Source organism: Bos grunniens, chromosome 13, assembly GCF_055505025.1.
Source record: "Bos grunniens cultivar Pamir isolate PY7600 chromosome 13, Bosgru_T2T1.0, whole genome shotgun sequence".
NCBI lineage: Eukaryota > Metazoa > Chordata > Mammalia > Artiodactyla > Bovidae > Bos > Bos grunniens.
In genome coordinates, this window is record NC_141177.1 from 20,607,669 (window position 1) to 20,870,611 (window position 262,943).

General features: G+C 46.0%; 8 protein-coding genes and 3 long non-coding RNA genes across 36 annotated transcripts; 5 read left to right on the forward strand and 6 right to left on the reverse strand.

Annotated features, from left to right (window-relative positions):
* The first annotated feature begins 42,713 nt into the window (after positions 1-42,713).
* On the forward strand, positions 42,714-69,056 carry SNTA1 (syntrophin alpha 1). 3 transcript variants are annotated; one of them, XM_086332362.1, is made up of 9 exons: positions 42,714-43,151; positions 46,133-46,318; positions 61,069-61,273; positions 64,675-64,882; positions 65,038-65,168; positions 67,294-67,490; positions 67,567-67,646; positions 68,202-68,389; positions 68,474-69,056. In XM_086332362.1, exons 1-9 carry the CDS (start codon positions 42,842-42,844, stop codon positions 68,559-68,561), a joined length of 1,593 nt encoding a protein of 530 aa, XP_086188488.1. In that variant the 5' UTR covers positions 42,714-42,841; the 3' UTR covers positions 68,562-69,056. The 3 variants fall into 3 exon arrangements, with proteins under 3 accessions (XP_086188488.1, XP_086188489.1, XP_086188490.1); XM_086332363.1 differs by lacking the exon at positions 67,567-67,646; XM_086332364.1 differs by lacking the exon at positions 61,069-61,273.
* On the reverse strand, positions 59,739-74,025 carry LOC147360382 (uncharacterized). Of its 5 annotated transcripts, none has more exons than XR_015139131.1 (5): positions 73,678-74,006; positions 73,445-73,558; positions 67,907-68,048; positions 67,391-67,721; positions 59,739-60,160 (listed from the first exon to the last, which is right to left on the reverse strand). It is a non-coding gene; the product is annotated as an uncharacterized LOC147360382 (long non-coding RNA). The 5 variants fall into 5 exon arrangements; XR_015139133.1 differs by having other exon boundaries at positions 59,739-60,298; XR_015139132.1 differs by lacking the exon at positions 59,739-60,160 and adding an exon at positions 66,779-66,978.
* A 24-nt stretch (positions 74,026-74,049) lies between these two features.
* Positions 74,050-135,685, forward strand: CDK5RAP1 (CDK5RAP1 mitochondrial tRNA methylthiotransferase). 13 transcript variants are annotated; one of them, XR_015139129.1, is made up of 17 exons: positions 74,050-74,119; positions 76,491-76,624; positions 77,197-77,527; positions 79,093-79,196; positions 79,696-79,730; positions 80,756-80,856; positions 82,962-83,172; positions 84,698-84,818; positions 86,187-86,417; positions 87,477-87,574; positions 88,237-88,292; positions 94,711-94,841; positions 97,664-97,813; positions 101,913-102,053; positions 134,962-135,144; positions 135,308-135,404; positions 135,490-135,685. XR_015139129.1 is itself a non-coding variant. In XM_086332351.1 (15 exons), the coding sequence occupies exons 3-15, from the start codon at positions 77,218-77,220 to the stop codon at positions 135,022-135,024; spliced, it is 1,752 nt and encodes a 583-aa protein (XP_086188477.1). In that variant the 5' UTR covers positions 74,050-74,119; positions 76,491-76,624; positions 77,197-77,217; the 3' UTR covers positions 135,025-135,685. The 13 variants fall into 13 exon arrangements, 10 of the variants coding, with proteins under 10 accessions (XP_086188477.1, XP_086188487.1, XP_086188480.1 ...); XR_015139127.1 differs by having other exon boundaries at positions 135,308-135,685; XR_015139128.1 differs by lacking the exon at positions 135,308-135,404.
* On the reverse strand, positions 115,504-129,559 carry LOC147360384 (vomeromodulin-like). Its single transcript, XM_086331242.1, has 11 exons — positions 129,289-129,559; positions 125,832-126,285; positions 125,305-125,406; positions 123,480-123,635; positions 122,491-122,569; positions 122,096-122,153; positions 121,406-121,476; positions 120,033-120,173; positions 119,127-119,249; positions 118,765-118,832; positions 115,504-115,749 (listed from the first exon to the last, which is right to left on the reverse strand). The coding sequence occupies exons 1-11, from the start codon at positions 129,557-129,559 to the stop codon at positions 115,611-115,613; spliced, it is 1,662 nt and encodes a 553-aa protein (XP_086187368.1). The 3' UTR covers positions 115,504-115,610.
* Positions 135,686-141,289: 5,604 nt separating the features above from the next.
* LOC147360385 (uncharacterized) lies at positions 141,290-204,678 on the forward strand. Its single transcript, XR_015139135.1, has 7 exons — positions 141,290-141,417; positions 192,841-192,954; positions 197,514-197,817; positions 198,134-198,399; positions 201,605-201,843; positions 202,627-203,191; positions 203,978-204,678. It is a non-coding gene; the product is annotated as an uncharacterized LOC147360385 (long non-coding RNA).
* Positions 146,729-165,100, reverse strand: LOC147360386 (uncharacterized). The gene is given in 15 exon segments (XM_086331243.1): positions 146,729-146,764; positions 149,100-149,149; positions 151,286-151,349; positions 151,837-151,882; positions 152,128-152,195; positions 153,476-153,628; positions 154,876-154,929; positions 157,406-157,588; positions 158,037-158,122; positions 158,572-158,635; positions 158,743-158,827; positions 159,843-159,974; positions 161,233-161,337; positions 163,642-163,858; positions 164,912-165,100. Coding segments are annotated over 15 exon segments (1,452 nt in total). The 5' UTR covers positions 165,021-165,100.
* Positions 169,802-177,763, forward strand: LOC147360387 (uncharacterized). The gene is made up of 2 exons (XR_015139136.1): positions 169,802-170,287; positions 175,807-177,763. It is a non-coding gene; the product is annotated as an uncharacterized LOC147360387 (long non-coding RNA).
* Positions 170,851-194,396, reverse strand: BPIFB1 (BPI fold containing family B member 1). Of its 7 annotated transcripts, none has more exons than XM_086332367.1 (16): positions 194,350-194,396; positions 191,828-191,977; positions 189,304-189,439; positions 188,522-188,629; positions 187,372-187,521; positions 186,539-186,620; positions 182,684-182,747; positions 180,712-180,797; positions 179,540-179,719; positions 178,549-178,602; positions 177,932-178,090; positions 175,143-175,210; positions 174,630-174,675; positions 173,591-173,654; positions 172,553-172,629; positions 170,851-171,021 (listed from the first exon to the last, which is right to left on the reverse strand). In XM_086332367.1, the coding sequence occupies exons 2-16, from the start codon at positions 191,940-191,942 to the stop codon at positions 170,989-170,991; spliced, it is 1,422 nt and encodes a 473-aa protein (XP_086188493.1). In that variant the 5' UTR covers positions 191,943-191,977; positions 194,350-194,396; the 3' UTR covers positions 170,851-170,988. The 7 variants fall into 7 exon arrangements, with proteins under 7 accessions (XP_086188493.1, XP_086188492.1, XP_086188496.1 ...); XM_086332366.1 differs by having other exon boundaries at positions 194,312-194,351; XM_086332370.1 differs by having other exon boundaries at positions 189,032-189,439; positions 194,312-194,351.
* Positions 194,534-195,927, forward strand: LOC147360389 (uncharacterized). Its single transcript, XM_086332373.1, has one exon. It carries the CDS (start codon positions 194,675-194,677, stop codon positions 195,782-195,784), a length of 1,110 nt encoding a protein of 369 aa, XP_086188499.1. The 5' UTR covers positions 194,534-194,674; the 3' UTR covers positions 195,785-195,927.
* A 15,864-nt stretch (positions 204,679-220,542) lies between the features above and the next one.
* On the reverse strand, positions 220,543-228,074 carry BPIFA1 (BPI fold containing family A member 1). Of its 2 annotated transcripts, none has more exons than XM_086330890.1 (9): positions 227,578-228,074; positions 225,839-226,028; positions 225,529-225,688; positions 223,965-224,072; positions 223,498-223,647; positions 222,568-222,652; positions 221,930-221,993; positions 221,320-221,395; positions 220,543-220,736 (listed from the first exon to the last, which is right to left on the reverse strand). In XM_086330890.1, exons 2-8 carry the CDS (start codon positions 225,996-225,998, stop codon positions 221,355-221,357), a joined length of 768 nt encoding a protein of 255 aa, XP_086187016.1. In that variant the 5' UTR covers positions 225,999-226,028; positions 227,578-228,074; the 3' UTR covers positions 220,543-220,736; positions 221,320-221,354. The 2 variants fall into 2 exon arrangements, with proteins under 2 accessions (XP_086187016.1, XP_086187015.1); XM_086330889.1 differs by having other exon boundaries at positions 225,839-226,013; positions 227,578-228,073.
* A 5,045-nt stretch (positions 228,075-233,119) lies between these two features.
* Positions 233,120-247,658, reverse strand: BPIFA3 (BPI fold containing family A member 3). Its single transcript, XM_086331258.1, is given in 9 exon segments — positions 233,120-233,185; positions 235,355-235,415; positions 236,755-236,799; positions 236,895-236,983; positions 237,405-237,489; positions 238,652-238,801; positions 239,679-239,786; positions 240,798-240,948; positions 247,321-247,658. Coding segments are annotated over 9 exon segments (879 nt in total). The 5' UTR covers positions 247,445-247,658.
* Positions 247,659-262,943: the final 15,285 nt, after the last annotated feature.

The window sequence follows — 262,943 nt, forward strand, 5'->3', positions numbered from 1 at the left end:
CTTCTATATACAAAGATACCAAAAGCAAAGTTCTTTTAGTTAGACTTGTCTTTTGCAAGCAAAAGACTGAGATAAAATAGTTGCAACATACTCAACAAAAAATCAATATTCAAAATAAATAAAGAGCTTCTTAAAACCAATAAGAAAAGTAAGACAATTTAATAGAAAAATGGACAAACAATAAATAGACAATGCACAGAAAATAAAATCTGAATAGCTAATAAACATTTTTAAAAGCTGCTCAGTCTTTCTAATAATCAGGACAACACCAAACAATGAGTTGCCATATTTCATGCAATAGATTGTAAATTCCACTGTGGGTCTCCATCCCAAAGAAATACTAGCTCATGTGCACAAAAAATTGTGTAGGAAAGAAGGTTATGCCAGAATTATTTACAACAACAAAAAGTGGAATTGACTAGAATGTCCAATGTGGAAAACTAGTAAAACAAACTATGGAGACTAATATGCAACATTTAAAAAGTAGGTAAATCTACTTGTAATAAAAGGTTGCCAAGACATACTTGTTAACTGAAAAAGCAAATTCAAGTTCCATATAGTTATTCTTTTGCTTTACTTCCAAGTTTTGGATAAATGGATAATTTTTCTTAACACCTACATACTATGTACACTCTAAAATTGTGCTAAATCTAAGCCCACATGCCAGAGCCAGACAAAGTGGATATAAATTATAGCTCCATACTTACCAGCTATACAGCCCTGGACAAGTCATCCTACATTTCTAAGCCTAGGCAAGTAGTTCACAATAGTACCTAGCTTGAAAGATGTTGCATGAAAAGTACAATGCCTGGTACATTTTTTAAATGTTATACTTATTACTATAGGCACTTTCTTTTTTTTGTTGTTAATCTCTTTTCCCTCCCAGTACTGAGCCTCTACCCTTCATGCCTGGAAGTTGTTAACACAAAGTAGGTGCTCAAAAAAAGTCTTGCTAATGCATTCTATTACCGTTTGAATCCTGCTGTATACTGCCTTGCCTTGTCTTGGCACTTAGCTATTTGGATATAATAATTGAGCAACATTTGAAGTATTTTTATGATGTAGATATTTAAGAAATTTTTGCTGAATTAAAGGAAAATTCAGCAGAAGGAAGGAAGGAAGTAGGGACAATAATTAACTTGCCTAAGACCACATACTATGAAGCGGTTGCCTGGTCAAAGAGGCTAAACAGAATTTTCTGCCACAATATCACATTCAAGCTGATAAGTATGAATTTATTTACTAAACATGTAGTGAGAAACTAGCCCGTAACTCAGTGGTTCTCAAAGTGGGCTACTGTCAATGTCATTTGGAAATGAGAAACTGATTTAGAAACACACATTCACAGGCCCTGCTGATCAGGAAAGCCCCCAGGTCTGGAACCACAAGAGCTCCCCTCCAGAGGTAGAAGGAAAGGAAAGGGGCTTCCACTTCTTTCCAAGGCTACCCACTGCAGTATTCTTGGGCTTCCCTTGTGGCTCAGCTGGTAAAGAAGCCACCTGCAATGCAGGAGACCTGGGTTTGATCCCTGGGTTGGGAAGATCCCCTGGAGAAGAGAAAGGCTACCCACTCCAGTATTCTGGCCTGGAGAATTCCATGAACTGTACAGTCCATGGGGTCACAAAGAGTCAGACGCAACTGAGAAACTTTCAACTCTTCCCAAAGTCTTGTCTGTCGTTGCCAAGTCAAATCTGGCTTACTTCTATGGCAGCCTCTCCATTGCTCTGAGGCTGGTCAGACAGGATGTGATTCCCATTGTGTACCAGGTCTCTAGCCTCATGTCGCCTCTGGGAGCCCCTTCTTCCCTCCACACTACCAGCCCCCACTTTACACCTATACACCCGTTAGGCATCATCTCATCTAGTACTTCCTCAGAGAAACCCTCCAGACCCGTCAGACCTCCTAGTGTCCACTCCTGTAGTACTATGCAGCTCTTCTTCATAGCACAGAATCCATTTGTCATTTTGCATGTATTTTTCCCGTTCTTGGATTACTATCCATCTTCCTCTATAGACCTCAAGCTCCATAAAAATTTCCTTTTTGTTGTTTTCCACTATGTCTCCAGTGTCTGGGACAGAGATGGCCCACCGTAAACACCTGTTAAATAAATAAGGGAAATATTAAAGTGGAAGTAGGCACAGGCATCTGTGAGAGTACAAAGAGCCTTTCTAGTCAGCCCCCTTAACACCCTTCCCCAACACATGCCCTTGGGAGTCATACAAGCATCGTTAGGAAAGGAGAGAATCAATGCATTCACTAAATAAATATTTATAAAAGAGAAGACATCTGGAAAATTCCCAACCACTTGAAAATTAAAATATATAGTATTTCTAAATAACCAGTGGGTCAAAGAAGAAGTCACAGGAAAATTAATAAGTATTTACAATGCAAAAATCCTCAACCAGATATTAACAAATTTTATTCTACAACATACAAAAAGGATAATATACCATGGTCAAATTGGGATTATCCTGGAAATTCGAAGCTGATTTAAAAACTTATGTTCACACAAAAACTTGTGCATGGTTGTAAATAGCAGTTTTATTCAAAATTACTAAAAACTGGAAATCTAAGTGTTCCTCACCTAGTGAATGGATAAACTATGGTACAATCATCATTCAAGCAAACATTATTCAGCATTAAAAAGGGACACATTTCTGGTAGGCACAGCAGCGTGAATGACGGTAGTGGAGGGATGGACTGAGTGTTCAGGGTTAGTAGATGCAAACTGTTACGTATAGAATGGATAAACAAAGTCCTACTGTATAGTACAGGGAACTATTCAATATTCTTTGATAAACCATAATGGAGAAGAATATTAAAAAATTGTATAGGGACTTTCCTTGTGGTCTGGTGATCCACGCTTCCACTGAAGGGGTCACGAATTCCATTCCTGGTTAGGGAACTAAGATCCTGTATGCTGCAAAAAAAGATTGAAGATCTAAGATTCCATGTGCTGAAACAAAGGCCTAGCATAGCCAAATAAAAAATGTTAAAAAATAAAAGTGAAACCATTGAAGTGCAAGGTACATACACACCAATATGCACAAATCTCAAGCATACACGTTGATGAATTGTTTCAGGCTTAACACCCTGTAACCACTACTTATACCAAGATAAAGTTCATTTCTACCACACTAGAAGGCTCTGTACTGTCCCTTTTCAGTTAATACTCCACCCGGAGATCATCACTGTTCTATCACTTTAGCTATATGATTGTTTCTTAACAGCTTTATTGAGATATAATTCATATACCCTACATTCACCCATTTAAATGGCATAATTCAATGGTTTCAGTATACTCACAGAGTTGTACAACCATCACCAGTACCTAGCTTTGAACATTTTCATTACCTCAAAGAGACATGCCCCCATACTTAATAGCAGTCACTTCCCATCCTGCACTCTCCAGATCTTATGATTGCGCTTTTAAAAAATCAACTTTCTGGGGGACTTCCCTGGTGGTCCAATGTCTAGAATCTGCCTTGCAATGCAGGGGACACAGGATCAATCACTGATCAGGAACTAGGATTCCACATGCTGCTGAGCAACTGAGCCCACAAGCTGCAACTAAAGAGCCCATGAGCAGCAAGGAGAGATCCCACAAAAGACAATGAAGATTCCATATACTGTAATAAGACCTGCCACAGCCAAATGAATTTTTTAAAAAAATCAACTTTCTGGGACTTCTCTGGCGGTTCAGTCGTTAAGACTGCTTCCATTTCAGGGTGCAGGAGTCCAATCCCTGGCCAGGGAACTAAGATCATGAGAACCAAATCTCCTTGCAATCCAAGGGACTCTCAAGAGTCTTCTCCAACACCACAGTTTAAAAGCATCAATTCTTCAGCACTCAGCTTTCTTCACAGAACAACTCTCACATCCATGCATGACTACTGAAAAAAACTATAGCTTTGACTAGACGGACCTTTGTCAGAAAAGTAATGTCTCTGCTTTTCAATATGCTATTTAGGTTGGTCATAACTTTCCTTCCAAGGAGTAAGTGTCTTTTAATTTCATGGCTGCAATCACCATCTGTAGTGATTTTGGAGCCCAAAAAGATAAAGTCTGACACCGTTTCCACTGTTTCCCCATCTATTTCCCATGAAGTGATGGGACCAGATGCCATGATCTTCATTTTCTGAATGTTGAACTTTAAGCCAACTTTTTCACTCTCCTCCTTCACTTTCATCAAGAGGCTTTTTAGTTCCTCTTCACTTTCTGCCATAAGGGCGGTGTCATCTGCATATCTGAGGTTATTGATATTTCTCCCGGCAATCTTGATTCCAGCTTGTGCTTCTTCCAGTCCAGCGTTTCTCATGATGTACTCTGCATGGAAGTTGAATAAGCAGGGTGACAATATACAGTCTTGACGTACTCCTTTTCCTATTTGGAACCAGTCTGTTGTTCCATGTCCAGTTCTAACTGTTGCTTCCTGACCTGCATACAGGTTTCTCAAGAGACAAGTCAAGTGGTCTGGTATTCCCATCTCTTTCAGAATTTTCCACCGTTTATTGTGATCCACACAGTCAAAGGCTTTGGCATAGTCAATAAAGTAGAAATAGATGTTTTTCTGGAACTCTCTTGCTTTTTCCAAGATCCAGCGGATGTTGGCAATTCAATCTCTAGTTTCTCTGCCTTTTCTAAATCCAGCTTGAACATCTGGAAGTTCACGGTTCACCTATTGCTGAGGCCTGGCTTGGAGAATTTTGAGCATTACTTTACTAGCGTGTGAGATGAGTGCAATTGTGTGTTTGAGCATTCTTTGACATTGCCTTTCTTTGGGATTGGAATGAAAACTGACCTTTCCTGGTCCTGTGGCCACTGCTGAGTTTTCCATATTTGCTGGCATATTGAGTGCAGCACTTTCACAGCATCATCTTTCAGGATTTGAAATAGCTCAACTGGAATTCCATCACCTCCACTAGCTTTGTTTGTAGTGATGCTTCCTAAGGCCCACTTGACTTCACATTCCAAGATATCTGGCTCTAGGTGAGTGATCACACCATCTTGATTATCTGGGTCTTGAAGATCTTTTTTGTACAGTTCTTCTGTGTATTCTTGCTACCTCTTCTTAATATCTTCTGCTTCTGTTAGGTCCATACCATTTCTGTCCTTTATCAAGCCCATCTTTGTATGAAATGTTCCCTTAGTATCTCTGATTTTCTTGAAGAGATCTCTAGTCTTTCCCATTCTGTTGTTTTCCTCTATTTCTTTGCATTGATCACTGAAGAAGGCTTTCTTATCTCTTCTTGCTATTCTTTGGAACTCTGCATTCAGATGCTTATATCTTTCCTTTTCTCCTTTGCTTTTCGCTTCTCTTTTCACAGCTATTTGTAAGACCTCCCCAGACAGCCATTTTGCTTTTCTGCATTTCTTTTCCACGGGGATGGTCTTGATCCCTGTCTCCTGTACAATGTCACGAACCTCCATCCATAGTTCATCAGGCACTCTGTCTATCAGATCTAGTCCCTTAAATCTATTTCTCACTTCCACTGTATAATCATAAGGGATTTGATTTAGGTCATACCTGAATGGTCTAGTAGTTTTCCCTACTTTCTTCAATTTAAGTCTGAATTTGGCAATAAGGAGTTCATGATCTGAGCCACAGTCAGCTCCTGATCTTGTTTTTGCTGACTGTATGAGCTTCTCCATCTTTGGCTGCAAAGAATATAATCAATCTGATTTCGGTGTTGACCATCTGATGATGTCTACGTGTAGAGTCTTCTCTTGTGTTCTTGGAAGAGGGTGTTTACTATGACCAGTGCGTTCTCTTGGCAAAACTCTATTAGCCTTTGCCATCCTTCATTCTGTACTCCAGGGCCAAATTTACTCTACGTGTTTCCTGACTTCCTACTTTTGCATTCCAGTCCCCTATAATGAAAAGGACATCTTTTTTGGGTGTTAGTTCTAAAAGGTCTTGTAGGTCTTCATAGAACCATTCAATTTCCGCTTCTTCAGCGTTACTGGTTGGGGCATAGACTTGGATTACTGTGATATTGAATGGTTTGACTTGGAAACGAACAGAGATCATTCTGTCATTTTTGAGATTACATCCAAGTACTGCATTTCAGACTCTTTTGTTGACCATGATGGCTACTCCATTTCTTCTAAGGGATACCTGCTCACAGTAGTAGATATAATGGTAGACTCAGTAAACCTAAAGAATTGCTGGGGACCCTATTTCTTGTCCAAACCAAATGAATTATTCTTCTTTAATTGGTGACAAGGAAGATGAAGATGGGTGGCAGAGAGAAATATTCGCTGCCTGCCATCTGCCCTGACCATGCCCTTCCACTAACATAGGATAAACACAAGGCCTGGCCAGATGACAGTCAACGAGGGGAAGCAATTTAAAGGTATATGATCCTTGTTGGGTAAACAGGAGTCTGAAATGCTCATGGTGCTTTAGAAAGCCTATCTATACACCAGAGAAATACCTGGTATGGCTGGGAGTTTTCTAATAAGCAAAGTTTTTTCTCCATTGGAGGCTGAAGAGCCCAAGAGTTCCCTGAGGGAGAGATGAACAAGGCAAGTTATATCATTAAAATTCACTATTGTTTATGATTGAGGAGGAAGTGAGCAAACTCAAGGTGAGGAATTTGAATACTACATAACACGGTCTGGAAGAAAAGGAAAACCATTCAATTCTCAACACTGAGAATTAAATTTTTCTCACCATTTCACTGTACAGTCTTCTCAGACCATGCTGTTAATGTGTTCTGCATCCAGCTTTTTTTCACTATTATCTTTTTTTTTCTATCTGTATTTTTTCATGTCACTATCAGCATTTTTTCATGTCACTAGAAACTACTCATTAACATTCTTTGATGGTCTCATAGTATTCTTCTTGTGGTAGAATCCAATTTTTTCAATGACAAATTATGCCTTATTGAACACCACTGTGCATTAGCTTTTCCTCTTTTTTGATTCTTAAAGTAGGTTTTTCAGAGTGGAAGTATTGGATCAAATAATAGCAGGATTTTCAATTTTAACAAATCATTTTTTCCACCTGTAGGGTTTGAGCATGCTCATCCAACAATGGGTATTACAATTATTTTACAGCATTTCCGAATTTATAGATGAAACTGCGGACAATTGCTAATGGCCAATATCCATTCCCGAGAGTGAGTAAATCCCCAAGACTCAGAAGTGCCCAATAGAAGTAGATGCTACCCCAAACCAGTGCACCTCCTGCCCGACAGGCAATGAGAGAAAGGCTTGCTCCTGTCAACGTCCACAACCAATCACCATTCCATTGACATCACCAGTAAATGCCCCTGAGTCCATGCCTTCCTCTTTATACTTGCTTCCACTGTCCAGGGTGGACAGTGGAAAACTTCTTTTTTTTTTTTTAAGTTTTTATTATTTACTTTTGGTTGTGCTAGGTCGAGCTTCCCTGGTGGCTCAGATGGTAAAGCGTCTGCCTGCAATGTGGGAGACCCGGGTTTGATCCCTGTGTTGGGAAGACCTCCTGGAGAAGGAAATGGCAACCCACTCCAGTATTCTTGCCTGGAGAATCCCACGGATGGAGGAGCATGGTAGGCTACAGTCCATGGGGTCGCAAAGAGTTGGACACGACTGAGCGACTTCAATTTCACTTTGTGCTAGGTCTTCATTGCTGTCCATGGACTTCTCATTGCTGTGCTTCTCTTATGGCTTAGGGGCTCCAGACCTCAGTCGGGCTCAATAGTTGTGTTGCCTGGGCTTAATTGCCCTGTTGCATGTGGCATCTTCCTGGACCAGGGCTTGAACCCACATTCCCTGCACTGGTGGGTGGATTCTTAATCGTTGGACTACCAGAAAGTCCTCTCATCACTTCTTTATTTATTTTGGTCTCTTTTTAGACATTTTATTATGAACTGCATCATACCTATAGAAATGCACACTGCATTAGCATGGTTTCTAGCCCAGAGCCTGTGTTTCCTTCTTTCATACACTGAACATTGACTTTGTGCCAAGCATTGTCCTGAGCACTGGGGTTACTGCATCGAAGAAGACAGAGAAGGTGAGAAGGAGTCAGATTCAAGGTATATTTTGAAAGCAGAGCCAACAGTATTGGCTGATGGCTTCTTTGTGTGTGTGATTAGTCAGTCATTGTGTTCAGCTCTTTTGCGATCCCATGGACTGTAGCCCACCAGGTTCCTCTGTCCATGGGATTTCTCAAGCATGAACTGGAGTGGGTTGCCATTTCCTTCTCAGGGGTTTTTCCCAACCCAGGGATCAGCTTGGTATCTCCTGGGAAGCCAGGGCTCCTTTGTAGGGTGGCGGAAAGAGAAGGATCAAGGTTGATCTGAAGGTTTGGGCTGGGACAGCTGAAAGGATGGGGCAGCCATTGCCTAAGCTGGAGACAACTATAAAATGAACAGATGCCTCCTGGAGACAAGGGTGAGTTCAGTTTTAGGGATGTTGATTTGGAGATGACAATTGACAGTCACATCAAGATTTATCTGGCTGGCCCAGAAGTTCGTTTGGGTTTTTCAGTAAGCCAGGATGGAAACCCAAACGAGCTTTTGGGCCAACCCAATACATTTCCAAATAGGAAAAGGAGTATGTGAAGGCTGTATATTGTCACCCTGCTTATTTAACTTATATGCAGAGTACATCATGAGAAACGCTGGGCTGGAAGAAGCAAAAGCTGGAATCAAGGTTGCTGGGAGAAATATCAATAACCTCAGATATACAGACGACACCACCCTTATGGCAGAAGGTGAAGAGGAACTAAAAAGCCTCTTGATGAAAGTGAAAGAGAAAAGTGAAAAAGTTGGCTTAAAGTTCAACATTCAGAAAATGAAGATCATGGCATCTGGTCCCATCACTTCATGGGAAATAGATGGGGAAACAGTGGAAACAGTGTCAGACTTTATCTTTTTGGGCTCCAAAATCACTGCAGATGGTGATTGCAGCCATGAAATTAAAAGACACTTACTCCTTGGAAGGAAAGTTATGACCAACCTAGATAGCATATTGAAAAGCAGAGAAATTACTTTGTCAACAAAGGTCCGTCTAGTCAAGGCTATGATTTTTCCAGTGGTCATGTATGGATGTGAGAGTTGGACTGTGAAGAAAGCTGAGTGCTGAAGAATTGATGCTTTTGAACTGTGGTGTTGGAGAAGACTCTTGAGAGTCCCTTGGACTACAAAGAGATCCAACCAGTCCATCCTAAAGGAGATCAGTCCTGGGTGTTCATTGGAAGGACTGATGTTGAAGCTGAAACTCCAATACTTTGGGCACCTCATGTGAAGAGTTGACTCATTGGAAAAGACCCTGATGCTGGGAGGGATTGGGGGCAGGAGGAGAAGGGGACGACAGAGGATGAGATGGCTGGATGGCATCACCGACTCAATGGACATGGGTTTGGATAGACTCTGGGAGTTGGTGATGGACAGGGAGGCCTGGTGTGCTGCGGTTCATGGGGTCGCAAAGAGTTGGACATGACTGAGTGACTGAACTGAACTGAACTGAGTACATTTCTTGCTATGGTTGTTAAATCCCAGGACCACCTGGTTTGAAATAGTCTGAATGTGACCTATTTCCGCCTTTCAATCTCTGGTGCAGCTGAGCCGTGGCTTGGAGAGGTTGCTAATCTTCCCCTCCCCCTGCACTCCAGGCCTCCCATCTGGCACACCTTCCTCAGGTGTCAGCTGCGCTGGAAGCTGCTCATCTGAGGCGCTGATCTGTTGTGTGACCTTAAACCACCTCTGGGTGATGGTGAGGATGGAAACCCGGAACCTCCCCTCCCTCACCGACATCCGGGCTCGTGGAGGCTCCTGCTGGTGGCCAGCACAGAGCTGGGTGCAGCTGTTTGCTTTAGCACAAGGACAGTTTGCGCCCACCCCCTCGGTGCTCCAGGGCACAGCTCCACACCTGTTCTCCACCCTCTATCCCAGGTGCTAAGAACAATAGAACACCCACTCACCAAGGTCATTACCTTGATGGGGGCAGGGAGAAAGACTGCAGAAGAGAGAGCCCCCTTGGGGAAAGCGAGAAAAGCTCAGGGGAGTTAGAGGGCCTGAATCAACACAGTCTAACCTTTCTTTGCTAATGGGGATGTTTAATATCTGTGCTGCTCAAGACGACAGCCACCAGAACACAAGGCTAGTGAGACTGAGGAACTCAAGTTCCAATTTAATTTAATTGTTGTTCAGTCACTCAGTCGTGTACAACTCTTTGCAACCTCATGAACTGCAGCACGTCAGTCTTCCCTGTCCTTTACAATCTCCCGAAGTTTGTTCAAAGTCATGGCCATTGAATCAGAGATGCCATCCAACCATCTCATCCTCTGTTGTCCCCTTCTCTGGTCTTCAGTTTACCTGTAATTATAATTTAATTGTGTTAAGTTGCTCAGTCCTGTCTGACTCTTTGGGACCCCATGGACTGTAGCCCGTCAGGCTCCTCTATCCATGGCATTCTCCAGGCAAGAATACTGGAGTGGGTTGCCTTTCTCTTCTCCAGGGGATCTTCCCGACCCAGGGATTGAACAAGCATCTCTTATGTCTCCTGCATTGCAGGTAGATTCTTTACTGCTTGTTTAACTTTAAATAGCCACACATGCCTAGTGGCTGTCTTATGGAACGGCATCAGTTTTAACAGTTGGCTCTTAAGACATGAGGGTGCTACTCTGTTTAAGTAGTAACAGTTGGGCCTTCCCTAGTGGTCTACTGGTTAAGAATCCACCCTATAATGTAGGAGATGTAGGTTCGATCCCTGGTTGGATAACTAAGACCCTATGCACCACAGAGCCTGTGCACTCAGGAGCCCATGTGCCACAACTAGAGTGTCCATGCATCCTAACCCAGGCAGCAACTAAAACTCGATGCAGCCAAATAAATAAATATTTAAAAAACTGTCATATGTTGAGCACATACTTTATGCCAGGCACACTGCATGCATTCCCTTACTTACTCCTCTGCTGTTTAGTTGCTCGGTTGTGTCTGACTCTTTTGCAACCCCATAGACTATACCTACCAGGTTCCTCTGTCATGGGATACTGGAGTGCGCTGCCATTTCCTTCTCTTCCTGACCCAGGGATTGAACCTGCCTCTTCTGCGTGGCAGGCAGATTCTTTACCATGGAGCCACCTGGGAAGCCCCTATTTACTCCCCACAACCACTCAATAAGAAAGGCGTTATTGTACCCATTTTACAGATGAGGAAACTAAGGATCTGAGTGGCCAAGGTCCCAGAACGAGAAAGTGCTAAATGCTGAAAGGGAACACCCAAAGTCAGCTCTCAAAACCCCTCGCAAATAAAATAAACCCAAGGACCCTGCTGGCTTTGCAGTTGTCTAGCCTCTACAAAAGAATAGGGTGTGCAAATTGCTACAGGAATGCAAATCAGCCTATGGTCTGGGGGACAAAAGCTCAGACCCTCTGGTCACACCCTGACTCTAGGCTGCGGGTGGGTGGGGATGGAGGCTGAGTGACAAGGAGGGACCTGGGAGGAAGGAGTACTGGATGGGGGTGGGGCGGGCCAGCTGGTGTCGGGACTCAGGACATCAGCTGGCTGGCGGGCGGCGGGCTCAGACAATACGCGGGGGGCCTAGTCAGAACCCTCCTCCCCGCACCCTGCCAGCTGCCGTGGGTACCTTCTCTGTCTCCAAAGTGGCCTGTGGGGAGCAGGAGAGCCTGGGAGGCTGGTGGAGGATGCTAGGGAGGTCTATCTCCAGTGACCTAGGCTGGGTGGAGGCGGGGTAGAGGCCAGGGGAGGTTAGGATCTTCTATGGAGGTCTTCTGGGTGCCAGACTTTGTGCTGTGGGATTTGCATATGTCCTTCCGTTGGCTCCTCCCAAAGTCCCCCTGGTAATAATAATAATGATTATTATTAACAATAGCAGCCCAGTGGCTCATGCTGAGCCCGCCTGGCTGGGTTGAAGGCGTTATCTCAGTTAATCCTCAGAACTGCTTTGGGAACTAAGGACTTCATTATCACCCTTTTCCAAAGGAGGAACAGGAGGCTGCGAGTGGTTAAGTGACTTGCTCAACCTTGCAAATTTAAACAAAAATGCCCCTTCTTCACTTCCATCTCCCACCTTTTCCACTTAAAACTTTAATGTTATAGCTGCTTGCTGTATTGTACTGTTTATACCTTTTAACTGTTGAACAGACCAAAGTCAGATGTTACTTTAACATTTGAGACTTATATGAAGTTTATAAATTCTGACTTCTCCGGTGGCTCAGATGGTAAAGTGTCTGCTTTATAAATTCTATTGTATATTATATAATAGCATCCTTAAGTAAAGTTTTTGGAAACACATCCATGCTTACTGTTTACATATTGTTTATGGATGATTGCTACAACAGCAGGCAGGCTATGTTTTACTATCTGTCCATTGACATATGAAAAGTTTGCTTACCCTATCCTCCCCTTAACCCTATAGATAACTCCAGAGGGAGCTTTGGTCTCCTGAGGGTCTTTCTTCCTCTGACATCCCCTGACCCTTGACAGCTATTGATCCTAGCATGTCACTTTCCATTCTGCCAGCAGGAGTGTGATACGGTGTTCATACGTTCATTTCACAAGTATGTTGAAGCACCTTCTGTGTGCTATGCACTGGTCCTCGCATGAGGTAAAAAACAGATGTGGTCCTTATCTGCAGATATCAATCACACAGCACATCTCGAAATACAAATTAAGTACAGAGTGCTGTGGACAAGGTGCATGAAAGTTGAAGAGCATTTGACAGGTGAGCCAAGTTAATTTGGCCATCAGGGAGAACTTCCTGGAGGAGGTGATGGTAACATTCGAGGCCTAAAAAATTAGTGGTTCCTGATGTAGTGGAGGTGATAGAATTCCAGTTGAGCTATTCCAAATCCTGAAAGATGATGCTGTGAAAGTGTTGCACTCAATATGCCAGCAAATTTGGAAAACTCAGCAGTGGCCACAGGACTGGAAAAGGTCAGTTTTCATTCCAATCCCAAAGAAAGGCAATGCCAAAGAATGCTCAAACTACCGCACAATTGCACTCATCTCACACGCTAGTAAATTAATGCTCAAAATTCTCCAAGCCAGGCTTCAGCAATATGTGAACCGTGAACTTCCTGTTGTTCAAGCTGGTTTTAGAAAAGGCAGAGGAACTAGAGATTGAATTGCCAACATCCGCTGGATCATGGAAAAAGCAAGAGAGTTCCAGAAAAACATCTATTTCTGCTTTATTGACTATGCCAAAGCCTTGGACTGTGTGGATCACAATCAACTGTGGAAAATTCTGAAAGAGATGGGAATACCAAAACACCTGATCTGCCTCTTGAGAAATCTGTATGCAGGTCAGGAAGCAACAGTTAGAACTGGACATGGAACAACAGACTGGTTTCAAATAGGAAAAGGAGTACATCAAGGCTGTATATTGTCACCCTGCTTATTTAACTTCTATGCAGAGTACATCATGAGAAATGCTGGACTGGAAGAAACACAAGCTGGAATCAAGATCGCCGGGAGAAATATCAATGACCTCAGATATGCAGATGACACCACCCTTATGGCAGAAAGTGAAGAGGAACTCAAAAGCCTCTTGATGAAAGTGAAAGTGGAGAGTGAAAAAGCTGGCTTAAAGCTCAACATTCAGAAAAAGAAGATCATGGCATCCAGTCCCATCACTTCATGGGAAATAGATGGGGAAACAGTGGAAACAGTGTCAGACTTTATTTTTCTGGGCTCCAAAATCACTACAGATGGTGACTGCAGCCATGAAATGAAAAGACGCTTACTCCTTGGAAGGAAAGTTATGACCAACCTAGATAGCATATTCAAAAGCAGAGACATTACTTTGCCAACAAAGGTTCGTCTAGTCAAGGCTATGGTTTTTCCTGTGGTCACGTATGGATGTGAGAGTTGGACTGTGAAGAAAGCTGAGTGCTGAAGAATTGATGCTTTTGAACTGTGGTGTTGGAGAAGACTCTTGAGAGTCCCTTGGACTACAAGGAGATCCAACCAGTCCATTCTAAAGGAGATCAGCCCTGGGATTTCTTTGGGAGGAATGATGCTAAAGCTGAAACTCCAGTACTTTGGCCACCTCATGCGAAGAGTTGACTCATTGGAAAAGACTCTGATGCTGGGAGGGATTGGGGGCAAGAGGAGAAGGGGACAACAGAGGATGAGATGGCTGGATGGCATCACTGACTCAATGGACGTGAGTCTGAGTGAACTCCGGGAATTGGTGATGGACAGGGAGGCCTGGCGTGCTGCGATTCATGGGGTTGCAAAGAGTCGGACATGACTGAGCGACTGATCTGATCTGATCTGATCTGATATTGGAGAAGGCAATAGCACCCCACTCCAGTACTCTTGCCTGGAGAATCCCATGGAATGAGGAGCCTGGTAGCCTGCAGTCCATGGGGCTGCTAAGAGTCGGACATGACTGAGCGACTTCACTTTCACTTTTCACTTTCATGCGTTGGAGAAGGAAATGGCAACCCACTCCAGTATTCTTGCCTGGAGATTCCCAGGGACAGAGTAGCCTGGTGGGCTGCCGTTTATGGGGTCGCACAGAGTCGGACACGACTGAAGCGACTTAGCAGCAGCAGCAGATGTTAGGACATCTCCTTTTTGACTCATCTCTGTCTGTCCTTCATTTCAATTCCTTCCCCTCTCCTTGAAGCCTATAGATCTTGATTCAAATGAGAACCCTGTCTTAGGCAGTGAAGATAAAGGAGAGGCATTCTCCTCTCCATTGTAAGTTGAGGCAATGAGTGAGAGGCAGCATGCTGAAGGAGGAAGGTGGATAAATGGGCAGTCACGCTTTTAAAAATTATTATATGATAACTGTGTAATAATTAAAACAGTTTATTAATTCTGCAGTTGATTCATTTATAAACATTCAACAAATATTAATTGAGCATTTAATGGGCATCAGGCACTGGTCTAGGCCCTGGGAATACTGCAGTGAACCATATCAAAAATCCCTGTCCAGTGGATCTTCTCACATTCTATTACAGGGGGCAGAAAGTAACGAGTTTGGTCTGTTGAGCGGTGATCACCACCATGCAGAAAAATAAAACAGAGCAAGTGGCAGACAGACAATCTGAAATAAGGAGGTGAAGGAAGGCCCCTCCTGAGAAGGTGACAGGTGACAGTTTGAGCAGAGGGCTGAGCAGTCTGTGTTGGTATCTGGGGGAAGTATTCATTACCAGAACACTAACCATGAAATTCGAATCAATGGTATTCTTAAGTCATGAAATTCTAAGTAATAGAATTCTGGGACCATGGAATGCTAATCAATACTTTTCTGGTGCCATAAAATTCCAGTCAATAAAATTCTCTGGTTGTGAAATTCTAACTCATAGAACTCTGAATCTGAAATTCTTATCAATTGGGAAGTAAAAGTAAACGTCGCTCAGTCGTGTCTGACTCTTTGCGACCCCATGGACTGTAGCCTACCAGATCCCTCCGTCCATGGGATTTTCCAGGCAAGAATATTGGAGTGGGTTGCCATTTCCTAACCTCCCTGTAAAACCAGCTATGGAGGGGGCGTGGCAAAACCTTAGTGATCAGTGGGAGTAACCAGGGGAAAGGAGGAAAAATGCTCAGGGGGAGGGGACGCACAGCATGTACCAAGGTCCTGTGCCAGGAAGGTGGAAAAGCTGGGATCTGGAACCTGCCCCTCACCCAGGCATTCAGTTGAAAAGACTATCGCAAAAGGATCCATTTCTCCACCTTTGAGTCGTAACACCTGAGTTTCATCTGCAGCAAGGCTGGTAAAAATAACAAGCCCAGAGGTATACCTCTCGATGAGCCAGGCCCCAATTCCACATCTACCTTTATTTTCTTGGGCTCCAAAATCACTGCAGACAGTAGCTGAAGTCATGAAGTTAAAAGATGCTTGCTCCTTGGAAGAAAAGCTCTGACAAACCTAGACAATGTATTAAAAAACAGAGACATCACTTTACAAAAGTCCTATAATCAAAGCTATGGTTTTTCCAGTAGTCATGTATGGATGTGAGAGTTGGATCGTAAAGAAGGCTGAGTGCCAAAGCATCAATTGCTTTTGAACTGTGGTGCTGGAGAAGACTCTTAAAGAGTTCCTTGGACAGCAAGGAGATCCAACCAGACAATCTTAAAGGAAATCAACCCTGAATATTCCTTGTAAGGATTGCTGCTGAAATTGAAGCTCCAATACTCTGGCCACTTGATATGAAGAGCCAACCCATTGGAGAAGATCCTGACACTGGGAAAGATTGAGGGCAGGAGGAGGGGGCAACAGAGGATGAGATGGTTGGATGGCATCACTGAATCAATGGACATGAGTTTGAGCAAACTCGGGGAGATAGTGAAGGACAGGGAAGCCTGGCATGCTGCAGTTCATGGGGTCACAATGAGTCACACATGACTTAGCGACTGAATGACAAGACAACATCACCTGCAGTCAGTCCTGTGGCCTCTGTAGTCTTCTCCCTACTGCATTGAATGAGAGAACTCTGGAGTGACTTGTATCTGGGCTTCGGTCCTGCCCTTCCCCCTTGTGAGTATTAGCCACAATAGGGTATCATCCAAGACCCCTTCTTCTCCCCATCCCCACAATTATTCATTGCTCCATCAGTATTATTATTAATGATAGCAATGGCTGCCATTAACCGTGCCAGTCTTGAAACCAAGTGATCTATAATCACTGCTACTGTAAGTCCCTAAACTGTTTGTTACTGCACAATGAGTAAGAAAAGAATGTCTAGAAGTTTTATGGCAATTTGACATTGCTCTGACATTCGAGCATGTGATTATTTTTCAAATAATTCATTTTCATTGTATTTTATAAAATGTCAGTCCACAGGTGGATTGGAAACAGTAAGCTGGTCCCTTATTATAGATAGGAAAAGCTCTGCTTTATTCACATCAGCCATTCAAAATTCACAACAACCCTTGTGCAGCTGGTACATTTTTTTTTTTTTTTTTGCTGTGCCATGTGGCTCATAGGGATCTTAGTTTCCTGAACAGGGATCGAACCCGTGCCCCCTGCAGTAGATGTGTGGCGTCCTAACTATTGGTGTGAGAATGCTCAGTCACTCAGTCACGTCTGACTCTTTTGCAACCCCATGGACTGTAGCCCGTCAGACTCCTCTGTCCATGGGATTCTCCAGGCAAGAATACTGGAGTGGGCTGTCATTTCCTCCTTCAGGGGATCTTCCCAACCCAGGGATTGAACCCGTGTCTTCTATGTCTCTTGCATTGGCAGGCAGATTCTTTACTACTGAGCTACCTGGGAAGCCCCTAACCACTGGATTGCCAGGGAATTCCCAGCTTGTACTTTAATTATTTTCATTTTATAGTTGAAGAAACTGAGGCTCAGAGAAGTGGCATGCACACAGTGCCCAAAGCCACACAGCAAGTAACAGGGAGGGTATTCCAGGAAAGCTGAACTCTTGGGAATATCTCCCTTCTCCCTCCTGGCGTCCACTTCTCTATCCCCGCTGCCATCTGGGTTCAGGCTCTTCACCATAACCTGGTCACTGTCACCTCCTGGGTACCTGCCTGTTTCCCTTCCTGACTCCTTAGTGATGGTTGCAGCACAAAGACCTACCCTGGTGACATTCCTGCTGCGGCTACTGGTTGATGCCTTCCCTCCGCAACATCTAGATCACCACTTGCCAACAGAGGTTTCTTGGATGCTGCTGCTGCTGCTGCTAAGTCGTTTTAGTCGTGTCCGACTCTGTGCGACCCCATAGATGGCAACCCACCAGGCTCCACGGTCCCTGGGATTCTCCAAGCAAGAATACTGGAGTGGGTTGCCAGGAATGGTCTATATAGTCAGTAGCCACATATGGAGACGGGGCACCTGAAACATGGCAAATGCAACACTGGAACTGAATTGTTAGTTTTATTTAATTATAAATAAGTACCTGTGGCTTATATAGGCTTCCCTCGTGGCTCAGATGGTAAGGAGCCTACCCACAATGCAGGAGACCTGGATTTGATCCCTGGGTCAGGAAAATCCCCTGGAGAAAGAAATAGCAACCCACTCCAATATTCTTGCCTGGAAAATCCCATAGGCAGAGGAGGCTGGTGGGCTACAGTCCATGGGGTTGCACAGCGTTGGGCACGACTGAGTGACAAGCACCTTCACCTTCATAGGTGGCTAATGGTTACTGTACTGGATAGTGCAGATCTTGAGAGAAAAAGTCCAAACCTCACACAGCATTTAAGGTCTTTGGTTTTGGATAAGGAAAGTGCTGACGGACTTCTGGTCTAGCAGTCACAAAGTGAGGCCTTTTGAGTCTGACAAATCTGTGTCCAATAGCTATGTGGCACTGGGCATTTATGTAACCTCTCTGTGCCTCTAAGTCCTCATCTGTGAAATGCGACTAAGAAAAGTTCCTACCTCTAGGCTTAATTAGATTCCGCTCACAGTCTTTAGCATACTGCTTCCCTCTGCCCCAGTCCACCGAACTGCATGGCGCCATGCTTCTATGGTCCTGTCCTCTCTGTCTTTTCTCCCTGTCTCCATCTGGGCAAACTGAGGCTCTGAGTGCGTTTAACTTTCCCAACGTCCCCCAGGAAGCATCAGGGAGGGTAAGGTTTAGGTCACCAGGCCTCTTTAGACTTCACCACCTGACATCTGTGTGATGTCAGGCAAGGTACCTACCCGCTCTGAGCTTGGTTTTTACTTCTTCAAAATGCAAACAGAGCAACCTTACCTCATAGCATTCTTTTTTTTTTTCTTTTCTCAATAGCATTCTTGACAGAATTAAATGATTAAGTGAGACAATGTGTGCTTAGTACATAGATAACTTCTCAAGGTCAGCTATTATTATTTTCTTATTTTAATATTTACTTATTTAGCCTGTATTAATAATTATTCATAATCTTTCTAGCCTAGCACTCTTTCCCCTGCTTTCAAAGAATGGTTTCTTGGGACTTCCCTGGCGATCCGGTGGTTAAGACTCTGCACTCCCACTGCAGAGGAGGTGAGTTCGATCTCTGTAAGAGCTCACATGCCACATGGGGTGGCCAAAAAAAGAAAAAATGGTTTGTGGCCTAAAAAGCACCTATGGCAGGTCCAGCCTCCAAGTTGAAGGAGAAGCCTCTCCCTGCATTCTGCCCAGGACTGGGAGCAAGGTGAGGCCACTTCATTCCCTGGGAGACAGAGGGTACCAAGAATGTGCACTGGCTTAGAGTCCTGATGTGTTCTGAGTTCGAATACTGAGTCTTCCACTTAGTGGGGCAGTTGTGGCTTTACAGCCATATAGACCAGACACTATTATTAGCTGTGTGACTTTGGGCAAATCTTCTGACTTATCTGAGACTCCATTTCCAAATAAGTGAGCAGGAAGTACACTTACTCAAGGTGATTGTGAGGATTCAGAGCTTGGAGTGGTGCTTGGCACAGGACTGCTGTGCTGTGTTTAGTGGCTCAGTTGTGTCCGACTCTTTGTGACCCCATGGACTGTAGCCCTCCAGGCTCCGCTGTCCATGAGGATTCTCCAGGGAAGAATACTAGAGTGGGTTGCCATGCCCCTCTCAGGGGATTGAACCCAGGTCTCCCGCTTTGCAGGCAGATTATTTACCATCTGAGCCACGAGAGAAGACCAAGAACACTGGAATGGGTTGTCTAGCCCTTCTTTAGGGGATCTTCCTGACCCAGGAATCGAACTGGGCTCTCCTGAATTGTGGCTGGATTCTTTACCAGCTGAGCTACCCGGGAAGCCCTAGCATAGGACTGCTGCTGCCTCTAAGTCACTTCAGTCGTGTCTGACTGTGGGTGACCCCATAGACGGCAGCCCACCAGGCTCCCCTGTCCCTGGGATTCTCCAGGCAAGAACATTGGAGTGGGTTGCCATTTCCTTCTCCAGTGCATGAAAGTGAAAAACGAGAGTGAAGTCGCTCAGTCGTGTCCGACTCTTAGCGATCCCATGGACTGCAGCCCACCAGGCTCCTCCGTCCATGGGATTTGCCAGGCAAGAGTACTGGAGTGGGGTGCCATTGCCTTCTCCGCCAGCATAGGACTAGTGCTCTTTAAATATTAGTTACAGTTATGGAGGTACTCAAACTTTCTGATCTACAGGGCCCTATTCCAGTGAACACTTGGGATTAGGATCAGGTCACATACAAAGCAGGGGCTGAGAGTTTCAGTCTGGGGTCAGGTCCCCACTCTGCCATATGTGACTATGGGCAGGTCCCTGGACCCTCTGCACCTTCACTTTCTTTTCTGAACAATGGGGAGAACTTTAAAGTTTGGAAATGCCTGGCCCTCAGTAAGGGGCTAGTGAGGTTCCATTTCCTTCACGCAGATCCTGGTTCCCGACTTTTGCAGGGAGATGTACTGGTTTTCTGGCCAGATTCCGTTCTTTGCATGAATATCCGCACAACTGTTACTTCCTTAATTCTAGAAGTGGGATTACTAGTCCTCCATTTTCCTAGGTAACAGAATTGGGGCTCAGAGAGGTGAAGTGGTGTTTGTTCATTGCTGTTCATCTAACTACTGATTATGGATTTGAGCCAACCTGTCCTCCTTTCTTTAACTTTGGAAATGTTTTCTTTCTTTTTTACTTTTTCTTTCTTTCCTTTTTACTTTCTCCCCCCCCCCTTTTTTTCAATATAGAAAAGCATATAAGATTATTTGCACTTAAAAAAAAGCCCACTTCAGACACCCAATGTGCTGTGCTCAGTCGCTTCAGTCGTGTTCAACTCTTTGCAACCCTATAGACTTAGCCCACCAGGCTCCTCGGTCCATGGGATTCTCCAGGCAAAAATATTGGCGTGAGTTGCCATACTCTTCTCCAGGAGATCTTCTCGACCCAGGGATGGAATCTGTGTCTGTTGTGTCTCCTGCACTGCAGGCATATTCTTTACCCACTGAGCTACCTGGGAAGCCCCAGACACCCGCTAAGATGGCTGTTGTTAAGTAACAGAGAACAACAAGGGCTGGTGAGGATGTGGAATTCAAACCTTTGTGCACTTGCTGCTGGTGGGAATGGAAAATGGTGCAGCTGCTACAGAAAATGGCATGGTAATTTCTTGAAAAATCAAACATAGAATTACCAATGATACAGCAATTTCACTTCTGGGTATATACTTAAAAGTACTGAAAACAAGATCTCAAACAGTATTTGTACGCCCATGTTCATAGCAGCATCATTCAGTAGAGTGAAAAAGTGGAAGCAAGCCGAGTGTCCATTGATGGATGAATGTATAAACACAATGTGGTCTATAAATACAATGGAGGGCATCACCGACTCAATGGACGTGAGTTTGAACAAGCTCCGGGAGTATGTGATGGACAGTATGTGCTGCAGTCCATGGGGTCAGAAATAGTCAGACATGACTGAGCAACTGAACTGAACTGATTATTCAGCCTTGGAAAGGAAGGAAATTCTAGCCCATGCCACAACAAGGATGAATCTTGAAGACATTATGCAAAGTGAAATAAGCCAGTCACAGAAGGATGAATATGGTATGATATCACTTATATGAGGTCCCTAGAGTAGTCAAATTCATAGAGATGGAAAGTAGAATAGTGGTTGCCAGGGATGGGGGAGGGAAGAATGGGAAGTTATTATTTAATAGGTATGGAGTTTCAATTTGGAAAGATGCAAAAGTTCTGGAGATGGATAGCGGTGCTGTTTGCATAACAATGTGAATGAACTGCAATAGAGAAGCAGACCTACAGAACAGACATGTGGACACAGCAGGGGAAGGGGAGGTCGGGACGCATTGAGAGGTTAGGATTGACATATATACACCACCATGCGTAAAATTGATAACTGGTGGGAACCCCCTGTATAGCACAGGAAGCTCAGCTTGGTGCTCTATGATGACGTAGATGGGTGGGATGGGAGGTGGGGGGAGTGGGAGAAAGGTCCAAGAGGGAGGGGATATGTGTGTACATATAACTGATTCACTTCATTGTACAGCAGAAAATAACACAACATTGTAAAGCAATTATTCTCAAAAAAGGAAAAAAGAGCCACACACCTCTACAACTGAAAATTATTAAATTGGTAAATTTCATGTTTTATATGTTTTACTAGAATTTTTTTAAAGAGTAAGCTTTTGACCAGTAGACAGTTTAAAAAAAAAAAGAACAATTTTTGGAAATGAAATGATCACATGAGTACCTATTTCCCCAAATAATCAAGTACTACCATTTTAAACAAGTTTTTTCAAATTTTTTTATTTTCGTTTTTTACAGAAGTGATAAAACAGTAGAGCTTCCATTCCATTGCATTCCTCTACTCCTCTATCCCACTGCCCTTCCTGCCCTCCACGGGGGAGTTTGGTTTTCATAAATGCCTTGAGTCTGGGTTTCCACAAGCACCATGCATTGTTTATAATTGTACTCCTTTTTATGAGTTGTCCTCAAATCATACACAATATTATTTGTGTGTTTTAAAAGTGTTATGTAATTTGTCACATTGTTTGCCACATCTTGCTGCAACTTGAATTTTTCACCTTATCTTTTTCAAGATCCATCCATTTCTAGTTCAATTTCTTTACCTGTAGTAATTGTGTCATATAAAGAGACCACATTTTATTTGTCTATTGTCAACTTCTCTAGAAAGACCACCAGGAAAATCTGTTGCTCTTAGGTAAAACTGAGTTAATGAAATCTGTTGCAGCAAGGGCAAACAGTGAGTTTCCCTTGGGCTCAGCAGTCAAGAATATGCCTGCCAATGCAGGAGACTCAGGTTCCATCCCTGGGTTGGAAGATCTCCTGAAGAAGGAAATGGTAACCCACCACAGTATTCTTGCCTGGAAAATCCCATGGTCAGAGGAGCCTGGTGGGCTACAGTCCACGGGGTTGCAAAGGAGCTGAACACGACTTAGTGACTAAATAACAGTAAGGGGGAGCAGTATCTCCAGGGAGTCTTAGTGCCTCAAAAAAAGGGTGATCAGGGAAGAACACTTATAGGGTTATTTATAGCTTATGTGATTTTAGTTTCCTGACTAGGGATTGAATCTCAGCCCTCAGCAGTGAGAGCAAGGAGTCCTAACCATTGGACCACCAGGGAATTCCCAAGTAGAAGTCTTTTAAAGCAGAAAACTGGCTGCGATTGTGCAAAGTTTGTGACAAAACAGTTTGGAGTTGGTGGACACCTGAGAAGAGGTTCTTGAAACTTCGACAAATGAACTGACGTCTGATAAGAGAGGTATTTGCCAAGGTGAGCAAACTTTGCCCAAACAAACTGGTTAGCAAGAATTTCCTGAGGCAAATAGCAAAGTTATTTACTGGTTTACAGTCTTATCTTTCTGGGCAAGAATTTCCTGGAACAAATGGTCAAGTCCTGTTGACATAGGGGGACCTCAGTTCTCAGACCCAATAACTGAGTAACAGTGAGGAAATAGTCTAGGTTCTTATACAGTAAGTCTCCTACCTAAGAACAAGTTCCTTTCAGGAAGCACATTCATGAGTCCAATTTGTCAGTCCAACAGAGTTAGCCTAGGTACCCAACTAATGCCATTGGTTATATAGTACTACTCTGTAATAGGTTTATAATACTTTTTACACAAATAATATCTAACAAACCAACACACACACACAAATAAACATTTTAAATCTTATAGTACAGTATCTTGAAAAGTACAGTAGTACCGAACAACAGCTAGCATATCAGGGCTGGCATCGAGTGAGCAGGCAAGAAGAGTGACTGACTGGAGGATGGAGAGGAGGTGGGAGATGTTAGAATGGAAGGGTCATCAACAATAGGAGACAGAGGGCAACCTGCAGTTTCACTCACGCCTGACGTTGATGCAATGAACATTTGTTATCTTTGAAAGTTCGAAACTTGAAGGTTCATATGTGGGGGACTTACCAGAACCTATTGATGGGTGTTTGGGTTATTGCCAGTGTTCAGCTATTACACATGGTGTTGCAATGACATCTTGAGCATACGGGTGAGAGTTTCTCTGGAGTCCTTACCTAGAAGAGGAATTGCTAGGTAGCTAGATATGAGCGTTTGCAACTTTCCTAGAGTCTGTGTTCTTTCTAACCCACCTCCCTGACTTCAGAAGAGGAAAATCTCCCTCCGAGACCACCAGAGCAGAAGGCAGGAACTGCCAGGGCTTTGCCCACACTGGCTGCCTGCCCACCTGCCTGCCTGCCCTCCCTTGTTCTAGCAGATTAACAGTGACCTGTGACCCTGACAGGCTGGCCACACTCCCGGCCAATTCCAGCCTGTCGAAAGGAGTCCCCAGGGGTAGTCAGGGCTCGGGGATATGTTGGCCAGATGGGCCTGGGAGGTCTTGGGTTGGGTTTATCCCAGGAGGCAGAGCAGGTGGGCAGCCCCCAGCACCCCACCCCCATTTCCCCCATCATGCATCACTGGGTTGGAGCTGGAGCCAGATGGTGGGGATGGGGCAGCCTTGTAGCTTCTGGTCTGACAAAGGATCCTCTATACTGCCTCCCTGCCCCCCCTCTCCCTGACCAGCTTGGCTAGTCTAGTCTCTGGCTGCCCAGTCATTCTCAGCCTTGGCCTGCCTTGCCCTGCATAGCTTTTCTGCTGAAACTGTCCCTCCCCCCTGTGCTATTTGTGGAGGAAGTTTCCCAAGCAGTGTTCCTGGAGAGCCTTGAACTTGGAAACCCACTTACCATCCATCTGAGGGTGGGGAGATGTGACTGAGTATGGCTCTGTTTTTATAACAGGTCACCAATTCAAATATACTAAGAAGATCAAGTGCAACTGGCCATGGAGGGATTGTGGCAAACCAGTGCCTGGCCCTCAGGAGGCCCTCACTGATGGCCCCTCTGATTACTGCAGGTGGGGAAGCTGAAGCCTACAGAGGAGGGTGCTTGCAGGAGAGTCTCATGGATAGAAGAATAAGCTTGGGAGTCAGGCCTACCTGAATTAATCCAGATCTATTACTGAGAGTGAGTCCTTGGGCAGATCACCTAAACTCTCATTCCTCATCCGAAATGGGGCTAATTAAATCTTTATCATAGAGAACAGTCCTGAGGGAGAGGGAAGACAAGGCAAGGAAAGCATCTGGTACAGAGTTGGCCCTCAATACATATGAACTAAATCTCACTGTTGTCCCCGGAAACGAGGAAGAGGTTGAAGGTGCTGCTAGAGACGAGAAAGCCTCAGGGTGGGGAGAGGAGGATCCCAGAGCATCTGTAGGTGATTGATTCAGTCCTGGAGTCCTCCCCAAGGACGCCCCCAATTACACTTGCGCAACCTTTTTTTTGGCTGTGACTCTGTTTCTTTATCTGTAAAATGGGTTAAATGAGAACTGTTACCTCCTAGGAGGCTATGAGGATGAAATAAGCTATCACCTGGAAGGTTTATGAACCATATTCAGTAAGTATTCATTACTACTATTAGGAGGTTAGGAGTCACCCCTGCCTCCTCACCCAGGCTGGGTTTCAGAGGGTCTCCAAGTCAGATCTTCGGCGTAGCTGAGGGAAGGAAGGGAACAGGCTGCTCTGGATGATCAAGAGCCCTGGGTTTCCTCTGGATGCACCACTATTTTGCTGGGAGACTCTAGGCCTCTGGAGAGTGGATGGTTTGGCCTCTGCTGTTTCTCATAAGTCTGTGGTTCCAGAATAGTCTCTGATGTGGGCAAGAGCATGAAGGGAGAAGGCAGTGGGGAGGGAGGTGAGCGGAGCTGAGCCATGGGACTGCAGTCAGGCCGGCCCTCCTGAGGTCCTGCCTCCAGGAATCCATCTCCCCACACAGGGTCTGGGCATGTTTCAACTGGCTCCTTGATGCCAAGTGAAGTCTATTAATATCAAAGTAATGAGGTAATTACTATGATTCGGAAAAATTACTAGTGAGTGCTTTTGAGGGAATTTCAGACCAGAGAGGAGGGAGAATGAAACATCTGTGCGGAGAGGAAGGAAGGGTTATTCTGGACACAGCACAAGGACGGGTGAGCTCTGAGCCCAGGGGGGCTCCCTCCACAGCTTGGAACTCTTCTTGGAGTGGGTGAAGAAGAGCTGTATGTATACATATTCCTCAGGAGGGGCAGAGAAGAGCTGTGTGTGTGTGTGTGTGTGTGTTGGGGAGGGGGCTGGGTGAAGAACAAATGGGGGAACCAGAGGCCAATCCCCTTTTCATAGCCTAGTCTGTAACCTCTGACCCTCATTGAATGATCTCCACCCCCAAGTCACCCCAGTTCTGGGACCACTGGCCGGAGAAGGGTTGGGTGGGAGACTCCTGAATCAGAGAAGCTGAGAAGAGCTCAGAAGTCAAGGTTGTCCACGGATAATTCTTGGACCACAGCATCATTGTCATCTGGGAACTTGCTAAAAATGCAAATGAGTCTATGGCAGACCCACTGAATCAAAACTCTGGGTTTATTAATGGCTGAATGGGGCTCAGCAATTGGTGTTTTAATAAGCCCCTAATAGAAGCCTGAAATGATAGACAGGGCTAGGCTCAGGAATTGAGGATGGAGACTGCTTTGAGAGGCTTTGAGGAAGCTGAACCATAGGAGTTGATGCCAGAGTGGATGTGGAAGATAGCATGGTAGGATAGTAGTAGTAACAATAACAATATTGATAATAATAATACTAGCAACTGAACATGTATTGTGCACTTACTCTGTCTGACACTGTGTTAAGAATTTCTAAGTATTATCTTCATTTAACCCTCACAAAACCCTAACAGGTATCTACTGTTATGACCCCAATTTTTGGATAGGAAACTGAAGAACAGAGAGGCCAAATGAATGTGCAAGGTCACACAGTGGGTCGGTGATAGAATGAGTCTTCAGATGCTGGGTTTTTTCCCCTCTCTTATGCCATCTTGCTTTGGTAAATCTGAGGAGGTGTTTGGTGGCCAAAGTGAGCAGTAAAAGGAGAGGTAACTTTAAGGGAGGCTAACTCTGTTTTTTAATTTTTGTTTTTGCTTCTTTCCCCACCACGTGAGGAATCTTAGTTCCCCAACCAAAGATCAAACCCAGGCCACCAGAAGTGAAAGCACTGAGTCCTGACCACTGGATCACCAGGGAATTCCTGACACTGTTTTGTTTTTAAATTTACTGAGCACTTACTTTGTGCATTTGCTGTACATTGTACACTTAATTGTCACCTTGATCCTCTAGGTACTGCAACTATCCTCATTTTATAGATGATACAACTGAGGCTCAGAGAGATAGGATCACCTGCCCAAGGTCATAAACTGAGGGGTGCAACATTAATTTAATGCAAGGCAACAGGTATTTGGAACCCTGACTTTTAATCCAGATAGTCTTCGTGGGTGCTTTCCTGGCTTCTGCCAATCCAGGAGATCCACCCATGTGTCCCCAAGTACCCAGGATAGATCTAGGCATAGAGTATGCACCAAGAGAATGTCCATTGAGTAACATCAATAACGTTCATCTAAATAAAATAATCTATAGAAGCCAGAGAAGGGATTGAAATTTATGGAGTTCCTCCCATGTGCTAGGCACCTACACAGAGCCCATTTAATTCTCTCAGAGCCCTCCAACGTTTTGTTTTATTATCTTCATTTTATAGACAAGGAAAGTAGACTCAAAGAGAAAGCTGCTGCTGCTGCTGGTGTTAAGTCGCTTCAGTCGTGTCCGACTCTGGGCGACCCCATAGACAGCAGCCCTCCACGCTCCCCCGTCCCTGGGATTCTCCAGGCAAGAATACTGGAGTGGGTTGCCACTTCCTTCTCCAATGCGTAAAAGTGAAAAGTGAAAGTGAAGTCGCTCAGTCGTTTCTGACTCCTAGCGACCCCATGGACTGCAGCCTACCAGGCTCCTCCATCCATGGGATTTTCCAGGCAAGAGTACTGGAGTGGGGTGCCATCACCTTCTCCGAAGAGAAAGCTATTAGAGGTCGTATGATGTTAGTGGGGCACCAGTGGTAAAGAACTCGACTGCCAATGCAGGAGATGTTAAGAGATGTGAGTTCAATCCCTGGGTCAGTTAGATCCCCTGGAGGAGGGCATGGCAACCCACTCGAGTATTCTTGCCTGGAGAATCCCATGGGCAGAGGAGCCTATAGTCCATAGGGTCGCAAAGAGTGGAACATGACTGCAGCGACTTAACACGCACATTCGATGTTAATGGAAGAGCCAGGGTTGAGGCCAAGTCAGTCTGACACCCAAATGGGTTCTCTTTCCACTGAGGGGGGTTGAGAGTGTGCCGTTGGGTTGGGTTCAACAAATCGTGACAGGTATAATATGGTTACAATAATAATTACCACCATCTGTGGAGTGAATTTGTAATTCTGATCTGCAGAAGAGAAGAAAATGTTTCAGAAGTGGCAACCTCAAGGATGCCTGCCTCCCACCCTCTCCTAGATTTCCCTCTGTTGTGCCAGAGCTGGATGGCCAGCCTGCCGACTCTGCAGCCCTGGCTCTCTGCTGCCCTCTGCTGGCACCTGCCAGATGTGCCACTAGGCTGTGGAATCCGTATGACCCCCAGCATCAGCCTGACTCCTGCTTGTTGACAGTGTCCTTTGTGAGTGACCCATACTGGGCTCCGGAAACAGGGCTAGTGAGGCTCTCTAGGGCCTCCCTCCCGAAATACTCTCCTTGTTTCTAATCCACCCCCCCTCCCCCCATATTGTCCATATTCTATTTGGTGGCCAGAGAGTTATTTTAAAAGCATAAATCAGCCAGCAGTTTAGTGGATTAGATAACTCTGAACAACTCTATTTCTTTTTTTTTTTTCTGAACAACTCTTTTGCTCAAAAAAATCTAAAAGTGCTGGGTAAAACCTAAAAATACACTATGAGCAGCTAAGAATGAAAGGGGTAGAGCAAAAACTATTTTCATGCACAAGTATTTCTGCAACATCTGAGTCATACAACTTATGAAAATAAATCAACTCATGAAAATCAACTCATGAAAATCAACTCATGAAGGATGGTTACATGTAAATCTCAAACATTTTTGGAAAGAGTTATTGTATTATCCATTTTAGACCTTTTCTATCATATTGGAGAATATGAGTCAAGTATGACAGTAGAATCTTTGGTTCTGAAAATTGTAAATTTTTAATTGTAGTTAAACTGAAACTCTATGGATAGACAGTTTGACTGAGACCCAATTTGCATGCATGCTAAGTCACTTCAGTTGTGTCCAACTCTTTGGGACCCCATGGACTGTAGCCCGCCAGGCTCCTCTGTCCATGAGATTCTCTAGGCAAGAATACAGGAACGGATTGCCATGCCCTCCTCCAGGGGATCTTCCCGACCCAGGGATCGAATCTGTGTCTCATACATCTCCTGCATTGACAGGTGGGTTCTTTACCACTAGCACCACCTGGGAAGCCCAAGATACAATTCATCTACCATAAAGTTCACTCATGTATAACTCAATCATTTTTATTATATTTACAGAGTTGTGTGACGATCACCATACGCTAAATGGATTTTCATTACATTTTTATCACATAGTGTTACTTAGCTATAAAAAGGAATGAAGCTAGATCATTTGTAGACATGGATGGACCTAGAGTCTGTCATACTAAGTGAGGTAAGTCAGAAAGAGAAAGACAGATACCGTATATTAACACATTATACGTGGAATCTGCTAATATAGTACAGATGACCCAATATGCACAGACTAGAGGATGGACATGGACACGAGGAGGGGAGCGGGTGGGATGAACTGGGAGATTTGAATTGATGTGTGTGCACTGCCATGTGCAAAATAGCTAGTGGGAAGCTGCTGTATAGCACAGGGAGCTCAGTTCAGTGCTCTGCGGTGACCTAGATGGGTGGGGAGGGGGAGAGGCCCAAGAGGGAGGGGATATATGTATACATACAGCTGACTCACTTCATTGCACAGCAGAAACTAACACAACATTGTAAAGCAACTACACCCCAGTTAAAGAAAGAAAGAACCCTTTCACCCCTTGATAGACTCTCTTCTCCCAATCCGAGCCTAGGCAGCTGCCCATCTATTTTCAGTCTCTAAAAATTTGCCTAGTGATATAGATTTGCCTATTCCTTCCACATAAATGGAATCATTCAGTATGCGGTCTTTTGTGACCGGCTTCTTTCACTTGGGTTTCCCTGATAGCTAGTTGGTAAAGAATCTGCCTGCATTGCAGGAGACCTTGCAATGCAGGGTCTTTTGATTTGATTCCTGGGTCATGAAGATCCCCTGAAGAAGGGATAGCCTACTCACTCCAGTATTCTTGGGCTTCCCTTATGACTCAGCTTGTAAAGAAACCACCTGCAATATGGGAAACCTGAGTTCGATCCCTGGGTTGGAAAGATCCCCTGGAGAAGGGAAAGGCTACCCACTGTTGGGGGCCAGAGTGAGGTACTCCGCCCGTGACAAAGGTCATGAGGAAGGAGGCTCGACATACGCAAAGGCGGGATCGAGCCTCAGGAGTCCCCCTGGAAATCCTCGAGCGTCTACCCCCATAACCAGAGCCTGCCTACTTTACTACTTTGTGCTCTTACCTACACCTCTGACTTTACGGGGGGCTGTCCCCCACCACCTCTTTCGGAGAAGGAGTTAACCTAGAGCTCCAGTCAATAAAAACTCTTGGGTGTGACAAGAGTGTTTTAACCTACAAACTCCTCTGAAGGTTCTCTAGCCTGCCTGACAGGCTCGTCGGGCCACATGTGATTGCTCACAGCCTCCCAACCGTGAGAGGCACGAGATGCTTTAAACCCTCTAAAAACAGGTTCTTTAGAGAAGTTAGAAAACTATAAGTATAGTGGGCTAATTAGAAATTGTGTTGGTGAAGGGTTTTTCATTTGTTGAGCCAATGTTTGTTGCTAAGTCTCCATATCCCCTGCCCTTACACACATTAATGAATATATAGAATTAACCTTTGATATTAATCACGTTAGACCTTAGGCTAAGTAAATTCTTTCCTTAACTAAAACCCACTACACCCTCACCCTGTAGGAATGTAACTTTATTTGGGTGGCGTCTGTTTTGAGACTAATCAGCCCTGGAGAAATAAGTGTCCTGATTGACTGACCGCTGTCACAAGGAGAGGGTCGTAAATTGTCAGCAGGCCCCCCTGGCCAGAAGATGATGTAACACCCCTAAGACCTCTGTATACATTTGTGTGAAGCACCTGACTTTAATAAAAGTCAGGACTGCTGTCCCCACGTGACTTTTGTATAACATCTTAGTGTATAAAAACAGACTCTGGAAAATAAAGAATTGGGATCAGTTTCTCGAAATACTGGTCTCCCCATGTCGCTCTCTCTCCCACTCTGGCTGAGTCTCCATCTGGAGCGCGGAACCCACCATGCTTACTAATTATGCCTGGGCTTCTAAGATCCGACCGGGGAGGCCTCAGTGTCTCCTCTCCTTCGGGAGAACGGAAGGACGCCTGCGGCCTACGTAAGTGGTGCAAACTTCTTGTCTTGAAGTTTTATTGGTCTCCCGCGTAAACCAAGCTACTCAGCCTCTTTTCTCCACTGAATTTTCCTACTGAGCTATCCTTATTCTATTACTCTTTATATCTCTAATTAATATCTAATTGAAACTATCGTATCCTGATCCTCGCCTATGCCGTCTCTCCTTCGAATACCCTGGATCAGCCGGGGCTGGTCCCCGGCAACCCACCCCAGTATTCCGGCCCTGGAGAATTCCATGGGGTCGCAAAGAGTCGGACACGATTGAGAGACTTTCACTTAGTACAATGTTTTTGAGGTTCTTTCTTGTTGTATCCTGTATCAGTACCTTGTTCTTTTTTTATTGCTTGATAGCAATCTACTGTATGAATATATCACATTGTTTATCCACTCATCAGTTGGTTTCATGTCTCTCAGGCATATACCTAAGAATAGAATTGCTGGATCATATGATAACTATGCTTTATAACATTTAAGGAACTGCCTAACCCTAAAACTGAAATTGTTTTTATTTTTTTACATTTATTTACTTAGTTTACTTTTGGCTGCACTTGGTCTTCGTTGTTGCCAGTGAGCTCTCTCTCTTTGCAGCAAGCGAGGGCTACTCTCCAGCTGTGGTGTGTGGGCGTCTCACCGCGGTGGCTTTTCTTGTTGCAGAGCACGGACTCTAGGGTGCATGGGCTTCGGCAGCATGTGGGCTCAGCAGTTGTGGAGCACGGGCTTAGCTGCCCCTCGGCATGTGGGATCTTCCTGGAGGAATCGAACCCATATTCCCTGCGTTGGCAGGCATGCTCTTAACCACTGGACCACCAGGGAAGTCCCTGGAATTATTTTGTTAAACAACCTCTTAACTTTTAAAAAAATATAGGTTTTACCTTTTTCTGTCTTGTGATCTGAGGGTGCAGTTCCTTGACCAATTAAGAGTAGACCTTCACACACATTTGTTGGATACTTTGACTGTTTTGTTTGATGTTGACATAGGCTAGAGGTTTTCTTGATTTTTATTTTTTAATAATTGTATTTGCTTGTTTTTGGCTGTGCTGAGTCATCTTGGCTGTGCCTGGACTTTCTCTAGTCGAGGCAGCAGGGGCTATTCTAGCTGCAGTGTGCGGGCTTTTCATCACAGCGGCTTCTCTTGTTTCAGAGTACCGTCTCTAGGGCCCACGGGCTTCAGGAGTTTCAGTGTGGTGACTCAGTGCTTGTGGCTCCTGGGCTCTACAGCATAAGCTCCATATGTGGCCCATGGGCTTGGTTGCTCTGAGGTGTGTGGGATCTGGATCAGGGATCAAGCCCATGTCGCCTGCGTTGGGAGGTAGATTCTTTCCCACTGAGCCACCAGGGAAGCCCCCTTGTTTTTGGTTTTTGTTTTCTTTTTCGACCCTGCCTCATGGCATGATCTTAGTTCCCTGAACAGGGATTAAACCTGTGCCCCCTACATTGGGAGCATAGTGTTAACGACTGGACCACTAGGGACGTTCATTTTTTTTTTTTAATTAAAAAAATTTTGTTTTTATTGCCTAATGTCTTTTTTCTGTTCCAGGATCCCATCCAGGATGCCACATTTCCTTTAGATGTCCTGTCTCCTTAGGCTCCTCTTAGCTCTGACAGTTTCTCAGTTCAGATCAGTCGCTCAGTTGTGTCTGACTCTTTGCGACCCCATGAATCGCAGCACACCAGGCCTCCCTGTCCATCTCCAACTCCCGGAGTTTACCCAAACTCATGTCCATTGAGTTAGTGATGCCATCCAGCCACCTCATCCTCTGTTATCCCCTTCTCCTCCTGCCTTTAATCTTTCCCATTATCAGGGTCTTTTCAAATAAGCCAGTTCTTCCCATCAGATAGCCAAAGTATTAGAGTTTCAGCTTTAGCATCAGTCCTTCCAATGAATATTCAGGACTGATTTCCTTTAGGATGGACTGCTTGGATCTCCTTGCAGTCCAAGGGACTCTCAAGAGTCTTCTCCAACACCATAGTTCAAAAGCATCAATTCTTTGGCACTCAGGTTTCTTTATAGTCCAACTCTCATATCCATACATGACTACTGGAAAAACTGTAGCTTTGACTAGATGGACCTTTGTTGGCAAAGCAATGTCTCTGCTTTTTAATATGCTGTCTAGGTTGGTCATAACTTTTCTTCCAAGGAGCAATCGTCTTTTAATTTCATGGCTGCTGTCACCATCTGCAGTGATTTTTGAGCCCCCCAAAATAAAGTCTGTTACTGTTTCCAGTGTTTCCCCATCTATCTGCCATGAAGTTATGGGACCAGATGCCATGATCTTAGGTTTCTGAATGTTGAGTTTTAAGCCAACTTTTTTACTCTCCTCTTTCACTTTCATCAAGAGGCTCTTTAGTTCCTCTTGGCTTTCTGTTATAAGGGTAGTATCATCTGCATATCTGAGGTTACTGATATTTCTACCAGCCACCTCATGCAAAGAATTGACTCATTGGAAAAGACCCTGATGTTGGGAGGGATTGGGGGCAGGAGGAGAAGGGGACAACAGAGGATGAGATGCCTGGATGGCATCACTGACTCAATGGACATGAGTTTGGGTAAACTCTGGGAGTTGGTGATGGACAGGGAGGCCTGGTGTGCTGCGATTCATGGGGTGTTCAAGGAGTCAGACATGACTGAGCGACTGAACTGAACTGACTGCCTGAAAATCTTGGGTCCAGCTTGTGCTTCATCCAGCCCAGAGTTTCTCATGATGTACTCTGCATATAAGTTAAATAAGAAGGGTGACAATATACAGCCTTGATGTACTCCTTTTCCTATTTGGAACCAGTCTGTTGTTTCATGTCCAGTTCTAACTGTTGCTTCCTGACCTGCATACAGATTTCTCAAGAGGCAGATCAGGTGGTCTGGTATTCCCATCTCTTTCAGAATTTTCCACAGTTGATTGTGATCCACACAGTCAAAGGCTTTGGCATAGTCAATAAAGCAGAAATAGATGTTTTTCTGGAACTCTCTTGCTTTTTCCATGATCCAGCGGATGTTGGCAATTCAATCTCTAGTTCCTCTGCCTTTTCTAAAACCAGCTTGAACAACAGGAAGTTCACGGATCACATATTGCTGAAGCCTGGCTTGGAGAATTTTGAGCATTACTTTACTAGCGTGTGAGATGAGTGCAATTGTGCAGTAGTTTGAGCATTCTTTGGCATTGCCTTTCTTTGGGATTGGAATGAAAACTGACCTTTTCCAGTCCTGTGGCCACTGCTGAGTTTTCCAAATTTGCTGGCATATTGAGTGCAACACTTTCACAGCATCATCTTTCAGGATTTGGAATAGCTCAACTGGAATTCCATCACCCTCACTAGCTTTGTTCGTAGTGATGCTTCCTAATGCCCACTTGACTTCACATTCCAGGATGTCTGGCTCTAGGCTGGTGATCAAACCATCATGATTATCTGAGTCATGAAGATCTTTTTTGTATAGTTCTTTTTTGTGTTCTTGCCATCTCTTCTTAATATCTTCTGCTTCTGTTAAGTCCATACCATTTCTGTCCTTTATTGTGCTCATCTTTGCATGAAATATTCCCTTGGTATCTCTAATTTTCTTGAAAAGATCTCTAGTCTTTCCCATTCTATCATTTCCCTCTATTTCTTTGCATTGATTGCTGAGGAAGGCTTTCTTATCTCTCCTTGCTATTCTTTGGAACTCTGCATTCAAATGGGTATATCTTTCCTTTTTTCCTTTGCCTTCCGCTTCTCTTCTATTCACAGCTATTTGTAAGGCTTCCTCAGACAACCATTTTGCCTTTTTGCATTTCTTTTCCTTGGGGATCATCTTGATCCCTGCCTCTTGACAGTTTCTCAGACTTTCCTTATTTTTGATGACCTTGACAGTTTTGAGAACTGGTCAGCTATTTTGTAGAATGTCTCTCCATAGGGATTTGTCTGATGTTTTTCTCATGATTAAATTTGGGTTGCTGGTTTTTGAAAGGAAGCCCCAAAGACAGATTATGTACAGAAAGAAGTATTTGATTGACAGCTGACTTCTCAATAGCTTCAGTGGAAGCCAGAAGACCAGGGACAGAGTATCCTTAATGCTAGGGGGAAAACCTGCCAACCTAGAATTTCTACTCAATGAAGCTCTCTTTCAATAAAAGCATAAAATAAAAATATTTTCAGGTAAAGGAAAACAGAGAGTTTACCATTAGCATACTCTCTCTCTCACTAAGGGAAATTCTCAAAGATTTTCTTTGGAATCGGAAAAAAAGAAAACAGTCCCAAAAGAAAATTTTGACGCAAGAAAGAGTGAAGAGTAAAGAAAATGGTGAACATGTATGTACTGCTGAATAGACACTGACTGTATAAAGTGACCATGGTATGTAATTTGCGGGATTAAGAAAGAACGAGCATTAAAACACTAAACAAACTCAGCAAATACTTTGAAAGAGAGTAACTGAAGATCAGAGATTGGAGTGAATACAATTAGATGATATAACTTCTAAATAATAGAAGGAGAAATGTTCATTTGTAAGATGTTTAAAAAATAGGGAATTCCCTGGTGATTCAGTGGTTAGGACTTGGTGCTTTCATTTCCAGGGCCTGGGTTCAATCCCTGGTCAGGTAACCAAGATCCGACAAGCTAGGAGCACAGGCAAAAAAAGAAAAAAAGTAAAACAATAGATTTTTTAGGATTCATACATATACATTAACACTGTAACAAAATATAAGGGCATGATTAGAGCAAATCGTCTCTGGATGTGGGAATGTGATAAAGGAGGGGGGTGCTTGTCACAGGTGGTTTGATTATGTTCTATTCTTTAAACTGGGTGCTATTTACATGATTATTTTCTTATTAAAAAAATTTTTTTTTAATTTTCAAAATTTTCACTGCTGTGCTTTTTTCTCTAGTTGTAATGAGCCCAGGCCACTCTCTCTAACTGTTGCAGTGGCTTCTCTTTGCAGAGCATGGGCTCTAGGGTGTGGGGACTTCAGCAGTTGCGGCTCCTGGGCCCGAGAGCACAGGCTCAATAGTTGTGGGGAAGGGGCTTAGTTGCTCTGCAGCATGTGGGATCTTCCTGGACCAGGGATCGAACCTGAGTCTCCCACATCTTCCTGCATTGGCAGGTGGATTCTTTACCACTGAGCCACCTGGGAAGTCCTTGTTTTCTTATTCTTTACACATTAGCTAGATGTCTCCATTATTTTAAATGTTTAATTAATTATTAGTTTATTTATTTTTAGTTTTTGGCCACGCTGTCTGACTTGGGGGATTTTAATTCCCTGACCAGGGATTGAACCCAGGCCTTTGGCAGCGAGAGAGCAGAGTCCTAACCACTGGATCATCAAGGAATTCTCCTAAATATTTAAATTTTTTATAAATGTGTATGTATATATTTTAGTTTGGCTGATGGGCTCTTTGTTGCTGCGCTTGGGGACTTCTCCTGTTGCAGAGTCCAGGCTCTAGAGTGCAGGGGCTCAGTAGTTGTAGCACACGGGCTTAGTTGCCCTGCAGCATGTGAAACTTAGTTCCCCCTCCAGGGATCAAACCTGGGGTCCCCTGCATTGGAAGGCAGATTTTTAACCACTGGACCACTAAGGAAGTCCCCCCCCTAAATATTTTAAATACTTAATAAAAATAAAGGGTAACTCCATAAAACAAACCATGTTAGTTCTCTACGAAAACCCTCCAGTGCCTGACAGCTTGGAATACTCTAGATGCCTTCCTTGCCTCATGGGGTCTGCATTATCTGGCTCCCATGACCTCTCTGCACTTTCTCCCTTGGCCATTAGACTACAACCACCCAAAGAAGCCAAGGTCTTTCATACCTCAGAGCCTTGACACAGGCTGTTTCCTCTCAGCATTATTTGATCCTTGTTAACTTTTACATCTTAGTTTGAATATACCCCTTCCCTTGACCACTCTCCAATAGGTCCTCCTTGCTGTTTTCCATCATTGTGCCCTGTTAGTTTTTTTTCAGGCACGCATCAGTTTTGGGAGTTATTTGACTTGTTTTCTTGCTTAATAAGGGCTTCCCAGGTGGCGCTAGTGGTAAAGAACCTGCCTGTCAATGCAGGAGACCTAAGAAACCCAGGTTTGATCGCTGGGTCTGGAAGATCCCCTGGAGGAGGGCATGGAAATCTACTCCAGTATTCTTGCCTGGAGAATCCCCATGGACAGAGAAGCTTGGTGGGCTACAGTCTATGGGGTCGCAAACAGTCAGACACGACTGAAGTGACTTAGCAGGCACGCATGTTTGCTTAATAAAGATTCCCCCACTAGACTGTAGATTCCATTATGGCAGGGACTATATACATCTTGTTCATGGTCTATGACCAGCACCTCACTGGCTCAGAGTAGAGATTTAATAAATATTTTTTGAGTGAATAAATTCAAAAGCCAGTGTCTGGCTCAGAGTAGAGACTTAATAATATTTTTGAATGAGTGAATAGATGAACTGATAAGGAGCCCAAATCTTAGCTATTGGACTACCAGGGAAGCCCCACATCAAGATTTTTGGATGCTGCTGCTGCTAAGTCGCTTCAGTCATGTCTGACTCTGTGCGACCCCATAGACAGCAGCCCACCAGGCTCCCCCATCCCTGGGATTCTCCAGGCAAGAACACTGGAGTGGGTTGCCACTTCCTTCTCCAATGCATGAAAGTGAAAAGTGAAAGTGAAGTCCCTCAGTCGTGTCCGACTCTTATCGACCCCATGGACTGCAGCCCACCAGGCTCCTCCGTCCATAGGATTTTCCAGGTAAGAGTACTGGAGTGGGGTGCCATTGCCTTCTCCTTTTTGGATGCTAACATTCCTTTATTCTAAATTCCACAAGCCTACAATTTGAATTCCCTAAACATTCTGAGAGTCTGATTTTAACTTGGATCTTAGGGTAGCTCAGAAATGGCCAAAACTTTGGAATCAGAAATAACTTGGTTCATACCCAGGCTCTGTTGTTTATTAGCTATATGATCTTGGACAAATTGCTTTCTGTCTCTGAGCCTTGGCCTGTAGAATGGAGATGACAGTGCCTGCCTCACAAGGTACAAGAAGATTAAGACGTGGTGTGTAAGGGCAGCACTTGGTTTGATTTCTATCCCACAAGATACCACAGTTTTAGATTTTGGAAATCTTCCACCCTCTTTGGATCCCAGAGATCCAAATGTCTCCCTGGGTGCAGTATGGTGTCACAGCGAGCTCTGGTGCCAGACTTGCTGGGCTTAGTACTTCCTGTCGCTGAACCTCAGTTTCCTCATCTGCCTAATGGGGATAATAACAGGACCTATGATTTTCTTGAAGGTTAAATGAGATGATCCACAAAAGCATGCTGGTTATGTAAACTCTCATTATTACAGCCTTCACTGGGTCTGGGAGGCCAGGAGTGTAGGAATCTCTGCTATTTGCCTAGGAGCCGAAGCACAGAGGCCTCCTTGTCTGGATGAGGGCCTGAGGTTCTTGGTCCAAAAGCCTGAGCCTACAGAACCTTCTATGGGAATTTGAGACTGGTGAACTGACCTGCTCCTCTCTCCTTCCTTTCCCTGTCCCTCTCTCTTATCTCTTGAGAGTGAACTGGTTTCTCTTGGGAGCTCTGCCCTGGGGTTTGGTGAGGAGCCAGTCCTGCCTGTGTGTGTCTGGAAGGTCAATTTCTGAACCACAGCAGAGTGGCACCAGCTGACATAGTGGAGGGGTAGTGTATTCCTCCAGCTATAGCACTGCTGTGAGTGGACTGACGGGGGCACAGCTGATTGGCATTGCCCATACTGCATGATCATGGAGACACATACATACATTCTTTCTCTCTGACAGATACACAGAAAAAATACATGTACACATCTATACACACACGCATATACACGCGCACACACACCACTGTTTTCTCTGTCTTTACATCCTTCTTCCTTCTCTGCTAGCCTCCTTTTATTCTATACACATCACCACTCTCCTTCCTCCTTTCTCTTTATAACCATAGAAAACAGTCCCCCAGGGGAGGAACTCTTTCTCACCAAGTTTGTCTGGGGCTCATTAAGTCTTTTTTAAGCAGGGCAGTACGTGGGGTGACTTTTAAGGATCTGGCTTTCGGATTTGGTCCTGGGAAAGGAATCTCATCTTCCCTCTGGTTTCTTGCCTCCTGCCTGATTCCACCTCCCTCCCCCCCAACCCCCCCTCCTTCAGAATGAAGCTTTCAAAAGCCAAATAAAATGCTGTTCTCTTTTATCATTGTTTAGCCTCAATTTTCTCAGGTTCCTCTACAATCTTGAAGCAAAAGCATATTTTAAAAATATCAATGCATACACACACACACATATATATATATATGATCCCACAGGAATGTGGAATCTTAGTTCCATGATTATAAATATGTGTGTATATATAGTGTTAAATTTGTTTCTATCTTCCTCCCATTCTTCCTTCCTTTCTTTCTCACTTTGTCTCTTTCTTCTATATATTGGGTTGGCCAAAAAGTTCATTTGGGTTTTATCCAATATTTATTGAGTATCGGGTATATGTCAGACCCTAGGTTTTCTTTGTTTTACTTGTGTTTATGGTGTTTTGGTAGTTATCACTCTAACTTAAAGCTATTTGATTGATGCCTGTTTTCCGAGATTATTATGACTCATTTTTTTGTTTGTTTTTTTGTTTTGTTTTTTGGCTGCCCCTAGAGGAATGTGGGATCTTAGTTCCATGATCAAGGATTGAACCTGTGTTCCCTGCTGTGGGAGCATGGAGCCTTCACTACAGGACCACCAGGGAAGTCCGATAACTCATATTTTTGAATGCTAATTATGTAGTACAGGAACTGTGTTAAGTGGTTTATGAATATTATTTTATGTATTTCTCATAATAATCCAAGGTAGAGAAATTTTAATATTCCTATATCATAGATTATGAAATGGAAGCTTATATGTTAAAAAAGTCACCCAGGACCACAGAGCTGGAAAGTGGTATAGTGTTACATGTCAATTATATCTCAGTAAAGATAGGAAGAAAAGGCACAGTAGGGATTTGAACTCGGAAAATCAGAATCCAAAGCTCCTGCTCTTAAGCACATGAGATCCTTCCCTCCACACAGCGGACTGTATGTCCTACGAGGTGAGACACTGGCTATCTTGTTTACAACTACTTATTTATACACCGACCACTGTGTCTGGCATAGAGTGGATAGTCAATAGGCATTACTGATTGAACGAATGAACTGTGAAATCATCCTTTGCTGCTATGTGTGTTGCAGAAAGGAGTAGGGGGGATATGAGCTTGGAAGCCAGACAGACCCAAGGTTTGCACAGAGAACTGTTCTTACTAGCGCTGTGCCTCAGTTTTCTCACCTATAAAATGGGGATAATATACAGACTGAGCAGAATTCATGTGAAGTTTAAATGACAGTGTATATTAATCAGCCACCTCATGTACCTATGTATATAGCAAACTGCACAAATGACATCTATTTTTATATGTACATGCACATATAATGCATCTGCATTATGCATGTAGCCTTAGGAGGTTTTCAGTGGTGTAGAGCCACTCCCAAATTGTTGGATACTTGGGTTCATCCCTAGTTATTTGCAAACAGATGTTTGATGAGGACAACTTGTATATGTACCTGTTTTCTTTCTTTATTGGAGTAATCATATAATTGCTTTACAATGCTGTGTTAGTTTCTGCTGTACAATAAAGTGAACCAGTGATATGTGTATGTATGTGTATATATATCTCCTCTTCCTCTTGAACCTCCCTCCTCTCCCCCATCCCACCCCTGTAGGCCATCACAGAGCCCCGAGCTGAGCTCCCTGTGCTATTCAGCTGCTTTCTACGAGCTCTGTTTTATACATGGTAGTGTATGCATGTCAGCGCTGCGCTCCCAGTTCAGCTCACCCCCTCCTTCCCCTCATACCTTGTGTCCTTACGTCTCTTCTCTCTGTCTGGGTCTCTATTCCTGCCCTGAAAACAGGCTCCTCTGTACCACTCCACCTGTTTTCTTGTGAGCTTTTTTGTTCTTCCCCTTGATAGTATCTTATGTGGAAGATTCTACTTGCAGGGAATCTATACACGGATGTGGCCCTATTTATTGTCCAACAGCATCCCAGGTAGGAGTGGAAGATGGAAACAAGGAGCAGATATGAGGGCTGGTTGAGGTCTGTGAGGTAGTGTGTTTTTTCTGGTAAAGATCACACCTCATCTGTCTAGTGCCCAGGATCAGTGCCCAGGCACTGGTGTGAGACAAGACTAGGTTTGAATCCCAGCTCTGCCCTACTCACAAATGTGTGAACTGGGCCAATTAGATCTTCTGAATCAAAATTTTCCTTTCTGTATAATGGGAGTATTCTTAACTGTAGCTACTTCACGAGGCTACTGTAAAGCTGAGAAAACACATGAAAATGCTCAGATCTAGGCCTGGCCAATTCAACAGATAAAAAAAGTGGATTCAGTAAAAGTAAGGATTCAACAAATAAAAGTGATTATATTGATTGCATAAGATTCACAGAGTAAAATATATTTCCCCACTGATATAACCCTGACACAGTCCCTGTGAGGGTTATAGGGGTTATTAGGACCCCCATTTCACAGATGAGGTAATTGAGGCCTAGAGTTCCCGCCCCACAGTCGGAAACCCGCAAATCTCCTGCACTAGCCGCCCGCCTGAGAACTCCCTTGCAGCTCGAGGTCTACCTCTTAAACTCAAGCCGTGTCCCTGCAGTCCGGCGCTCCGCCATATGCAGCCCCACTCTAAAGCCCAAAGCCTCGCACCACGATCCATGGTTCTGTCTCTTTTTCTCGTGATCCCATGGCTGCGAGCTACGGCCTCGGCCCTCGACGGCTTCGCCGGGCTGTCTCCTGCCCAGGATCTTAGGGTCCAGCCCGGGCACGAAGCCGGGCCCCCAGGGCCCCGACCACCCCACTTCACGCTCTCATTGCCTTAACTTTGGGTCCCGTCCGGACACCCTTATGTCCCCATGCCCATGTTGTTGTCGTTCAGTCGCTCAGTCGTGTCCGACTCTTTGTGACCCCATGGACTGCAGCACGCCAGGCTTCACCGTCCATCACCATCTCCCAGATTTTGCTCAGACTCATGTCCATCGAATCGGTGATGCCATCCAAGCATGTCATCATCTGTCGTCCCCTCTCATCCTGCCCTCAATCTTTCCCAGCATCAGTGTCTTTTCTAATGAGCCGGGTCTTCGCATTGGGTGGCCAAAGTATTGGAGCTCCAGCTTCAGTATCAGTCCTTCCAATGAATATTCAGGGTTGATTTCCTTTAGGACTGACTGGTTTGATCTCCTTGCTATCCAAGGGACTGTCAAGAGTCTTCTCCAGAATCACAGTTCGAAAGCATCAATTCTTCGGCGCTCAGCCTTCTTTATGGTCCAACGCTCACATCTGTACGTGATTACTGGAAAAACCATAGCTTTGACTATATGGACCTTTGTGGGCAAAGTCATGCAGTCTCACAGAATATCCTCTGGCTCTTGGAACCCGCCACAGCCCCTTCTAGCTTGCCGGTGACCACGCCCTTCGCTGTTAACCGCACCCACATACAGCCCCGCCCACCGAGGCTCCACCCCCGCGGCCTGGGGTAGGGTGGCGGCTGGCCCAGCTGGGCCCCCGGTGCCCTCAGCTCTGGGCGCTGGGCCGGAGCGGGCCGGGCACTGCGCGGGCAGGGCGAGCGCGGCGGCCCGGGGGCTCGGAGGCGAAGATGGCGTCAGGCAGACGCGCCCCGCGCACCGGGCTGCTGGAACTGCGCGCCGGGGCAGGCTCGGGGGCTGGCGGCGAGCGGTGGCAGCGGGTGCTGCTCAGCCTAGAAGAGGACGCGCTAACCGTGAGCCCCGCCGACGGCGAGCCCGGACCGGAGCCCGGTGACCAGCGGGAGCCGGAGCCCGCGCAGCTCAACGGCGCCGCCGAACCTGGCGCCGCGTCCCCGCCGCTGCCGGAGGCGCTGCTGCTCCAGCCGCGCCGCGTGACGGTGCGCAAGGCCGACGCCGGCGGGCTGGGTATCAGCATCAAAGGTGGGCGCGGGGGCACCGAGGGCACGGATCTTGGTGTCTGTGGGACCGCTAAGGCGCAAGGATCGCGGGGGCTGGCAGCGTATTGAGGACGTGGAGTTGGTGGACTTCTGTCCGGGGTAACGGCGTCTGGGAGGACAGAACCGAGGGCACCAGAGCACCAAGGTCGGAGAGGGCTTTGAGGTCTCAGTCAGAAGGCACAGGTGTGGACGGCTTTGGGGGCACGCCAAGGACAAGTGGGTGGGGAGTTGTGTGCCGAGGCAAAGAGGTCTGAGACTGCCTCTCAGGAGTTGCATGGGTATCAAGGACAAGAGGGACCCCAGGAGAGCAAAGGATAGAGAAGGGAGACTGAGGCCTGGGGTGCTACTAGGGAAAGGAAGAGGAAGTCTTCAAGATACGGTCAAAGTAGAAGGGAAGGAGGGGTAAGGTCTGGAGTGGGAAGCATGGCTGGGATGGCGACTAGGTGGAGGTGCCAACTGGGCTGGGCTCACAGACAGGGGGCCGGAAAGGACCTGGGAATCTGAGCACCTAGGAAACCTGTACGTGTGGGTGAACAGTCCTAAGTGTCCACCATCACAGCACTGAGATGGGCTTTCAGCCCCAGCACTGACAGCTTTCTTTAAGGTGCAACCCAGACTGAAGTCCAGAATCACCTGTGTGAACTTGTGTGGTAAGATCCCATGGACTGTAGCTTGGTAGGCTCCTCTGTCCATGGGATTCTCCAGGCTAGGATACTGGGTTGCCATTTCCTCCTGCAGGGGATCTTCCAAACCAGGGATAAAACCCACGTCTCTCATGTCTGCTGCATTGGCAAGCTGGTCCTTTACTGCTAGTGCCACCTGGGAAGCCCTTTCCCATCTCTGACCCTGAGTTTCCTCAACTATATAATGAGAGTAGTGATAGAATTGGGATGTTTCTATGAAAATAGGTGTCCAAAATACTCACTCTGCCAACACATAATAGGTGCCTAGATAGTTATTGCTGTTAGATGAGAGGAAAAATGAAGGTCAGGAAAGACTCCCAGAGTAACTAACCTGGTGCTGAAAAGTCTGCACACCCCAGCCGCTGCGTTCACCATTCCTTCCTGAGGGGGTGGGGATGGTGGTGACTTGGTTACCACCGTGTGCTGAGTGCTATGCCCAGTACTCTAGGCTCAGGATCCACTTCATCCTGGCAACAAGTACTAAAAGATAGGAAGTATAATCTTCATTTAGCAGGTGAGGAAACTGAAAAGTAAAAGTAAAATGAAAAGGAAACAAACAAACAAAAAACTGAAAAGGAAAAGTAAAAAACTGGAAAAAAAATGAAAAGGAAAAGGAAAATGATTTTCCTAGGATCACACAGTCAGTGAGTGACAGAGCTGGGATTTGAACCTCAATTATCAAGTCACTAAAGAGTGTTCAGAGAAGTTGATTTTTCCCCAGGAAAGGGCAAACTTCCATGCAACCAACCAAAGGGATCTAAAAGCGGGGTAATGAGAAAGCCAGGGAGTGGACACCTGTTTTGCCCTCAAACACCAGCGTGGGATAGGACAACAGATCAATGCAGAAATTGTACACTCTGTGTTAAAGCAGGAAGGAACTTAATGTTCATATAGCGTTCCATTTTGTAGATAGACTGAGTCTTGGAGAGGAAGAGGACTCTTCAAGGTCACATAAAGTTACTCCCTAGCTTCATACTCCCAGGTGGGGGTAAAGGGACTTTTAGGAGGTGTCGGGGAATGCCAGCTCCATTCAATTCTTTATGGATGGAGACTGGACTCCTGTTGGTGTGTTGACCTCTCCTTTAGGGTCCAGCCCAGCCCGAGGCATCGAGGAATGGCCATGGATTCAAACCGACTTGGAGTCCTTAGTTTCAGGTGGAAGAGGGCAGATAGATACTGGGTTGGCCAAAAAGTTCATTCGGGCTTTTCCATATCATCTTATAGAATAACTCGAATGAACATTTTGGCCAACTCAATTTAAATAGAAACTCCTTCCTTTCCTAGGCTTCAAGCTCTGCGCACTGCAGTGAGCAAACTGCTGGGCCTATGTGGGGGTCCAGAGAGGCATTCCAGTCCTACTTCTGCCACCAGTCTGTTGAGTGACCTTGAAATTATGACCGCCTCTCCCTGGGCCACTTGTTCCTCATCTTTGAGCATGGAGCAATAGTGTGGTATCTGAAGGCCTGACTTGCAGCCTACCAGAGGGTTAAGAGTGTTGATTCTGGAGCCTGGAGATCTAGGTTCAGATATGGTCTTTGCCACTAATTAGCTGGGTGACCTTGGACAAGGGGTTTCTCTCCACACTTCAACCTTCCCAATAGGAATCTGAGCATGCCTGTGTGATTGGGTGTTGTGAAGATGCAATGAGACAAGATTGAAAGCATTTAACATGGTGCTTGGCACTTGGTATGTGGAACTAATGTGAACTGTTATCACTGTTTATTATTTTAAAAGGACATTCAAGAGCTTATAAATAAAGCAACATGGTAAAATGTATTACTATTTGATTTTTTTGTCTTTTTGCATCAGAGATGCAATTCAGATAGGCTTTTGAAATCTCTAGACTTTAAAGCCCTGGTTTCCATGCTGAGACCTAGGTTGTGAAGCTTTCAGCTTTGTGGCCATAGCAGTAACTGACTTCTATTTTTATTCTCGATTAGAGGTTATCAGTGAGTTTCCCCATTATGGGAAACTCACTTAAAATAAAAAATAAGAAGAAGTTATTGAAGCATCTTGTAAGTTCTTCAAACACTGGTGACCACCCAAAGCACTTACCCAAAAGATCCATTATAACACTGTAAATTTAGAAAATGTCTTTTAGGTATCATTAGTGCCCCAAACTTCTAAGGCTCTTTTCTGAGATTCTCTTTGCCCCACACTGCCGCTTTCCCAGTACTGGGCTGGACACAGTGGGAGACCTTCAGAAATAATTTTGCCTTGTCGTGACTCACAAGTGTTGGAGTGTCTGCCTCAATTTCTTCCTCTTTCTGTGCTTGTCCAGGGGGCCGAGAGAACAAGATGCCTATTCTCATCTCCAAGATCTTCAAGGGCCTGGCAGCTGACCAGACGGAGGCCCTCTTCGTGGGGGATGCCATCCTGTCCGTAAATGGGGAGGACCTTTCCTCTGCCACCCATGACGAGGCGGTGCAAGTCCTGAAGAAGACAGGCAAAGAGGTGGTGCTGGAGGGTAAGCACTGGGGACCCAGGGGTGTTCAGTTCTTCCCTACATCCCCCAAGGCCTCAACCAGTGGGGTCTGGGAGGTGGGCAGGGTTGAAAACAGAAACAGAACTTGGAGACCTGCCTTGAGATATTGGTGTGGTGGGGATAGAGCTGCTTCAGAGCCAGGCAGATCTGGACTTCATTTCCTCTCTCCCACTCCCTAGCTGTTTGACCTTGGATGAGTCACTTCATTTCCCTGAGCCATAGTTTTCTCATCTGTAGGGCAGGGATATAACTTCAGCCTTGCTGGGTTGTGGGACTAGGATGAAAGGTCCATGGTAGGAACTGCCACTCGGTGAGTGACACAGGGGAAGAATCGGGTGGGGACTAGGGAAGGAGAGACTTAGAATCTTGCCTGAGAAACCAGGGGAGCTCTCAACTCTGAATCCTCCTATCACCCAGGGGCCCTAGAACCCTGCGACCCATCCTGCCTTGGGAGGGTACTTGGCCTTTATGTAGCAGGACATTGGCTACTTCTAGCTAGGATCCAAGAGGAATGTGTTTTGGAGGGGAGGGAAACTTGGTGGCTCCCTGCCACTCTCCCCTCACTGTGTCGTCTTAGATGAGACCTTTGCTTTCTCCCGGCCTCGGTTTCCCATCACTTGTTATAGTCTCTTGCTGGGGTGGTCCCGCTTCTGCCTTTTGCCATCTCTGTCAGGAGGTTTCTGCTTTGCTCAGCCCATTCATCAAATTCTACTCTGTCAGTTCCGGAAACCATGGGGGCCCGAGGAATGTGTCTTTGGCTCCTGGCCCAGAACAGGCACAGGGAGGTGGCGGGGGCTGATGGAGAATGCCATGGCCAACGAAGCTGCTGCGCTGAGGCCCAGGCCCAGGTCCTGATAGGTTGCCAAAGATGTCTCCAAGAGGCCACAGAAACCAACAGGCTCTGGATGCCTGGGTGATCTTTGGCATTCTTATGGCCCTGACCTCGATTCTCTCTCATTTCGTTTTATTTTATTTTTAGATTTTATTATTTATTTAAATGTACTGTGTGTCTATTCAAATGCTGCTGTTGCATTTTTAAATATACACTTAAAGCTGCCTCTGCGGGATTGATCCCTGAAAGCTTAAGGATATCAATCATATTTTAACAGCAAAGTTAAATAACGAGATCACACATAAAGGAGATGGATATAGGAGACTTTCTTTCCACATGCCTCATCACTTTGATATTTATAGCCAGTAATGCAGTTTGAAATAGTTGAAATTCATCAAAATGTCATATTTCGGTTGACTTGAAAAGCTCTTTTAGTCTCTGCTGTTTGAAAATTTAGTTCATAGATGGTAAAATTTCTACTGTAGATACGTCTCTAATCTACACTGAGGTCCCCCTCCCCTCCTCATCTTTAGGTAGAGAATGTCTCTTTCTGGGTTCTTAGTGTGGATCATTCTGAGAAGGTAGTGTCTCTGAGTGTTAGACATTTGAAGCATTTCCTGGTATTGGGGCTAATACCCAAGCCTCTGACACCTCATTCATTCCATTCCTTCCTCATTAAAGCCAAGATGCCTTTCCAGAGACCTACTATGTACCCGATGTGCAGAGCATTGGGGTAGAAGGTAAACTGGACCCAGGGCCTGCCTAAAAGAGCCCTCTATTGAATGGGGGTACAAAACATGAACACTGTCTAAAAATGGAAAGACAGTGGATGAGATGGTTGGATGGCACCACCGACTTGATGGACATGAATTTGAGCAAGCTCCAGGAGTTGGTGATGGACAGGGAAGCCTGGTGTGCTGCAGTCCATGGGGTCGCAAAGGGTTGGACACGACTGAACGACGGAACTGATTCCACACAAGCCATTTAAAAATCAGCATCTACAATCCTGTCTGCTCTGTAATTAATCTGGCCTTGGGCAAGACCCTCATCTTCTCTGGGCCTCAGATCTCATATCTGCTGGGGTTGAGCTAGATCAGAGATACCCAACAGCTTTCATTCTGAGTGTCAGTTTCCTTGGTGGCTCCTGGGAGTTCCATATTTGGAAACACTGAGAGGTCTTATCTGAACTCAGCAGAAAGGAGCTAGAATTGATTTGCAATGTTTAGTGTAGATAGAGAAGGGAAGAGATATAGTATACATACTGTCCCAGGACTGAGGGTCTCTGGAACTTGTGTTCTCTAAAACTTTTCTCTGGGCAAGATCTTTCCTTGGCAAGCCCTGCTGCAGGCTGTTGGGTGGAGCCTGGCCTGTCTCTTGCCAGCATAGGATTTGGCACATAGTAGGCTGGAGAAGGGGATGGCTACCCACTCCTGTTTTCTTGCCTGGAGAATTCCACAGACAGAGGAGCCTGGCAGGCTACAGTCCATGGGGTTGCAAAGAGTCAGACTAATATTTTCACTTTTTTCTGTTAGTAACTCCTCTCCTGTCCCATTACATTTACATAGAATTGGTATTATTTCCTGCTTAAATGTTTGGTAGCAGTCTCCAGCGGAGAAGGCGATGGCATCCCACTCCAGTACTCTTGCCTGGAAAATCCCATGGATGGAGGAGCCTGGTAGGCTGCAGTCCATGGGCCTGCGAAGAGTCAGACATGACTGAAGGGACTTAGCAGCAGCAGCAGTCTCCAGGGAAGTTACCCTTATAGAGAAGTTTTTTTTTCCCCGCCACACTTTGCAACATATAAGATCTTAGTTCCCTGCTGCTGCTGCTAAGTCGCCTCAGTCGGGTCTGACTCTGTGCGACCCCATAGACGGCAGCCCACCAGGTTCCCCTGTCCCTGGGATTCTCCAGGCAAGAACACTGGAGTGGGTCGCCATTTCCTTCTCCAATGCATGAGAGTGAAAAGTGAAAGTGAAGTCACTCAGTCGTATCCGACTCTGTGCGACCCCATAGACAGCAGCCCACCAGGCTCCTCCGCCAAGGATCAAACCCAGACCCCCTGCAGTGGAAGTGCAGAGTCCTAACCACTGGATCGCCAGGGAAGTCATGATGTCTTTAATAAGACAATTTAGATGATCTATGTTTTCCTTGAATGTGTTTTGGTAGTTTATGTCTTACAAGGAATTTGTCCATTTCATTTAAGCTGCCAAATTTCTTGGCATAAAGTTGTTTATAATCTTCGCGTATTTTTTCCTCCCTTTTGGATGAAAGCGCTCTCCTGATTTCTCTTTCTCTCCTCCTCCCTTTATACTGCTTTACTCAGTGGTTTCAAGGGGATTCTGTCTCATGGAGCAGATAGCTAAGCAAACCTACCAGATCACCATCTTGTCATGGGTGCTGAGATGGAGTCTGCCTAGAGGTGGGAGGAAGCAGTGGTCTCCTCTCTCTAAATGGTCAGGAACGACTTCCTGGAGGAGGGATGCTGGCACCTTATGAACAATAAGCAGAGATGTGAATGGGATAGAGAAAGGGCATTCCAGGAATGGAAGTTGTCTGAGCAAAAGGGAAGGGTGAAATGACTTGACTTACCTGGGGAACTGCCTGGGAAGTAATTCAGCTTTATCTGAGCTTAGGTGTGAGGAAGTGGGTGGAGAAAGAGGAGGCTATTCAGATTGACAGATCCTGCAGGGCCTTGAGTGCTAGAATAAAGGAATTTGGAGGGAAACAGAGAGCTATTTCAAGGGTTTTTCAGCAGGGGCTCACATGGTCAGCTTTGGGCTTTACAGCATCAACCCGGTTTGGAAGGAGGCAACAATAGGTGCAGAATGGCAGAAAGGAGGGACTTCCCTGGCAGTCCAGTGGTTAAAAATCCACCTTCTAGTGCAGGGGATGTGGGTTCAATCCCTGGTCGGGGAATTCAGATCCCACATACCCGGAGCAACTAAACCTGTGCGCGGCACCTACTGAGCCTGTGTGCTGCAACAAGAGTCCGTGCACCGAATGAAAGATCCCTCATGATGCGGTGAAGATTCAGTGGGCCCCAACTAAGATCCGAGGCAGCCACATAAATAAATAAATATTAAAAGAGAAAAGAATGGCAGCAAGGAGGCTGGGGCCGTGAGCAGAAGGGAGATCATGATGGTTTGACCTAAGCAGGCTTGGATAAAAGAAGAGTCTCGAGGTTGTGGGGCTTCCCAACTGGCTCAGCATTAAAGAAACCTCCTGTGAATGCAGAAGCCTTAGGAGGCTGAGGCTTTGATCCTTGGGTCGGGAAGATCCCCTGGATGAGGGCATGGCAACCCACTCCAGTATTCTTGCCTGGAGAATCCCATGGACAGAGGAGCCTGGCAGGCTGCAGTCCACAGGGTCGCAAGGAGATGGACATGACTGAGCACGCACATATGCACTTGATGTTGTGGCCTTCTTGTTAGTTTTTTTTTTCCCAGCTTTTTCTTAGTTGAAGTCTGTCTCAGCTGCTCTCCAGTAGGCTTATAGAAGGAGATAATTCCACCCAAGGCAGCAAAGGGCTGGGGCTGAGAACTGGGGTCAAGAATCTTTGAATTGCATGGGTGATCTGAAGAGCCTGGAAGATGTGAGGAAGCTAAGATGCTGGGTTGTGGCTGGTCCTTGAGACTTGGGGGAGTTTGTGGAGAACAGGCAGCTGCCCCAGTCTGGAACCAGAGCTCCTAGAAGCCTCTCTGGGCCTAGGTTCCTCCCCAGCACCCAATCAGTGATCACATTGTTCAGAATTTCCCCGCCCTCATCCCACTCCTTAAGGCCACCTCCAAGGAGCCAAGGGCTTCCCTGATAGCTCAGTTGGTAAAGAATCCGCCTGCAATGCAGGGGACCCAGGTTCAATTCCTGGGTTGGGAAGATCCCCTGGAGAAGGGATAGGCTACCCACTCCAGTATTCTGGCCTGGAGAATTCCATGGACTGTATAGTCCATGGGGTCGCAAAGAGTTGGACACGTCTGAGCAACTTTCACTTTCACTTTCCAAGGAGCCATGGCCTATCCTTTGGATGTGAACTTGGCAGGGTAGTAGGGCATCTTTCCTGAGGTCTGGGGCTTGGTGAGTACAGAGCTGTCTGACAACATCCTAGAAAGAAAACTGTTACTGGCAAATTGTTGTTGCCAGCCAGAACCCTATACCCCCAGCCTAAGGGACTCAGCAACCCCAGCCTGCCTTCTGGACCTTTTCTTCTGTGAGGTCAGGATTTTGCACAAGTGTCTTGAGCCTATTCTCAGTTACAGGGATGTGTTTGTGACCACAGTCTGGGCCCAAGCTGGCAGCCAGTTACTCATCTGTCTGCTTCTTAGAGAGGCCCATTGTGTGCACGGATGTGGAACCAGGCCCTTGGAGACTGTGCCTGGGGGAAAAGGGAGGGATGGTCAAATGCCTCCATTCCCTCCACAGCCCCCCAGCAAGGCTGGCAACAGGGAGCCTTTGATGCATTAAAAAATAATGCTAAAGGACAAAAATGGATAAAGTCAATTTTAGTACTTTGTACAAAGAAGAGAAGGTTCACCTCACATAAAGATCAGGCTTTTAAAAAGATACAGGCAGAGAATAGTATGCACATAAAAATACAAAGAATAGTAGGAATTGCTATAATCCCCATTTTACAGACAAAGTCACCAAATTTGTTAAAAATAAGTAACTTCCTTTAAGTCATACAACTAATAAATTGGCAGACTCAGAATTCAGACCTAAGGACTTCCCTGGCATTCTGATAGTTAAGACTCTGTGCTTTCATTGCAAGGGGCAGGGGTTCAATCCCTGATCAGGGAACTAAGATCCTGCATGCTCTGCGGTACAACAACAAAAAAGAATTCAAACCTAGGTTTCTCTGACTGCAGAGGCCGCTGTTGACCCTGCCTTGGATAATACCCACTTCTCATGGTAGTTTGCAAGATTAAGAAATAAGGCATGTTATGTGCTGAGGCCAGTGTGCATAAGTAGGCACTCATTTATGTTTATTTTGTTTGCTATTTATAAGGATGAGACAGTGCATTTGAAGTTTATGGCACGGTATCTTCCACATGGTAAGCATTTGATCAATGTCAACCTTTGTCATCATCGTATCAGCAGCAGCAATTTTTGTTTTCTCCAGTAAACTTGGAGGTCTCTGAGGGCAGGAATCATGTGTAGTTTGTCTCAGATCCCCAGGCCTGGCGCCAAGCCTAGATGCTGGTGAGTTTGGGGGAAGTGATCCCTAGGAGGGGACATCTCTGACTCTTTCTACTTTGCCTTTAACCTGCTCAGTTGCAGTTGACTTTCGTAAATGTTTAAAAGGGGGTTCCAGGCTCATGCTGGATTTGACTGACTCCTGAGAGTTTCCGTTATGAGTCCTCAGAACTCCAAGACCAGGTCCCTGCCAGCCTGTCCTCTGGCAGATGGGTACTGCCTGATATCCTGCCTGAAATTTGGCTCCATATATCACCACTGTCAAAAGTGGGATGTTGTTAACCGATGCAGCTAATCCGAGGTCACCCTGTTCAGTTTAGGTGAGTGTAGCTGTGCCTGAGAGGTGCCTGAGGGACTCTTGTCCTGGGAACAGAGGTGTGAATGGAGCCCTTGTCCAGTCCCCTCCATGACTGCAAAAACCTGTTGTTCTAATCATTGTTCTCAAGAAAACGTTAATTTGGCTGCGCACATACATGGCTTAGGGCCATATGATTCCCCACAGACAAAACTTGGCTTAATCAGCTCTGGCCTGTTCCTTGGATCTTTGATTAAAATGCTTGTGGGACTCTGGGGGCAGGTTTTGGCCTCCATTTACAATATGAGCTGGTTGCTGATGGTAGCGGAGGGAATTCTAACAGTAATGATAAGAATGTTAATAATAGTGTTGGTATGTCTGCTCTTTATTGAGCACCTACAATGTCCTGGATACTGTGCTAAATGCCTTCTGTATGTTTTCTCATTGGATCCTCAAAACCACCCCTATGATTCAAGGTACATTATTCATCTCATTGTACAAATAAGAATATTAAAACTTGTAGAGGTGAAGCTACTTGCCCAAAGTTACACAGAGGCAGAGATGGAATTTGAAGTAAGATCTGTCAGATGTCAAAGCCCATGTTCTTCAGTGTTTATCCTGCACTGCAAGCCATGTCATCCATGTGAGACTCAGTTTACTCAATTTATTCAACTGTTAAATAGAACAGTTTAACAATGGATCAGTCTCATTGACTTGGTGTGGTTAAGTGATGATGTGTTAGTGAGATTTGAGCTTTCATGCTTGGTATATAGTAGATGCTTAATAAGTGCTTCTTTCTCCCACTACTAAGATCCTAGTAGGCTTCTTGAGTTGATGAGGGCCTTGTCTTTGAATCCTAGCTAAGATGGTTTGGAATGTGGTATATTTTTGAAAAATAGAATTTTAAAAATGTCAAAAATAATATACACCTAAATTAAAAAATGGAGAAGGAAATGGCAACCCACTCCAGTATTCTTGCCTGGTGAATTCCATGGACTGAGGAGCCCGGCAGGTTACAGTTCATGGGGTCGCAAAGAGTCGGACACGACTGAGTGAGTAAGCACAAATAAAAAAACCTCAGGAAAGTGCAAAGCAATTGTCTTCTCATAGATTAATGTTGCTGCTGCTGCTGCTGCTAAGTCGCTTCAGTCGTGTCCGACTCTGTGCGACCCCATAGACGGCAGCCCACTAGGCTCCTCTGTCCCTGGGATTCTCCAGGCAAGAATACTGGAGTGGGTTGCCATTTCCTTCTCCAATGCATGAAAGTGAAAAGTGAAAGTGAAGTCGCTCAGTCGTGTCCGACTCTCAGCGACCCCATGGACTGCAGCCCATCAGGCTCTCCCGTCCATGGGGTTTCCCAGGCAAGAGCACTGGAGTGGTACCCATGGCTAATATTTTCAAACACTTCCAGAGAGAAGTTTCCATATTTGTTTTTATCATTGAGCAAGTTGAGGACCTCTTTCCAACTCAGCTCATGTAGCTCTGTTTCATTCTCTTTAATGGTTGCACAATATCCCATTATTGGGATTCAGATGTCCATTTAACCAATATAGCCTGAGGCCCTGTTCTATGCCAAGACTCGATGTAGGCACTGGGGACAGAGCTGTGAACAGGACTGAGTGATCTGCCAAAGAACTCACTTCTTGTATTTAGGAAGACCATATTCAAGGAATTCATGTTGTTTCTAGCTTCTTGCACCATAGACAATGGTGTCATGTCCCCTTCATGCACCTGTGAACGTTTATCTGAAGAGGATTCCTGGAAAGGGTATTGCAAGTTCAAAGTGTTCTTGTGCCTTTAGGATCTTGATAGATAGTGCCTCTTAAACTGCACATATAGGGCTTCCCAGGTGGCGCTAGTGGTAAAGAATCTGCCTGCCAATGCAGGAGACGTAAGAGATGGGGGTTTGATCCCTGGGGTGGGAAGATCCCCTGGAGGAGGGCATGGCAACCCAGTCCAGTATTCTTGCCTGGAGAATCCCATGGATAGAGGAGCCTGCTAGGCTACAGCCTATAGGGTCGCAAAGAGTTGGACACGACTGCACAAGGGTGTGGAAGTTGAGATTTTATTCCCCAGAGTGTTGCCCCAGACAACCCAGGCGGCTCTGCTGCAGGCCTGCCAATGACTGGGGACTATTTATAGTCCAGCCTTGCTGGGCTAACAGGACCTCAAAGGCCATCCCTTCCCAAGGGATGTCACGATATCCTGAGTGGACAGGTGGGCAGCCTGGACTTGAATCCTCACAATGCCCTACTTAGAGAGCTGGCATATCAGTGCCAATTATATAGGCAGGCAAACTGAGGCTCAGAGAGACATCAGAACTTGCCAAGGCCAGGATGCAAGTGACAGGATCTGGACTGAAATCTTTGTCTGTCATCTGTGTTCATCTCCTTATACTGTCGTACTAAGAACAGCAGCAGAAATAATAACCAGCCACGTTACGATTTGCTGAAGACCTGTTCTGTGCCAGGCAGGGCAAAGTGCTTTACAAGTGTTGGATCTCAGTATGCTAGGAGGTAGATATATTTTACTCTCATTTTAAAGATGCAGAAATAGAGGCTTACGGAAGTCAAGTCACTTGTTCAAAGTCACAGAACAGGGAAGTTAAACACAAGCCTGCATTACTTGAGAGCCCAATTCAATGTCTCTAGCCTGGGAAGCCTCAGGATCGTCAATATTCGTTTATTTAATGTATTTCTTATTTACTGATTACCTGGATATGTCAGGTACTATTCTAGATGCTGGGGATATCCTAATAAATGAAGAAAACAGGCCCCTGCCCTCGTGGAACCTACATTTTGTATTGAGGAGAGAGGCTGTTGACAGTAAGCAAGTGGATGGATCATGTATTTTCAGGCAGGGGCAAGTAAGTGACCACCCACTGAACAGACAAGGAACAGTTTGAGCTTAGAGGACAGGCTTGAGCCAAGATTCAAAACCAAGACATTCAGTCATACACCTTTATTGAGCACCAGGATATGCACTGGGTGTGCTGTGTTGAGCCAGAACGGATTTATCCCATTCTCTCTGCAGCACATAGGTTCCCTCCCAACTGTCCTGGGCCAGGCAAAGGGTCCTGCCCTGTCTCTCTTCCTTGTGTTTCTTTATTTTTTTTTTTTGGCCATGTTATGTATCTTGCGGGATCTCAGTTCCCCGACCAGGGATTGAACCCGAGCCACAGAAGTGAAAGCCCAGAATCCTATCCACTAGGCTACCAGGGAACTCCCAGTTCCTTGTGTTTCTTGTGGAATCTGTTCCTGGCTCCTTGGGGTCAGTGCTGGCTTCTCTCCTTGGCAGAGTTGGGAGTCGGGGCCTCTGGAAAGGGCAGGGTGTCCTGTGTGTGTCTGCTTCTGCTTCCCTGAGGAGGAAGGGCCCAAGTGTCACTGTTTACCAGGTTCCTGGGCCAGAGTTTGGCTGGAGAGGGTGTGGATACCAACTGGGTCTATACTTGGAGGCTCAAAGAATCCTGGCCACATGGCCACGTTCCTGCCCTCAGCTCTCCAGGCCACTGCCTTTGGGCAGCCCCGCCCTGCTTGGTCGGGTGACTCAGGCAGAAATCAGAGGCAGGGAGGAGACCTCAGAGCTGGGCTATTTACGGCCACACTCCGGGGCCCTCAGGACCCCACCCCCACCCTGGGATGGGCCAGTTGGTTTGTGAAATGCCAGCCCTGTTTCAGACATCAGCTGGTGTGCTGTCCATTTATAGTGTGTTCCTGTGGGCAAGGAGAAGGAGGACCCACTTCCAGGATGGCCTGAGCGAGCAAGGCCTCTAGCAGTTTCTTTGGTTGCAAAACTGACAAATGTCCATTTGCTGAGTACATAGTGTCAGAGATCCCTGCTGAATTCTAGGGATACAGAGACCAGTCAGTCAAGGTCCCTGCCCTCCCATGCTCTCAACCTGGAGAAGGACACAGATTCCCACATGGACATATAGGGAAGTGGGATCTAGGGACCTGCAGAGGTGGTGGGTGTGCAGGATCTAGTGGGCATCCGGGAAGGTTTTCTTGAGGGGCAATGTCTGGGCTGAGCTGGGACCTCCTGGGCTGTGACAACTTCTCCTCGTTGAATGAATCTTTTCTGTCCTGGCATTCATTTCTCCATTCCCAGAACACTGACTCTGAGTTCGAATCAAACCCCATTTATGTCGTCTTTGTGTGTGTGTGTGTGTGTGTGTGTGTGTGTTGCTCAGTTCTGTCTGACTTTTTGTGACCCCATGGACTGTAGGCTGCCAGACTCCTCAGTCCATGGAATTCTCCAGACAAGAATCCTGGAGTGGGTTGCCATTCCCTCCTCCAGGGAATTTTCCTGACCCAGGGATCGGACCTGGGTCTCCTGCAGGCAGATTGTTTAGCATCTGAGCCAGCAGGGAAGCCCCTTCTGTTCTCTAGGAGCTCCCAGTTTGGTGAGAAAGAAAGCCCCAACACACAGAAGCACTGCAGAGTTCTAAGGAGTGTGGGCAGAACCTGTGTCGTGTTTCACATCATCTCATTTAATTCACTGTCTCTCTAAGGTATACATTGTTATTCAGGTTGAGGGACAGGGAGGTGAATTACCTTGTTCAGGGGCTTCCGTGGTGGCTCAGTGGTAAAGAATCCACCTGCCAATGCAGGAGACGTGGGTTCAGTTCCTGGGTTGGGAAGATCCCCTGGAGGAGGAAATGGCAATCCACTCCAGTATTCTTGCCTGGGAAATCCCATGGACAGAGGAGCCTGGTGGGCTACAGTCCATGGGGTCGCAGAAGAATCGGACTCTACTTAGTGACTTAACAACAACAACAATGGCCACACAGCTAGACAGAGCTGGAATTCAAGTCTGAGAATACCTGTCCCCTAACCATGTACTAAGGTCATTCTGTACAGGGGAACTGCATTTTCAAAGGTATTTGGAAGCTCCTACACCTTCTGAGAGCTCTGAGCAGGTCAGTATGATTGGATTAGAGGGCTAGATGTGGCTGGAGGTGAAGCCAGCAAGGTAGGCAGGGCCCAGGTCCTGGAAAACCTTGAAGTTGGATGAAGAGTGCGGGGAGCCAGAGCATGGCTTTGAGCAGGGGAGGGGAGTAGCTAAATATAGTAGGGAGATATATCAGTTGCACCCTGAGTGGGGGTGGGGGATGGGTGGGTGCTGCATTAGTGAGGATGCTTTTGTCTGCAAGGAACAGGAACCCCATTCAAAGAGGTTTAAACATTGAAGAAAATAGGTTTTCTTCCAGAATACCTAAAGTCAGCATGGTTCCAGATTAACTTACGGCTTTGCAATGTGTGGACCCCAATCCTGTGGTCCAAGTGACTATCGTTGCTTTAGAACAAACTCCCTGCTTTCCAGCAACTTCTAAAGGCTAGAGGAGAGGAAGGGAAGGGAGTATATTTTCCCTCACAGCTCATTGGACAGAATTGTATTATCTGCCCCTTTCTAGGCCAATCACAATTAAAAAGGATGGAATGATCATGATTAGCTTCAACCAATTAAGATTTTCCCTTTGAGCTGGGGAGAAGCCCAGCCTTTAGGGCTTAGAGTTCTGTTAGCAAGGAGGAAAAAAAAGTAGGATTTAAAAAAAAAATGGTTTAACTGACAGAGAGACTGTGATGTGTCCCACCTCTATCACCCCTTGAGACATAGTCTTAGGGAAAGTCATTGCTGTAATGGTGAGGATGAGTCATTTTTAGCCTAAGTTCCCAGTCTTTAGACCTAGGCTTAGTTCTTTCAAAAAAAACTCTGCTCTTATTTTCAGCATAACTTCTTTTCCAACACCGTCCCTCTCACTTTCACCCTTGTTTGCCTTGGATCTTATCTGAGCAGTCTCTTGTGACAGAAATAACTTCTTATCTGGTTCTTCCAGGGAGCTGAGCCAAGAACTCATTCCCCCTACTTCCTGGTCTGTCCACTCACAGCCAGAGCATACCGACTGGGCCTTGACTGCAGGCATCAGATGGCCAACAAACCAGATGGCCGTGGAGGTAGAGGTGGCTGAGAAGAGAGGAAGAGAGGCTGTCCCAGGGCTAGCAGGCATAGGCATTCTTCAGTAGGGCAGCCGAGGGGACAGCCTGACAGGGAGAAGAGAGACCAGTGCTTGGGCAAGACATTAAAAAAAATTATTTATTTATTTGGCTGCACCAGGTCTTACTTGCAGCATGTGGGATCTAGTACCCTGACCAGGATCAAACCCAGGCCCCCTGCATTAGGAGCGCAGAGTCTTAGCCACTGGACCACTAGGGAAGTCCCTTGGGCAAGACTTTCAACCATCTTGACATATACATTGTCCTCCTAGTAGCTCATTTCAGAGACAAGGAGACTGCTGCTCATCAGAATTGGGGACAGTCCAGATGCTGGGTCAGATGTGGTAGACACCTTGGTTGCCTGCCTTTCAACCATTTCCCCTTCTTCCATGCTACCAGAGCCTGCTTTAATTTGCTCAGCCCCAGGGCTTCCCTGGTGACTCAGACAGTAAAGAATCTGTCTGCAGTGTGGGAGATATGGGTTCGATCCCTGGCTTGTGAAGATCCCCTGGAGAAGGGAATGGCTACCCACTCCAGTATTCTGGTCTGGAGAAGCCTGTGGACAGAGGAGCCTGGCAGGCTACAGTCCATGGGGTTGCAAAGTGTTAAACACGACTGAGTGACTTTCACTTTAATGTTCAGTCAGCCCCAGAGGCTGACTTGTGATTGGTCTAAATCAATCATGACTACTCCCTCTTACTAATGATTGTGCTAGAAGTTGGCATGCCAGTCCAATTGTGCCAATGAAATACAAGGTTTCATGGAAGTATTTACCTCTCTGATAAGAGGGAGGTATGAGTTGACAGAGCTTTTGCTGCCTATCTCCTTCCTTCTTGGATTGGTCATGTAAGGGATCGTCAGCTGGACTGTGTTGCAGCCATCCTGTGGTCATGAGGGGAAGGCCGGGAGAATGGTAGGGATGCCCATCCGGGATCCAGTGTCATTGAGTCATTGAACCAACCCTGACATTGCTTTCCTCTAGACTTCTTGTCACATGAAATCATAAATATCTTTCTTGCTTAAGGCACTAGTATCATATATTCTATTATTTGTAGCCAAACCCAGCTAATTGATAGAGAAAGAGGGACCAAAATATTTTATTATCAATCAGCTTTAATTGATTGGTAATGGCTACCATGGACTTACCAGGTAGCTCAGGGGTAAGGAATCCACCTGCCGGTGCAGGAGATGCAGCTTGGGTCCCTGAGTTGGAAGGATTCCCTGAAGAAGGAAATAGCAACCTGCTCGAGGATTCTTGCCTGGGAAATACCATGGACAGAGGAGCCTGGCGGGCTACAGTCCATGGGTTTGCAAAGAGTCAGGCTGAAGGACTAAGTACAGGCACAAATATAACAGAAGCTCCTTGCTTTCTCAGGTAGCAGTTCAAGTCTGATGTGGTATCTCCAAAGTCTCAGCATCCATTTACTTCTGTTTTATCGGTCAGCCTTTTGGAGTGTGGCTCATGTTCTCCTGGTCAAGACGATGCTCTACCAGTCTGTGTTTCAGCCAGCTCAACCCTGTGAGGGGAAAAGGCAGGGAAAGGAAGGGCGTGCCCCCTTTTTTAATGGGCAGGACTTGGTAGCCTAACACATCTCTTTTGTTCTCATCCTGTTGGCCAGTCTTGGTCACATGGGCACTTACAGCTGCAAGGGAACCTGCAAATTGAAGTCTTAAGTTGGAAGGTTATCACTGTTTTGGAGGAAAATTGGCAGCTTCCACCGCAGGACTATCTCATGCAGCCCCTCCTTCAGCAGATGAGAAGACTGAAGAGAGAGAGGCAAACAGGGGACAGTGGGGGCACTTCTGTCTCCTGCCTCCTGTCTTGGCGCTCCTCACTGCCTTGTTATAGTTGCTGCCCATTCTCTTTAAGCGGTCATTCTGAAACTCTAAACACTTAAACTTACGGGGTTAGAACTTAGTCCTGTGGCCATACCTAGCTGCAAAGGAGGCTGTGAAATGTAGTCCACCAGGTGGCCATGGGTCTATGAATAACAAAGGCAAAAGGATGAATGTTGGCCTGCATCCAGAATTTTCTACCGTGCAGCCCTGTCAGAGACTTTAGCCTAGAGGAGGATAGTGATGTCAAAGTGTGTGTGTTGGTTACTTAGTTGTATCCGACTCTTTGTGACCCCATGGACTGTAGCCCATCAGATTCCTCTGTCCACAGAATTCTCCAGGCAAGAATATTGGAGTTGAAAAAAAAGAATACTGGAGTTGATAGCCATTCCCTTCTCCAGAGGATCTTCCTGACCCAAGGATCCAACCTAGGTCTCCTGCATTGCAGGCAGATTCCTGGTGGATCATCTGAGCCACCAGGGAAGGGAAGTGGACATAAATTAAAATTTAATGAATCAGTGACGGCTGTTACATGTGCTACATGGGAGCCCACGCCATGGTGGTAACTGCTGACCTCTCCCCTAACCAGTCAAGTACATGAAAGAGGTCTCACCATATTTCAAGAACTCTGCCAGCGGGACCTCGGTTGGCTGGGACTCGCCTCCTGCCTCACCCCTTCAGCGGCAGCCTTCCTCCCCTGGCCCCCCACCCCGGGACCTCCGTGATGCCAAACACATGTCCTTGAAGATGGCATATGTGTCAAGGAGGTGCACCCCTACAGACCCAGAAACCAGGTAAGCCTAGCATAGGGGGCGACTCAGACAGACGTGCCCTCGTGTTAGGTGGTGGGGCCAAAGGAAAGATCCCTTGTGTTGCAAGTGACAAGCACAATGCCCGAACGTAGTAGGTGCTTAAGAAATGCTTGTTGAATGGAGACAGGAGTGAAGTTATGGGGATGATGGTGTGCTTTTCTTCTCTCTTCTTCCTCTGGGTAGTTCACATCTGAGGAGGAACTTGGTCTGCAGAGGAGTCCTGGATTCCAGTCTTGGTTCTCCTTGAACTAGACCCTTTTTCTCACTAACCTTTAGATTCTCCCGTACGAAAGAAGGATATCAGACTTAGTGATCCCCTCAAGTCTCTTCTAACTCTGCCGAGGTTCCAAGATAACCTGGTAACTTTCACTCAGGGCCATGGAAGGTTACCATCCCTCACAGCTGAGCAGCCCTAACATTGATGATAAGATTAATACTAGCCAGCATCATTGAGTACTTATCATGCACAATTGAATGTAACTCTCACAGCAGCCCTATGAGCAAAGTCCTATTGTTTCACCCCACTATTATAGATGAGGACAGAGGGAGGAAGTAACCTGCCCAAGATCACACAGCCAGGAAGAGAATGGAGCTTGCCTCATTCCAGGTAGCCCTCTCAGCTTCAGAAGCTACCTGAGTGATGGCAGTGGTGAATGCAGTCCATGTTGATCAAATGAGGTGTGCAGTATTGGGGTGGGGGTAAGAGGCCTGTGCTCTGGGTGCTAATTACAGCTGAGGTTTAATGCCCAGTCAATGCCCAAATTGGCCAGGGGGGTCTGATTAATGTTCAGCATTCAGACCTCCTATCCCTACTTGATGCCCTAGCCCCAGCCTCCTCTATGAGGCAAGAACTAGAGATTCACAGGTTACTTACAGGTGCTCCACTTAGGGACCTTTTGTGTTGGGTGAAGGTGAGGTGGTGTCAGTCCTTCCTGCGACTCACAGAACTTTAGGTTAGTTGTGGTTCCCAGCCTGATCCCAGACATCACCTGAAGCATGTGTGAACCTGTATTTCTATATGTGTGTACATGTGGATGGCATGTAAATCCAAGTGTTTGTGTGTATATGTGAGCATTTGCACAGGCAGGGATGTGCATATGTGTTTGTATGTTTTGTGCTAATATCCATATGTGTATATGCATGTATGTACGTGTGCTTGACCTGTGCACACATGTGTAACTTGAATATAACTGGGGTCCCATATCAGCACAATATCCCAGTCAAAGGAGCACCATTCGCTAACTAAAGCATAATGAAAGATGTTTTGAACTTTTACTTAGTGTTAAGATTACATTGGTGTGCAGGCATCAGAAACCCCAACAAGCAATGGCTTAATAAATGAGGAGTTAATTTTCCACATGTTTAAAAAGAAGTCCAAGACTTCCCTGGCAGCACCGTGGATAAGAAGATGTCTGCCAAAGCAGGAGACCTGGGGACCTGGGTTCCATCCCTGGTCTGGGAGAATTCCACATGCTGTGGAGCAACTAAGCCTGTGTACTGCAACTTGCGAGTCCAGGTGCTGCAGCTACTGAAGCCCATGTGCCTAGAGCCTGTGCTCCGCAACAAGAAGCCACCGCCATGAGAAACCTGAGCACCACAATGGAAAGTAGCGCCTGCTTGCCGCAATTAGAAAGAAAACCAGTGCAAAGTAATGAAGACCCAGTACAGCCAAAAATAAATACACACATACGTAAAAAAGAAATCCAGCAGTCAGCTATTTAGGCTGCAATTGATGGTCAAGAATACCCTCAAGGCATCAGGCTTCCAGCTTCTTCTTCTGCCATCTTTTATAATTTTTATTAAAAAATTTTTTCTTGGTTGCACCATGAAGCTTATGGTATCCTAGTTCCCAGACCAGGCATTGAACCCAGGCTCTTGGCAGTGAAAGCATGGAGTCCTAATGGCAGGGAATTCCCCTCCTGCCGTTTTTAGTATGGATTTTCTTCTTGGAAATAGCTTGGTGCCTGCACCTCTACGCATGTGTCCATATTCTAGACAGGAAGAAGGCAAAAGACAAAGGAATTGTTCCCCTGGTATTTTGTTCTATTGCTGCATGAACAGCCATCCTAAAGTTTAGTGGCTTAGAAGATAGCAGTTTAATATTTTTCACAATTCTGTAATCTGGGCTGGCTTAGCCAGGCAGTTCTTCTGTTCCTTGTGCCATCTGCAGGGGCTACAAATCCAGGATAGCTGCTTCACCTATGTGCCTGCTTCCTCAGCAGGGGTGTTGGAACAGCTGGCAGCTGGCTAAGCATTCCTCTTTTTGTAGGGCTTTTCCAGTGGGTAGCTTGTTTTCCCTCTTAGCATAGGTGACCTTGGGGTAGTTGGATTTTGTGATCACTTAGGAATGCCAAAATGGCACTTCTGCCACATTTTGTCTGTCAAACCAAGTCAGATGGTCAAGGAGAGGAGAAATAAGCTTCACCTCTTTGTGAGGGAGGTACACTGTGCATATAGGGAGAGATGAGTTTGGTGGAGGCCATCTTTGGAAACTAACGGCCACAGCTAGGAACGCTTCAGTTGGGAAGGGACACCTTCCTCAAAGACTTCGCTTTCTATTTCATCAGTCAGAATTGGGTTGATGGCCAGTGCTAGCAGCAGGGGAGATCTGTGGTGGAGGAAGGCAGAGGTGAAGGCATTGGAATGGATATGTGTGAGCCATTCTCCAGTTTCTGCCCCACTTCACTGGTTACGGAAATACCAAAGGGGAGTGATTCTTTAAAGCCCCACAGAACATTTGAAGGTCCTTTCCCTGACACTGACTCTTCTTGGAACTCCTTGAGACCGTCCCCTTACACTTGCCTGTGTGGCTTTTTGTCTCCCCACCCTTTCCCTTCGCCATACCCTGGCTTTTTCTTTTTTAATCATACAGTGTGCCTTGTAGCGGGGCTTCCCTGGTGGCTCAGTGGTAAAGAATTGACCTGCCGATGCAGGAGACACAGGTTCAATCTCTGGGTTGGGAAGATCCCCTCGAGTAGGAAATGGCAACCCACTCCAGTATTCTTGCCTGGAAAATTACATGGACAGAGGAGCCTGGCTGGCTACAGTCTATGGGGTCTCAAAGAGTCAGACATGACCCAGCGACTAACACTACTACTACTACACTTGGAGTGTGTGTATTTGTGTATATATGCCTGTATGTGTATGTGTGTTGGAGAGAGAGATATAGTCTCTTATCCCAAGATAAGATAAGATAGATAAACCCCATGAGGCCCAACAACTGTGGCCGGAGCCCTGCAGTGGGAGTCGCTCCTGATTCTCTCGTGGACATCCCCTGTGGTTTCCTCTGGTTTTGGGGTAGATGGGGGTCCCTTGGCTCAGGTTTCAGGGTTGGGCACCTGTCCAGTGGATGGGACTCCCCTCTACCTCACTTGTGCCTGCAGGTATCTGGAGATCTGCTCGGCCGATGGCCGGGATACCCTCTTCCTGAGGGCCAAGGATGAGGCTAGCGCCAAGTCCTGGGCGGCTGCCATCCAAGCCCAGGTCAACACGCTGATGCCCCGGGTCAAGGATGAGCTGCAGGCGCTGCTGTCGGCCACCAGCACAGCCGGGAGTCAGGACATCAAGCGGATCGGCTGGCTGACTGAGCAGGTGCCTGCCGGGCCCGGGGACCCCTCCTCCACTCCCTTCCCCTCTCCCAGAGGCGACCCCACTCCCATTTCCCCTCACTGCCTCACCCCGCCCTGGCCCTCTCACCTCTCTTCTCCCCTCCCCATCCCCCATCACTGCTGCCTTGCCTCCTGCAGCTGCCCAGCGGGGGCACCGCACCCACCTTGGCCCTGCTGACCGAAAAGGAGCTGCTCCTCTACAGCTGTCTGCCCCAGACCCGTGAGGCCTTGAGCCGGCCGGCGCGTACTGCCCCTCTTATCACCACCAGGTATCTGTGGGTAGGGCAGGACTGTGTGTCCCACCCAGAGCTTGGGGGGCGATGCTGTAGATGGACCTCAGAGGCTGGGGACTCCAGCCCCATTCTATGCTGAGTTATTCCCCAGGTGGCCTGAAGCGAGTCTCTGCCCAGTCTGGGCCTTGGTTTCCTCATCTGTAAAATGGGGACTTGGAACAGAAGGATATGAGGTCCTATCAGTCACTCACCCATTGACACCTGCTCTGTCCAGGTGCAATGTCCAGGTGCTGCCTGGTTCAGATGAAAGACAGTCCCCAGAGGTCTCTGTCCTCAGGGAGGACCCAGCCTGGTGAGGAGACTGGCCTGGGAACAGCCTTTACAATGCAGAGTGTAGGAACCACTTAACTCTACCTGGCCTGCAGGTGGGGGTGGGGCAAGGCTTCAGGTAGAAGATGACATCTGAGCTGGACTTTGGCAGGTGGGTAGAAATTTGCCATTTAAGGAAGGGTGGAGAGGCATCTTACACAGAGGGAACAATATAGTCAGAGGGACAGAAGCATGCAGAGCTGTCGCAGCTTCACGGAGCTCTCTGAGTGTGCCGTAACCAGGGTGTAGACTCTGTCTGGGAAGTGGAGAGAAACAAGGCAGGGAGTTGGCAGCCCCGATCTTGCAGAGCTTCTGTTGCCTGGATAAGGGCTGTTAGCTTTATCTTAAGAGCTGTGGCAGACAGAGTGAGAAGAGCTTTAACCTGGGAGTGAGGTGTCTCATTGGGTCCTGTTTTAAAAAAGATCTGTGTGGCTGCCATGCGGAAAATATACTGGAGGAGGGGGATGGGAGAAGTTATGCTGGAGAGACAGTGGAGGTGGGTAGAGGCAGCAGATGGGGAAGAAAGGCCGCATTTGCATTGGAAACACATGGTGGGAAAATTAACCAGGCTTCATACTTGCCAGATGGGGAGGGTGAGGGAGGCGTCCTGATGAATGGATGAACGGGAGTTTTGGAGCTGGTGTCTGGGTGGGCAGTAGGAGTGGGGGTGGGAGTGCAAAGGGAGGAGGTTGGATCAAGATGTCGAGTTCACAGTGTTGGTGGGGGGCGGGTAGGTAGGGAGCTTGGGTAGGAAACTGGGGAACTTGTGAGTTTGTTGCTTAGGGCTGCCAAGTAGGAGACTGGGCATCAGAAACAGCTCCAAGGGGGAACTGAAGCTACAAGAGAAAGCTTGTGGAGGACCAAAGAGGGCGAAGGTATAGAACTCTGGGGTCTGCTGCCCAGAGAGGGGCGGTGAACTGCCCAAGGTTAGACAGCAAGTGGGAGTCAAGCTGAGAGGTGTGGGCCCTTGCTGCTCACATCTCCTCACTCCAGAATGCGTTCCGGCACACGTGTCAGGAGCCTGCTGCCTACTAGGGATGAGCAGGTCATGAACGTTCTACCTAATCAAGTGATTCATTAATTCAGGCCACAAATCTTTACTAAGCACCTACTTTGTGCCAGGCATTGTTTTAGTTTCTGGGACTATAGCGGTGAACAAGCTAGACAAACATTTGTACCCTTGATGATATTCTAGAGAAAAAGGCAATCAAAAGCCAACTGAAACAGTAAAAAGTAAGTATAATTTCTGGTACCATAAGGAAAAGTGCGGCTAGTGATAGGGGAGAGCGCTGTTTTATTTTTATTTTTTGGCTGTGTGGCATGTGGGATCTTAGTTTCCTAACCAGGGATCAAACCTGGGCCCCCTGAGGTGGAAGTGCAGTCTTAACCACTGGACCGCCAGGGAAGTCCTGAGGTGTCATTTTAGGCAGAGAAGTCAGGGAAGGCTTCTCAGAGGAGCTGGCGTTTGAGCAAAGGTCTGAAGGAGGTAAGGGAGGAAGCAATGCAGATAATCAGGGAAAAGTTTGCTGGGCAGAGGGAACAGCAGAGGGGCTGAGGCAGGAGTGTGCTTGGAGTGTTTGAAGACGCTAGAGTGGCTGGAGCTGAGGGGGGCCAGGAGGAGGGTGGCAGGAGATGGTCTCCTGTGACTCCATCAGTGACCATCTGGACGTCCTGTCCCCCCATTGGGTGGAAAAGGAGTCGCAGGGTCCCTTCCCAGGTCACTGCCCCCTTGGCCCAGAACTACTTCCCTGCTGCGAGGCCTCATGCTTAGCCCTCTGCCCCCTGCCCCCAGGCTGGTGCACTCAGGCCCCTCCAAGGGCTCGGTGCCCTACGATGCAGAGCTCTCTTTTGCCCTGCGCACGGGCACGCGCCACGGTGTGGACACTCACCTGTTCAGCGTGGAGTCACCGCAGGAGCTGGCTGCCTGGACCCGCCAGCTGGTGGATGGCTGTCACCGGGCCGCTGAGGGTGTGCAGGAGGTGTCGACAGGTGGGCTGGGTGGATATGGGAGTGCCTTTCTGGTAATGAGCTGCTTGTCCCCAGGGGCATTCGTTTCCTTCTTTAGGATGCTTCAGGAGGGGGATCAAGAGTGGGATTTGGGGTCTCCGAGGGCCCTCTGTTTCGGATGTGCAGGTGTCCTGGAAGGTAGTGAGACTCGCTTCCCAGGGGTTTTCTTGTCCTGGCTTTGTGACTCCACTGGTGAGGATATGAGAGGTGGCACTTGGGGTAGGGTTGGCAGAAAAAGTACAGGACACTCACTTGGATTTGAATTTCAGGTGAACAGCAAATAATTGTTTAATTGAGGGAGATCCAAATTACCCATTGCTTATCTGAAATTCACATTTAACTGGGCAAGAAGTCTGTAGGCGTTTAAAGTCTCCAAAGGCCAGGCTTGGTGGGCCTACCTTCACAGGGAGTGGGCCTCCTGTCCAAGGCAGAGTTGCAGATTCCCCTTTCCTCCTCTGGTGCTGCTGGCTGTGGGTCTGGAAGTGGGGTATAGGTTTTCTGTCCACTCATCCTTCTGTGTTTTAGAGTGTGGGTGACTCTCTGTAGGGTGGGTGTACAAATGGCATGACAGACAGTGAGCTTCCCACCCCCGGTGGCATTCAAGCCCCACTTTTGGAGCTGCCAGTGGGGACTGGAGGGAGGGCTTGCAATCTCTGAGGTGTCGCTGTGCCCGTGCCCACGCCCTCCCCACAGCCTGTACATGGAACGGCCGTGCCTGCAGCCTCTCCGTGCACATTGACAACGGCTTCACGCTGTGGGCGGCGGAGCCGGGTGCGGCCCGAGCCGTGCTGCTGCGTCAGCCCTTTGAGAAGCTGCAGATGTCCTCGGACGATGGTGCCAGTCTCCTATTCCTGGACTTCGGGGGCGCTGAAGGCGAGATTGTGAGTGGAAGGGGTTGAGGGGTGATGCTCTCCTGGAGGTCAGGCTGGGTGGGCTCCTGACCCTTCTCTCTGTTCACCCCGTAGCAGCTGGACCTGCATTCGTGCCCCAAAACCATGGTGTTCATCATCCACTCCTTCCTCTCGGCCAAGGTCACCCGTCTGGGGCTCTTAGCCTAGAGGTGGTCAGATGCATTAGCCCTGAAGAGGGAGTGTCCACCACATGGCCTGACCTGGCCCTCCGCTGATTGCCTGCTTGCCGCTGGGCTGAGGGAAGGGAGAGGAGAAGAGCAAGAAGGCGGAGACCCAGCTCAGGACACAGCGGATCTCACCAGTGATGGGGGAGTGTCCCTGCAGCTCCCCCCACCCCCACCAGTGCCTTTCGTGGAGAGATATTTTGTGTACACAGAAACCATTCCGAGCCTAGTATGTGCCCCTTTGGGGATCCTGACCCCAGCTAACAACTGCTGGCCTTCCTAGAGGCCCCTAAACTGTCCCCAGAGGCCCCACCTGAAGCTGGAGCTCCCTGGGGCCCATGGCAAGAGACAGAGAAGCCTTTCATTCATTTCTCCCCTCAGCTCCACCACCTTGGGGCATCAGGTTCTCTTCATCCTCTCTCCTCCTTACTCTTGGATAAATAAACAGCCTGTGAGCACACAGGCAGCCTGGCCCAGTGTCTGTGGTTTGTGCCTTGGCCTGTGGGTCCTGTGGTGGCCCTTGTAGTCCCAAGATGGACCAGACTGAAGACTGGAGTCCCTTTCCTTAGAGAAGAGCAGACCTTTAACCGTAGGGTGGAAAAAGAGTCTATTGGTTATCTACTATTGCAGAACAAATGACCCCCAAATTTAGCAGCTTGAAACAATGAACATTTATTATCTTTCAAGTTTGAGGAGTTAGAAATTTGAGAGGGGCTAAGCTGGATTGTTTCTGTCTCAGGATCTTTCATGAGGTTATCATCAAGGTGTCAGTTGTACTCATCTGAAGGCTTGACTGGGGTCAGAGGATTTGTTTTCAATATTTCTAACTCATGGTTGTTGGCAGGAAGCCCTCGTTCCTCACCATAGTCACCTCATTATGACAGTGTGGCTGGCTTCCCCCAGAGTGAGTGACACAGACGAGAGAACCAGGAGGAATCCACTGTGCCTCTTATCACCTAGTCTTGGATGTCACATACTGTCATTTTTGCTCTATTCATTAGAAGTGAGTCACTAATCCCAGCCCACTCTCAAGGGGAGAGGAATTAGGCTCTACCTCTTGAAAAAAGGAATGTCAAAGAATTTGTGGACGTATTTAAAAACCATCATTGAGAGCCTCTGGCCTGTTTCCTGCAGAAGAGAGGATGCTTGGCGTGTTCTTCTTGGAATGTTTCTTTGGAAGCTGTACCAGGCAGCTGGCTACATATGAGCCTTAATTGCTTGCACTGTCCACAGAAAACCACCATGACATCAGTAATTGTAGCGTACATTCGGAGAGTGCGTGCTATCTGCTCAGCACTGTGCATGCATTTCCTTACGGGGTCCTCACCACATACCTATGTGGTAAGCACAACAATCTCCATTTCACAGGTAAGAAAACAGGCTCAGAGGGGGAGAGACACTTGCCCAAAGTCACACAGTTATGAAATTCTGAGCTTGGATTCAAACGATGTCTTTCCGACTTCTGACCTCTTGTTCACCTTAGAGACTTTCTGGTCCTGCACTATCCACTAGAAATATAATGCAAGCCACGTAAGTAATTACTAATTTTCCAGTAGCCAACTTTTAAAAAGTAAGAAAAAATAGGTGAAAACAATTTTAATAATGTTTTATTTAACCTAATAGAGCCAAACTGTTAGAACTTCAGTACATAATGTACAAATTCATTAATGAAATGTTTTACATTCTTTCTGTCTTAGTAAGCCTTTGAAATCTGTGTATTTTATACCTACATCTCTATTCAGAGGTCAAATTTTCATTAGAAACCTTCGATTGGTATTTTCATAAAATTTACAGTTGAAAAAATTAGATTCACATAATCAAGTTATTTCCAAATATACTAAAGTTTTCCCATAACTGAAATTATTTCCCTGGGGAAATGCACGTAAGCAGAGATATTCCAGCTTTGCCCACCTCAATCTGCCCACTGTCAATGCACTGTTTATTCAAGAAATATATAGTGCACACCTAGTCTGTGCTAATCCTTGGGGCCAGGAGCTGCTTTTCTGGGAGCAAGCCTGACAGGTCCCCATGTGCAGGGGAAAGAAATTCAGCAGAAGCTCTCACAATCAAATGTGTGACTCTGATTGGGTAGACACATGGAAATATCAGAGAGGCCAGAGGGGACCTGATCTCTGAGGGTGAGGGCAGGTTTCTCTAAGGAGGAGACCTGAAGCTGATGTGCATCTGAAGGAGCATGCTAAAAATCAGACAACCCCAATCTCTGTTGCCCCAGAAACAAGCATTTATTTTCACACTTCTGGGGCTGCATGTTGACTGCAGTTTGACTATTCAAAGCTGGGCTTGGCTGGATGGCTTTGGTCCGGACTGTGGGTTGGGCTCAGGTCTACTCTATGTTTTTCCTTTTGGACCCCAGGATGAATGAGCATCAACTCCCAGGGCAGTATGAGACAGTATGAAATTTGTTATGCACGCGTGCGTGCGTAGTCACTTCAGTTGTTTCAAACTCTTTGTGATCCTATGGACTGTAGCCTGCCAGGCTTCTCTGTCCATGGGATTCTCCAGGCCAGAATACTGGAGTGGGTTGCCATACCCTTCTCCTGGGGATCTTCCCAACCAAGGGATCAAACCTGCATCTCTTACATCTCCTGCATTGGCAGGAGGGTTCTTTATTACTAATGCCACCTGGGAAGCCCCTGAAATTTATTATGGTATGTTTCAAACTTCTAAAATCCGGGTTTGTTTTTTCCTCACTGCCCCGAGACACCACACTGGCCCAGGACTCCACAATCCCTGGACAGCTGCCACAGCTCCTAAATGATCTACTTATTTGTTTCCTCACCCTTCTTCCCGCAGTGCAGCATATTTCCCACACAGCAGCCATTTTATATGCAAAGAAAGTGAAAGTCAGCAGGGATGACTCACTTGGCCATGGCTATCATAAGCATTGGAGCCTTAATATGAACTCAGCCAGTCTGACTTGGAACTAGTCAGCTGATGACAGGACTTTTGGATCAGACTGGCCTGTGGGTGGATTCCAGTCCACCATATACTAGTTGTGTGAGCTTCAGCACATGACTGTTTGTCTTTTCAGTTTTCTCACCTTAAAAATGGACCAACAAGTCTCATAGACTTCTAATCAGGTATCAAAGAGATTAGTTGTAACAGGGGTTGTCAGGGCCCTCAGAGTCTTAGTAATTCAGAGTGGCTGGAGCCATTGTCTGCATCTTATAGTCAGAGGGCTTTCTCCCAAACCACAGCCTCCCCATTAACATATGTAGGAGTATACTTCCACCATGGCTGCTAGTATATAACTACCCCTTTGGGTGAAATAATTCTGAGATCTGTGTTTTACTGTTTCCTAGATCTCTGCAACAGAATTAAGACCCAGATGCCCACTTCAGTAACTGGCTTGGTAACACATTCTTTATTGGATGTCTCCCCTTCTCTGTCTCATTTTCTGACTACCTTATCAGTGTCTTCTGAGATCACCTGCATGCACTCAAATACACAAGGTCTGCTTCTGGGGAACTCAAACTAATACATAAAGCAGTCATTTATTCATTCAACGCATACTTATTAAGCCATACAATGAGTCAGGATCTGTGCTAGATCCTGGGGATATTGCAATGAACAAGACAGATTGTGTTTCTGCTCTCAGGGAGCTGAACGTCTAGGAACTAGGCAATGCTAAGTAAGCAAATAATGCTATCATTATGGATAGTGACAAGTATTGTGAAGAAAATGATGTGATTAAAAAAAAAAGAAAATGATGTGATAATAATGGGAGCATTTTAAATGGGATGGTCAGAAAGGGTCTCTCTGGAGAGCTGGCATTTAAGCTGAGACATGAAGGACGAGAAGGCACCAGCCTTGAAACATTCTGGGGGAACATTCCAGAAAGAAGCTAGTTAAATACAAAGGCTCTGAGATAAATAGGTGCTTGGGGTATTGAAGAAGCAAAATAAAATTATGTAGTTGAAGTATATTCAACTAGAGAGATCATGCTAGGAAAAGAAAGAAATAAATGGGTTGGAGAAGTAAAAGAAAGCAGTAGCTGGATCTTGCAGGTCCTAGGACACAGTAGGAAATTTGGATTTTATTGCAAAGGCAATGACAAGCCACTGGGAATTTTCAGCAGAGGAGTGATGTGATCTGACTTTTCTTTTTTTTTTTTTTTTTCCTGTGGGGCTGGGCAGCTTTCGGGATCTTAGTTCCCTACCAGGGATCCAGATCAAACTCTAGCCCATTGCAGTGAAAGGGCAGAGCCCTAATCACTGGACTGCCAGCGAATTCCTGTGACCTCAGGATAAAAACAAATACATTCCCTTAGGCCCTGTGTGGGAGATAAGTCAGTAGGAAAGAAAGAAAGTGAAGTTGCTCAGTCGTGTCCGACTCTTTGTGACCCCATGGGCAGTAGCCTGCACCAGGCTCCTCCGTCCATGGGGTTTTCTAGGCAAGAGTACTGGAGTGGGTTGCCATTTCCTTCTCCAGGAAATCTTCCCGACCCAGGGACCAAACCCAGGTCTCCCTCATTGTAGACAGACGCTTTACCATCTGAGCCACCAGGGAAGTCAGTAGGAGACTAGGTTAAAGGCAGAAGCAAGGAGACCAGTTAGGCTATTACAGCCGGTTCTGATGAGATAATGGTTGCCTGAGACAAGTTGCAACAGGGGTAGAACGGGAGAATAGAAAGTGACAGATTTGAGACATTTTGGAGTTAGAGCTGACAGAACTTTCTGTAGAGACTGAGGGGGAAGAAACAAAAATGAGTTTCTCTTAGTGCAACTGGGAGGATGCTTGGGTCTGAGATGGGCAAGACTGGGAAGACACAGGTTTTGGGTGAGGATGTGTGTGTAGAAATGACGAATTCTGTATTAAGTTAGAGGCGGTCGATACGTACCCAAAGGGGAGGTGCCCCATAGACAGTGGAACTCTGGGTCTGTGACTCCAGCAGGGGCGGCAAGAGGGGGTGGTCTATGCTGGAAACGTGAATTGCGAAGTCTTTAGCGCAGCACTGTCCAACAGAAAAAGAAAGTGAGCCACGTAAATAATTAAAAATTTCTCAGTAGCCACAGTTAAAAAAAAAAAAAAGGAAAAATAAACAGTTGAAACTAACTTAAATAATATACTTACTTAGCCCAATAGGTCCTAAATATTATCTCAGCACGCAATTCATGGGGTCGCAAAGAGTCGGACATGACTGAGCGACTGAACTGAATTGAATCAAAATAAAAATTATCGATGAGACAGTTGGCCTTCTTTCTTCGACATTCAGTGTGTTTTACACTTAGAGCATAGCTAACTCGCACTCGCTACGTTTCAAGCGCTCCGTTGCCATATGCCGGTTAGGGGTTACCACTTGGTTCAGGGAAGCAGCGGAGGATTTTCAAAACTAGAAAAGGCCCACCCCGGACGCTATAGACGACGCACTTCTGCCGGACGGAACACCCTGGACCGAAATTGCGGCGGAACGGAAGTTGCGTGTATGCGCGCGCAGCCGCAGACGGACTAGCCGGGAGCTTGCTGATCCAGAGGACAATCCGCGGCTGGAAGCTGGGTTGTCGGGCTGCGGAAGGTGAGCGGCGTGCGTTTAAGGTGGCCTGCGCCCTCGCCTGTGGCCCATGACTGGGTCTAGAGGGACCACGGTGCCCCGGGAATGCGCAGTGTCCAAGGGGAGAATGGGGCGGTGGTTATGGCGCGGATCCTAGAGTCAGACTCTTGAGTATTCTCACCCTAGCTTCGCTGCCTATTCGTTTGTGACCTTGGACAAGTCACCTCTCTTCCCCTTGAACCTTAGCTTTGTCACCTGTGAAAAAGTGGGGGTGATAGAACCTGCCTCACATTTGCTGTGAAGATCGAATACGGTAATCCGTGGAAAGCGCCTAGCACCGCCTATCACGTTGTAATCACCCAGTAAAAGGTTTGGGATGCTTGATTGTTAGCTTATGTTGACAAGAGGCTATCGAAATCGTCGACATCGTTTTTGTCAACTACAAATTAATGTAGCGCCGCACAGAGGCGCCTACATTGTGCTATGTAAGCATTTTATTTGTATTACCACATTTCATCCTCACAAAAGACATGGAGATAGATGCTGTAATAGGTACTGTTATTCCCATTTACATATGAGGAAATGGAAGGTCCCAAAACTTTGATTCCAGGTGCCCGAAGTTACCTGGTGAAGCAGTTGGGTCAGACGCTTACTCTTAAGACCTTAATCACAATGTTCTATATCCACCATCAGGGAAGTGGCCTTGCTGCAGTCCGTGGTATTTCAAAGAGTCAGACACTGAACAACAACAACAATATCCACCAACAAAGGAGGTGTGGGCTGCAGAAGGTGCGGTTACTGAAGACTTACTGTATGCAAAGTTAGGTTTTGATATCATTAATTCTCAACAGAGGTGGAATTGGTGACTCAGATAGGTATTTGACTTGCCCAGGGTCACACAAGTAAGGGGCAGAAACAGGTAACTTTAAAGCTCACACTGAAAGTCTGCTGTTCTCTGTCACTTGAAAGTAGGTTGGCATTGCTCCTAAGTGCTGGTAGCATGTACATTAGGTGATCAGATTGGAGAATTAACAAGCCCCGTCTGTCTCATTTTACATGTACAGCACCTGCCATGTTACTAGAATGGGAGATACCAAGGATGTAGAAATGAATGAGATTTGTTTCCTGCTTTCAGGGACCTCTGGCTTATAAGGGATAAGCAGCAATTAACAGCAAGGTGTGATGAGTCTTGTGATAGTGAGAAGTGTTTGGGAACCCAGAGGAGGACCTCTAGACTTTGGCTGTGATGGCCTGGAAAGGCGTCCAAGAGGAAGTAAACTAAAAGTAGTGTAGGAGATGGTTAAGTCAGTCGAGATAAGATGTAACATCCAGAGAAGACAGCACGTGTAAAAGCTTAGAAGCTAGTGAAGATCAGGCACCCACTGTTTCTCACTCTTTCTCGAGATACTGTGTGCATTACAAATATGTACCTGAATTTTCATGCTTTCTTTCCTACACGGATCTGTGGATGGCCTACTGTATCTAGTATAGCACTTTACTTCCCTGCTTTTGTCATTCAACCTCGCTTTCTAACAGTTGCATCTTATTCCATTGTATGGATGTGCTATGACTTATATAAAAGTCCCCTGTTGATGACGTTTAGATCTTTTCCACTTCTTTGCTGTTAGAAACACCGCTGCATCAAGTATCCTTAGGCATAGGTTATTTTGTATACGCAAGAGTCTATCTGTAGGATAAATACCTAGGAATGGAACTGCTTGGTCAAAGGTTTGTGTGTGTGTTTTCTTAATTTTTACTGGAATATAGTTGATTTACAATGTTGTGTTAGTTTCAGGTATAGAGCAAAGTGAATCAGTTATACATGTACATATATGCTCTCTTTTTAAATTTCTTTTCCCATGTAGATCATTACAGAATATTGAGTGGAGTTCCCTGTGCTATACAGTAGGTCCTTATTAATTATCTAGGAATTGTTATGTTTGTGATTTTGATGGAAGGTGGCAAAATGGTCACTGTAAAGGTTGTGCCATCTTCTATGCCTCCCAGCCATGTGTGAGAGGGTCTGGGTGGGAAGTTTGAAGGCAGTAATGTGAAACTCTTGGAGGGTAGAAGGAGTCACTGATCAGGCCTATGGTGCCCCCATGTCAGATACTTTCCTTTTGAAGGAAGACAGAGGAAGATGCTAAGTAGTTTTCACAATGTGGGGAGGCAGTGTATCAGGGTGGTTAGGGGCACAGTCTTTGTAGTAATTGTCGTTGTTCAGTGGCATTTATGTCAGACTCTTTGCGACCACACGGACTACAGCATGCCAGGCCTCCCTGTCCCTCACCAGCTCCTGGAGTTTGCCCAAGTTCATGTTCATTGGATTGGTGGTGCCATCCAGCCATCTCATCCTCTGACACCCTTTTCTCCTTCTTCCCTTGGTCCTTCCCAGCATCAGAGACTTTTTGCAATGAGTTGTCTGTTCTCATCAGATGACCAAAATACTGGAGCTTCAGCTTCAGCTTTATGTTAATTCAGACCTTTATTTGGATCCCCACCTGCTGCTTATTGGCTGTGGGAGCTTAGGTAAGTCCTTCACCCTCTCTGTGTCTATTTCCTCCTCTCTGAATGGGGATAATAATAGTGTCTGTTGCCTGTGTTACTCAAGATTGCTGTAAAGATTTAAAGAATTAATCACTTAAAGTCCTTGGAACTGTTCCTGGCTCAAGGTGCTACTTTGTTATTTTGTCAAGGCTTCTCATTTCATCTCTGTCACTCCTCTTAATTTTTATTGGAATATAGTTGATTTACAATGTTGTGTTAGTTTCAGGTATAGAGCAAAGTGAATCAGTTATACATGTACATATATGCTCTCTTTTTAAAATTCTTTTCCCATATAGATCATTACAGAGTATTGAGTGAGTCTATTTTTGAAAATAGACCGCCTGAATTTGCATCTCATCTCTAGCACTTTTTATGATATTTGTCAAGTTGCTTCAGTTTTTCCACGTTTAAAATATTATTAAGAGGACAGTATTATTAAGAGTACGTTCTTGGGTTTTTATGAGATTAAATGTATTAATATATGTCAGATGCTTAGAGCAGTGCCCTGTGAATAGTGCTCAATAATTTTAGCGATGTCTGTCATCCGCTTGCAGACTGTGGGCTCCTTCAGTGCCATGCATCCTTTTCAGTGTGTTCTCCGAGCCCGGAGGTGTCTGAGGCGGGGGCCCTTGGCCTCTGTGTCCTGGCTGCTGCTCAGGACCTGCAGGGCACACAGCAGTGTCCCCAGCTTTGCATGTCCCAGTCCACAGAGGCAGCAGGAGGATGGAGTTTGGAAGGATTTCAGCTCCAGGCTGGCCACTGGACCGACGTTTCAGGATTTTTTAAGAAGCGCTTCAGTTCCTCCAGAGCAACCGTCCTCTTCAGAAGTGGAGGACCCACCCCCGTATCTCACGGTGGATGAACTTTTAGGAAGGCAGAGAAGAGGTTGGTTTAACTTTACTTCTCTTTGGACTTCCTGCTTTACTCCCTTTCAGTGCTCATGGCCTGAGTCTTAACCGATCTTTTATAGACCTGGCTTTGGAGTTAACGGGGTTAACTCAGTAGAAGGTTGGGTTAACAGAGTAGAAAGGCTGCTAAGTTATGGAATCATCAGCCTCTACCAAGCAGCAATAATATAAAGAAACTTAACAGTTCTGATACACGCAAATTGCGGGTGGAAGTCCTGGGGAGTCCTCTCTTTGGTTACCTTTGGAAACCCTGCAATCTCTGTTCTGAGTTTTAGATCATCCTAAGTTACAAGGCAGGTTTTGCAATTGGTACTATAGAAAATCATTATGCTTATGCAGAGGTTTTCTTAGAAAACATAATGCACTCAGTTAAAATGTGTTAACATTTCAAAAGACATCAAGAGACAACCAGACCTCTCCCCTTTTGCACTGTTTCAAAAAAAAGCTTCCGTTTATAACTCTTAATGATTTGGTTGCATTCATATGGTGCAAATTATTTGTAATATGCTATTTTCATTTAATATTCCTCCAAATACCAGTCTTCATAATTAAATTAAAAAGTTGTTGCAAAATACCACATGCTGTACCATGATGTTTTCCAATTGTTGGAACATTGGGTTGTTTCACAAATTTTTATATTATAAATAACACTATTAAAAGTGCTTTTGTATGTATACACACACAGATACACATATTCACACGTATAGAGATAGTTTTGCTTCTTCAAAATTTTTTTTCTAGAGTAAATGTCTAGGCATTGAATTGGTAAATCGAGGAGCCTGTATACCTCACGACTTCTCAGATTTTTGTAGTCCTTTAAAATTTGTTATTCCCTTCTGTCTCTCGCTGACATAAGTTTGGTGTTTTCTCTTTTTAGACAAAGAAAGGGAGCCAAGGAACGTTTAGAAAATTTCCTGATTGTTTATTTTTTAAAAAATTACTGCTATTTTCTATTGGTTTTCATGTGATTGTCCTTTAGCTCTTAGCTCCATTTAGAATTTATTTGGGTTTGTGGATTAAGTGTGTTGGTGGGATAGGGATTGATAGAGGGATTTAGTTTGAAAGGGTTTGCTTGGGTGTGAAATTGATGTTCTTAAAACTTTGTGCAGATGTGTTTTATGTCATGTTAGCCATACTTACTTTCCTTTGATATGTTTGGAGTTACTTTAGGAAGTTGCCTCATTTTTATTTTGTGGCTTTATTGACCCTCTAGCCACCACTGTTATCTCTAGAGGCTGGAGAACCTCATTCTGTATAACTCTATTTCCTGAGTCTTAAGAGCATGTTTTCCCCACTTTTAAATGATCTGACTTATAGTTGGTGTGTGTATATAATGAAGTATTTCTTTTGTTCTGAAAGGCTTCATTATTAATAGTTTGGGGGTACATCTGGCAATTAATGGTGTCTCTGAATTGAGGCATCAGGGGACTTAAGCGACTAACCAGGTGCCTCAGGTGTTTCTGGGGCGTTTGGGGAGGCAGCCTTTTGAGACATGTGGTCCCTTTTTGTCTTCTTACCTGTGGAATTGCCCTCTCGTTGCAGTCTACCTTGAGACCTATGGCTGCCAGATGAATGTGAATGACACAGAGATAGCCTGGTCCATCTTACAGAAGAGTGGCTACCTGCGGACCAGTAACCTTCAGGAGGTATACACATTTCCCTTTTTCCCTGTTTCCTGGGCCTGGGCGAGATTCTGCATTTGTGCTGGTTCTTAGGTGGAGTTTCAGGAACAGGCTGTGGCCTTGTGAGAATGAGTTCCTTTGAGGGAAGTGAGGAGTATGGGACTGAGGTGTACTTCTGTTGCAGTTATTTTTGAAACTTTTATGGTGGTGCTCACCTCAGGCAAGGAACTAGGTTGAAAATGGGCTGCGAGGAGAAGGCAAATGGGGAGTTAGTGTTTAATGCCTATTGGTTTTAGTTGGGGAAGGTGAAATAGTTCTGGAGGTTGATGGTAGTGATGGTTGAACAACAGTGTGAGTGTACATAATGCTACTGCACTGTATACTTAAAAATGGTTAAAATGGTGAATTTTATGTTATGTGTGTTTCACCATAATCTGGGGGAAAATAATGGACTGTGGGCAGTGATTCTACAAGGCTGATTTTAAAGATCATAATTTTCCTTTTTTCCTTGCTCTCTACCCAGGCTGATGTGATTCTCCTCGTCACATGTTCTATCAGGTGGGAATTTATTCTTTACCTAGAGAGTGAATAAATCTTGTGTAAAATGCCAGAGCCAGCAGTGCCAGGGTGACCCAACCCGTGGAGATGAGGCAGCAGGTTTGCAGTTTTCCAAGTGAATATATTACTGATAGAATGTCAGCATTTGCTGAGCGTATACCTTGCGTCAGGTCCTGTGCTGAGCACTGTATGTGCACTGACTGATTCTCATGACAACCCTCTGAAGTAGGTGCTGTTATTGAACTCATTTTATCGATGAGGAAACCGAGAGTGTGCTGAGTCGCCCAACATTTCCTGGGGTTTTTCTTGCACATGTTTATGCTGTACCTCACATCATAAGGGCTAGGTCCAGTCAGTGGCTAGGGACAGAGTTCTTCTGACAGAGATGGGTGGCATCCATCACAAGTGAACATACCCTGCTTATTACTTTGTTCCTGTGTACATGGCATGTTAGTGTTGTTTCCTCAGCTGGCTGTATAATCAGTCAATCCAGCATTTTGTTCTGAGAGTCTTGCAGGACATTGAACTAGGCGCTTTGGGAGATTCAGAAATGAACCTTTCCTCCATGGAGCCCGACTTTACAGAACTTAGTCTGATATGGGAACTAAGACAGATACGCAAACAGCTCTAACATCTGGCAGAAAGCACTAGCTAAAAAAAAAACAGTAAAAAGGAGAAATTGCTGAGTACAGGGAAAAGAATAGTTAAAGTGATAGGAGAACAAACTCTCCAATCAAGGAGAGTTTGGGAAGTCTTTGTGAAATAGGTTGTTTTTAAGTTTGGCTTAAAGGCTCGTCAGGATTCGCAGATGTGTAGGGAGGACTCATCTTAGGAATGGATTTGGCTGCACTGTTTGTGAAATGTTAGCTCCTGACCAGGGATCAAACCTGTGCCCTCGGCAGTGAAAGCTTGGAGTCCTGGCCCCTGGACCACCAGGGAATTCCCATTCCTCCCGTTGTCATGCTCTTTTAGGTTGCTCTGTAGTTGATTTTCAGGTTCAGGTCTACCTTTTTTGATCTTTGTAGGGAGAAGGCTGAACAGACCATCTGGAATCGTTTACATCAACTCAAATCCCTGAAGTCCAAACGTCTCCGCTCCCGAGTGCCTCTGAGGATTGGGATTCTAGGTATCTGGTAATTTGCAGGTTTTGTGAGCTTTTTGAGACTTGGGCACTGTGTAGCTTCATACGCTAGAGTTTCCCTTAGATGCTAGATTCTCAGTCTTACACATCCCATTCAGCCCTTGTACTTAATGTCAGAAGCTATAGAATTAAATGAGATGAAGCTCATAAAAGGGCTTTTCTTAGTGCCTGGAAAATAACAGGTACTCAGCAAGTGATCTGTCCTTCCTAGTCTAATGTGGCTTGTGGTAGCACAGAGTAATGGATAGGAGAGAGTTTGGAGTCTGAAGGGACAGTTTGAATTTATCAGGTAGATCTCTTTCATCTTGACTCCTAAAACATGCCCAAGTGAAGATCCAGCTATGCACTGACCAATATGATAGCCACTAGTCACATGTGGTCATTTAAATTTAATTACACTTAAATAATATTAAAAATGCATTTCTTCAGTCTCACTAGCCACATATTGACTGCTTATTAGTCACACTTGACTAGTAGCTGCCAGTTTGAACAGCATAGATAAAGCACATTTCCTTCATCTTTAGACAGTTCTATTGGGCAGCTCTGATCTAGAGAGCTGGGAGGCATATTTCAAAAATAAATATTCGGTACCTTTGTGGTCCCAGAATTTAGTCAATGTATTTAACCTTAAAAATAGATTGTGTCCATTGTGGAATAGTTAAGTCCTCTTGATGATGGATCAAAACAAAGGTTGGAGCTTATTCTTTTACACAGATTAATGTACTAAGTGAAGCAGAAAGATGGACGGATTAGCTAGGATGTTTTGTTCCATTTCAGTTCCTTCATCATAGGACTTACATATATCTGTTTGGAGTGTTAGAAATCTCCAAAATAGTTTGTTTTTTAAATTGTAGTAAAGTATATGTAACATAAAAAGGTTTACCTTTTGAACCTCTTCCAGAGGCACAGTTAGTTCAGTGGTATACAGTATAGTCACATGGTTGTGCACACATTACCACCATCCCTTTCCAGAACTTTTTCTTCTTCCCAAGCTGAAACTCCATACCAATTAGGTAATGACTCTCCCGTTCCTCCCTCAGTTCACTTGCTGGCAACTGCCATTCTGCTCTCTGCCTTGATGAATTTTAGTGCTCTGGGTACTTCATAGAAATGGAATCATACGGTATTTTTGTAACTGGCTTAGCACAATGTCCTCAAAGTTCATCCAGGTGGTAGTATGTATCAGAATTTCCTTCCTTTTTAAGGCTGAGTAATATTCCATTGTATGTATGACATCTGTTTATGGACATAGGTTGCTTTCACTCTTTGGCTATTGTGAATGATGCTGCTATAAACATGATTATACAATCAAGAATTGTTCTTAAATGTTTTTAAAGGGTATTATTAAGAAAATGGACTTTCAAATTCTATTTTTTTACTAATGGCAATGGTTTTCTTGGTTATGGAAGATGCCAGCATAGATGATAACTCATTTTTTACAGGTTTTGATAAGTATTACAGGTGATAGGAGGAGTTCCCAGGTGGGTAAAGCACTCACCTACCAGTGTAGGAGATACAAGAGGTGTGGGTTCGATCCCTGGGTTGGGAGGATTCCCTGGAGGAGGGCATCACAACCCACTCTAGTATTCTTGCCTGGAGAATCCCATGGACAGAGGAGCTTGGTGGGCTACAGTCTATGGAGTCACTGAGTTGAACACGACTGAGCGACTGAGCACACACGTACACATGGGCAACAAGAAAGAAAAAGAGTGTAAGGGCAGTTGTATATAGGTGAATTTTATTTAAAAAAATAAGTTTTTGACACAAAATAGTTTTTATTTATAGTACCAAGTAATTTTCAATTGAAAAAAGAGGTGGTTCATGTCTAGAAATGTTTTTGGATGGTGGTTTAATTTTTGTCAGGCACGTAATTGAATTGCTGTAGAGCCCTTTTCCTGGTTTTCTTATATAGAAATACGTAGGTTCCAGAGGTATAGAGTGTTGGGCAAATTTAAGGAGTGATGCTAAATTCCTGGAGAAGTTTCTATGCTTTCGCCTTTGATCCACCTGGAGAGAATGTGTACTGGAAAGAAGTTGTGAGACCAGATGAATTTGGGAACGGGTCTCAGCGTATTTGTTTTCCCTCCCAGGCTGCATGGCTGAGAGACTGAAGGAGGAGATCCTCAACAGGGAGAAAATGGTAGATATTTTGGCTGGCCCAGATGCCTACAGGGACCTTCCTCGATTGCTGGCTGTTGCTGAGTCAGGCCAGCAAGCTGCCAATGTGCTGCTGTCTCTGGATGAGACCTATGCTGACGTCATGCCAGTCCAGACGAGCCCCAGTGCTACCTCTGCCTTCGTGTGAGTCACTGACCAGGAGATGGGGAGTCAGCTTCTCTTTCCTTACTTTTAAAGTAACATCTTACCTTTATTACATTAAAAAATAATGCACATAGTAAAACTAAAGACAAAAAATGGTATAGTAAGACTCCTCAGAACTCTCATCCTCACTCTCCTAGACTAACTCTGAGGCAGCCGTGTTTGTAGTTCCTTATATAATCCTTTCAGAAGTATTCTTTGCACATGCATTCATATATATTATATGGACTCTTTTCTACCCTCCCGTCTCTTACTTTTTCTACTTAAGAAAATGTTTTGGGCTTAACTGCTCCTTTTGTCCATCCCTTAATCTTTTAACTTAAAAGATCTGATGACAAAATAGTTCATATTTGTTGAAGAATATGTGGAAAGATAGAAAAACATAGAGAAGTGAGTAAGAATTACTTACACGTTTTACCACCTAATGATAAACACTATTATCATTTTGGTGTATATCATTCTGTTCTTTCCTCTGTGTTTGCGTGTGTATGCTTTGTATGTATTTATTCATAAAAATTGGCTCTTGATATACTTGGTTTTATACGTTTTCTTATTTAAAATGATGAACATTTGTTAGGAAATTTTCTGTAACAGATTGGCGAATAGGCTTATAGCCTGTTCTTGTAAATAAAGTTTTATTGTAATCCAGTCATGCTCATTTGTTTACATATTGCCTGTGACTGCTTTTGCCACTACAGTATTAGTATGGTTTATAAAACCTAAAATATTTACTATCTGGATTTTTTACAGAAAAAGTTTGCAACCTCTCATTTTAATGGCTATCCAATACTCTGTTGTTGGAATGCTTAATAAAAAAATTAATAGCTAATATTTATTCGAGTTCTTCAGTGAACATCTTCAATACATAGCTATCCATAATTGTTTCCCTAAGATAAGTTGAGGCTTTCATATATAGGACACAAATGAAAGAGAGTGATGTAGCTTAGATACTTGGCATTTGGATCAGGAATGAGTGAGAGATGCAGAACCTTACATTTTAAATCCAGGTCTCTACTCGTTATGTACTCTTTGGTAATATTTATTTTTTCTGGTCTGGATTTAAGGAATTCAAAAATATGTAAATATGAACAGTAGAAAGTCCAAATGTGCAAGCTCTGTACCCCTTCCTCCACTGCTGTGCTTCCCTGGGGTAACCACAGTACAGTTACAGTTTGGTTTACATCCTGTGATTATCAGATAATAATTTTTTTTTGCCGTGTCATGTTTCTTGTGGGATCTCAGTTCCCTGAGCAGGGATTGAACCCAGGCCATGGCAGTGAAAGCCTGTAATCCTAACCACTAGGCCACCAGGGAACTCCCAACTAATAGTTTTTAAAGATAAAAATGTCTGCTTTGTTGCTTCTTAGATCTCAGATTGGTCCTGTGTGAGCATGTTGCCAAGAGAATTCAGAGCTAAAGGATAAATGCCAAGGGAGCTGTGACCTTCTCCTTGGGTTGGACCAGATCGTCCTGCTCCTTTACTGAGTTCTGGCGCTTTCCTCCCCAGGTCGATCATGCGAGGCTGTGACAACATGTGCAGCTACTGCATCGTTCCTTTCACACGTGGCCGGGAGAGGAGTCGGCCTGTTGCCTCCATTCTGGAGGAAGTGAGGAAGCTTTCTGAGCAGGTGAGAAATCTTCCAGCCCTTTTGGCTGTGAGTGTGTTTGTTGGAGGATGAGGACAACTTTTCTATAGTTTTACAGCCTGTGCTGTCTCTCAGCTGTACATGTTTAGAACCATACCTGACCAGAAAGAAATTCCTGGGTATACATCTTGGGTTGCTGCCCACAAAGTTTAGGCAGATCCACAGAGAGGTTTCCTTAGGAGGGAGTACGGTAGAATGGAGAGAGCATGAATGAAGTGATTTTGAATTTGGGCTCCACCATTCTCTGGCTTGATGTGTGTGTAGAGAGAACAGATGTGTGAATGTGAATGATAAAGAAATGAGGCACAATGTTAACAATTACTGAGTCTGGGCAAATAGTTTATGGGCGTTTTTTATACCATCTCAGTTTTTCTGTAAGTTTGAAATTATGTCAAAATAAAATAATAAAAAATAGTCTTTATAGCAACCATTTTTCTTTTACTTTCTGAAATTTTACAGTGTAGATTTTCAAACACAGACAAGTTGAAAGATTAATAAACATGATTATTGACATTTTGTCGTATGTTTTTTATCTGCCTATCTCTGCAGATATATAAATATACTTTTTTCTGAACCATTTGAGAGTAAGTAGTAGTCATCAGGCCCTTTTGCCCTGCATCTGTCAGTATGCATCTTCTCAGAAGGAAGAATTTTTCCCTTCATAACCATAATACCATTATCATAAGTAGGAAACAGTTAACTAGTATATTCTAACATGTAGCCCATATTCAAAATATCTTAATTATCCAAAAATGTCTTATTACTGTTCTATTTTTAAGCCAAGATCCCATTAAGATTTATATAGTTTCATTTGATTGTATATAATATACCTTCAATCTCTCTTAACCTAAAACAGTCCTTTCACTTTTTTGTTTTTTGTCTTAAACGATGCATTAGACATATCTCCATTTGTTTGTTTCCTCATGTTGTTATTTAAAATATTCCCCTGAATTGTGGTAAACTGAAAGTTAGGTGTAAAAGCTTGATTGGATTTAGACTAAATATTTTTGGCAACAGTACTGCATAGATAATGATTATATAACATTCAAAGGACAGAATGGTATCATAATTTGATTTTTGGTGTTATAAATTAGCTGTTATTTTTGAATATTGGGTTTGTATCCAGCTTTTTTGCTATTTTTAAAAATGCTTTGAAGATTTTTACATATGGTTTTATCCTGAAGTTCAGTTCTTTGGACACGATGCCCAAGATGAAATTATTGAGTTAAAGAGGGAGTATATTTATGGATGACTCTTGGCAGGTTTAGCTAATTTTAGTTGGAGATTTGGCATAACGCTGCCATACAAGTTTTAAAATTGCTTCCAATATATTTATATTTCCTTTTTCAGGGGCTGAAAGAAGTGACACTCCTTGGTCAGAATGTTAATAGTTTTCGGGACAATTCAGAGGTCCAGTTCAACAATGCAGTGTCCACCAACCTCAGCCGTGGCTTTTCCACCAACTATAAAGCCAAGCAGGGAGGCCTTCGTTTTGCTCATCTTCTGGATCAGGTGTCCAGAATAGATCCCGAAATGAGGATTCGTTTCACCTCTCCCCACCCTAAGGACTTCCCTGATGAGGTGAGTATTGATAGTTTACTGTGCCAGATTGACATCAGTGTCCCTAAGAATGCCAGAGGTTGGAGCCAGTAGGGTGTGGCAGAGGCATCTGTCCTCAGAGGTCGGGGGATCCTGAGGTGTGTTACTGTGTTGCCCTCTGAATCTACCCCCTTATGGAAAGATTTGAAGTCCACCAAGGTGGAGGAAGGTGTAGGATCGATAGTGAGGCCATCAGTGGACCGTGAGGGCTGTGCAGAGAGGTTTTATTACAAGATGGTAAGGGGAGGGCAGGTAGGGAGGCAATGTGATGCAGCAGCAAACAGTTTAGACTTTGGCCTCAGACAGAGCTGAGTTCAGTCCTGGCTCTTCCACTGCCTTACCAGTTCAGTTCAGTTCAGTTCAGTTGCTGTCTTGTCCGAGTCTTTGCAGCCCCATGAACGGCAGCACGCCAGGCTTCCCTGTCTGTCACTAACTCTTTACCAGTAGAGATGACCTTTTCAACTTGTCATCTTCATTTGTAAAATGGTTAATAATCACTGCCTGCTTTGCGTTGTTGGGAAAGTTTTTTGTTTTGGTGAAATGTCTGTCTTTTGGCCCCACCCCTACTTTTTCCCCTCTGAAATATTTGTCTTATTGAGTTGTGAACGTTCTTTATGTACTCTTGGTAAGAATCATTTGTCAATACATTTTTTCAAGTATTTTCTCCTGGTTTTAGTTTCTTGATTGTATCTTTTAAAGGGGCTAATTAGTTTATAAGCTAGGTGAGACAAATGCTGTTTTTCCTTTCTGATCTGTGTTGGCACTGTCCTTGTATAGCCTCGTGACCTGAATCTGACCTCTGCTTGCTTTCTTCACTCTTTAAAAGTAGTAAAAGTAGAGAGATACCATCAGGTGAAATGTCTGGGACAGACGGAACAAGGCTTGAGCAAAAGTAAAGAATTTGGGTGGTTTATATATTTGGTTTTGTCAGCCTCTTAATTCTTAAAAATTAACCTTGGTGGAGAAACAGTGGGAGTGGTATTCCTTTCTGTGATTCTTTGGTGAGATTTTGATGACCTTTAGTGTGTTATATTTGACCAGGTTCTGCAACTGATTCGTGAGAGGGACAACATCTGTAAACAGATCCACCTACCAGCCCAGAGTGGAAGCAGCCGTGTATTGGAGGCCATGCGGAGGGGGTCAGATTTGCTTGGGGAGGGGTGTTCCATACCAATCCATGTTTAAGGACCAAGCAGTGTCTAAGAACCTAGGATAGTGTGTGGCACATGGTAGCTGCTCAGTAAAGATTTATCACATGAGTAAACTGATGGACTTTATAACTTGCTTTGTTCATTCTATAAGTATAGACTGAGGATTGGATCACTCATTTGTTTAACATGTGTCTCATTAAGCACCTACTGTGTGGCACACTGAGACTTTTAATCTTTATAGCTTCTGTGTGTTTACTTACTCTGGAAATAGTATAGCAAAGATAAGACTGAAAGGAGAAAGTGACAGATGACACTGTATAGAACTAGTGATTTACCTTATATTCCACTTATATTCCACATTGGCAAAGAATCTTAGAAATATTAAGTATTAATTTGTCTTCATTTCTTAGTTACATAAAAATGGCTATTTAAAATTGCATTCTTGAATTAAAATTTTATAGGCTCTGGATTAGGTTACAGTACAGGATTTGGATCTGAAGGGCTCTTTAGAATATTTTAACTTACTCTTGTACTGTCCTGTGTGAATGTAAAGTGATTATGTGAAGTAATTCATAGTATTATCTTCTTATAGCATTCATTTAAAGAAGATTGGTTCATTTGAGCTTTTTCTTTTTGTTTTTTTATTGCAGGTATTCAAGAGAAGCTTATGTGGAATTAATTCATCATATCAGAGAATCTATCCCAGGTACATTTAAGAAACATATTTTGCTGGGCATGTTACTTCACCAGTGACCCCCAGTCTTTTTGGTTGGATACAGGCAACACTTGTGGAAGTACATGGTGTCGCCTTCAACACTTCTTTTACTGTTCTTCATTTCTCTCTTTCTCTTACTTCTTTCTGACCAAATATCTTGGTCTTGCTAGAAATACTCAGAGATATGAATTAGCTTGTGGCCTCAATCTAAAGAGATTCCTTTTCTAGAGTTTTTATGTTTCTGAACATGAGAGAGACCTTGTTTCTGCTCGTTAGCAGCAAAGTTATGGTCTAAATTAGTTCTGATTTTGGAGCAATTGATATCTTTTTTTTTAAACTTCTGTTTTGTACTGGGGCCAGTTAACAGTGTTGTGGTAGTTTCTGGTGAACAGTGAAGGATTCAGCCGTATGTGTATATATATATGTGTTCTCCCTCGAACCCATCCCATCTAGGCTGCCAAGGACATTGAGCAGAGTTCTGTGTGCTATACAGTAGGTCCTTGTTGGATACCCCTTTACTCTGTAGTTTTTTAGATCTGTTGACAGTGTCTACATTGTTTTACAAATTTCTAATTAATGTGTTCTTCACTAAAACTTCCATTTGGATGGGACAGGATAGTGTGGACGTTCTCTGGGCTGTAGTTTCCTCTTCTATAATGTGGAACTAATAGTACTCACCTTATTGGATTATTAAGATAATTAAAGTGTGTTGGAATGTTGTGTTTCATTTCAAAAGTATATGTTTGTATGAGGTACTCAAAACATTCTGCATGATAGATCACATGCTGGGCCACAAAGCAAACCTCAGTAAATTTAAGAAAATTGAAATCATATCAAGCATCTTTTTCAGCCACAACTCTATGAAATTAGAAATCAGCTACAAGAAAAAAATTGTAAAAAACCCAAACATGTGGAGGCTAAACAATGTTACTAAACAACCAGTGGATCACCAAAGAAATCAAAGAGGAAATCAGAAAATTCCTAGAGACAAAAGAAAATGAAAACATGATGATCCAAAATCTGTGGGACGTCGTGAAAGCAATTCTAAGAGGGGAGTTTGTAGCAATACAATCTTATCTCAAGAAATAAGAAAAATCTCAATGAAATAACCTAACCTTATATCAAAAGCAGCTAGAGAAAGAAGAACAAACAAAACCCAAAGTTAGAAAGAAAGAAATCATAAAGATCAGAGCAGAAATAAATGAAATAGAGACAAAGAAAGCAATAGAAAGGACCAATGAAACTAAAAGCTGATTCTTTGAAAAGATAAACAAAATTGATAAACCTTTAACCAGACTTATCAAGGAAAAAAGGGAAAGAGCTCATTAAAAAAAATTAGAAATGAAAAGGAGAAGTTACAGCTGACACCACAGAGATAGAAAGGATCATAAGAGATTTCTTTAAGCAACTGTATACCAGTAAAATGGACAGCCTAGAAGAAATGGACACATTCTTAGAAAGGTAAAATCTTCCAAGACTGAACCAGAAAGAAAGAAAATATAAACAGACCAGTCATAAGTAGTGAAATTGAACTGAGATTAAAAAACTTCCAACTAAAGTCCAGGACCAGATGGCTCCACAGATGAATTTTATCACACATTTAAGAGAAGAATTAACACCTACCCTTCTGAAACTAGTGCAAAAATTGCAGAGGAAGGAATGTGCCCAAACTCATTCTATGAGGCCACCATCACCCTGATATCAAAACCAGAGAAGAAAAGACACCACCAGAAAAGAAAATTATAGGCCAATATCACTGACAAACATAGATGCAGAAATCATCAATAAAATAAGAGCAAACAGAATCCAGTAATACATTGAAAGGATCATATACCATGATCAAATCGGATTTATCCCAGGGATGCAAGGATTTTTCAATATCTGCAAATCAGTGTGAAACACCACACAAATTGAAGAGTAAAAACCATATTATGTCAATAGATGTGGAAAAAAAGCTTTTGACAAAACTGAAACAACTATTACGATAAAAACTCTCCAGAAAGTGGGCATAGAGAGAACCTTCCTCAACATAACAAAGGCCATATATGACAAACCCAGAACTAATATCATACTCAAGAGTGAAAAGCTGAAAGCATTTCCTCTAAGATCAGGAACAAAACACTTTTATTTGACATAGTTTTGAAAGTCCTAGCTGTGGCAATCAGAGATGGAAAAAGAAGAAATCCAGATTGGAAAAGAAGAAGTAAAACTGTCACTGTTTGCAGATGACATGATACTATATATTAAAAATCCTAAAGATGCTACCAGAAAACTACTAGAGCTTATCAGTGAATTCAGTGAAGTTTCAGGATACAGAATTAATATACAGAAATCTCTTGCATTTGTATACACTAAGAACAAAAAGATCAGAAAGAGAAATGAAACAATTTCATTTACCACTGTATTGAAAAGAGGAAAATACCCAGGAATAAACCTACATAAGGAGGCAAAAGACCTGTACTCTGAAAAGCATAAAACATTGATGAAAGAAGTTGAAGTGATACTAACAGTTGGAAAGATACACCATGTTCTTAGATTGGAAGAATAGTATTGTCAAAACAACTGTACTACCCAAGGCGATCTACAGATTCAGTGCAGTCCTTATCAAAAGTGCAATCTATCAAATTACCAATGACATTTTTCACAGAACTAGAACAAATAGTTTTAAATTTATTTGGAAACAGAAAGACCCCGAATAGCCAAAGCAATCCTGAGAAAGAAAAACAGAGCTGGAGGAATCAGGCTCCCTGGCTTTAGACCATACTACAAAGTTATAGTCATCAAAACAGTATGGTACTGGCACAAAAACAGAAATAATAGATCAATGGAACAGAACAGAAAACTCCAAAATAGACCCACACACCTTTTGTCAGTTAATGTATGACAAAGGAGGCAAGAATATACAGTGGAGAAAAGACAATTTCTTCAATAAATGGTTCTGGGAGTATTGGACAACTATATGTTAGTATAATGAACTGAATTTTAAATCATAGCTGCACTCAGATACATATTTATTAGGAACCATTACAGTCAACACATTCTTGCCAACAAGGTGTTTCTTTGTTCCTATAGCATAAAAATCCATGCTTTAGGATTCGATGAACTCTTGGAAAGCATTTTCTGCCTCCTGTTGGTTTTGGAAATGTTTTCTCTGCAAAGTTGTCAGGATGCTTGAAGAAGTGGTAGTTGGTTGGCGAGAGGTCACATGAATATGGCAGATTAGGCAAAACTTTGTAGCACAACTTTTGAAGTGTTAGTTGTCTCGTATGCAGTTAGGTTTTCTTGTGGAGAAGAAGCAGGCCCATTCTGTTGACCAATACCGGCTGTAGGCATTGCAGTTTTTGGTGCATCTCATCAGTGTGCTGAGCATACTTCTCAGATGTAATGATTTTGCTGGGCTTCAGAAAGTTGTAGTGAATCAGACTGGCAGCAGACCACCAAACAGTGACCATGACTTTTTTGGGTGCAAGTTTGGCTTGGGGAAGTGCTTTGGAGCTTCCTTTTGATCCAGCCACTGAGCTGGTCATCTCTTGTATACGATCCACTTTTTGTCACATATCACAGTCTGATCAAGAAATGGTTCGGCATTGTTGTGTAGAATAAGAGAAGACAACACTTCAGAACAATGGTTTTTTAATTTCAGGTCAGCTCATGAAGCACCCACCTGTCGAACTTTTTCACCTTTCCGATTTCAAATGCTGAATAACCATAGACTGGTCAGTGCTGAGTTCCTCAGCAACTTCTCATGAAGTTGTAAGAGGATCAGCTTCGATGATTTCTCTAAGTTGTCGTTGTCAACTTCTGATAGCCATCCACTATGCTTCTCATCTTCAAGGCTCTCATCGCCTCTGCAGAACTTCATAACCACCACTCCTTTGTACATTTGTTAGCAGTTCCTGTGCCAAATGCGTTGTTGATGTTGTGAGTTGTCTCTGCTGCTTTATGAGCCATTTTGAACTCAAATAAGAGAATTGCTTGAATTGGTTTTTTGGTCTAACATCATTTCCATAGTCTAAAATAAATATAAACTTTTATATAAATAAAATTTTTATATAATATAAAAATTTAAAATAAAAATATATTAAAAAATTAAATTTATTTAAAATTTATTTAAATTTTTAAATTTAAAAATTTATTTAAAAATATATTTTTATATTTTTAAAATATAAAATTTTTATATATAAACTTATATAAATATAAACTTTTTTAAGTCTAAAAAAATAAAAAATAAAAATAAAAAATATAATAAATCATTAGCCCAAAAAACATAAAGCAAGAAATGCACATTAGAATTATTTGTAACATCTACATTTATACAGAATGTATTCATGTCAGACAGCAAATTCAAAAACTGCAGTTACTTTTGCACCAACTAATATAAAAAAATGAAATTAGAACATTCTCTAACACCATACATAAAAATAAACTAAAAATGGATTAAAGATCTAAATGTAAGACCAGATACTATAAAACTTACAGAGGGAAACATAGGCAGAACACTCTGTGATATAAATTACAGCAATATATATATATTTTTTTGCATACTGCTTGGCCTGCAGGATCTTAGTTTCTCAGTCAGGGGTTGAACCTGGGCTGTTGCAGTGAAGCACCAAGTTCTAACCACTGGACTGCCAGGGAATTCCCACAGCACTACTTTTTGGATCTACCTCCTAGAGTAATGAAAATAAAAAATAAACAGATGAGACCTAGTTAAACTTAAAAGCCTTTGCACAGCAAAGGAAACCATAAACAAAACAAAAAGGCAACCCACAGGATGGAAGAAAATATTTGCAAATGAAGCGGCCAAGAGGGGATTAATCTCCAAAATGGACAAACAGCTTGTGCAGCTCAGTATCAAAAAACAAACAGCCTAGTCAGAAAATGGGCAGAATACATAAATAGACATTTCTCCAAAGAGGACATACAAATGGCCAGAAAGCATATAAAAAGATGCTCAAACATCGCTAATTATTAGAGAAATGCAGAGGGAAACTACAATGAGGTATCGCCTTACACTAGTCAGAATGGCCATCATCAAAAAGTCTTCAAACAGTGAATCTTGAAGAGAGTGTGGAGAAGAGAGAACCCTCCTAAACTGTTGATGGGAATGGAAATTGGTGTAACTACTATGGAGAACAGTATGGAGGTTCCTTAAAAAACTAGGTATTAAGTCGCTTCAGTTGTGTCCGACTCTGTGTGATCCCATGACGGCAGCCTACCAGGCTCCCCCGTCCCTGGGAGTCTCCAGGCAAGAACACTGGAGTGGGTTGCCATTTCCTTCTCCAATGCATGAAAATGAAAAGTGAAAGTGAAGTCGCTCAGTCGTGTCCGACTCTTTGTGACCCCATGGACTGCAGCCTACCAGGCTCCTCCGCCCATGGGGTTTTCCAGGCAAGAGTACTGGAGTGGGGTGCCATTGCCTTCTCCAATAGAACTATCATATGATCCAGCAATCCTACTTGTGGGCATGTATCTGGAAAAAAAACATAATCCAAAAAGATAAGTGCATCCCAGTGTTCATTGCAGCACTATTTACAATAGTCAAGACATGGAAGCACCCTAAATGTCTCATTCCTTGATGGAGGAATGGCTGAAGATGTGGTGTGTACACACACACACACACACAGGAATATTACTCTGCCATAAAAATAATGAAATAATGCCATTTGCAGCAACATGGATAGTCTGAGAGATTACCATACTAAAGTAAGTCAGAGAGACAAAGACAAATATATGATATCACTTATATACGGAATCTAAAAAGGTGACACAGATGAACTCATGAAACAGAAACAGATTCACAGGCTTTGAAAACAAACTTATGTTTACCAAAGAGGAAAAGTGGTGGGGAGAGTTATTCTGAGTTTGGGATTAACATATACACACTACTATATATAAAACAGATAGCAACAAGGACCCGCTCTATAGCACAGTGATCTCAATATTGTGTAATAACCCATATTGGAAAACAGTCTGAACAAGAGTAGAAATATGTATATGCATAACTGAATCACTTTGCTGTACACCTAAAGCTGACATTGTAAATCAGCTATACCCCAATATAAGAGATTAAAAAAAAAAAAGTAAAAGCAGGACAGATTTGAAAATATGGACTCCTACTGTGTCCCTGTCCCTCAATCCAATGTTTGAAGTGAAAAATACCTTTTCTGATATGAAGCTGAGGGGAATGTAGACTGAGAAGCCAGGCTTTGGCTTGGGAATCTTGTCGATGAGCAGTCATGTCCCTCCTGGCTCTGTATTGATTGTTCTGTTTCACTTGCCACTTGGGTTAAATAGCTCCGGGAAGGCTGTATAGTCACTAGCCCTCCCTCTGAAATCTCCGAGTGCCACGGCCTCTCTCGAAGGTAAGCTGTGACAGTGACATGCTGTCATTTGTCGTGTGTCACAGGTGTGAGCCTCAGCAGTGATTTCATTGCTGGCTTTTGTGGTGAGACGGAGGAAGATCACCTTCAGACAGTGTCCTTGCTTCGGGAAGTTCAGTACAACATAGGCTTCCTCTTTGCCTATAGCATGAGACAGGTGAGTCCTGGACTTGGGGGAAGAGCTCATTCTAATTATGAGACATCATTCCTGACCAGTTTCTGATTGATTGTGAACTGCTGGAAGAAAAGAAAGTGACAGCAAGGCTTTGCTTGAGAAACCACAGGGATCTTACATTCATTATTTTTTTTCTAATAAACCTATTTACTCTTTTACATAGTTCAGCAATTTGAGTTGAAAAACAACTGCTTCTGCTAGTATTCCTCTTTATTAGAATATTAAAAAAAATTAATTGGTTAATTAACTTTTGGCTGTGCTGCACGGGCTTTTCTGTAGTTGTGGCGAGCAGACACAACCAGAAGCCTGGTTGACTTGCACAGGCTTCTCACTGTATAGCATGGACTCTTAGAGTGTCTGGAGTTGTAGCCCCCGGGTTCCAGAGCACAGGCTCAGTAGTTGTGACACATGGGCTTAGTTGTCTCGTGTCATGTGGGATCTTTTGGATCAGGGATTGAACCTGTGTCTGTTTTATTGGCAGGCAATTTTTTATCACTGAGTCCACCCTTTATTAGAATATTTAGAAGTATTGTTTAGAATTTGAAAGTGCAAGGAGGAGGGACACCGTTCTCTTTAAAAGAAACTGCAAATCCTTTACTAACATGCAGAACTTTTTTGGCCTACAGATGTGATTTGTTTTATGGAAGCTCCGTGTTGCCCTCCCAGCCATACTCAACCATTAAAAAAGATATTTATTAGTGTTTATATACTTGGTTGCATTAGGTCTTGGTTGTGGCACATGGGATCTTTGTTGCGGAACATGAACTCTCTCGTTGTGGCTCACATGCTCAGTAGTTGTGACACTCAGGCTTAGTTGCTCTGCGGCGTGTGGGATCTTAGTTCTCTGACCAGGAATTGAACCCATGTCCCTTGCATTGCAGGGAGGATTCTTAACCACTGGACCACCAGGGAAGTCTCATCCTCAGCCATTTTTAATTTCCATTTTTCTAGGCCAAGTGAACCCACTGATACCTGCTTTAGAGTTTCTCTTATAAAACAATTCCCAGGAAAACAAAGCAGAAGGAGATGAGAAAGAAAAGGGCGAGTAATGTGTATTTCTTGCAGAGAGGAGTAGTCTTGGTTGCCTGCTATTTTCTTGATAGCAGGAATGAATTGCTTGGGTCTCTTGTCATCTTCCCAGTCACCTCAGGGGTCACTTGGTTTGTGTTTGGGCTGGAGACTGAGGGACTTCCATGGCCAGGGAAAAGCTGTCTGATGAATGATTGAGCTGTGAATGTCACTCAGCTGTCTCTCATCACCCAAGCGAATTCATGTCTTTTAAAGCCCACTGCCAAGGTTTCTATAGACAGTGTACGTGGGCCAGTGTGTGTATTGATGCCTCTTACAGATTGTTTCAGGGATAAAGCATCAGAGGAGCTGTTGGCTTCCAATTTGCTTCATATCAGGAGTCACAAATGTGCAAGAGAAATTTCTCTTTAACTCTAGAGTTGGAGATGAGTTTTCAGTGTGTGGTGGAAGCATGTCCTACAGGCATTGCTTATGAATGTTGATTTAGGAATCTGTTTAATAATTCCTAGATTAGAGTGAAAGTCATAGAGACTTCATCAAGTAGCATAGTGGGTAAGAACAAACAGTCAAATTGTGCCTCTGCCATTTAATGGCTATGTGACCTTGGAAAAAGTCTTTGCTTTCTTCATCTGTGAAAGGGAATAATGTTAATACCAACCTGATCAGATTATTTTGAAGCAATATATTAGCTCAATTATATATAAAGCACTTAAAATAGTGCTATTTAGTAGTTGAGTGCACAACAGAGGTAAATTATTATTGTTAATAATAAGACAGAATTGAGTAAGCTCTGTAAAATAATTCTGTTGTAGAATTGTCTACCAGTTCTTCATTTCCCTCTGGATTTGGTAGTTCTCTTAGAGCATTAGAGTTAGGCAGATTGGTTTGAATGTCCAGACTCTGGTGTATAGACTTCCCTCTTGTTTAGTTCTGTGGTTCTCCAGCTCTATTATGAGCTTGTGTTAATAAAGATACGTGTAAACGTGTGTATGTATATATTTATATATAAAGATGTATGTACACTATGATTTTGGATGATTTAAAAGTTTTTCAAGGATAACTTTTCTTTTATCTTTTGACTAGGTAATACATGTGCATGGTATAGAATTCAAAACATCAAAGTAGTGTGCAGTGCAAAGTAGTTGTTTTTTCTTCCGAGATTGCCTGGTTTTTCAGTTCCTTCTCTGAAGGCAACTGCTCTTAGCAACTTACTGTGTAACCTTCTGGAGATATTTCGTGTATTTATAAGTATATTTATATGTATTGTTTCTACAGCAAACTCACTATACATGATGATCTGTACCTTGCTTATTTCTGTTCAGAGTATATTTTGGAGAGCAATCATAACTATATATACAGAGCTATCTCATTCTTTTTCACAGCTGTGTAATATTCCATTGTGTAGATAAACCATAATTTATTTCACAGGTTACTTATTGATAAACATTTACTTGCTTTGCATCTTGTGTCTTTATAAAACTGCTGCTCAGAAACCTGGTACATGAATTATTTAATATATGTGTGCTATAGAAGTATCAAGAACAATTTTTGAGTCTATGGTTTTCATATGCTAAATTTAGAGTTTAACCCTTGTAAAAATATGACTATTGCACTGTTACCTTTTTCTCTTAGAAGGCCTCTGAACTAGAGAACCGTCATGGTGTGGCTTGAGTTCCTGTAGATGTGTCTGTAAATTGCAGATTGGATGAGCATGTCTGCCTTAAAAATGGACTCTACAAGTCCTTGGTGACCTCCATCTCTCTTTTTTCAAATAGAAAACACGGGCGTATCACAGGTTGAAGGATGATATTCCAGAAGAGGTAAAATTAAGGCGTTTGGAGGAACTTATCACTGTCTTCAGAGAAGAAGCAACAAAAGCCAACAAATCCTTTGTGGGTTGTACGCAGCTGGTGCTGGTGGAGGGGGTGAGGCTATGTGTATATGTATATTTTTTGTTTGTTTGTCTTTTTGTTTTTTAGAGCACAGTATATCTGCCTTTATTTAGATCTTTGATTTATCTTATCAGTTTTTGAAGTTTTCAGCATATAGGTCCTGTACATGTTTTGTTAGATTTATACATTTTTCTTTTAGCTATTGTAATTGCTATTGTATTTTTCATTTTGGGTGACCATGTATTCACTGTTAGTATGTAGAAATAATTGATTTTTTAAAAATAATTTTTATATTGTAGCCCATGATCTTGCTGAACTCAATAGTCCTAGGAGTTTTTTGGGTAGGTTCCTTGGGATTTTCTTAGCAAGTTATCATATTATTATTTGTTTTTTGTTTCTTCCTGTTGTTCCAGGTTCCTTCTTTTATTGTTTCCTTTTGCTTAGAGAACTTCCTTTAGACATTCTGGTAGTAGATTCTCTGTGTTTTCCTTCATCTTAGAATGTTGATTTCTTCTTCATTCCTGAAGGATATTTTTGTATTTAGTGGAAGGATTGGGGAAAAGTTTTTCTGCTGCATCTTTCTGGAAGCAGTATTGTGTGTATTTTGAGAACCAATTTTATTGTCTGTTTTCAGTCCTTTAAAAAAATCACACTGTCTTAGAAATATACTGCGTTTCAGAAAGTTTGGGCTTCTGTAGTCTTCCATGGTCAAGCTTGGGAATCTAGCCATCATTTGGTGCACTAAACAGTTAGGATAAGAAGGGGTGTTAGAGAACCTGACCTTCTGTGAGGCTGCATGTTTCAGCTCTTGAAGAGAAGGGGAAGGAGAGAGGCAGCGCCCTTTCTGTGACTCCTCACAAGTCCTGAGTTGAGCGAGTCCTGCTCCATGCCTTAGGATATGGCAGCTTCAGAATCACCAATTGCTTATTTGTGTTTGTTAAGGCTCTCCAGTAATGAGTAACTGTGGAAAATTTGTTCAAGCCAAAAGTAATTCTGCTTTGTGTAAGACTTCAGGAGGATATTGTGGAGCCCAATGGCAAGAATACTGCCAGGTGTCTGGAGGGTACCGTCCGTACCCAATCTGGGAAGCCCCGAGGCTCAGACTTCCTTCTCTCCTCAGGTCAGCTTTTCCTGATTCTTCATCTGTGTGGCAGAGTACAGCAGCCCTATAGTTCTGTGTTTCATGGTATATAGTTCCAGCTATTCACAGACCAACGTTGTGTTTTTCAGCTCCAATTCAAATTTCCAGGAGAGGGAGTCTCATCCGCTCAGCTTGGGCTAGGAATCTTCCTATGGTCTGGTCCAGCAGTTGCTGTTGGTTGATGATACTGAGCTGGTGAAATATCCCCAAAGTGTTTGCCTTAATAAGTGCTTTGCTATTTAGGGTATCAGCTATGATTCTGAAGATCTCCGTACATGAACGTGTCTATTAGCAGTCCTCATTTTGTCCAGTAGGAATTAGGTCTTACTGTAACCCCAGTTCTCCTCGTACAAGATCTGGTACAGAATAGTGTACTTGCCATTTGATTGAATGAATAAGTACTCAGGTTACTAATCTTTGTCCATGACATCATTGGCCCCATGGAGAGCACATGGTAATTATTTCAACCAAAACAAGGTTTTTTTTTTTTTTTTTGGGTCTTTATTTTATTTATAATTAAATTAAATTAAATTTTATTTAATTAATTAATTTGGCTGTGTGGAGACTCAGTTGGGATCTTCAGTCTTTGTTCTGGCATGCAGGGTCTTTTTTTAGTGGCATGTGGGATTTTTAGTTGCAGCACAGGACTCTTCGATCTTTGTTGTGACATGTGAACTCTTAGTTGCAGCGTATGGGATCTAGTTCCCTGGCCAGGGATCGAAGCTGGACCCCCTGCATTGTAAGTGCAGAGTCGTAGCTCCTGGACCACCAGGGAAGTCCCAACAGTAGTTTCTTATTATTTTCAAATATCTAGTCAATGTTCTAGTTTCCCTCTTTGTCTTATAAATGCTCTTGGTTGGTTTGTTCAAATCATGGAACATGAATGCTGTCTCTTTAAAAAAATTTATTGTAAAGCCGTCACAAACATTGCAGAAAAGTAGCAGTATAGTACAAAGAACTTTTTTCTTTGAAGCATTTGAGAATAAGTTGCTCTGATGGTCCCAACTCCCCAAACATTAAAGTGTTTGTTTTGTGCGAACAGGAGCATTCTTCTAAATAACTATAGTACAACCATCAGAGTCAGAAAATTAAGCTTGTTAGATGATTACCATCCAGTCCTTAGACCTCACTTAAGTTTCTCCACGTATCTAAGAACCCGTCATTTATAAGAAAAAGATTCAGTTCAGTATCACATGTGTTGTCATTGTATCACTTTGTTGAAATTTAATGTGTTTTGGCATGGCTTTGTTTGTGTTTTGTTTGGAATATATCAAGGCTACATAATTTGTGGGTTTATACTTTTCATCAGATTTGGAAAACTTTCGTTTATTACTCTTCAGATATTTTTCTGTACCCCTCCTGCTTTCTCCCACCGCCTCCCCTTTCTTCTCTCCTCCAATCGCCCATGTGTCCAGCCACTTGATATTGTGTCGTAGGTCACTGAGGCTGTTCAGGTTTTTTTTTTCCCTATCTTTTTTTTTTTTTATATCTGTGCTTCACTTTGAATAATTCAGTTTCTATTACTCTGTCTTCAGTTTTGTTATTCTTTGACAGTGTCTCATTTGCTATTATGTATTGAATTAATACATTCAGATGTATATTTCATCTGTATAAGTTACATTTGGTTTTTCTAAAAACATCTAGTATTTCTCTCCTGCGTTCTTGTTTTCTTTTGAAACTTAGTATTTGAACTTAATTATAATAGCTGGTTTAATATCTTTGTGATAACCCCATCATTGCCATCATTTCTTGGTCTGCTTCATTGACTTTTTTCTTGATTATGAGTCACATTTTTCTGCTTCTGGGCGTATCTAGTGACTTTTGATTGGATGTTAGACAGTGTATTGTTGGACATTATTTTTGAATGCCTGGGATTTGTGTTGGGCTTTGTTTTAAAAAGCAGTTTCATTACTCGTGGTTTTGTCTGATCCTTTTAAGGTTTGTTTTTAATCTTTGCTAGAAAAGTTTTTTTATTCTAGGAAAAGTTTGGCCTTAGTACTAGATGTGGCTGTAGATTCTAGAGTTGCTGCTGCATGTCCCAAAGAGTCAATGAGGACTATTTGTTGCTAGATCAAATGATTCCCAGCCCAGTGTGAGATCTGGGAGCTAAACAGTTCTCAGCTAACCAGTTCTTTGTCTGACTTCATGGCTTTTCACCCCCTCTTCTCTAGAACTTGCTCTGCAGTTTCTAGCTATTGCAGGTTCCCTGGACTTTGATCCATTTTTCCTCAGTTCAGAGAGAACCACCATGTTCTGCCTGAGGTCTCCCTCCCAGCTTTGTGTTCTCTGGTCTGGCACATGTCTTCTGGTAGAACGCAGGGGTGATTCTCTCCATTTGTTTTCCTTCTCTTGGGGATCATAGTTTTACACAGTCTGTTGTCCAATATCAGAAAATAGGTTTTTCATGTATTTTGTCCAATTTCCTGGTTATTTAAGGCCTGAGGATGAATTTCATTCTTGTCACTTCCTCATGACTGGAAGAGAAAGGCTTGTGTATGTTCTGGGGATTAATACCCAGAACTGCATACTGTATACTGATTTTATTATTTTCCTGGGCCAGTCGTTTACGTGTTATAATGGAGGCTCTGGCTTCCAGTCTTCTATTCACTGAGACCTGTAACCCAGGCCAGACAACCCGAGAACATTCCCAAGTGATTGCTATGAAACTCTGTGAAGTGAGAGTCATTTTACTGAATATATCACCCAAAAGCCATTGGCATCAAGCCTGTTGGAGGTTCATTCCTGTGAAAGGTAATTCTGTAATCAAAGACTCATTGATCGAGTCATTTATTAAATGGACATATTGTCAGCAAAACTTTATTTTCTGTCATGTGCCATTTACTGACCTCGTTGGTAAAGCAGCGGTGAAGCACTTAGTCTTAGGTGGTTCCTTGGTTAAAAAGCGCTCTATGGCTCAGACCCTTGGGGATCTGAGACAGACCAACAACTGATGACTGACAAATTCGTAACCTCTCCTCTGTCCTTTTGCAGCCCAGTAAACGCTCTGCTGCTGACCTGTGTGGCCGGAATGATGGAAACCTTAAGGTGATCTTTGCTGATGTAGAGATGGAGGATGCCACTGACTCTGGGCTCAGGGTCCGAGCTCAGCCTGGGGACTATGTGCTAGTGAAGGTAAGGGGTTCTTTTTGTGCTTTTGACTTGCACTTTGAAATGGGAGTTGGATTGGATAATTTGAGGGAATGAAGTTTTTTTTTCCTGGAGAAATTCTTTAGTAAGATAAAAATCTCTTCTCAACCCCACCAATGCAAGGGCACTTGAATTAAATTTTAGACTACTCCTGACTAGGCCTTCTGTTTTATTCTCTTCTCTCCTGCCCTGAAAGGATTATTTCTGGGAATTTAGTGAGGTTGGAATAACAGTAGCCAGTAGTTTTCTGCTGGAGAGAGGCCAGGAAGAGTAAGTTCTTATGTGAGTTGATAGTTCTCTCTGGCAGAGAAGAGCATTCCCTTCGAGGTCTCTGATGCCCCAGACGTTCCTAACTTACAAGTTTCCTGCCTCCCTTCCCTGGACTATAGGTCTAGTTGAATGGCTGTGGGATTTTTTCCTCTCATTTCACTGAAGACATTCCCCCTTCCTGAGTTTCTTCTCTCTTCTCTTCCTTCTCTTACTACCGCAGGTCTGCCACTGCCATCTTCCTTTGTTTTCCTCATGTCCACTTTGCCCCAGTGCCAGGACGTGTGGCTAATGTGTCCAGGCTGGCAGGACATGTGCTGATGAAGTGGGCAGGAGCACAAGTACTTTTCCAACACTGATCTCTGAGGCATCTGCAAAAGAGAGGTGGCAAGAGGGTGATTCTTCTACTGATGTCATTCAGAGTTATATTCTCTGCCCTGTTCCTTGGTGCCTCACCCTCTACTCTTCTGTCCTTGTTACTTCACCTCCCGCTTGAATCATCATAGGAGCCATGGCTCATGGTATGCAGCAGACGGAGTCTCATTTCCTTGGTGTGTAACTTCTGTAGATTGGCCTGGAAATTTTACCAGCGCTCAGAACTTTTCTGTTCTGTCCATCTGATAAAATCAGTGATTTTGTAGGTGGGGGACTTCTGTGATCTCATTCCTTTCTGGCCTTGTTCGAACAGGGGATTGTCTTACTTTCAGCATTGCCTAGAGGTTTCCTCAGGAGAGGAATTCCTACTAGGTAGCCACCTGATTGATGTGGAAAGTCTCTCATAGGCTTTTCCACTTGTTCTTTCTTTCTTTTTGACAGTGTCTTATTTTCTTCTTCATCTTCTGAATTTTGCTTCTTTGATTTTCAAGTTGATTTTTCATGCCTCTTCCTATTCTCTTTCTACTATAGATAAAGGTTACTTGATAAAAGGGATGACATTAGTGGGTTGGGTTATAATGTTAGAATGATGATATTCTTCTGTAAAATGGAAAAATTGCATTTGTCAAGAAAGACAGAAAGGTGATACTTGGGACTCTTGTTGTTGTTCCAAAGTGACATAATAAACCCGACAAGTAAGATTTAGTGGAGGGAGCAAGATAAAGGAGGAACTGGAACCAGGGCTCTGTTGGCTGTTTCTGTCACTCGTGTCTGCTCTTCTCATCTCTCTCCACTGAGAAAGTCTCTGGGCTGTACTAGAACCATTTCCTCATAAATTCCGTTTTCTTGTTGCCCTTTCTTCTGTGGTGCTTATTTGGCTAGTCTCCAACCTTGGTGAAAATGATTATCTGCTTACTTTGTATCTGCGTGAAAACAGCTGAATATTGTTGGGGAAGAGCACCCAGTTAATCTGTATGACATAGGTTAAGTCAGATGATGGTGACTGAAAAACTCAGAATACACTGGTTTAAATAAGCAGAAGTTCTCTTTCTCATAAAAATCTAGATATATGAAGGTCCAGGACTGGTGATTGTGATGGCTCCATGATCACCAAGGGTCTCAACTGCTTCTATCCTTTGCTCTTCTCTGTGTGGCCTCCATTCTCATGGTCATCTTATGATTCAAGATGGCTGTTGCAGCAACCATGTCCATATCCTAGCTTGTAGGAAGCAGGAAGAAGAGAGGTGAAGGGCTTGCCCTCTTCCTTTCAAGACACTTTGCAGAAGTTGCACAAAAAGGCTGCAAAGAAGTTGGGAAGTATGGTCTTCATTCTGAAAGACCTCATGCCCAGTTAAAAATGGGTAATTCTGTTACTGAGGAGGAAGAGGAGAACTGTTGGGGGACAAGAAACGGTCTCTTCACAGAAACCAACTGCACTCAGTTCACATTTATTCCATGAAGTTCTAGTTGAACGCTCAGCATGGCCCTGAAATCCTAATTTTACAGTATTTTCCCAGTAAATCACTGCAGATGGTGATTGTAGCCATGAAATTAAAAGACGCTTACTCCTTGGAAGGAAAGTTGTGACCAACTTAGACAGCATATTAAAAAGCAGAGACAATACTTTGCCAACAAAGGTCCGTCTAGTCAAGGCTATGGTTTTTCCAGGGGTCACGTATGGATGTGAGAGTTGGACTGTGAAGAAAGCTGAGCGCCAAAGAATTGATGCTTTTCAACTGTGGTGTTGGAGAAGACTCTTGAGAGTCCCTTGGACTGCAAGGAGATCCAACCAGTCCATTCTAAAGGAGATCATTGGGTGTTCATTGGTAGGACTGATTTTGAAGCTGAAACTCTAATACTTTGGCCACCTGATGCGAAGAGCTGACTTATTTGAAAAGACCCTGATGCTGGGAAAGATTGAGGGTAGGAGGAGAAGGGGACGACAGAGGATGAGATGGTTGGATGGCATCACCGACTCAATGGACATGGTTTGGGTGGACTCCAGGAGTTGGTGATGGACAGGGAGGCCTGTGTGCTACGGTTCATGGGGTCACAAAGAGTCGGACACGACTGAGCAACTGAACTGATCTGAACTCTTCATTCTCCCTAAGTCTTCACTCATGTCTTTAAATCCTAGTCGCAGCTATGTCTTTGTCTCATCTTGTGTAGAGAAAATAGATGCAGTCGCATGACGTCTCACCGTCTCGTTGCTGTTTGCACCCACTCCGGCGCGTCTCCGCCTGTCCCTGCGGTCTGCTCGTGTGGGCTGTGTAGGAAGTGTCTGCGTCTTCTGTCACACTGCTGCTTGTGCTTTTTGCTTCCATGCTTTCACATCCTCTCCAGATTTGCATTTTTCTTCTCTCTCTCTTGTGTCCTAAACTTAATGTGGCCAAAATAGAATGAATTCTTCCCACTTTCCTGCAATTTTCTTCTTTTGAAGCCTCTTCCATCTCAGCAAATAGCACCACTCAGTTGCTAAAACCAAATATATAGGAATCATTCTAGATATTTATTTTCTTGTACTCCCCTTCAGTAGTTCATCTGTTTCAGCTCTACCTATGGAATGTATCTTGGGTCTCTTTCTTTCTCTAAGCTGTCTTCTTGGTTAGCTTAGATTAGAGCAGCCTTTTCATAAGTTTTCTTGTTTCTGTATTTTGAAAGTGAATTATTTTATTGAAGCATATCATAAATGTAGAAAATTGCTCCAAAGTGTACTTAATACTTGATGAATCATCACAAAGTGACCCTATCCATGTGACTGGCTCCTGAATCAAAAAACAATATTTTCAGAACCTCCAAAACCCCCTTCATGTTCCTACCATACTCTTCTTCCCTCCATCCTAATTTTTAATACCATAGTTCAGTTTTGCTTATTTTTGATATAAAATTGAATCATACAGTGTAGATTTTTGATAACACGGATATTGTGCAGTTCATCTATGATAGTATTTATCCATATTATATGAATATACCACAATTTATATATTGTACTTTTGATGGCCATTTTGGTTGTTTTCCAGTTTGGAGCTATTATGAATAGAGCTGCTATGTATGCGTTATAGTGCATTTCTATAGGGTATATGGTTTGAAGTTGCTGGGAAACTGGGTATATATAATAGAAAGAGCCAAAATGATTATACCGTTTTGCACTCCCACCAACAGTACCTGAGTATTTCAGAGGCTTCGTATTCCTGCTTTCATTCTTGCCCTCCTCCAGTCTTCCTGCCCCATAGCAGTCAGTTTGATCTTTCTAAATCAGATCACTCACTCATTTGCGTAAGCCCTCCAGTGGTTTCTCATTGGAGCCACAGGGTATCCAGGGCCTTTTATGGTCTTTCCCAGCTACCTTTCCAACCTCATGTCCTCTGTCCTCTTTTTATTCTCTTTCCTCTAGTCTTGGTGGCCTCTTTTTTTGCCTCTCAGACTTAGTTCTAGTGTTAGGGACTTTGAAAATGCTGTGTCACTTAGGAGGGTCTTGATTTTTGCCTGGCTGCCTTCTTTTAAACCTTCCAAATTCTCTTAAAGGTCACCTCCTTGAAAAGCTCACTAGTGCTGAAAGCAACTTCCCTCGGCCTTGCTCTTGTCACTGTTTGGGCCTTAACCCATTTTATCTTCATCAGTTCAGTTCAGTCACTCAGTTGTGTCCGACTCTTTGTGACCCCATGGACTGCAGCACACGAGGCCTCCTTGTCCATCACCAACTCCAGGAGTTTACTCAAACTCATGTCCATTGAGTTAGTGACGGCATCCAACCATCTCGCCCTCTGTTTTCCCCTTCTCCTCCCACCTTCAATCTTTCCCAGCATCAGGGTCATTTCAAATGAGTCAGTTCTTTGCATCAGGTGCCCAAAGTATTGGAGTTTCCACTTCAACATCAGTCCTTCTAATGAATATTCAGGACTGATTTCCTTTAGGATGGACTGGTTGGATCTCCTTGAAGTCCATGACTCTCAAGAGTCTTCTCCCAACACCACAGTTCAAAAGCATCAGTTCTTTGGCATTCAGCTTTCTTCATAGTCCAACTCTCACATCCATACATGACTACTGGAAAAACCGTAGCCTTGACTAGACAGACCTTTGTTGGCAAAGTAACATCTCTGCTTTTTAATATGCTGTCTAGGTTGGTCATAACTTTTCTCCCAAGGAATAAGCATCTTTTAATTTCATGGCTGCAGTCACCATCTGCAGTGATTTTGGAGACCAAAAAAAAGAAGTCTGTCACTGTTTCCATGGTTTCCCCTTCTGTTTGCCATGAAGTGATGGGACTGGAAGCCATGATCTTTGTTTTCTGAATGTTGAGCGTTAAGCCAACTTTTTCACTTTCCTCTTTCACTTTCATCAAGAGGCTCTTTAGTTCTTCTTCACTTTCTGCCATATAGGTGGTGTCATCTGCATATCTGAAGTTATTCCCGGCAATCTTGATTCCAGCTGTGCTTCATCCAGCCCAGCATTTCTCATGATGTACTCTGCATATAAGTTAAATAAGCAGGGTGACAATATATAGTCTTGACGTACTCCTTTCTCTATTTGGAACCAGTCTATTGTTTCATGTCCAGTTCTAACTGTTGCTTCCTGACCTTTATACAGATTTCTCAAGAGGTAGGTCAGGTGGTCTGGTATTCCCATCTCTTTCAGAATTTTCCACAGTTTATTGTGATCCACACAAAGGCTTTGGCATAGTCAATAAAGCAGAAATAGATGTTTTTCTGGAACTCCCTTGCTTTTTCAGTGATCCAGCAGATGTTGGCAATTTGATCTCTGGATCCCTCTTCCTCTGGTTCCTTTTCTAAATCTAGCTTGAACTTCTGGAAGTTCACAGTTCATATACTACTGAAGCCTAGCTTGAGGAATTTTGAGCATTACCTTGCTAGCATGTGAAATGAGTGCAATTGTACAGTAGTTTGAACATTCTTTGGCATTGCACGTCTTTGGGATTGGAATGAAAACTGACCTTTTCCAGTTCTGTGGCCGTTACTGAGTTTTCCAAATTTGCTGGCATATTGAGTGCAGCACTTTTTAACAGCATCATCTTTTAGGATTTGAAATAGCTCAACTGGAATTCCATCATGTACACTAACTTTGTTCGTAGTAATGCATCTTGACACAATAAATGTCTTAGGAAGGTGTTTGACTGATACAGCCTGGATCACAGCTGCCTTGGGTTGGGAGGGCAGCGTCTGTGGTAGGCTTCCTAGGTGGCACTAGTGGTAAAGAACCTGCCTGCCAATGCAGGAAGTGCAAGAGACTCGGGTTTGATCCCTGGGTCTGGAAGATTCCCGGGAGGAGTACATGAGAACCCACTCCAGTATTCTTGCCTGGAGGATCCCATGAACAGAGGACTTTGGCAGTCCATAGGGTCGCAGAGTCAGACACGACTGAAGTGACTTACCATGCATGCATGTCTTTGTTAGGCAGCTCGTACATGAACCTTATGGTTGCCTCCGGGGAAGACCATCTCCCAAGAGAAAAGGGAGTAGTGGCTGTTTGGGACTGACCTATTTTGGACTTCTTAAATTATATACATTAGTATTGTATCAGTCGTCTCTGGGGGCAGAGAGGAACCATGCTGTGTCTTAAATTATATACATTAGTATTGTATCAGACGTCTCTGGGGGCAGAGAGGAACTGTGCAGTCTCGAGATGCTGGCCTGTCATCTCCCATTAGATTCCATTTGGTGGCCTCTCCTTTAGACCATTCACATAAGTCCCTGTAGTTCAGTCCCAGTTACCTTGCCTTCTTCTGATTGGTTTTCTTTCAGATCACCTCAGCCAGTTCTCAGACACTTAAAGGACATGTTCTCTGCAAGACCACTCTGAAGGACTCTACAGCATATTGCTGACCTGAGTGGTTGATGTCAATCCTTTCTGGCAGGAAGAGAAATACGAGTGGTCACTAATGAAAGACGAAGCTTTGGAGCCAGGCCTCAAGTGGTGAAGCAACTTTCTATGAAATGGAAAATGCATTTCTTTGCTGCTTTGTGAACAGCTTTTACAGTCATTAAATTTACCTAAAGTAGTTCATTTTTATCTACTTTTACTTCATTTTTGCCTTGGTGAGTGTCTCTGAGATTTTCCCTAGTTTTCCAACCCAGTTTCTATTGTGGACTGTAACACTTCTCTGGTTTTCTCTCATGTACCCTAGGAATTGGAGACAAAAGGGGCAGGGAAGGTGGAGAGAACCATTTGCTTAGGAAAACCTGCTCTAGATCTTTCTAACATTTTGGTCTGATAACATTGACTCAGCTACCTATCTCCTCACTATTTTACCTGAGAAATTCCCTCATGGACCCTTTTTTTTTTTTTAAAGCTTGTCAGAGTATTCTTTGCCTTCAGTTCTGACAGCATTTGAAGTTTAGAAAACATCATTACCTTCTAGTAGGCTCTGAGGAGTCATTCTTGGCTCCTTAATCTGCCAAGATTATGTCATTCTGTGGGGATCATGTAAAAAAATCCAAAAGATGGTGGTATAGAATATTTGGAGTCAGAAGGACTTTGGTCTAAGTTCCTGCTCCATTGCTTCAGAGTTGTGTGAACTTGAGTAGTTATTTTATTATTTATCTGTGCCTTGATTTTCTCATGTGACATGAGGATAATAATACAATGCTTATCTCATCTGGAGTTCAGTGAGATTGTACTTGGGAGGAACTTAGCACTGTCTGTGGAACACAGTAAAATCTTAACAGATGAAGAGTGATCATTGAAAGATTTTGCTTCTAAAACACACTGTGTATATTAGGATATGCCGAGGCCTTTATTGTGTGTCTGGCTATGATCTCCTTTTTACACCTTCCCACTGACCTGCATGGCAACCTTTGGGAATCCCAGGCTGGGAACCTGTTCCGTATCTGTTGGCATGGTTGAGGGAGTTGATTTCTGTCCTCAAGATCCATCTTCTGGGACTTCCCTGGTGGTCCAGTGGCTAAGACTCTGAGCTCCCAATGCAGGGGGCCCAGGTTCGATCCCTGGTCAGGGAACTAGATCCCACATGCCACAATGAAGGTTGAAGATCCTGCATGCTGCAACTAAGATTTGTCGCAGCCAAATAAAAATAAATAAATATTTTAAAAAAATCCATCTTCTACTCAAGAAATATTTGTTATGGCTCTTCACCTCAGTCTTTATTCAGAAGACATGAAAAACTTTTGGAAATTTTATTTTACTTTTTATGAAAAAGTAAGTCATACATGTGGTAAATAATTCAAACAATACAACAGGTATCTGTAATTGGTCAGTTTCCTGCCTTTTACTTTTTTCCTGAATCGGAAAAGGCCAGCATTTGGGACTTCTCTGGTCCAGTGGGTAAGACTCTGCAGTCACAATGCAGAGGGCCTGGATTGGATCCCTGGTTGGGAAACTAGATCCTGCATGCCTGCTGTAACTAAGAAGTCTCCCATGTCACAACTAGGACCCAGTACAGCCAAAATAAATAATAAATAAACAGACAATCATTGAAAAAAGAATGGTGCCTAATGTATAGTAGGTGAAAGTGAGAAGTGAAAGTGCTAATTACTCAGTCGTGTCCAACTCTCTGGGACCCCATGGACTGTAGCCCACCAGGCTCCTCTGTCCCTGCAGTTTTGCAGGCAAGAATACTGGAGTGGGTTGCCCTTTCCTGCTCCAGGGTATCTTCTTACCCAAGGATTGAACCTGCATCTCTTGCATCTCCTGTGGCGAATTCTTTACCACTGTGTCACCTGGGAAGCCCTTAATGGTTGCTTTGAGGATTATAATATCTTAATTTATTAATAGCCCAATTAATATTAATTTAGTTTCAATAGGATTCAAAAACATTGAAGGGTACCATTCCATCCCTTTTTGTTGTTATTGTTCTAAAATACATCTTAATGCACTGTGTACCCCTTAACATAGATTTATAATTCTTGTTTTACTTAATTCACTTCTGAATCTTACAGGGTAAAGAAAGAGGAGTTACTATTGATTTTCAGAAACTCACATTTGCACTCAGATTTAAATAAAGGAAAATTAGGTTCCTCCTCTTAATAGGAAGTGGCTGGGTTCCTGAAGAGTATGTGGGATGGCAGGTCTTGGTGTCATCTTTAAGAGTTTGGTGGTGAGTTGGGAGAGTTGAAAAAAACTGGGAGCTTAGTGTTGATGAGATATTGTCAGGGAGGGACAGACTGGTCTAATATGAGATGAGATGGGAATGGTTGGCTTGAGGTGCATTGTCCAGAACCTTTGAGGCCTGATGGGTTTTATTTAAATACAGTGGGGAGGCATTGGATGGTTTTTAATTTTTTTAATTTTTAAATATTTTTGACTTTCAGAGAAGTTGCAAAGTGAGTTCATAGAGCATTCTCCTAAGTCATCACACAGCACAGTGTTCATTTGTCAGAGCTAGGAAATTAATATTGGCACATTGCTATTCACTAAGAGCAAAACTTCATTGAGATTTCACCAGCTTTTCCTCTGATGAATGTACCTTTTTTTTCCAATATCTAATTCAAGATACCACATTGCATTTAGTTGTCATGTCTCCTTAGTCTCTTGTGATTTGGGAAAGTTACTCAGTCTTCCCTTGTTTTTCGTCACTGACGCTTCTGAAGAGTACTAGTCACAAGTTCTGTTTGGATTTTTCTGCTATTTTCTTATGATTAGTGCCTTTATTATCAAATCATACCAGAGTGTACATGATATAACATCATTGTTGAAGTTAATCTTTTGTCACCTACTAGATGGTGGGGATTAAGCCCAAACTCCAAAGTGGGGGGTTATTTATATGTATTATTTGGAATTCTACAGGAAAAATGCCTCTTTCCCCCTATTTATGTATTTATTCCATCGTTTATGTCAGAATGGACTCATGGGTGTTTATATTTTGGTTTATACTCTGATATTTAATTTTGCTCAAATTGATCCCAGTTTGGGCATTGGGAGCTCTTTCAGGTTGCTCCTGTGCCCTTTGATTTTTCTTAGTTTTTGTTAATGTTTTGTTTCATGTTTTTAAATAAATTTTTAAATAGTTTTATAGAATTATTGCACAAATGGTGCAGAGAGTTTCTCTATACACTGTACCCAGTTTTCCCTATTCTAATACTTTATTATGGTTCATTTGTTAACAATAAATCAGTAGTGATGCATTATTTACTGAAGGCCATACCATATTCAGACAGCTTCAGTTTTCCCCTAATCTCTTTTTATTTTTCCGGAATCCCATTTGGGAGGCCACATTACAATCATGTCTCTTTAGGTTCCTCTTGACTCAGACTTGTAATTTTGATGACATTGATAGTTTTGAGGAGAACTGGTCAGATATTTTGCAGTGTCCCTTTGTTGGGATTTGTTATGTTTTTCTCATGTTTAGATTGGAATTACGTGTTTTGGGAAGGAAGACCACAAAGGTAAAATACCATTCTCATTCCATCATAAGGGTACATACTAGTAATATGATTTATCACTGTTTATACTAACCTTGATCACCTGGCTTCAGGTAGTTTGTCAGATTTTTTCATTGTACAGTTGCTCTTTTTTCCCCTTTCTATACTTTGGAGAAAAGTCGCCATGTGCAGCTGAAGCTTAGTGAATGGAAGCTATGCCCTCCCTCCTCAAGGGTGCAGTAGCTGTGTAAATCATTTTGGCTTCTTCTGCACAGGAGATTTGCCTGTTCTCACCTGTATATTTACTGAATCATTTATTTATATTAGTATAGGCTGCTAGATATTTTTTTTATTCTATGGGTTATAATCCAGTTGTTCAGTCACTAAGTCATGTCTGATTCTCTGTGACCCCATGGACTGCAGCATGTCAGGCTCCTCTGTCCTCCACTATCTCCCAGAGTTTGCTCAGCTTCATGTCCATTGAGTTGGTAATGCTCTCTAACCATCTTATCCTCTGCCTCCCCCTTCTCCTTTTGCCTTCAGTCTTTCCTAACATCAGGGTCTTTTCCAGTGAGTTGGCTCTTCACATCAGGTGGCCAAAGTATCAGAGCTTCAGCTTCAGCATCCTTTCTAATGAATATCCAGGATCAATAATCCAATACTCCTTTATATATTTCATTGGCCAAATTGTTTCAGCTCTGGAAGCTCTTTCTTTTGGCCCTCTATCCCTTTGACACACTTCCGCCTTTGTATGAGTGCCTTCTTCCTTGCATCTGAGCTGTTCTGGGTCATTTTTCATATTTTGTCTCTAGTCTTAGAATTAGCCATTTCTCCAAGGGGACTGATTAGGTTCCTTTGATAAAGAATGGTATAGAAATCAACATCTGGGTACTTGATATACTCGTTGCTAATGTGATTTGGAAGGCTTCTTGTTTTTTATTTATTAAAATTTTTTTTATGTGTACCTTTTTTTTTAAGTCTTTGTTGAATTCGTTACAGTATTGCTTCTGTTTTATGTTTTGGTTTTTTGGTGTGGCATGTGGGAGCTTAGCTCTTTGACCAGGGATCAAACCCTCACCTTCTAAGGGAAGTCCCATTTTTGTTTTTAAATGGAAGTGGAATTCACATAACATAAAATTAACTAAGGTAAAGGAGATAGTTTAGTGGCACAGTGTTCAACTACAACCTCTATCTGGTTCCAAACCATCACTCCAGAATAGAACCCCATACCCATTAAGAGTGTGATTGGGTCTTTGTCTTGTGCGGTGCTGTCCTTGCTGTAAGGCACGCCCAGTCTCTGGCCTTGCTTCCCTTTCTGATCTTTTGTGTCTACAACCTGAGCTGTTTTGGTTCTGGAGCACACAGTTGTGCAAGACACTGGCATAGGGCAGAGAGTCTCTGCCTGGTATAGAGTTCAGAGTTGTGTTTCTCATTATCCCTGTTGTGTATTTTTCTGGGTTTCTCTGCATTTACTGACCTAACATTGATTGGCTTTCCTCTCAGCCACTTGGCCTGGCCTGTAGTCCCTGAGCTGGGATCTAGATCCTTTGCTGCCCTGTTTATGGTATTATCGGACTCTTATCTGCTCTGTTCCACCCAGCTTTTAGCATTTGGACTGTGCCCTTCAGTTTTTAACATGTGACGATGGGGAAGTTGGAGCCTAGCCCCTGTGTGATTTTCGTCTTGGGCCAATGGGCAGAAGAGAACGTTTGGTGTTTGGGGAGGGGAGGCCTGAGCTATGGGAAGAAAAGTCTTAATCATTGTCAGGATTGTTCCCTAGAGCACTCTGTAAAGTAATCCTGAGTTTTGTGGCCTCATCACTCATATTACTAATTTTTTGTCCCCAGTAAGAAGTGCTTTTACTAGTCATAAACACACAATGGAACTCCTGTTTGTAAGAATTAAAGACATGTCACTTTTTTTTTTTTCTGCATGAAAACAGGTTATTTATTGGTGAGATAATTAGAAAAGTCCCCCCCTATCCCTGGATTCCTGCCTTTCTTACACTTGTTAATTCAGGGTATTGTTGGTGAAATTCCAAAGCATAGCTGGACATGTTGAGAACACTAACTCTACTTAATTCCTTAGTCCAAAGGATGTCTTTTCCACAGTGTTTCATAGAGAGGGATTACAGAGTGTCTTTGCTTTCATTCTGAAACATTCCCTGGCTTCCGGTGCTGGGTTTAGTTTGTGGCTTGAAAATCATTCTGGGGGGAGACAAAAGACAGCGAGTTATACTCTTAAATACATAAGCTGGTGCAGGCACAGGCTGAGCCAGCCAGTGGACTCCATCCCCCTGACCACAGCACTGGCTTTAAGGATGGGGACGTGGAACAGTTCAGGCCAATGGGAGCCCCAGATGTTACTTCTGGATGACTTTCATTTGTTATTCCAGAAATAGGGTGAAGTTCCTGATAGTGAGGGACCCCCAGCGCGGAGCCAAAATAGAGCCCACCCCAAAGCATTTAGAGTCAAGAGATGGATTCTGGCGTCACATTTGGGCCACCTCTGAAGTTGGCACCATCCTTGGTGTTAGGACCAATAACTCTGTGTTGTTGCTTGAACCAGTTTTGGTTGAACTTCCTGTCACTTGCAGCTGAAACACAGTTGGCATTCATCTGATCCAGTCCCTTAACTCAGGCGGAATGCGGGAGGCAAAGTGATACGTCCAGGCCCCTCATAGTTACGGAGCCTAAGAGTAGGAGGTAGAAAGCTAACATTGAGGCAAGTGCTGATTTTACCAGCCTCTACACTGTAGTAATTGATTTGGTCACAGATTCATGGACTTTGGGGGATTAAGTAAAAATCGGAATGTAAGGCTTCTGAAATTTGAGCCAACATGAAAGAAATTAATGTTTTCCCAGTCAGATGGCAAACTCATTAGACATGTTTATCAAGAATGGAACATTGTAAGGGTGATGGAGATTCTAAACTTCTTTACTCTCTGGTATATCTTCTCTAGTTCCATCCCTCTTTCACTGTTTTCCTGGTGGCAAATTTACATAAAGGTTCCATCCTTTTAACTATTTTTCAGAAAGCAAGTTCTCTTTTCACTTTTCCCTAAGTGTGAGGTTAGATAGATGGGAAGAAGGGGAAGTCTGAGTCAGGGTGGTAAAGAACAAGAGGCTTTTCAGTCACAAGGCGGCGGTGTGGAGGAATCGGGAATGTGTAGTGGGGATGCAGGGCTTCCCCGATGGCCCAGTGGTAAAGAATCTGCCTCCCGATGCAGAAGACATGGGTTCGATACCTGGCTTGGAAAGATCCGTTGGAGGAGGAAATGACAACACATTCCAGTATTCTTGCCTGGAAAATCCCATGGACGGAGGAGCTTGGTGGGCTACAGTCCATGGGGTTGCAAAGAGTTGGACATGACTGGGCATGTGTGCACGTGTTTCCAGTCTCAGGGTTAGAACTTACATGATAACGAAAGGGACAGTAGGCAATGAATCTGCTTAGGAGAGACTAGGGAGACTGAATGGAGCTGGTAAGGCAGCCCAGACAGACGTTGATGCCAGGGCCCACTGGCCTTATTCATTACTCTGAAGACTGAGGTGCAGAGTGGACTTTAATGTGAAAGGAAAATGTTTGTATTTCTTTCTCTTACCGATTTAAGCACTTGAAGCTTGGCACTGTTTAGAGAATTTGGGATTACTCCTAGTGGAATATTCCATTGATTTACATTTCCTGAAAAAAAGAAGGCACATCTTATGATGTGAGTTGAAAGAAACAATGGCTAGGGTGGGTTGTTTTAGCCACAGTCAACTGGAGAATGTCTCTGGGCAGAGTGTGGCTCTAGGGGAAATCTCTCCCCCGCCCCTTCAGCAGAGGGATCTGAGTTAAGACACAGTTTCTCCCAGTCTTGTGTGTGTGTGAGGGTGAGTTCTCAAGGACCCTAGAGCTAACTGGAAATCTGATGGGTATAATCGAAACCAAGAGAGATGCTGGCATGTCTGCCCTCTTTCTCTTAAGAAACCAGAAGAATTAATCCTTGCTCTTTTGATTTCATTTGCAATACATCAACCCCTCTAGAGTTCATCATTAATATGCTTAGATGGCATTTTGTGCTCTATCTCTTGATGATCATCAGGGTTATGAACTCATACTTCTAAATTTCTCAAACTCTGTTATCTATGTGACTAGGTGACGAGGCCCATGTTTCTTTCCTCTAAGTGGCATAATGCTGTTCTGAAGACACCCAGTGGGCTGGATTTCATTTGGACCGGGAGAAGAAACATTTTGATTTGGTTTTCACGTTTTGCCATCTCAAGATGCTGCGGTCCCTATCTGAAAATAAAAACGTGCTCTTCAGCCCCGCAATGACCAGATGATACTCTGCTCGCTGCTGTGGCACAGGCTGCAGGGTGCTGTCCCGTCCCTGCCTTTCAGTGACACTGACTTTTCTGGTGTTCATGTTACTAGTTCCACGTACTGGTAACAGCAAATAGAAGCTTCTTCAGAACTTCACGTAGCACACCTCTTTCTTCCTCCTCCTGAAAGAGATGGGTGGAGTGTTTTTGTTAGTACATCTGCTAGCCTCCCAGCTCGTCCTCACATAGTGGAAAGTGGTCTTGGGTTCCTCTGGACATGTGGGCTCTTTTTTTTCCTGGTACTCGACAAGGCTATGTGGGGAGGTGGATCTCAATCTATCCCTCAGGCCTCTAATTCTTTGGGGATTTTCAAAGGCCTTTCAAGTAGGTTTTTGATGCCTTGGGTGGCTCCTTGGCCAGTGTTTCTTGGGTTCCTGTCATGTTCCAGACATTGCTGTAGGCACTGAGATGCAGCTGTGTGCCCTCAGGCCAAATGCCGTTTGAGTATTTCGGAGGATGGACTGTACTCTTCGGGATCTGTTCTGGGTCCCCTTGGATCTGGTGCTCTGTTTACCTCCCTTCTTTTGCATTCCCCTCAACAGGCCTAGAAGTCCACGCTGCCTACCCTTTGAATGTCCTGTTTCCTCTACCTGGTTTACACCTTTGCTCCCTGGTAAACCCCTGCTCCTTCTTCAGGGCTGAGTCCAGGCATCATTTTCTCAGTGAACCCATGGTCTGCCTACCAGTTCATGCTTTCTGCCCTCTGTCTTTTTCATGGTCAGTTGATAGCTATTTCATCAGTCTCTGTTCCCTGTTAGGTGGGTAGTTACATGAGGTCAGGGTTCATGCCTTCTGTGATCCTTCCCCTGCACAGAGCTTGGCCCAGTACAGATAAGGTGAAGCAACCCAGGCTTACACTGACTCCCAAAGTCTACCTCTCAGCTGACATCCCCCTGTCTCAGGGCTGACACCTGGGACACAGACATAAGGCTGTTCGCCTCTGAGTGCATATTGTGTGCCTCCAGCCAGTGTGTGGTTACCAGACTCTTAATGATGGGGCTTAATTTATATATGGTTTTAATCTGTCCCTGTCCTCCTGCTTAAACTAGAGCATCACTCCCGGAATCTGGGACCTCACCATTGTTTCATGTTACAGATTTAGGGTCATACATGTTGGCACCCCACTCCAGTACTCTTGCCTGGAAAATCCCATGGATGGAGGAGCCTGGTAGGCTGCAGTCCATGGGGTCGCTAGGAGTCAGACACGACTGAGCGACTTCACTTTCACTTTTCACTTTCATGCATTGGAGAAGGAAATGGCAACCCACTCCAGTGTTCTTGCCTGGAGAATCCCAGGGACGGGGAGCCTGGTGGGCTGCTATCTATGGGGTCGCACAGAGTTGGATACAACTGAAGCGACTTAGCAGCAGCAGCAGCAGCAGCATGTAGTGACGCTCACTAAATGTTTGTTGAATGAAAGTATACTTATGTGTGTGGAAGATCAAGTGTCATAAAGGTGGGGGTAGTGAGATGCTCTGGTGAGCCAAGGCGTAATTAGAATCCACATCATCTTTTCTTCCTTTCTGTGGACCCTCAAGACTTCCTGGTGTATCCGAATCACCCAACACAAAGAGCACAGATTCTAGGCCTGCCTTTAGGTCATTGACTGAGGTCACTGAATGAGCTTGGGGAACCGGGTTTTAATAGCTTCCCAGAGAGAACCTAGGTTTGGAACCTGCAGTCCTGCTCCACATTGCGTCTGTGATCCAATCTGCGTGACTTTTTTTTTTTTGTAGAGTCCTGAGTGCCTGGCTTGAAAATAATTTCTCACCTATCATAGATAAATATTTTGAAAAATCAGATTGACTTACAGCCTCAGGGGGTATCACGCTGTGTTTAGCACTGTCAGGAAAGACAAGGAAAAATTATTTCCAAATAACAATTATTAACCAATTCTAAAGTAGAGTTTAGGTATTAGCTCAGTTCCTTCTTGAAGTCACTTATAAAATGTTGTAATAAATACAGAGGAGAAAGAGCAGATTTAAGGTGCATAACAGCATGTGAGTAAAACTTTCTGATTTCCCTGTAATAATCCAAGTATTTCTCAAAGGCCTTGTCCATTATTCTTTGCATGTGATTTGAATTGGGTTCTTCTTTTTTTCTTAATTAGAGGATAATTGCTTTACAATATTGTGTTGGCTTCTGCCGTACAACAACATGAATGAGTCATAAGTATACGTATGTCCCCTCCCTCTTGAGCCACCCCCACCCTCGCCCCATCCCACCCCTCTGGGTTGTCACGGAGCACCGGCTTGAGCTCCCTGTGCCTATACAGTAGTTTCTGAATTGGTTTCTTGATATTGCATCCTATGCTGATGAATGGCAAGAGGAGTTTGTAGTTATAGACCGTACCTGTCAGTCTTGATGGTTGTTTTGATTTTGTTGTTTGAAATCTCACTTGCATGGGAGATGGTGACTTCCTACATGAATATAAAACAAACATGAGTTGAAAATACCTTCACCAGGCTACTCAGCAAACGTGTCATGGTGTGATATGACCAGCAAGGTGACAGGTGAGGCCTGGCGTGGAGGCGACCAGGTCTTAGGAGACAGCCCACCAGCCTGGTTGGCCTCCTCCTCCTAGGGACACCCAGGCACTCTGACCCCCAGAGTTTTGGTAGTAGTTCCCCCCCAGAGCACTCTTCTTTCCATGGGACCTCTGCTCCTATTTGTTCCTCCTCACAGCCGTTCCCGATTTGTTACTCAGCACTCACCGTCTGCCCAGTGGCTATGTTCTCACCATCCTTCACTATAGTGACCCAGTAGGCGGCATTGATTTTGTTGTTCGGCAGGTGGTGGTAAACGATTTTGGTGATCGCCGCTTCCAGGTTGTTTATCTGTGGTAAAGAAGTCATCGTTTATAGAGTATGGAGAGGGAGAGGGCTGCAGGATGTTGTATGGTGAGATATCCATGCATTGCTCGATTCCATCATTCAGATTTTTATGGATCCTGTGGTATGCATTGGTCACCTTGCTGGGTGCTGCCATAGCTGATATGAGCACACAGACACCATCTCATTCCAGACATCTCCCTTTATCTTATTTCCTTTCTCGAAAAGACAGTGGGGCCCATGACACAGAAGCGTGTTTCTATTACTCCTCATCCATTTTAGAGCCCATTTCTTTCTGTGCTCTTGTAGCAGATAGCTCTGCACTTGATGATTTTGGGAGACTGTGTTAAGGAAGCATTGAAATAGAGCCTGGCACATAGAGAGTACTGAAGATTATGATTTTGTTATAACTACCTGCCTTCTACCACTTTCTGGGCAGGAAGCAAGTGAATACCTCCTATAGATAAACCCACTCCCTTGCACATGCTGTGAGTGTTGGTTAAGTTGCTTCCCTCACTTTGGTTGCCTGTAAAATGGAGAGAAGCAGCTCTGCCTCCCAGAGCTCCTGCTCCCCCTGTGCCCTGCTCTCTCCTTTCCCCTAGTGCATTATATACAAGACCCAACTAGACGATCATTAAGGGAAAATCTGTATCCCATAGCGTTCCTCGTCTTTATCTCTGGAAGAGCAGTCCAGAACCCACTTGGCATTTCTACCTTCTCACACTTAGAGGTTGATAGGCTAGACTTAAGCAAACAGGAGGGTCGAAGGGCCATGTGGATGAGGCTCACCTTGACAGAGCTCTCCTTGGCGCTTTTAGTGACAATCTCCCTGAGCATCATTTGGGACAAAATCACGGCAGTGTTGACATTTTTAGGATCTGGAGGAAGATGGCTTCCAGGCACAGGGGATTTATTTTGGTTAAAGTAGGCCTAGAGAGAGAACAAGAGAAACATCCCTGTTATCGTGTGAGACTGCCATCAATTTCAGGGTCTTTGAAGGCCCGTCTGTGATGCTGAGGAGTGAGGTGGCCCCGTGTGAACCCCACAGTGGACGAGCATGAAGACAAAGCACAGGTGACCTCCCTGCCCCCTTGTTGCGGGACTGTAGGGGAGTCGTGGGAGAGAGGAGCCCCTTACAGAGGAGGAAGCACTGCCGTCTCCAGCCGATTAGCCCTGAAACAGTGCCCCTCGGTCCCCCAGACCTCCGATTTTCCAAGAGAAGCTACATGTCTTCATTTTCCAGCGAGTTCCTCCATTTCAATGTTGCCTCAGGTAATATGTGTGTGTATATGCGTGTTTGTACCTAACTCACAGTTCTCCCAAGCTTGCAATGACTGTCTTGTCAAGCACCCTCAAGGCTCATCTTATCTATGGAATTCTGCCTCCTTTGAATGATTCCTCTTCCTTTTGTATCCATTGTGCCCTGTTTATAAAATGCAGATTGCACATGGCAGGAAGTTTGACAAGTCCAGAGAAGTACGAAGAAGGGAAAAGATTTTAAGTGGATATCACTAATATTTCACCTTATTGTCTTTCTTTGCCTGTACATAATATCACTTGTATTTTGCTTTAAAAAATTAACCGTACCTTCATACTGTGTAAACATTTCTAATAATCTCATAGTTAGCTTAGTTATTTCCTTCTAGTTCATTTCCAGTTTTTTCCCCCCTTGTCATTAATACTTGTATTTCTTTGTGCTTAAATATATCTGTACTTGGGATGTCTGTGCAGAGGGATCCCACGAGTAGAGTAAGTGGGCCCAAAACCTTGCCTCTCTTCAGTACTCCTCATGGCCTAGTTTTCCATTCCTTCAGTGATTGAGAGGGTGGGTGGGAGAGTCTGCACTTCTTCTTTCCTTAAATATAGTCTGTTGAATATCTAACCGCTGCTGGGTACATCCTACTGGTCAAGAAAAAGTTGTCGTTGTTGGGTATGCATCTCAGGCACTGTGCATTAGACGTAACTGGAAGGGAAAACACGGCTGGCCCATGTAGCAGGCACTCAGCTGTTACGGTAGAAGCCTGGAGATCGCCCCAGGTGGAGGTCTGGGGATCGGAGAAGGGAGGAAGACTGGTTTGTCATGATTTGGAGTTTATTTGGTGAGTTCAGGGATGTCTCCAGCCCTCTTACAGAACCCATTCATAAGCACAAAGAACACTTACACAGTAGAGGATTGAAAGACCTTCTGCAGAAATCCTGGGACTTTTGACTTGGTAGTTGAACAAGCCAGTAGCTGCAGGTGAGAGGGAAAGAGAGCCTGTGGAGGCGCCGCAGTCCCCTGGAGGCTGTGCCCTGGGCGCCTCCCTCTCCCTTGGTCCCAGGCAGAAACCTGCTGCCTCACTAGCTTTTCACATGTGTCTAGGAGGAGACTATGGAGAGGAAGGTGATGTGACAACTAAAAGAGTCTCGCTGCCCAGGCCCCATATTTCATCTGCTCTGGGTCCTGGGAAATGTCGACAGGTTCCTGCTTGAACTGTCTTGGCAACTGCCATCCTACTGCGTCCTGTTATCTTGGTCTCCTGGATGTTAGGAGACGTGAGAGGGAATTTCTGCTTCCCAGCTTCCTTGGTGTGAGGGTGCTCCTTGCTCAAGCTCCACACTGTGTACTTTGCACACCACTGGGACTGAGGAGCTACCAGAGACTCCAGAGGGGCTCTGTGTCCTGGAGAATGAGTCACTGTGGTTCAGCGAAGCTGCTAAGTTGCCACATTTCCAGCCTGGGTGCTTGGGGATGCACCTTACAGCTCCGTCCTCTCCTATCACCTATAGGATCCAAAGGAGCCTGGGCCACCTCCCTCCATTGACCTGGGCAGCCCCGCTGGGGAGGGTGGGGGTCTGGTGTTTGTACTCACAGTTCTTGCATTCGTTGACGTCACTGAGCTCAATGCCACATGATTTTGATCCTTCAATCTGTTAAAGGGCTCATCGTTAGCTTTGCCAAGGGAGAGCAGCAGTCCTGTCCTCCTGTCCCCTTCCGTCTGTCCTCCTCTTCTCCCTGTCCTACTTCCTGGTTTCCTTTTTGCCAGAGCTCATCCTCCCCTACTCCTGCCCCAACCTGGAGCATTATCCTATCCTGCTACTGGGGTATTTGGGGCTGGGGGTGGGGCAGGGGATGCTTCCGTAGAAACAGGCCTCTTGAGGCCTGATGTCCCTCTAGCACCAGACTGTATCTGAGGTAAGGGCCTCTTCCTGTGTCCCCCAGCAACATAGACCTCCGAGGCAGTGCCCTCCCCGTCCCACGACTTACATTCTCGTTCATAGTTACTGTCAGCAATTGAGAGATGGTATCATCCAAGGGCAGAGGCAGAGGCAAGACACCTGTGACCCTGGGGAAGATACACGTGGAGAACACGTATCACACGTGTATACCTGTGTGATCCTTAACATTTGCCCAACATCCATTGACGAACCAATGGCAGTGATGTCCTGCTATTTACTTTGTTCCCTAAGCTCTTTTGCCTTCAGTTTTAGTCACTAAGGAAGATGGAAGAATACCTAAGAAAACTACCAAAGCCAGAGGGCTGACCCAGCAATCTCACAGGGAGGAATTTATCCTTCAGTTACCATGACAGTGGTAAACAGACTTGTCTGGGAACTTATTCACCGGTTGAGTACAAAAGTTAGTAGCTGGAAAAAAAACAATTATTCCTTGATAAGGATCTGTTAAGTAAGTGATAGTGTATCTTCATAATGGAGTACTAGACAGCCATAAAATATCAAGAAGCTATTTATATTCTGATGGCCAATTCCAAGCAATTTTTAAAAATATCAGCAGAGGCCAGAAAATTGTATATAATAAACCAGCCCATTTCTGTGTGTGTATACACATGCATGTTTGTTGCATAGCAAATAATATCTCTGAAAGCCAATGGAAAAATTGGATCCATTGGTTGCTTCCAGGAAGGATAATTAGCCGGTGTATATGGGTGAGAGGGAGACTTGTATTGTATGGCTTTTGAGTCATTTGAATTTTGATCTAGGTGAATGGATTGCTTATGCAGGAAAATAGAACTGAGTACAAAAGTATGCTTAGCAAAGAGAACACGGGCAGAGTGAGAGAAGGCTGTGCTCAGGCCCAGTGGGCCATTTGCAAGCAGAGGCCCTTCTCTGGGCCTCCTTTATTGATGGTTCAAACCACTGGGTTGGCTGAGCTGGTCTCTAGGTGTGGTACAAGCAAGGATATCCTGACATATAGGCCACTTGATCCAGAAAATGAGAAAAAATGGTCTCACATACACCTCTGCTATCTGCAGGTTGACGTTCTTGACTTCGATGTTCTTCTCCTGGACTAGGAGGCTGACACATTGTGTGTTGTTGCTGGAAATTCCAATTTCCAGAGTTACATCTGCATGCACTTGAAATCCCAGTATGCTGACTACAGGTCCTGCTAGGCTGTGGAGAACAAGACGCAGGTGAACCCAGGTCCCATTGCAAGATGTCACTCAGCCAAGCGATAGGCATTTTGGGAATCACCAGGTTATTTTAGTGAGGGTAAGTTCGGTGCTTTCCAATAAGTATGCCCCATCGTTGGCCAATCTCCTGTGCATAGAATTCAGAGCTTGGTTCAAAGGTATTCAATAAACATTGTCAAAATCACCCTCCAAACCAGGCTTCAAGGGTCTTTTTTTGTTGGGTGGCACCAGGCTGACTGGTAACAAGATGCCCATTACAAGTTCACTTTTGTGCCCAGCACTCCCACTTGTCTGTTGTGTGGGTGACAACGGACAGGAAAAACCCACAGTTTTCCAGAGCCTGGTCTTCTTTGAGTCAGATATTTTGGAGAAGATAGATGGTTCTCCCTGACACTGTTAACTGTAGTGGTCACAGATATGGACTCTGGAAGCTGAACACCTGGGCTCAAATCCTGTCACTGCCGTCGTTTGGTTGAGGGACTTTGAGCAAGGTTTATAACTGGTTTTCCTAGTTTAAACTGGTTTTCTAGTTTAGAAACAGGACTGCTTTCCTGATGAGGTTGTCAAGAGGCTTCATGAGTTCAGACTACCTCAGTTAAGGGCCTGGCTGGAGCTTAATCAGTGATAAGTATCAGGGATATGAATGTATTAGTCCAAGAAATCTCCTTCCCAGTATGGATTCCCTTGCCCCTCTCACATTTTCCTGGGTGCCCTGGGCCTCCTCTGTTAACCTGTCCCTCCCCCAAATGTTGACATCCACTGAAGGCAGGGACCGCCTGCCTTTAGTCTTCCCTCTGCCCAACACAGCATCTGGTACAGAGCAGCGGTTATTAACTACCCATTAGGTGGATGAGTGAATGTGTATACGCATGCGTGTTTAAATCTCTAGTTTCCTGAGGGCATTTTAACCATCTCTGTTTCCTCTCAGCTTCCTAGCAAAGTGTTTGTAGAGTGAGTTGACTCTCCTTGGAGGGTCAAGATTATTTGGAAGGCATATTTGGAGATCCAACCAGTCCATTCTAAAGGAGATCAGTCCTGGGTGTTCTTTGGAAGGAGTGATGCTAAAGCTGAAACTCCAGTACTTTGGCTACTTCATGTGAAGAGTTGACTCATTGGAAAAGACTCTGATGCTGGGAGGGATTGGGGGCAGGAGGAGAAGGGGACGACAGAGAATGAGATGGCTGGATGGCATCACCGACTCGATGGACGTGAGTTTGAGTGAACTCTGGGAGTTGGTGATGGACAGGGAGGCCTGGCGTGCTGCAATTCATGGCGTCACAAGGAGTCGGACACGACTGAGCGACTGAACTGAACTGAATTTCCCCTAAGACCAGTGTACATGTTGATATGAAATGAGTTCTCCATGGTTTCTGTCTTCATTGCTCATCTATCAAATTATGCAGATTTCACATGGAGATCTGGATTTCTGGCTTTTATTGTAGTACTATTTGAGAGTGGGGTGCTGTGGTGTTATGTTGCCACCTTGCTCCTCGGGGCTGGAGGAGAGAGGCAGCTGGGCCTGGTGCCCCTTTCGCTCCATCCTCAACCATCCTGCCTTACTCGTTGTTGTCTCTGCTTGGCTCTTGGACACTAGATCTTAAGTCACTAGTCCAGCCTGTCCCAGCTGACTGATTTGGAAATAGGCTCACCCGTTTCCACCTATGAAGGCAGTAGTCACGGCGTGGACAAGGATTCCGTTGCCTGTCATGGTTGACGTCATGTTCTCCACAGTCACTTTTTCAACCTCTAATCTGTAAAGTGACAGCATCAAGTATAAGTGTCAGTCCTGGCTCAAGGAATCAGTCTGGGTAACAAGAGAAACACCTTTGAAGCAGGCAGTTAACAACCTACCCACCCATCTATCTCTGGGACTCCCCAGCCCCCTTACCCACTTGGTTCTTTCTTTCCTCCTTCCTTTTTTTTTTTTTTAAACATAATAGTTCTGGCTCTTGGGGGAAGTTCCACAGACATCACTGCCACTCTCAAAAAAAAGGTGGCCCAGTTCTTTAAGGTCAACAAATCTTGATCATATTTCCCCCCAAAAGTATAGCCTTTCAGCACCGAGTTAAAATATTGCTTCATGAAAACGTGGTTGCCCTTTTGGGGGCTGAACATTGGTATCTCCAAACAGTAGCTTTTGTCTTGTGCCAGACATTAGGGTCAAGGAAGCACTTACCCTAACAAGAGATCTTCCAAGTCGATATTTCCCAGCAGGCCAGTGAGCGCACTGTTGATGTCTTTTGGCACCACACTGTTCAGTATGCCCTCAGTGGTTTCTTTGAGTTTGTCACCAGTCAAGAGACCAGTGCTGTCAACAAGTTCTTTGACAGCATTCTCTCCACCAAGGAGTGGCAGACTGCCCAGAGCCCCCTGGCCGAGGTCACTGACAGCACCAGTGGCTTCTGAGAGCAATGACTGGGGATGCTTTGGGGACTTGTTGCTGCTCCCCTTTCCCAGAATACCACCAAGGCCACCACCTCCAAGGATATCAAGGGATGAAGTAAGATCTAACACAGACAGCAGGCCAGAGTTGGACACTGTGGATATCACTTCTCCCAACACACCGGCCAGATTTATCTCCTCGCACTTCAGCATGTTCTCTATCTTCGGGGTCAGGGTGGCATTCAGATCTGAAAAGGGTCGAGAGAAATGATCCTGCTGCTAGCTGCCCAGCCGGTTCAGCCAGAGGAAGCTTTCCAGCTGGAGAGCCAGCACCATTGAGTTGTGGGACCCATAGGCATTTAATATCATGCCTCCCCGAAATATCAATTCCTGCCACTGCTCCCTACAAGGACAGCCTGGTGTTCCAGAAACATACCTGTCCCCTCTTAGGAGTTAGCCTCTACTAGCACCTACCTGCAGAGAAGGCAATGGCAGCACACTCCAGTACTCTTGCCTGAAAAATCCCATGGATGGAGGAGCCTGGTGGGCTGCAGTCCATGGGGTCGCTAAGAGTCAGACATGACTGAGTGGCCTCACTTTCACTTTTCACTTTCATGCATTGGAGAAGGAAATGGCAACCCACTCCAGTGTTTCTTCCTGGAGAATCCCAGGGATGGGGAAGCCTGGTGGGCTGCCATCTATGGGGTCACACAGAGTCAGACACGACTGAAGCGACTTAGCAGCAGCAGCAGCACCTACCTGAGACCAACCTGGTATTGAGTATGTTACTCTAAAGCAATTTGAGCATGGCATGAAAGGACCTAGTTTAGCTTTTGAGCCTAGCAGCCCAGAGTATATACATATAGTCTAGGTTCTGCCCCTTGAAGGTCAAGTGGCCTGGGGCAGGCTCTTCTCTTTTCTGAGGCCAAGTTTTGCCTCAGGGGTACCAGGGGTATATGATGGAACCTGCAGCATGATTCCCTGGGGGCAGGCCAAGTGAGCGAGCACTGATTTTAAGTGCTGTGTAGGGCAGGAGGTGGCTAGAGAGGTAATGGAGCTCACTGATCTGGATCTCCTGTTCTCCATCCGTGTGGTTCTGCACCTCACACCAATCAGAATGGCCAGCATCAAAAAGTCTACATTTATAAATGTAGACTTTTACATTTAATAATAAATGCTGGAGAGGGTTCCACTGTTGGTGGGAATGTAAATTGATGCAGCCACTGTGGAGAGCAGTATGGAGTTTCTTTAAGAAACTAAAAATAGAGTTACCATTTCACCCATCGGTTCTACTCCTGGGCATATATCCAGAAAAGACAGAAACACTAATTAAAAAAGATACATGCTGGGACTTCCCTGTGGTCCAGTGGCTAAGACTCCCCAGTCCCAATGCAGGGGGCCCAGGTTTGATCCTTGGTTGGGGAACTAAATCCCACATGCTGTGTCTAAGAGGTCACACGCTGCAACTAAAGATTGTGCATGGTGCAGTGAAGACTGAAGATCCCGTGTGCCACAGCTAAGGCCTGGCACAACCAAATAAATAAGAAATGGAAATTAAAACAAGCAAGCGAACAAAAAACCAAAAAGACACATGCACCCCAATGTTCATAGCAGCAATATTTATAATAGCTAAGACATGGAAGTGACCCTAATGTCCATTGACAGATGAATAAAGAAGATGTGGTACACACGTGCACACACACACACACACACACACAATGGAATCTTAGCCATAAAAAAGAATGAAATAATGCCACTTGCAGCAACACAGATGGATCTAGAGATTATCAAACTAACTGAAGTAAGACAAAGACAAATGCATGATATCACTTATATGTGGAATCTAAAAAAATGATACAAGTGAACATACTTAATATTTACAAAAAAGAACTGGACTTACAGGCTTAGAAAACAAACCTATGGTTACCAAGTGGGTGGGGGAAAGGATAGACAACATGTGCTTGTTGTATACAACAGGGAACTATATTCAATATCTTATGGAAGTGAAAATGATCGTGGCTCAGTTGTGTCCAATTCTTCGCGACCGCATGCACTATATAGACCATGGAATTCTCCAGGCCAGAATACTGGAGTGGGTAGCTGTTTCCTTCTCCGGGGGATCTTTCCAACCCAGGGATTGAACCCAGGTCTCCTGCATTGCGGACAGAGTCTTTACCATCTGAGCCACCAGGGAAGCCAATATCTTATGATAAACCTTATGATAAACCATAATAGCAAAGACTATGAAAAATATATATATAAGAAACTGAATCATTTTTCTGTACACCTGAAACATTGTATCAACTATACTGCAATTTTGTTTTTAAAAGGAAATCGACTAGCTGCATGAATCATGGAGGATTCACTGGGTACAATACTGCAGCAAAAGTGAACGGACCAGAATTTCTCATTACAGCACGAATGAACTACCTCAGAAACGTTTAGGTTTGAGAGACAGTGCAAGCAGGTCACCTTTAGAAAACTTTATAGCACTTAGTGCAAGTATTTATCTTGAGAAGGAATATCCACATCATAAAATATAAAGAAATGGCAGGAGGAAAAGAATCAGGCCAGAGGCCTTCTCAGGAGAGGAGATGGAGGGTGGAGCAGTGCAGCCCCAGTAGGAGCCTAGGGGTCTTCAGTCCTATGGCCCATTTTATTCCTCCGTCTCAGTGGTGGGTACAAGCGTGTTGCTGTTGTTTAGTCACTAAGTCTTCTCTGACTCTTTTGAGGCCCCTTGGAATGTAACCCTGGCAGGCTTCTCTGTCCATGGGATTTCCGACTCGAGAATACTGGAGTGGGTTGATGTTTCCTTCTCCAGGGGATCTTCCTGACCCAGGAATCCAACCCACATCTCCTGCATTGGCTGGCAGATTCTTTACCACTGAGCTACCAGGGAAGCCCCCACAAGGGTGTTAATTCTATATTCATATCTTTTAAGTTTTTTTTTTTATGTCTGACAGTGAAATTAACAGCCTCTACCACCAAGTCGCTGTTTGATGGGTTACAACTGTCACGTGTAGCACTGTCTGAACTGCCCTCCGGCCCGCGGCGGTACTGCTGCACCAGAATGTCTGTGAGTGGGGTCCAGGCAGCTGATTGGTAATAAGCCCCAAAGGTGATACGGCTATCACCTCTTATTTCAGAACCACCTGTCCAGAAGGTGTAACTAGCCTTTGGGCTTGGAGATGAAAAGCATGTGTGAAGGGGTAGAAAGTCAAAGCTGTGCAGGTAAAACGAATCTTACTTACAGTCATTGAGTTTGCTGCTAGACACAAGGTATTTGGCCACGGGTGAACATCTGGCTCCTGAGGTCCCAGCTGCACGTCTCAGAGGTAGAGAGCCTTTTCTGATTGAGGAAATTCTGGGGACTTGTGGGTCAGGCACACTGATCGGGAAATGAACGGGAAACCCAGAGGTTATTTTGTCAGGAGGGGCTCCCACCTGTGAAGGTGAGGTCGATAGGTCAAGCGCTCCTGCCTGGACGGCTAGCATGATGGCCAAGGCCCACAGGGTCAGCATCTTGTGGCCGATATCTGCAAAGGAGGGCTTAGTCAGACACCACATTCCCAGTGGACCACAGGGCTGCCAGTATATTTGTATTGGTTGTGCACATGCCAGGGTCCTAGCTCTTATAGGAAGGTGCCACTCACATTGTCAATATTCTGATCAGTATACCGTATTCGAGGGACGGCGTTTTAGCCCATGACAGTCAGTATCTTGAGGAAGGGCCCCTTTTTCTACAGCTTATTTAACTTTGCGCAGAGGTATCTATGGGCTGGTGGCACCCTTTAAGTACAGGCCATGCCCTGCCCAGATCTTAACTGTACGGTCCCACATTCTCCTACCAGTCTTCCGGATTCAAATAGCCTTTCAGTGATCTGAGTCACCAGCTGGGGAACTCAAGTGTTTTGAATGATCAAGCTGCGAGTGTTGTCACTCCTGTGGTAGTCAAGGTCTCTGCTTGTTTTCAGGCAGCTAATGTATAGCAGTGTCCTTGTTGATGTGAGCTTATCACATGCCGGTCCCTTTGTGGAGTGTGAATGGATGTCAGTTGCTCTAAACTCCACACAGTGCTGAGATGGAAGGCCTGTGTTCTCATTTTTTACTTGGTGAAACTCGCGTTTACAGAGTGGCCAGTATGCTCACCTTTACCCACTGTCTGCCCCCAGCTGGTAGTTTTGCCTGATCAGGACTAAACCACCCCAGGAATCAGCCCTCGGCTTGGCAGCCTCCACTCACTTGGTCACTGGGCTATCCTAGCGTGTTAGCTCAGTGTACCAAGGCCGGAGTCATCTCCCTATGAGTGAGACCATTTCGGGGCTTCTCTCTTTTTAAAGCCCATTCCCTTGTTCTGGGAGAGCCGCTGGCTTTGTCTGATGGTGGCACTGGTCAGTCCACACTATGATATTGGTGGCAGCCATAATGTAGGAAGCTCACCTGTGTGTATTGAATGACTAAGTTAACCTATTCATCCACTTCTTGGGGCCCTCCTGTGGGCAGGGCACTGGATGCTCCCGCTGACCATTGGCTGTGGGGCATCTTCCTCTTGGCTGACGTTGAGCAGCCTTAGTGACTGTGAATGTGTAAGCTGCGTAAATCTCCACTCTACTTCTTGGGATGTGTCCATAGGTATTTCCTTAGTGAGTATTGGTTCATGTTCATACTGGTCAGTTGTGTTAAGCCCTTCATCTGCAACAATTCTCCCAGCGAATCTGGCACCAGACAATATTATTATCATCCTCTGCAGCGGAGGAGCCTCAGTGCTAATGAGAAGGCAGGGTCTAGACCCAGGCAGGAGAGCCCTGTTTGACTCTGAGCTCAGCTGTGTGATCCAGTGGAGATTACTTCCCTCCCCTGCTGGTCAGATTCCTCTGTTCCCAGGAGTCTATTGTCTTTTTCTTTGCTCATGTTTTAGGTAACATGGAGGTTTGTGTCTTGGGGCCTTTCCCCTCAGTGAAGCAAGTAGACTCTGAGCTCCTCTCTGTTTGGATTTCCTAATCAGTCAAGTTTTGTAAAATTGGGCTTGTCAACTTTCGCCATGTGCCGGCATTGCCCAAGTCAAGCTGCCTGTTACTTACTGACACCATAGGAAGAACCGCTATTGCAGAAATGTTGGGAAGGACATATGGGAATCCACTGACAATCCTTCACATTGGATAAGTTTGGCTTTTGAAAAAACTCACCTCTTCATTATTTTTTAATTTTATCCTCATCAGTGAGGAGTTAGAATTAGTGTCTCAGGAAACATGTAAGTGTCTTGTGAGGGAAAAATAAGAAATTCTGTGCCTGTGACTGAGTTGATGGCAGTATTGTTAGACATTGTCTTGAGAGGAGCCTGCTGATAATTCTAGTAATAAATCTCCCATTTTTTTAAAAGCAGTTGCCTAACAGGCCCCTGTTAACACCTACTGCGCTAAGCAGAGTAATGTACATTTTAGCCGGGAAGTGGTATGGCGAAAGAGATTCAAAACACAGAACCCAAGTCATCTATCCTTTGACGAGCTGGCCTATGCTTGTTTCCCTCCTGGAGTTTTGACCTTTTCTCTTGTGTATTGTTTATTGAGAGTTCTTACCTCGTCCGGTGCCGATCGGTTGGTGTTGGTGGGCACAAGTTTTCAGGAGGTGCCTTACTCCTGCTTCTGCCTCCGATCTGTCAGAGGAAAAGCTCCATCCCATTTTTATAGACCAGTGTCTCTCGGAAAAGTCTTTGGACATGTAGGGACACCATCCAAGCCTACTGATAAGGGTGATGTGATACAGGCTGACTTCCAAGATCAGCACCTGCTAATGGTTTTGATGTCTGTCTGTGTCTTTCTGAGATGTTCTGCAGGCCAAGTAACTGTTCCCTTCTTTTTAATCTTCACAGGCCTGTTAGCTTTAAAATTTTTTTTACATTTAATTATCTTTTTTTGTCTGGGCTTTTCTCTGGTTGCAGCAAGTGGGAGCTACTCTTTAGTGGCAGTGCATGGGATGCTCATTGCTGTAGCATCTCTTGCTGCGGAGCAGGGGCTCTAGGGAGCTTGGGTTTGATCCCTGGTCCCAGAAGGTATCACATGCCTCGGCGCAACCCCGCCCGTGGGCCACAGCTACGGAGCCTGCACTCTAGAGCCTGTGCTCCTCAACAAGAGAAGCCCCCGCAGAGAAGGCTGTGTGCCACAAGTAGGGAGTGGCCCCTGCTCACCACAACTATTGAAAGCCCACATGCAGCAGTGAAGACCCAGCACAACCAAGAAATAAATAAAAATTTTTTTAATTAAAAAAAAAGAGTCTGGGTTAAGAATTCAGTTCAAAGGGATTAGATGGTCCCTCTCTCTTGGGTTTAAGCAGCTCTCCAGCCACATGAAATTCCCCTGCACTCATCTAGTATTGTCTGCCTCTTACGTGCCCCTCACTGGGCAGTCTTTGTCCCCTGTAACATGCTAATTATCTGCTGCTTCATGATAAAGGGCTCTGAGTCCAACTGAGCTGGGTAGTAACATCATGGTGAGCCCTCTCCTGGAGATTCTCTGAGTGTATTTGCCTCTCTAGGCCTCTCAGCTGTCTACCATAAAGGACCTGTGTGCTCACTCATTCCTATATTGCCACAAATATATATTGTACCAGGCACTGTTCCTGGGGGCTTCCCTGGTGGCTCAGACAGTAAAGAGTCTGTCTGCAATGCGGGAGATCTGGGTTCGATCCCTGGGTCAGGAAGATCCTGGAGAAGGGAATGGCTACCCATTCCAGTATTCTTGCCTGGAGAATTCCATGGTCAGAGGAGCCTGGAAGGCTGTTACAGTCCATGGGGTTGCAAAGAATCAAACACGACTGAGCGACTAACACATATACACTCTTCCTGGAGGCGGTAGAAGGGTGTACAACTCACAGGGTCCCAGCCCTAATGGAGCTGATGGTCCAAGTGAGAGAGACTGACACTCGCCAACCTACCCACAGATGAGTGGATGATCATGGATCAGGGTCTGAAGCAAATGAAGCTGGTTCTGGAAGCTTCACTAGTTGGGATTGCATTGGGCAGAGCATCTGGAAGGTTCTCTGGGAGTCTTCAGGGCAGGTGTGGGCCTGGCCCTGCCCTCTTTTCCTAGTGGAGAAAACTGGCTGTCCCTGCAGGGATCATTATCACCTGGGGGTGGGGGTCCTTGTTAAAAGTTTTAATTCTTGGATCCTCCCTTCCCTAACTCTTAAATACTTTAATAAGTCAGGGTTGAGTTGAAGAAATTTGTTGAAAAAGCCTCCACAAATGGTCCAGGCGAGTGGCCCAGGTTTGAGAACCACTGGTCTAGCCCATTCCATGCCCTTGTTTTTTTTTTTTTTTTTGCAGATGAGAACACTGAGTTCTAGAGAGGAGGTTATGTATGTGCCTCAGGACGCCAAGAAGTCCAGCTGATTTAGGATCTGAACTCAAATCTTCTTGCTATTAATAGATATCAAATCTCCCCCCAAACCCACTGTTACTTTCTGCTGTGAGCCAGGGAGATGGGATCGTCAGTGAGTTCTTTCCTATCCCTGAAGTAAAGTGTGACGCTCTCAGTGACCCTTGGCATGTGTTCATGCCTGCGTTCATTCGGTGGATATCACTGAGTACTTTCTCTTTGCCATGTACTGAGGTAGGCTGTGGGGACTAGGTCGTGGGCCAGACACACAGGTTCTCCTTCACGGAGCTCACACCTTAGTGGGGGACACTGTTAATAGGTTGACTTCTGATAGTGATATTAAAAAAAAAAAAGATGGAGAGAGGGAGTGAGTTCTCTTTGGACAGGGTGTCAGGTGATGAGTGACATTTTATCCCTGATGGGGGAAATATGAGGGGTCCAGGCCTGCAGAGGTCTGGGGCTTGGAAAAGTACAAAGAACCTGACATGGGTAAGAACTTGACTAGTTCAAGAGGTGGGAGGAAAGATTCCTGGCTGAAGGCAGAGAAAACTGCCCCGGGAGACAAGTATAGGTTTTACTCCTGCGCTGGACACCAGTGAAGGGAAACAAATATGAGCCTCGGCCCAGGGGCGTGCTCCGTGCTACCCTGAGCTAGAACTGCTTTTTCAGGAGAACTTCAAGCAGGGTCATTACATGATTTGCTCAGCTCTCTTTCCTTTCCCTAATTACCCCAGGAATGAGGCTTGAAGGGTGTCAAGAGCCTGCTGTAGTGCTCGTCTGTATTCAGGATTTTCCAGTCTCTAGCAGCAGCAGCAGCAGCAGCAGCCCAGACTTCTTCTCACTTATTATCTCATTTAATGGCTCCCTCAATTCTATGCCTATGCTGTGGGTGTCAGGCTTCTTCTGTATTTTAGAGAAGCCCCAGTCATCTATTAGGTTCCTAGCACTCCATGTTCTGTGATTGATTGAGTGCATCCTGACATGATCATGCCATGGTGTTCCCACAGCTTTACAATGTAAGAGTCGGGGAGAGGGGGTGATTTGGACTCATGGGATGGGGGCTGATTTGGACTCAATGCCTGAAGTGGAGAGTGGGGGCTGGGGTGGGGATTGGGCTGGGGCCCTGCTTTCAGGCAGGCTCAGCATTTTGCTGCAGGGCCCCTCCAACCTCCACAGTATGTTCTCATACTGTGAACCTCAGCTCCAGTTCCAGTTGCCAAAGATCCCATTTTCGTCTTTGCTGAAATGTCGATGCCTAGAACAAATGACAGCTGACCTTTTCTCAGAGGGCAGAAGGTGTACCCGATGATAGCAGAAGACAGAACCGACTGTCCTGGCTCTTATTTTTCTTGGACCTTTGAGGGAAATGGAACCACCTTTTACGTGAAAATCTGTGACATCTGTTGGTGGGTGTGAACTTTGATTTCAGTGTTTCCAGTGATTCTTTGGAGCCAAAGAATGAACCCAACTCCATGTTCTGGAAGGGGCATATCCGGAATGCAACCTCTGATGGGGCCTCCTGGTCTTTGTCTCTCTCTCCTTGAACTTTAGGAGATGTGGCAGTCTTTGAATTCTGCTAATCCAGGATCCATGGGAGGTGTTTCACTCAGATGAGGTTTATCAGGCGGGACACAAGGATGCGGTTGTTCTCAAGCTCTCAGTGATTTGACCTGCTGACTCTTGGAGGGTAGGCCCTTTCCAGTCTGGCCGAGACTTAGCCCCACAGGAGGCTGGGTAAGTGCCAGCCCTTGACGGCTTCTATATGAAGATGTCACAATGAACCAGGTCAACTTGGGGGCATCCTGTTTCCAGTTGTCTCTCTCTCTCTCAATTCATTTTTGTATGAGTTATTTTTTCTGGGGTTTTCACTTATGACACTGGATTTAATGTTTTTTAGACCCCAGTTCTGATGCAAATGCTGCCACCTCCCTCTGTTTTCTCTACTGGATCCCAGAAGTCCTAGTCCTAGAGGAGAGAAGAGGGGTAGAATGACTGTAAGGGAGGACTATATTGGCAAGTGTTACCTTTGATTCTTGGTATGTTGTCTTTTCATGACTACTCTGTTATAAAAATTTCCAGGGATTTCCCTGGTGGTCCAGTGTTAAGAATCCACCTTCCAATGGTCAGAAAACTGAGATCCCACATGCCTCGGGACAGCTAAGCCTGTGTGCTGCAACTACTGAGCCTGTGCATTGCAACAAGAGAAGCCCATGGATGCCGCAACGAAGACCCAGTGCAGCCAAAAATAAATTAATAAAACAATTAAAAAATTAAACATTTCCAATTTTCCTTTTGCTTTCATTGTCCCTTGAGTTACTTAGAGGTTTGTAGTCTAATTTAGAATCATCCTCATGTCTCCTAATGTATCGATCTGTTACTGATTTTTAACTAATGATATTGTGGTTATGTATTTAAACTTTTTGCATTCGTTGAGTATTGTTTTATGTCACAGCATGTGGTCTGTCTTGACGAAGAACTCATGAGCTCTTTGGCTATGCATGAGCCAAGATGATGTAAGCCAACCACCTGCTATATTGCCCACTAATCACAATTTAAATCTCTGAACAGAATATAAAAGGAAAATACCCCAAAGCTCTGAGAGTAAATAATAATAGGTAAGGGAAGGAGGTAAAGTTTTTCAGGCATAAACTTCCTTTTTTCCCTTAGGTTTTCTTCTTTGATTCCTGGGGAGCCCCTGTGCTGAAAGTGTGCAGCACATTGGACTACAAAATCTCCATAAGATTTCCTCTATATTCTGGCTGAAAGTGAAAGTGTTAGTTGCCCAGTTGTGTTTGACTCTTTGCGACCCCATGGACTGTACTGTCCATAGAATTCTCCAGGCAAGAATACTAGAGTGGGTTGCCATTTCCTTCTCTAGGGGATCTTCCCAACCCAGGGATCAAACCTGGTCGCCCACATTGCAGGCAGATACTTTACTGTCTGAGCCACCATGGGAGCCAAGTCATGTGAAAGTGAAAGGGTTAGTCACTCAGTCGTGTCCAACTCTTTGTGACCCCATGGATTGTAGCCCATCAGGCTCCTCAGTCCATGAGATTCTTCAGGCAAGAATACTGAAGTGGGTGGCCATTCCCTTCTCCATTATTCTGGCTAGAGGACTGGATAAATGGGCTTCATTTGAGCTCATGAGATAATAGAAAATAGGTATATTGGTCTCTGCCTCCAATTCCTGGCACAGAGCTCCTAAAACCCTTGTAAATTCCTAAGTGATAAATGCAATAAGAGCATCTTTTGTTCTAATGAAGTGACACTGGATGGTGGCTCCTGGGTGGTTTCTGGATAGGAGTTGGCCACCAGAAAGACCAAGCCGTGATTAGAAGGTTGGAAATTTCAGCCTCACCTTCCATCCTCTAGAGAAGGGAGATGGACTGGAAATGAAGTTAATGATTGATCATGCCAAATTGAGGAGCCTCCTATACAATCCCAGAAGTACAGGATTTGGAGAGCTTCTAGGTTGGTAAACAGATTTACATCAGGAGGCTGATGCACCCCAGATCCACAGGAACAGAAGCTCCTGGGCTTGGGACCATCCCAGACTTTGCCCTGCATCTCTTCATCTGGCTGTTCATCTGTATCCTTTATCATATCCTTTTGTAAACTGAGTTTATGAACTGAGTTACTTTAAATTCAGTGAGCTGTGCTAGCCAGTTAATCAAACCTAAGGAAGGGGGTCATGGGAACCTTCAGTTTGTAGCTGGTTGGTCAGAAGCACAGATAACAGCTTGGGGATGCAACCAGTGTCTGAAGGACATTAAACTGTGGGCATGTATAAGTGTGATTAAAAAGAAAAATTTGAAAGATTAGGAAATATATATGTATGGCTATAGGGGCTATCTTAATATCAAACCAATGTAAATTTTAGAACAAGATATTGTATCAGGGATCAAGAGAGACATTATATAATAATAGAAGAGTCAGTTTACCTAGAAGCCATAGTAATCCTAAACATGTCTATATCTAACAACAGATCACATGAAGGAAAATCTGACAGAAATGAAAAGAGAAATAGAGAAACCCACAATTACATTTGGAGATTTCTTTGATTAACCAACAAGTTAACCAATGATTAACCAACATTCTTCTTTCAGTTGATGGAAAAAGTACACAGAAAAATCAAACACATAGAGAAGCTGAACAACACTTCCAACTAATTTGAACCAACTGACCTGTACAGGACAATCTACCCAGCAACAGTAGAATGCAATGTTTCCAAGATTGTATGAAGCATTCACCAACAGACTATATTCTGGTCCATAAAACAAACTTAAAAAAATCAAAGTATATTCTTTGATTACTGTTGTTGTTCAGTTTCTAAGTCGTGTCCAACTCTTTGTGGCCCCGTGGACTGCAGCACGCCAGGCTTCCTTGTCCTTCACTATCTACCAGAATTTGCTCAAACTCATGTCCATTGAGTAGGTGATGCCATCCAACCATCTCATCCTCTGTCGCCCCCTTCTCCACCTGCCCTCAGTCTTTCCCAGCATCAGGGTCTTCTCCAAAGAGTTGGCTCTTTGCAACAGGTGGCCACAAGAAGCTTTCTAAGAAATAGACATGCTTGATTTCATGTAGTCCCCCTTTACCAAAATCACATATATACTGTCCTTCCCCCCTACCCTGTTTGGAACAGTCTCTCAGAGTTATCTGAGGTGCTGTCTCCTGGGCTGCAGTTCTCATAGTGCCCCAAATAAAACTTAACTTGCAACTCTCATGTTGTGCATTTTTTTTAAGTTGACAATAGGATAGAAGGTGAAACTACAAACATCAATTGCATTTGTATATTGACAAGTAAGAGCTGTATATTAAAATGAAGACTATATTTTACAGTAGCACAAAAAATAAGCTACTTAGGTATAAATCCCTCAAAACCTGTTCCTGAATAGTCTTTGTGTCAAAAACTACAGAGTTGATGACATAAATCAAAGCAGACCTTAAAAAAAAAATGGAGAGACACGTGTTCATGGGTTGGAAGGTGCAATATTGTTAAGAAATGCATTCCTTACAAATTGCAATCCCAAGAAAAATTCCAGTAGACTTTTTCTTAGAAATTGACAGTCTGATTCTATCATTAATATTGAAAACCCAAAGCACTAGAATAACCAGAACAATTCTGAAAAAGAAGAACAAAGTTTTATTTGGCAAAAGAATGAAAAACAGGGCCACGTGGGGTGGGGGTGGGCACAGATTGGGAGAGAATCTGAAGTTGGGCTTGTGTCCAGGACATGTAAAGAACTCTCAAAATTCAACATCACAACCCTGTGATGTTCTCTCCAGGATCTCACCATTAAAATTAAAAAAAAAATTTTATTTACGTTTAATTGGAGGATAATTGCTTTACACTGTTGTGTTGGTTACTGCCATATAACAACGTGAATCAGTCATAACTATATATATCCCCTCCCTCTTAAGCCTCCCTCCCTTTCACCCCCATCCCACTCCTCTAGGTTATCACAGAGCACAGGGCTATTATAGCAACTTCCCACTAGTTATCTATTCTGGCCTCCATTGAATAACTTCTCTTCCTATCATATGCATTGTGTTCTCTATTTATAAGATGCAAATAGCACATGGCAGGAAATTTGAAAGTTCAGAGAAATACAAAGAAGGGAAAAGAGATTCTGAGTGACAGCATTGGTATTTCTTTTTTTTGCATACCGAGTATAATTTTTATTTTGCTTTTGAAAAATTAGTACCATCAAAAGCATTTTTTGTATATCGTTACAATTTTGGAAAACTTTCTAATGATCTCACGAGTGCGTGTGCCAAGTTGCTTCAGTCGTGTTTGATTCGTTGTGACCCCTTGGACTGTAGCCTGCCAGGCTCCTCTGTCCATAGGATTCTCCAGGCAAGAATATTGGAGTGGGTTGCCATGCCCTCCTCCAGGGGATCTTCCCAACCCAGGGATTGAATCCGAGTCTCCTGTATTGCAGATAGATTCTTTACCACTGAGCCACTGGGGAAACCCCTAATGATCTCATACTTGGCTCGAATATTTCCTTTTTATTTTTTTCTAGTATTTTTTTTTCTTTCCGCTTCATTAGTATCTGTATTTCATCGCGTGCTTTAATATATCTATTCTTAGGATGATTAGGACAGACGGATTCTCAGAAGTGGGCCCAAAACCTCGCCTCTCTTCAGTGCCCCTCACGGTCTAGGTTTGCATTCCCTGCTGGTTGAGACGGGTGGGGGATGAGTCAGCACTCTTGGTTTTCTTAGGTATTGTCTGTTGAGTGTCTGGACATGTGCTGGGCATGTCCTACTGGTCAGGAAATGGCATTGCCGTAATGCTTCACAGGGATTGTACATTAGACTTAATGGAAATGAATACATTATCGAGCCCTGGCAGGCTTTTAGGTGTTACGGCTGAAGTCTGGGAGAGTCACTCCATGGTGCCAGTGCCATGCCTTGGTCATAGTTGGCACTCAGCATTGAGTGACCTTCACTACAGTGGGGGATCTGAGGGAGAGGGTGTGGGGTCCCTTTAGGCAAGGCGTTCAGGGATGGCCTCCACGTCAGTTGACATTATTGTATCAGAAATGTGTGACATGAAGGATCCAAACATGCAGAGATTTGGGAGAGAAGGATGGGTGCAGGATGAAAGTACACTGTGTCTTAAGTGGGCAAGAGCATGAAAGCAGGCCTGGGAGCTTTAAACATGCTTGTTACATGATTTGCTCAGCCCCCTTTTCTTTCCCTAATTGCCCCAGAACAAGGCTTGAGGGCTTCCCAGGTGGCGCTAGTGGTAAAGAATCCACCTGCCAATGCAAGAGACCTAAGAGATGTGGGTTTGATCACTGGGTTGGGAAGATCCCCTGGAGGAGTGCATGGCAACCCACTCCAGAATTCTTGTCTGGAGGATCCCATGGACAGAGGAGCCTGGAGGTGGCAAAGAGTCAGACACAACTGAGTGACTTAGCATGCAGGAATGAGGCTTAAAGGGTATCAGGAGATTGCTGTAGAGCTCATCTGTATTCAGGATTTTCCAGTCTCTAGCCCAGACTTCTCACTTATTATCTCATTTAATGGCTCCCTCAATTCTAAAGCCTATCCTGTGGGCCTCAGGCTTTTTCTGTATTTTAGAGAAGCCCCAGTCATCTGTTAGGTTCCTAGCACTCCATGTTCTGTGATGGGGTGCCGTCCTGGCATGATCATGCTGTGGTGTTCCCACAGCTTTACAATGTAAGAGTCGGGGAGAGGGGGTGATTTGGACTCATGGGGTGGTTAATGTCTTAAGTGGGGAGTGGGAGCTGGGGTGGGGGTTGGGCTGGGCCCTGACTTCAGGCAGGCTCAGCATTTTGCTGCAGGGCTCTCCAACCTTCCTGTTCTCGTACTGTGAAGCTCAGCTCCAGTTCCAGTTGCCAAAGGTCCCGTTTTCGTCTTTGCTGAAATGTCGGATGCCTAGAACAAGTGACAGCTGACCTTTTCTCAGAGGGCAGAACGTGTAGCTGGTGATAGCAGAAGACAAAGCCGACTGTCCTGGCTCTTATTTTTCTTGGACCTTTGAGGGAAACGGAATCATCTTTTCGGTGAAATTTGTCATGCCTGTTGGTGGGTGTGAACTTTGATATCGGTGCTTCCATTGATTCTTTGGTGCCAAGGAATGAATCCAACTCCATGGTCTGGAAGGGGCATATCCGGAATGCAGTCTCTGAAGGCCCTGGGGGCCTCCCAGGTCTTTGTCTCGCTCCCTCCTTGAACTTTCGGAGGTGGGGCAGCCTTTGAATTCTGCTAATCCAGGATTCATGGGAAAGTGTTTCAGGCAGGTATGGTTGGTTTATCAGGCTACGCACAAGGACATGTTTGTTCCCAAGCTCTACGTGATTTGACCTGCTGATTCTTGAAGAGCAGGGCCTTTTCAAGTCCGGCCAAGTCTTGGCTGGATCACAGTTCCAGAAGATAAGGCAGAGACCAATTCTTAATGACCTTTGTGTGAAGATGTCTTAATAGGACTGGCTGAGCCATGGTTGGCATCAGAGTTTTGACCTTTCAGAGGTATTTTTTTTTAATGTATTCATTTCTTACGGCTGTGCTGTGTCTTCATTGCTGTGTGTGGTCTTTCTCTAGTTGTGGCAAGCGCGGGTGCTCTCTAGTTGCGATGTCTGGGCGTCTCATTGCGGTGTGTCTTGTTGCACAGCAGGGGCACTAGGGCACATGGGCTTCCCGTAGTTGTGGCTTGCAGGCTCAGTAGTTGTGCACTGGCTTAATTACCTTGCAGCGTGTGGTATTTTCCTGGACCAGGGATTGAACCCATGTCCCCTGCGATGGCAGGCAGATTCTTAACCACTGAAGTCCCATAGGTGTTTTTTAGTGACCTGCATAGAGCCGTGTGCATGCTTGTATGTTTGTCTGAATATATGCTTGTCTGTGTCATCTAGTCCCCTGGACTTGTCAGTCATGTGTGGCTTTCCTTCCCCAGTTTCCTTCTCTTGTGCACTTGCTCTCAGATCTTTGCCAGCAATGGGAATTCACAGAGGCCTCCTGTAGGGAACTTACCTCCCTGAACTCTTCGGTTGCTTGTAAAATTTGGGTTAATTTTCATTTGTAGGGTACATATCTTTCATGAGATTTTCAGTGAGCTTTGTGATTTATCAAAGGTGAAAGGTTAGTGTTTTAGAAAGAGGCAAAATTTCTGTGCACAGGCTCTGGGGCCAGACAGGCCTGTCTGTGAATCCTGGTTCAGCTACTTACTCTTCTGTGGCCTTGGGCTGTCATCCAACTTTTTTTGTGCCTTCGTTTCCTCGTGCATAAAGTAGGGATAATATTGTCCCTTTCATAGGGGTGCCTTGTGGATCAAATGAGGTGAATAAATCAAACAGTTAGCACCATGCTTGGCATATATGCGTGTGGGCATGCTAAATCACTTCAGTCGTGTCTGACTCTGCGACCCTATGGACCGTAGCCCACCAGGCTCCTCTGTCCATGGGATTTCCCAGGCATGAATACTGAAATGGGTTGCTATGCCCTTCTCCAAGGGATCTTCCCAACCCAGGAATGGAACATGAGTCTCCTGCATTGCAGGTGGATTCTTTACTGTCTGAGCTACCAGGGAAGCCCCTTGGCATATATGAGTATTCCATAATTTACTACCGTCATCATCATCATATAATTTTGCATCATTTTTTTCAGGATTTTTTTTTTTTTTTGGTCTACCTTTCAAATTTTATACCGTTTTCCTAGACTTTGGCAACTATTTATACTTTATTTGCTATAAGAAAATATGGATTTGGGGTTTTTTTTTAACTGAAATATTGGATTCTTTATAATGCTTTTACCAGAATTAAGGCAGGCATAGAGACATTTTAATGTCACTAGAGTTTTTGCTTTCAATGGGAGGACAGAGTTCTGTTGACACATCCTACCACAATGATACGTGTGAATATATCTTGTCACAGATGCATGAGTGGTTTCAAAAGGTTAAGTATTTAAGACATGTTTGCAGATGTCTTTGTTTTGACTCTGTTTCTTTTCCACCCAATTGCCCCACAGATGTCAATGTGTTAGGCCTATGGTCTCTGCTTTGTTAATAGGTCAAAGCTGAATGTGTCTATGCCTAGAGGAGTTTTTCATTCATTCCCCGAGGGGCTACACATTGTTTTTGCTGCTTTCTCACTGAGTGACTTTACCATCCATGGGCTACATTTTGCTGCTTGAAAGTGCAACAAGTTGGCTCCCTATATAGCTATAGGTGTTTCTCTAATGGCATTTTACATATCAGCCAGCTTGGGTTTTACGGGTGTAGGGGTTGGGGTGGGTAGATGGATCTAGCTTTGCCTGAGATGGAGAGAGGATCATGTCATGGAAATCACACTGAAAAGATACAAGATTGCGACCACAACCACCAAACCCCTGTTAATAAGCACTCAAAAAATGCTTTCCATCCTTACAACAACCTGCATTCAGCAGCAGCGGCAGCACATTACCATCACCCACATCCCCATTTAGAGATGAAGAGACTGGGGCTCAGAGAAGCTGCTATTCCTCTACAAAAGTGGCAGGGCTGGGATTCAAGCACAGATGTGCCTGAAACCAAAGCCTTGACCTAGGACGTGCCGTTTGTCTTCTCGTGCCCCTGGTCTGTGAGATTCTTGGGGGCTGGGGCATGTCTCACTCACCTTGTACATCCCTGTCTCCACTCAGTGTGCAGTAAACATGGAACAAATGAAGTAATGGTCGAATAAATGAATGGATCGACTTCTCAGAGCCTCATTTTCTCTCCCTGACTGTCAAATCAGCTATCAGTTCCTTGCCTGCTTCTCTTATGGGGCATTATGGGAGTCAGATGACACGGTGGCTCTGAGTGTGTAAAGTGACAGCCTTATGTGAGGCAAGGAGAGTTCAGCCATCCATCCATCCATCAGTTCATCTATTTATGTATTCCTCAGACATTTATTAAGCACCAGCTATGTACCAGGCACCATGAATGCATTAATGAGCCATGGTCTCTCCCCTCATGACTTATAGTCAGAGAGACAGACACAGGCCAAGTAAACAGACCAATAAAATTCAGTGAAATAAAGGACAAGTTGTGTTAAGAGTTTTGAAAGAAATGAAGCCTGAGATGGCAGTAGTTGAGGACCTCTCAGAGGAGATGGTTCCTAAGTTGATTTAAAGGATGAGAAGAAACCACCCAAGACAGGGTGAGGGGCTGAGGGAGAGGGAACAGCTTGGGTCAGCCTGCTATAGGGAAGATCTGGTGTGTTTGAGCAGCTCACAGGACAACGAAACTGAGGAGGATGGAGGGCTGACCTGGGGCCAGTCAGGAGGAGCCTCGTGGGCCGTGGTGAAGACCATGGATTTTCTTCTGAGTTGGAAACCATTAGAGGGTTTTAACCAGGAAGTGACATGATTCGGTTTATGTTTTGAAAAGTCTATTCTGGCTGCTACTTGGAGTCCAGGGGGAAGGCAGCCAGAATAATCCAGGTGAAAGATGGTGGAAGCCTTGTTCAGTGTGGTACTGTTGATGGATCTGAGAACTATTTAGAAAATAGGACCACAGGATTGGACCAGGCGTTGGACTGGGTGTGGAGGAATCAGAGCCCTTACCTGGGGAGTTGTGGTCAGGACCACAGGATTGGACCAGGCGTTGGACTGGGTGTGGAGGAATCAGAGCCCTTACCTGGGGAGTAGTGGTCGGGGTGGGGAAGAGTCAGTGCTTTCCATGTTCTTCCTTCTGGGCCCCTTTCTTTCTTTCAATAAATCTCTCCCCATTCTTTAGGCTACTATCCCAGTTGGTCAAAACACGTCCATCCTGTGTCATGTCCCTCAACACTCTTGGTTCTCGGTGGCCTCCCTCCTGGGTGACTCAGTGACTTTACTCCATGGAGCATAGAGGCTTCTCAGAGGTGCCCACTTTGGGGATTAGAAAGTGGAACGAGAGAGGGCAGAGATCAAGCCCCCTGTCTCATTCTATCAGAGGAGCTCCCTTGTCATCTGTTTTATGTATCAGATTTCTTTTAAGCTTTTCTTTGAAGACATGGATCATGAGCCTTCAAAAATTGAAAATCACTTCTTAAAAAGATGTATTTCTTAAGAAGACCTTCAGGGGGGATCTTTTTGGGGAAGATCTTAGGTCACCAAGCAGGTGAGCGGAGGAGGTGTTTTGGGCTGTTTGCTCCTTAGCTGAGCTTCGAGGCCTGGGATGGGGGTGGCAGCGGGAGGGACCATAGGGGTGGAGGGAGCAGGAGGGTGGTCTTTGGAGCCCCTGTCTTGACTTCTAGCATCAGAAGTGGTGTTGCCCTGCTGGCTGATGGGAGTGATCTCACAGTCTATCAGGGAGCACCCAGTGTTATCACGAGATTTAATGGGATAACAGTGTCTGCAGACTGCAGAGTGACATGCATCTGGTAAAGCCATAGGAGAGGAATGAGGATCTTCTAAGGCTCGAGGGAGAGGCTCTCTCCTGCTTGGACAGGTCATTCCTGCTGACGAGCAAGCCAGGGTCCTGAGGAAGTCTCCATTCAATCATTTTGCGCTTAGTATCTACCTTGCGCCGGGCAATGTGATCACACACAGGTGGGAAAATTCTGGGCTGGGGGTAAAGATTCGCGTCTTCTCTGGGAAAGCGTGTTCCAGCCTCCACCTTATCTTAGGTGTGTCATATACACATCAAGGGTGAGGTCCAAGACCAGGACAGTCCTGCCCTCCTGCCTAAAGTCCTCCTGATGGCTCCTGCACTGGGGGCTCCTGTGGGCGACTTTTTCCCTTCAAGGTGAGGCTTGTAAAACAGGTTGAGGAGTCAGGTAAAGAACTCACAAGTGGTCTGCTCTGGGCTCCCACCTCCTCCTACCATCAGGGACCCTGCAGGAGACTGGTGAGCTTCCCCCATAATTTGGGCTGTATGGTAGAGAATCAGCCCCCAGGACGGCCTCCCCAGCAATTTCTCCAGTTTCACAGGCCAGCTGGGGTTCCTGGGTGGCTGACTACCTATTCATTCCAAGACAGAGCCTGCTATGAGTCTCTATGAGTCTGAAGTTTCCCCCCATCTGCCTTTTTCTGGGGCAGGGCCCAACCTGCTGTGGGCTTTGACAGGTGCCCAGGTGTGGGAGGGGGCGTCCCTCTGCTTGGCCATCCCTCCATCCTTGGCAACCATGGTGCTCTTTACAGTTCAGACTGCAAAGCCCTCTGGTGCCTGGCTTTTCTCTGCTCGCTGCTTTGCTCTGCCTGGGCCATATGGGGCTGGCAGGTTGGTGGTGATGATGCTTCTGGATCTCTCCCTTGAAGGCCCTGCTCTTGGGCACATGAAAATCACTCTGCTGCTCACCACACCTTTGAGGCCAGGGGAGCTCTGAGGTGTGGCTGTCTCACAAGCACTTACCTGCGTGGGGGTCTGCCTGCTTCCCTCTCTGCTCAGGGCCTCCCAAACATCTGTCTCCTGTGGTCCCTCTCTTCTTAGGGACTCTCTTTCCTGCTTCCTTTCTCTTCCTCCCTCTTGAGCAGGGGAGCTTTCCTGCGTGCGCATGTTCCTCCCGTCCTTTCCATACCCCATTCTCTCAGGGGCTAGGCTTTCCAAGTTCAAGCCCCCTTTCCATTTTCTGAGGCACTTCCACTGTCGAAGACACTGAATACAGAGGGGCTAAGGGAAAGTAGGAATGAATGGCCAGGGAGACAATCCCTTCATTGAAACATTTCAGAACAGCCTGGCCACCTCCCAGAACCCCTTAACAAATTCAGAACCAGACTTCTCAAGCAAGAATCATCTTTACTGCAACTGTGATTTTCCACTGTGACTGTAGCCATTCTTGGACTCTCAAGGGCCTGAAGCACTTGTGGCTGAGGGGAGGGACTGGCTCTCAGTAAGAACTGGTTATTCCTTTGGAATGGCGGTTAGCAGCAGGTAGTCCTGTGGATAGAAGCAGGGAGATGCGTCCCTTCAGTCTACACCGCGCACAAAGCCAGCTCTCCCTGAGGCTGCTCCTGCCACACCTGAGAGGGACTGTATGCCCTGAGGACATGCCTTCCCCTGGTGGCCAGAGGGCACAGTCAGGAACCGACTGGACAGGGGGATAGAGTGGAGGGGGAGGAGGGTCTCGGGAATGTTTGTGAGTGAAGGGGCAGACCAGTCTTTGGGGCTTGTCCAGAAAGCCTGCGTATCAAGGTGACTCTCATATTTTTGTAGCATTGGGGTTTGTCTTGCTTGGGTCACCCTGAGGTGGATTGGAGCCTTTCACTTGTTCCCTCCCACAATGCTCAAACCTCTGCCAGACCTGACCATGTTGCTGGAATCCATCCCTTCCTTCACCCTTTCCCCCCACAAGAATAGGAGCTCCTGGAAGGTTTAGGCCCTGGGTTTAACTCATCTGTATCTCAGCATCACTCAGCACAGGGCCAGGCACAGATCAGCCGGTCACATTTATTGCCTGAATTAATGAGTGAGTGATGAGGGCAGCCTCGGAAGGACACACAGGTTGTGCACTGCTCAACTCTAGGTGGCGCCATTCATGTACACTACAGTATAGGTGCGTTCTAGAGCTGTACAATATGTTATCAACTTGACAGTGTGGGACAGTCTAGAAGTGAATTAATGAGTGAGCCACTGAGCCCACCCACACTTTCTCCCCTTGCCTCTCGGTTGTCGTTATGGTTGTTTAGTTGCTAAGTCATGTCCAGCTGTTTGCAACTCCATGGAATATAGCCCTGCCAAGCTCCTCTGTCCATGGGATTTTCCAGGCAAAAATACTGGAATGGGCTGCTATTTCCTTCTCCAAGGGATCTTCCTGACCCAAGGATCAAACCCACATCTCCTGCATTGGCAGGCAGATTCTTCACCACTGAGCCACTAGGAAGTCCCCCTGCCTCTATAGGTCTGGTTATGTGGTAGCTGCAGGGGCTATGCCGTGATTATTCTTCCAGGTTCTGGGCCCAACAGCCAGGATTTGTGGCATCATTTTTGAGCAGGCCGGCCCCTATGTTACCTCTAGTAGCCCTTCCAGCCCTGACCTGCTAGAGTTACCTGGAGCCAACCCTTCCCAACTAGGGCCACCCTGGGTTGAATCTAGGGCAGAGTCTGAGGTTGGGGGTGGGGAGCAGCACAGGTGAGGAGCTGGGGTTTTGTGATAGGAACTGCTGCTGTCCCCTCCTGCCTCCTTCTGCTCAGTAACTTCTGGTCCTTGAAAGCAGATTCCTAGTGTTTCCTGAATGTCAGGACTGGGAACTGGGAGTGCTGGGTCCAGGACTGGGCATAACTGGCGATCCTGAAGCTCGAACTGTATGCCTGGGGTGGTGGGTCACATTCTGTCAAATGTTGGCCTTAATGGTTGCTCTTATTTGTGAGGGGAGCCCTCACTTCTGGCCCAGGGGGAGAGCTATCTTTCTCTCCATTACGCAAACAGAGACAACAGGCTGAGAGACTAGTGGCTTGCCTGAGGTTGTACAGCCAGGAGGTTCTGTGATTCTCTTTCTGCCTTGCACCAAATATCCCTTCCTGTGCTGCTGTTTAAGAGTGGGGGTCTTTTAAAGGCAGGAACAAAGAAATGAAGGGCAGCTCTAAGCTCTGTCCTTTCCTATCAGCCTCTTCTCATGTTCACCCACAGAGGGAAGGGCAGAGGGCCGAAGGGGCAAGGCAACTCTGGGGGCAGATTCAGAGCTGGCAAATGCCGATGGAATCACCTCCGTGGTTCCTCTGCTGGTTTTCCCTGCCCTCTGGTCTCTGGCAGCATCTTCCCTTCCTGGCATTCAGATAGCAGGTGCAAGAGGCAGCAGCCCTGTTTTTGGGGGTCAGGATACCCAATTCTAGCATGATGGGTGGTCCAGGCTAAGGGTACAGGCTTTGAAGTCAGATGAACCCCAGTTGGAATCTTGGCTCCGCTGCCGTGGGCAAGTTTCTCTACTTTTCTTTTGTAAAATGGGAGAAGTAATAGCATCAAATTCATGGAGCTAATTGTTAAGATCACCTGTGTAAGGCCTAGAAGCTCTCGGAGAGCCAGGGGTATGGCTCCTGGAGGGATTCATGGAGCCCCCCACTCCCAGAGCCTCAGCTTCCTCATCTGTAAATGGGGCAGCTCATCCAGTATGGCTGTGAAAGACAGTGAGATGAGGAAGGTCAAGGGAGGGCCACCTTTGCCCGAGCCTCAGCGTCCCCCTCCGCAGGATGGGGACAAGTACCTGTAGGACCCCATGGCTCCTGTAGCTCTGACCTCCCACGTGGGCCCCAGGAAGCTCCTTTTCCCAGCATTTACCTCGGAGGGCTCCATTCGTGCCTGGTCGATGCCTTGTTCTCTGAGCAGGTCTGTAAGAGGGGAGGGCAGGGGAGCTCAATGTGTTGTGGGCAGGTGTCTGCGGGGCTGGGTGTGTCCTCCTCTCTGCTATCCTAGATAAAGTTGCATCCTTGACCACCTTGGGGCTTCCCTGGTGGCTCAGATGGTAAAGAAACTGCCTGCAATGCGGGAGACCTGGATTCGATCCCTGGGTCAGGAAGACTCTCTGGAGAAGAGCATGGCAACCCACTCCAGTATTCTTGCCTGGAGAATTCCATGGACAGAGTCTGGCAGGCTACAGTCCATGCGGTCGCAAAGAGTCGGACACGACTGACACTTGCCCACCTGGACTCTGGCTGCCTTGTTGGACTATCTGTAACTATAATCCTCCACTTCCAATTGGTTCCCCTTCTTGAAAATGAATTGGCTCACTTCATGCCCAGAACCTTCCCTGGCTACCATGGGCCACAGAACAGATGGTAAATCCTTCAGCCTGCTTCGCATTTGAGACCCTGTCTGCTCCTCTTGGAGAAGGCAATGGCAACCCACTCCAGTACTCTTGCCTGGAAAACCCCATGGACGGAGGAGCCTGGTAGGCTGCAGTCCGTGAGGTCGCTAAGAGTTGGACACAACTAAGTAATTTCACTTTCACTTTTCACTTCCATGCATTGGAGAAGGAAATGGCAACCCACTCCAGTGTTCTTGCCTGGAGAATCCCAGGGACGGGGGAGCCTGGTGGGCTGCTGTCTATGGGGTTGCACTGGGTTGGACACGACTGAAGCAACTTAGCAGTAGCTGCTCCTCTGCCTTTACTCTGCAGTCCTAACTTGAGTCCTGGAGTTGGAGCACAGGGGAAAGCTCATGTCAGGGAAACAAAGAGCCAGGGTTCTGGGCTCAGATCTGGCAGAGACTTGCAGAGTGATCTTGGGTAATTCCACGGGGGACATCTCTGGGTCTCTCTGAAAGAGGAGGCGGCTGAGCCAGGTGATTTCTCAGAGGTGAGTGAGGTCTGAACTGTTTATCCTACATGTATTAATACTTCCTGAGGGTCTCCTGGATGGGAGGCACTGGACAAGGTGTAGGAACACAAAAAACAAAGACCAGGGGTCCCTGCCCTTCGGCAGCTCACCCTCTGGCTGGGTCATAGGCAATGGCTAAATAATCACGTGGGTAGACTGGCGATGGGCAGCAGGTGTTAGGTAGACAGTGATGGGTGACAGACCGCATCAGGGGAGGTGGGAGGAGAGGGAGGCCGCGAGCGCCACGGGGCAGAAGAGCCTGACCGCTCACTGCATTTCCGGAAGACTCACTTGCCACACCCCTCCATCTTCGCAGGACCACTTCCTGTGCCTGTTCTCTGTTGCCTCAGGGTCTGCTTCCCAGGAAACCCAAACTAAGACAAGGGTGTTTTGGGAAAGTTTGATTTTGTTGCTGTTATCTAAGATGGAGGTGATGTCTCAAAAAGTTCAGCTTTCTGGCATCTCTCAAAGGTAAAACATATCTTCCCTGCTCTCATTTGAGCTGAGTGCTCATGCGTGCTCAGCTGCTCAGTCGTGTCTGACTCTAGGACCCCCTGGACTGCAGCCCGCCAGGCTCCTCTGTCCATGGAATTCTCCAGGCAGGAATATTGGAGTGGGTTGCCATGTCCTCCTCCAGAAGATCTTCCTGACCCAGGGATCGATCCTGAGTCTCTTCTGTCTCCTGCATTGGCAGGTGGGTTCTTTTACCACTGAGCCACCTGGGAAGCCCCAGCTGAGTGCTAGCTGCCCACTAAAGGTGGGACGTGTTCTCCATAGGCCCGATCTGGGCTGCTTCCTTTGGTGTGTTGCTTACCTGGCCCCTGCAGGTGTAGAACTCTGAGCTGTGGGCTCCACCACCTCTGAGGGCCTCTCCTTTTCTTACTTTCTGTCATGTTACCCCCACCTCCGTATGAAGCCCTTCCTCGCCCCACTCTAAGCTCTTGTTACCACCAGCGGCCTGAGCAAAGAACAGGAGGGCACAGGTGGCCCCTCTCCCACCCGCCATCTGCCACCCCCTGCACCCCCCAGACTTCAGGGTCTCCACAGTTCTCAAGCGTGGAAGCCAGCTGTCTGTGTGGGGCTGCAGGCATGGCTGGTGTGGCTCTCTGCGTGGTATGCAGGCCTGAGTAGAAAGACAGTGGCGCTCACTGTTGTGATGGGGCAGGACCCTCCAGTTCAGAAACTCGAAGAGAAAGGCCTCCAGACATTCTTTCTACAAGGAATGAAAGAGGAACAGGAAGGTCACTTCTGCTGGCTTGGCAGATTCCGACCATGGGAATGGGGGGACTCCAGTGTCCAGGTGCCCACAGGAGACCAGGAGTAGTCCTGGGAACTCCACTATTAAAGGGCATTGGAGCCAGACGACCAGGTTCGTGAAGGGACTGGGGAACATTGGGGGCCCTGAAAAAGGGTCGCCTCACAGATTCTTTGTTTCTGTGCAGGACAGACCAGGAAGCCGGTTGGGCCAGAGAAAACCCCAGGGCCAGAGTTTCACGGGGACCAACTTGTCAAGTGTATCAAAGCATGAAACAGACAAGTTGACATTCTAAGGGTTCTCCCCACCCCCGTGGGCAGGATGAGATCACCCAGAAAGCGAGTGAGGCTTCCCACCCCCACATCAGTGACTCAGGGCCTTCTTTCAGGCCTGCGGGTGGGTCCTTCAGAACCATGAGAGGCCAAAGATAAGGAAAAAGACTCACCTGCTTTTCAAGGCCAGCGGGGTAAGGGCCCAGGATGACTGTAATGCTACCAGAGAAAAGAGATCACCCTTTTAGGTCATGGCAGTTGCTTGGGGTGGGAGAAGGGTGCACTGTTCAGTGACTTCATGTCACAACACACCTCGCCTCCCCTTTCCTTCCCACCTCCTCTCAACGGCTCCATTCAGCTGACAGTGAGCTGGGAGACTTGCACCCCGAAACCACACTCTGTCCTTCCACACACCCTGTCAACCCCCTCATTTTTTCCTGAACATCCCAAACAAAAATGTTTACCTGTTTGGAGTGAACTGGAGTTTTAATTCCCGATTTTTCGAGGAAAACACGGCATTTGAAAGGAGTTTCTATGAGGAGTGGAGATTACTAGGTCAGAACAGGAGAGGAATTCATATTCCAGATGGAGGGGTTTCCTGCACCCACACCCTACATTTGAAAAGACCCTGGTGCTGGGAAAGATTGAAGGTGGGAGGAGAAGGGGACGACAGAGGATGAGATGGTTGGATGGCATCACCGACTCAATGGACATGAGTTTGAATAAACTCTGGGAGTTGGTGATGGACAGGGAGGACTGGTGCACTGCAGTGCATGGGGTCACAAAGAGTCAAACACGACTGAGTGACTGAACTGAACTGAACACCTTACATTATCCAGGGCCAGCCCCCCTCACCCCATCGTCTCCCCAGCTCCAGCTGCTGGCTCCTGTGAGTTCAGACCACGAATGTGTGGGTGTTGCCATGGAAGAGAGCACTGGGGGGCGGTGCTGGGTGCTCCTGGAGGCAAGGGCTGGATATGAGGGGAGGGGGAAGCTCAGCTCAGTGGAGGGAAGGCCTTTTGCAATGAGTCATTTTGTGGTGGCATCGCTAGTTGGAAGCCAGAGGACCCCTTGGTTTTGAGGGGGTTGTCCCTGGGCCTCCATAATTCACGCGATTACCTCCTAAACCAGAAACCAGAATTTTCACTGCCAGCCAGAGATGACTGATGTCTGGTCCAGGGAATCATGCCAGCTAAGTTCCCAGGATCCAGCTGCACACAGCAGATGGCCCTAAGCTCACGTATAGTGGGGCGGCCTTTCTGCCCCACAGTTGTTGTTTAGGTGCTAAGTCGTGTCCCACAGCGCCTTCCCAATTTCAAGGTCTGCGGAGTGGGAAGTAGGAACACCAGCGGGGCTCGGGATAGACGGGTTGAAACTTCGATGGGGCTGTCTTTTCCAGAATTCCTTCCAGGGTCCAGCCCTCTCTAGCTTGGGTCACCCCGCTCTTGGGGAGCAGAGAATACAATCACATTTAGCCCTCCATGAACTCTGTTTCTCTAAGTTTTCTCCTAGTTTTGTGGACAAGGGTTTCAATGCAGCCATGTCCAGAAGAGAGAGTCAATAGGGTATCAGAGGCAAAACTCTGTAGTTGCTGAAGAGATCTCTGGGGAGCATGGGGGCTTGACTTAGGGGAGCAGGTGTGAAAGTATTTTAATTTTCTTGCAACAGGCATGGCTATGGAACGTTAGCAGATGTCATGGCGGCGAGGTTTGCCACTGCCCTCTGTCATGCTGCCTCAGTCAGCTGGCCCTGGAGGGGCCCTCAAATGGCCCCCAGCTCCTTGGGGAATGAAGAACTTTGAGGCTTACTCACCCAGGAAACTGAGATGGGGGAGGTGTTGCTGGACCCCACCAGCACCAGGGAGCCTGGCTGGATGATGGAGGCTGTGTGGCCATCAAGGTGGACGATGGGAGGGTCAGGGATGCTGATGGTCAGTCCCACGTTCCCTCTAGACTGATCAGAAGTCTAAATAAGGAGAAAGCAGAGAAGGTGCCGGCTGGGACAGAAGACCGTGTTCCTTAGCCCCCAGCTGGGAAGGACGGGAACAAGGCCATCTTAGGAGTCAGGGTGTCTAAGTTTTCACTCTAGTTCTGTGGCAGCTTGCTGTGTGACCTTGGGAAGGTCACTTACCCTCCCTGAGCTCCTCTGACCTGAAATGACATCCCCCTTTTCCTGGGCATGCAAAGCAGATAAGAGTATAGATTTTGGAGCCAGAGTCTAGTTCTGCTGCTTCTAAACCGTGTGGTCTGAGACAACTTTCTTAATTTCTCTGTGCCTCAACTTTCATGCTTGCGTTGGGTTGGCCAAAAATTTCACTTGGGTTTTTCCATAACAGCTTTTGGAAAGAATGAACTTTTTGGCCAACCCAATAAAATGGGGATAATAATCATACCTACCTCATCAGGTTGTTGTGGTGATTAAACGAGTAAATTAATGTAAAGTGCTTAGAAAGGAACTTTGCATCTGGTAGCACTATTGTTATCTATCGTGTGTGTGTGTGTTAGTCGCTCAGTCGTGTCCGACTGTTTGTGATCCCATGAACTCCTCTGTCCATGGGATTCTCCAGGCAAGAAAACTGAAGTGGGTTGCCATTCACTTCTCCAGGGTATCTTCCTGACCCAGGGATCAGACCCAGGTCTCCTGCATGGCAGGAAGATGCTTGACCATCTGAGCCACCAGGGAAGCCCTGTCTGCCGTGGTTATTGTCATTATTCTGTGCTCATCAGGTTCCCTGTTCTCAGAGCCTTTGGAGAGAGAATGCTGAGCATGGATCGTGGAGTCTGGGATCAGAACAAATCCTGGTTCTGCCTCTTACTGAGCAATGTGAGCGTGGGCAAGTGAAGTCACTCTGCTCAGCCTCATTTGCACAAGTGTCAAAAGGTGAGAGGGCAGGCTTTTCGAGGATTATGTTGATGCAGGTCTGGCACAGTCTCTGCTCACTGCTATCTGCCGTGTGCTTGGGGATGCCTTAGCAGGGTTGGGGTTTTATTCAGTAGTGAATAATGACAGCCACATGGCCATGTCACCTGGGTGGGACAATGAGCTAAGTGAACTGTCCCTTTTAAACACTTGTGAAGAAGGTACAGTGATTTCCAGAGTCCAGAGTCTGGCCAAATGCAACGTGCCTGTGTGGCCCAATCCTGTCCTCTGTTCTAGAATCTTTCCTGAGATCCTGCCCGAGGTGCTGGGGGAGAAGCAGGCAACACACCCACCTTGGGCTCAGGCTCCAGTGCGCTCAGTGACAATAGCTGGATGAGGTTGGCAGCCTGGAAAAAGGGCAAGATATGCGTTGGCCTTTAGAATCCTGCAGATCCTTTCTGAGCAGGTTCATGGGTTGGGAGGGGTGTCAGTGGGGTTCAGTGAGATGTAATTGTCCCCAGCTGAAGGTACCACTGACACACCACTCAGCCTCAGCACCGGAGGAGCCATTCACTTGGCTTCTCACCATGATTTACATGGAAAGGTTGACATTACTGTTTTAATTATCCCCACCCTGGCCAATGTTTTATTGTGAAAATTTTCTTTCTTTTAAAAAATAATAATTGTTATTTATTTGGCTATATCAGGTTTTACTTATGGCACACAGGATCTTTAGTTACAATTTGCAAACTCTTAGTTGCGGCATAAAGGATCTAGTTTCCTGACCAGGTATCAAACCTGGGCCCCCTGCATTGGGAGCATTTCACACATGCAGCAAAGTTGAAAGAATTTTATAGAGAACATTTGTATACTTAGTACCTAGATTCTTCTATTAACATTTTCCTGCCCTTGCTTTATCGTGTTTGTATTTAACTATCTGTACTCTGTTGATTTTTGAAAATCGTAGATCACCAGAGCAAACACTATGAAATGTATACAGTAAAAAATTAAAAGTCCATCCGAACACTTTTTCCCCTTTTCCCCTAAATCCTATTCTCAAGGGTAACCACTGTTGATATTTTGGAGTATATCCTGACAGACTGTTTTCTACACACAGAGAGGAATGAATAGATGGGAACGTTATAACCACATGGTCCTGCACATTGTTTATTCCTCTCCACGTTGTTTATTACATCAGTACCTATAGAGCAACCCCATTCTTTTAAACAGCTGCCTGGTATTCCACCGTATACGACCATAACGTGACTTATTTTTTACCAATTCCTTATTGATGGACTCCTAGTTTAACTTTATTTTTCACCCTGTAACAAGTGAAGCTGCAAAGATCACCCTTGCATGTGTACCCACTGGTGTAAGAATTTCTATGGACATGGATTCACAGGGTTCATATCTAGACTTAGAGCTGCCACCGGTGTGGAAAGGAGGGAGCAGGAATCTTGGCTTCTAGCTTCTAGAAGTCCTGCTTCTCCTCCTGGGGAAGCAGGAGTCTTGGCTCTAGCCCTGATCCTACCTGCTGGGTGACTGGGGAGGTCACGTTCCCTGTCTGGTCCTTGGTTTCCTCATGTAAAAAATGGAGCAATAACACTAGATTTCTTCCAGATATGGATCTTGGGATTCTGTATTTCAATATTTACTGAGCACTCGCTGTGTACAGAGTATACAGAGTATTCACAGAGTATACTGTTCACAGCCCCCATCCTCAAAATGAGGGAGACAGTGAACACGCAAAGCTAAGGAAATGAACACACAGATATACATATGTGTGTTTATGTGTATGTATTACATATGTACAAACATAACTTTGCATATATATGTGTGTGTTTATGTGCATATATTGCATATGTATATATATGACTTTGCATATATATGTGTGTGTTTATGTGCATATATTACATATGTGTATTATATATGACTTTGCACATATAACTTTACTCATATACATAGTTTGATCTACATTTTGAAGAGAAAAGAATAGAAAGAGAGAGGCAGGGTGGAGAGAGAAAAAGCTTACTTTAGATATTTAGATGTGGTGGCCACGGAGCGGCTCTCTGAGGTGACGACATTTGCACTGAGAACAACAGTGGAGGGAAGATTGTTCCAGGCAGGGAGAGAGTGTGTGCAAAGGCCCTGAGGTGAGCACCAGTCCAGCCTGTGTGACCAGAGTCTCGTGGGTGAGGAGACAGAGCTAGAGAGGTGGGCGGGGCCAGACCACACAAGGCTCCAGGGCTGCGGGGAGGAGACTGGATTTTATTCCGAGTGTGATGGGGAGACGCTGGGGCTGTTGAGTGATCGATCTGAATTTCTCCCTCATTTGACCCCCTTGTTGACCCTGGGAACTTGCTCTTCCTGTAGACTTGTGTGTGTGTGTGCCTCTTTGCTACCATTCAGGCCACTTCCTCAGAGATGTCCTTACTGACCTCACTGTCCAGGGCAGCCTTCTCACCTCCACCAGTCACTTGCTTATCCACTGCTCTGCTCATTATAAATAGACACGTTATTTTATTTACCTGACTGTTTCCTTGTTTAGTTTCTATTCCCCCAATAGACTTTGACCTCTTCAAGGGCAGAGACCCTGTGTGTACAGGGCATGGCACACAGTAGGCCTACAATACATATTTGCAGAATAAATGTTATGAAGAGAGGAAAAACAAAGGGGCCTGGGTGTTCAAGGAGGTCTTTCTAGAGGAGGCAACTTCTATACTGTGTTCTGAAGGATGAACAGGAGTTCTCCAGGTGAGGTCCAGAGAGAGGAAGTGACTCATCTGGACCCACCAGAAAGGTACTTCTGCCAGCTGGGCTTCAGTTTCTTCGTGTGAAAAATAGAGCAATAAAGTAACGTACTCCTCTTCTTTAAGCACTCACCACGGGGTCCTGGGGGTTCACATGGATCTCCTTGCTGGTGTACAGGCAGGACAGGATGTCGTTGTAGGTTTCCAGTGAAAAGACCAGGTCTGCCAGGCTGCCCTGGGCTAATTTGGGGAAGGGCTTGGGGGCCAGGTGGTCAGGCCTTGGGACTCTCTGGCCTGGACCGCAGGGGGTCACAAGCTTGAGAAAAATGAAGAAGGAAGGAGAAATTCAGTGAGTACAACTTCCCTGGCCAAAAACTGGCTACAGTTAATATGTAGAGGATTCACCATGTGTCAGACACAGTGCTGAACACTTACAGGCACATTTCTCGCTCACAATAGCACCGGGAGGTGGAAACCGTGTGACAGGTAAGGAAACGAGGCCCAGAGGGCTGAAGTGACTTTCTTAAGATCCTACATATGGTAAGAGGTGGAGCTGGGTTTTGAACCCATGAACTTTGCTTCCTTGCTTATCGCTCAAGTAACTCCAATCCTTTCTCTGCGACTTTGTTAACAGCCCCTCCTTTCTAGTCACTCAAATTCTCTTGTCCTGCTGACCCACCTGCTCCTCATTCTCCTCCATGCCCATCCTCCCCCAGACCCGTGGATGTCCCCAGAGGGTCTGCCCTGGCCAGGGGCTGGCTCACCTGGACTTTCATCAGGATGGCCTTTTCCGTGAATTCTGTGGCGGTGACATAGTACTGGAAGTCTTCTGGGCCTGAGCTGGCTGGGGCTGCACTGAGGAAATGGAGGCTGGGCCCCAGCCTCCCGGGGGGATGTACAGAATGGTGTGGGGAGGCTGCAAAGCAGTAGAAATTCCTTTTTCTTCTCTGCTTAGCTTTATGTTGATTGTGGGATGGCCTGAGCGTCTTGTAACAATGAACATTTAATGAGCCATAGCTCTGTACCAGCTTATATGTGTTATCACGATGGTCCATTCTGTGAGGTTGTGGTTAAACCCATTTTACAGATTGGGGAACTGAGGCTCAGAGTGGGAAATGAGTTACCAAGGTGATAAGACGTAATAATGCCCCTTCCCTCTATCCACAGGAAGTAGGCTCCCCATGTGAAAGCTTTGTCTGTTTTATTTCCCGTCATATTCCCAGAGCCTAGATGAGTTCCTGGCAAGCAGTTGAGGGACAGCAGATAAGCCCCACTTCCCCTTGGCGAGGAGCTACGAACGCAGAGTGATGTGTAACAGGTCTTCCAGCAGCGAGTTGAGCAGGGTTGTGGCAGTGGGGCACACCTGGCGCAAAGGCATGAGGGGGTCATCACTGAGGTTGGGGTGAGGTCAAGGGGCCGCCCTAGGAGTCATACCCCTCTTTCAGGGGGCAGGGACAAGGAGCAACTTACTATTTTCTGCAGGAGGAAGGGCAATGCCTAGTCCAGGACAAATGTCACCAACCACAGAGCTTCGTTCACCAGGAGGGGGTTCATCCTAGGGGCGTGGAGAGCAGATGGGGTCTCGGACACCATGGAAGGGGAAACTGAGGCCAGAGAGGGTAGTCCAGACAGGGCGGAGGAGACCCCAGCGGGTCTGTGTAATGAGGAGGCTCAGGATGGCTGCTTCCTTCCCAGCTTGGGGTCCCTCTTCTCGCCTCTCCCCTCTTTCTTCACTTTCCTTTTCTTTTTTCTCCCCTTCTTGCCTTCTTGCTTTCTCTCTCCCAGACTTTGTCCTCCTCAACTTTATTTCTTCATGAGTCTCCCTCTCTGCCTCTGTCACTTTATTTCTCTCGCTGATAAAGTTCTCTGGGATTTTCAAAGAGGGAGAGATCACAGCTGGCAGTGGAGGTCAATGGAAGGCTTCCTGGAGGAGGCGGCTTTTGTGTTAGGTATACTAAGAATCATAGGTAGGGGACTTCCTTGGGGGCCCAGTGGTTGAGAATCCACTTTCCAAGGCAGGGGACCTGGGTTTGGTTCCTGTTTAGGGAACTAGGATCCCACATGCCGCTGGGCAACTAAGCCCATGCTCTCTAGAGGCTACGTATTGCAACTAAGACTCGACACAGCCAAAAATACATACATACATACATAGTTTTTAAAAACATACATATATAGTTTTTAAAAAAGAGTCAAAGGCAGTGGCCACTTTATGTGGCATGTTCTGTGCTCAGCAGCTCACATGGGTTAGCTCATCTCTCCCTGACAACCACCCTGGGCGGCCAGGGTTCTCTGAGTGATACTGTTTATTGGAGAGAAAACTGAGGCTCCTGGAAGCCAAATAGCTTGGCCAGGGCTCCCAGTGTTAGGAAGCAGCTGAGGCAAGATTTGACCTGCATGGATGCACACTTTGACCATAACACTCAACATGGAGGCAGGAGATGCTGATGGACGGTGTGTACAGCTGGTGGCCTTGGAGCTGACCCTGTCCCTGACAACCTGGGCTGGGGAGAGGCAGCCCCAGCCTGGAGTCTCAGTGGAGGGCTGAGCACAGGAAGGGCGTAGGTACTCACTGCTCCAGAACCTCGATGCTCAGGTACCCTGGTGGGGTGTGGCACTCCTCAAAGGCCACGTGGGTCTTGTTCCCCGTCTGCTCCAGCCGAGCCCCGATGCGGATGTTCTTGATGACTCTGAGCCGCAGGATCCTGTAGGCACAGCGTGTCCGGGAAGGCTCCAAGTCACAGCCCAAGACAGTCCAGAACTCACCGGCCGGTGGGGCCCTACCGTTGTCTGGAGGGCTCAAGTGAAAAACTAGGAGATGTAATTAAAAACACGGAATTCTAACTTTTAGGTTTAAAAGATCTGGCAGCTCTGGGCCAGCGTCCTCACAAGGTGGCTGATGTGAGCTGGACGTGGGCCACGTGCGCTTCAGTTTACTACAGTCCCCACTGGCCGAGGGTCAAGTGCATTTTTGCTGTGCGTCATTATAAGGGCGATGATATTTTTCTCATATAACAGAGATCTATTTCTCTGTGGCCACATCCCTATCAAAGAAATATTTCTTGTTACTCACCTTTCAATTAGAAAGGGAATGTAAATGAAAAAAAATGCCATATTTATAAAAAATAATTTTGTTTATTGGTGAGATTGGATGGTCCTAAGGGCAATGCAAGGAGATATCCTGTTTCATGTGCCAAGGCTGCCCGTATCGCTCCCTCTGTTGTCTGCTGTGTTTACAACCCCAGACTGGCATATCATCCACTGGTTAGTGAGTGGTCTGAGCTCTCAGACTGGCAGTGAACTCTCACAACAGGCAAGGCCAGCAGAGAACTTGATCATAACTCTCTGTGGATAAACCAAGAGGATGGATGGCCTTACTCAAGCCGAGTTCCAGTGTGCTGGGCCTCAGGGTGAGCTTGAACCAGACCCTCCTTGGATCATCCCGTGAAAGCATCCGCCTTTTTCTCCAGATGACACGTGTCCCTTGACATGGAAGTCAGAGGGTTTGTTTCAGCCTCTGCTGCAGATTCACTGGGTGAGTCGCTGTGTCGGTGGGTCCCTCTCCTACAGTTTTTCCATCAGAAAAAATGACTTTGGGGAATTCCCTGGTGGTCCAGTGGTTAAGAATCTGCCTTCCAATGCAGGGGACGTGGGTTCAATCCCTGGTGAGCGAACTAAGATCCCACATGCCACGAGGCAAGTAAGACTACACGCTGCAACTACCGAGCCCTTGCGCCACAACTAGAGAAGCCTGGGCACCACAACGAAGACCCACGTGCAGGAACTAAGACCTGATGCGGCCAAATAAATAAATATTTAGAAAAAAGAAAAAATGCCCAAGTTTCAAGGATTACTGTGACCCTTACGGTGACACAGGCAGCAGGCTTTTGCTAGCCTTGCGCGGCCGCCTGGAACCGAGAGGTGTGGGGAGAAAGCACCCACCCACCCAGCACACACACCCACCTCTGGAGTGAGAGGTACAGTTTGCTTCGCAACGTGACCTGCAGCAGGCTGTCACTCAGGACTTGTAAGGTGGCCTCGGGTCCTTCAGAATCTTCTATGACCAACCTGTGAGCAGTGTGCGTGGGGATGTTTTTGTGTTGCCTGGTAAGCCCCCTGTGACTCTGTGGAGTGTGTGTTTCTGTACTGGCTAGAATAGGGGAAGACACCAGGAAAGGTAGGGGCAGCTTTGGGACAACCCCTACCACGACCCTCAGGGCTTCCTTGGTGGCTCAGACAGTAAAGAATTGCCTGAAATGCAGGAGACCTGGGTTCCATCCCTGGGTCGAGAAGATCCCCTGGAAAAGGGAATGGCAACCCACCCCAGTATTCTTGCCTGGAGAATCCCATGGCCAGAGGAGCCTGGTGGGCTACAGTCTACGGGGCTGCAAGGAGTCGGACATGACTGAGCAACTAATACTTTGAGTTTTCACTACCATGACCTCCAGCCCGGCTACAGAACAGTGGGCTCTCGTTGCAGCCTCTAAGCCTTGAAGACTTGGGCAAGTCCCTTCCTTTGTCTGGGTGTCAGTGTCACCCTGCACAAGATGAGAATACAGCGGAGGAGCTATCTGTGCCGTTTAACAGGTCTGAATTCAGATAAAAGCATTCTGCAAAAAAAGACGAGAGCAAGCAGGAGTCAGAGAAAGCAAGATGGCTGGTGATCCCACTGCCTTCTGCCCAGGGAGCAGCTGAGCATCCAGGAGCGAGGACATGAGCCTTCTGCTCCCTGCGATGGCCTCAGGTCCCTGCATCTCTCTGAGCTCAGAGGAACTCAGAATTCTTTTTAAATATTAGATACAAGCTGGTGACTCATCTGATGCCTACTGGAGTGGGCACCAACAAGTTCCAGTGTTGGAGGAAGACCTGGCTGGGTCAGACTCCCCAAGGGCTATATGCGTGGAAACTTCCAAAGAGCTTTGAAGTATGACTTGGACCTTGTGCGTTTTTTCCTATGGCCTTTCCAAGCCTCTGCCAGGCTGGGTGGGCAGAGGTGGGGCCAATGCATGGGCAGGGGTGAGTGGTAGCCAGACCTACCACTCACTGGGGCAGGTATGGGCCCAGCACCCGCTCCAGGCCTCTCTGGGAAGCAACCCCACCCTCCCTAGTGCTCTGACTTTTCATGCCATTTCACCCCCATCAGAAAACTTCTGGACTCTCATTGCAGGGACTCTCTGACTCTCCCAGCTCACACTGAGAGATGGATTTGGAGGCATACCTGTGACTACTGAGGTTGACCTTTGAGGAACCCATGCCCCAACCTACATATGCTGGTACTTATTTTACCAGAAGTTGTGACTAGGGACTGACTTAGGAACTAAGGACCCCACATCCATGACTGTCATTGGGGGAGATCAGGCCAGGTGGGCCAGATCTTGGTTATAAGAGAGACTTTCTATTATGGGTTGAACTGTGTCTGTTTCCCACCCCCCAGTTCATATATTATTGAGTTCCTAACCCCCAATACCTTATAATGTGAACTGATTTAGAAATAGGGTTGTTGCAGATAGAGTTAAGATGAGGTCATACTGGAGTAGGGTGGGGCTCTTGTCTAATGTGACTGGGGTCCTTGTCAAAAGGGAGAATTTGGACACGGACATAGATACACCCCTGGGGAGATTGCCAAGTGAAGATGAAGGCAGAGATCAGGTGATGATTCTACAAGCCAAGGGAAGTGAAAAGTTGCCAGCAAGTCTCCAGAAGCTAGGGGAGAGATAAGGAAAACGCCTGATTTCAGACTTCCAGTCTCCTGAATTTCTGTTGTTTAAGTGACTCAGTTTGTTGGACTTTGTCACAGAAGTCCCAGCAAACTAATATAATCAGAAAACCTGGACTTCTATTAAAACCCTCCAGATTTATTAAAAATAAAACAAAACAAAACACTATGCAAGTTTGCAATACCCAGGGGTAGGCTGAGTGTGGAGGGTTGGAGGGCTGCCCGGCTAAGATCCCTGGTTGGAATTCTGCCTTGTCCCCTGGAGGATTTCAAGTGGCTTTGAGAGATTTGTGTGCTTAGTTGCTCAGTCGTGTCTGACTCTTTGCGACCCCCTAGACTGTAGCCCACTAGGCTTCTCTGTCCATGGGGATTCTCCAGGCAAGAATATGAGAGTGGGTTGCCAAGACCTTTTCCAGGGGATCTTCCCAACCCAGCGATTGAACCCAGGTCTCCTGCATTGCAGATGGATTCTTTACTGTCTGAGCCTCCAGGGAAGCTTCCTTTTGAGAGGTTTAGGGACAACAAAAATGCACTTGCTGAAAGCTTTCCAGATGGAGAAAAGCTCCAGAGACACCGGGGCTCCCACCGCCCTCCAGTGTTCCACTTGACAGAGGAGAACTGAGTCTGAGCAGGGAGAAAAGCCAGAAGGAACTCACCCGCCCAGCTGGAGCAGCTCCCCCAGCGGGGAGAGGCTCTGTCCCAAGAGCAGACCCCTGATCAGCGGCAGGTCAAGCCCACTGCTCTTCCTGGAGAGGCCTTTTCTTACGAAGGGCATGTGGTCCAAGATGGCAATGCCTTCACCTGCGTCCCCCCTCACAGGGATCCTGGTCACTCGGTCCAGGACGTGGTGTTTAAAGAGCAGGTCTGAAATGTCTGAGGACAAGGCCCTCCTCAGGGCGGGGCTCACCCTTCATTCAGTCATTCAACAGATGCCCACCAGCACCTGCCCCGGGCTAGCGATTTAGTCATTTAGCAACAAGTACTTAAGAAGCACTTACTCTCTTCTGGGCTCAGGGACCAGGAGCCCTGTGGCTTGTGCCCCCATGGTGGTTACATTCTAGGGGCGGGGGCAGTGAAAGACAACTGAGCCCTTAGATAAGCAAGCAAAGCAATTTTTGGAAAATAAAATGGAGTTGAGTTGGGGCATGATGGGGGGGAGTTTGTTTTAGATACGATGGTCAGGGAGAGCCTGTTTGAGGCGGGGAGGCATTTGAGCTGAGACCTGAATGAAGTGGAGAAATCCACTATTGCAAGATATTGGGAGAGAGCAATGTAGACAGAGGCAACAGAACATGCAAAGGCCCTGAGGTGGAGATGAGCCTGGTGGGTGTATGAAGCAGAAAGGTCAGTGAGGTTGGATCATGCTGAATGGGGTAGGAGGTGAATGGGTAAAAAGGACCTCACAGCAGAGTTAGGGAGACAGACAGACAGACAGACAGGATCACAAGTATAATATGCTTGGATAAGGCCATAGACGAGGCTTCATCAAAGGGTTGTGGGAACCCAGTGGAAGAAACCTGCTTCTTGGGACAGACATTGGGACTGTTAGACCTTGGCCTTAAGGTACGAATCAGAATCTGTTGTGTTGGGGGATTGAGAACAGGTAAAGAACAGCACAAGCAAAGGAAGGAGCCTGGGAAGTCTCCAGGGCCAGTCAGGGCAAGTGGTGGAAGAGGCTGGAGAGGCAGGGCCTTGGAAACCAGGATGAAGAGCGTGGAGGATCTCCTGAAGGCTGTGACTAGGGAGCCACAGCACGTGTTAGAGCAGGGGATGCGGGGGTCAGCTTTGGGCGAAGGAAGGCAAATTCTGCTGCTGGTTGGTGGGGAGGCCAGAAGAGGAAAAGCCCTGAGCAGGGAGGTGGTGCCACTTCCCACCCCTGCTCTTCCCGGAATTCCTGCCTCCCACCACCCACCCCTTAAAACTTACCTGTCTCCAGCTGATCCTTGCTGATGCGCATGAAGACAAAGTGCTGGGCTTCACCTTGGACCTGGGGCAGCAGCCCCCAGCAGAGCAGTGGCCCCCAGAACAGCAGCATCCTCCCGCCCAGGACCTGGGGACACAGGGCTGGGAACCCCACCGGCCACCTCCATGGCCTCAGCGGGGACCCACTGCCCAGCTTCTCCCAGATCTGCCTCTTCTAGAGCCATCTCTCCAGCTTTCCTTCCTCGCTTCTGCCCCTCGCTCTAGAGCTACCAGACCTTGAACACAACCTGTGCCTCCCACCATCTCACGTTAGTGCTTTCCATTCCTTCTGCCTGAAATGTCCTTTCCCCTCAAGTGGGCTGGCTTCCAATCTGGACTTTGCCACTTCCTGACTGTGTGACCCTGAGCAGATTACTTGGCCTCTCTGTGCCTCAGTTTTCTCATCTATAAAATGGGAGACAATCATAGATTATTGTGGGGAATGCACTCAGTAATATGTGCAAAGCACTTAGCAAGTAGTGTGCCCAACAGCTTTTAACGCGGCTATGTGATATTGTGAGACATTAAAAGAGGTAGTACTCCCGTTTACCCATGGAGGTTTCTGAATCTTGAGGAGAGGACATGGGGTAGGGGTTCTGGGAGAAGCACCACCGTGGCCAGGGTAGGCACTTGGGGGGCTTAAAGTTAGGGCTTTTTACCAACTAACTAGTAGGAAGATACGTCAATATTTCAAACAGTATGTTCGTACTGGTTCCTGCCTGCTGAACCTCAGCCCTGCTCAGGCAGCCGAGGGGGTATAGTTGGGACCCCAGAGCCTGTGGCAGGGGGCTCTCCAGGTGGACAAGGCTGTGCTGCTAGGAGATGCAGCCTTTGAAACTGCAAGGCAGAGACCAGCCGGGTGAAGACCCCTCCAGGGCACATGCCAGAGTAAGCAGGACCCATTAAAAAGCCAGCACCTCCACCCCAGTGCCCAAGAAGAAGCCACCCAGAGGGTAGATGCTGGCCCTGAGCAAAGACAGGATGCCCCTAAAGTGGCTGAGCCTGCTCTGGAGCGCCTGAGAGCATCCTGGCATTGCCTCAAATCAGCAACATCCAGGTTTTTGTTGCTTGATGGCAGGAACTCAAACTAGTGATTAAATTGGGTCCTAGAGAAAGAGACTTTCTTGTTTGCTTGCAGCTGTGAAGTTTGGACTGGGAAATTTGTATTCACGGCATAAACTATTTATATTCAGCTACTGGGGTGATTTGAAACTCATCCACTCCTCATCCAGCCAATGTTTAGCCAGTGCCCATGTCAGGCACTTTTCTTAATCAGTTCACCCAAGTCGTGTCTCTCCTCCCTTCTTGCCTTTAGTACTTCTCACTAGCCCTCTCCATATCACACCAGTCTTGAATCATACTGGCTGACACTTCTACTTGAGTCCTTTCTGTGTAGCAGGCTCCATGCCGAAAGCTTTACGAGCTTTGTTGCATTGTTGAATCCTTACTATGATAGTCTGGGGTCACTGAAGCAGGCACATTTTACAGAATCGGCAAAAGAGAGGAGAGGTGGGTCATCCAAGGTCACAGAGTTAGTAGCTGTGGACCCAGGATTCAAACCCAGTTTGGCTGAGAAACTGGGAAACGGATCTCTGTACCACATCGGCACATTATTGTAGGTGCTCAAGAAATATTTGAGAAATGCCCAAGTTAGCCTCCCTGTCCTTACCTCTCCAAGAATAGGGCTGTCCAGAATCTCTGCCTGGCCTTGGTCACCAGCTTCTCAGAAAGACAAGACTTTTATAACCCGAGCTCTGAAATTCGGGTGGAAAGGAGCAGGGCAGGAAGTCCAGCCTCCTGGCGGGGTTTGCGCTCAGTGGAGCCCTTCAGTGGAGGGAGAGGTCCTCTTGGCACCAGACTGTTAGGGGCTTCTGACTAAAACTGGTAGGGCCAGTCACTGGGGTCCCAGCATCAGGCTCTAGTCCTGGGTCAGCAGACCCCAGGGAGGAAGTGTGTGGGGGCCCTGTGATTTGGGCGGTAGGCCCTTTCCCTTAGGAGCCACTTCAGAGCTATGGAGCCTTGGGCAAGGCCTCCAGCTGAGCCTCCAGCTCTCAGGAGGGACCCAAGGAGGCTGATATTGCAGGATGCAGAGGTCACAGAACCCAAGGGAGCAAGGATGGATGTTGGGGTATGTGTGGAGGAGAGCAGGTGCGGGGTGGAGGCAGGCATGGGAAGGGCCCAGTGACCACCCGCGGCCGCTCCCCATGCCCTTCCCATATATGTCACCCATGCCATGCCTCTGCAGCCAGACAGGTCTGGGTTCAATTCCCCACGGTCACTCAGTAGCTGTGTAAGTGTGGGCCAGTTACTTTCCCTCCTGAGCCTCACTTCTCATGTCTGCAAAATGGGAATAATAAATCTATCTATGTCTTTTGGGTATTGTGAAGAGTCAGTGGGGCAAGTCATGTGGCTGTCAGAGCCTGGAACATAGGAAGGGTTCCCCAAAAGTTGCTTAGTTAATAATTAATTAAATTTTGGCTGTTCTGGGTCTTCGTTGAGACTCATGGGCTTCTCGTATTCCAGAGAAGAGGCTCTAGAGTGCATGGGCTCAGTAGTTGAGGTGTACGGACTTAGTTGCCCTGTGGCATGTGGGATCTTATTTCCTCAACCAGGGATCGAATCCACTTCCCCTGCACTGGAAGGCGGATTCTTAATCACTGGACCACCAGGGAAGTCCCCAAAGTTGCTTATCTTATTTTTGATTTTACAGATGAGAAAATGGAGACCCAGAGAGGCTAAGTGATCTGCTCAAGGTCACACAGCATGTGTGTGACAAAACTGGGATTTGAAATAAAGGCTCAGAAAGGAAACTGGCTACCCAGTGAAAGGGAAATTCAATGTTACTATGTACACAGCTCCAAGGACCTCAAGTCCTTACTTCCAACCAAACTGCTCTGCGAAGGTCCTCTCTCGTGGGTACTGGTACCACATGGTAAATGCGTGTAACCGCCTGCGCCAACATCCCCCAGCCGGTGCAGCCGTCCCATTGGTGGGCAGGACTCACTTCTAGGAGGGTTTTAGATTTTTCCATAGGGTTCTCCTTGTGGATAATTCCTTTCCCTTTCACCATCAGGGATGCAGTCAGGGCAGGTGTTAAACTCCATTCTTGAGCTGGATGCATGGGGCAGAGGGGCTGGTTCTAGAAGGCAGCAGCTGCACAGGAAATGCTAGGATAATGCTGTTAGCTAATGTCAGAACTAATGGCTAATGTTAATATTGTTGGGGACAATATTTCAGATGGGATGAACTTTTTCTAGGATCTCATAAAATCATGGACTTTTTGCTTGGAAGATGCTTTAAAAGTGGGGAGGTCCTCCTTATTTCTGTTGGTTGGGCTTCAACATTACTGTCAAGTGCTATCATCCTGCCTCTGGCAGAAAAAGGCTGTAGGGTAAATTTCTTCATTTGAGCCACCGAGGGCTGGTGCAGGATGTTGGTAGAAGTACAGATATCGCATAAGGTCTCCCTTCCCTTCCAATATCTGGCTTCTCTAAATAGAATAGGAGGGAATATTTTGGCTGAAGTGCCGTGGATTCTGTTGACCTTATTGACTAGTCTCTGCTAAGAGATGGGAGATTTCCTGAGTGTCTCCTCCATAAAAGGGAAGCTCTGGAAAGAGCTTGTACACAGAGAGGTAAAAGACATCTTTACTCTTGTTTCTGAGCCTCAGTCTATTCATCTGTAAAATCGGAACATTAACCCACAGGAAGTGTTTAGCCCTGTGCTGGGAACTGAGTAACTCTAAGGGAACAGAGGCTATTAGTTGTCCTGTTATTTTGAGGAACAAGAAAACTGGGTCATTGTCCTGCTGTGGATTCAGATGGGAGGCTGGGGCAAGTGGGTGAGGCTTGGGTGCCCACCATTTCAATGACTCTGTGGTCACTTGAATTCTCATCTGTAAGACAAATACAATGATTCCTTTGAGGCAGGAAGAGTTACTGTGACATCACTTGGTGTTTGTTGTTTGCTGCTAAGGGTCAGAAGGAAGCCAAGGACTTTTCCCTCCCCCAGTCCAAGAAGGGGCTGAAATCTTGGAGCTTCGGATCTGGGGCTCCTGCCTTGGAGGTGTACAGATGCTGCTTGTGCTTCAGGGTGCAAATTGGAAGGGGATTGGCACAGAAGACCACCTCTCTTCTTCTTTATGGGGGCCAGAGACCCTGCAGAGTGATGAGGGAGCAGAGAGTAGAGTGAGGCAGTATGGTGTAGTGGTTAGGGGCTGCTTGGTAGTCAGGCTGAGCCGTCAGAGCCTCAATGTCTTCACTTGTCAAGTGAGAGATCCATTGGCTGTAGAGAAGGCTGTGGGACTGAAGGTCTGTAAGATCCTTGCTCCTGCAGAACAAATGCTCATCTTGGTTTGGGTTCCCCAGAAGCAGAGCTTGAGACCAGGATTGAGAGTGGGTAGTTGATTTGGGAGGTGGTGCCAGGAGACATTGGTAGGAGAGGGGGAAAGTGAGGCAGGGAGGGAGACAGCCCATAAAAGTGTGTATCAAGCAAGCGACCCGTGGACACCTGGGGCTCAGTCCCTCTGCGGTGCTGTGGGAGCCACTGTGGAGAGGTTCCCTGCTCCCATGGGATAAGATAGCAGGGTTACTTATCCACCAAACTCTAGGAAGCCAAGGGATCTGGGTGGTCAGAACCCGGGAGCCATGGCCATGGCTGTTTTGGACAAGTGCCCCAGCGTGGCCAGAGGTCCACGCCGCTCACCTCTGACACAGGATCTTGAGGCAGGGTGGCCATTTGTTCATCAGGACAAGATGTTACCAAAGACCAGAGGTCAGCCCCATTCTCCAGGCTCCGCGGAAACCTCACAATGGAACCTTGTAGGACCCTAGGGAGACAGCGGAGCCCCACCCCAGACAGGATGGAGATGGACTGTCTCATGTTCCTTGTGAATCAGGGCTCAAAATCCCAGGTTTAACACGACTTAGAAAAATAATGGAATCTGGTGTGTAGGATGTGGACCGCAAAGCGTGGCTGGGGGTCAAGGGTGCGTGGGAAATGCAGCACAGGGCCTGAGTGTTAGCACCGTGTGGGCCTAGCCAAGTCCTGTTGGAGAAACGCCTTTCTGGCTGCCTTTCCATGTTTCGAGGTGTTCTTACAGCTGTTTTTACTGTGAAGTTGGGTAGCGTCTTTTCCTGAAACACCTGCCCGCCCTTTCCTGGCAGGCCCCCACGGAACATGAGCTCTGTGTGCTGGGATGGGCCCGAAGGCTGGAGAACAGAGGACTTATTGTCTGTCCCCAACCTACTGACATCAGGGGAGACAGGGACACAATGGCAGTCACGCACCGTCTCAGCTGGAAGGGACTTCAGTGATAAGACCCAACATCCTGGAGCTCAGGTAACAAGAATGACAATGCCGTCACCCATGGATGGCATTGTTTGAGCACTTCCCAGGTGCCAGGAACCATTTTCTCTCATTGCATTCTCACCACAGCTTTCCAAGGTAGGGACTACAATTCTCCCCATTTTACAGGGAAGGAAACTGAGGCCCAGAGAAGGGGAGCCACATCCCAGGGTCAAACAACCATTGAGGGGTCCAGATCAGAGCTCAAAGCCTGCCTCTAAGAGTCACGCTGTTCAGTGAGCCCTGGACTCGCCACATCACCAAGGTCAACTCAATATGTGTCTCCGCCAGACAGGTTATCCTAACATTGGTGGTCTAGAAACTGACATGGAAGGCAGGAGGTGGCAACTGGCTTTCTCATTCCTGAAACTCAGGGAGGTGGTCAAAGTCTTGGGCCTCATCCACATGTATTTTGATGTCACCAAGACATGGCTTGGACGTGGCCCTGATTGACTCAGATGTGCTCGAACATGACCTAGATGTGGCTCAGATGTCTGGTCCCTAAGCTTACCAGGGGGCAAAATGACCCTGAATTGGGACAAAGACACACTCCGGACTGCAAGATTCACAAAGTTTATTCATTGTAGGGAGGGACAGACTACAGCGCTGGCTCCCACACTCTCACTGAGACACAGCCTTCCCTGGAGGACCACAGTGCAAGTCTTCACTGGGAGAGAGGAAAGTGGGCTGAGGTTCTAAGAGGAGGCTTGGGTGACCACAAGGGCTTCCTGGAATTGGAGGAGAAAAGTCAAAAAAAATTTTTTTAATTCATTTATTTTATTTATTTGACTCCAGCGGGCTTAGTTGTGGCCTGTGGGATCCAGTTCCCTGACCAGGGATTGAACCTGTGCCCCCTGCATTGGGAGCACGGAGTCCTAGCCACTGAATAGCCAGGGAAGTCCCCTCAAAACATTTTTTAACATCCTGCCCTGTTGTGGCTTATGGTGGTTTGTCCTTCACTAGGTGACCGCTAACATTGGGAGTCAGGACCCTGAACTCATAAAGGGTTCTTGGAAGGGTCAGAGTAGGAGGGTCTGTGTGTGACCAGTGACACCACGCAGGTGTCTGGGGCACGGATGAAGTACCCGGGCGCACAGTCTGGGATTATACAGGACAAGCGTCTCCACTCCAGCAGATCACCAAATCTCGCAAGAAGTTTCGTCAAGTGTAGATTCCTGACTGTATCCATTGGGTCCTAGGCAGCTAACGTTTTTAAGAACACTCTGATTTTTCGGGGGAAACTAGTGTGATACAAGGAATGGAACCTATTAGATTCTCCCCCAAATTTCTACTATGATAATTTTCAAATATGTAGCAAAGTTGAAAAAATTTTATGCTGAACATTTGTATACTCACCACCTAGGTTCTACCGTTAACTTTTTTCAAACCATACTTGTTTGATCTCAGATCTATCCATTTATTCATTCCTTTGACTAGATTTTAAAATATAAGACTATAAACAGGGTATCAGTGTGATGCTAGTCCTAAACAAAGGAATAGAGCAAAACAGGAAATTTGGAGAAAACATTAAAAAAAAAAGAGTGAAATGATATCTTTCCAACCCAAACTGCCAATGATGAATTATGGTTTGCAACTTGATTTAAAAAAAAAAAGAAGAAGAAGAGAAAGTTGCTAAATGTCCCCTAATAAGAGATACATAAAATACACTAAGCTCTAGCCACCCAGTTATATGGACACCGGTTGCCCATCCAACATGAATTAAGTGCAGCATGTGTCTTAGATAAACTGCTTATGTGATAATTGAATCATTTTATGTAATAGTTCACTAGTGCATGACCTGTATATTCAGACATCCCTGCCTAGAAATAGGCAGAGCTGGATTTGAACCAGTTCTTTGGTCCCTGAGTCTAGACTTAGCCTCTTTTGTTATCATGCACAGTATGTGGTCATACTTCTCCATCAAAGCCAGCTGAAGTATGGACAGATTTTGAAGGTGGGCAGCTGAAAATAAGTCAAATGTCAACATGTCTTTGGAGACAGTTAATAAAGCCTCTTTCCCTTCCCCCTTCCTGAATGACAGGTAGGATGGAAAAGGCTGGAGGCACATAACCCCAGACTGGGACAGTCACCCTTTTCCACTTACAGACTAGGACACAAGGCCCTGAGAGGAGAAGGGACTCGCCCAACATCCCCATAAGTGACCTGGGGAGCTAGGATTGAATGCAGCCCCTATCTCCCATCCCAGGGCTCTCCCTCTGACTGTGCCCTCCCTGGGGGAGGGTGTTTAACTCCACTCACCTTGGTCAGAGACAACGAAATCGACTTAAATCCCAAGTTTTTCACCATTGACACTGGGATCCCAGATCTTAATTTGCCTGAAATCACAAATGCGGTCAGAGACTTGTGAGCTGGTGGTGGGGTTGGGCAGCTGTCAGTGGGCTCATAGTTCCTGCACGTGGCACGCCTGATTCAGACTTCTGCCTCTGCTTCCTGTCCTCTGGCTCTGGCACCCACCCTGCCTCGTCTCCTCATTCTTTGGCTCCAGCCCCAGCTTCTGGCTGTTTCAAAGGGCACCCTCACATCCTCTCACATTCCTGCTCAAGAACCATCAGGGGCTCCCATCATCCACAGCAGAGGGGCTTATACTTTGAGATTTCTCGCTCTAATAAAACAAAGACATGAAAAAAGCAGGGTGGACATAGGTTACCAGTTCACCTACCCCCAGGACCTGAGGTTCAGTAAGAATAATCCCCCCTTTTCTCTTGGCTTCCTTCACTAGTGACACAAATAGTAATGCCAGCTACAGCCAACAACAGCAAGAACTGTTAAGCACTGGCTGTGTCAGGCGCCCCCTCTCTTCTCTGTAAAAACCTCTTCTTTATGCCTCTGAGGGAGGTGTTGCTATTTCCCCATTTTACAGATGGAGAAACTGAGGCTGAGGATGATAAGGTAGTTTGTTCAAGGCCAGGTAGCCAGCAGAAGAATCAGCACCAGAGCCCAGGTATATCAGAAGTCCATTGAGCATGCTCTGGTTGTTTCCATTTCTGTCTCTCTCCTGCTGTTAGCCCATGAGCCTGGGACATTGCCCACACCCTCTATGGATGTCTAAGTTCTGGTGTGAGTGAGCAAACTGGGCTGGGGTGTTGGAGATGGGAGAGCGCATTTCCAGCTGGATTGACCCGGAAGGCTTCCTGGAGGAGGTGGAATTTGAACAAGGCTCTGAGGATAGGTGGAAAATAAATGAAAGGGGCCCCACATGGAGGCACAGGCAGGAGACGTAAAGCGCCTGCCCTCAGTGTCCTGGGGAGCAGGGAATCAGACAGCAAAGGGACGCACCATTCTCGTTTGGCAGCAGGATGGAGGTGAGGATCTCGGTGGTGATGTTGTTCAGAAGCTTAGGCTGTGAAAGAGAAATGGCCCCGTCACCCTGGCTGAGAGTCTGAAGTCCTCTCAGCCATTCCTCAGATGGGCACGGCCCTGCCTTGTGGTGAGGGCAGCAGGTGAATATGCTGAGTCTCAGGTTCCCTGCTGGTCAGAGTTGCCAGGGCTCAAGGATCAGACATGCTGTGGGGGGAGCAAACCAGCTGGCCCTAAATCAGGCAGGTGGGGAGACTGTGGTGCATTCTGGGATGCACACCTGGCCTCCAATCTCTAAGGCTCCACTGCTCTGTTTCAGCAGAATTCTCCAAAGGAATTTCATCCTGTTTCCTGAGTTTTTGACTTCTCAAGCCAGACGTCCCGATTTTCATGTGGAATCCACCCCATTAAAAATATTTAAGTGTATACCTGTGGTGGATTCATGTTGATGTATGGCAAAACCAATACAATATTGTAAAGTAATTAACCTCCAATTAAAATAAATAAATTTATATTAAAAAAAAGAATTAAGAGGCAAAACAAAAGGGTGGAAAAATATGCCTCCCCCACCCAAACCAAGAAACAAATACCCCACCATGGCAGAAGAGAGGATTCAGCCAATTTGAGATCTCTGATTCATTTTGACTTTCAGGGCAACTGAGGATTCAGGAGAAGGGGCTGCCCAGGGTCACTGAGATGAGTCTATATGAGCAAAATGTGTTATAAAATAGATTTGTTTTCTAATTTATGGTCAAAACTTTACAGAAGGTAAGTCTGTGTGTATCTGTGTGTTTGCGAATGTGTAGACTCTCAGCTGTATCTGGCATACAGTAGGTGCTCAGTAAACACTTGAGCCAGGCGGTTGGACTTTGTGGCTAAGATTGGGAAGGCTGGCCTGCTCACCATGGAGCTGCCTGTGGGGACCTTATTCAAAGCCATTCCTAGGCAATGTCTCCTTCTGCGGTGGATCATCCTGGGCAATCTCCTGCATCCCCAGGGAAAATCTGTTCATACTCACGTTGAACACACCGATGTCTGAGTTCATCAGATGGATCCGATCAGCTCTGCAAGAGAAGATGCCCATGAGGCTGGTCGCTTGGAGTCGCATCCATTCATCCATCCATCCATTCATTCAACAACTATTTACTGAGCACCTACCATGCACCAGACATGGCACAGGCTCTGGATACAGCAGGGACCCACATGAAACCCTGGCTTCATGAGCTTACATTGTAATGCCCTCCTACACTGGAATGAGCTTACATTGCAATGTGCGGGGGAAGCGGGGGAGATAGCAGGCACATGGTTGCCCAAAAAGCAGGCAGAAAGATCACCCCCCCGAGTGAGGACCATCGTGAATGGAGGAGACCATCCAGGCAAGGTGGCCTTTCCCTTTCTGCCCATCCCCAAGCAGCCTTCACGTGATACTCACACCCCAGAGGTTCAAGACACTGGGTGTTTAAAGAAAGCAGTGGTCACCAGGCACACTCATTTCCATCTCCAGAACCTTCTCAGTAATTTTTGCATTTACCTGATTTCGTTAAAGCTGAACACAAGTAGGCCATCTTCGACGTAAAACTGAATGTCCGAGGAGGCTTCCTGCAACAAGAGAAACCCAGGACCCTTTTATTTAGAGGATTTTTGTCAGGGGTTGGGTGTGGGGCTCTGCACGGAAGTTCTGGGGTCAAGCTGACATGGTCTGAATCTCAGCTGTTGGCTGTGACCTTGGGAAAGGGTCTGACCTCTGTGGGCCTCAGATTCCTTCTCTGTGGGTACAAGGCTGTTACCTGTACCCATGCCCCAATGAAAAGGTTGCGCATAGGATTGCTGCTGCTGACAATGATGACAGGAGCCAATGTTCACGGGAGCCCTCCTTGTGTGTCAGATGGTGTTTTATGAGCTTTGTCTGATTATCTCCTTTGATTCTCATGACTCTGTGAAATAAGTCCCATTATTATCCCATTGTAGAGGTGTGTAAACTGAGGGACAGGCCGGATGGTGACTGTTAACCAGTTATTATTATTGCAAAAGTCAGAAGCTGAGCCAGCCTCAAACACAGGTATATACATCCAGCATCTTGACCCTTAGACTCAGGTGAGCTGAGTACCAGGCTCCAGGGCAGCTGCACCCAGAGAACAGACTTCTCTGGCAGGCCTGGGCTTGGAGGTCTTTTCTTAATTTTTAATTCTTTTTAGGCTATGCTGGGTGGAATGCTTTTGAACTGTGGTGCTTGAGAAGATCTTGGGAGTCCCCTTGGACAGCAAGGAGATCAAGCTAGTCAATCCTAAAGAAAATCAACCCTGAATATTCATTGGAAGGACTGGTTCTGAAGCTAAGTTCCAACACTTTGGCCACTTGATGTGAAGAGCTGACTCTTTGGAAAAGACCCTGACACTGGGAAAGATTGAGGGCAAGAAGACAAAGGGGTGGCAGAGGATGAGATGGTTGGATGGCACCACTGTCTCAATGGACATGGGTTTGAACAAACTCCAGGAGGTAGTGAAGGATAGGGAAGCCTGGCATGCTGTAGTCCATGGGGTGGCAAAGAGTCGGACACAACCGAGCAACTGAACAATGCATGTGGAATTAGTTCCCTGACCAATGATGGTGGCCTTTGAAAAGTGCCTGCTATTGGCCATGGAAGGGAAGTCCCCAGGGAGTGAGGCTGGCTGGGGTCGGTCCCCTCTCCCTGCTTGTCGGGGGATCAGGGTATCCCCACATCCCCATGGGAAGCCAGGGCACCATGCAGCCTGTAGCTGTGTGAATGGTGCCCACTGACAAGGCGTGTGGACAGCTTGTACAGGGCCTGCAGCCACCCTCCTGTAAGGAGAGGGTAACGTTGGCCTCCGACAATCAGGTGCTGTCCAGACTCCTTGGCTAGGCATGGAAGGCCTTGCTTATCCAGGGCCCAACCATGGATCTTGCCTCGTCTCTTCCTTCACCTTGTCCTCTGTAGGATGCAGTGGTGCCCCACTCAGATCCCCCTTTTTTGGTTGGGGCACCCATTCCTCAGCTGCTGAGTGTCGCTGCTGCTAACAGTTCCCAGCCGTTCCCTGGTCTGGGGACCTTTTTTGCTGGGAGGTTATGTTCTTCCTACCTTGGGGGCAGTTAGTGACCAGTAACTGACAGACAAGGGCATACAAGAGGCTGGCCTTCCTGTTTCAGCCTGGGCTCAACCCCATGGCGCCACCATGCTCCAGAGCTCACTGTGGGATGAAGCAGAAGCCAGCTTCCAGCTGAGGCCACATCCTTGCTCAGTCCTTCTCCTGGGAGCTCTCCCCCAGTACAGCACTTTTTTAAGGGTCTTTGTCTTGGGCCTGTTTCTAGGGGTCCTACCTAAGATATCTTCTACTGGGCCTGTCCTTTGATGAGCCCACCCCCAGATCTTTATCCACAGGGTCCTTCTAAATGGAAGCTCTGAGATCTGACCTGCTTTGTTACTGAGAAAAGCAATTCAGAACTTACTTGGAGATGACTTAGTTCTGTTTATCTTTTGGAAGAGGAAGAGGAATTATCCCCTTTCCTTCTAGGCCTGTGGTTTGGATAGAGCCAATCCTAATCTCCCAATTTGGGATGTGTGTGTGTATATGTGTGTATGTCCCAGCTCAGAAAATTTACATATTTCATTTTTCTGGTCACGCTGATTGGTTCATTAGTAAGCATTTGACCCTAAGTCATCCAATGAGAGTCAGTTTTGGAACTTTTGCTAGAACTACTGGGAAAGAGAAGCTTTTCCATTGAGGTTGCCACGTTGATAGGTTATAAGCCTGATGTGGGTTAGGGGCACTTCCAAGAAGGGACAAACTGCCTGAGGATGAAGGCAACACAAGGAAAAACAAGGCTGCCAGATGGGAAGAGAGAAGAATGAAGATGACATTGTTTGAACACCTGATACAGCTATTCTGGAAACCAGCACTGACCTGGACTTTTCAGGTATATGCTGCTGCTGCTGCTGCTGCTAAGTCACTTCAGTCGTGTCCGACTCTGTGCGACCCCATAGACGGCAGCCCACCAGGCTCTGCCATCTCTGGGATTCTCCAGGCAAGAACACTGGAGTGGGTTGCCATTGCCTTCTCCTTCAGGTATGTGAGCTAATGCAATTCCCTTTGTGCATGTGAATTAAATGTCTGCTTAAAGATTCTGACTAATTAAGAGTTGAGCCACCAAAGCCCCTGATTCTTGGTTCAAAATTCCCTTCCCCTAGCTCCGCGAGGTAATAAGAGTGGCAGAAAGGTTTAGCAAAGCAAGAGAGGGTGAACAAGAACAGTGAACAGGGGGATTCCCAAGGTTGCTGCCAACGTCTCAGACAACTGAACTCACGATGCCCAGGGTGAAGAGGGGGCGGCTGTCTTTATCCGTGGCGAATATTTCCAGCACGATCAGTTGGGCCACCTTGGCATTGCCCTGGTCCAGAATGAGCATTGGGGTCGTCTGACTCATGATCTTCACGATCTGTGTGGGCCCCAGCTGCGCTGCTGCCTGGAAGGACATCAGACCCATATGACGCCTCCCAAGTGCGTCCCCATAGTCCACGAGCCCCATGTGGTCCCGTGAGACTTGGCCACTGTCCACCTTCCTGGACTCCCCCATTCCTCTCTGTGCTTCCTCAGATCCTGGAATAAATTGTTGTTCTGCCCATCTCACAGTCTTTGGTTTGGACTCTCCCTCTGTCTGGAATACGTTTTCCTTCAGGGAAGCCCTCCCTCATCTCCCAGGGTGGTTCAGATACCCTGGCAGTTCTCCTATAACCCCTAGAATCTATCTGTCCGTCACCACTAACTGTCCTGTTAGAGTGGAATCTCCATGAGGACAGGGAGCAGTGTGTTACAGTCACCAGTGCTGGGGGGACAGAGTGGTCCCACACCTCTCTCCCTCCCCAGATGCCAGCAGACAGACCACAGCAAACCCTCCAGGCTGCAGATGGCAAATGGACCAACCGTTTCGTCGATCACCTTGATGCTTGACCTCAGCTGGCGGGCTACCTCAGGAAGCTGAGGAAGAGAGGAGGTCAGAGCTGGTCAGCTGGTGGGGAGAGGGGAGACACACCTCCAGCAGTCCTGCTGCCGGGATCCCCCAAACCCCAGAGAAGCTGGGAGAGTCTGGTGGCCCAGTGCACGTGTCTGCGCCTGGTGGGAAACAGCCTCTGTGTCAGTGGCTGTTGGGAATGCAGTCCCAGCCAGCCTGAACGTTTACTGTGGATTGGTGGTGCCTGTGGGTCTACGGGCAGCTTCCTGTTCTCAGAGGACACAGAGAAGCAACCCAGTTCTTACTAGAGTCGTGAATGTGGTTGCTGGTGACCACGCCCCTTTCCCTGTCATTCCAGGCCCTCGTCCTGACTTCTAATCCCCAAGAACTTGGTGATCTGTCAGCTGACTTAAAGTCCTGCCCTGCTCCCCTATCTTTGGGCCAACCCTGCCCTCTTCTGGGCCCCATCAGTCACCTGGAGGAGATGGCACACCCCAGTGGACTGGTGGTGGTTTTCTGTTGTGCTGGGTTAATCAGGATTCCGTGGCTGTGACAGAATCCAGGTTCAACAGGGAGGAGGGCCCTGGGAGATGAGCGATGTCTGCCGTGGGCCCTGCAGTGGACGGCAGCCGTGCATTGCTGTCCCCGGGCCAGTCAATATCTAAGATGCCCTTTGGACAAGAATTGTTATCTGATAGAGGAAGCAGGTGTTTCAGGTTCCAGGAAGGCAGAACGAGGACTGGTGCTGGATGCTACAGGAGGTTTTCAGCTTTCTAGTTATATATATGTCAGAGGCAGGCTCTGTTCAAGGAAGGAGTGAGCTCTCTGTTGCTGGAAGTATGTAAATTGATCCTGAAAGGAGGTTCCTGCTTGGGGAGGGGGGTCCTTATGCCCTCTTTGATTCAGGAAATCCCCATGATGCAGCAGAGCTGGCTTCAGGCTCTGTTGCATGCTGAGACTTACCACATAGTCCAACAGGACTGTGAGCTTTCCCGAATGGAGCAAGGCAGCTATGATAGCGACCGCCACATCCTTCCTCACGGTGAGCCTGAAAGTGGTCTGGTTCAGGGTGGGCAGATTCAGGGAATCCCCAGCAACATTGAACAGCTTAGTCACCTTTCCTTCCGAGTTGAACAACCTGGCCTGCAGAGACACAGAGCAGAGAGAACTCAAGCTCCACAGTGTATCTAGTAATAACCTAGAAGGAAATGACACCCTCCAGCCGGTTTCTCTTTTTGCAGTTGCTGCCAGGAAGCTTAGCCTGGCAGTCAGTGCCTGGCTGTTGTAGATGAAGGGCTATTTCAGCTACTTAGCAACACCGACTCCATCTGCACCCCTCAGGTAATCTCTGGTTTTTAAAAAATCTAGACGTCTTGTTTGGTACTTAGGTTTCAACTTCTCAGACACCCCAGAAACCCTTTAGAAGAAGAGAAAATTCAAGACTGCAGCAGAATGGATGGGAATGTTTGATGCTGTAGTTTTCCAGGGGTCCATGAAAACAGGTCTGAGGTTCACGCTGCCTTGCTTGGCCTGGTGCCAGAGGGTGTCCAGCCCCCCATGTGGTGGGTGGCTCCATATTTTAGAAAGAACTGATGGTTACTGGGCGCCTCCTGCCTGCCAGGCCACATGTGGTATCGTTTCCTCCTCTCCTTAGTGACTGTGTTATTACATTTTAAAAAAGAATTTGAGGATCAGAGAGGTGAAGAAACTTATCCCAAGTCACGCAGCCAGAGAGTTTTGGAGCTGGAAGAGAAGTTTAGATCTGTGTGATCCTTCATGATGTGTCTGCATCCTGGGCTCTTGTTCAGAATCACCAGATATTTGAGGATTGTCAGGGGCTTGCCTGAGAGAAAGACCAAGAGTCCCTCCCACTCTGGCCCCTGATGGCAGAAATCAAGGTTGGAGGAGGTTGGGTCATTGGGGTCGATATTCTGTGTGTGGCCCGTACGCTGACTTTTCTTTGCCAGAACGGTTTATGTGGGACGTGGTCAGCTTGTTGAGACTTTTCTAAGTCTGCCTGTGTGTACTGTGACCCGTGTTTTCTCACCTGAAGCAGATCAATGGTCTCTGACTACTGGTGGTCAGAGAAGGGAAGGAATGTCCCCAGTTTCCCCTGGAGGTCCCATGATACTCACCCCCAGGATGAGATGGACAACACTGTGGTCGATGACAGGAGAAATAAAATCAAGCTTCAGGTGCTCAGAGTTGAGAGACATGGGCACTGCTCAGGGAGAAGAAAATTCTGTGAGGGTGGAGGGCAGTGTTGGATGGCTTGGTGGGAAGTTGCTTTTGGCTGAAGCACCATTTTTGCTCGGGGTGGGGGCAGGTGTGTAGGGGTAGGAGCAGGAGTCATGACGATGCTGATAAGGACAATGATAAATATAATGAGACTTATCAAGCTGAGATTTATCAAGCACCTGGTAATGCGTTAAATTGTACACATGTTAGCTCATGGAATCCTCACAATAACCTTAGGTCCTGCTATGACCCTCATTTCACAGATAGAGAAACCAAGGCTCAGAAAAGTGACATGACTTGCTCAAGGGCATACTGTAAAAGGATCTGAACTCAGTTGGTCCTGTGTCAACATTTTGGTTTGGAACAAAACTGACCCATTGTTTATACCTCTCCACTTCCCCCACCAGTCTGATCCGTACCTTCCACCCTGGCAGGGTCTGGGTCTGCCCTAGGGATCCCTTGCGTCCTCCTCGGGATTCCCCACTTGGCCACCAGGTGGCAGTGGCGTCTCATCTGCCCTAGCTGTTGGGTGGAGAATAGAGATCAGGGAGGTATGTGCGAAGTTTGTTCCTTAGTCTGCCTGCTTCTGGGAGAGCCTGTGGAGCCTGGGGAACCCTCCTGCTCTGCCCCTAGGGAACAGAGGAGCTGGATAGACTTGGGGTTCTTGCCCTAGTAGCTTTAGCTAGCCTCTTCCTGCCTCTGAACCTCAGTTTCCTCATCTTAAAATGGGGAAAGTGAAAGTGAAAGTGAAATTTGCTCAGTCCTGCACGACTCTTTGTGACCCCATGGACTATACAGTCTCTGGAATTCTCCAGGCCCAAAATGGGGAAGCAGTAGGATACTTGCCTTGTAGATTGTACAGGACTGACACCTAGCAAAATCAGCTCACTCAGATCTGAATGAATCAGACTTGAAACTTACAGAATTGGGTTTAAGCCTTCCCCTATCACTAATTCCTCCTGTGAATTGGACAAATGATTTCATTTCTGAGCCTCAGTTTCCTTATCTGTTAAGTGGGATAATGATTGCTACTTCATGGAGTTGTCTGAGGAGTCAGTGAAGCAGCCCAAGGACTTGGCCCAAAGTGGGTGCTCTATAGATGCTGAAAACCTATTGATTCCATTCTCCTCTTCCCAATCCTCTCTGGTGGCTCTTTGAATGAGCCTCTTCAGATCCCCAAAGAGTAGATGGTAGAGTTTTCTTCTCCCCACCAATCCCCTCTCTGAGGGGGTCCAAGAATTCAGACTTTAACTGTGAAGGGTCTGAGGATACAATTTGTTTCTTCCCTTGATCCTCTTCTCTAATAGCCCACAGTAGTCTCTGTATCATCCATCCATCCATCCATCCATCCAACCATCCAGCCAGCCAGCCATCCATCTATCCATCCATCCAGCCAGCCATCCATCCACCCAGGCAGCCATCCATCCATCCATCCATCCAGCCAGCCAGCCATCCATCCATCCATCCAGCACACATCTGTAAGCACATGCAGAGCATCTGCCATGTACCAGGCACTCTCCCATAAAATTTTAATCCTCAACAATCCTGGAGGCAGGGATGTATAAGCCCCCTTTTTCAAAGCCAGGGAACAAATCAGTGGCAGAACGGGAATTTGAACTTGGGTTTATCTGGGCACACACTGGCTTACATAGAACCTTGCATGTATTATGTACTCATGAAATTACAGCTGTGGTGATATCCTGTCTGTTCATCCTGGGCAGAGATCAGATGATGCTTGTCCCTCTTGCTACCGGGCTGAGTTGCTGCTCAGGCCTGACCAGGGGAGGCTTGCCTTGGGCAGAGAGCAGAGGCAGTGCTTGGAGGTCAGCTCAGCAGTCAAGAAAAAAGGAGAGAGAGTGGTGCACCTACCCTTCGTCAGATTCAAGAGTTCCCCACGCATGTCCTCAAAGCCCGCCTTGAGCACAGGACACAGCTGCAACAGCACAGATGCAGGGCCTCCATCAGCCAGGGTCAGCACACAGCCCCACAGTGACCCATGCCCAGCTCACCTGGCTGAGTCCCGCCCCTGTACCCACGGCCAGCCAAATTTTCACCAATGTGCTTGAGGACTCAATGGTGCGTCTACTCCCCCAACCATTACCACTGCTCAGAGATCACCACAGCTTCTGGTGTCACCTGGGATCTTTTGCAATGATTTGTCCCTTGCCCAGTGTCCAGGTGTGCCTGACCTGCCAGCTGTCCTCCCCATGAGACTCATCGTATTCACAAGAGCCCATGTTCCCATAAGAGTGAAATCCAGAATGCGTTCCTTCATTCACTTCTTCAGTCAACCCTTGGTACTGACTTCCTTGCATGTGTCACATTAGAACAGAGGCCACAAAGACAGACGCAACCAGACTGGTAAACATTCTTTGTGGGTTTCTAGCCCCAGCACATCTCTTTGCCCCTTGAATTCTTCTCCCCTGAAAATTCCAGCTGTTCTCGGGAATTCCCTGGCAGTCCAGAGGTTAAGACCCTGCACTTCCAATGCAGGGGATGCAGGTTCAATCCCTGGTCAGGGGCTAAGATCCTACATGCTGTGTGGCTTGGCCAAAAAGTAAAAATAAAACTAAAACTAAAAAAAAAAAAAAAAAATTCAGCAGTTCTTGGCAGGGGTGATTTTGTCTCCCAAGAGACATTTGGAAATTTCTGAAGACATTTTCAATTGCCGCAGTTTACCGGGTAGTGTTACTAACACCTAGTGGGTGGAGGCCGAGGATGATACTAAGCATCCCCCAGTACACAGGACAGCCCCCGAAACGAAGAACTATGGGGACCAAGTGTCACAGTGACAACCCCAGCCTTGGCTCTTCTGCTTGGGAAGGAAGTTAAACATTCACCTCACTTGATCCTGGGCCCCAAAGGCCTTGCTCCTTGCTCGAAGCAGCCTGTTTTCCAGGGCAGTGCTCTGAGACACCGTCATTTTGTCTTAGGTTAAAATTCACCAATGAAGAACCTTCTGGTTGACCACCTTTTGCTACTTTTGAGAAATGACTATGTACTTTGATAAATGTTAATTTTTCCTATGAAAAGCCAGCTGCTTTGCCCTTCTCCAGCTGCTTTGCCAACCCTGAACCCAGGGAGGATGGAGGAGTTGGGCTCAGGGACTCCCAACATTCTCTGCCTGTTCCTCGTGGGAAAGGGGTTCCTGGCCCTCTCTGCACACCCTCTCGTAATTCCCCTCCCTTTAGTTCTACCCTTGGGTCTCGACCATGGTGACATGCTAAAATCCTCCTTTGGGGGAGCTAGAATCCTCTGAGATACCAGGGCCCCACCAGACCAATTAAATCTGAATCTCTGAGGTCGAGCCCTGATATCAGTATTTTAAAAAAGCCCTCCCAGGAAGTTCTGAAGGGCAGCTGGCATTGGGACCCATGCTGAAAGGGGCTTTAGCATTTTCTAGGTGGGCTCCTGCCACATTTAAACATGCTGCCCCTTTTCCCTTCATGCCACGTGAAATATTCACAGGAGGTAGTCTCAAGTCAGTGATTCCTGGTGGGAAATCATGATGATTGACGGAAGGCCAGTTTTCTCAAATTGTTCACTGGAATTGGCTTTTCACCCTTAAAAGCAGATATTTTCTCAAATTGTTTCTCAGTTTTTCAAATTGCTCACTGTATTCAGCTTTTGACTCTTAAAAACAGGCTATTATGCAAAGAACATTTTATAATCCCAGGTTCTTGCTATCTTTTCTAGTGGAAGATATATTTTTAGCTAGTAAAGTATAATGCCAGTTAAAATGTGATTTTGCCGGAAGCTGGGAAAAAATTTCCAGCTGAGCCCTACTTTAAGAAACTGTCACCTTTAAGTAGAAGAAAAATTTCTTAAAAAAAAAATCTCACATAAGTAAAGCTAAGTTTTACAAAATTATTCCTTTCAAAAGGCTCTCTGGAAAGGTTTTAGAAAGTATTAAATAGAACTTCCCTGGTGATACAGTGGATAAGAATCTGCTTGTCAATGCAGGAGACACAGGTTCAATCCCCTGGGAAAATTCCACATTCTGGAAGCATATTAGTCTGTGCACCACAGCTGTTGAGCCTGCACTCTAGAGCTTGTGAGCTGCAACTACTGAGCTCATGTGCCATAACTGCTGCTGCTGCTGCTGCTAAGTCGCTTCAGTCGTGTCCGACTCCGTGCCACTCCATGGACGGCAGCCCACCAGGCTCCCCCGTCCCTGGGATTCTCCAGGCAAGAACACTGGAGTGGGTTGCCATTTCCTTCTCCAATGCATGAAAGTGAAAAGTGCAAGTGAAGTCGCTCAGTTGTGTCCGACTCTTTGTGACCCCGTGGACTGCAGCCTACCAGGCTCCTCTGTCCACGGGATTTTCCAGGCAAGAGTACTGGAGTGGGGTGCCAGTGCCTTCTCCGGTGCCATAACTACTAGAGCCCACGTGCCTAGAGCCTGTGCTCTGCAGCAAGAGAAGCCACCACAGTGAGAAGTCCATGGGCTGCAACTAGATAGTGGCCCCCGCTCATTGCAACTAGAGAAAGCCTTCACACAGCAGTGAAGACCCAGAGCAGCCAAAAAATAAAACAAACAAATGAATAAAAATTTAAAGACATTATTAAATACGGTGAAGCTATTAAAACAGTTATGACTATCATAGAGTGGTATTGGAAATAGATATAACTTAGAGGATATCAAATAATACTGATGCTGAGTGCAGCCACATAAAAGTATGAGTGCAGATGGATGGACATTTGGAAAACAATATACAAAAGAAAAAATAGCTGCTAAGTTAAGGTAGGAGGATTATGGGTATTTTTCTCCCAAAGTTTTGGTTATTATATTGCGTTTTTCAGTCAAAAAAGTTTTACTATAAAAAATATATTAATTATCTGATAAGGTATTTTTAATCCCAGGAGAAGCATTGGTGTGAGCACATCTTGGAATTCACAGTGAAAATCAATGGTCATAATGGCAGATAAATCCAACTTTTTGAGTTTTAGCTTATCTGTGACATATAAGGGACATATAAAGGGAGATGGACTCGTGTTCACTGACTCAGAAAAATAAATCCAACAAGACCTGCTGGGTAACAAGCCCCTGATGACACAACCAGGGTAGTGTGGGATCCTGGTGTCCTAGATAGAGCTAGCTTGGATCAATTTTTGAGAACCAACTGTTAAATTTTCAGGAATTTCTAAGCTTGGTGATAAACCTGACATTATTAAAAATCAAGTTGTATACACTTACAATTAAATAAATTATGCTAAGAGCAAAGTCAGCTCAAAACTCATTGCTTCCTAATTATTCTGTTCTATTGCACCATTATCCATTGCTCTTGAGATTATATATGTCTATTGTATCTGCATGGTGGAAACACCACCCACTAATGTGCAACCAAGCATCTCTTCCTGACCCTGCTCAAATGTTTGTCCCAATTTCTGTTTAGTGAATTCACACTAGTAGCTTGAAATTGGCAACAGAAGAGGTGTTTACAGCAGGGAAGTCAGTGAATGCTACAAATCAGGGCTTCCTTCCTCCAACCCCTCCTGAGTCAATTGTTAACAATTTATCAGCACATCACTGTCAAGGTCCCTTGGCTGTCTTTTGGCAGTTTCATTACCTTGACCACAAGGATCCACTGCTGAAAGAATGACCCAAGCCCAGAAACGTCCCACTCAAAGGAGACACAGGTCCCTTAGCACCAGCCTGCAGTTCCACCTCTAACCCACAGGGGGGCAGGCTTCACAGACCAGAGAGACGCTGACTCTACTTACCTCGCTTTCCACCAGTTTAGGGAGCGCTGGCGTCAGAAGGCTTATGACCTTGTCGGCTAAGCATTTGAGCAGGAAGGAGAGCCTTTGAGGGAGGAAAAGAGGAGAGAGATGAAGTGGGTCAGGGATGGTCACCTCTCCCCTGTGTTACAGAAGGCGAGACCAAGTCCAGGGAAGGAAGGAACTTGCCCAAGGCACAGGGCCTGTTGGAGACAGGGCTGGGTGTAGCCCCTGACCCTGGGGAAGATGGTGGTTCTCAAGGACACGGCTGGGGTTTGTCTTTAGCAATATTATCTGGACACTGGAATGAAGGCAGTGGGCATTTCCCCCATTCTCCTGCTAAGGAGGGATGGAGGGAAGCATCCTGTCTTTGAGCAGCTGTTGTGTGCCCTGCACTCAGCTGGGTACTTGAGATCACTGCCCGATCTCATCCTCTCACTATGGAGGTGAGGCACGGGGAGGTGACTTGTCCAGAATGTTGCCTGAACAGTAAATGCGAGAGTTGCATTATGCTCGCCTGACTCCGTAGTTTAGACCCATGGCTGCACCCAAGCCTGCCAGTGGTGGTTTGGGGCCCAGAAAAGAGCCTCCTCTCCACTTTCAAACGTTTGTTCCAATTTCTGGCACGATGCCTGAGATCCCATCATTATTGCTTCACCCTTCAGCTCTCTTTGGTGTCACCGATTTCCTGAAAGGAGCCCCAGACCAGGAACCAGGAGGGAAAAGTCCCTTTCTTTCTGCGGGCCTCCGTGTTCTCCATCTGTAAAATGGGGCCAGAGCACCACCTGGCTTCCCTCCCAGGTGTGCAAGGGGCCGGGAGAGGTGGCGGCACTCACTTGTGCAGCAGGCTGATGCGCAGGCTCCCGCCAGTGTTGGAGCACTCGCTGAGGACCAGGCGGGCATGGTCCTTCTCCCTAGTCTCCACGTGGATGATGGCTTGGGCCTCCACCTCCACATGCAGCTCCACAACGGTCTTGAAAAGGGGCCTGGGAGTGGAGGAGCCCCAGGCTGTGAGCTCCAGCCCGGCCTGAGGCCGGATCAAGCCGCAGTTGCTGTCCACCTCCGCCTCCGGCTTCTTGCTCTTCCCTTCTCAGGCTCCATGCTGGGCTCTCCTCATCCCCTCATGTGTATACCTCACTGTGTCCCAGGCTCGGTGTTTGGATTCCTCTTCTGATTTAAATCCTCTACACTTGCCAGCTTCCAAACTTACACCTAAATTCTTTCTCAAACGTCTTACTGGTGTCTCAGATTTAACGTGTATATAGACAGAGGAGCCTGGCGGGCTACAGTCCATAGGGTCGCAAAGAGTTGGACACGACTGAGCATCTAATACACACAAACTGAACTAGGGATCCTTCCCCAATCCCTCTCCTCTCTTGATCTTCCCTGCCTTGTTTTCTGGCCACTCCATACTGTCTTGACCCTTCAACCTCCCCACCACCCTATTCCCACCCCGAGCCCTAATTGAATCCATCAGCAAATCCTCTTGTGTCCTCTGAGACATATTTTGAATCCAGCTTCTTCTCACTACCTTCTTGCTCCTAAACCCTGGTCCACACTCTTATTGTCTCCTCCTGAATTGTTACAGTAGCTTCTGGATAACCTCCCTGCCTCCACCCTTGCGTCCCCCCCCCCCCCCCCCCCGCCGCCCGCAGCCCGCAGCAGCCAGGAGGCTTCTTGAAGAATGTGAAATCACCTCACGTCCCTCCTCTGCTCAGAGCCCTGCATGGCTCCTGTCTTCCTTGGTAAAACCAAGTCCTCACCTTGGCCCACAGGCCCTGTACGCTCTGACTTCCCACCAGGCTGTCCCCTCCCCTCCTTCCTTAGGCCACCCTGTGAACCAGGCAACTGCACTCTTGCCTGTGGGCCTTTGCCCTTATTCTCCCCTCTGCTTGGAACTCTCTTTTCCTGCATGGAGGATGGGGGCAGCGAGAATGAGTGGAAGAAACTGTCTGGCTCGCGGTGCCCGGCTCAGGGGACACTCACACGTTGAATCCAGCCACTATGTCCAGGGGGGCCTTGACCATCAGCTGCCGGCCGTTGGCCAGGGGCTGCACCTGCAGCTGACCGATGCTGGCTGAGGTGACTTTCATCCTGGATGAGACATGGGAGGGTTGAGATTCATGCTTCGTATTCAACTGAGCATCATCCCCAGACTGGTCCCCATCTTAGCTGTCCCCCAAAGTGTCCAGGTGGCAGCTGGACCCAAGCCCTGTCTGCTGACTCCCCTTGGCATGGTTTTGCTCCCCTCCTCCTCCCCACTGTCTGGAACATTTGCATGGCTCCCCTCCTAACTCAGGAGATGAACCTGAGCTTCTGGGGCTGACCTGTAAGACCCTCTGTGCCCGGGCCCCTTTGACCTCTCCCTCTTGGCCTTGGGGTCTGAGCACCAGCCATTCTGACCCACCCTTACCCTTTGCCTCTGCTCGGCTCAGTCTCTCTGCCCAAAATGCCATTTCTTCTTGTCTCCTGGTGACCATGGAGTCATTGGCTCACCTGTCCCCACCACTGGGAAGCATCACCTCTTCTCTTCATCCTCCCACCCCAGGCGATTTTCCTCTGGGGTCTTCCCTCTTAGGGTTCCTGGGTCCCTCTTACGGTTCTTGGTAACTCCTCCGGGAGCCTCTGAAGGAGAGGCTTTTTTGTATCCATCCTTCACAGCCAGGCACAGAGTTGACACCAACCGACGCTTGTTGACCATGCAAACAATGTCCAGGGCAGAGAAGTGGGCAAAGAGCCAGCTCCCAGCTTGGTTCTGCTCCACTTACCAGAGAATATGCTTCAGGATGGATTTCACCAGGTTGCCGAAAATGCCCCTGGACGACTTCTCCTCCATGGCAGTGAGCAGTGGCAGCTGCTGCAGGGTGTTGGTAACATCGTGATTCTTCAGTTTCTGAGCCAGCACTGGAGACAGATCCCAGGGATTAGGGTCCAGCGGGAGGGGCAAGGAGGATGGCTTGGTGGGGGCTCCAGGCTGGGAGGGGACATCACTCAGGGCTACTTGGACTGGGGCATAAGCTGAGGGTAGGGATGGCTTCATTCTGAGGATGATGGTCCGGATGGATCATGTTCACATGGAGACTGTGGCTGGGCATGGGCGGGACCATTCCCACCTTGAATGTTGCCAGCCTCCGCCAGGAGTGTCGGCCAGGACACCTGGAACAGGGACCTACGTGTCTCTCATTATCCACTGGCAAACACTCCGAGAGGCAGGGAGCTCCTAAGGCCTTGTTTGGGGCTGTTTTGCTGCTGAAATGAACTTGCTAATGATACCCTGGCATCTGCATTCCATGGGCCTGTTGCCCGAAGAGCCCCAGGTGCTGTACAGAGGAAGAGCCAGGAGCCCTGGGTTCTGGTCCCTGCTGGACGTCTCCCCTGATGACTGGAGCCCATTTGGCTTGTGTGCAGAGCAGGTCAGAGTGCTGGAGAGCTGATGCTGAGAGTGGCATTGGAGAGCAGCCCTCAGCCAATGAATGACTGGTGGGAACTGGTGTATAAAGATCCTGCCTCCCTCCCTCCACCCCAGGGCAGGATGACTCGGGTGTGTGTCCCCCACCGTGTCCCAGAATCCCTGTGTGTTAGTGCCTTGCAGAGACCAAGCCAGCCTTTTAGCCTGCACTGTGACGATGGAGCTGACCCCCATAAATAAGCCTCCTTTGCCAGCCAGCGCACTGTTCAGTACTGTCTGTCGAGGTTCTGGAAGGACATGGAGGAGGAATAAGAAGCTTGGCCCTGGCGTACTCCTCTTGCCCAGCTCCAGTGGTATTACTTCCCAAGACTTCGGGCTGGGAGTTGAGTGGATTTCCTTGGGCAGCCAGTGACCCCCAGCTCCTTTCTAGGTAGTTGCCAGAGACAGCTTCCCAGTGAATCAATGGTAGTCCCTCCTGCAGAGAATTCCATTGGCTCCCCGGCAGGCAGTTCTCTGCCATCTGGCCTCAGCCTGTCAACCAAGGACCGACTCTGACCTGGGACAGTTCAGGGAATTTCCCCACCATTCTGGGAGCTTCAACCTTCTCCCCCCATGAGTTCTGGGGGAGGATTCTCCCCACCAGGTTTTTTCTGTACTTGGATTTGAGGTCCCTGCTGCATCCCAACCCCTAGGGGATTCTTTGGCATTCTCTCTTTATTCCTTCTTAGCTGGTTTCCCAGTGTTTCAATTCTTGCCAATAATATCTGATACAAACCCATCTGTTGGGCTTACTGTGTGGTTTCTGCCTTCTGACTGGCCCTGACTAACGCACTTGCCCAGTGGGACTGAGCCCCAGTTCCCAGTGATAACTGGCTTGCCTTTACCTGACTTGCTTCCCGCTCTCCTGCAGCTGTTGCCTGGGATCACCTCCAAAACCACCCCCTTGCACACAGCTCCTCGACTCAGACTCTGCTGCTGGGAAACCTAAATGACTGCCCCTCTCCAAGCTCTTTCTGGCTGAAATTCCATGTGCTTGCAACTCAGTGTGGGCCCAGAGCATATGTGCCTCCCCCAGGAGTGCCTGGAGTTCTCAGCTCCCCTTCCATCCTAGGGGAGCCATCCTCTCTAGTGGATATATATAGCCACAGGTTATAGTGCCTTCCAGCTGTGTAGAACCTGGCCCGTGCACAGGGCCACAGCCCAGGCCCACTGTATGCAGAAGGTTGGTCTCTGTGCTCCAGGTGGACCATTTTTGGTGTCACAGCTGGGCCAAGGATGCTTCTGAACAGCTAGAAGGCCCAGGACAGCATTCCCCCTATAACAAAGAAGTATTCCATCCCCAAAGTCAGTAGTGCTGAGGCTGAGAAGTTCAGCTGTAAAGGTCATTAAGTGGTTGTCACTTTCTGTCTTATTGGATGATCCTGACAACCTGGGGAGGGGGGAGGCTCTCTTGCAGAGGAGGAAGCCAAAGCTCAGGGAGCTGCCAGGGCCATAGAGCTGGAGCTTGATAAAGCTGTGCCTGGGGTGCAGGCAGCCAGACTCCCAGCTGAAGGGGCTTGCTTTGGAGACTAGTTGCGTACTAGGTCTAACCCAGAGGAGGGGCTCTGGCATCGGGGTTTAGGCAAGAGCAGCCGGAGAGGCATTTGCATCAATGTATGTGGTGGCCGCATACTCCTCTGAGGGCTGTGGACCTCAGAGTAGTAGGTTTTAGAATCATGGAATTTCAGAAAGGGATCTTGGAATCATAAATACTTGAGATCATGGACCCTCCCAACCTTTGTAACTCACCTCGTCAAGTCTCACTCAAGACTTGGGATCCAACCGTGCCTTGTATACCCCTAGTGATGGGGAACTCCCTCCCTCCCTGGGCGGCCAAGACTTACTTTGCTTGATGACTTCTGTGCTGAGACTGAGAACCACAGGAGGGCTTAAGGTGGCTCCTACCAGGTTGGCTGCCAGTAAACCACAGAGGAAGGTGAAGGTCCAGGGGTAGGCCATCTTCTTCAGGGTCGGCAGATGGCACGTGGCAGAACCTGGGATGAGCACAGAGGGCTCCGTTAGCTGAGCAGAGAAGGCCCAGGCCAGGCCTGCCACACCTGGTGACTTGGGGTCATAGAGTCCCGGAGAGCATGTTCAGTGAGATGGTTAGGAGAGTAGGCGCTGGAGCCTGACTGGGTCTCTGTGTCCTTTGACAATCAACTTAACCTCTCTGTGCCTCAGTTTTCTCATCTGGAAAGTAGGCATCATGACTGCTACTTCATGGAGTTGAGATTAAATGAGATAATATCTAGAAAGCATTTAGCACCATGCCTTTTGTATGGTGGGATTCCCAGGTGGTGCTAGTGGTAAAGAACCTGCCTGCCAGGGCAGGAGATGTAAGAGATTTGGGTTTGATCCCTGGGTGGGGAAGAAACCCTGGAGAAGGGCATGGCAACCCATTGCAGTATTCTTGTCTGGAGAATCCCATGGACAGAGGAGCCTGGAGGGCTACAGTCCATAGGGTCACAAAGAGCTGGACACGACAGAAGCAACTTAGCATGTAAGCATGCTTTTGCAAGGTGAGCACTTGGTAAATATTAGTTATTTTCTTACAGGACATCCACCCTCAGTGCTCAGGACAAAACATTTCTGCTTCTGTTTTTTTTTCCCCCACCCATCATTGTGGCACTTAAAGCCCTCAACCTCAGCCAATTTCCCTCCCTGGGTTTTCCCTCTTGCTCTATGAAGTTCCAGTCATTCCAAACTGCCTGAAGTTCCCAGAACAAACCCTGCTCTCTCCCATCTGTGTCTTCACCCTGCTCTTCCTGCTTCCTGCAGTGCTGACCCCTTTCCTTATCTGCCTGCTGAACTCCTGTTCATTCTTGAAAACTCCACTCACGTGTCCCTTTCTCTGCAGAGATTTCCTTCTCCTGGAACCTGAGAGCCTGGACCATACTTGCAGAAAGGTCGCCCTGGGGGCTAGTGTGTGTCCAGGACAGGAAGTGCAGGCTGGAAGGAGATGAGCATTCAGGTAGGAGGCAAAGTGGTAGGAAAGCTGTTTTGCTTAATTCGCAGGATTCCCCCAACCAGACTGTGAGTTCCAGGAGGACAGATTGGGTCTACCTGCTCCCTTCTGAGTCCTCAGCACTCAGCATAGCACACAGTGCTTTAATAAGAGGTTGCTGAATGAATGAATGGCCCTGGGAGCCCTGGAAGAATTGGGGAGTGTGAGTTTCTTAAACTGAGGAGGTCTGGGCCATGGGAGCTGCTGTCGATTCACAGGACCCTCGTTCCTGAGTCTTGGATGCCTGAAGGAGGAAGAGAAGTGTCGTGGGCTTGGGAGTCAGACAGACCCGAGTGGGAGGGCTGCCTCTACAACTTGCTGGGTGTTCTCAAGCAAGTGATTTGTCCTCTCTGTTTCCTCATCTATAGAATAAGGGATAATGATAACGATACTTACCTCGCAGGGTTGTTGGGAGGATTCAATGGGACCATCCCTTTGTATGCCACAAGTGCCCGATGAGGGTTAGCTGTTATTCTGATAATGACAGTTATGGTCGCTAATTCTGGGGTCAGACGGAGCCACCTTGCAGTCAAAGCCAGGAGACAGAGGGGACGCCCTCCCTGCACTTGCTCCTTTGCCCAGGAAGCCCCCATCCCCACTCCATTGTCTTTTTGTTTCAAGTGTCTTGACCCTGTTTTCCCTTCATTATTAACTCACACTGCTCTGTCTCCTCTGATCAGAAGCTCTCAGGGGGGCAAGTGGATGGTTGCCTTCCCTCCTGTGGAAAATTGTCTTCTCTACAAATTCTAAGCACCATACACCCAACCCACCACATTGCATCTTGCCTCCTGGCTTTTGCCTCTTTGACTATGCTGTCCCCTTTGCACGAGATACCCTTCTTTCTTCCTTTGTCCAGCCAGTTTCTACTCAGCTTCTCCACCAATGTATCACCTCTTTCAGGAAGCCTTCCCTGACTGTCCTCTACCACCATGTCCCTGGGCTCTCCTTGAGCATAGCATGTTGGTCCATTCTGGGAATATCTTGGGATCCAGGACAGTTTGATAGTTTTGTCTTCAGAATCACCCCAGCCCAGGGCTGGCCATAGAGCAGCTGGTGTGCGTGGAGTAGGTTAATGTCACTGGGATGAGGTCAGGGAGAGATGGAGCCAGTCCAGTTCCCTCCTCATTGCTGTTTTGTCTTCTGGGTGAGAAAGCTGGACTCCCCTTCACCCCCGGCCCTGACCCTAACAGGGTCCTAATGGACTGAGAGGGGCCTTACCAGGGGGTCAGGCCTCTCTCCTGCTCCTGACCTGACCCCAACAAGTGTCTCTAGCTCAGACCCTTCCTGGTGACGTAGGCCCTTCACCCCTTCCCTACACATTTACCTGGACACGCGGATTCCTCGGCCTGCTGCTCTCCTTACCTGGGGGCTGGGTCTGGAAGCCCAGCCTTATATCCTGCACACCCTCTGCATTTGGACTGAGGTCTCCAAAATAAATATTTGTGGCATCTGGTAAACCACAGAGCTGCTGGGAGGCAGACTTGGTACTCCAGTTTCCTGATGTTTGGAGAAACAAGGATCCGGCTGACGTGAGGGATAAGGGTGGGGCACTGGGGCACATGGCAGGGAACTGGACTAGACAGCATGTGGCCTGTGCAAAGGGCTCCCTGCCTCCTGGGCAGCCACTTCCGTGAAGAGGGGCAGTGATGAGACCAGGGGCAGTGATGAGACCAGGGGCAGAGAGGAGATGAGGGGCAGAGATGAGACCAGGGGCAGAGATGAGACCAGGGGCAGAGATGAGACCAGGGGCATTGATGAGACCAGGGGCAGAGATGAGAACAGGGGCAGAGATGAGACAAGGGGCAGTGATGAGAACAGGAGCAGAGATGAGAACAGGCGCAGGGATGAGACCAGGGGCAGAGATGAGAACAGGGGCAGAGATAAGACGAGGGGCAGAGATGAGAACAGGTGCAGGGATGAGACCAGGGGCAGGGATGAGAACAGGGGCAGAGATGAGACCAGGCACAGGGACGAGACCAGGGGCAGTGACGAGACCAGGGGCAGTGACGAGACCAGGGGCAGAGATGAGAACAGGCACAGGGATGAGACCAGGGGCAGAGATGAGACCAGGGGCAGAGATGAGACCAGGGGCAGTGATGAGAACAGGGGCAGTGATGACAACAGGCGCAAGGATGGGAACAGGCGCAGAGATGAGACCAGGGGCAGAGATGAGAACAGGTGCAGGAATGATACCAGTAGCAGAGATGAGACCAGGGGCAGGAATGATACCAGCAGCAGAGATGAGACCAGGGGCAGAGATGAGACCAGGCACAAGGACGAGACCAGGGGCAGTGACGAGACCAGGGGCAGTGACGAGACCAGGGGCAGAGATGAGAACAGGCACAGGGATGAGACCAGGGGCAGAGATGAGACCAGGGGCAGAGATGAGAACAGGGGCAGAGATGAGACCAGGGGGAGGGATGAGACCAGGGGCAGAGATGAGACCAGGGGCAGAGATGAGAACAGGGGCAGAGATGAGACCAGGGGGAGGGATGAGACCAGGGGCAGAGATGAGACCAGGGGCAGAGATGAGACCAGGGGCAGAGATGAGAACAGGGGCAGAGATGAGACCAGGGGGAGGGATGAGAACAGGGGCAGTGATGAGAACAAGACCAGTGATGAGAACAGGACTGGTGATGAGAACAGGGGCAGGGATGAGGTATTATGCACCCGCAAGCAGTCCTATCAATGGAGTCTCATTCCCACCAGGGTCAGCATGGCTATCCTGACTTTGCCACAAAGGCACCAGCTTCACCAGCCAATAAATGGCAGAGCCACATTTAAACCAGAACTCTGATTTCAAAACCTATCTAGGGATGTCCTGAGTTCAGGTTCTGGCTCCACTATTTCCATGCTGTGTGACTCAGAGCACATTCCTAACCTCTCTGAGTCTCTGTTTCTCATCTGTTAAATGGGTATAATGTCAGCACATGGGTCATACATCCCGGCACAGAGTAAATGCTCAATAAATGTGCACTTTTTGCTTTTGTATTAATATTATTGCTTAAAATAGAATAAGCCTTTGCAGAGAGGTTACAATCATATTAACTGGGAGGATGGAAGGAAGGGCCTTGCCCATCCCTTATTCCTAAACACATCTTAGGATTTAGGAGTACACATATCCATGAATTAATTCACCCACGAGAGCAGGTTTGAATCTCATTTTTGCCACTTTGTTGAGTGACTGTGGGCAAGGTACTTCACCTCTCTGGGTCTCAGTGTCCTCATCTGTCAAATGGGGATAATGGTAACCCAGGCTGCTGAGAGTGTGAACTGAGCCATGCGCTCACCCAGCACTCAGCCCAGGCTGAGTTATTCTGCAGCAATGAGCACTGTCTTTGCCTTGCCTGTGGCCTCAGCAATCTCAGTGAATATTCATGGATTGAATGAATGAGGCTTTGTCTTGAACCAAGGGGACAAATGAACTGCTCCACAGGACCCCTCTCGCCCACTACCTGGGATTGGCCCTGAGTGTACCCAGGGAGTCTGAGGCCCTAAGAAGTGAGTGGACTTGCTCCAGGTCCACGCTCAGCGCTTCTGGAGCTGGGACTTGAGTGTATTGTTTTGTCCAGACCACACGCTCTTCACCACTATGCCATCCGTCCCCCGTGAGTCCAGGTCAGTGTCGGGAGGTAGGACTCAAACAGGGCCTGGTGGGGCTGCCCTCCCTGGAGATGTCGAGAAGAAGAAGGCAAGAGTGTTTGCCCTCCTGCCATGTCCGAAATGGGCTCGCGGCTCCAAACACCCGATGATGAGAAGCTTCTGGGACCGAGAGACTTCATGGAGGGAGCCTGCCATTCCCCCGGGCACATCTCCAGAGGGCAGAGGCCTCCTCTGGGGCTCTCCTGCTGGCCCTGCTGCCGCCCATGGACAATGAGCCTCTGTGGGAGGCCTGAGCCCAGTGACAGGGCCTAGGCCTCAACCAGCTCCTGCTTCCTGCCTCTCGGTCCAAACACATTCACTGGGGCCAGCAGGTGTGACGGCGCCTCTAAGTCCTGGCACGCCTCGGAAGCCACAGGGCACGGCGGCCCTGCCCTCAGTGCCACTCAGCTCCCTCCCCCCAACCCCAGCTGCTCAGGGCCTCTTTGTCCCAGCCTGTCCTCTTTTCAGCTCTCGGGCCTTTGTGCTGTGTCCCTTCCCAGATGCCTCGTCCAGCCCCTTGTCCATCCTGCCCTGTCTGCTGCAGGCGTCTGGAGTCCACCAGCCGTGGACCCAGCCCTGTTCCAGGCTCATCAGCTGTGTGGCTGGGGGAAAAAGGCTCCTCTCTGGGAGCTGCCACTTCCTCAGTTGTAAGATGGGGCTGTTTTGAGGGTCACATAACAAAATGTGAAATGCTTAGACCATCAGTGAAAGTGGAAGTGTTAATCATTCAGTCTTATTCAACTCTTTGCGACCCTATGGCCTGTATCCTGCCAGGCTTTTCTGTCCATGGGATTCTCCAGGCAAGAATACCAGAGTAGGTAGCCATTCCCTTCTTCAGGGGATCTTCCTGACTCAGGGATTGAACCAGGTCTCTTGCATTGCAGGCAGATTCTTTGCCATCTGAGCCACCAGGGAAAGGCGATTATTATTATTGAAATATTAACATCATTGACCTTCAAGGCCCAGTTCAGAGGCAGTATCTGCTTCAAGCTGCCTGACTGCTGCCCATGGATGAGTGTCCTCCCCAGCGCTTCCTCAAGTTCCTAAGCTCAAGCATCGCCAGAGGCGCCACACTTCCACAGAAGCTATAAAGCAAGAGGAGGAGCCAGACGACAGTGTGAGCAGGCGGCCAGGAGGAGTGGCACTGCTCTTGGGTCCCTTCTATGGGGGCTCCTGGCCCAGACTAAGGTGAGAAAGGAGTCAAGAGGGCAAAGGAGGCAGATCTGTGAAGATGCTTCTCAGCAGACAGCTGTGGTCCCCTCCCCGACTGGCTCAGTGAGGCGAGCAGGGGTGTGTGCCCTCGTCCAGGCCTAGAGGGGTGCAGCCCTGGACTGGGATGCGTGATGGACAGCATCCTGTCTCGTTCCTGAGAGAAACAGGCTGAGGAGCTGACGTCATCAGCTCAGGTGGGCAGAGTGGCATTTGAGAGGGAAAAATGACTGCTCTCTGCTCGCTAAGGCTGTGGTCAAAGTGTGTGTGTCTCTCTGTGTGTGCTTTTCCAAAGGCCTGGTGTGGACCCTGCAGGAGCGCGATCTGGTCTGGGGCTGATTTCAGCCCTTCCCATTCTCATCCCCTGGGCAGTGAGGAAGGGGTGCCAGAGAACCAGAAACTGGGGGGTCAGTGATTGGAGAAACTCTGCCCTCCTCTGGCACTGCGGCTTGAGAGGCCTGGCACGAAGGTGTGAAACACCCCCATGAAGGTGCCTATGAGACTCAACTCAGAACAGTTTCTGCCTCTTCAGGAAGCCATCTTGCAACAGTACCAATCCAGGTAACTCTCTCCTGCTTCCTGCTCTCTTCTCCCTGCCTGTGATCCATCCAGATGGAGCCAGAGAGGAAGAAAAGGTGAGCGTGTGTTCCTGTGTGTGTGTGTGTGTGTGTATGTGTGTGTGTGTGTGTGAGAGAGAGAGAGAGAGAGAGAGCTCTTTTCCCCTGCCAAGCCTATACACAGAAACCTGGGTTAAGCATGGGGAGAGAGTTTGCTGTTGAACCAGAGCTGTTCACTCCAACACAGCAAAGTGGCAGAGTGGAAAAGACCATCTCTATTCTACACATCACCAAAAGTAGGGGCCAGAAGGGAGAGAATAGCAGTATTAACACCCCTATTTCCCAGATGAGGAAGGTTCTTGGAGAAGGACTTGCCCACGGCCTCACAGCTATAACTGTGGAGCCAGGATCTGGACTCAGTTCTGTCTGACTCAGGCAGCCCATTCTGCCCCTCTGTCCCAGCCCACCCCATCACCCCAAGTGGGATGAGGGGCACCTTTTTCTCAGAAATCTGTGGAAAACCAGAAAGGGTCTCTGAGAACATGGCAGGGTTAGACAGATGGAAATCAAGAGAACTTGTGGACTTTTTCTGTCTCAGAGGGCAAGAAGGAAGCCACATGAGAAATTCACTTGAATGGGCTCAAGTCTACAATTTGAAAAGGCTCTTTATTGGCACCAAAAATGCCACCAGAAACATTTCACCTCTTGTGCCAAGTCCTGTTGCATGGTAATGACTGCTGGAGATGTCCTCAAGTGTTAGAAGAAATTATGATGATTGATTAGCAATGTCTGCCATGAGCAATATAGATGCTATATCCTTTCTCCATCCCACCTGCATCCTTGTTGAAGATTTTGCATTCCCTTGCAAAATGTCAGAGAGATAACTGAGTAGAGAGAAAGTCTCTAGACAACATAGAGTTTGCTAAGGCCTTTAGATAAATCAGTTCTTATCTCTGGGCCTTAGGCTCCCCAACTGTTAGATAAGGATGTTGGACTTTTTGATGCTGTGGGTCAGGCTGGCTCTGATAACCTTTGCTTATAGCAATGGGAGCTTGGTAAATATGCAGTGTGGAATGACCTTTTCTAGAGAGCAAATTTGTTCTTAGGAAGGCTCATATCCATGACCCAGGGTGTGCGTAAGTTCTGTCCGAGGGAATTGCCCAGGGATGTGGGCAAAATGAACCATTAGTGTAACTGAGCAGCATCCTATGGGGCTTCCTGGGACAAACCTTCCCTCTCCCACCCCCGCCTCCTCTCTGTAGAAAAACTTTAGTCTCCTTCTTTGTGTTCCTAAGAATAAAATTAATCAGAATAGCAAGAAAATGAAGAAATAAAGGAAAATGGTGAAGCAAGACCGAATAAGATTAGTTTAGCCATTATATGGTCAAGTTCCTTTAGTTCCTCCTCTAGAGCTATAGATAATATCCTGAGCCATGTCATTTGATCTATGTCACAGATACTGAAACCCCTACCAGGCGGAAGAAGTTAACTGTATGCTGCCCACAAGCATGGAGACCAGGAGGTTGATGATGCTGACAAATAAACTGGATGCACACTGCAACATTATGTATCATGCACCAGTTTAAATGTCTATCGATTTTGCCATACATCAACATGCATGCATGCAGGCAAAACCAATACAATATTGTAAAGTAAAATAACAATAATAAATTTAAAAAAAAGATGCAAAAGCACAAGCTACAAATCAAAAGATTGATACTTAAAAAAAAAAAAAAATGTCTATCAACAGGGGATTTGTCAAATAAATTGTGGGCCCCCAGGCAGCAGTCACAAAGCAATATGGAGAAACTAATTAAAGACTCTTAGCAGGTGAAAAAGGAAATAGTTTCTTCTGTTTTGTATAAATTTTTTTTTTCCATCTAGAAAAAATACTGGAAGGAAATACACCCAAACAGTAACAGTGCTTATCTCTTGGTTTGTGTCATCATCGGTGACCTTTACCGTTGTCTTTCTGTTTTCAGAATTAAACAACGGTTACACTGAATTCATATTTGGATCAACAAACAATCCCATGAAATGGCTTGAAAATGAATAAATAAAGATTGGGTAGAGGACAGGATGTGGAGGAAAGCTCATTCTTTCCCCAGAGCTGGCCCACAAGCCCCCACCAACTCAGGATTCCTGGGAAGCACCGTGAGGGACAAGGATGATAGCTGGAACAAAAAGTCCCTTCACTCTAGTCCCGGAACCACCAAGAAAGGAAAAAAAGAAAATCTGTATTAGAACCTCGTGGGTACAATCCCTCTTTTGTGGGACAGGAATAGCTTAAGATTCAATGCAAACAAAACTTGGTTAAACCAGACTCCTAGATCTAAGAGGGACAGTGCAGGAAGGTCAGGTATGCCTTGCCTTTGTAGGACTCACAGTTAAGGGGGTGTGTGTGTGTGGGGGGTCTTACAGAGACAGAAAGGACAGGTCATATGAGGGTCAAAGCAGGGAGAGAGCTAAAGACTGTGATTTCTCATTAATGAGGTAGCATGGGATTAGATGGTGGTCAGCTTGGCCTTGGTAAGCAAGTGCTCTAAGAAAGGGAAATCCAAGCAGAGCTACCGGGCTGAAACTGCAACAAACCTCCGCTCTCCTGGAAGTGCTGTGATGGAGGTTGGCACAGGGGTGTTAGCAGGGCCAGACAAGCAATACAAAGGCCAGAGTGTGGGACTCAGGCAAAAGGTGTCAGGTGATAGAGCATGTAGCTTGGTCCACGCCTGTCTTGAGTATGACAGTTGCCAACAGCCTGGAGAGGGTGTCCTGCGTGTTTGGGGAGAGTAATAGTTGAGAAGGCTTCACAGAAGAGGTGACTTTTCATCTGGGCTGGTGAGTTGGAGAAGCTGATATGGAGAGTTAAGAAAGAGCACCTTCCAAGTTTTTCCAAGAGCACCTTCCAAGTGGAAGGACAAAGAAAGGAGGTGGGTTTTGCAAAGAGTGAGTCTGGGGCTTGTCTGTCTCTTCCTCTGGAGAAAGAGGACAAAGAAGGCTTTCTTGACATAAGAGAAGCCATTTTGGCTTAAGCCATTTTATGATCTAAATTTGGCCACAGTACTTGCCATTGAACATGTCTCAGTAATCAATGATTTCAAGGGAAGTGAATGAATGCAGGAACAAAGGAAAAGTTGTCAAGAAACAATAGCTCAGTGACAAAACAGAGTCCAATTTCCTCCTTGTGGGATATACCTAACAATCTGATACAGTCTTTGAGTTCTGCAGGAACTCAGGCCCCACTCAAGCATGGATGGAATGATGATGTTGGCCCTCCTGACTTCAGTCAACTAAAGCTTGGACTCTGAAGACCTTGGCCCCAAGTTTGTGCTGAATTCTCCTCTGCTCAAGCCCTTCGTGAATATACATGTACCCTTAGCTTTAAAATTCCCCAATTTTGCTGTTCAGGGAGACGCTGCTTTGGGAAAGAAGCCTGGTGTTTTTACTGGCTGTAAGTAACAAGTCCTTACTTCTGATCTTTGGCTAGGTTGTGTCTTTTGGCTCAACATCCACCAAGCGTTGCAACCAGTTTTTGGGTAACATCTGAGCCCTGCGATGAAACAGAGTGGATGGAAGGGGAGTGGGCTTGGGTCATTTCTATTGGAAACAAGACCCAGGGTTGGAGGTGGACGATGGGAACTGAGCACTAGCAGGGCTGGGGTCCTAGTAGCCCCTTGGCTCACCCCAGAAAGCTGCAGGCTGCAATGGAGCTTCCCTCAGGCAGAAGGAGAGTGTGATCTGGCTTCCTAAACCATGCCTGTGGAATGCTGATTGTCTGAACACTGTGACTCCAGTTCTCCCAGGGCCTCTCTCTGTATCTCTCACACAGACTGGCTTCTCTTATGTCTTTATCTCTTTCTTCCTGTCTCCTTCTGTCTCTCTCTTTCCATCTCTTGGGGGCCACATTAGAGGCCCCCAGAGGGAGCTAGGGGGAGCCCTGTGGAGAGCACAGATGACCCTCTGCTGTCAGAAAGGGCTTGGGCCCTGCCCTCATCACTGAGGTCACTCAGCAGCGGCTGACTTGGCTCAGCTGTGGATGTGGGAATGGAACCACATAGACACATAAGCCCTTCCCAGGCCTGTCCTAAGCACCTATTAACTCACTTAACCCTCAAAATGTTAGGAGAACCACTGATGAAAACTGCTGCCCACCCACACACCTCCTGGCCAGGCACAATAGTAACCACTTTACTATTACTAACCACAGTAATAACCATGCGCTATCATACAACAGGAGGTCCTGGTAAGGAACAACACCAACCAGAAGAATCTGGGAAATGTCAAAAAGAGAAAGGAGATGCCAGTCCATATGTCCTACCAACCTTTCAGCATCCTTCTCACTGGAATCCATCTCACTGATGCTCATGGCCAGGAAAGACCCTGAATCAGAATGACTGGCCAGAGGCAAGTCGTAAATGCTCTCATTACCATAAAGCCTGAGACTGTGAACCACGTGGTAGAGCGGTTGTCCTGAGTTCCCTCACCCCCCTGCCCTCTGCTCAGGTGCCCCTTCCAATAAAATCTCATGCTTTGTCAGCATGTGTGTCTCCTCGGACAATTCATTGTTGAGTATGAGATAAGAGCCCACTCTCAGGCCCTAAAGGAGGCCCTCTTCCTACAACAAGTGGAGACTCTGGTGGGATCTCTTCTTTGCCATGACTGACATCCCGATCACTTGGGGTACTTGGGAACAAGCTTGCCTGCCAATGGACCAGACCCAGTGGTCACTACCTGGGATCCTCTGTCCCTGGTCTCCTCCTGATGCAGATGGTTGGTCAGAGTGCCCGGACCCTGACCAGGTAAGGAACAAGAGACTCTGTTGACCTCTTCCCCTTTCCTCTTTTCAGCTCCTCCTATCCTACCCTTTTTTCTTCTGCCTTTATCCTGAATGCAGGAGTCTGGTTGAGGGGTCTCAGCCTAATCTGAGGGTCAGAGCCTGATCACCTCTGGAGGGCAGAGAACTCAAATTCTGATCTCATATCTGGTTTCTGATTTCTGCTAGGGTCGAGTTCCTGACCTTCCTTCCTGGAAACCCAAGGGAAAGTCCTGTAATATCTGAGGTCTGCAGGTGGCAGGACTTCTGTAAGATCATCTCTTTTGTCCCTTCTTCTTACCCACTTCTTTCAACCTGCCTTTCTTCCCTCTCTTTGAAATCCTTGAAGGGCTGAGCTGTTTCCATTTACTCTCAGTGCTCAGATCTGAAGTTCTGTATCTCTGTAAGAGGTTTTCTGAGAGATTCTAATTTTGTATTTAAGGGAGTGTGTGATGAGGATGGTCTTGCCTATTTGTGTCTCATATTAACACTTTGTGTTGTGTGTTGTGATTTGTGATGGCCATTTTGCCTTGTGAAATGGGAAATTCTGGTTCTGTTCCACGGCAGAGCTGTCTTCAGTGAATTCTGTCTGACTGGAAATATTTTAGCTGTGAGCTTATGACTAAGAAAGAGATGATATTTTATTACAACATTATGTGGCCATGATATTGTTTAGATTCCAGAGAAAACTGGTTTAGGTAAAATTCTTGAAAATTCCCAAACTAGTTCTTTTTGCCTATAAAAGGTGAGCTTGATAAAAATGTCTTTTCAGAATTCTGACCTTGGAACAAGTCCTACTAGGAGAACTTGATTTTCTCTCCCTGTGCCTTGAGACCTGGAGATGGAAATGGCAACCTACTGCAGTATTCTTGCCTGGAAAATTCCATGGACAGAGGAACCTGGTGGGCTACAGTCCATGGGGTTGCAGAGACGGACATGACTGAGGTCTTGAAACCAGGGCTCTCAGGAACACTTATCCTATCTAGACCATCTCTAATTCCTAAGACTGAGGGAAAAAAATATAACAAGGAAGACGCCTTTTAACAGGTTATGTATTCCAACTGTTACTGATAAACTAGTGAGTTTTATAATTTCTGATTCATGAGTAAGTTTAGAAAGTGAAGCTATGAGATCTCACGTTGTGTCCGTCTTTATGTTTACATGTGCATTATCTTTGACTTTACTTTTGGATGGTATTATCAAAGGTAATTTGTCAATGAGCTCTATTTAATTGGCTTAAAGAAATTAAGTGCTTATATAAATTCTGCAAAGTACAGAAGGTAACTGGCCAGAATTTGTTTCAGATTCATGTAAACTGGGAAATATTCAGTATTAAATTAATATCTGGAATTAATGTACAAACTTGTTGATCTAATGAAAAAAGACATGCTTTTACAGTCATTAACATTAAGTGTAATACCTTTATTGCACCTAGGTTTAATAAAAATTAAATAAGGTTTTATCTGTTGCAAATTTGTGAGCAAGAAAAATAACTTGGTATGATGAAATTTTATAAGTGAATTAAATGCAAATGAGATAAGAGATTTTAGGTAAACTCTATAGGAATAATTATGTTTTAAGAAAACTTATCTAAAAATAGTCTCTCTAGATTTTGGTACGGAGAAGGCAATGGCACCCCACTCCAGTACTCTTGCCTGGAAAATCCATGGATGGAGGAGCCTGGTAGGCTGCAGTCCATGGGGTCTCGAAGAATCAGACATGACTGAGCGACTTCACTTTCACTTTCACTTTTCTCTTTCACGCATTGGAGAAGGAAATGGCAACCCACTCCAGTGTTCTTGCCTGGAGAATCCCAGGGATGGCAGAGCCTGGTGGGCTGCCATCTATGGGGTCGCACAGAGTCGGACACGACTGAAGTGACTTAGCTTAGCAGCAGATTTTGGTAACTTGAAATTCCAGTGTTGTGACCTTTTTTTTTAATCCTGAAAAATTTTTATTTATATTTTATATATTTTTTAAATTTATTTATTTTAATCGGAGGCTAATTACTTCCAGTGTTGTAACCTTTTAAGTCGTCTGGTCTGTATTTGTCTTTCACATCTTTTATTGTTTCTTTGACTAAGTGAATAACTATTGTTTCACAGTGACTTTTGATCCTGTCCAACTGAGTTTTTTTTTTTTAATTTTATTTTATTTAACTTTACAATATTGTATTGGTTTTGCCATATATCAAAATGAATCTGCCCAACTGAGTTTTGTCAAGGAAAATATCAAAAGGGTTTCATTTTGATATTTTCTTGACAAAACTTCTTAAAGAAAATTCTAATGAAATCCTTTCGACCTCTAGCTAACTTTGGGATTCTTCAAAGGGCTCCTGAAACATCCCAAGGAACGATATTAAACAAATTAGGTTCATGTGGTGTTTTAAATTACAAGGAAGTATTGTCTGATGAGTAGTAAATCTCAAGTTTTATTGTTTGGTAAGTGTTATTAATATAGATATTCTAGAAATTATATGGAGTTTCTAAAATTCTGATATGACCTGGTAAAATATTATCAATTATGATTCTAATTATTACCTGCAAGTGTTATATGTTACAGCAGTAACCAAGTTTATTTGTCAATTGCATTGTAATCTTTTTTTTTTTTTACTGTGGGTTTTAACTCTTTTTGTCATTCATAGACACTTACAGTTTCACTCTAAACTTTTTGCAAAAATGCTCCCTCCTCAAGAAGATTTGTAGAAAGAATTTTTGGATAAATACAAGTTTCTGACTATCATACCATAATGCTGAGAAAAAGAAAGAAAGTGAAAGTTGCTTAATCGTGTCCCACTCTTTGTAACCCCTGGACTATAGTCCATGGAACCCTTCAGTCCAGAATACTGGAGTGGGTAGCCTTTCCCTTCTCCAGGGGATTCCCAACCCAAGGATTGAACTGGGGTCTCCTGCATTGCAGGTGGATTCTTTACCAGCTGAACCACAAGGGAAGCCCACCATAAAGCTGAACTGAGTAAGAAATTGAAGAATTCTAATGGGAAACCTGTGTGCATGCGTGCTAAGTTGATTCTGTCGTGTCTGACTCTTTGTAACCCTGTGGACTGCAGCCTGCCAGGCTCCTCTGTCCATGGGATTCTCCAGGCAAGAATTCTGGAGTGGTTGCCATGTCCTCCTCCAGGGGATCTTCCCAACCCAGGGATTGAACCTGTGTCTTTTATGTCTCCTACATTGGCAGATGGGTTCTTTACTGTTAGCGCCACCTAGGAAGCCCTGATGGGAAACCTGGCGGCTTCATAAAACTGTTAACAAAAAGGACCAGTTACATAGGACTGAGTGAACTGGTGACTATAGTTATAATTTTTATGGTTTCCATCTGAAAAATTATTGGTTTGATCTGTGTTTTCCAGGTGTAAGGAAAACCTTCCCCTCAAACTCATTATGACTTAAAGTCACTTGGTAAATTATACCTTTGAAAACAGAATTGAAACACTTACCTTTTCCCTCTGTCTCATCCCTACAGAGATTGGAAACTTTTAGGTTCCCAGCAGTTTTATAGGATAAGTTAGGAAGGCTAACTCACTAACAGGTACAGAAATCTCAAGGTATGTTGGCGACCTTGAAAAGGGAGAAATTCACCTTGATCTGTCAGGTGATATCTGTGACAAGCTCTTGGCATGACTTTCCTAGCCCTGAGAAGTCTTGTAAAAGTTCAGTCTGAGACTCTATAAAAGTTTCAGCAAAGCAAAACAGGCCTATATCATCAATCATAGTTTATATAAATCATCAGGCCAAGTTTACTGAGACCAGGCTTATTTTGCAAACAGATTGGTCTTAATTTGGCTATATTTGGTAAAAACTGAAAACTGAAACTGTTTGTTGCTCAGTCATGTCTGACTCTTTGTGACCCCATGAGCTGTAGCCTGCCAGGCTCCTCTGTCCATGGGATTTCCTGGGCAATCATACTGGAGTGGGTTACCAGTTCCTTCTCCGGTGGGTCTTCCTGACCCGGGGATCAAACCCTGGTCTTCTGCATTGCAGGCAGATTCTTTACCGTCTGAGCCACCAGGGAAGCCTGGTACTTTGGTAAAAATGAGGTTAATTATAGAGATAAAAAAGATTATGTTTCAGTGGATATTAAATAACAGTTCCATTAACAGAGGTCTGTATTTACTAAGACTCACCTTAAAACAACGCTCAAACAGAGGAGAAACTACACTTCTACTAGCGTAAGAAGAAGACAACATCAGAAGTAGATAGCTAGCTCAAGATCCTCGACCTGACTCATATCATTATTTATAATGTTTTCTTGACTTCTTGAACTTTGCATATGAATCAAATGTTTTTCTACCATGGGCACGATACAATGCTATGTTTAAAAATCAATCAATTTTAGGTTTGTGACCAATTACAGCACTTCCGGGTTACCTTGGTGGATTTCTCCACTCTAAGGCTCTAACTGGTTGGCTTTTAGGAAATATATTTTAAAAGAAAAAAGTTATAGTCCTGTTCAAGACACTATTTATATTACGAGGTAGAATTCCCTCACCTGGCAAACTAATAATGCCTGCTCTGATCCTGGCCATAAACATGAATTTTCCTCTATTACTTAAGCTCAATCAGAGCAACAGGCAAAATTGAGCTTGGAATAAAAGGAATAAAACCTCCCATAATTATGGGATGGGTTTATGTACAGTATGGTAATTTAAGTTTAAAGGCTTCTCTATATTGGGAACAATTATATCATACTAAGGATAATCAGTCTAGTAAACTAGAAAACTGGGCTGGGTGCCTTATGGACAGTGCCAATATATAATTTCCCTTAAAGATAAGGACTGGTACAGAACAGACTAAGTCAGAGACCTGAGATATACTGCTGTTGCTGCTAAGTCATGTGTGACTGTGCGACCCCATAGACGGCAGCCCGTTAGGCTCCCCATCCCTGGGATTCTCCAGGCCAAGAACACTGGAGTGGATTGCCATTTCCTTCTCCAATGCATGAAAGTGAAAAGGGAAAGTGAAGTTGCTCAGTCGTGCCCGACTCTTCGTGACCTCATGGACTGCAGCCCACCAGGCTCCTCTGTCCATGGGATTTTCCAGGCAAGAGTACTGGAGTGGGGTGCCATTGCCACTGGGTTGCACCTGATGGAAGTTCTTGACTTATATTCTTACTTATGACCTTACTAATACTGCTTGCTATATTATTTTTTTTATATTGCCTGTTTTATGAAATTGTTTCTTTCATTACCAAATAAACCTCTGATAAACCTCTAATAAAATGATGATATAGTCCTGTATGAGATCAATGATTGTAATAGTGTAACTCTAGATATGGGAAGAGGCAACAGGGGGAATATTTCCCTGGACATAAGAGACTAGTAAGACAGATGGTCCAGAGACCTTTGGCTACTGTTAATAAGACCTAGCCCAGATTTTTGGCCACTGTTGATAAGACCTAGCACATTGAGTGGCTTATTACTGAAACTTTTGCCAGACCTGGGGATGAACATTCCTAGCATCATGGGATGAAATGGTCATAAACTGCCCCTCAAGCCATGGTTGTATTCATGACCCTGAAGGGGCCCTGCCAGCTGAAAACCGGCACTTGCTGTCAGTCTCTGCAAGAATTAGGTCAATGGCCACTGACCTTCAACATACCTTAAAAGGAGTTCAAGGTGGAGATCAGGAATGAAGCAATTTGTGCTCTGGGGAAAACTGGCAAAACAGGCCTCTAGATAGTTAGGCACTTTCAGAAAAAGATTTTTAAGAGCCCAAACTCTTGTATCTTCTCATATATAGAAAAGGCACCAAGATCATTAATTGTGGGTGACATCTGCTTTGGCCATTAAGGAGAGAGATGCAGTTGAAAGTAAAGATGGAGTAGCTGTGGTTCAGACGTCCAAGGTAATACTAGACCCGACTAGACGAGTCCTTGAATTGGGAAGAACTTGAGTTATCTGAGCTGTGTTAGACTTGGGATGCCACCAGCCACTCTCAAAACAATGTCTGCTGGCAGTTGGTAGCTGTAATTATGGTTTCAAGGTATCCTCTTATAACTATTAAATTTTTAGAAAATGAAATTGCTTTAGATCAGATATTAGTAGAAAAAGGAGACGTGTAGTGGCCAATGGCTGAAATTATGTATATATTAGTACCACATTGGAAGTTAAAATCTACTTAGATAAAAGTACTAGTTATCACCTCTCCTCCAACTACTTCTAATTGAGTTTGTTACTCTAAAACCGAGGACCAACGGGTTGAAATTTTAATCCTATGAGACTCAGATCCATGGCCTGGAATTCAGAAATATGTCCAATTCAGTGCCTATTCTCCAAATTGAGGCAGGACTATGCCCATTTTGGCAGAAGTGGCCAGAGATGTCGTCACCCAGTTCCCTGAATTGAAACTGAGCAGGACTCTGTGGGCCTCTGGAGAACAGAGACCTAAGATAAAGGCAAACTTGGGATGCTGGAAGTGTACCACCAGAGCATCACGAGGCTTTAATGGTTTCAGCCAGCCTGGGAACTGGATGCCCTCCATCCACACACCACACGCACACTCCTTGTATAAATCTCTCCTTGTTCGACTTTTATAGTCTAGGAACAGCCCTACCGCCTCTGAGGGCTCACTGCCTGCCAGATACAGCCTCCACCTGCAAGTTCATTGCTATCCCCTCATTGTTGTTGTTGTTTAGTAGCTAAATCGTGTCTGACTCTTTGTGACACCATGGACCGTAGCCCATCAGACTCCTCTGTTCACGGGGTTTCCCAGGCAAGAATACTAGAGTGGGTTGCCATTTCCTTCTCCAGGGGATCTTGCCAACCCAGGGATCAAACCCTAGTCTCCTGCATTGGCAGGTGGGGTCTTTACCATGGGGCCACCAGGGAAGCTCTCCCCATTGTACATAAGGAAATGGAGGTACACAAAGGTGGGAAGACTGGCTCAAGTTCACCCAGCTTTGGGGACAAGATGGCAGGATTTGAATTCTAGTTCATCGGACTCTGAAACTTGTGCTCTCAGTCTTTCAGCCATCATCTGCTGCCACCTTCCCTTGCCTGCCACAACTGCATTTATGTTTCGCAATATCTGCCTGCCCCTGAGATTACTATTTACTTGGCACGCATTTTGGTAAATGGAATCAGTTTCAAACTTAAATGCATTTGATTTTCCACTTCTAACAGAAAATTCTCTAACACTACCAAAAGTCAAAGAACAATATCGCTTCTCAGAAAAAAAGGTGACAGCAGAATTATAGTGATGAGATAATGGCTATAATTAAGATAAGATAAAGTCTATAATTAAGCTTCGTGAGCACTTATGCACCCTTGTGTGAGCTAACCCATTTAAGCCCACTCCAATGTCTGGAGTTGGGCACTTTTTTATCCTCATTTTGTGGATGATCCTCCTTCAGAGAGGTGACATACTTTTGCTAAAGCCACGGTGAGCCACAGCATGAGTTGTAGAGCTCTAGCTGGGAATGTCACCCACTCAAGGCACCTGGGGGGGAGAACAGGCAGTGGCTGGAGAGGCGTTCAGGACGTACCCAAATTCTGCGGAGGACTGAGAAAGAGCAGAAGGGGAATCCCTTTCTCACTCCCAGCGATGGTGTGGGAGGCAGCCCGGCTTCTGGAAAACCTGCACCAAGCTCTCTGTCATGCACCAAGAAAGGTGAGGAGCTCTTTCTGAGTGTGACTGACCTGGAGGACAAATCTCTTACTGTGTGGGTGGCTGTGTCCCCTGGCACCGGCAGAGGCTCCAAAACCCAGACCGAGTGAGTTCTCAAATCCCTTTGTGTCTTTTCTGAACTTGGGACCTCCCTGGCCTGTGAATGTCTTGCTTTGGGCTTATCTCGACTTCCTGGAGGCTGGAAGGAGAGCCCAGGGACCCATCTAGCACCTCTCTTGAAGTCACCCCACAGAGGTTCTTGTGTTCACTCGGTCACCCGGTCCTCCAGGAGAGGAGAAAGAGGGAGTTAGTGGGTGACCCAGGAGACCCACCTGGGAGTTGGGGGCATCCAGGGCCTCTTTTCAACATTCCCCTTTGTGTTGGGAAGGGTCGTTCAGGACGCCCTCCTGCCCGTTATCTCTGCACTTTCAGCATCTGCAGCCCCTGGGAGAGGTCATTCTGGGCTTTCATGGGGTTCTGACTTCTGGCCTGTTTTCAGTCATTTCTCACCTCCCCAGCTGCCTCTGGCCTCTCCCCCAAATGGTGTCTCTGGCCTCCCTCCTCTCCATGCCACTGCCAGGCCTCAACTCAGGCCTCATCATTTCTTCCCTGGGGCAACTGCAGTCAGTCTGGTCTGGCCCCCTCATATCTCCTCTCTGCAGTATAGCCAGAGACCTAGTATTTTCTTAAGAAAGTTTCAAACACAAAGCAGTTAGTTTTACATATAACACTACATATTACCGCCTAAATTCTGCCCATCCATATTTGTTTGATGCATTTCAGACTAAATTGCAGATGTGAGTACCCTTCCCACCAAGTCCTCAGCACGTGTGTGGTGACCTGGAATTCAACCTTGCTTGCAGCTGGGCTCTCGGCTTGAAGGAGGCCAAGGTGTACCTGTTTCCGGTTGTCTGACACCTGGAATCCAACATAGGCTGCCTCCTCCATGATGTTCAAGTTCACCCCAAGGAGATCAAAGTTGTGTGCCCGTGAGAAAGTGGGGGCCACGTCAGCCCTGGCCTCCCAGATTGGCTCCCTGGGTCTCTCTCCAAAAAAGTTTGGTGATGACGTTGCCAAGGCAACTGGGGACCAAAAGGGTCTGAGGCTCACAGTGGAACTGACTGTTCGGAACACACAGGCTCAAACATCACAGCCCTCAAGGAACCATGCAGGGACAGAAAGGAGCAGAAAGACATTAAGCACTTTGGAAGTATCACTTTTGATAAGGCTGTCGACATTGCCTGATAGATGCACACTGGTCTTTAGCTAGAGAACTCTCTGGAACCATTGAAGTGATCCTGGGGGCTGTCTAGTCAGTGGGCTGCAGTGGAAAAACTTTCAGTACACAATGAGAAGCGCAGATCTTAAGTGTTCATTTGCTGAGATTTGACAAATATGCACACCTGTGTAACCCAAACCTGTATCAAAATACAGAATTTCGCCATCCCCTTAGAAAGTTCCCTTATGCCCCTTTCCAGTCAATTTCACACCCTCTGTCCCCATAGGGGGGGTGGGTTCTCATTTTTTCCTACCGTAAATTGGTTTTGTCTGTACTTGGTTTTCATGCAAACAGAACACGCTGTACGTACCCGGCTGCACCTGGCTTCTTTCCCTCAATATACAATGAGCTTATTTACTTATTCTTTTATGTGCTTATTGTTTGTTCTCCTCCCCCATCACCGGACGAGGAGCTTATGAGAACTGCAATGTGGTCCTGTCCACTGAATCGCCCCCAGCACATTGCCACGCTATGTGGCGCAGAGTAGGGGCTCAATACGTGCTGGCTGAAAGTGCAGCAGTGGTGACCGGCGCCTGCACTCTTTTCGAAAAAATGTCTTTAAGAAAATCAAGTATGAAAATAATATACAGAGGGGACTTCCCTGATGGTCCAATGGTTGACTCCATGTTTCCAGTGCAGGGTGTGTGGGTTCAATCCCTGGTTGGGGAACTAAGATCCTGCATGCTGCACAGTGTGGCCAAAAAAAAAAAAAAACAACAACTCACTAAATAAAATAAAATAAAAAATGGCTTTATAAAAAAGGAAAAAAGAGGTGTATGCTAGGGTAAAAGTATAACAAAATAATTTTAAAATGATACATACATACATACACAAAGATTTGTGCATTTCATTTGATATACATTTTACCTTAAAGTTAAAAAACATGTGCAACTACCAAACTCTAGTCAATGAAATGTTTCCTGGAGTGTTTAAAGACATAGTGGACTGCTATCTGCAATTTACTTTGAAATGCATAAAAAATAAGATGGAAGGATGGATAGACCTTTATGTGATAGGGCAAGCATGGCAGATTGTTCATTATAGAATCTAGGTGTAGGTATATGGGTTTTTTTTTCAATTTCCTGTATGTATAAATATGTTCATAGTAAAATTATTTTCAATTTCCTATATGTATAAATATGTTTATAGTAAAATGTTGGGGGAAAGTCATACATATATAGGATAAAAATTTCACCAATACAGAAGGATGTTGAGTGAAGCCCAGGTGCACAATTTCCTCATTCCAGCCACTCTACTCCCTTGGAGTTTTATTCGTTGTAGATACTTCCTGGTCTGTCCTTCCAGAAAGGACTTATCCTTTTGCAACAATCATAGAAGGATCAACCCACTCGGGGTTTTGCACCTTGTTCCCTCACCCATCATTAATGTGTCTTGGAGGTTTTCCCCACATCAGCACATATAGATTGACTCTTTCATTTCACAGGCTGTATCGTACCATAAACTTTCCCCCTGTCTCCAATAGTGAGCATCTCACGCACATGAATTCACACCCTTTTCAGTGCCAGATGGCACCTTGAGCCAGTCCTCCCACAGCTCTGATCCTCTGCTATGAGAGGGAGTGGAAAAGCACAGCACAGAGTTGTTCCACTCTCAGGCCCAGGGACTGGCCTTTCCCAACCTCGTATTAGTCCATCATCTGTGGGGGTTGTCCCCTAAGGGGGTGGGACCCATCCTGTTGGCTGAAAGCTGTTCTCTAGAGCAGGGGGAGCTGTGAGGCTCTGCCCAGTTGAGGAGGGGTGGGGGGATAGTGCCAGCATCTGTAGGCCACTCCTTTCACTGCTTGGGCCGACTTGCTATTCATATTAAGTTTGCTCTCTGTGGGCTCAGCCACTCCAGAATTCTATGTGATATGGACTGAACTGTGTTCCCCTAAATTCATATGTTGTAGCCCTAACCACCCAATGCCTCAGACTGTGAGTGTATTTGGAGACAAGGCCTTCACCGAGGTGATCGAGTTAAAATGGAGTCATTAGGATGGGCCCTACTCCAGCTGGCTGGTATCCTAATAAGAAGAGGAGATCACACCAGAGGCGAGGTTGCATGGAGGGGCCACAATGTGAAGAAGCAACAAGAGACAGGACACCTGTGAGCCAAGGAGAGAGCCTCAGAGGAAACCAGCCCTGCCGGGACACTGATCTTAGATGTCCAGCCTCCAAACTGTGAGAAAATACATTTCTGTAGTATTTTCTTATGGCTGCCCTACAAAACAGATGCAGTCATAATTCGTGGGAAGTTTCCAAACTATAAATAACTGGAGTCCATGGTATTGCAGCGGATCATAAGGCCTCAGCCGATACTTAAAATGCTGTCTGTTCCCAGTTGTCCTAATCCTCAGCCCTTCTGCTGGGCCAAGAGGCTGGTTGGTCACCTGAATGGATGGTATCACATCAGGCACTCACTGCTGGTCCTTGTTGGTGGCAGGTCATACCTACCTTCGGTGGCAGTTACTAAAGCTGCTTTGGCATTCCCAATCTCTAAATCTTATTTCTTCCAGGTCCATGATTAAATTATTATGGCATCTTCCTCAGCCCACAAAACAGTGACTATCTGGCCATTTCTCTCTTTTCTCAATTGGATGACCACGTGTGCAGCCTGAAGTTTGCCCACTTCAGGATTCCTTCTCATTCTCATCTTTCAGGGTCACTCCTGAGTGAGCAGAGCTATAGTGAAACAGCATCTGTTTTCAGTTTAGACCAACTTCTTAAAGGATCACGCTCAGGTTTTTTTCTCCTCCATCAACTGGTCACGCAGCCATAGGTGTGAACCAAGAGAGAAGTGGAAGGGCAAAAACACGAGTAGGTGACATCTGTGACACGGGAGATGGACGTCCGGCCTCACGCTCAACTTATTCTTGCAGCTTATTTATGCCCCCTGGACCTTAAACTCAAGCTAGATGTACTACTTCTACCTGATGTTGGATGGCTACAGGTCCTGCCTGACCTTATGACTTGCTGGGTAACTGTGCCTAGTGCATGATGGGAAGCTCTGGCCTCACGGTCACTTGATGACCAATGAGGAGCTGTTTTTTCTAATGGTGTACAGTTCTCTGCTGAAGATGGCATGGGGCTTGTCAAACACTCGACATGGCATCTTTATCTATCACAGATACCTCTAGTACCATGGGTTCTGTCTCATCACATGGCTCAAACAAGTGCTGCTTAAACTGTAGCCTGAAGCTGCTGCAGAGCCCTCGACTGCTCTGGGCTCAACTCAAAACTTGCACAGAGTAGATGCTCAATAAATATTCCCCTCTCTGGGTGAATGGAGTATGGGGGCGGAGGGGGTGGAGATACAAATGCAAATGCCACTAGGGTAAATTTTCCAGAAAAAAAAAAATACAGAAAGCCCAGTTAAATTTGGACTTCAGCTCACAAATGAATAATTCATAGTTTAAATATGTTTCATGCAATACTGGGGACATACACACAAAATATTCATTGTTTGTCTGAAATTCAAACTCAACCAGGTGTCCTGTATTTTTATTGGTAGATCAGGCACCCTACTTTTAGGGCCAAGCATTTAATACCATAAGACAGTTTGGTATGCTGGAGGTGCGGGAATAGGTGAACGCATTTGCAATCAGTACCCAATAGGAGAAGAATCAGTAAAAATGAAAATGTGCTGATTTGGTTGGAGGATAGTGAGTCTATAACCCCTGACAAAGAGCTTGAGCTCTAGAGTTCGACTTCCGGAATCTGAAACTTGAATCTGCTGCTCACAGTCTGGATGACTTTAGGTCATAGAGTCCTCATCTCTGGGTGAGGATTAAATAAGATTCTGCCTTTAAAGGGTTTAGTAAGGTGCCAGGCTCACCATTACTGCCAAATAAATGTTCATTTTCAAGATGACTGCTGGGTTGCCATGCAACAGCTCTCTCTAGTGGTCACAGGGCTATGTGAGAGTGCTGGCTAGGGCCCTGGAGGTCTACTTGGCTTCTGGCTATCCAGAAGCCAGGCTTTCCAGGCATCAAGAAACTGGTCCCCCATTAGAGGATCTGAGGATCTGATTCCAAGATTCCAATCATTCACATGTCACCTCCACGATTTCTGCCCCAAACCAGCCACCATTACCTTATTACTCCTTTCAATTGTCTATTTTTAAAGAAAATCTATTGTAATAGGAAACATCACAATTTTCAATTAAAAGTCCCAGCATCATCAACTTTCAGAAATAGAATGTAACCACAAAGTAGATATAAGTGAAACAAAAAAACGTGAAATTTCATGGAAAAGTGTGGTGAGAGTTGGAGGATCTCACTTTCTCTCTCTCTCGATTGTAGCCAATTCACCCAAAGTACTAAAGACAGACTAGCCCCCAAGTGAGACTTTCTTCATGCTGCAGTCACAAGAAGGGAAAAAGAAGCAACAGAGAACAAAAATGTTTCCCCGTTGGGATTTCATGCTCTGTCTGAAGTCATCTCACAAACCATCAGCTCTGGAGGAGACAGAGAGGGCAGAAATGTTGAAACTGTGCCCTTTATCTCCACTTCAGTCAGAGTATTTCTACTTTTATTTGATTTGAATGTAGTGGGAAGGAAAAACTGCTTTTAGACAAACAGTCAAAATAAAAATAACACAAAATCCAAACTGGATTGCAGCCACTTCCACCTTATTGGGAGGCTCAAGATTTTAACTAGGGAGCAAAGTCTCATTTGCTTAGGAAAACATGCTTCTGAGCCTTTGGCCATTGAGAGCAATGCCCAGGGAAGCATCTGGAATGGAGAGGGGAACAGTGGTTTTTAAAACATGCCCACAAATTCTTTGATGTGCCCTTCAAAGAGGGGACTAATTCTCCCTTTGGGGGTGGAATGGATTTAGTGACACACTTCTAATGAAGAGAAGATAGTAGAAGGTGATGATGTGTGACTTTTAGAATGAGGTCATAAAAGATTCTGCAGTTTCCCTTTCTTTTTCTCAGATCGCTTGCTCTGGGAGAGGCCAACTGCCATGTTGAGAGGACACTCAAGCAGACCAATGGAGAGATCTGAGAGGCAAAGTACTGAGGGTAGATTCTCCAGCCCTGGTTAAGTCTTTGGAAGACACAGTCCTGGAAAACATTTTAATTGCAACTTCATGGGAGACTCTGAGCCAGAATCACCTAGCTGTTTCTACATTCCTGACCCACAGAAACTGTGATAGAATAAAAGTTTATGGTGTTAAGCCAAAAAGTTTTGGGGTAATTTGCTACACAGCAATAGATAATGAATACAAAGGGAAACTAAGGGAACCAGGTATTCAGCTGCAGCATAAATAAAACAGCACCCTTCCTGGGGAGAGAGTTTTCTTCTGAAACAAGGACTCATATGCTAAAAGTCTCCCATTTCATAGCTTAGAAGACCGATTCCCAAAGAGGAGGATGCCATGCAGTGAGTTCTGCTCTGCTGCATTGCAGCTAAAGCTCAAGAGGGCCATGGGATTGTGACTGGTCTTGGCTACTTTGCATTCGGGGTCACATGCAAGTGGGAGTGGGGTCTGCACCAGCATTCCGTCTCTGGCTCTTGCTCCACTGCCTTATCAACTGCCCAGGTTCTCCACTGTGTCCCTAAGAGGAGTAGGAACCCTCCCTGCACCCTTGCATCCTTAAAAAAATACTCATGTATTTATTTTTGGCCGTGTTGGGTCTTGGGGCTGCGAGAGCCTTCCCTAGTTGTGGCAGATGGGGTCTACTCTCTAGTTGGGGTGGGTGGGCTTCTCACTCTGGTGGCGTCTCTTTGTGGCAGAGCATGGCTCTAGGGCATGTGGGCTTCAGCAGTTGTGGTGCGCAGGCTCGGTACTTGGGCTCTTGGGCTCTAGAGCACAGGCCCAATAGTCGCGGTGCATGGGACGAGGTGTTCTGTGGCATGTAGACTCTTCCCGGACTGGGGATCAAACCCATGTCTCCTGTATTGGCAGGCGGAGGTCATAGGACTAACTGCCATATCGAAATCTGGAGAGACAATGAATACATAGAGTTATAGTCAAGAACAGCTTACCTGAAGCAGAGGCTGCTGGAGCTGGTAACTTGTAGGAACATTTAAAAGGTAATTATGACAAGTTCCTAAAAACTTGAATGTGGACTAGCTTGAGAGTCCACAAGATTCCTGGGGATCCAGTCTTAAGGCCTGCGTACCATTTTGACAAATGTCCTTAGGGAAAGACAGTTCATATTGACTGGCTGAATTCTGAGTCAGGTCATGTCAAGACAGCCTTGGGAATGGGCTCATCCAGGGAACTAGTGGACCGGACGAAATATGACAGTTCTCTGGGAATGAGGCTTTGAAGTTGTTCGATCAATCCCCTTCTGCTGGCCTCCAGTGGTTGCCAGGCTACTGGTTTTCACCAAGATTATGGGATTTTAGTTTTCAAGTCTACTGTGGAACTGGAAAGTGGGAGATGGGTAAGATAAAATGTCCTGGAAAGTGGGAGATGGGTAAGATAAAATGTCACAAAGCTTGATAAAATGTCACAAATTTTCAGCAGTTTTTATTGAATAAACACCTCCTCCCCACCCAGATGCTGCAAGTCTTTTATAAATTTTAAGAGGTCTGAAAAAATTGGTTCTGACAGTTTTTTCCAGTTTTCTGATTGCTTTAGATAGCAGACGATTTTGGAAGTCTTTAACCTGCCGTTGCCATTGCCACTGACATCCTTGTGGAGAGTTTTTAAAAATGTGAAAATGTCACTATTAAAAGTCGTAAATGTGCTCTGACTAACCAGGTCACTTGGCAGACTGTCTTGTATCCAGGGGAATGTTTGGTTAATTAGAAATTGAAATTGTTAGGGGAGAGAAAAGACCCACTAGTGAGCTATAGGAAGAAGCCCAGGGAGCAGTGGGAAGAAAATAGTAACCAGAGATGGACAGTGGATGTGTGTCCAGGCAGGAATACAGTTTGGTGCCAGGTCAGAGGGCAGCAGGGTCAGTGCTGATGGTCCCCCACAGGTGTGTGTGTGTGTGTGTGTGTGTGTGTGCTCATCTTTATCCACCTTGATTCTTGGGGCTTCAGCCCTGGGAGACTCTCAGTCCTGACCAGGAAAGATATGCCTGGGTTCTCTCCAAGTCAGGTCCTGATTGATGGTTTCCAGTCTGGAAGTTCCTTTCTGTATTTCAGGTCATTCATAGTTGTAACAATCAATTCAGCTGCTTACAGAATTTAACTTATTCATCCTGAGCTTGAAGATATTCTACTTCTGTGAGTGTGAAAAATACTTCCCCTCTTAAATCCTCATCAGAAGACATATATTGGTTTCCTATAATAAACCTTCTTGCAGTTCTGAACCCCTGGACTGTCCTCCCTTGATGCCATATTGGTTGGTGGCAATAGAAAGTGGAGATTGTGGTGGGTCCAGACATGATGGCAGATGTTTGGCAGTGGTTGAGAAACACCAGCCTGAATCTTCTAATTCTCACAAAGTTAGTGGGGTCTCCCAATATCTGTGATGTTGCAGTCCTTAATTTGCCTTTTTGTCATTCTGTGACCTTGTACAAGTCATTCATATACAACAACCCAGGGCTTCCTCTATGGAGTGAAAAGGTGGGGCTGGTCCTCTAAGGACCTCAAATAATGACAGCATGTTTATTTTTTATTTGAGAGGACAATGTTCTTCAGCCTACGTAGCCCTTCTTCTTCCTTCTTGCTTCCAGTTTTTCATAAAACTTACCTGGATCCACAGTCTCAACTTCCTTATATCCCATTCTCTTCTCAGTTCCTTAAAATCAGGTTTCTTTTTCTAAAAATATGATTCTCACTCAGGTCATCAATAATCTTTTCATATGCAACTCCTCTGACCCTTCTCTGTGCTTGACTTTCCCAAGCCTTTCAGCAATGAACACTGTGGTCTAGTTTGTCCTTCCTCCTACACTTCCTTCCTGTCATCTTTATCATCCTTTTGTTGAAAAAGCAGAGAAGAGGCCAGTATTGACTGGAGGCAAACAGGCAAAAGAGCAGTGGTAGACGACTTGCATCCATCAGATTCCTGGACGGCTTCCTGGGGTCTCCCAGGCACTTTCATGCAGCGTGGCCACAGCTAAAGGCATGATCTTCCTGCTGCAATCAACTCCTCCCCCCACGTTTCTGGTTACCTTTGGGATCCCCCATCTGAGACACAGACGGGAGTCTCACCTGCTCCCCCACCTCTACCCTTCTAGGTCCACTTCCTGAACATCTCTCTCATCTGTCATTTTCATTTCTTGTGAAACGTCTTGTGTATCATCACCTTTGTCTGGAGAGTTACATTTATCCAACCCCTTGTGACACATCCTAAGAACCCCAGAGCAGTCGTTCTGAAATCCATGCTCATCTGAACATCCTTCTGTCCTATCTAAGACCATTAAGATCTTCAACGTAAGGTTCAAACTCTGTTTTACAGCTCCAGTCCCTCAGGCCAGGACTCTTTCCCACCTGTGAGCCCTCCAGTGATGGTGAAGAATGACAATATCTTATGCAGAGAAAGGGCAGTTTTATTTGGTGATGAACAAGGAATGACACATGCTTGGTGGGAAAGCAAAGGGAGAAGTTTCCTTGGTGAGAAGGCTGCTCTGGTCTCCAAACATGGCTGTGTCATTGTCCAGGACATGGGCCAGCCTTCTGTGAGCCCTCGGGCAGGCAGTGAATCCAGCCTCAGGAAACGGTTCTGTTGGGAGAAGACCCCAGACAAAATGGAGACTCAAGGTCCTTGAGTCTAGATGGTATTGGCCCATGATCAAACCTGCCCTCCAGAGGGTGGGGAGGAGGCTGAGACCCTGGAGCTGGGGGTCTTGTCTCCAGCCACCGGGGGAGCCCAGACCCAGAGTCAGGGGGCTCCTTGTGCATGTGCTTGAGGGAGTGCGTGTCTGTGTGTCCATGTGTATTTGTGTGTGGCGTGTTTGCACATGTGAGTATAAAGGTGTACGTGTGCTGATGTGAGATGTGTGCATCTGTATGTCTGTCTGAGTAATCATGGTGTGTCTGGCACTTGTGTGTGTGTGTGTGTGTGTGTGTGTGTGCGCGTGTGTCCCTGACCATGTGTGCCTCCCTCTGTATCTGTGTTGTGGTGCCACTTGTGTCTCTCCACCACTGTCAACCTTTCTGCGGACTTCTCTCTGCATCTCAGTGTTTGTCTATAAGGCTGTTTGTCTTTCCCTTTGGATGGCACTGTCCCAAGCCCCTGCTGCCCTCACCAGGAGGAGAACAGCCGACCATCCCCCAGATCCTGTGGAGTGTGGAGCAATACTCACCGGCTCAGCAGAGGCCAGGTCCGTTCCTGGAAGTCTTAGACCTTGATGACAAATTGTAGCCCATGGATCAGTGCGTCTGAAAAAAAAAAAAAACCCAAAAAACAATAACCACAGACCAGAGGGAAGGAGCTCAGGGATCTTCATGGTCCCCAGGGGCCTGGGAAATGGGAACTCTGAGATTCAACCATGCTCAGGCAGGGCTTGAAGGGGACTGTGCCTCCTTCATCAACCAGCCCAGCTATTCTTAAGTTATGGCTGATGTGGGAAGACAGGCAGGGTCTATGTCTCAAGATGATCCTGATAATTCAAGGTAAAAAAGAACTCCAAAATGGGGAGACCTGAGGCTGGAGGGCCCTAACTGTCCCATGTGTATGGGGACAGAGCTCCCTGGCAAAAAGCCCTGCTTCTGCAGAGGGGAGAGAGGACCTCCCCTCTCTGGTCATGTCCAGAGAGAGGACCTCCCCAAGCTGGTCATGTCCAACTCTTTTGTGACCCCCTGGACTGTAGCCCACTAGGCTCCTCTGTCCATGGGATTTCCCAGACAAGAATACCAGAGTGGGTAGCCATTTCCTTCTCCAGGGGATTTTCCCGACCCAGGGCGGGTACTTACTGACAATGGAATGTACCAGAGTGACGTCCAAGCGGCTGAGAACTGCATTGACCAGGGGGCACACCTGAGCCGGGGCGGAGAGGAGCATTAGGCACCTTGGGAGACACGGGCAGCAACCGCATCCTGAGCATGGGCTCCCTGGAGAGATCCTCTGTCATCTGTCTGTGTCTGAGAGTGTCTAAGAAATCCCACAGATGAACCCTCACATGTCCACACTGGGTAGACGGAGATGATGAAGGCAGGGATGAGGTGTCCAATCACAGAGTGAGTGGTTGTTCACTCCGTGATTTGGCATCTGTTTCTGAACAGGGTGGACTGCTCTGGGAGGGGTGGGTTTCTGGTCATAGGAGATCCCGAGCATAGGCTGGGTGAGCCTTGTCTGCAGCCATAGTGGGGGTGGGCTGGAAGCTTCTTGGGGCAGGAGCCCATCTGTTTCAGCTGTAGTGTGGATACATAGAGCGCCTGGCCCAGAGCAGAAACCAATCAGTACATTTTGAAGGATGGGAAGAAGAAACATGGACAGATGGATCAATGGACAGACAGACTGAGAGCCTCAGAAGAGCTCACCCCAGGGGCTTCTTTTAGCCTGAGAAGTTCTAAGATCCAAGGACCAGGAGGCGCACTTTACCTCCACTTACCTTGCCTTGCACCAGCCCAGGAAGGACATCATTCAAGATGCCAGTGAGGTTGTCAACAAAGCTTTGAATGGGGAGGGAGCCCAGTCTGAAAGAGAAAAGCATGGAGCGTGCAGGGGCCTGGGGCTGGTATGGAGAAGCACGGGTATGGGCCCACCGCAGTCTCAGTACTGATAAGGGGACCTGGCCTTGTGCCCCCACACCCACGTGCATCCATCACAAGGCGCCCATCCAAAGGGAGCGACACCCTGCACAGCAGTGTGCACACTAGGTACTTGTGGAATAAACACTCAGTGCCAGCACACAGTAGGTGTTCAATCAGGCTCTGTCGACTCCATATAGGAATGAACAGTGCTTAGTGTGCAGTTGTCATGAGGATTCAATGAGACAGTACATGTGACACACACATGTGTGTTCAATAAATGCTAGTCATGATGGGGGTGACTCCTGTATTTCATACCTGCCTCCCTCTCCCATTCAAGAGTAACTGAAATAATTACCCTTGTGAGTTCCATAGCTATTTTACTATTCACTGGGACAAAGCATGCTCACATTTATTATTTTTGAGGATTCTCTCAATAACACCGATATAGCTCCATATTACAATTATCTGAGTAAGCTGAGACTCAAGTTGGATAAGAACTGTTCAAGTTCACACAGGGAGCCCTCCATCCCTTGCCATACCCCTCAGCTAGATGGGGCTTGAACTCAGATATCTTGTTGCCTCATCCAGCATAAAATTGGTCAGCCTGGCCTAAGAAGCGATAGTGACCACTGACATTCATCCGTCCATCTGCCCATCCATCCATCCATCCATCATCTCACCCTCCCACCCTCCCACTCACCCATTCTCCCATTGTTCCATCTGTCCAAGCATGCACCCATCATTCCATCGTATTGTCTCAACAGGAGCAGCCACCCCTCTGGCCTCACCCATCAAGCAGGGAGATTTGCAGGCTGCCAGGGGAGTGAGTGCAGTTGCCAACAACCAGGTGGACATGCTTCTGCTCATCTGTCACAGCTAAGAGTTCCACGGTGATGTTTAGCTTTACAGCCAGCTTCAACAGACTCCCCACCAAGGACCTGCAGAGGAGACAGTCCGTTGTAGCTGAGCTTCCATGTCCCAAGGCAGAGGAGGTTTTCTTCTGGACAGAAATGCCAGTTTCGACTCATTCCATCTTGCCCACAACTCTACTTGTTTCAATTCCTAGTAGGCTCAAAGAGGCCAAGTGAGTCTCCTAAGTGAGTCAAGGTTGCTTAGCATAGCAGCAAACGAGCTGATGTTGGAGGCTCAGGTCTTTTGGATAGACTCCAACAGCTTTTTTCTTTTTTACCACTCACAATCATCAGGGTCTCTTTTGGTGAGCCATCCTCCCATCCCCTCCTTGGAGTCCACTCACGTTTTCACATTGAGGATCATGCCCAGAGGGATGGTGACATAGAGACGATGGCCATCAGGGCTCTGCACAAGGCCAAGCTCCAGCAGCTGAGGGTTAGTGATCTTCAACCTGCCCAGGGAGAAACACTGGAGTGAGAAACATTAACTCCTCTAGTCCTAAACTTAGAAACCACATCTACTCCCACCAGGAGCATCTCAGAGATGGAGCTACCCATAAGGTGGGATGGAGGAGACATGAGGGGAGTCTTGCAACGGTAGCCACATGAGTTTTGAGTCTCGCATCAGTTTTTCTCATCCTCTGCACTGGGTCATATCCCTCTGCTCACCTTAAGTCTATGAGGTTTTCCAAGATAAGAAACTGTGTCTGGGTTATATTTGCATCCTGTACACCAGCTCAGAGCCTTACAAAGAAAGGGGCTACTTTATTTTGGCTGAGTTTGTGGACTGATGAGCAGGTGGGTGGATGAATATGTGGGTAGATGCATGGAAGAGAAAGTGGCTAGATGAAGGGCAGATGGTCAAGTGGATGTATGGGTGGGTAAGTGGATGAGTGGATGATGTCGGGGCAACTGAAGTAAGTCCTTCACATTTAAGAGTAGGGATCATAAATCTTGCTGAGTCCTTTAATGGCAGGTCAATCAATAAAGTTTATCATGAAGATAGAGGAGCAGGAAGCTGGGGAGAACTGAGAGAGGGGGGACGTAAGCCTCTTCTCTGAGGCCTTTTCTCTTCTCTGAGCTAGCCTCTGTGTCAGATGATTTACATTTTCTCCAGTCCTCCTGACAGTTCTTCTCTGTGGGTACCAAAATCTTCATTTTACAGATGGAGAAACCAAGCCCAGAGAGACTGAGCACCTTGCCCCGGGTCACCCAGCAAGTACATAATGGATACAGAAATCAGACTCAAGGCTATCTGTCTTCAAGTCAGAGGCAAGCATCTGGGGGGAAGAGGGGGGAGGAATCCTGGGAATGGATTTGATCCAGTTCTGTACAGGACCCAGTCTTGCCAGCTCACTTTCCACTCTTGCTCTTTGTTAATTGGATTGTTCCACGGACATCACATGACGATGTCCCTAAGGAGAATAGCTTACACTTTCTTGCTTACATCAAAAGCCATTGTGTTCACTAGTGAGGAGAGCAACTTAAGAAGGGATTCCACCGATGAAGAGAATGAAATTATCATAGTGGAGTGGAAGAAGCCTTGGCTTTGGACTTAAGTCAGTTAGAGTCGGAACCCACACTCTGTGCCACTCTGGTGGTGTGGGCACAGGCCCCTTTCTGTGCCTCCACTTTTCTATAGAACTAGGCATTATTAAATTGACCTCAGAGGACTATGGTGAGGGTTATAGGTGATGCTGGAGATCCAAGCTGTGCTTCAGGACTGGGAGCGATTGCTGGTTCAGGAGAGCTGCTGCTCCCTGCCAGACTGTGAGGGGGTCTCAGCCTGAGTCCTGGCCTCATGTTCTGATGACCCCACTCCCTCCTCCAAGGCCACTACCTGGGGCTGGCTGGTCTCCAGCAGGAGATCTCTGGTGGGGTCCAAGGCCCTGTTTCAGGGCTACTCACTCAATGATGTTGTTCAGGAGAGGGGTGAGTGAAGTCACTTTCCCAAGCAGGCCCCCCAGCAGACCACTGGGAGCGTTCCCTCCGGTCTTCAGGATGTCCAAGAGTGGAAGGTTTTCGAGAATGCCCAACAGACCCTCAGAGAGCAGGCCATTGCTGAGAGCTGGAAAGGGGTGTGGGATGCTTGGGGGTCAGATCTGACAATTATGGCTCCTCAGCCCTTGCCCCCCTTTAGCCCCCTTCCCAACCATTAGATGATTGCACACACACACCCACACACACCTGGAAGAAGTTGTCACAGACTCTTACTTACCACCTGTCAAGCTTCCAGCAAGATCTGGGGGACTCGGGGCCAGGGCTGGAGTCACAGCCAAGGGCAGAGTCTGGCCGAGGGGCACGGGCAGGGCTTCTAGCAGGGCCGTGGTCTGGGCCAGCAGCCCACAGAGGACAACGAGGCTCCCGATGTGAAACATCCTCTCACTCAGGATCTGCGGAAAGGACCACTGTGGCACAGATACTAGAGAGGAACCCATCCACTGCCTGCCCCCGCCCCAGCACACCAGGGAGTGGACAGCAACAGCTAAGGCATTTAATCTGAGCCAGGTGTCAGGCTGAGTGCTCCACATTCGGTGACTGATTTCAGCTTTACTTTTAAGATGTGGACACTTAGCACCTGCCTTGCACCAGTGAGGCAACGGGGGTCTAGTGAGTTTAGGTAACTTTCCCCAAGGTCACAAGTACACACTGGGGATAGGATTTAAAGATAGCTCTCTCTGCCCGGGGGCCTCTGTTTAAATTAAGTGACCATCAGATTTACTTTCCAGCTGGGCTTGCTTACAATGTATTGAATGAGACAAAGCAAATTAAAAGGCTTAAACGTGCTAGTGGCTGAGGAACTCGACTGCTTTGTCACCATCCTCCTTAAGTCCTTTGGTCTGCGTGTAGCCCGTGGCGCTTTGTGGAAGCCCTTGCAAGTCACAAGACTATCAAAGGTGGCAGGGCTATAGCTACCATCTCATTCACACCAGTGCTGGGGAATCCTGGGAACCATCCAAAGTCCTCATTCCACAAGGACAAGAGGACCAGAGAGGGGTAGTGATTTTCCCAAGGTCAAACAGCAAACTAATGGCAGAACTGCAGTTGGAGGAAGGTGTCCCTCTCACCCCAACTCTCCACCCCCACCAATATACACACTGTCTCGTCCACGTCTTTCTCTTTTCCCTCAAGGTGACCTGGACGAACTTCCTGGGCAACCTCTGACATCTGCCTCCCTTTTGCACCAGTCCCCTTCCCAGATGGCCACCATCCTTCTCCAGGGCCTTTTTGGTAGTCAGTAAAGGTGTCGAGAGCTGGAGCTGGCTCCCACACTCTGGAGACACTTGGCTGCTTCGGGCAAAATCCCATAAACTGGCTGATTTGGCCAAAGAGCCATCACTGTTGCTGCCACAGGAATCGAAAGGGCTTTTTGGTCCAAAGAGCCAGTTGTGGCTTCCTTGAGAGGTAAGCTTGGCTTGGGGCCTCTGAATCTCTTTTTGGCAACAGATCTTTTATGACTCCAATGGAAGCTAAGGACGCTTGGTCCCAGAATAATGCACCAAAATGTACAAAACTGGGTGGATTGTAAGAGGTTGCTGGACGATGGTCTGGATACACAATGGAGCGAGGGTGTACCCTGAGCAATGCACAGTGGTAAACTCAAGATAAAACTCCGTAGAGACTGGGATTTAGGGCAGGAGGGGCACGCCCGTGAGAGATCCCTAGCTCACGTGCAATTTGAGCAGTGTACCTACAGCCACGTGCTCCCTATCACCATCAAATAGCCTGCTGCCAAAAGTCTCTACATTGATGTCAATGGTCTCTTAGGGAGGCAGAGTGGACGGTTATCACCTTTCCCCCGCTAATGGCAAGCTTTGGCTCTCTTGGAAGACCCCCAAAGAGTGATCGGAAGTGCAGCCAGCCAGTGATGCCACAGTGTGGAGGCTAGCACAGCTGCCCCCCGAGACAGTAGCGGTGATGGGGTGTGGGGGTAGGGTGGAATGCACAAAGTCTCACCTGGCTTCTCAGAGGTCCTGGCAGCTGTTGTGGTCTCCTTACTTTGCTGAGAAGGCAGCCTTTTTTATAGTGTGGAAATCAGGAAATGAGTGATGGGGAGATGGATTTATAGATGATTCAGAATTCGGCAATCTGTTGCTGTCTTTCAGGGCTCTCCAAAGTAAATAATTGCCAGTCACAGTGTAGGTGGGACCGTTAAGCTGTTTGATTGACAAGTTAAACAGAAAAATGAGATGCGGATGTTACTCAAGATTTCATGGTTTCATGAGTGGGGCTGAGGCTGGGAACCCTTGCTCCAAGGTGGCCTGAAGATTACGTTTGGAACACTGGGAGAGGCAGCTGTTGGAGCCCTGGAAGGGACCTCAGTCTCATCGTGGTTTAACTCGCTAAGTCGTGTTCGACTCTTTGCGACCCCAAGGACTATAGCCCTCCAGGCTCCTCTGTCCATGGGATTCTCCAGGCAAGAATACTGGAGTGGGTTGCCATTTCCTTCTCCAGAGGAATCTTCCTGACCCAGGTATTGAACCCACCTTTCTACTCTCCTTCTTTGGCAGGCGGGTTCTTAACCACTAGCGCCACCAGTCTCAGTGTTGTTGTTCAGTCGCTCAGTCATGTCCAACTCTTTGCAACTCCATGGTCTGCAGCACTCCAGGCTTCCCTGTCCTTCACCATCTCTCAGAGTTTGCTCAAACTCATGTCCATCGAGTCGGTGATGCCATCTGACCATCTCATCCTCTGTTGTCCCCTTCTCCTGCTTTCAGTCTTTCCCAGCATCAGGGTCTTATCCAGTGAGTTGGCTCTTCGCATCAGGTGGCCAAAGTCTCATCTCCAATGTAGAAAAAGAATCGAATTATCTCTGATTTCCCTACATCTGGGACGCCCCTCGATTCCAGGGCGGGGGTCTCCTGACTTCTGAATCCCAGTTGCATGACAGTCACATGCTGGGAGCTAGACACCTTCACTGAACCCTGGAGGGAGGGGTTGCTGCTCCTCCTTTGCCGAGGTGGAAACTGAGGCTGCCGGAGTCCAATTCCAACAATCAGGGGTTCAACCTGAAGAGATGACGGTGTCGGCCAATGAGACAGCCTCTCAGTTTTCTATGGACTGCCTGTTTATTCCAAGTTAAAGATTCTCTTTTATACTTTTACAAAAACATTAGGCCAGAGGTTTGACATTTTCAGTTCCCCCTCTCCCAGATTTATTGTCTCCATAAATCATTGTTGCTCTTCAAACAGAGTTCCTGCTTCAATGATTCTTATCATCTATTATCTACCTCTTCTAATGTGTCCTATAGTTAACTTGTGATTACATTGTAACTCATGCTACATTCCTCAGTTTACTACTTATCTTCCTAAATCCTGTTTGCCCCTAACATCCTGAGCTCACTATCTCTTAACAAGGCTTCTAGCTATAGTGTCTCTAAAAATTCCTAACTTCTATAAGCTATAGTAAAATATGCTAACTTTACAATATTTCTTAAATGTTTAACTTCTAACTATTTTAATTATTTCTAAGCCCTAAATTCAGTAAACTCCTTTGCCATAAACATTCTCCTCACAAATAGGCTTCAGATATCAATCCCTCCCATGGCCTCAAGCTACCGCCTATGTGCTCATCCTGGAACACTCTTTTGTAAAAGTCCTTGAACAAATGTCAATGATTAACTTTATGAATTATTTTCTGAGCACAGCCGCAGAAGGCTTTGTACCTTCTCATGCTCCTCTCAAGACCAATAAGCACCTTAATATTCCTTTTCAGTCAACTCAGCTGAGGAGAGGAAAAGACAAGTGAGAATTACAAGGCCTAACTCCTTCATCCCGGGATCCGTGCCTGCGGAATGAGGAGAGGGGGCTGGGGACCGTGCCTGCATTTTGTCAGTAATGCCTAACGCGGCTCCCGACATGAGGCCCAGTGGGTACAGGTGCCCAAGGACTCAGAGAAGATGAGGGCAGAGTTAGTTGCTGCAGTGCTTACTCCTGGACAAATGTCTCTTTGAGTAACAAAATACAAAAAAACTATAAGGGACTAAAAATAACTGCATGCATTTGCAGTTGGGGCAAATTATGGACAACACGACATAAAAAAAACCCTAAACCCATCTGCCACTTCTGAAAGGCTGAGAACCAAAACCGGGGGGCGGTGGTCGGGAGCAAACGCTGGGTACCGCACATACCCCCTGCACCAACACCACCAAAAGGGTGGGCAGACCATTTAAGCCCCCCTCCAGCCCAACCCCTGGACACACCCCCTACCCTCACCCCCTAGAAGGAACCAGAATGCCCCGCCTTGGGGAGGGAGCAAGGGAGCCTGTTACGTATTTTCGCTTCCCCCTGCTGTTAGCAGGGGCCCCAGTAGTCTTCCCTGAACTTATTGTCTGGCCTCTAGTCAATTTCTATTGACTAAGGAAGGCCAAGAACCCTGGTCAGTGTCATTAGGACTCAAGCTACCGGATAATAATCACAACAAAAACTATGACAATAGCTAAGGCTTGCGGAGCTCTGCCTAAATGTCAGGCCCAGCATTGCTATTTTTCACATCCAGCCCTTCACGAATCCTCATAGCCTTGTGTGGGGTGGGAATGAATACATCCATTTTACAAAGGGGGAAACTGAGGCTTGGAGTCTGAGGCGATGAGTCCAGAGTCTCACGGTGGGCATGGGGCCCAGGTATCCATGCTCCAGTTCTTTCTCTTGATCACTGGGCTGAAACGAGGATGGCTTGGACATGCTATGACCATTTTGTATCCCTCCATCTGTGAATGTCATGCTCCCACTTGTATAACCTGAAAAAGGCTACCTGGTCTCCGAGGCCTGAGGGATTGTGTGGCATCCTGATCTCTACCCTTACCCTTTTTTCTCCCCGTCCCCAAATGAAGGTATGAGGAATTTGTTCCCACCCCTTGGGTCTTTGGAGTCTGTTTTACTGATGAAAAAAAAATGAGGCACAGGGAGTTCCAGGTCTTAGTCCAGTGAGAGCAGCTCTTGTCTTGTGGAACCAAACACCTTATAAGCAAAAGCAGACAGTGAAGGAGGAAATGCACATTTATTGAGGACCTACTGTGTGCCAGATGTTTCCATACATGAACTTCATCTTTGACATGATTGGTTGATATGGTTGAACCTCAAATGTCAGAGGAGACTAAGGTTCAGAGAGGGTGATTATTGCCGAGGAACACACAGCGAGTGAGTCATGGAATCAGAATTCTCCCCCGTGTCTGATGTCCTGGTAAACAGTGAGCCGTGCTGCCCTCCCTTCATTTCAGACCATCACAGGAGCTACTCCTGCTTCCTGTGAGTCTGGCTGATGCCTCTAGGAGGCTGTGGCTTTGAACTCAGTTATCCATTCAAGCACATACCAGACTGTTCCTACAGCCTGTGTGTTGACAGTCACCCTCAGAGGGGCCCCCTTTTTATGTTATTTTGGTACAGCTCTTCTGGACTGGGTCACATTGTTACTATCTTTTGGGGAAACAGAGGCAGATAAGTCAAGGAATAGATTCAAGTTTGTTATTGGACAGCTAACAGCCAAGCTAGGAAGTTACATTTGTGTTACAGCAGAAAGGGGATGGCTTTGGGCACATATTGCCCTGGTTCAAATCCTATGACCCTGGGCAAGTCCCTCCAATCCTTTGAACCTCAGTTTCCTCATCTGTAAAATGGGGAGTTAGTATCTACCTCGCAGGGCTGTGGGGATAATGTCTAAGGAGGGGGTTTATGTTCAGTTCATAAGCTCATGTGTTTACATGTTTTTTTTTTTTTTTTTAAAGTTAAAAAAGTTAAAAAAATGTACTATCTGTTTGGCTGTGCCGAGTCTTAGTTGCGTCATGTGGGATCTTTTGTTGCAGTGTGTGGACTCTGGCTGTGGCGCACAGGCTCCAGATTGTGCAGGTCGGTAGTTGCAGTTCTTGAGCTTAGTTGCTCTGTGCATGTGGGATCTTGGTTCCTAGACCAGGGATCAAACCCGTGTTTCCTGCATTGGAAGGTGGATTATTAAGTCCCTACATGGTTTTCTTTTTAAATACATAATCCCTTTATTTTTTCATTTATTGTATTTTGGTTGCATCTTACCACATGGCATGTGGGATGGTTCCCTGACCAGGGATTGAACCCAGGCCTCCATAATGGCAGCATTGAATCCTAACCACTAGGCCACCAGGAAACTTCCCCTACATGTTCCCCCTCCCCCGCCCCCTAATGTATGTAGAGTTTAATATTTCAAGTATCATTTTGCTGAATAACAGAACTGTCCTCATTTCCCCCTGGCATTTTATTTCTGTTCCAGGGGCTTTATTGGTGCCAGGGCATCTGAAGGAGGCTGCCCTGTCCTTGTTTTGACTGGAAATGTAGAGACAGCCACACCCCATTTAGTCCCTTGATGCCTAAATGCTGTGCTTTCCTTTCTTCCTAAAAGCCCCTTGGAGTTAACTTTTTAAATTATATTTTCTCTTTTATTTTTAATCGGAGGATAATCGCTTTACAGTATTGTGCTAGTTTCTGCCATAAAACAACACGAATCAACCACTGGTATACTTAACGTCCCCTCTGTCTTGAACCTCCCTCCCACCCCCACCCCATTCCTTCCCTCTTATTTGTCTGCACTGGGTCTTGGTTGAAGCCTGGGGGAACTTTCATTGCCAGGTATGGGCTCAGTCGTTGCTGCAGGCAGGCTTAGTTGCTCCAAGGTATGTGGGATCTTAGTTCCCTGACTAGGGGTTAAACCTTCATTCCCTGCATTAGCAGGTGGATTCTTAACCACTGGAACATCAGGGAAATTCCATCCCTTTAAATTTAGCCTTTACTTTTTACTCTTTTGCTGGACACCCAAAAGTGTCCTGTGTCGCGATTCCTTGGGCCTTGGGCAGGACCTTAGCCCATCTGTCTGGACTATGACCTTCCAGTTGACCTTCTCTCCTTGGGGTCCAGCCATCTTTCCTGGCTCTGGAAGGGAATAGGGGCACAGACTCTGCCCATTCTGGAATCCCCCACTTCGACCTGGGGTTTCTGCTGGCCCTCCTCTCACGCCAAGGTTTGCCTGGGGAGAAACAGGAGACACTTCTCAGAACCCACGACAATTATGTGCTCTTCAGTTTCTCTTGGACTCTCACACACTCCACCAACAGGGAGATTTTCTAGTCCTGGGAGCAAGAAACCTTGCTTCAATTAGCCATATGCATACTATTCTTAATGGATACCATTAGACTATACATTAGACTATGCTATAACATAGTCATATACATGTTATTCTCCTATGTCCCACATTTTGAAAATGAAAAACTCAGGCTTAAAAAATAATTAACCTACAGTAAAATTGACTTTTTGGGGGGGGTGTATAATTCAATGAGTTTTAACACATGAATAGTTCTATGTAGCCACAATAATAATCAGGTTACTACAGAACATGTCCATCACCCCCAAAATACCCTCATGCCGCCCTTTCAGAGTCACTCCTTCCCTTCTCCCGACTCCCTCCTGCCCCTGCAACTGGCAACCACTCATCCGTTCTTTGTCACTGACGCTTTGTCAGAGACCCAGGCTTCGCAGACTCAAAAGCCTTCTCTCAGCTTCTGCTGCAGTTGCCCTTCCTGGAAGTACCGGTGTGGCTGGTTTCCCTGCCCCGAGCAGGACAAGGGTCATGAGGCATCAAGAAGTGTGGACAGACACCCAGCTAACATTTCAAGACAGTGTTTTCCGCTTTGGTGACGTCAGTGCCTCCTGTTGTGTTTCTCACAAACTGGAGATTGTGCCCTTTTCATCCTACATATCAGACTGTGATTGTGTTGGGGAGTCTTTGCTGGCATTGTTTTGTGAATCAAGAGATCCCTTTTTAAAGGGCAGAGTTCATTTTATTTTTCAATTGTGCAAGGTCTGCTCTCCAGAACTTGAGAGTGGGATGCTAGCTCTGTCCCCTGGGAGCCAGAACTCTGTATGGAAGCGAGAGGAAGTCGTTACAAGCATAGGCGGGCAGGGTCTGGAGCAAGCATCTGAGTATTTGGGGCTGAATATCTGCTTCAATTACCCCCTACCCCAGACCCCGGTATCATATTAGAGGTCCATTGTGCACCAAGCTCCTCCAGGAGAAAACATGATGAGTCCACAGCTCTGTGAACCTTAAAACAAAACAAAACAAAACCCAGAATTTAAGAAACCCGAGGAGGGCTCTTGAGAAAGGCACTCCTGGCAGGGGTCAGAAGAAAGGTGGACAAAAGCCACTTTCACCGAGGGACCAGGCAATCTCGCTGGAGGATGAGGCCCAGCCCTCCCGTGTTTGCTCTCTGAATCACAAGCAGGAAAATCCCGTAAACTCAAGGCTGTCAAGGGGAATCTTTTGTGTGAACGTGGGCGTTTAGGGTTGCAAATCCCCAGTGAAGCATTTTGGATTAGGGAGTCTGAGTTGAAAGATGGAGACGTGAGTATCGCTTGCCCTATTCTCATCTCTGAGCTGTTGACACCTCCTTGTTTGAGCTTGTCAGTCAAGCTGAATGAATATTTCATCATTTTCCCCTCAAGCTGAATGAATATTTCATCATTTTCCCCTAAGTGTAGGGTGTGTGTAGGTGGGTGCAGGAATGTTGGGAGGGAAGACTGAAGTGGGGGATCCACAGTGGTCAAAGATGTGGGCTCTGGAGTCTGGCTGCTTGAGTGCAGTTGGCTTGGTCATTTCCTGGCTGTGTAAGGAGAGCAGTTTTGAATAAGATAGCAGTTTTGAACTTCATGGGGTTTCTGTGAGGATTTGATGAGATGCTGGATGCAAGCTCTGAGCACCAAGCTTGGCATATGCTGAGTCCTTAAATGTGTGTGTTACTGCTATTAATTGTGTGTATGTTATTTCCTCTTTATTTCTCAGTATGCTCTTCCTTGCCTTGGGTGGAGGAGGACAGGAATCTATATTTAAGAACCGAGGGACTTCTCTGGTGGTCCCAGTGGCTAAGACTCCGAGCTCCCGATGCAGGGGGCCCACGTTCAAGCCCTGATTAAGGAACTAGGTCCCACATGCCATAACTAAGAGTTCTCACATTGCAACTAAAAAAAAAAAAAAAAGAATTGAATAGTCATTAATCAACTTATTAACAACAAATTAAATGACTTTTAATTAGCACTTTCCGTGGACCTAGCACGTGTTAATCGTACTGCAACTGCTTTTGTGTATTCCTGCAAATATCCTGCAGGGTAAATAGTTTTTATTTTCAAAATAAAAATTTTTGGTTAAACTATAACATAAATGGGAAAAACGCACATAAGTGAATAGCTCAATGAACTTTCACAAACTGAATGCCTTCCCTGTAAATCAGCACCCAGATCAAGAAACAGAATGGCATCAGCCCTGCAGAGCCCCTCCCTCTACTTCTAGTCACCAAGCATCTCCCCAAGGATAACACCAACTTGACTGCTGACTACATGGATTAGGTCTGCTGTGTGGTAGCTTCACATAGATGGGAGATCCGTGTTTTGGAGCCTGGCTTTATTAGGTGTGTGAGATCCATCCATGCAGTTGAGTGAGTGCAGGTAATTCTCTTTACTGTAGAGGATTCTGCTGGTGACCTTCCCACAAGCTAATTATCTATCCACTGTATTTATCCTTTTTTTGGATGTGCACTTAGGGAGTTTTCACTTTGGGGCTCTTATGACTATGGCTGCCACGAGCAATCTTGGACAGATCTTGTGGGATCCACAGACACGTATTTCTGTACTTAGGGGCGGGATTTTGGGTCAGAGGGAGGAATATGCTGCCCTTTTGGAGATGCTGCCACCTAGTTTTATGAAGTGGAGTTATGACTCACCTCCCTCCAGCCGTGTGCTGGCTCCTGTTGCTCCACGTCCTGCAAGATTTCTATCCCCTTTCTGCAGGGGAGGAAGACCAAAAGGTTACGTGCCTTGTCCCTGACATAGCCAGGGAGTCCTAAGACCAGGACTTACCCAGCATCTAACCACGAGTAAATGTGCCAGGCCGACGCTGGGGGCGGGTACGGGGTGTGTGGTCACTGGCTGCCCTGATGCACATGTCCATATGCTCACGGAACTTCATATTGGGTTGAATTGAACTTGAACGCAGATCTTTTTGGTGCAATGTTTCTACTTTACCACTCTATCACCATTCTTCACTCCCTTGGAATCCAGCAGAGCGGTTGGCACATATTAGATGCTCAATAAAGTGAAAGTGTTAGTCGCTCAGTCATGTCCAACTCTTTGCAACCCCATGGACTATAGCCCTCCAGGCTCCTCTCTCCATGGAATTCTCCAGGCAAGAATACTGGAGTGGGTTGATGTTTCCTTCTCCAGGGGATCTTCCCAACCCAGGGATCAAATCCAGGTCTCCTGCATTGTGGGCAGACTCTTTACCATCTGAGCCACCAGAGAACCCAGGTGCTTAATAAACATGGGTTCAATGGATGAGAGGATGAGAAACCTCAACAGGACCCTCCCTGCACTGTTGAGCAGATCTGTGGATGGGGGCTACTGGCTGCCAATTACAGGATAAGAAACGATGTTTTCTGTGTCATTTCTGGGCTGATGAGCAAACCCAGGCATATCCAGTCTCAGGATGGATCTTCATCAGGTCTGACTTTTGGAACCCAAACCTCAGGACCTAGACAGAAGGTCTTTTGCACTCTTCAGAGCTAGAATTTATTATGGAAGAGGACAGGATGTCCATAGAACCTGTGGTACAAGTTTTTGGAGCATCAGAAGTCCCACCATAAGGGAGACTTAAGGTCTCCAAGTGTGTTATTTCCCTCTAATGGATCAGTGGCTGCTGAAGGGTGCTCAAGTCTGGTTCATGGAAGGTTGGCTGGACTCAAAGTTGGTTGAGTTTGTGAGCAATATCCTGTTCTGTAAGGAGAAGAGGCAGAATCAGTCACCAGGTGTCTGCCCCCAAATCCCCAGCTCCACACTGAAGGGGTCTCTCATCCTTTCATGATGACCAAGGCCCAGTGCTGGGAACATTTGCACTGAAACTCTTCAAACGATATCTAATCACTTCTTGTGTCTTCCATTCACAGTGAGTTCCCTGATGGCAGGAATTTTATCTGTTTGTCTGCAACTGGGGCTCAGGTGAGCTCAGGTAGGGGGGTCAGTGCTCCCTAAAGGATTGAGCGGAGATCTTGGGGGAAGCTCTGGTGACCTGGAGGTTTGATGGGGTACAGCCTGATTGGTAGGGGTGCCCTCCACTGTCCCACCTTACTTGGGGACAGTGATGGTCATGGTCACACATTCACCTCCGAGTGTCCTCAGAGCACATGCAGGCACCCCTCAGAAGGCCTCCATGGGAGCTGAAGCAGGGACAGCTCTCTTGTCCATTTGCCCATCTTCAGTCCTCCCCACCAAATGGACACAGATGCTCACTTACCCATGAGACTTTTCAACAGTTTCACATCCAGCTGCCTGAGTATCTCGTCAATCAGAGGACATACCTGGGCCACCAGGACAGAAAGAAGGGTCAGACCAGGGACTGGAAGAAGAAAACTGGAAGGCTTGTGGCTGGGAGCCATGGGATTTCAACAAGGAATCATGGCAAGAGTGGCTCTCCTGTATTGAGTGCCAACTATTTGCCAGGAGCCATGCACCACACTACTCTGCTTTGTCCCCCTGAATCTCTGTGACTTTCTGTGAAATAGAGAGTGTGATGGCTCCCATGCTACAGATGGGGAAACTGAGGTCCAGGGAGGCTAAGTCACTTGCCTAAAGACACAGCCAGTAGATGGCAAAACTGAACATTTTAATGGAGATTTCCCAGGTTCTAAAGACCCATTTCTCCAATGAAATGCCAATATATATGCCCTGACCCACAGACTCAGGGATGCCCAAGGTGAAAACCCTTTTTCTCAAACTTACCTGACTTTCTATCAGATGTGGGATAACTTTTTCCAGGTTATCTCTGAAGTTGCGGAGAAAAGGATTCACCTTTGGTGGGATAGCTCTAGAAAGAGAGGTGGGTGTATTGCACAGATAAATACAGGAAACACCAATGGCAAGGGCTGTGTGTGGAGGGCATCTCACAGCCATTGACTCCTCAGCCAGCTCTACACGAGAGCTGTCACTGTAAGCAGTAATCGAAGGGCGAAATGATATGCCTTGCCCAAGGTCACACAGCTAGTTAAGTGCTGATTAGATTAGAACCAGGTCAGTAGCCACACCCCACAGTCCTTTTTGTGGATGTCTGACATGATCTAGGCATTCAGTGAATATCTGATGAATAAATGAACTGACATACACTGAGGACCTAGTTGCTTTCAGCCATCTGGAATTATGGAGAGAAATCAGACATAGATCTTGCCCTTGAGGGACTCACTAGTCTGTTGGGATTCACTCACTTGGTCAGCCAGCTTACAGATCTTCATTTAGATCTGTTTTTTTCTATCTTGCTCACTACTGTATCCCTAGCAGTAAGCGCACCGTGCCTAGCACATAGTAGGCTCTCATCAAGTATCTGTCGACTGGCTGAGTGATGAGGAGGAGCTTTAAAGGAGAAGGGAGGGGCGTGTAGGCCTAAGGATGAAAATATATCATGCTGATGGAGGGAGTCCTGAGAGGCTCGAGGGCACAGGGCCGCAGAGTGGGGCACGGGACAGGACAGGCAGGGCCTTGAGTGACAGCCAGGAGTTTGCTCTCTATCCAGAGGGTGTTGGAGAACCGCTGGAGAGTTTGAAGCAGAGGTGGGGGGAACAAGACCAGATTTCTGGGCTGGGGGAGAATGAAGACCAGAAAATCTCCCTGCTGCAGGGGGAGAACGGAGTGAAGGCAGTGAGGTCTGAGTCAGGGAAAGCCGGAGGAGGTTCAGAAAGTGGACTATGAGCCCGGCCAGTGGGTGTGAGGATGGAAAGAGAGGGAGCAGGTGAGGGTTGCCAGGAGGTCACTGATGGGACCTGGTGAAGATGGCCTGTGGGGAGGGGGAGGAAGAGTCTGGCTTCTGGGAGGGTGGCAGGGCCATCCCCAGGATGGGAATGCAGGAGGAGGAAGAGATCTGGGGGAAAGCATGAGGTCGGTCTAGGGCTTTCCCAGGAGCTGGTGGAGATGTGCGACCGAAGCCAGTGCCGGTCCGGAAGGGGCCCAGCCCTGGGAAGGGGTAGCTGGGATCTTACTCAGTGAGGAAGGTCGTGTGGACACTCCTGGGCTCCACGTGGCATTTGCCTATCACCAGATCCCTCCGGCCAAACTCATCTTTCTCCAGCCAGAACTCCACAGAGAGGTTCATGCGTTCGTGTGTCTTTATGATATGGTTATTGAAGGGCCTGGGGATGAGACAGCAGAGGAGAGGGAAGGGCAGGAGACAGAAAAAGAGTAGAAGGAGGAGAAAGCAGCCAATATGGAGAGTGGCTGTTTTGCCAAACCAGCCCAGTGGGGCTCCACGGTGCCTGGATGTTAAATTCTGTTGTCAGTGATTAAGGAGAAAAATGTTATTAGCCTGAGTGGCTTCCAAAGATCCTTTTAAATAGACTAGATTAGGGGGCCTTTGGGCTTCCCTGGTTGCTCAGATGGTAAAATAATCTGCCCGCAAGCCAAGAGACCCAGGTTCAATTCCTACGTTGGGAAGATCCCCTGGAGAAAGGAATGGCAACCCACTCCATTATTCTTGCCTGGGAAATCCCATGGACGGAGGAGCCTGGCAGGCTACAGTCTATGGGGTGGCAAAGAGTCAGACATGACTGAGTGACTAACACTTTCTGGGAGGGGGCTTTGGAAATTAAAAAATGGAGATTTAATTTTATTATAAAAATCTTTATCATTTAGTGGAGCCCTCCATTTCCTTGGGAGCAGCAAATGTTAAAGGACAGTTTAAACAGGCAGAGGGAAGGGTGATGAGATCATTAAAGTGTTTCTCTTTTTAAAGATCGTTATAGGGAACTCACATAGGTTTAAATGAGCAAATGACCTGTCTCCACTTATCACTGATCGCCATCCACATTTCAGCTGAAGAAACCAAGGCTCAGAGAGGTGAAGTGACTTGCTTGAGGTTACATAGCAAGTGAGTTTGGAAACCAGGATTTGAAACCAGGTTGGGGCAGAAAGATCTGGGTTCCCCAAATGGCCAAAATCTGCCTGCCCCCACTCCCGGCTTCCCAATGAAGAGGAACAGTGCCCTTTAGACCCTGCTTCTGAATGACTCACAGTCTCAAGTCAATGTCAAATCCAAGTGAGATGTTTGCTGTGAACCACTCCTTATGGAAAGACATCCGGATCCCACCATAGTCCAGCTGAGCGTTGGTAATGTTGGCACTACACAAGGAAGGAGAAAAAGGCCCCCACCAATGCTGAAGGACCTCAGACCTCAAGACCTCGGGTTGACAGACAAGGCTGGCAGTTGGGTTTGGAGTCAGATCCTTTTACAGATGTTCTGCTGGCAAGAGCTCCCGGTAGGAGTCCTGGGCTGCAAGCTGACCCCAAGCACCCCTAACAGCTCCATACAGCTGTCTCGTGAAACCCACAGCCAACTGCAGACCCAGCCACTGGGCTTGTTCTCAGAGCCAGCCTAATACTCTCAGAGGATGACTGTTAAAGGAATGAATGAAGGGAAGCGATTGTGGCCTCATACATCAAGGTGATGAGCACTGGCACTCATTAAAATGGAGGGAATAAGGCATTCAGATCACAGAGAAGGCAGGTCAAGGGCACAGAAGGTGTTACAGCTGAGTAGCTTTGAAACCTGCATCCATTGAGAGGAAGGAGGGAAAGTGAAGGTGAAAGACAGGCCCAGTTCTGTGAGACTGATTATACCAACGGCTATGCAGTTGTTTAACCAGTGGCTATGCAGTGGCTATGAGTGCAGTGGGGAAAGCCCCTAACAACTCCAGGATGCAGCGGTCATTATGCCCATTTCACTGATGGGACTCAAGGCTGAAGCTCGGGAAGCTCAAATGCCTTGCCCAGGGTCACACAGCTTTCAAGCAATAAAGTGGGGTTCGAATGTCTGACTCTAGCCCTGGGTTCCTATGGCACCCCAGATGTTATCCGGGCTGTGCTCTGGGTACCTATGTCTCATAGATGAGATCAGAGTGGTCCAAAAATTTCCCCAAAGTTGGTGGCAGCGCCAGGATGTAAGTGAGGACACTTTTGCTCCCGAAACCTCTACCTTTAATGACTATGCTGTGCTGCCTTCCCCAGTGACGCCCCAACTCATCTTCCCTCCTTCCTTCTTCATAGGGCTTGCACCTCCAGGCCTCAGCTCTGCCCTCTGACCCAGAGCCTTTTAAGGAATCCCAGGGCCAGGGATGGTGTTCAGGATCTCACCTGCCTTCTTGATGGTGATGAAGGCTCATGCTGCCGATTAGCCAGCCCACCATCCCCGGGGCCATCTTCCCAGAGGCATTCAGACTGTCCAGGAGGTGAATGTTCTGGATTCGGCCCTCTGTATTGTGCTTCATGAGGCCCTGGGCAATAACTGGAAATGGACATGGGACAGTGACATTGCACGATGTCCTGGCAAAAGTTGGGGGGCGGGTGTTGGAGCCAGGAGGCCCAGGTTGCTGGCTGCAGCACCCACTTCTTGCCGAGTGACTGCTGGGGGCTTCCCTGGTGGCTCAGATGGTAAAGAAATCTGCCTGAAATGCAGGAGACCAAACGTTTGATCTCTGGAGGAAGACCCCCTGGAGCAGGAAATGCAACCCACTCCAGCACCCAGTGCTCTTGCCTGGAGAATTCCATGGACAGAGGAGCCTGGCAGGCTACAGTCCATGGGTCACAAAGAGTCCCTGGTTTCACGGAAGACTCTTACCCAACTTTATAAAAAGGTAATTATGAAAGTAAATGGGAAAAGAAGATGCAAAATTCATTTTATGAGCCTAGTATGACTTGCTTCAAGAACAGTACAAGACTGATGACCTAGAAGGGTGGGGTGGACTGGTGTGAGGGAGGCTCAAGAGGGAAGGAGCACACGTATACTTATAGCTGATTCACGTTGTCGTATAGCAGAAACCAACACAACACTGCAAAGCAATTATCCTCCAATTAAAAATAAAAAATTAGAAAAAAAGAACAGTACAAGGGAAGTTATGTATCAGTTTTATATATATATGAAAAATTTGCTAAGATGCTAAATAAATGACTAGCTAACAAATCTAATAGTTCAGTTCAGTTCAGTTGCTCAGTCGTGTCCATCTCTTTGCGACCCCATGAATCACAGCACGCCAGGTCTCCCTGTCCATCACCAACTCCCAGAGTTCACTCAGACTCACGTCCATCGAGTCAGTGATGCCATCCAGCCATCTCATCCTCTGTCGTCCCCTTCTCCTCTTGCCCCCAATCCCTCCCAGCATCAGAGTCCTTTCCAATGAGTCAACTCTTCGCATGAGGTGGCCAAAGTACTGGAGTTTCAGCTTTAGCATCATTCCTTCCAAAGAAATCCCAGGACTGATCTCCTTCAGAATGGACTGGCTGGATCTCCTTGCAGTCCAAGGGACTCTCAAGAGTCTTCTCCAACACCACAGTTCAAAAGCATCAATTCTTCAGAGCTCAGCCTTCTTCACAGTCCAACTCTCACATCCATACATGACCACTGGAAAAACCATAGCCTTGACTAGACGAACCTTTGTTGGCCAAGTAATGTCTCTGCTTTTGAATATGCTATCTAGGTTGGTCATAACTTTTCTTCCAAGGAGTAAGAATCTTTTAATTTCACGGCTTCAATCACCATCTGCAGTGATTTTGGAGGCCCCCAAAATAAAGTCTGACACTGTTTCCACTGTTTCCCCATCTATTTCCCATGAAGTGATAGGACCAGATGCCATGATCTTTGTTTTCTGAATGTTGAGCTTTAAGCCAACTTTTTCACTCTCCTCTTTCACTTTCATCAAGAGGCTTTTGAGTTCCTCTTCACTTTCTGCCATAAGGGTGGTGTCATCTGCATATCTGAGGTTATTGATATTTCTCCCGGCAATCTTGATTCCAGCTTGTGTTTCTTCCAGTCCAGCGTTTCTCATGATGTACTCTGCATATAAGTTAAATAAGCAGGGTGACAATATACAGCCTTGACATACTCCTTTTCCTATTTGGAACCAGTCTGTTGTTCCATGTCCAGTTCTAACTGTTGCTTCCTGACCTGCATATAGGTTTCTTAAGAGGCAGGTCAGGTGGTCTGGTATTCCCATCTCTTTAAGAATTTTCCACAGTTTCTTGTGATTCATACCGTCAAAGGCTTTGGTGAACTAAAATGAATTGGAATGGGTGAATTTAACTCAGATGACCATTATATCTACTACTGTGGGCAGGAATCCCTTAGAAGAGATGGAGTAGCCATCATGGTCAACAAAAGAGTCTGAAATGCAGTACTTGAATGCAATCTCAAAAATGACAGAATGATCTCTGTTCATTTCCAAGGCAAACCATTCAATATCACAGTAATCCAAGTCTATGCCCCAACCAGTAATGCTGAAGAAGCTGAAGTTGAACGGTGCTATGAAGACCTACAAGACCTTTTAGAACTAACATCCAAAAAAGATATCCTTTTCATTATAGGGGACTGGAATGCAAAAGTAGGAAGTCAAGAAACACCTGGAGTAACAGGCAAATTTGGCCTTGGAATACGGAATGAAGCAGGGCAAAGGCTAATAGAGTTTTGCCAAGAGAATGCACTGGTCATAGCAAACACCCTCTTCCAACACACAAGAGAAGACTCTACACATGGACATCACCAGATGGTCAACACTGAAATCAGATTGATTATATTCTTTGCAGCCAAAGATGGAGAAGCTCTATACAGTCAACAAAAACAAAACCGGGAGCTGACTGTGACTCAGCTCCTTATTGCCAAATTCAGACTGAAATTGAAGAAAGTAGGGAAAACCACTAGACCATTCAGGTATGACCTAAATCAAATCCCTTATGATTATACAGTGGAAGTGAGAAATAGATTTAAAGGACTAGATCTGATAGACAGAGTGCCTGATGAACTATGGATGGAGGTTTGTGACACTGTACAGGAGACAGGGATCAAGACCATGCCCATGGAAAAGAAATGCAAAAAAGCAAAATGGCTGTCTGAGGAGGCCTTACAAATAGCTGTGAAAAGAAGAGAAGCGAAAAGCAAAGGAGAAATATCTAATGCAGAGTTCCAAAGAATAGCAAGAAGAGATAAGAAAGCCTTCTTCAGTGATCAATGCAAAGAAATAGAGGAAAACAATAGAATGGGAAAGACCAGAGATCTCTTCAAGAAAATTAGAGATACCAAGGGAACATTTCATGCAAAGATGGGCTCGATAAAGGACAGAAATAGTATGGACCTAACAGAAGCAGAAGATATTAAGAAGAGGTGGCAAGAATACACAGAAGAACTACAGAAAAAAGATCTTCATGACCCAGATAATCACAATGGTATGATCACTCACCTAAAGCCAGACACCCTGGAATGTGAAGTCAAATGGGTCTTAGAAAGCATCACTACGAACAAAGCTAGTGGAGGTGATGAAATTCCAGTTGAGCTCTTTCAAATCCTCAAAGATGATGCTGTGAAAGTGCTGCACTCAATATGCCAGCAAATTTGGAAGACTCAGCAGTGGCCACAGGACTGGAAAAGGTCAGTTTTCATTCCAGTCCCAAAGAAAGGCAATGCCAAAGAATGCTCAAACTACCGCACAGTTTAACTCATCTCACACGCTAGTAAAGTAACGCTCAAAATTCTCCAAGCCAGGCTTCAGCAATACGTGAACCGTGAACTTCCAGATATTCAAGCTGGTTTTAGAAAAGGCAGAGGAACTAGAGATCAAATTGCCAACATCCGCTGGATCATCAAAAAAGCATGAGAGTTCCAGAAAAACCTAATAGTACATTATAAAAATATGACATGACATTACAAAATATAAATTTTGGTTTGCTACGTTATAGATACATTATAGTATACTACAAAAATACATTATAAAATAGTAGCTTGGAAAGATATAATTATAGTACATTATAAAATATAATATTTATTTTAGAAATGGTAGGATGGGTTTAACATAAGAAAATCTGTTAATATAATTTATCATATTAACATAATAGATATAAGTTTTAGTATGGTAATTTTTAGATGCAGAAAAGCACTTGTTAAAGGCTAATATGGATTTATGATTAAGAAAAATTTAGGAAACTAGGAATATAAGGGGACTTCTTTAACAAAATAAAAACTATATTCCAAAAACCTACAGAAAATATACTTAGTGAAGAATTCTAGATATATTCCCACCCCTATAGGAGACCTTGGCTCTACTGCAAAATAAGAAAAAGGCATAAGAACTATAAGGTTTAGAAGAAAATAGGAAAGACTGTCACTATTTGCAGATGATGTAATACTCTAGACAGAAAATTGAACAGAATAAATAAGACAAATTATTAGAACTAATAAACCATAAGACTTTGGGGTAGCAGATTAATTTTCAGAAATCAACAACTTTCCTCTCATCTGTACCAGCAATACCAACTAGAAAACATAATAGAAAATCAGGCAGTATTTACTGAGGCAACAAAACTCACAAAATCTCTAGGAATCAATTTTACAAAGCATGCTCAAAGCATTTACTGAACTTTAAAATTCTATTAAGGGTTATAAAATAAAATCTGAATAAATGAAAAGTTATACTAAGTTTGCAATTGGATAATGTAATATTGCAAAAATATCATTAAATTCATAAACAAATTCAATGAAATCCTAATTAAATTTCCAGAAGATTATTTTTTCTTTTTCAATGAACTAAACCCAGTCTAAAATTCATTTGGAAGAAGAAAGTTCTATCAGATGAAATGGCATTTTACGAAGATGTAGTGTTTAAAATACTATGTTCTTGGTACGGAAACAGTTACACAGAAACAGAACACAGAACTCAAAAAGGAATCCACGTGTTTGGAAACTTAATCATTTAGTAGATGAGTTGAGAAAATGGACTCATATGGAGAGAAGTGAAGTTGAATCTCTAACTTACGTATATAAATATACATAAAGACAGCCTCCAAAGAAATTAAAATCTTACATGTAAGTTTGAAAATATTCCTATTCAATGAAGCATCTACAAACAAAGTTAACAGGTGACAGTTTGGGAGAAATGTTAGCAGTACTTAGACTGAGAAGGGACTAACGTCAAATAAATTAACATCTCCTCAAATGAAAGAGAATTAAAAAAATGGAAAGCAAATAGAAAAATGGGCAAAGGGTAAGAAAAGGGAATTCAAAGAAGTCAAAATGGCTAAAGAAATTAAGATGTGATGCTCAGGACCTCCGTGGTGGCCCAGTGGTTAAGAATTCACTGGCTAAGGACCCATATACTGCAGGGTGACTAAGCCCATGCACCCCAACTGCTGAGTCCACGCTCCAGAACCCAGGAGCTGCAACTACCGAGCTGACATGCTGCATCTACGGCAGTCTGCACGCCTAGAGCCTGTGCTCTGCAGCAAGAGAAGCCAGGCAATGAGAAGCCCGTGCACGGCGACGAGGAGCAGCCCCTACATGTGGAAACTAGAGAAAGCAACGGAGACCCAGTGCAGTCATAAATAAATAAATAAAGTTAAAAAAGGATATGATGCTCAAAGTTCCTACTAATCAGGTAGTTAAGCTACAACAATTAGATATTGCTCACAACAAAACAAAACAGACTAGCAGACATTTAGAAAGATGACATTATGTACTGAATTGCGTTACCCCTCCCCAAATGAACATATTGAAGCCTCAGACTCCAATTTGACTGTTTGGAGATGAAGGCTTGAGGGAGGAGTTAAGCTTAAACCAGGTCTTAAGGGTCTTATAAGGACACCAGTCCCATTGGATTAAGGTGGGGCCTTAATCCAATGGGACTGGTGTCCTTATAAGAAGAAGGAGAGACACCAGAGTACACTCACTCACTCACTCTCTGTGTGCACACAGAGCAAAGGCTCGGTGAAGACACAAGGTGGCTGTCTGCAAGCCAAGAAGAGACGTTTCACCAGAAACCAACCCTGGCAACTTGAACTTCCAGCCTCCAGAGATGTGAGACAATAAATATCTGTTGTTCAAGCACCCTGGTCTGTAGTATCTTGCTATGGCAGCCCAAGAGGACTGATTCAGTGTTGGGAAACGTGGGGACAGAGGTATGCTTGTTTGCTACTGGAAGGGGTGTAATCATTCTAGAGAGCAACCTAGCAGTCTTTAAATTCAGTTTGCATCCGCTTTAGAGCCCAGCCATCTCCCTTTCGGATATACCCCAGAAAAATTCTCCCACAGGTTCTAAAAGGAACACATATGAGAATGTTCATCACCGTGCAGTTCATAATAGCAGGGAGTTGGGGACAACTCAAGTGTTCATCCCTAGGGAAATGGACAAGTGGTGGTGAAGTGGATGAATTTCATGGACTTTTCTGCACTAACATGAAGCAACATATGTCAACAGCATAATGTCCAGAAAAAACAGTAAAAAAAAAAAAATGAAGTCTTATTTATTGGGTTGGCATCAACTTAATTAAGATGTCATGGAAGAACCTGAACAACCATTATGGCCAACCTATGTTTTACAAGGATATGGGCATTTCAAAACACATATATTAAACACACTGCATTGCCTGCCAAGGAAGAGGGGAATAATAAGAGGTTGAGGGGAAAATAACATAAAATAACACAAGAGGGGCCTTGCTATTGTGCCTGATAATGACAATGTGCTATGAATAGGCATATGATCAACTCAACCTCAATTTTTTGTACTTCGAGTCTACGAAAAAGAGAAAGAAAAGAGGGTAAGTGACTGATTCCAGCTCACCTAGCTGGGTAATGCTTTCCCACCCTCCCTGTGACAGCGGGCAGAGCATGAGGTTAGCTTACTTCTTGCCAGAGCCGATTTGCTGTCTGTGTGAGTCTTGGCCAGGCCAGGCTGGTGTGGCTTGTGTAGGGCTGAGGGCAAGGCCAGCAAGCCGAGGAGGACCAGGAGCCTCCAGACAGAATGCATCTTGGGTTCTGGGACCTGTGGGTATCAAGAAAGATCAGTTGATACACAGGTGGATGGCTGCAAGGGTGGCCACCGGGATGAATGGACTCATGGTTTTTGGTAGGAAGATGACACCAGAGTTAGCCCCCCAGCATGCTCTGGGGAGGTGTTGTGATGGGCTCTGGCAGCTGCCGCCGGGGCTTGCTCACATGGTGAGGGCAGCAGGTGGAACACTGGGGTGAGGCCAGGGATCCAGAGGGAGGCTTGGTTGCTTGGAGACACCCAGTAGAGCCCACTGTTGGGTCATCCAGCAGGGGTCCTCTCCAAGACTCTGCAAAGCCTGGATGTTGGTGACTCTTCAGTGAATAAATGAATGAATGAATGGGTGAGGATGGCTAATCTCAGGCTTCCCAATTGGGCTAGGATTTTCCTAAGGGCAGGATCATCTGTAATGTCTACCACCATGCTTGGTTGGTAGAAATTAAGTGCTGGTGATTGTTTATTGATGACTGAATGATTGAATACATGAAATAATGAGATACATGAATACATGAATAGTGGTTAGTCTCTGTTCAGTTCAGTTCAGTCACTCAATCGTGTATGACTCTTTGCGACTCCAGGGACTGCAGCAAGCCAAGCTTCCCTGTTCATCACCAACTCCCAGAGCTTACTCAAACTCATGTCCATTGAGTCGGTGATGCCATCCAACCATCTCATCCTCTGTCATCCCCTTCTCCTCCTGCCTTCAATCTTTCCCAGCATCAGGGCCTTTTCCAATGAGTCAGTTCTTCGCATCAGGTGGCCAAAGTATTGGAATTTCAGCTTCAGCATCAATCCTTCCAATGAATATTCAGGACTGATTTCCTTTAGGATGGACTGGCTGGATCTCCTTGCAGTCCAAGGGACTCTCAAGAATCTTCTCCAACACCACAGTTCAAAAGCATCAACTCTTCAGCTCTTAGCTTTCTTTATAGTCCAACTCTAACATCCATACATGACTACTCTAAAAACCACAGCTTTGACTAGACGGACCTTTGTTGGTAAAGTAATGTCTCTGCTTTTTAATATGCTATCTAGGTTGGTCATAGCTTTTCTTCCAAGGAGTAAGCGTCTTTTAATTTCATGGCTGCAATCACCATCTGCAGTGAGTTTGGAGCCCCCAAAATAAAGCCTCTCACTGTTTCCACTGTTTTCCCATCTATTTGCCATGAAATGATGAGACCAGATGCCATGATCTTCGTTTTCTGAATTTTGAGCTTTAAGCCAACTTTTTCACTCTCCTCTTTCACTTTCATCAAGAGGCTCTTTAGTTCTTCTTCACTTTCTGCCATAAGGGTGGTGTCATCTGCATATCTGAGGTTATTGATATTTCTCCCAGCAATCTTGATTCCAGCTTGTGCTTCATCCAGTCCAGCATTTTGCATGATGTACTCTGTATATAAGTTAAATGAGAAGGTGACAATATGCAGCCTTGATGTATTCTTTTCCCAATTTAGAACCAGTCTGTTGTTCCATGTCCAATTCTAACTGTTGCTTCTTGACCTGCATACAGATTTCTCAGGAGGCAGGTCAGGTGGTCTGGTATTCCCATTTCCTGAAGAATTTTCCAGAGTTTATTGTGAAGCACACAGCCAAAGGCTTTACCATAATCAATAAAGAAGTAGATGTTTTTCTGGAACTCTTGTTTTTCAATGATCCAACAGATATTGGCAATTTGATCTCTGGTTCTTTTGCCTTTTCTAAATCCAGCTTGAACATCTGGAAGTTCACAGTTCATGTACTGTTAAAGCTTGGCTTGGAGAATTTTGAGGGTTGCTTTGCTAGCATGTGAGATGAATGCAATTTTGCGGTAGTATGAACATTCTTTGGCATTGCCTTTCTTTGCCTTTCTTTGGGATTGGAATGAAAACTGACTTTTTCCAGTCTTGTGGCCACTGCTCAATCTTCCAAATTTGCTGGCATATTGAGTGCAGCACTTTCACAGCATCCTCTTTTAGGATTTGGAATAGCTCAACTGGAATTCCATCACTTCCACTAGCTTTGTTCATAGTGATGCTTCCTAAGTCCCACTTGACTTCAGACTCCAGGATGTCTGGCTCTATGTGAGTGATCATACCATTGTGGTTATCTGGGTCATGAAGATCTTTTTTCTATAGTTCTTCTGTGTATTCTTGCAACCTCTTCTTAATAACTTCTGCTTCTGTTCAGTCCATACCATTTCTGTCCTTTATTGAGCCCATTTTTTGCATGAAATGGTCCCCTGGTTGCCGGGGACCAGCCCCGGCTGATCCAGGGTATTCGAAGGAGAGACGGCGTAGGCGAAGATCAGGAAACAATTGCTTAATTAAACGTTAATTAAGGATGTAAAGAGTAATAGAATGAGGATAGCTCAGTAAAATTCAGTGAAGAAAAGAGGCTGAAATAAGGATAGCTCAGTGAGGAAATTCAGTGGAGAAAAGAGGCTGAATAATTCAGCCAGAAGGTAAGAGAAAGAACGACATGGTGAGACCAAGTTTCGGTGAACAAGGCCCGCACTTTATTTTCCAAAGTAGTTTTTATACCTTAAGTTATGCATAGAGGATAATGGGGGAAGGGGTAGAGTCAGGCAGCAAGCCAGGCTTTCTTCCTGCAAACTTATCATATGCAAAAGCTTAGGTGATTTGCATCATCTTCTGGCCCGGAGGCCTGTTAACATTTTAAGACCTTTTCTTCAGAAAACTTATTTTTCTCTAAAGGTGATTGGTCAGGAGCCACCCTCCAAAAGCATTAGATAAAGTTGCATTCCTACAGAGCAAAGGTGTGGTGGGCTACAACAAGAAAAAGAATTAACTCAAGGGTCCCAGGTTACAAACATTAAAGCTACTATTTACACCAATTATATTAATCAATACACTGCCAGGGACACAGCAGGTAAGGGATATGGAAACTTAGCAGCAAACATTGGCCCAACAAGTGAAAATCCCTTCACCAATACAATTTCTAATCAATCTTTTAACTACTCAAAAGAATCTGTGTTTAGACAGTTTAGAACATCTCCTGCCTCTCACAGTTGGGAGGCTCTGAACAATCACATGAGGCCGGAAAAACCTATTCAGGCAGGCTAGAGGATTTCCAAAGGAGTTTGTAGATTAAACACTGTCACACCCAGGAATTATTAACTGGAGCTGTAAGCTAACTCTTTTTTCAGAGAGGTAGTGGGGGACAGCCCCCCGTAAAGTCAGAAGTGTAGGTGAAAGCACAAAGCAGAAAGTAGGCAGACTCTGGTTTTGGGGGTATATGCTCGAGAATTTCCAGGGGGACTCCTGAAGCTCGATCCCGCCTTTGCGTATGCCGAGCCTCCTTCCTCATGACCTTTGTCATGGGCGGAGTTCCTCATGCTGGCTACCGGCAGTGATAGAATTCCAGTTGAGCTATTCCAGATCCTGAAAAGTGCTGCACTCAATATGCAATATGCACTCAATATGCAATATGCCGGCTCCCGGCACCTGGTATCTCTAACTTTCTTGAAGAGATCTCTAATCTTTCCCATTCTATTGTTTTCCTCTATTTCTTTGCATTGATCACTGAGGAAGGCTTTCTTATCTCTCTTTGCTAGTGTTTGGAACTCTACATTCAAATGGGTATGTCTTTCCTTTTCTCCTTTGCCTTTAGCTTCTCTCCTTTTCTCAGTTGTTTGTAAGGCCTCCTCAGACAACCATTTTGCCTTTTTACATTTCTTTTTCTTGGGGGTGGTCTTTATCACTGCCTCCTGTACAATGTCACAAACCTCCAACCATAGTTCTTCAGGCATTCTGTCTGTGGCCTCTCTGACTGCAACCCCTACTAAATCAAAAGCATCAGTTCAGGGTGATAGCTTTCCTCATTTGAGGTTCTCTCTCAGGGTTCATGATCCCCTTGAGGATGTTTGTAGAATATCAATTACTTTGAAATGTACTTTTCTACTCTTCCTGGTCTTGTGTAACCAGCTGGGATTTTGTTATTATTTTATTAAGAGAATTGGAGAAGAGAGGGCACTGTTGTCCTTGGCTCTTTGGAGGTGTGAACCGGGGGTGAGGGTAGGGGCTGTCAGTCCCACCTCATCACAGGCTGTGGTTCTCAGGGCCACTGAGTGTAAAGAAATGATGATGTGGAAGGTGTAGACTGTCCAGGTCTGGGGCATGATTTGGGAACAGGAAGCACTGCTCAGGGGTGAGCCCTGGATTTGGAGTCATAATCCGGAGAAGGCAATGGCACCCCACTCCAGTACTCTTGCCTGGAAAATCCCATGAACGGAGGGCCTGGTGGGTTGTAGTCCGTGGGGTCGCTAAGAGTTGGACATGACTGAGTGACTTCACTTTCACTAACGCATAATCACAGGTGGTTAAGAGCATGGGCTTCTCAGTCACACGGACCAGGATGCAAATCCTGGCTTTCCCTCCTGGCAGACTCAGTTTCCAGATCTGTAAAAAGAGGAGGAGCATCGTGCAGGGCTATAGTGAGAATTAAGGGGAATCATGCTCAGGGCGATGCTCAAAATGCTTGTAGCTATGATTGCGGTCACCCTCACCCTCGCCTCTCTGAGTCTCAGTTTCCTCACCTGTAAACTGGAGAAGCTGGCGGAGTGAATGACACCATGTATGATTAGCCTGGAGATGGTGCCCAGGACACTGAAAATGCACAGCATGTTAGGGAGCCACCTCTCCTGAGTGTGTCTGCAAATGAACGCGTGGCTGTTTGGGCAATTCTATCAGGAATTACAAGGCAGGGCTGTGTGCCTCCAGTGCCTGGAGGGCGTTTGCAGATGTCCAATCAGATGGTGGGCTTCGCTCTCATTCATTCAACAAACAAAGCCCTGAAGTGTTGAATGCTACATGTCAGGCACCATGGCTCCGAGCATCCAGGCGGGTTCCTCATCCTCTTGGTGCTCACATGCCCACGGGGAGACAGTCTTCAGCGAACATGTGGCTATGAAGCTGGGCTCTGCTGTGGAGTGGAGGTGGGAGGAGCTAAGCCAGGGTACAGTGAGGGAGACCTGGCTGGTGGGGAGGGGGTAATCAGAGAAAAGACCTGCCCAAGAAGGCAGAGTTGACATTTAAGGGAAAGACTACAGCTAGCTGAGTGTTGTCCCACCTCTGTCCCTGCTGGTGCTCCCAGAGAAGGGGGTGCTGGAGGGAGGCTCAGCTCTTCTGTAAGCAGCTACCTACGAGGATGGTGATGATATTTATCTGATGGCCTCATTCACCGTGCTAAGCCTGCTTCATGCAAGATCTAATTCTACCCTCCTGCCAAACATGAGGGGACGGGGACCCAGAGAAACCCACCAGCCTGCCTCCCCAGAGCAGTGAGATGCTGTTTCCCTTTGGAAGATGGAGCTGCTGGACATCCCAAACTTCACCCATTAGCAATCCCCAATACTATTTCAAATAACGTTCCTTAGAACAGGCTTCTTTACGTTTTGGGGAGACATTTGGAAATGTGATGAAAACTTGGGTTTGTGATGATAAACATATATGTACCTGGTTTAAAAATGTTGCTCACTGTAGCAGAATTTCTGTGGTCCTCCTAAGGCATGTAGGTAATTGGCTTTCAAATTGTGGTGTTGGAGAAGACTCTTGAGAGTCCTTTGGACTGCAAGGAGATCACAGTCAATCCTAAAGGAAATCAATCCTGAATATTCATTGGAAGAACTGATACTGAAGCTGAAACTTCAATCCTTTGACTACCTAATGTGAAGAGCCAACTCATTGGAAAAGACCCTGTTGCTGGGAAAGATTGAGGGCAGGAGGAGAAGGGGCGACAGAGAATGAGATGTTTGGATGGCATCACTGACTCAATGGACACGAGTCTGAGCAAATTCGGGGAAATGGTGATGGACAGGGAAGACTGTCATGCTGCAGCCCATGGGGTCGCAAGGAGTTGGACACAACTGAGCGACTGAACAACAGTTGGCTTTCCAAGAGTTTGACTTGCAGGAACATTGATTTGTCCACTCAACCACTATTTCCTGTGGGCCCACTATGTGCCAGGTACTGCACTTGGTTTGGGCAATATCAGGATCCCTGCTTCTCTTGCAGCTTATAGTCTGGGGAGAGAATCCGGACAAAAGATGAACAATACATGAAATAATTACGAATTGTATTGAGGGGGTAAAGTGAGGTGAGACTGGGAATTGCAGGGAGGTCACTTTGGACAAGGGTTAGGGAGATTCTCTGGAGAAAGTGGCCTCTGAACTGGAACCAGGAGAAGGAGATGGAGCTGGCCTTGGGCACTTATGTAAGAGCTGCCAGCAGATGGAACCACAGGCTAAAGGCCCTGCGGTGGGAGAAGGCTCAGCAGGTCAGAGGAACAAAAGAACTGGGTGTGGCTGGGACCATCAGGTAAGAAGTTAGCAGCCATGTGCCCAGAAGAGGCCCCAGCTCACATCCACAGCTCCAGGGAGGGGCATCCAGCCATGAAAGGGGACAGGCGCCCCTGGCAGAGTGAAGGCTGTGCAAGTGCTGTGTGCGAGTGCCCTCCTGTGGCCATTGGGAGTGGCTTCCCCCATCTCCTTGCGCTCTAAGACAGCTTAAGGTCCCCCAGGGCAGAGGTCTTCAAACTTCAGGGAGCAGCAGAGCAAGTGGGTAACAGGCAGCCTCCCGCACCTGAATCAGCAGGGTTTGGGACAGGCCTTCTTGGTCCACTCATTGAGAATCACTTGTCTAAGGAATGGGATCCATTATTCATTGATATGCTATTTATCACACAAGATTAGAACTTTAATCCACATACAAGTTTCCCTAAAATGGAGGTAGGGGCCTTCCTGAATGGAATATTGGAATTTAACAAAAAAGGATGACAGTGGGTTCTACCGTGGCCTGGAGAAGGGGAAGAGAAGACAGAAGAGCTGGGGTTTCTGGGGCATTGCAGTACTTTTGGAGGGATGGGTGGTCCTTGTGAAAATTCAGATTTCTAGGCCACCCCTGAGCCATGGAGTCAGAGTCTCCCTGCATATGGGACCTGGGAATGAGCTTCTGGGCCATTCTGCTGTACAGGGTGCAGGAGGTCTGTTCAGCTGAAATAAGAGTAATGATACTAGTCAACATTTGTTGAGTGCTGACTGTGCATGAGGGGCCATCTAAGTGCCTTCCTTGTAATTGCTTAGTTAGTCCTCCACGCCACCCCTGAGGTAGGTACTGTTGTTATTGGCCTCCCTTTGCAGAGGCACAGAGAGGTTAGGTAAAATTCCCAGTCACCCAGCTGTGGGAGGTGGGGCTGGGGCAGGAACCAGGCAGCCAGACCCACAGGAGGGAGATCAGAGGAGCTGTCACTCATTTCCCACCAAGCTCCCACCCTACACTCCTCTGTGCCCCCCAACACCATCCATAGCCCCCCCCCAGGCAGCACAAGGAGAGGCAGGAAGAGTAACAAGAGCAGACTCATTGAATCCCGAATCTGTACCAGGCTCTGCTCTAATTCTCTGTAGATTAATTTGACGACTCCTCCCAACAACCCTTGAGGCTTGCTTTGTTGTTGCCCCATTTCACAGATGCAAAGCCTGAGACACAGAGAGATGGGGGCACTTGCCTACAGACACGCACCCAAAAGTGTGAAGTTGTCTGATAATAGTAGGCGCTAGTTTGTCTCTGGATAAATTCACTCACAGTTCTCACCCTTCGTTCTGGGCTCTGTGAGCTTGCCTTGTCCAGTGGCATTTCCTCTCGTATTCTACAGAGACCGCTAAAGAGTCCGTGGGACCCGCATGGCGAATATCAAAGACTTTCAATGAGCCGGAGTTGCTGGGGCACCAGGGGAGTGAAGACTGCCCGTCTTGCCACAACCGTGAACACTCTGGACCACAAGAGGGCAGAAGCTGACTCCATCCAGCCCAGGGTCCTGCACAGCGGAGGTGTTCTCAGGACGGGGGAAGGCGGGTCATCCGGGGGCACCAGCCATTCAGGGCCACAATGCTGGCCTTAAATGTCAGCCAGTGGGAAGGAGGGAATGTGCTTGAGCCCTTACTACACACATCAGACCTCAGCATCCATCGTAAGAAGTTAGAAAAAGAGTCAGCTAAACCCAAAGGGAGCAGAAGCAAGGAAGTAATAAAAGTCAAAGTAGAAACTAATGAAATAAATGCAGAAAAATAGTAGAGAAAATAAAATCAAAAGCTGTTTCTCTTAGAAGATTAATAAAATTGAAAAAGTCTCACAGAGAGATTAGGAAAGGGAGAGGACACAAGTGACCAATATTGCGAATGAAAGGGGTGGCAGTATTACAGACTTCACAGGTATTAAAAGGTTAATAAAGAAATATTGTGAAGAATTCTGTGACAGTAAAATCTACATCTTAGACAAAAATAAAGTCCTTGAAAGACACAAACTACCAAAGCTTCTCTAGAAGAAATCGATGACCTGAAAAGCTCTATATCACTTACAGAAATTGAATTTGTAGAAAAAGCCTTAGCACACAGAAAACACTAGGCTAAGATCATGTCATCACCAAACACGACATTATATCCAAGCTATTCCAGAAAACTGAAGAGGAAGGAAGACTTACCAAGTTCTCCTCTGAGGCCAGCCTTACCCTAATACCAAAACCAGACTAATACAGACCAATGTCCATTGTGAACACAGAGACAAAACCCCCCAAAATTTTAGTGATTTAAATATGGTAATGTATAAAAAGGGTAACACATCTTGACTATGTAAGGGCTTATCTCAAGAATGAAATATTGGTTTGGCATTTGAAAATCACCACATTAACAAACTAAAGAAGAAAAATTACACAACTCAGTAGATACTTAAAAAGCATTTTATATATCTCCAACGTCTAGATTTGATAAAAACTTTCATCTTGCTAGGAATTGAAGGGAACTTCCTCAGTCTGATAAAGTAAAGGGCATCTACACAAAACCTATAACTAACATTGTAGTTAATGGTGAAAGACTGAATGCTTCCCCACTAATTTCAGGGACCAGACAAGGATGTCTGCTCTCACCACTTCTGTTTAACATTGTTCTGGATGTTCTACCTAGACGGGAAAGGAAATTAAACAGCTGGATCAGAAAAAGAGATGTCAACTAGCTTTATTCACAGATGATATGACCATCAACACAAAGTCTGATGGATTCTACAGAAAAGTCACTAGAACTAATGTGTGAGCTTAGCAGTTACAGAATACAAGATCAAGAAGCAAAATCAAATTACATTTCTACATACTAGCCATGAATGATTGGAAACTGACATTAAAACAATACTATTTTGATAACATTAGCACTGGGATAACCCAGAGGGATGGTATGGGGACGGAGGTGGGAGGGGTGTACACTCGTGGCGAATTCATGTCGATGTATGGCAAAACCAATATAATATTGTAAAGTAATTAGCCTCTAATTAAAATAAATAAATTTAAATTAAAAAAATATTAAATACTTTGGAATAATATGGCCAAAGGTATGTAAGATCTGTACACTGAAAACTACAAAATATTGCTGAGAGATATTTTAAAAGATCTAGATAAATGGAGAGATATGTTCTGTTGGAAGACTCAATATTGTTAATAAGTTTTCTCCTCCGGTTGGATTTCAGACTCAATGAAATTCCATTAAAAATCCCTGCAAGATTGTGTAGAAATTTATAAATTTATTCTTAAAATTCACATGGAGATGTTAAGGAGTTAGAATAGCTAAAATAACTGTGAAACGAAGCAAGAGCAAACTAGGTACAAGAAGCTTTGGTGATAGGGAATAATACCAGGTGGAGCCTTTGTCAAGTGCCAATAGAAAATCATAGTGCATACCCCTTGGAGCTCCAGAACAAGGCCACACCATCTGCTGCAGAGAACTATATATCATTTGGAAAATAGCACCTAGCTTGATACCAGCCCCTGGTAGACAACTGTGTCTGACTGTGGGCTCTCAAATAACCATGTGGCCAGAACTTCTTCTCTTGAGCTTGGTACAGCCTGAACCACCAAATAAGCCAAAAAAGTCAGGTTGGCCCAGGATCAGTCCATGATACATTGGAATGTCCTATCCAGGACTAGTCCTGAGCAGTTCAGAGGGTACAAATAAGGTACATAAGCAGGCGGCCCAGGTCCCATGTCACCTCTCACTGTTGCACTGGCATCTTTTCCTCGACATCTATGGCCTTATAGAAGTTTTCTACAACCAACTGACAGAGGAGAAAAATTTTTGAAATTTGATTCATGAGTGGATCAGCTTGGTATGCTGATATGACATGAAAAAGATCTGTTCAGCACTACAGCTCCTCTCACAAGGAGCCCAGACCATTTCTCTGGACAGAGCTTTAGGCCGAGTACCTGTCACCTACTCTGCAGAGAGAGTGGCCTGAGGTAAGGCTAGACATGGACCTGTGGGCTGTGATGAAGGGCTCATTGGTCATAGGACTGGAAGGAACAATATTGGATGGTTGAGGATATTGGATGGGTCTGGGGAAGAGGCGCATGAATGAACAATGGGAGTGAATATCACTATAAATGGAAGTTTTTGTCCCCCTGAAATTCATATGTTGAAACCTAACACTCAATATGATGGTATTTGGAGGTGGAGCCTTTGGCAGGTGATTAGATCATGACGTTTTCAGGATTAGTGTCCTTATAAAGAGGCCCCAAAGAGCTCCCTTGCCCCTTCTGACATGTAAAGGCACAGCAAAAAAGATGGCCATCTATGAACCAGGAAGTGAAGGCTCACCAGACACAGAATCTGTCATTCTTTAATCTTGGGCTTTCCAGCCTGCAAAACCATAGAAATAAATTTCTGTTAGTTATAGGCCATTCAGGCTAATGTGTCTTGCTATAGTAGCCCGAATGGACTGAGACAATATAAAGAGTGTGAATATGTGTGTGTGTGTGTGTGTGTGTGTGCATGTGTGTGTGTGTGATCAGTTCCCTTTTATTATTTTTAAAAATAATTGATTTACAATGTTGTGTTAGTTTCTGGTATATAGCAAAGTGATTCAGTTATACATATATAGATCGTTACACACGTATTTCTTCTTTTTAATAAACATTTATTTATGATTTTTGGCTGTGCTGGATCTCTGTTGCTGTGTGTGGGCTTCTCAGATGGTGGCTTCTCTCATTGTGGAGCACGGGCTTAGCTGCTCCGTGGCATTTACAACCTTCCAGGACCAGAGATACAACCTGTGTCCCCTGCATTTGCAGGCTGCCTCTTAACCACTTGGCCGCTGAGGAAGTCTTATATTCTTTTTCATATTTTCTCCATTATTGTTTATTACAGGATGTTGAATATAGTTCCCTGTGTCCTATAGCAGGACTGTGCTGTTTGTCTATTTTATATATGGTAGTTTGTATCTGCTAATCCCAAACTCCTAATTTATTTCTCCCCACCCCCTTTCCCCTTTGGTAGACAAAAATTTGTTTTCTGTGTTGTGAGTCTGTTTCTATTTTGTAAACAAGTTCATTTGTATGATATTTTAGATTCTACATATAAGTGATGTCGTATGATATTTGTCTTTGACATATTTCACTTAGTATGATAATCTCCACTTCTGTCCATGTGACTGCAAATGGCATTACTTCATTTTTCTTTATATGGCGGATTACTATTCCATTGTGTATATTTATGTATACCACATCTTCTTTAGATGTTCATCTGTTGATGGACACAGATTGCTTCCGTGTCTTGGCTATTGTTAATAGTGCTGCTATGAACATTGTTGTGCTCGTATCTTTCTGAATTAGAGTTTTCTCTGGATATACGCCCAAGAGTGGGATTGCTGGATCATATGGCAATTCTTTTTTAAAGGAAGCTCCTTGCTATTTTCTATAGGGGCTGCACTAATTTACAGCCCCACCAACAATGTAGGAGGGTTACTAACGGGTGTGAATCTTTGTGTTGCACCAGTGCCCACCAGAGAGCATTCACTGTAGAAGAGTCACAACCAACCAACTGGTTGAGATGACTCCGAGGGTAGATGCCGGCAAGCCTCTGTCCTCAGCCACTGAGTACTGGTCTCTCTTCTTAGCAAAGTATCTCCACCCAGGGCACACTTGCATTTCAATCAACCCGAATATTTATCTAAACTAGACAATTGACCCCAGATATTATAGAAGCCACTATTCTTTAATCATCAATGCAGGGTTTGTCCATTTTGAATTTAGTTCATTTCAATGACTTTAAGAAAAAGTGTGGATTTCATGTAACTGTTGTTTTATTGTTGAAACAATGGTCTTTCACTTCTCAGTCCTAACCAAAGTGGAAAGCTTTTTCTGTAACATTAAAAAGAAAATAAGAACCAATGTTGTGTGGGATACCATAGGGGTAGATAGGCATTATGTCAGACCACAGATAGTGATGATGGCTGAATCACTAGGGACAGAAAGGCAAACCCATATCAAGAAGATGTGCTTATTACAGTGAGTAGAAATGACTGATTCTTCTCAACCTGCCATAACCTGTCTGGATGGTGTTCTTCCATCCCGCTGGAATGGTGGTACATTAAGGGCTTATCAGAATTAGTGTTTAATATTCAGAGAGTATTGGGCATAATGTATATGAAAATAATAGCATGTTTTTTTCTTTGCAAGGAGTCAAATATATAAATTAACTTGTGACTTTAGGACCTGCTCAGGCTCAGTCTCTTATACAGTTTCCAACTGGACAAGGATTGTTGCTGTGCATGCCCAATATTAAAACCTGATAGATCAGACTACACATACTCTAGGAAGGGCATCTCAGGTTGCATGGTCATTTGATATCTCATAGTTAGATGGTCATCTCTACCAGGACTCAGTTTCAAGACAGGAGCGGTTTTTCAAAATCAAAAGTTATCCCCACAATAGGATAGTACTCTTCTCCAAAATGCTGGAGTTTTCTCCAAAATTTTGTGTTGTGTTTCTCTTATTAAAGTTTGCCAGAACATCAATACAACGCCCTTGTTTGCGAAAGATACTTTAAAAGTATCACTGGCTCTGCCTTGGTCCTAAGGACAAAGTGGTAGAGAAGCTTGAACTGCTTGGTGGAGAGACTTTTCTTGCTCTGATTCCTACTCAAATCTGGTACCTTAAGAGTTAGTACTTAAGTGCAATCAGAAAGGCACTTTTAACTGTGGTGTGTATGCGTGTTTGTGGGTGCTCAGTCATGTCTAATTCTTTGTGACCCATGGACTGTAGTCCACAAGGCTCCTCTGTCAATAGGATTTTCCAGGCAGGAATACTGAAGTGGGTTGCCATTTCATTCTCCAGAGGATCTTCCCAACCTAGGGACTGAACCTGAGTCTCTTATGTCTCCTGCATTGGTAGATTCTTTACCACTGACACCGCCTGCGAAGCCTTAGTTGTATTATATATTGTCTTAAAAATCAAAATGGCTTATGAAGCTTTGCGCTTTTTTGTAAGAATAGGCATTGCAAGGGCACAACAATTTTTTATTTATCTTGGAGGGACATCCTGACATGCTCCAAACCATTGTCCTTTCAAAAGTTTCATCACAGTGGTGGGGTCCTGGGTTTTCATGAAATTTTGTCATATCTTTTTGCTCTCGTGTATTTTGATAATGCATTTAAATTTCTTGCTAATTTCTGCTCATCACATATAACAAGCATAATGTTAACAGTGTATTGGATGTATGAAATGTTCTTTGATGTCAAGATAATCAATAGTTTTGCAAGCCATATTACTATTATTTTAAAATTGTACACTTTTAAATTTTATTTATTTTTGGCTGTGCCGGGTCTTTGTTGCTGTGTGTGGCCTTTCTCTAGTTGCATTGATCAGGGGCTGCTCTTTAGCCGTGGTGGATGGCTTCTCATTGTGCTGGCTTCTCTTGTTGCAGAGCAAACGCTCTAGGGCAGGTGGCCTTCAGTAGCTGTGGTGCATGGGATTCGCTGCCCTGCGGCATGCGAAAGCTTCCTGGACCAGGGATCGAACCCGTGTCCCCTCCATTGACAGGCAGATTCTTAACTGCTGGACCACCAGGGAAGTCCTGCAAACTATATTATGGTAGAGAGCAAGATGCTTACTGGCCCAAAGCAAAACTGTGAAGGTGTGTTGATAGCATTGACAAGTAAAAGCAAGCTGATTCTGATGGTTCCTACAGCTTGGTATAGGGTCAAAAAATGTTTCCCAGGGCAATAGTGGATCCCAGGTGCCAGGGGCTGTGGACAGTGAGCAGTCGTGTTAGGTGGGGATGGGATAATAATATGATTTTCTTTTTCAGTGTGTCCATTTGGCTAGGCTACAGTCCCCAGTTATTTAATCAGGTACAAATCTAAGCGTTACTTTGAAAGGAGTTTCCAGATATAATTCAAGTCCATAATGAGATGACTTTATGTAAATGAAGTTATCTTGGATGATTTAGGTAGGACAAATTCAATCAGTTGGAAGACCTTTAAAGCAATGCTGAGGGGGAGGGAGAGATAGAAGGAGACAGAGAATGAGAAGAACAAGAAGGAGGAAGAGAAGGAAAAAGAAGAAAAATTTCTTGTGGGATGCAGCTTCAGTTCTGGCTTTTCCCTTCCTGGTAGCTTTACCTACTGGTTTTGGTCTTGCTTAACCCACCTCCATAATCACATAAGCCAATTTCTCAAGAGCTTGAGCTTGCACTCTCTCTCTCCTCCCTCTTCTGTAAATTGATCCTGAATGATAGAGTATCAGCATCATTTTGTCTCTCAAATCTAAATTATAACCTTTGTCTCTTCAACTCCTCCAACTGCTTTTGGTTTATTATCCTGTGACAAGAGAAAACTCCAGGAGTTTCTGCTTGCCATTGTCTCCTAAAACAATTCTCACTCTATAAATCAGAGAGCCATCTGGGGATTCTGTCAGTTGCTAATTATATCTGTTCCAATTATACATGAATGAACTGGGGAAATAATCACAGAATGGGTCCCCATAATTATCGGGCCCACTCTGAATCAAACTTGTACCAAAATCCCATTTATCACTTGAAAAACAGAAGCCCGTTTTAACTAGTGGACCTGGAAAATTGGGTTCCCAGAAAATTACATAAACTCGCAGCCAGTATCTCACATTCCCAAAAGTTTGGGGTATTTTTTTTCATGGTACACCATGATTGTGATGATTGTCAATGGGCCAGTCTGGGAGAGACTTGAAGGAAGGTTTACAGTATACACTGTGGCCACATTGTGGGATCCTTTGCCTTCCTTTCCATCAGTGTCTTCCTGATTTTGAACTAGCTTTTAACTGGAAACTGGATGAGAGGCTCTGATTCTCCCTTTTGGCAACCCGAGTCAGGTTTCTGGATACCAAACTTGAAGAGTCCCCTAATCAATTAACATTTAGTAGATGGACTAGTTCTTTTTTAGGGAGATTGATCAATTAGAAACTGCCAAGTAGTCGAATTACCAATTTATCATTGCTATTCATTAAAATGAGCTTGCCATCTTGTTCCTGCCAATTAAGCTCTGCACTTGCTCTCTGTTTTTTTATATCTCATCATCCCAAGTGAAATAAAGGAATCCTTCACTCTCTCTTTTGGCAGCACCACATGGCATATGGGATTTTAATTCTCCAACCAGGGATCAAATCTGTGCCCCCTGCAGTGGAAGCACGGAGTCTT

Coding starts and splice junctions, on each gene's coding strand:
- SNTA1 (XM_086332362.1), top strand. CDS start 42,842: ATGGCGTCAGGCAGACGCGCCCCGCGCACCGGGCTGCTGGAACTGCGC. Junction 43,152..46,132: donor GCTGGGTATCAGCATCAAAG/GTGGGCGCGGGG, acceptor GTGCTTGTCCAG/GGGGCCGAGAGAACAAGATG. Junction 68,390..68,473: donor GGGGCGCTGAAGGCGAGATT/GTGAGTGGAAGG, acceptor TTCACCCCGTAG/CAGCTGGACCTGCATTCGTG.
- CDK5RAP1 (XM_086332350.1), top strand. CDS start 77,218: ATGCATCCTTTTCAGTGTGTTCTCCGAGCCCGGAGGTGTCTGAGGCGG. Junction 84,819..86,186: donor TGAGGAAGCTTTCTGAGCAG/GTGAGAAATCTT, acceptor TTCCTTTTTCAG/GGGCTGAAAGAAGTGACACT. Junction 97,814..101,912: donor AGCTGGTGCTGGTGGAGGGG/GTGAGGCTATGT, acceptor GTCCTTTTGCAG/CCCAGTAAACGCTCTGCTGC.
- LOC147360384 (XM_086331242.1), bottom strand. CDS start 129,559: ATGCTGACCCTGTGGGCCTTGGCCATCATGCTAGCCGTCCAGGCAGGA. Junction 122,570..123,479: donor AACCTGCAGATAGCAGAGGT/GTATGTGAGACC, acceptor TATCTTCCCCAG/GGTCACAGGTGTCTTGCCTC. Junction 119,250..120,032: donor CCAAGGAGAGCTCTGTCAAG/GTGAGCCTCATC, acceptor TCTTTACCACAG/ATAAACAACCTGGAAGCGGC.
- BPIFB1 (XM_086332367.1), bottom strand. CDS start 191,942: ATGGCCTACCCCTGGACCTTCACCTTCCTCTGTGGTTTACTGGCAGCC. Junction 182,748..186,538: donor CTAAACTGGTGGAAAGCGAG/GTAAGTAGAGTC, acceptor GTGCTGTTGCAG/CTGTGTCCTGTGCTCAAGGC. Junction 178,091..178,548: donor TCAAGGTGATCGACGAAACG/GTTGGTCCATTT, acceptor ATGTCCTTCCAG/GCAGCAGCGCAGCTGGGGCC.
- LOC147360389 (XM_086332373.1), top strand. CDS start 194,675: ATGAGGGGCAGAGATGAGACCAGGGGCAGAGATGAGACCAGGGGCAGA.
- BPIFA1 (XM_086330890.1), bottom strand. CDS start 225,998: ATGTTTCACATCGGGAGCCTCGTTGTCCTCTGTGGGCTGCTGGCCCAG. Junction 225,689..225,838: donor TGCTGGAAGCTTGACAGGTG/GTAAGTAAGAGT, acceptor ACCCCTTTCCAG/CTCTCAGCAATGGCCTGCTC. Junction 223,648..223,964: donor ATGATCCTCAATGTGAAAAC/GTGAGTGGACTC, acceptor TCTCCTCTGCAG/GTCCTTGGTGGGGAGTCTGT.